Source organism: Triturus cristatus, chromosome 3_2, assembly GCF_964204655.1.
Source record: "Triturus cristatus chromosome 3_2, aTriCri1.1, whole genome shotgun sequence".
NCBI lineage: Eukaryota > Metazoa > Chordata > Amphibia > Caudata > Salamandridae > Triturus > Triturus cristatus.
Window position 1 is genome coordinate 796595441 of NC_140584.1, and position 288358 is coordinate 796883798.

Genomic DNA, 288358 nt, shown 5'->3' on the forward strand with positions numbered 1-288358 from the left:
TTCCTTAATCGCTCCTTCATTGCCCCACACACCCATCATCTTTTTATTTATTTATATTTTTTGAAAGGGAGGACGAGGCAGAAGATTGCTGCTGGTCACTTCAACTAAAAAAAATACCTTCTGCAATACTTTATTTTTCATATTTTATTTTATTTTATGTACCTGCCCATCTCAGAACAGTAAATAAAAAAAGGGAATCTATGTCATTTAGTAGGTACGAATACATCGTCATGCATGCACATGCCTACAGAATTGTGTCGCTCTGCAGCGTGTCATTGCACTTTCTTTTTCTTTTGACCATGTTGCACATCATCTTGCCAATGTTGTGCAGAATCGCCTAAAGGCATTAGCAAAGAGAAAAGGTCCCAAAGGGGAAACCTGTTGGCTTTGCCAGTGCTTGTTGTTACTTGTGAAGGCCATCCACTAATTCTCATGGGCGCTGCTAAGCACCTGCTTGTTTTCTAGGTAGGAATATTGGCCTTGACGCCTGTTACAAATGAGGGTTTGGACGGCTCTAACGTGAATTTCTAAGCACCACTAGCCTCTTTTTTTTAATTCACCTTTTTCTAAGAATGTGTAACTTCATTTAAACACCCCCTGGTGAAGGACCATTCTTCAGCCCAAATGCATTGGAGCTATGGAAATGTATGTAAGTTTGGTTTGGCTTTTCAGGGATAAATTTAATGAACAAGGTACACAATAATAAAAATATTCATACCAACATGCATTCAATGTTCATCAATAAACTCATTTAATTTGAATTTGGATTTGTCTATACATTTGGACTAGAAATGTAGGCACCTTTTGTGTTAGCATGCAGCAGGGCCCAAAGGAACAAGGAACTAGCTTCCGCCAAATACAAAATAGAGCCATAAATGAGATTCAATGAGTCTCTCACAGCTGTCACTTCAGCTGCTGCACTATTGATAGTTACACTCAGTAAACTGCACCTTAAATTGCAGGTCCGGACAGACACACAATCGTGCTGTCATTCCTAATGTGTTTGTGTGGCTCCCTTAGAACCCAGTCAGAGGCAACGGTGTAACAAAGCTGGCATTGGCTCTAAGGCAAGTAAGAACAATGGTCCCCCTATTTCCCGGGGGAAACAGCCTTTACAACGAGGTTTTTACCACATTGTGCCTTAACCATGCATTTTTTAGTACACAATGCTTTTACCACGTGTATGTTTTTACAATGCATGCCTTTACCATGTATTTAAGGTAATTTGGGGTACGTAGGGGGTATTCCCCCACAAATACTTTGTAAACATATATATTCCGTGAAAAAACCACAGGTTTCAGGGTCGTTATAATTAGGCTGTCATTTATAACTTGCGCCCCCGTAATACACTACTAATGACATCACATAATACATCACTCTTGACATGGTCAGTGACATCACTGATGACATCACTGATGACATCATCATGTGAATGTTTCTAAAAAGTTTAAGAATTATATATATATATATCCGCCAAGGTGTACTGAAGAATGAGTGGCTGTATGAGTGTCAGAATGGATGATTTAGTGGGTGCGTGACTGACTGTATAAGTGAGTGATTAAACATGTCTTAGTGAATGACTAATCTGTGTAAATGTCTGTATCAGTCTGTCAGTTGGTGTGTAAGTAGCTGTATGAGTTGGTGAGTTGCTACATGACTGTCTATATGGGTTGATGATTGGTTGTCTGAGTACCTGTATGGGTGCCTGAGTGTCTGTGTGGGTGGGTGAGGGGGTGTATGACTCACTGCATGGATGTGTGAGTGGGTGAATGCCTAGGTGTATGGGTTCATGAGTGCATCTGGAAGAGGCTGTATGGTTGAGTAAGTGTGCGTATGGCTGTGTTGGTGAGTGCATAGATGTTTCAGTGCTATATGGGTGAGTAACTGCATTGTGAAAGGCAGTATATGTGAGTGTTAGAGTATATAAGTGACTGTATGAGGGAGTGAATGGTTGTGGGAGTGGCTGTATGGATAAGGGTGTGCTTGTGTCAGTGATTGTAGAAGAAAGTAAGCCTGTGTTACTATCTGTATGAATAAGTGAGGTGGTGTGTGTATAACTGTATAGGTGAATAAATGGCAGTGTGATTGATTCTTTGGGTGGCTGACTAGGTGTGTGAGTACCTTTATGGGTGAGTGGCGCTGTGTGAGTGCCTGTATGGGTGCATATATCAGTGGCTGTATTGATGAGTGACTGCATGTATAAGTAGCTGTATGGGTGAGTGTTAGAAGGTGATTCTGACACTATGGGCCACCCAGATGTTTCGCTTTTTGAGCAACTAATTGTTGAGCTTTTACTGTGGGGGAGCCTCATAAGTTGGGGCTCACCCTCAGTGAACTCAGGATGTAAGAGACTGCATGGGGATTTTACTGGTGTCCCATGGCTTGACCAGGCCACTGCGCAACCGCTGGAGTAAGGGACACCGGGCTGGTTACATGCCAACATATGTGTACATGCGTGTGCACACATGTACGGGCTGCGCAGGGGAGATTCCTAGCGTGCGCAGACCAGGAGCAGCTACAAAGTGAATGGTGTGGCAGGACTTATGCAGTATTGGGTGGTGACATGGAATAGGCTTTATACACTGGAAAAAAACATGCCAGGGAAAGTCAGTGTGTGTTACTGTTTTTTTACTTCATTATTCCCCTATGGGAATGTGGAGCAATGGGCTAGATTAACTTCCATTAGGCCTACAGATTCCAGACACGCGCTTAAGTCCACGGTAGAGGATGTGAAAATAAGTATTCTGCAGAGTCCAAAGTCATATTTGTACTGCTTTTGGGTCATCCAGAACTGTCATATTTCTCTGAGCCAGCCATGACCAGACCCAGGCTGAGGGCTGACCTCAGCTGGATGGATTGATAACCTTTCTTCCACAAGAAAGGGCCTCCTCTCCACGAAGAGAAGATGGGAGGGGCTACAGGCTCATCCATGAGCAGCTGTCACTGGGTGCCAGGCACCAGGCTGTACCAAGGAGGAAAGGCAGCTAGGGGGGAAGAGGCTTTTTCAGAGACATGTGGCCAGAGACACTGGACAACGCCATTTTGAACAAACCCAGAGGCTGGACAAGAAGGAGGGAGCAGGGGCAGGGAAGTGATGTGTCACTGGTTGATAGGACCAACAGAGACTTCCTGCCAGCCCCCTACTCAACTTTTAAAAAGTGCTTGCACAGGAAGAGAAGCTCCCTCTGGGGTGTGGTCTGCTGAGGCTGAAGGTGCTGGAGCCTGGCACAATGGGCAGTTGGAAGGAAAGACCCCCTGACTGCCCCCAAGACCCTAACAGCACCAGAAGAAGAGCCCAGGATCGGTGCGCAGGAGCAGTGGCCTCTGTGCAGGGAGAAGAGAGGCCAAGGAGGAGAGCCAGGCGAAAGGCTGGCGCAGGGAGCCAGTGAAGACAGCTCCCTGCTGAATCTACCCTCTCAGAGACCCCGAGGGCGGAGGAGAAGAAGAGCCCAGGACCGGTGCGCAGGAGCAGTGGCCTCTGCGCAGGGAGATGAGAGGCCAAGGAGGAGATCCAGGTGAAAGGCTGGCACAGGGAGCCAGTGAAGACAGCTCCCTGCTGAATCCACCCTCTCAGAGACCCCAAGGGCGGAGGAGAAGAAGAGCCCAGGACCGGTGTGCAGGAGTAGTGGCCTCTGCGCAGGGAGAAGAGAGACCAAGGAGGCGAGCCAGGCGAAAGGCTGGTGCTGGGAGCCAGTGAAGACAGCTCCCTGCTGAATCCACCCTCTCAGAGACCCTGAGGGCGGAGGAGAGTGTTCCCAGTGGCTGGGGCTGGTAAAGAGGAGCATGAAGCGCCCCATAATGCCCCGCCAGGCATTTGGAAATCTGCCGTGTGGTGCTTTGTGCCCCCAGAGGAGGGGGTTACCCTCACTTGTGAAAAGGTGCTGGGGGAGCGGCTGGAGAAGCGCAGTCTTCCCCCCCCAGCACGAAGAAAATTCCCACCCTCAGTGTCATGGGGACCTAAAGGAAACTACCCCTCAAGGGCTCAGCTAGCATTTAAACACCTTCTAGGCTGGAACTTTTGTTCTACAGCTGAGGGTGTGTGGAGAAGTGCATCATGAAGTGAATGGCTGAGTTGGGGATGTGTGGAGAAGTGCATCCCCTGGAGGTGAAGTGGTATAATTGCACCGAAATGCATTTACTAGTGGTTATTTCTTTTTAGGTGGACTGAAAGTCACATGTGTAAAGTGAAGTACCTGTGTAAGGTGATGTTAAGCTAAATGGAGTTATGTAGCTGGACCTTCCTGCTACGGGGTCTGGCTGTATTTACGTAATCCCATGCTTTTACCTGTGATTCCTTTTAAAGTGAAGAGGCGCACAGCAGGAGGAGTGTAGTTGCCAGGAGTACTTCTTTTGAAGGGACTGTAAGTCACATGTGTAAGGAGATGTCATAAACCAAGTGGGGTTATGTTGCCAGACAGTCCTGCTAGGGTGTCTGGCTGTATATGCGTAATCCTGTGATTTCATCTGTGATGCCTTTAGGGGCTGTAATTGCAATGCATTCAAATGATCAACCAAGGTAATGAGTACTGTCATTCTAAAGTGTGCGTAAACATGGATGCTTGCTGCTGCGCTTAGGTGAAGACCCCAGACTGCTAGCCCTTAAGATATAGAGGTGCATACTTTATGGTGAGTAGGAGATGCTCAGTCAGGGCCATGTGTCACCAAGGCAGGTTTACCCCTTTTTAATGCTTGTTGAGGTAATGGGGTGGGTCGCCACTGGGATGATGCCAGTGCACAGGGCCCTCGCTTCAGGTTATGTTCAACTATCTGCATTGGGGGCAAGTTGATGTGCATACATGGGTGTGGTGGTACTAGACCCCACTCCCCCTGCGGGAGGGGTGAAGATGTTATGCAATGTCACAAAGTAATTCCAACAGCTTATGTATATTTGTAAATTGGTGCATAGTATTGAGTAGTGTGTGTGTTTAATAAATGTACTCTTACTTAAAGCAAAGTACAGACTGGACAAATCAATTATTGAGTGTTATTTTTGTGCACCCCCAAAATGGCGATTACTAGCCCACACCACCTTCCTTGAGTAAGCCTCAGACTGCTCTGCAACGCTACCCTCTGAGAGTCAGGCGCTACAATTGGGTGTTTGGTTCCCAGTGAAGGACAAATGTAGTCATGTTATTTTTGCAGGCCTCACAGATGCTGCCTCGTTTTCCATCAGTGAGTGAGTGCATGTGTGTGTAGACCTATGAATCAATGAGTAGGTATGTACTAACTGGTATTGGTGTGTCTATGGTTTCGAGAATGGTAGTCTAGATTTAGAGTGGGTGTATCTAAGGTTATTTAAGGTTGTGAGGAGATATGAAGTGGATGATGCCACCAGTGATGTCATTTGAGATGTCATGAGTGATGTCACTGACCATGTCATGAGTGATGTAATATCTGATATCATCAGCAGTGCATTGCGCGGGCGCGAGTTATAGTTAGCTCAGCTAACTATAACGGACGAATGTTTTTGTATGAGTGAAACGTCAGCCTAACAATAACGTCACAGAAACCTGTGGTTTTTCCACTGAATTTCTAAGGTTTTTTAAATGCTAATTCCTAACTATACCGTCCCTGAAACCTGTGGTTTTTTCAGTGAATTTTTAAGGTTTTTTAAATGCTAATCCCTAACTATAACATCCCTGAAACCTTTATTTTTTTTTTGGTGAATTTCTAAGGTCTTTTAAATGTGAATTTCTAACTCTGCCTACATAGGTAGAACATGTACAGAAAGAGGAAGAAAAGAGCAGAAAGAAGCAAGCGAAATGCAGAAAGAGAGAAGAGAGGTGCAGAAAGAGAAAGAAAGGTGCAGAAAGAAGCAATAAAAATGCATAAAGATGCAACAGAATTCCTAAGGAAGAAAGGTGTAGAAAAAAGCAAGAGAAGTGCAGAAAGAAGCAACAGAGGTGGAGAAAGAGGCCTACTTCGACTGTACCTTACCACAGAATCATACAAAGTAGCCTAATCAATAATCCCCCTCCCAAGATGTATTAAACCTCACTTTTCTATTGAAGGTTCACTATGTTTTGACTGCTCAGAATGTTAAGCCTACCAAATGTAAAACAGCAATCCTAACCATATCACTGTTGTAAGTCTGACCAAGTTTGTGAAGGTACCCTAAACTGAGATTCTGTCTCTGCAGCCCAGTATATTTCTGGTCTTCCTGATTTGACTCCTCCAACTGCTTACAACTCCTGACTGAGAACATTTTTGGCGTGAGTATTCTAAAAATGACCGTTTGGTCACTCAGAACTTGGCCCTGAGGTTGGAGATTTTTGTGCTTGGTAAGGTCGTTTGTTGTGATGCTTTTTGGAATCGTATGGAAATTGGCCAATATTTGGAATTTGGAAATACATAAAATGCAATTTATGTAGGCAGGTAATGAGAAACATTTGTAAACTTGAACGGCACACTTTGAGTTAAGTGCTACTTTGTGTATAATATTGTATATGCTGCAATATTCTTGGCATGCCTGTTCTTAGCACACATCGTAGAATGTGTTGCTTTCTTGGAGGTACCACTTTGGAACTTGTATAGAATTAGCCAGCTCCCCTAGAGGGGATACCTAACTAGGTTTAGGTATAAAAAACGTATTTCTTCCTTTGCTGACTAGTACCCCGAGGAACTAAATATGTACATAAAAAGGATCCTGGTCTGTGCACTTAGTAACATTCATAAGTGGTGATATGCAGAGTGTTTCTTTCTTGGTGTTCTGCCAGCCAAATCTAGTGAATATGACTTACAACTAGTATTTACAAATGGTTTGGTTTAAGTACAGTCTGTGGGCTGTCTTTTGTTTCTGTCCTAAGTGTTGATCTGTGGGTTACATGTGTGTTTAAATGTCTGTGGTTTGTCATTAGTGGTACTTGTGTGAGTAAGTAGCGATTGCGCTCTTAGTGCAAGAATGGCTAGCCTTAAACGCGCTCTATTGTGTGTTCTGAGTGTATGACCCCCTTTTGAAAATGTCTGGAATGAGCTCAATGTGTTTTTTTTGTCATCATTCTGTTATGCAAAATATTATTAAAATAAAATATATTTTAAAATAATCCAGCAATGAATTATATAATATATGCAAAATAGCTGCACGCTATCATTAATTTTGACAGAGTAAGACACTATACATGTGTGCAAATTGCCACGATGCTAAAGATAAAATTAGAATTCACATTGAATAGGAAAGGCATCAAAAATGAAATTGTGTGTTTTGCAATAAATAAATTAAGATACAAAATGTCACAGCATTTATCCTTATGTATTAGGTATTAAAAGGCATTCACATTATCTGAGTGAGTTGGTTGTTCCTGAACTAAACTCACATTACAGAATGATAGATTTGTGCTGGCTTGAAAGGCTGGCTTGAAAGGCGTGTGAATTCGACGCCTGCGGATCACAAGCAGCTGTGTCAGCACGTGGGTATTTCTGACTCCAGACCACAGAAAGAAAGAATGCTGAAGTCCACTAAATCTTAAGTCAGTGAAAAAACACGGTGTAAAACCCTGCATTTCAGATTGCTGTTTTAAAAGTTAGAAATCAGGTTCATTATTTTGGATAACAGAGTACAGATTGACAGTAGGGATTTCTTTTCTTAATGCCTTTTTAAATAAGGACATCTGTGGTTTTGATGTTAAATAATGACTGTCCTTTGAAAGTGGCGCAGACTTTCATGTTTCAAGTTAGGCTTCTGTGTTTAGGGTTATGAATGAATGCGTTTAAATATGATAGGCAAGGGATGCAGCTTGTTTTTCATATGTAAACTCATCAAAATGATTGGATTTATTAAAAACAAAAGTATATATATTTTTATTATATTAAAAAAATGTTATTAAAGATAGGTGCATTAAATTCGTTTTTAAATATTTATAATGCCTAATAATAATACTGTGAACTCCTAGCATCAAAATTGAATTTAATCAGTGCTGTACAGCCATAGGGGGTAACTTACATGTGAAATGTCACTTTACCCAGGCGTACAAAACTCATTTTTATACGGGTATACATTATACATTTCTGATCCCCCATCTCTGGGATATGTGGAGGACATTCCGGGGATGACTATTATACAAAAACATTGTAGGGTATTCATTTTTAAGTGCCCCAAACATCAAAGTCGAAATTGGGTAAAATTCACTAAATGAGGTTATTCCAATCAGAGCAGCTTTTAAACTGCCTTAGGCTCCAGTAAATGCACATATGTAAGTATAGAATGAATAGCTAACATCTATACTGCTAGACAAGCACTCAGCACACTGCTTACAAATATACATATGTGCAAAAAACAGGCAGAAGTTATTAAGCTTACCTCTGAATTGCTGGTAGACAGGCATGGAGTGGGTTTGCTGTTCAGCTTTCAGGCTCCAGGGTCACTTTGTATTGGGAGAACAGCATGGAAACCCTTGCACACAAAATGGAACAGCTGCTAATAGGTTAAAGGTCGAAGTTCTACATTTAGAAGCCTAGCAGGGCTTTTTGACATTTTGACATTTGAAAGACGAGATGTCAGGGCTGGGAGAGAAAGAGAGGTTTTGCTTACTTTTTTTTGGCAAAAGCAAGCTTTTGTGCCCTGGTATGAACAAAAAGCAATATAATGGTATATGTGAGCTCTGATTAAGAGAATGGCTCTGCCATATATATAGCACTAATGCTTTTAGGGCTGAGTTAAGGAAGCAATGGGATTTAGTTTGACTTCATGCGCCCTCATGTTACACATGTACATTTGCTAAAGGAATTGGTGGTTGGTTATTCATGTTCTTTAGCTAGTTCAATGTGCTATTTACCTCCTCAGAGTCTGTTTATTCCCAGTTGCTACAAATAGGGGTTGATAGTGTTGACAGAAGTGAAACCTGTTACAGGTTTCCTACTGTCAAAATGGGGGAAGGAGACTAGCTCCTCTACAAATTAAGGGTAGTCAAATTTATGTTTTCTCTCTCTTTTTCTCAATTTCTTTTCATCCTGTTTAAACTGTCTATGAAATAGCCATGAGACATTTAATTGGCTATTCAGTAATACTGTTTTAAACATTGTAAGCATTGATAAAATGAATAAATGAATATGCTATGTTACTGCCCATCCTGTCTGATGAAATTATGAAAGGATGAGTAGTCTAGCTTGCTGTTCCCTTATTTGAAGGGGAACTAGATGTGGGTAGTTTTTGTTCTAAAATTCTCAGGTGATAACACCATTATTGTTTATGTTATTCTCATGCTACATACAGTTTTGCAAGGGCATTGCTAGTCTTTTATTAGCTAGTCTGTGTAAATAAACTGACAGCCCTTACTAGAGCAGATGTTGCATAGTTTGGATTGTGAAAAGTAGAATGCAGGGAAGATGCCCATGTGATCCTTAGCAAACATTTTTGAGGAAAATATTGTTTTATAGGAGTTTGTTTGTCACAACATGTTCTGCTGGAGAAAATGTACCCATTATGTTGAAGTTTTTAGCTCTTTATGTAATAGGAATCCCTGTTAAATTAGTAGTTTTAGATTTTTCTGTTGCTCCTATAACATGAGAGCATGGTCCTAAGCATACAATGTAGGTGATTTTATTAAGAGAAATCATTTTAGCAGTGTCTGCAGTCCTGTACAAGTAATGCAAAGTCTATGAGTAAAAGTGTAGAACATTTCCTTTTTTCTTGCGGGTCCTCAGATGAATAATGTAGGAATACACCGATGTAAGGATTTGGGGTATGTCTGTATTGTTTTTTCTCTTTTCCTCAGAATTTAGTAAATGAACACAGACTTCCTTGGCTGCTTGGGATTGGGTGACGTATTACTCTTGTCAGTTCACCAAAGAGTTCCTATTATACTTGTCAATAAGTCCAGGCTGTTGTTTTTTTTACTCTCACATAGATAGATGAAAGTGGTTCTTGGGTACGTTGCTAATATATGGGGCGTCCCAAGACTAGGAAGTATTCTGAGAATATCCTCACTGTTGATAGATTATTTCTTTGCCTTGTCTAAAGACCCTTTTGTTCTGTCCACCAATAGATATTTGCTGCCTTACAACCATTGCCAGAGGAGCGCGGACATCAGATCTACCTTAGGGAGTCAGCACCAGTCCAGCTTGAACTCAAGGTGAAGGTAACCAGCACAGGCATTGCTGGCAACTAGGACCTCAGTGAAGGTAGAAGGCCGGAAGCACTGGGATGTGAAGTGTGTACCCCTGCCACTGTCTTGAGCGAAAGACGGGGTCACAAATCAGAAAGGAGAAATCGTGGATCAAGTTTTTAATGCCCAGCTGAGAGAGTCACAGATCAACCAGAACTGCAGGGTTGTTTTTACTTGAGGTAACCCCCTTTGAAACAAGGGTTGCTTCAGGCACTTCAGCATCACGCTCCTGAATGCTGGCTGTAAAGTCTTCACCTTTATTGGTCAAGAGATACCTGGGCACACTGGATGCAATCTATGGCCCCAATGAAAGAACAGCGTGCCAGCAGAGCAATACAGGAGTTAGGGAAGGACTTGAGTTTAGGGTACAGGTGCTGTGTCTCTGGTGCCTGTTAGATTGAAGTGAAGTGAAGAACCAGAACTCTTTGGGTCTGGCGGCGCAGGGTACGCCCAAGTCTCCGGAGTTCTCCTGCTCAGCTACACAGAGACACGGGGCACTCTGTCGGCGTTAGAAGATCAGATTTATTTAGCTGCAGCTAGTACAGTTATCCTAGAAGTACACAAAGTAGGTTCTCAGGAGACTGCCACTTCACTCTGTGGCGCACAGGGTTTTATACCATATAGGGTTCAGACATATTAACCCAAAGCCCTCCCAGAACACACAAGAAAGAGCCAATAAGGAGAGTTGGAAAACAGGATAGAACCAATAGGAGAGATTGGAAAACAAAAGTGTCAGATGACTCGAAGAAACCTCTCCTCCAACTATGTTTGTCACCCCTCCCTCAAGCTAATTCATTAACACATTTATAACTAACTTGCAGGTGGCAAGATACGTTTGTGTGTGTTGGAGGACAGTTGTGAAACGAGAGAATGCTAGCAGAAGACAGTGAAGGCCAGGGGATAAGATAAAGTCAGGAAAGAATGATGTGAATCAATAGATGGTTGAGACGGGGATTAGGAAAGCCAGACAGGGATTAGTGTACTCGGCCAGTCCTAACACCAGCTTTGTAAATAGAGACAGAAAGCGTATTTCGACACTAGGTTGCAGAAAAAGCAGAATAGACTTTGCTCGCCGTGCTGCCTGAGTGATGGCAACACAAAATGGCGGCGGAGCACAAAATGGCGGGTCGATTCGATCGCGATCAGAAATCGAAGTTCCTCAGACCCTCCTTTTGCCAGAACTCAGGCAAAATAGACTCATGCTAATCGGAGTCAATGTCGATAGTCATGAGGTCATCGAGTTGTTGCTGTAACATCATTCTTATGTTTGCTGTTACTTGTGGTTTGGGTTTTGGAATGCACATATTAGCACAAAGGTCACAGATAGCGGGACCACAGTGCATACAAAGGCAACAGGAGAAAATAATGGTCAGAATTATACTAAGAAATGTCAATGCTTTCCAACCCCATTTGGACAGTAGTCCCCAAAACCACTCCGTAAAAGACCAATCTCCTTCGTCCTGGTGAATAGACTCAGAGATTATGTGCAACTTGGAGATAGCTTGGTATACTGTCGGAGCGTCATTAGGTATGAAAATACAGCAACTTGACCCGATCAATTTGCACACTCCAGCACGATCTGCGAGAACAAAATCTAAGGCAACTCGATTCTGTAAGGTCATAAGACGATCCGCCTGTAGTTCTGCCGTGATGTTACTTAAGGCTCCTACAGTGATGTCTATTGTGGTTTCTACGACACGAACCAGTTGCCTTATATTTCTGCTGTTGGCCATTGGACCCCAAAAAGGAAGAAATCCTTTGAGGAAATCTCCTCCCTCTTGTCCTGCTGTGTCCTTTGAATCAATAATCCCTCTGCCGTATCTGTTTCGATGATGGTTTGCAGAAGCGGTGTATGTAGGGGGAAGAAGAAAAGCTATATAACAGGTGCCAGAAAAACCTGTGGGTAACCATGTGTAAGCTCTATTATAGCAAATGAAATAGGTGCCCTGAGACGGCACTAGAGGAGGCGAGTTCTGAGAGGAATAAACGTACGTGTAGGAGCAGTTATTCCTTTGCATAGTGTCAGAAGAGCGATCGTTTATCTGTAAGCAAAAGTTGCCCTGATGTGGTATAGTCCAAATCGGTGAAGACTTTCCTTTCTTAACTTAATCACTAAGACTAGACATATATTGGGTGACATTCCAGTTGGTGTACGCCTTTCTTTCGTCAATGGAGATTTTACTATTTTCCATGATTTTAGCCATAGCTACCATTCCCTTAATCAAAGAACTATGACTAAAATCAGGATCGCTAACATGTGAACTAACAGATCGTCTGAATTTGCTTTGATAAGCATTAGAGAAGATCACGAAGTAATCCCAAGCAGAACCCTCATAAGAAAACGGGAGAACTAAATATGGCATTCCTTTCTCTGCGGTGTGTGGCATAAGTCCGCACACCCAACAATCAGTCATATTGACCACTAACTGATGCTGATGTAATAACTGGACAAAGGAATTGTTATAATATTCAGTTCTTCTAATGAGTTCATGTTGAGGAAGAGTATGAAAGAGATGTGGAGAGACATTTGAAGAAGACGAAGAAGGAGAAGGAGATATAACTTTTGGCTGCAGAGCATAAATAATCCAACTTATAAACGCCAAAACAATACACAATAATATAATAGCACATAAAGTTATACTGAAACGACTGTACATTATTTTACAGGATTCTTTCTTTATTTCTTCTTTTCTCTCTCTTTTGCCTAGTGTAGTTTCCATCTTACTAATGGATGTTCACGGCAATCTTCCTCAATCGCTAAATCACGATTGTGTACCGTCCTATGACACTGTAGGTCCTGCAGGCCTATTGCCACTACTCAGGTCGTGATTCAGACTCCTACCGTGACCCTGCAACCGGGACAGAATACTACACAAGAGAGAAAAGTCTTAAGTGTTCTTTGGTTTATGTCTTAAATTGTATTGTTCCTTCCCAGGTACGCTTTGGTCTTGGAACAATGTTCGTGGATTAGTCGTTTCTAAGCGACGATGTGGTGGTATTGCTTCCTGCAAAACGGCGTCGTCCTCTTTCTTAGACAGTGTCCCATTCAGGTGTGTATCACTAAAAGGCACGAATCGTGGAGTCTTTTCATTTTCACAGTCACCAACACCTCTACGAACCCACTGATCAAAGGGTAAAGGCAAAGGCACTTTCTTGCAATGCACACCGTGAATCCAATTTTTCTTTCCTTCGACTTTAACTGCTGTTCTCGTGGTCAGCAAGACCATTCGGGGCTCCCGCCATCTGGGCTCTAAATTCTTTGTCTTCTGAAAGTTTTTGATGCAGACCCAGTCACCTGGTCGGATGGAATGATCTGGGTCTGTAGAAGCCTCCGGCAGAGCACTCTGAACCTGTTGATGGAGAACACGCAATTTAGTCGTGAGATCATGCAGATAGTCAATCAACATTGGATACGGCAAGTCTGAATATATCTGAGGACGAGGGACTCCCCATATATTAGCTGGGCGACCAAAAACCACTTCGTAAAGGCTAAGTCCCAAACGAGAGTGTACTGCAGTTCTGGTGGATAGCAAGGCTAATGGCAAAGCATCAGGCCAATTGAGTCCTGTACTCGCTTGAACCTTTGCTAGTTTCAACTTCAAGGTTCCATTGTAGCATTCTACTAAACCCGCTGACTGGGGATGATTTGCCGCATGAAACTTTTGCTTGATACCAAGACCTGCACAAACCTTCTGCATGACTTGGCCAACAAATTCGCTCCCATTGTCACTCCAGACAATGCGCGGCAAACCAAACCTGGGGAAAAATTCTTTTAGTAGAACTTTAGCTGTGGATAAAGCGGTGTTATCCTTTAGGGGGTATGCTTCTATCCATCTTGAAAAGGCGCATACTACCACCAGAACATATTTGAGGTTGTTGCATCGTTCCATGTGAATATAATCGATCTGCAACACCTCAAATGGATATGTCGGAGGGGCAAAGTGACCTGCTGGAGTTGGGGTTCCCTTTCCCGGATTGTACATCAGACAAACAATACAATGTTTCACTACATTGTCTGCGCATTTTGGGATTGTGTCATTTTGCCACACTGGAGCCAGAAGCTTGCATATACCTTTCGCACTTAAGTGGGCTGGACCATGTGCCATAGTAACCACTGGGAGTACATAGGCATCTGGTAACAGCCAACGTTGATGTTCAGATAGTTCTATCCAACAACCCATCTCGTCTAACATTCCTGTACTTTCTTTCCACTTGCTCAGTTCCCTCTCCAAAACCTCTTTCTGAATCGCTTTTACACTTTCTACTGTATTCTCATACATTCCTCTCTCTCTGACCCAATTTGCAGGACCTGCCACATACATTCGACTTGTAGAATCTCTTGCTGTCTTTTTCGCTGTTTCATCTGCAAATGCATTTCCTCGACCAACATCATCTGTAATCTTTTTGTGTGCACTACACTTCACGATCGCTATTTGGGTGGGTAAGGCAAGTGATTCGAGGAGATCAGTCACTAACTGACTATGTTGTATTTTGGTGCCATGTGAGGTGAGAAAACCCCTTTCCTTCCAGAGACGCCCAAAGTTGAGCGCTACACCAAAAGCATATTGGCTGTCAGTGTACACGTTCACTCTCTTCCCTTTCGACAATACACAGGCTCTTGTTAAAGCTATCAATTCTGCTGCTTGTGCTGAATTATGTCTAATACGTGCAGCTTCCACCACTGTGTGCAAAGCAGTCACAGCATAGGCTGAAACTGTATCTCCATTAGGCATTTTAAAACAAGAACCGTCTACCCATAGAGTTCCATCCGGATTCTCTAGTGGTGCATCTTTCAGGTCAATCCTTCCTTTCGTCTCTTCGTTAGTACGGAATAAACAATCATGCCGTTCTTCAACACTTTCCTCATCTGGAAGGGGCAACAGAGTAGCTGGATTCAAGGTATTACATCGTTTGATGTGTACGTGGCTAGACAACAGAGTCAGCTCGTATCCAGTTAGACGTGCGCTCGTAAGATGCTGCGTTTTCGTTCTGTTAAGTAAGGTATCCACTGCATGTGGCACCATGACAATGAGAGTGTTATCCAACACTACTCCAGCAGACTGTCGGATAGAAATTGCTGCTGCTGCTGTCGCTTTGAGACAACTGAGCAATGCTTTAGCTACAGGATCTAACGTAGCCGAAAAATAGGCACATGGCCGCTGTTTGTCCCCAAATTGCTGTGTTAGAACTGACAATGCACAACCTTCTCTCTCATGAACATAGAGCGTAAAAGGCTTAGTGTAATCGGGGGTACCCAGTACAGGAGCAGAACACAAAGCGGTACGTAAATCAGTGAAACTCTTTTGGCACTCATCAGTCCATGGAAGGGGCTGAGGCGTATCTTTTAAAGTGAGTGCCAACAAAGGTTTGGCTATCAGAGAGAAGTTAGGGATCCACTGTCTACAATAAGAGGTGATACCCAGAAAGGCACGTACCTCCCTTTGTGTGGATGGCACAGACATTCGCGGAATCGCTTGAATTCGTTCTGGCGTTAGTCGTCGTCCCTCCTTTGATAGGAGATGACCCAAATAGGTAACCTCTCGACAGACATATTGTAATTTGGAAGGTGAAACCTTATGATTCAGTTTAAACAAATGGCGTAATAATGCAACAGTGACATTTTTACAAATCTCTTCTGAATCAGCGGCTACTAACAAGTCATCCATATACTGGATGAGAGCAGCACCAGACGGCAAATGAAAAGTATCAAGATGACATTTTAAAGCTTGGCTGTAAATAGACGGACTTTCACAATAGCCTTGAGGTGCGCGCTTAAACCGGAAGCTTCAGCCTCCAAGAGAGAAGCCAAAAATATCCCTACTCTCTTCTGCAATGGGGATACTAAAGAAGGCATTCTTCAGATCGATAACAGAGAACCAAGTCGCTGTGGAAGGTATCATTGTCAACAGAGCAGTGATATCTGGAACAACAGGAAATTGTGGGACAACAATTTTGTTTACCTCCCGTAGATCAATTACGAAACGATATACAGGTGGTTGAGAAGGATCAGTGCGTTTGAGAACAGGAAGAATAGGACTATTGCATATGTTACCTCTTGTTTCTTCAACCACACCCTTCTGGATCAAATCATGAATAATTTCCAAAAGCGCTTTTTCACCTACAGTGGAAATTTTAGACTGCGGGATACGCGGTAATTCAACATTGGGCTTGAGAGTGACAACGTAAGGTGGAACCTCAAGACAACCCACATCGTTCGGACCCATGGCCCAAAGAGCTGCTGGAAGAGAAAGTAATTCAGGTGGAAACTGATCTTTGGACAAATACATTGGAGAGATCAATTTCTGTCCTAAAGTAAGATGTACACCAGAAGGAGAACAATATATCGTAGCATGCATTCTTTTCAGTAGATCTAAACCCAACAGATTCTCACTGCAACCATTCGTCAACAGAAGTGAAGCTTCCAAATCATAGGGGCCAGCTGAAATAGGCAAAGGGCAAGAAACTGGGTTGCGAACAGGGGCGCCAGAGAAACCTACAGAAACATTCGTTAAGCCAGACAAAGGTGCCCCAAGGAGTTTAGAATGAATGATAGAACTTCTCATCGCCCCAGTATCTAGAAGAAATGGCTCTGAAACACCCATCGTAGTGACGTTAACATAAGGTCCATTCTGGTCTACTGGAATCGACACAACTCCCTTACTTTTTCCATGGCTGTCCTAGTTGGCATGAAGACTCTCATTTCCATTTTCAACATAATAATCTTCACTATAATATTGCGTAGACCTAACATTTTGCTGATCAAAACAGTTCACAGAATTGGGGGAAGGAAGGGTACGCTGTTCTTGAGTCAACACACCTCGACCTCTACCTCTGTTTGCTGACTGGAGGCCAGCACGACCTCGTGGAGCAGATAACGCTCCATTGCGTTGCAATAAAACCGGACAACTATTCTTAAAATGACCTTCCTCTCTACAATAGGCACATTGATTAGGTCCTAACAAAGGTCGCGGAATGTATGGCTCAGGTTTTTGATACAACTTCTGAAACTGCGGAGGCTGTTGAAACTGAGGCTGAACATAGCGAGGAGGATAGGCTTGTTGCAAGAGAACCTTCGTTTTTAATTCTTTTGTCTTTTTCTCTTGCTTTTCCTTCTCTTCTTTATCTCTGTTTTTGTAACATTGTGCAGTAGCCAATATCTGGGCAGAAGAAGAAACAGCCCATGAACTTTCAGAATCTTTTTTGTGTGACAGCTCGGGAAGCAAATTGAATACAAATTTGTCCACAAATCATTGCTGTCCACCTTCTGTAGCCATATTTTGACCACTGTGATCAATAAAGGTCTCTTCAAAGCGAGTGAAGAAATCAGAGACACTTTCATCTTTCTTTTGCTTGCATGCTGCTAGTTTATCCCAATTAACTCTCAATGCAGGCATCATAGTTTTCATTAATGTAAGAATCCTACCAGGGAGTTCCGAAATCAAAGCTTCAGGCTTTGCACCACCCACTTGATCTTTATCTGTAGTAGTTATAACATCCCAAGTAGCACCTAGTTCCTGAGCGTGATCCTCTCTACGAATCTTAGCCCATATTGTCTGTGGGACTACATTTCCCATTAACATGTCGATATCAGCTAAATTCATGATGCAAGCATCAACTGTCTGTGATAATTCTTTGTAATAACCTGCAGGGTTCTTACGAGGATCTGGTAGAGTCTGCTTAAGGGCCAATACTTCAGATCGTTTCCATGGAACATGTACCCATATACGTTGAAAATGAGCAGGAATAGCTGCATTAGCACCTACTGCCGCAACCTCTGCCTTCCATACTGGAGGAACCTCTCTCATGGGATAATTTTTCGACGTCAGTTTAACCGACGGATCAGAATCAAGAAAAGTCTGAGAGAACAACAAGGATCTATAAGAAATAAGTGTCCTTATAGCTCTCTCAACCCTAGAACCCACAATAAGTCCTTTATCAAAATCAGCTTGAACATCTAACAGGTCTTGTGGGATCGGACTCGAACTCACATATTCCCATTCTTTAATGAGAGTGTCGCACATTACATTAAAAACATATCTTTGTGTAGGCGCATTCCATTGCGAGAAGGTAGGCATAATATCAAGCACACTGTATTGTGGACCCTTCTTGATCCATTTTCGCGTGAGAGAGTCCAACTTTTCTCGTTCTTCAAAATCTGGGAACTGACTACGAGACTGTCTTCGAGCAAAAGCCGGAGACACACTTAAAGCTCCAAAGAAAGGACCAGTAACAGTGTCTGTGAGACGCTTACGCACAGACGGAGAATTTGACATAAGAATTGGAGACAGAGTATTAGGAGAACTGACAGGAGGAGAACTGATAATTGCAGGAGGAGCAGAAGGCAAAGGAGATCTAAGATCAGGAGATGAGGGCAAAGAAGTCATAGTTAATGGTAAAACCGGCAGGGGCGGTAATGCTGTAGGAGTCAAATGCGGAAAAGCCGGAACAGGCGGAGGTACCGCTGGCGGCTGGGCAGGCTGTAAAGGCTGAGGTGCATTAGAACTTTGTACATAGGGCGGAGGCAACCTCAATAAATGGGACATTAGGGGATCTTCTTCTATATCTTTCTTATATTCAGTGGGGGAAACAGGCAACACCGGATAGCATTTATCTATTGCCATGCGATGCTGTCTCTCTGAAATTTCAGTTACTTTATCAATTTCCTCATCTTTAAACTGTTGGGCAGCCTGTATAATCATCATACCCTGTGCTTTTCTATCTCGTTTTGCTTGTTTAATTTCTTTCTGTTTGGCTTCCTTACGCCAAAGGCGGAAAGAGTCAAACATTGCCGGCCGGGCTTTTTTTTTAATAAAACTGCTTCCAAATTATCTAACACATCAGGATCAAAGCTACCATTTTCTGGCCATTTTAGAACACCATCTTTCTTTGTGTATCGGGTCCATGTCTCGTTAAAGGCAATGGGGCCAACACCATGTTTTTAATAGAGCTCATATGTGGGATTTCCAACCTAAGGAATCGGACAAGAGTCCTCAAGTCGGGAATCCCTATTACAACCAAGACAACAAATTCTTCCAAACTTAGTCAGACCAGGCATCTCGCGATATTTCCTGTCTGTTCACAAACTTCAAGGGAGTAAAACTCAGTTTACGCAGCACAAATGCACTTACCCTCGGCTTTGTTTATTGCAATAGACAAATCTAAGTACCAAAGAAAAAACAAAGAACCACAATTGTCAAGTCAAGTCAAGTCATAAGATTTGTATAGCGCACTACGTACCCAGAGGGTTTCAAGGCGCTTAGGAAGGGGAGGAGGATTATTTGTCAAATATCCACGTTTTAAGCTGCTTTCTGAACGCTAGGTGGTTCTGGGTGAGGCGAAGGTAGGCGGGGAGTGAGTTCCATGTTTTAGCAGCCAGGTATGCAAAGGATCTGCCTCCCATGGTGGTCTTGTTGATGCGAGGTATAGTGGCGAGGGCTTGGCTGGAAGATCGTAGTTGGCGGGAGGGGGTGTAGAAGGACAGTCGAGAGTTGAGGCAATCTGGTCCGATGTCGTAGAGTGATTTGTGTGCGTGGGTAAGCAGTCGGAAGGTGATCCTCTTATTGACGGGTAGCCAGTGGAGGTCTTTAAGGTGATCAGAGATGTGTTCGTTGCGAGGGATGTCTAATATGAGCCTGGCTGATGCGTTTTGGATTCGTTGGAGTTTCTTCTGGAGCTTTGCGGTAGTACCCGCGTAGAGGGTGTTTCCGTAGTCCAGTCGGCTCGTGACTAGAGCGTGGGTAACTGTTTTCCTTGTTTCGAGGGGGATCCAGCGAAATGTTTTTCTGAGCATGCGAAGAATGTTGAAGCAGGAAGAGGATACGGCGCTGACTTGTCTGTTCATTGAGAGTGAAGAATCCAGGATGACGCCTAGGTTCCGTGCGTGGTCTGTCGGGATGGGTGCTTTTCCGAGGGCTTCAGGCCACCAGGAATCGTCCCATGCAGAGGGGGATGTACCTAAGATGAGGACTTCAGTTTTGTCTGAGTTCAGTTTCAGACGGCTTTGTTTCATCCATTCGGCAACTTCTTTCATTCCTTCGTGTAGGTTGGTTTTGGCGGTGCTAGGGTCATTGGTGAGAGAAAGGATTAGTTGAGTGTCGTCCGCGTAGGAGATGATGTTGAGGTTGTGTCGGCGTGCGATGGCCGCGAGGGGGCTCATGTATACGTTGAAGAGGGTGGGACTGAGTGAGGATCCTTGAGGGACGCCGCAGATGACTTCAGAGGCCTCGGACTTGAATGGAGGAAGGCGGACTCTCTGGGTTCTTCCGGTGAGGAACGAGGTGATCCATTCAAGTGCTTTTCCTTGGATTCCGATGTTATTGAGGCGTTGTAGAAGGGTGCTGTGGCAGACTGTATCGAATGCTGCAGAAAGGTCGAGGAGGATGAGGGCGACTGTGTCTCCGTTGTCCAGTAGAGTTCGAATGTCGTCTGTTGCTGCGATGAGGGCGGTCTCAGTGCTGTGTTTGGCTCGGAAGCCGGACTGTGAGGAGTCGAGGGATTTGTTGGCTTCGAGGAAAGCGGCGAGCTGGTTGTTGACGGCTTTCTCGATGACTTTTGCCGGGAATGGAAGAAGCGAGATGGGGCGGTAATTTTTGAGTTCGGTGGGGTCCGCTGTTGGTTTTTTCAGAAGGGCAGTGAGTTCGGCGTGTTTCCAGTCTTCTGGGAAGGTAGCGGAGTTGAAGGAGCAGTTGATGACGTCTCGGAGGTGCGGTGCTATGACGGAGTCTGCTTTGTTGAAGATGTGGTGAGGGCATGGGTCTGTGGGGGATCCTGAGTGGATGGAATTCATCAGGCGGATGGTGTCCTCAGTGGAGATTGGGTTCCAAGCGTTAAGGGTGTTCACGGGGGGAAGGTGGTCAGCAGATGGTAGGGTGGGTTGGTTTCCGGGTTGGTTGTCAAAGCTGTTGTGGATGTCTGCAATCTTGTTGTGGAAAAAAGAGGCTAGGGAGTCGCAGAGGGTTTGAGAGGGGGTGATGTCGTTGGAGTTGGCCGAGGGATTGGAAAATTCCTTGACGATGTTGAAAAGTTCCTTGCTGTTGTGGGCGTTGTTGTCAAGTCGATCCTTGAAAGCTGTTTTCTTGGCTTTTCGGATCAGTTGGTGGTGGGTGCGGGTGGCGCTTTTGAAGGCGTCCTTGGTGCTGGTGGTTGGGTCTTTTTTCCAGGCCTTTTCAAGGGAGCGGCAGAGTTTCTTGGACTTCTTGAGATCATCGTTGAACCATGAGGCTTTCTTGCTGCCAGGTTTGCTTTGACGTTTTTTCAGTGGAGCTAAGGTGTCGGCGGTGTTGGATAACCATAGGCTGAGGTTGGCGGCGGCTTCGTTGGCGTTAGAAGAGAGGGCTGGGGAGTTTCGAAGGAGCGATGCGGAGATTTGGTCCGTGGTGATTTTGTTCCAGTTTCTTTGCAGGGTAGGTTGGGAGTGGATGATGGGTTTCGGCTTGTTGTAGATGAAGTGAACGCAGCTGTGGTCGGTCCAGAGGAGATCCGTAGTGTGGCAGAAGGAGATATGATTGCTGGATGTGAAGATGGGGTCGAGTGTGTGACCTGCGATGTGGGTGGGGGAAGTGACTAGTTGTTTAAGTCCGAGGTTGGCGAGGTTGTCCACGAGGGTGGAGGTGTTGTGGTCGTTGGTCTTTTCAAGGTGAAAGTTGAGGTCTCCCAGAAGGATGTAATCTTTGGAGGGGAGCGCGTGTGGGGTGATGAAGTCCGTGATGTCTTCACTGAATTTTGCGCGGGGTCCTGGTGGTCTGTAGAGGAGAGTGCCTCTGAGTGTTGTTTTGGGGTCGATGTGGATCTGGAAGTGAAGATGTTCGGAGTTGGCGAGATTGACGTCAGAGCTGGTTGAGATGCGGATAGATTTCTTGTGGACGATGGCGATTCCTCCTCCTGTGTGGCTGGTACGGTCTTTGCGGGTGATCTTATAGTCTTCAGGGATGGCAATGGTGATGTCTGGTGCGGAGGAAGCATTCATCCATGTTTCCGTAAGGAAGGCGATGTCCGGGGAAATGGTGTCTAGTAGATTCCATAGGTCAATGGCATGCCTATGGACCGATCGGGTGTTGAGAAGGATGCATTGTAGGTGGTTGGGGTCAGGAATCTGTGGTGTGGACGTAGCAGAGATGTTGTCGGTGCTGCTGAATTTGCAGGAGTAGCAGGAGAAAGGGCCATGGGTGTGTCCAGGAGCGGCATGGACGCAGTTGGGGGCGCGACCGGGGTCGAGGGCTAGGAGGGAGGCAGCATCGTAGGTAATGCGGGAGGGCTGGGCAGCTCGAGGGGCAGGGGGTCTGGTGCTGGGCGCGGTCCAGGCGCGGACGGGCGTAGACGGGCTTACCTTTGGCGCCCCTTCGGCGCGGGTTGGGCGCGGGCGCTGCGCGTAAACGCTGCGCGTGGGAACTACTGTCATATATGGATAGCGGAGGGGGAGGGGCGAGGGCGGCTCAGCTGGGAGGCGTGGCGGGCTCAGGGGAACACAACAACAGCAGGATCAAAATGGAGGGGAGGTCAGAGCAGGGCGCCGGGGGAAATCACACACAACAATGCAATCAAAGCAATGTAAGCGCTGTGGGATAATAGCGCTATGAAATTACGAAGCTTACTAAAAATGGAGCTATGCAGATATCACAACTTGGTTACAATGCAGCAATACGATACCACGCTGTGAGGAGCAGCGAGGGGAGCGATCACTCAAGGCGGAAGCAGCGAGTGAATCACAGCGCTGCGAGGTTTGGGGAATGCTTTTGGGTGCTTGTGGGAGGGCGGCTCAGCTGGGAGGCGTGGCGGGCTCAGGGGAACACAACAACAGCAGGATCAAAATGGAGGGGAGGTCAGAGCAGGGCGCCGGGGGAAATCACACACAACAATGCAATCAAAGCAATGTAAGCGCTGTGGGATAATAGCGCTATGAAATTACGAAGCTTACTAAAAATGGAGCTATGCAGATATCACAACTTGGTTACAATGCAGCAATACGATACCACGCTGTGAGGAGCAGCGAGGGGAGCGATCACTCAAGGCGGAAGCAGCGAGTGAATTGTGGGCGCGACCCACGAAGATACTTAACTAAGATCGTCTTCTTCTACCAACAGAGGCCCGTCTATCGTCTCGCCTTACCATACATCATCAAAGGAAGGGCCAAAGCAGGGCGGCAGTCAGGGCAGCGGTCGTCAGTAGCCGTCAGGAAGGAGTAACCGGGCTGCAAAAGACCTTCGGACCACTTTCGACATACAGGGGTCGCTTAATGTGGCTCGCGAACCCTCCGGAATTTTCTTGCGGGGTTCCTCACGACCTTCAGGCAGAACCGGTACCACTGACGCCGCCCTACGTTGGGCGCTAGTTGACGAACCAGAACTCTTTGGGTCTGGCGGCGCAGGGTACGCCCAAGTATCCGGAGTTCTCCTGCTCAGCTACACAGAGACACGGGACACCCTGTCAGCGTTAGAAGATCAGATTTATTTAGCTGCAGCTAGTACAGTTATCCTAGAAGTACACAAAGTAGGTTCTCAGGAGACTGCAACTTCACTCTGTGGCGCACAGGGATTTTTACCATATAGGGTTCAGACATATTAACCCAAAGCCCTCCCAGAACACACAAGAAAGAGCCAATAAGGAGAGTTGGAAAACAGGATAGAACCAATAGGAGAGATTGGAAAACAAAAGTGTCAGATGACTCGAAGAAACCTCTCCTCTAACTATGTTTGTCACCCCTCCCTCAAGCTAATTCATTAACAGATTTATAACTAACTTGCAGGTGGCGAGATACGTTTGTGTGTGTTGGAGGACAGTTGTGAAACGAGAGAATGCTAGCAGAAGACAGTGAAGGCCAGGGGATAAGATAAAGTCAGGAAAGAATGGTGTGAATCAATAGATGGTTGAGACGGGGATTAGGAAAGCCAGACAGGGATTAGTGTACTCGGCCAGTCCTAACACCAGCTTTGTAAATAGAGGCAGAAAGCGTATTTCGACACTAGGTTGCAGAAAAAGCAGAATAGACTTTGCTCGCCGTGCTGCCTGAGTGATGGCAACACAAAACGGCGGCGGAGCACAAAATGGCGGGTCGATTCGATCGCGATCAGAAATCGAAGTTCCTCAGAAGAAAACTGGTGCACTGCCTGAGACACTGGACAGGATTGCTGAGAGCATTTGCCCTGGTGGGTGATTGCCCTTTTCTGAAAGGAGAAACTTTTCCCTTGAAACTGGGCCGTGATTCCTGAGTTGCGAGTTGTGCAGCTCCACCGTGGGAACAACAAGAGCCTGCCTGTGAGGCTTAAACGGACACAGGGAGAAGACTCCCCTCTGGCTGGTTGTACAGTGGCTTTAATTTCCCAAGGACTTTGTCTTTTTGTTAAAAATGTACCCCATTGGTCGTCCCATTTTTTAGGAGGAGCAGCCCTTTGCAGCTCTTCGTCCTAATTCTCATGGCCCTGTGTGGTCCTCCTGGTCCCCTGAATCTATTTGTAATAATATGTCTGACTGCTTTAATATTTGCATTAGGTATAATGTTTATTCTGCGAGAGAAAAGTTCATCTGAGCAGTTGACAAATGTTACTTTACCCTTTCCATGATTATAATGATTGATACTCTAGCCCACATAAAGGAAGCACTGGAAAAGTCTAGTGAAAATGTTTTTATTAGATATGTGCTGTTGGCTATTCTGAAGTTGAAATGGATGGTCACTGAAATGCATAGGAGCCTTGAAACTTTTTTACTAGATGGTTCTGGGATTTGCTGAGGACTAGAAAGCTAATAGTTCTGTTTGTGATAATAGTCATTACTCTCTACTGCTATCTGTATGATAATTATGACCCAGTGCTCTGTTCCCTTTGTACTCCTGCTTATACCTTATATATACCTGCTTAACAATATTTAGAATGAGAAATGCCCACCTAGCAATGAATTAGGATATTGATAAATTTATGAAAATTAACGGGGTTCTGTTAGCATGAGCTGAAAGCCATTTTGTACTTGGCAGCCATTTTAGTTAGCTATGTGCTGGCCATTTGCTGTTTCCCTCATTCAGAGCCTTGCACATGCTCAGAAGGGCCTAGCTAGTAGAATGCACCTGCTCCTAGTATAGAACTGTCAGGCTGTTCTAACTGATGTCAGCAACTTATTACTCCTCCTACTTGTTGACTGTGCATTTTCTGTATGACCATCTATGTGTGTAACTCTTCTCATGTGTACTTGTACCGCCGTCTTTTGAGCCCCTGTGTGGGTATATAAGGCCCCTGTTCTCTGTACTCCTTAGAATGCCTCCTTAAGTGACTTGAGATCACTGTATGACGCAATCTCCCTCTTCTGAGGTTAATAAAAAAGATGTCTTTTATATTACAACTTCTGTGCCAATCTCTTCTTTGCTGTTGGTTTAAAAGGAGCAGATGTATTAGTGAAACACCTGAGAAGGTTTTGATTTCTTCAGGGCTCTATAACACCTTTATACATAAGACATGTCTGTCTGTGCAACCAAATGACAGAGCAGAACTAAGAAGATTTTACCATTTATAAGAGAAGCTACCCGCTTTTTAAGCCACCATCTTCAGTTGCATAACACGTAAGAATACATGTACAAGTAGACAAATACCTCAGTCACGAGAGCACGCAGACCTTTAAACTTGATAGCTTGCACTTCCCATTTGAATTTAGAAACAGGTGAGAGAAGTACACAAAGAAGCAAGAGAATTGCAGACAAACACAAGAGGGGTGCAGAAAGAGTAAGAAATGTGGAGAAAGGGTCAAGAGGAGTGGAGAAAGAGTCATGGGAACTGCAGAAAGAGGCAAAAAAGTTTCAGACACAGGCAAAGGAGGTGCAGATAGAGGGGACAGGGGTGTAGACAGGCAAGAGAGGTACAGAAAGAGGCAAGAGGGGTGCAGATATTTAGATGAGAGGTGCAGTAAGAAGCAAGAGCAGTGCAGAAAAACCAACAGAGGTGCAGAAAGAGGCAGAAGTGCAGAAAGAAGCAAACTAGGTGCAGAAAGAAGCAAGATAAGGGCAAGAAAGAAGCAAAAGAGTAGAGAAGGAGGCAAGGGAACTGCAGAAAGAGGCAGGAGAGGTGCAGAAAGAGGCAAGACAGGTGCAGTAAAAGGGAAGAAGGATGTAGAAAGAGGCAAGAGGGGTGCAGAAAGAAGCAACAGAGATGCAGAGAGGCAAGAGAGATGTGGAATGAGGCAAGAGAGGTACAGAAAGAGGGAAGATGAGTGCAGAAAGAGGCAACAGGGGTGCAGAAAGAAGCAAGTGAGGTGCTGAAAGAAGTAAGTGAGGTGCTTAAAGAAGAAAGAGAAGTGCAGAAAAAGCAACAGAGGTACAGAAAGAGGCAAGAAAAGTGCAGAACGAGGCAAGAGAGGTGCAGAAAGAAGCAAGAGAAACGCAGAAATAAGCAAGAGAAGTTCAGGAAGAGGCAAGAGATGTAAAGAAAGAGGCAAAAGAAGTGCAGAATGAGGCAAGAGAAGTGCAGAAATAGGGAAGAGATTTGCAGAAAGATGCAAGAGATGCACAGAAAAAGGCAAGTAAGGTGCAGAAAGAGGCAAGAGAGGTGCAGAAAGAGGCAAGAGAAGTGCAGAAAGAGACAAGAGAGGTGCAGAAAGAGGGTGGAGAAGTGCAGAAAGAGGCAAGAGATGTGCAGAAAGAGGAAAGACAAGTGCAGAAAGATGTAAGACAAGTACAGAAAGAAGTAAGAGATGCACAGACAAAAGCAAGTGAGGAGCAGAAAGAGGCAAGAGAGGTGCAGAAAGAAGCAAGGGAAGTGCAGAAAGAAACAAGAGAGGTGCAGAAAGAAGAGAGTGGGGTGCAGAAAGAGGCAAAAGAAGTGCAGAAAGAGGCAAGAGAGGTGCAGAAAGAAGAGAGTGAGGTGCAGAAAGAGGCAAGAGAAGTGCAGAAAGAAGCAAGAGAAGTGCAGAAAGAGGCAAGTGAGGTGCAGAAGGAGTAAGACATGTACAGAAAGAGGCAGTATAAGTGCAGAAAAAGGTAAGAGAACTGCAGAAAAAGGCAACAGAGTTGCAGAAACAGGCAAAAGAGGTGCAGGAAGAAGGAACAGTGGTGCAGACAGAGGCAAGAGAGGTGCAAAAGAGGGAAGAGGGGTACAGAAATAAGCAAGAGGGGACAGCAATTTGCAAGAGAGGTACAGAAAGAGGCAAGAGGGGTGCAGAAAGGCAAGAACAGTGCAGAAAGATGCAAGACAAGTGCATAAAGAAGCAAGAGATGCACAGAAAAAAGCAAGAGAGGAGCAGAAAGAGGCAAGAGAGGTACAGAAAGAGGCAAGAGAGGTGCAGAAAGAAGCGAGAGACGTGCAGAAAGAAACAAGAGAGGTGCAGAAAGAGGCAAGAGAGGTGCAGAAAGAGGCAAGAGAGGTACAGAAAGAAGCAAGAGATGCACAGAAAAAGGCAAGGAAGGTGCAGAAAGAGGCAAGAGAGGTGCAGAAAGAGGCAAGAGAAGTGCAGAAAGAAGTAAGAGATGCACAGAAAAAGGCAAGGAAGGTGCAGAAAGAGGCAAGAGAGGTACAGAAAGAGGCAAGAGAGGAACAGAAAGAAGCAAGGCAAGTGCAGAAAGATGCAAGACAAGTGCAGAAAGAAACAAGAGATGCACAGACAAAAGCAAGTGAGGAGCAGAAAGAGGCAAGAGGTGCAGAAAGAAGCAAGAGAAGTGCAGAAAGAAGAGAGTGAGGTGCAGAAAAAGGCAAGAGAAGTGCAGAAAGAGGCAAGAGAGGTGCAGAAAGAAGAGAGTGAGGTACAGAAAGAGGCAAGAGAAGTGCAGAAAGAAGCAAGAGAAGTGCAGAAAGAGGCAAGTGAGGTGCAGAAGGAGTAAGACATGTACAGAAAGAGGCTGTATAAGTGCAGAAAAAGGTAAGAGAACTGCAGAAAAAGGCAACAGAGTTGCAGAAACAGGCAAAAGAGGTGCAGAAAGAAGGAACAGTGGTGCAGACAGAGGCAAGAGAGGTGCAAAAAGAGGGAAGAGGGGTACAGAAATAAGCAAGAGGGAACAGCAATTTGCAAGAGAGGTACAGCAAGAGGCAAGAGGGGTGCAGAAAGGCAAGAACAGTGCAGAAAGATGCAAGACAAGTGCATAAAGAAGCAAGAGATGCACAGAAAAAAGCAAGTGAGGAGCAGAAAGAGGCAAGAGAGGTACAGAAAGAGGCAAGAGAGGTGCAGAAAGAAGCGAGAGACGTGCAGAAAGAAACAAGAGAGGTGCAGAAAGAGGCAAGAGAGGTGCAGAAAGAGGCAAGAGAGGTGCAGAAAGAGGCAAGAGATGCACAGAAAAAGGCAAGGAAGGTGCAGAAAGAGGCAAGAGAGGTGCAGAAAGAGGCAAGAGAAGTGCAGAAAGAAGTAAGAGATGCACAGAAAAAGGCAAGGAAGGTGCAGAAAGAGGCAAGAGAGGTACAGAAAGAGGCAAGAGAGGTACAGAAAGAAGCAAGCCAAGTGCAGAAAGATGCAAGACAAGTGCAGAAAGAAACAAGAGATGCACAGACAAAAGCAAGTGAGGAGCAGAAAGAGGCAAGAGGTGCAGAAAGAAGCAAGAGAAGTGCAGAAAGAAACAAGAGAGGTGCAGAAAGAAGAGAGTGAGGTGCAGAAAGAGGCAAGAGAAGTACAGAAAGAGGCAAGAGAGGTGCAGAAAGAAGAGAGTGAGGTACAGAAAGAGGCAAGAGAAGTGCAGAAAGAAGCAAGAGAAGTGCAGAAAGAGGCAAGTGAGGTGCAGAAAGAGTAAGACATGTACAGAAAGAGGCAGTATAAGTGCAAAAAAAGGTGAGAGAACTGCAGAAAAAGGCAAGAGAGTTGCAGAAACAGGCAAAAGAGGTGCAGAAAGAAGGAACAGGGGTGCAGACAGAGGCAAAAGAGGTGCAGAAAGAGGGAAGAGGGGTACAGAAATAAGCAAGAGGGGACAGGAATTTGCAAGAGAGGTACAGAAAGAGGCAAGAGAGGTGCAGAAAGGCAAGAACAGTGCAGAAAGATGCAAGACAAGTGCATAAAGAAGCAAGAGATGCACAGAAAAAAGCAAGTGAGGAGCAGAAAGAGGCAAGAGAGGTGCAGAAAGAGGCAAGAGAGGTGCAGAAAGAAGCATGAGAAGTGCAGAAAGAGGCAAGAGAGGTGCAGAAAGAGGCAAGAGAAGTACAGAAAGTAGCAAGAGATGCACAGAAAAAGGCAAGGAAGGTGCAGAAAGAGGCAAGAGAGGTGCAGAAAGAGGCAAGAGAAGTGCAGAAAGAGGCAAGAGGGGTGCAATAAGAGGCAAGAGAAGTACAGAAAGAAGCAACAGAGGTGCAGAAAGAGGCAAGAGAAGTGCAGAAAGAGGCAAGAGATGTGCAGAATGAAGCAACAGTGGTTTCCGCACCATTATTACCAATTTAACACCCACATTTATCAATAAGTAACAGGTGACCATTCCAGGTGTGCGAAGGTCCTTCCACCACGCTGTAACACTTGTCGCTTCATTTTTAGTAACGTTTGAGCTAGAAACAAAGTTTTTTTTGTTCAAATCTGCAGATTATGCAGCAAATGATGGATTATGCGGCAAATGGGGAAAATGTATAATAATGCAAAAATCAGTGCAGCCGAACAGTCGCATAGTTCCAGTGGCTCTGCTCATACGTCTAACTAGGTCCAGAAGCACTCCTCAGTGGTTCCTTCTATTTTGTTTGTCTGATTGAGTTTATAGTTTAGCTTCTATGGAAACAATGGAGACTAAACATGAGGTTACCACTCCACAACACAGACTACCATACCACATAATTATACTCCATAACACACATTCCAACTCTACATAATTCCTATACAATAAGTGCCACATGCTTTCTATCCACATCATTTCACTGCACAACATCCCACATAATTCCACTACTCTCAACATACATCCACTTCACTCCCAAAACCATTAGTAAGAAAATGTTACATTTACATTGCCAATAACTCTAACTCTTGCAAATGCGAGACCTATCACATTGCAAATGCTTCTTTAACTAGTAGTCGCATTTACAGAGTGATGAAGAAAGGGGGCTGGGCCTCCAACCAGTGCTCAGGAATTCCACTGCAAATCACTTATAGGAGGTACCAGGAGGGCTTATTGGCCCCCAAAGTCCCTCAGGAGTAAAGTGGACTTCATCCCCAACCAGTAATGTGCCAGGAGGCATGTTTACAGAGTGGTGGACTAAGGGGGGGCGTGGCCTCTGAGAACCTCTTAGCAGTCCCACTGTATGGGACTTACTGGAGGTAACAGGAGGGGTAGTTGCCCCCCAAGGACATCCTTGGGAGCTAACTACTCCTCCTATTACCTCCAGTAAGTCCCACACAGCAGGATTGCTAAATTCTCATAGCAGGCCACGCCCCCTCTGCCCACCACTTTGCAAATGTGCTCTCTGGTGCACTCTTGGATGGGGATTGAAGTCCGCTTTGCTGCTGGGGGTTCTTAGGGGCCAACTAGCTTAGCTGTTACCTCCAGTAAGCCCCACACAGTGGGATTGCTGAGAGGTGGACACAGGCCATGTACCCTTTCTCCACCACTCTGCAAACGCTCTTCCTGGCATGCTCTTGTTTGGGGGGATGAAGTCCCCTTGCCTCCTGAGGGTCCCTGGGGGCCAACTAGTCCTCCTGTCACCTCCAGTAAGCCCCACACAGCTGTATTGTTGAGAGTGGTCAGAGGCCATGCCCCCTTTTTACACCACTCTGCAAATGCGCCTTCTGGCGCACTGCTGCTTGGGGGATGAAGTCCACTTTAGTCCAGAAGTCCTCAGGACACAAGGGGACCTCATCGCCCCACCACCAGTGCGCCAAGAGGCATGTTTGCATTTGTATTTTCACTATGATTGTTTTCAACTAGAGCACTCAAAGGTGAGTTCCTTTCAGGATTCTGGAACTTTGGCAGGCAGAAGGTCAGTTGGCCAGTCCTCTGTTGGTAACTCTTCCATTCAACAAAGTTTGCACAGTCACTCATGCGACACAATGCAATGCAACAAATTATGGCTATTTATTTATCACTGTGTTACTCGTTAGTAAATCTGGGCCGGCGAGTGAGCGTACGATGCGATAACCCAATTCATCACTGTGAACAACACAGTGAGGAATCACGTTGTGCTGCGTCATAAGTTCACCTGCAGTCCCAGATTTAATTAAAGCTAGTAACACAAAGCAACGCAACAACTTAAGATGATGTACTGTGTTGTGTGAAAGGGAGAGAGCAGAACAGTGCCACATCTACTAACATTTGGCACTGTTTTCCTATTTCCCTGCTCCAGCGCCCTGTTGGCTCCCATGTATCAAAACACACGCACCCTTGCGCTGTGGTGCAAGGGTGTGTTTGTTCTTGAAAGAATAGAAAGGAGACCCTTCCTGTACAAAACTCTTTGACTTTTCCTGCTTTGTATGTGTGCTAAACAATGCCAAACAGATGCAAATCAGTAAAAAAAAATAAGTGAAAAGAAAACATGCCTTGAAAAGGTGTAGAATTTATGTGCACATTCCTGTCTGATTGATTGTTGCAGGATTTTCTTCAAACCACATGGGTGGTAGCATGGGAAAGTCCATGCAGCACTCATGGAATGCCCACTTCACACACTGTAACACAATGCACCACATTGCGCAACTTTGCATTACTTTGGGAAACTATCTAACTCAAATCCAGATGTCCAGTGGATAGTAAATCCCAACATGACACTTTGCATTGAGTTACAAAGTAGCACAAGCACGCCGCAAAGCATTAGTAAATGTAGGCCGCAGAAGTTAGTAAATGCGGGCCCTGATGTTTAACTCGTTATCATGGTAGAGCCCGTTTTCTTCGGAGCAGGTCAGAGGACAACCTTGCTACGTCACTGGCTATTGAACAATGCTATAGTTTGTTTGTATACCAGGAGTGACATTACCTGAGACAAGAGGAAAGGGGCTCTCAGTCATCAAAGCACATTGTGCCTTTTGCCCACTCAAGTAGAATCAAGAAAACATCCCTCCCCAAAGAACATGGATTACATCAGAATTTTTCCAACACCTTCTGGTGACACTCATTATATGCTGCTTTGATAAATAATTGTACACAGACCATTATTTTATAATATTTATTTAAATAGTCATTTAAAAAAAGAATTTCTGCAAATTACATAACAGTTTGATTTGTTTTGACACAGAAGAGTCATAGGAAAGCTATCAGAATCATGGCGTCTGGCTCAGCCAGTGAATGATGAGTCAGCTTGAACGCTGACAATGCTGGCAAAAACAAGGGAAAGAAAGCTTGATGTGTTCAAGGGCTCTCAGTAGGTCTTGGACCAGGTTCTGAGTAAGCACATGAGTATAGTTGGCTTCATGTACGTGCTCTCATGCCATGGAATTAAGGGTAAAAAACACAAATCAGATGTCACTGAAGTCCGATGCACATTTGCATATTTCCCTGTCACACACTGAAGGTACATCCAGTAATTCGCGTCATAGGGACCATCCGGAGAATGATATCACAATAGGTCTCAAAACCCAGGCAGATGTCATCAAATAAAGACGCATTCCAGAATGCCTATTATTGATGATTGCAGGATCCAGAGCTGGAAAAGGAGAACAGTTTTTTGGTTTACACTGGATGGCCCCTGTAAAGATTGCTCATATTTTGTGTTTTTTAAGAACAATAAGTTGCAGCTTGCTAAACATCGGACTCAAAAGTACTCAGTTATTGATAGCAGTTCACAGAAGTAAAAAAAAAATACATTCATGTAAAGGGTAAATTTGCTCACACAAGGAAGAGGATGTTTTTCCTTATTGCAGAAGGAAATATATTATGAGGTTTTTAAATTAATAATAAGTTTAGCAAATGCGGTTCTGCAGACAGTTGAGAAACAAAAGGTTATCGAGGCTGTTTGCTTATTTTTGGATTACTTTTCAAACCACTGATTGCAGTGTATTAAAAGTCCAATAATCAGACAAATTAATGGGACTAGAATTTTAAAAGCACCTTTTGCTGAGGGGTGTGCAAGAGTATGGATGTGCGCTTCAAAGATCAAAGGACCTGACTTTTCTGTGCGTCAATCAAGAACAAAGGTTTCTATGGAGTGATTTGACTTAGATCCACCAATTTCATTGCCTCCATGTTAATTTGTAATAAACAAGAAATCCTGTATGTACAAACAGATTATTTGGCAGCACACATTTATACAAGGCTGATATGATGTTTATCCAAAGCAGTCAATTTGATGCATTCATGTTTCCACAGTAAAAAAAGGCAAGAGGCAGAATTTCTGGTCTCCAGAACAAGCCAGAAGATTGAGAGAATAGTAGATGGAGTGACTAGGAATGAAGACCAGATCACAATACAATGGAGGCCGGTCTGTCCTGACAGCAAACGTTTCCAGTGGGAGGGTGTGTGGCTTAGAAGGATGTGGGCTGGGGATGAGCCTGTGATATCAGACAGATATGGTTGGGTGCAAAGGTAGATCAGAAGTGGGCTTTGGGATTGGTTTGTGATTGACAAGGGTGTGTTCATAGAGAGATGCTTGGCTAAGGATGCTATAGATGTGTCTGATAAAAGCAAGCATTGGAGTTTGTGGTTGTGTCATCTGAAAGTGGGGTTTCAGCTGGATCTGTGAATCAGCGATAGTTGGGGTGAATACACGCTAGTTGTGGGGAGGGAGAAAATCTGTGATGGTAGAAAGTCTTGTGGTTTATGAAACAGGTGGGTCAAGGATCAATCTGTGTTAGGTAAAACCTATGATGGATGAGTTCAGAGCACATGGAGTAGTCTTTAATAGGACAAAAAGATTGACATGGATGTCAATTAGAAGACTAGACAGTCAAAGATGGGTCTGAAAGGAAGGGGCTTGGGCTTAATTGATTCTTGGTTTAGAAGACAAGGCATCTGAATAGGTCTGTGGTAGGGTAGAAGAATGGTTTACAACACAGGGTTTCTGGGAGGGTCTGTAATGCTAGAGAAACATGGCTGGATGGACACATTGTTTACGTAACTGAGCAGTCACTTGTAGGTCTGCATTAGGAGAGAGGCTTTGAATGTATGGCTGCCTGAGTCAGAGCACATTGAGTGGTGTTGAGTGAAAGCACTTGAGTTCATGGATGGCAGGGTGATACCAATGACAGATAACTGGAAGAGACCAAAGATCTCTTACAAAACTTTTGGCAAAAGAAGGCAGTCATGAATTGGGGTAGTAAATCATTTGATCACACGAGTAGGGCTGGACAGGTCTGCATGACATTATATATATAAAGGATGAGTTGTAAGGTTGGAGATGGGGGAGCGAGATGGCACTTTTCTTTCATATTCAAGGCACTTGATAAAAAATCTGAAAAGAAGTGTTGGTGTATGAGTAGCCGGGTGACTGAAGAAAAGGAGGGGGCGTATGATACCTAGTGTTGTGAGTTGAGGCTAGATTGGGCTTTACAGCATTCAACCCAATTCTAGACACCAACAATCGCCTGATCAGGATGCATCATTTGTGGCATATCTGGACTACTTTAATTCATGCACAGTGGTACATGCAATTCTCATGGTAGGATATGCAGGATTATAAGTAAAGTCAGGCTCTACAGAGCAAATACCAGGACTGCGTAATACTGCTAGTATGGAGGAGAACTTGGACTGACGGAAAGAGCCACCTCTCTTTTAGGTATACCGGAGAGCTCTTTGCAGAAGAAAAAGGATCAAGAGAACATTAAGTATATAATGGGACAGTTAAGCAGTCTCATTTGTAGGACAACAATTGCCAGCACACGTGCCTAGATGAAGGAGGGGAGAAGAATGGTAGCTACCAGAATATCATAGTCAGAATATTATCAGAGATATATAAAACATCTTATGTATTGTTCGCAAAATAATCAGCCCAATTGGAGTTATTAACAGAAAATCTATTCCAAATGGTACAATATCTTTGTTAAAAATATTTAGGACACAATTTTTATGTTAGATTATATTTCTGATGAAACCAGTAGACCACCAAACACCTTCAGCTACATCCAGTTGTCTCATAGAGGCATGACGATTTGGATACAACTAAGACTCTGTGACAGCAAGCTCCCATATTAGTGTATTTATAAGCCAAAGTATCTCCATTACTGACATTGGCACAATCCTACTCTTATGAGCACACAGGTAAATAGCAATCACTCCATTTCTGCTCTGTAACCCAGCCTACAACAGTACTCTTTACTCAGGAGTACCTTCTGACCACAAACGTCATGAAGACAGTCGGTGTTCATGCTTGACCAACAATCTCCTCCTCAAACAGATTTTCATGTAGGGATGCATCAAGTGGAAGCTGTACATTTACCACCTGCTGTCAATATTCACCACCCCTTTAACTGAGTTAGTACTCAAACTGTGTTTGAGTGTGAGAAATATTCCTTATCACAGATTGCCACTGGTAAATCCCTGAGCAACAAATTAATCATGTGGATTTGGTAACAATAGATGTTATGCTACCATTTGCTTGACTGACGCTTCCTGAATCCACTGCTATGCCTGACAACATCTACCATCGTCTCAACATCATCTGGTTGTATAAGAAATACAGCTTCAATCAACAGTCTTGAAAACCCACCCTTCATTGATCATGGCTACTCAGGATGTTACTCACAGGGGAGTCTCACTGCTATGTTCAAGGCTTTCTAAAATTATCTCATCATGCCCGGCTGCATCCCCCAAACTTATAGAGCTGTTCCATATATCTCCTGTAAATTTCTAATAATTCTAGAAGAAACACATGGATTCAAACTATTTCAGAAGGGTTATAAATAATTATAAAAAATGTGGAGAATTGCATCCCTCTTCTCAAGACTCTTTGTAAGAAAGCCATGAAGATCCGAGGAGTAGATTAAGAGTACTACGGTAGAGTCAGGATCCAAAGGAAAGTTTGGTGAGTAGACAAGTGACATGGGAGTGATAGCTCCAAATGACTCTGTTTAGTTTCTTTTTGTTATCCCTGACCTTGTGACATTCATATAAAAGCTTGATGAGTGAAATTTAAAAAAAAAAATAATGCCAATAACTCCATTCCTTCCCCCCATCACAACAAAAGAATCCCCAAAAATAATTACAATCAAAGCCAGCTCTGAATCGTAGAAAACGTAAGAAATGTGTGTTTCGTGATGTTCTTTGCAAAGAAAAAGGACATAGAGGAACCTGATAAGAACCCTGGCCTCGTCACCGAGAGCCCGACGGCTTCTGACCCAAAGACCTGGCTGTAGAAAATGGCTGTCATTCACAAATCATGTTAAGGCTCTTCAGCATGCCTCGAGGAGGTGCTTCCATGCACTTTTTGCACATTATAGTTTCCTGGAGGCTTAGTAGCTTTTTTTGTTTTAGATTTGTTCGTTCCACCTATTGTAAAAAGTGCTGCTGTTTCCGTTGACATTAAAACCGGTTGTAGAGGAAAGACAATACAGCGTCGGCATAATCCCTCTCCCCCCAAAAAAAAGCTCAAGGCAACATCAAGCCCTTCTTAGCGGGCACCAAAGCTGCCAGCTCAGAGCTCTGCTTCCCATCGAAATGCACCGCTTGCAAAGAGAGTATGTTCTCTTCAGTCTAGAAAAGCTTGTTTGGGTGTAGAGGAAGGGGCAAGGGAGCTAGTATGGCTTTCGTGCTGCTTTCAAAGACATAGTCAAAATGTTCTCCTCGCCAGCCCCCATTAAGATCAGGAAATAAGGAACAATGATCAGTCAGTTCTCCTTCAGTTTCCCAGAATCCTAGGGGTAAGACAAAGAGCTTCCTTCACTTGTGTTCACTTGTTCACTTCGAACAATTCTTTTTGTCCCAGTGCAGTTTTCATAGCCAAAGCATCACCGGCTCGATGACCAGCAAGCATAACTTTTGCGGGCTGCGATCCATCGGTTAGAACTGTGCTAGCATTGGCTGGTCCGAGCTTAACCTTCACGAGTGAAGATTATGGCGGTCAGTTCCAGTACGAAAAAGGAGCCTTTTCATCCGGGCGCTCCCGCTGGCATGGTTTATGTCAAATCTACTGTGGGCATTGCTGGTCACGCCTCAGAGCAGCACTTCTGGGGGTTCATCTTTACCTTGTGTTTGACTCCGTCATAGAGTTCAAAGTTGTAGTTCTCCAGGGTGGTGGAACTGCGCGAGGAAAGGCCACTGTAGGAGCAGGTGCAGTACAGAAGCAAACCAGCACAAATGGCGCCCAGGAGGACGCCGAGCGAGCTCATAGCAATGATGGTGACCAGGATGGGATCTAAGGTGTAGAGCCAGTTCTTCTCCTTGCCGGACATCGGGGTCACCAGGGAACTGGCAGGAAGATCTGTCGCTCCATAATAGGCTGTGAAGAGACAGAAAAGGTTATAAATAAAAGCTTTCTTTCCTTTATGTCACATTTTCAATGTTGTAACCTATTCTATTTTGAATAAAAAAATGAGAAATCCTACCTGGCAACAAAGGACAGTCTGTGACCCATGCTCATAATTTAGGTGACCTGCACTTATATGTGTCTCTTGCAAAAGTAAGATGTGACCTCGCGTGAGTTTGGGGGACGATAGTGAACCCAAGCAAACCGTGAGTTGTTATGAACCTCACTATTTTTAAAAAGGGGAGATTTTAAATAGAAAACTGAGTTTACATGGCAGAACAAAATTATTTATTGATACGTGGGTGTGAGCTGGCATTGAGAATTGTTTTTAGCATTGTGTGCTGGCAGGATGTTTGACAGTTAATACATCAAGCACGAGCTGTGATGCTTAAAATGTCATTTGGATTAAATGTTTTTAAACTGAGACCAGACATAGTGTTTTTAAGAAGAATAAAATATAGCTCAGAGACTCTGCTATTCATAGCGTGTGCAAAGTGAGTCTTTTATGAGTCTATTACATTTTACATTCATTGGCTGCTGCTGGTGGTGCCATCTAATGCCATATGTTAATGCACTTCTTCCTTTATATCAGGTGCCAATGGCATGCTCCCTCTTATTCAGGAAATGTTTGCAGTGTAAAGACAGAAAGTGTGCACCCCATTCAACAACTGTAAACAAGACAATATATCATGTTGAGGAACGGAGATTCTCAACCATTTCTGGATGATGGAAGAAATGGAATTTATCATGGTGGAGGGCTGTCCAACTTGTTCACTGCATATTGCTATTTTTCTCCCATTACCACCTCTCCCCACATTGCCTCCCAAATGCCCTCAAAGAGAATTGTATGTTACTTTTTGCAACATTAAAAAATGTATGTTGAGGAAGGAAGCACTCCAACGTGTAATGTTGGTACAGATCTCATTCAATGAATGAATTCAATTTTGGCCAGGGCAGTATGTATCAGTCTTAGGCTGCACACTTACCGTCCTCGCCGGTGTTTCCTTCTGGGTAATAATCCAAGCCACCGTTCACCAATGGGATATTCACTGAAATGAAAGAGGGTACACTCTTTAAAATAAGACATTACAACACAATAGAATTCATTGTCAATGAGAGCACAGTTAAGTGGGAGTGGGGTAAGGGAGGAAGCATCCACAGTGATTACCAGCATCCCCACCCCTGCCCAGCAAAATATTTTATGTAAAAATCCAGGCACAAAATGAATCAAAATGTCACTGGAGAAGGTCCACTTTTTAACAAAAAGGATTCTGCACAAAAGTCAACCACATGCCTAAATCTGAACCATATGTTCCTTTCCAAATAACGTTTTCATCTAAAGCTGGGCACCAAGCAAAGATGTTCAACAAACGCAAACCCACTTGTTGCTGATTAGGGGTTTCCAGTGTGACATTCGAAACATGGTTTAAGAGTATTGAAGTTCAGGGAATGTAAATATCAAAAGATGATGATGATAGTATACCAAGAAAAATGTGTTTTTATTTACCATCACATATAAATTGTTTCATACTTAACAAAGATGTAACAAGTGATTGAGAGACCTGCTCCACTCTAAAACTGCAAAACTGGGTGAAGAAGAAGGTATTCGAAGGGTCCACCAACCAACATCGCCATATGATAGTGGCTAAAACATGTATTTTATGGAAGAAAAGCACTAATCTGAACCCTTATAAAAAAAAAACTCCTCCAAAGCAGTCTCTTGGCAAAAGATTGAGTTTGTGTTTCTAAGTACAGTGCACATTTCTACCTTTGTAATAACATTGGCCCTGTTCGAGAAATCGACAATTACCTTCCGTTGATGTCGCTTTCATCATTTCAACTTTTGGAAGATTAGTCAAGACACCAATCTCATTACAGGTGATCTACCTAGTGGCTGGGGACACGAGGGGACTGTGGCAGCACACCATGGCCTAAAGGCATATGGGGGAACTTTGACGCCATCTTATAATGCACATGATCATAGCACATTTGCAATTATTCTGCAGTGGAGCGATGAAGTTTTACCATAAAATTGAGTTATCGAGTCTCCGTTTTTTGTGTGTGAATAACATTTGAAATGTTAGATGACTCTACACCATCTTTGAAAGTGACTTGTCATTTTTGTTTGGGTTACCTTGATATATATATATATATATATACATATATATATATATATAGATGTAATTCAATGTATATAATACATTTGAAATCATGATTTTATGTGTGTGTATATGTATATATATATATATATATATGAGCGTCTGTACTTTTATCTGTGACCAATGTATGCCCTCTTAAAATTCACCATCTGAGGCGCTACTGACCTGCAGCGAACACGTATATGTGCCTTTGGAGCCCAGTAGTACCAATTAGCGCAGATCACTGTCATTGGACCAGAAATCTTCCATCCCTTCCCGTGGCTAGAGAGGACTGCGCCCTGAGCTGCACCAGTTTGCAGTTCATTGTATGTAATTGAGCTGTGCAGCTTGTTGAGTGAATTCCTAAAAGGGTCCTGTTTTTATTATATTAGGCTGAAGAAGGTTTTCTTTTGTTCGCACTTCGCAAGTGTTTAGCAAAAAAATGTGGAAAAGCAAAGCACGAGTGCACTTGGGGTGGGCAGCGAATGTGGGAACAAAACTCAAGGTCACATTCCTTGGACTTCAAAAGCCCGGAACACCCACCGGCTTCCGCGGTCACTCGAGCTGCGAGGGGCAGAGAGCAGCGCGAGCAGAGCTCGTCACATTCTGCACCGAGTGGAGGATGTTTGGTTTGGATGCATGGAGGGCCGGGCAGGGTGAGACTGGGCACAGAGCCAAGGCTGTCCACAGTGTGAGGTTCTGCTCCTTTCACCTCATTCCGCTGCCCGCTCGGAAAAGCGTCCTGCAGCCTCTGCCTCTCAAGAGCCGAAGACCTGCCATTGTTTGACGGGAAGGAAGGGTACCCAGGCAGCAGCCAGGTTCACTGCAGCCCCAAACAACCAACCAAAAACACTCTGGCTGACGCGACACAGACGAAGGGCCAAAGACAAACAGTTTCCTGCGGCTCCTCTTTTTTTTTAGCTCTCCGTCTCCTACCAGATAGAACAAGCTGTCTGTTTGTGAAAAGACCTATTGTCAGCTTCCAGTGGACTTTGAGCCCACCCATAGCTTAGCATTGATTGGCTTTATTGTCACTCTCACTTGCTTACTTTTTATTCGTTAGCTTGTGTGGGCTTTCCTTCCTCTTCTTGTCCCTCCCCTGGAGCCTCATTGTTTGGGTCCTTCCTCTACTTTCACCTTTTTGTTTCAGCACTCCAAGGGACCACATGTGTTTTCCAGCTGTCTTCCCCCATGCTCCATGTTGTGTTCTCTCGTGTATGTCATGTACTTCTCTCTCTGCCATCCAAGTTGCTTTCGTCCCTTCCCTTTGTGTTGTTTCCCCAACCCATGCCCTCCATGTTACTTCCCCTCACCCACTTCAAAAAGAAAAAATATACTTTCGCTCTACTTTTTTTAAAAAATGGGCTAATTCAACTTAGATCAGTAAATATTACTCTTTTCTTTTTAACGTTCGTGAAAGTAATGCATGATCTGAGGAGGCTACATTTCAATGATTCTGCATGCGCAGTAGCATCATTCTGGCTTCTGCACAATGCTTTTAGAACAGGGTTTGAAGAGTGGACACTATTCGAGCACATCCACTGTGGTGTGAGAAGTGAGGTGACAGAGCCAAGTTACACCTACACATTCCACTTTAAATATCTGGTCTTTAACATACTGTCTAAGGAGTTGTTTAATTCCAGCCCTTTGCACCATTCCAGTCTTACGATATATATTCATGATGGGGATGCATGAGTGCAAGGATACAGCAGAGGTAATCTAAACGTTCATAGGCAAAGACAATAGGCCTGGGTTTAAAGCCAGAAATAGAAGAGACAACCTGCAAGAGTAGACAGAGAGGACAGTAGTTGTAATGAAGCTCATCATACTGTTCAATGCAGCACTCAAGTGAAACCGGAAGGATACACCCAAACAGCCAATAGCATTAGTTGCGAGAAGAATAATCCAATGGGCTGAGCCAAGACTTAAATGACAAAGTCTCAGGGCAGTGGCTGAAAGCAACTGGGTGAAGAAAGCCGGTGGATGAAAGGTCAGTACCTAGTATGTTGTGTTATGTTATCGTGTGTTATGTTACATACATAAAATAACATACCTAAAGCCCACTGTATGAACATTGTTCGCAATAGAGCTGTTTCACTGCTACACCATCAAAACGCAGACGTGTCATTTAAAGTAAATGACCAACCTGATCCTTGTTCCCTACACTGCTCTTAGAGTGAAATGTTGCCACGGCCAACATGTCTGAATAATGGTGGAAAACAGCACAATGGCTTTTTGAGGACGCCAGAGGAACAGTGTGTTATGTGAGTTGAAGACTGCTATTGGCTGTGACGTGTCACATGGATAAGTGAAAACCTGACCTCTTAGTCTGGCAGGATTTCACTCAATATTGATATCATTTCAATTGCCTTTTTCTACTTACAGAAACATTTAATTTCTACTCCAGAACAAACAAGCATATTTCAGTAAAACGTGATGAAATAGAAAAATGACCAGCTCTAATTGTCAAACATGGAGTATTATGTGCCTCACAATCTCACTACAGGGATCTTTAATCCGTACACTGACTCCCTAGAAATCCTACTGGTGGAACATCATGTCGCCCTACACCAGTATGCCTACAAAATGAAAATATATCTCCAAGTGTTGCTGGCAACTGAAATGCGAAGACGATGCCTGGATATTATTCAGTCCTGAATGTTCACAATGAGCAGGCAACCCTAAGTAAAATGCTACCGAAAGCAAGTTCATGTTCATTAGTGGAGGCAAAGCATCAACAGACAAGTGTAGAATGGCTGAGCAACTTACAGCTCAAGAAAAACCCCCGCACTTCCACCAAAAGTCGCAGGTCCCTGGGCTTCCACATGACCCTGTACCTCTCTTCCAATGAGCAAATTAAAAAAACCTTCCAGATGGTATGTTAATCAATCAGCCTCGAGTGCAGGACCACACCCTTTATCTCAATTCACCATAAAAGCTTGTGACCTATCACACAGCAGCAGAACCAAAACTCTTATGGCCAATAGCTCCACTCTTACCCTCTAAAAACTGTCTTCCATGTTACCAGGCATGTGGCCTCTCCCCAATGAAAGTCTGATCATGTCTCACCACACTCAGGGATCTACCTTGTTGTAACCGCAGGTGCATGTACGAGACACTCAACATTAATAAACCGATTACCTCGCCGGAAACCACCGGTGTGGTCTATGGTCACACCGACAGCATCTCAAACGTACCGGCGATCCCGAAGGAAAGGGAAAAGAACAAACTAGCAGTCAAGTATTTTCTTCTTTCATACTACCCCCTCCCTCCCAGTATGGTAGAAATAGTCCTGCACCTTACACTACCTCCCTCCCCCCTGACGCTCAGGAGAGAACCTAAAACCCTTCTTTTCTCAGTCTAACTCACTCTGAAACGCTCACACAGGCAGACTGGCCAATCAAGGCAGAATACATGGATAACATGGACACTTGGGTCACCAGGCTCTCAGACTCGCCAGCCTCCTGAATTCATTATAGTAAGACTGCTCGTCAGTTGATCTGACTCTGGTGGCTTACGAGTCCACTTTGTAACCACATACGTTTAATGAATTAATACCTCGAATGAAGGACTTTAGCATTGGACTACATAAACCTACGTATTTTAACGACTATCTCAGTATTTCCTGCATTAGGAACTCGGCATGTTGTTTCTTCTTGCGTACCTCACTCTTGCATGACATAAATACAACCGGGAGATTTAAAAGCATGTATTGTTTGCAAATTTACAAGCAGTTGACTAAGATTCTGTGGTTGGACACAAGTTCGTTCAGACAACAGGTTAAAGAAATAAGCACTCCGTATTGCCATTTGTTGCTCTTCGTGTGCTGCAGACCCAGAGTGTAGCTTTGATTAGCTTGTTTTGTCTTTCCCAAGGGCATACTTGGAAATTATATGTCCCATCTGCAGGGTTTTCCCACAGAGAGACATTTCATGTAATCACATTTGGCAATTTTGCTCTTTAGAAAACTCCCTCAACAATCAAGAAGGTTGCAGCAGATGTGCATGTCCTAACAAGGCTGTGTGGTAAACATGCAGGGGTTCAAAACAAAAAAGGGAAGCTGTCAAAACATTTCAATTATCTCTCACAGAGATTGTCCTTGTAAACTAGAAACGTGAAACATGGAGGACAGGCAAGGTAGCGGATAGCGCTGGCGGCTGGCTTCGTATCATCAGAATATGGCAAGAAGATAACCTCACACAGCTGAACTGAGACACTTGTAGTCTGCAAGTCTAGAAGCGCTGAGATAGTGTCCCATGTTTTTCCCTGTTATATGGAGTGCTCGCTTTTTGTTCTGTGGTATTCTATAAGCTATCACACTTCACTCTTTTGTAGTAGCTTTTTAATTCCAATCTTTTTGACCGGACTTTTATAAAAATACTCATTTTTGTTTTTCTCTGCTCTGTTTCCTCACAAACTTCTATGTGTTTAACTTCACAGGGTGTACCCAACACAATTAATCAAATTTGTCAGTTAATAAATCAAAAGAGCCATTTGTACAAAAATATCATTTTATTACATTCCACTCAGCACATCTTCAAATAAGCATCAAATTTTCCACAAGATATCTTTGCACGAACAGGCAATTGGGGCAAGGCTCGGGATGCCACCGTGCTAGAAGAGAAGGAATTTGTGACTTAAACAATGGATATTTATCCTGCAGTCTTTGGCCGTTTCTTTCTATCACATGCTTACCGGCCAACCATGATGGTTCTGCCAGGTGAGTTCATCACACAGAGGATCAGCAGCATTTGCCATCCTACAATTGTATGTGGTGTCAGTTCTCTTATAGATTTCTGGTCATTATCATTATTCCAGATATGAAACACTTTCCTGAACCTCAACACAAGTTATGACCATGTAGAAGTCACCCATCTTCAAAAGGATACTAAAATCTGGGAGATTTGTTTAAGAGACAGGCAATTTGTAATCTGGTTATATTTCGCAACAACAAATAGAGGCTATAATATCTTTACATCAAAAGCCTACTGCCTTCACTTCATGGACAATGTGAATCCAGATTATTAAATTTTTTCCCTTGCGCTTTATAAGCTAAATGGCATCACATGATGTGCAGAAATGTGGATCTGTGGCCAAAGCTGGGTTTCCATCAATGGTTCTGTTGTGAATTGAGTCCTATCATCTCTTTCTGACATAAAGATCATGTGACATCAGAGTTCCTCCCAAAATCATAGGTATTCCTTCGAGAAGTAAATAAATTAAAATGTTAATGATGGTGGACAGCTCAGATGGTTAAGGCACCAGTTTTAGGACCAGTTTGATCCCAAATTTGCATGTTCTGATCCCAGCAGAACTCACTCAGCCTGTTCATCCTTCCGAGGTAGATAAAATGAGTCCCACATTAGTTGTTAAATGTGGAGTGACTTAATAATAAAAGGTAAAATAAGTGCAGTGTTTGCAGTAACGACTTTGAATAGTTGGTAATGAGTAAGAGATTTGTTATGGTACTGTTCTAAGACTTCTGTTATTCTAGAAAATGTGGTGCCAACAAGCATGCACCCTGATATAACTTGTGCTAAAGTTCAGAAGTGCACACTTAAGACTTTTTGAAATAGTCAGTATGAGAAAGATTACTTTTATGTAATTTGACTCAGCGTGACTTAGCAAAGTGCTCAAGAAAAAGGTTACCCGCCCAGCACCCTTTCTCCTCCAAGAATGCGGGAGAACGCAATATGTGAAGTCCTCAAATAGACTCCATACAGGCTTGACAAAGTCTTGGGACTTAGAACAGGTTGTATCTGCCAAAATAATGTCCCTTCTCTAACATGCAATGCATGTTAGAATTACATAGGACCAACCTGGTCGCCGCAGAACATGCAAAAGGTATGTGATTTACTAGGACAGGGGGTCAAGTTGAAAGATTGATCTATTTTAAAGGTCTACCCACAGGTTGGAAAAGCTAAACGCTGAATATTCTCCTTCTTTCTAGGGTAAACCGGATAACACATTTCTCACTTTCTTGTCTTTTGTCAGCTTTTCAAAACAAAACACCCCGTAATATCAATATTGTGCTGATATGTAGCACCACCAGCCCAGCTTCAAGTTATCTTGTTTGCAACTTGTAGCACACATCAAATGTAATGTCCTCTGCGATCACCCATTTCTTATTCATGCTTGGCCTCTAACAGCGGGAAAAGGGAGAACACCATCAATGTAGCAACCAACATTTTGTTGGTCATGATGAGCGAAGAGGTGGGTAGGGGCATGGTAGGGTTATACTAGTGTTGAAAAGACCCCACCAGGATGAGTTCTCAAACTTCCAACAGCTCATTAGTCAAAACACTTCTAGTCATGATCCATTCCTCAGCTCCATCTGTAAGAAGGCACTTGTTATGTGCATGCAATAACCAAACAAAATAAAATGGGAGCCCATCCCTTAAACAATAGAGGTCTGAGTATGAGAGTGACTGGCTCTCCTTGAGCCACCAAGGAGCCAAGCCTATTTCTTCGCTGCTTTTCTAGGATCAGAATAGATGTCATGGACGGCAATGGCCACTGCAGAGATTTTGGGGCAAATAGTCTCTCTTCTTTTGAAGGTCAAGCATTGGCGTACCATCAGTACATGCGTCCACTAATGGACACAGGCCACAACCAGAGAAAATAATGGGTGACATGCTATGAGGTTTTGCAAAGCGCGATCAATACACTTTGGGAAAAAATGGATTTTGCCATCGATTCTAGTCCATCTGTAAGAGGATAAACGGAAGAATTTGTATAGAATATAGCACGGTACAGAAAATGAAGGAAAAATTGGCACATATGCAGACCCTTCCTTGACCAGTTACAGATGGAATGACATCACAGGCTAAATCCTTTCTAGCATCTCTTTATGACAGCCTTGCAACATGCTAGACCGATACGCAAAGGTGTTTTTCCCAGGTTACAAAATTTTGGCAAGGACACCTCCTGACAGTCAGTTCATGGGGTTTGACGACAGTTGGTCTGTAGAGATGGCATCTCCGTAAGTTTAGCTCAAATTATTTGAATATTATAATATTAGAAAAAAATAAACCAGTAATCAAAACAGTATTGAGAATCGATCATCATCCCAAAGCAGATCAAAGTTTGAGACCTACTTAAAGTGTTTACAGAAATTGTAACTTTGTAGCCTGCTTGTACTTAACATTTCCGAAAAAGGATTTCCTGTTGAAGAAAAATGTCGCTGCACAAGGCAGGACTGTGCCTTGCTGCTCTCCTACAATATAGTCAAACTCTACATTAAGATAGGTTCCTTCTGTGCGTTTTCACTGTCTCCAGTCTGTAGGGACAATCTTCATATTCTACAGGGAAAGTAAGACTTCTGAATGAAATGCCAAAGAAAAGGGAGCCTTCACCCCCCTTTCTGCCCCACTAAAAAATAATACATCAAGGATAATAATATTAATAGGCACCCTAGAATCAGGTCACTTAACAATAACAAAACACAAAACCATAAAACATGACGTCCTGAAGCTACTGAACTTACTTCCACCTGAGACCTACTTACAGTACGTCTATGAACGAACCGAAGGCTGGATGTGACATGTACAAACTAAACATTCATCAGAAGCTCTTCTGACATAAGGCAACTTTACAACCACTATTTTACAGAGGTTTTTTTCACCACCTATAGACCTATACTTTGCTTGAAAAAAATGAGGCAGCAGAATATTAAAAAAAAAAAAAAAGTTTGCGGGTTCCTTTTGTCTTCCTTCACTATTGGGCAGGAGGGCCATTGGTTGACTCCGTTCCAGTTGGGGCATAAAATCAATTTCTTCCTTTCCGCAGAGAGATCAGAGTTCTACCACACATAAGCTCTGCCAAAGCTAGATAAGGCAAGAGGAGTAAAATGTCCCCTCCCTTAGCCTGAATAATTAACAATCCAGTATAAGTGTTAGAAAGGAGCATCTAAGACCTTCCTCAGGCAGGCGGGCAGTGGGCAACGAGAATGCTTGCCCTGTGCATCAGAAGCGGAACAAGCAATTTTTAAAAACAAGCTCTCCCAAAAAAAGTCAGAGCTTTTCGCTCATGCATTTTCTCATTCTCTTTCTCATACACATACACCTACGCACACTCGTAACACGCACAATGGTACATATTCACACATGTATGTACAGACACACTTCTGGGTTTTCCTTAAAGTTGTCAGGAATAAGAAATGTCTTTGAAAAAAAAAGAAGAGCAATCCAGCTGAGGGTGACGGAGTGTCTCTTTCCACAATCCAAGATGCAGCATTGGTTGAATCCCAAAAAAAAGAGAAACTGTGGATATAAATGCGTCTTTTAAGTTCTCAACGTTTCAATAGGTGAAGGACAGGGGGAAAGTGCAAATCGAGGCAACGCATCTGAAGTCTGTTTTTTGTATAGTCCTTGTGGTGGCTCCACTCTCAGCATTGCGTGCTGTTGTACCGTTCATCTTGCTCTAGTTTTATAGTTAAGGTAGGCTCCACTGCCACAGGAGCGCCATTGCCGTAGTGTGCGGGTTTGTAGGTGATGGCGTGCTCACTCTTCTTGGCCGCATAGCGGAAGCGGTGGTAGTGAAGCGCCAGAGCCAGGGCGACTGAGACCAGCACAACGACGGCCCCGCCAGCAGCCATGACGTAATACCAGTATGTCGGGATGGGCTGCACTGACACTGTATCCACTGTGGGCTCGCTCCCTGGCAGATGGGTGCCGCCTGGAGGAGAGACACAGAAGAGTGTTGCTAGGTGGGATGCATGCGGACTAACAATGAGAATAAAACATTCTTTCAAGTGAACAAGTCAGATTTGCTCACATAGACATACAGAAACTGATAGCAAGGGTGATTCAGCAGAACTGGCGGTACACCAATTTTCATCCTATTATGACAAGTAGCCATTACTTGGTCTCTAAGATTAAGATTTTCCGATTGTCCAGTCCCCTTTCTAGCATCACCACATATTACATGCCTACCACTTCAATATTAAGGAGTACCTGAGTCACACTCTATACCGTTAGTCCTTTAAGCACAGGCAATACATGGACTTGAGCTCTAATATAAAGGGGCTCTGGTATTCCCACCCCTCTCTACTTTCATAACAACAAAACAAAGGCTCAATATTTAACTTCAAGGACTTCACAGGCCATCCATCGGGTCCATTTAAATTCCAGCCATTAAAACACAACTTGGAAACAGAATTTAACAGTAAGGACCATCCATTAAATCTCCTGCAATTCCCTCTACTACCATGACCTTATCATCATTACCTCCACAGCACCATTGCTCATCTCGCTTTTACCTCTACTGCCAAGTATCTCAACAAGTTTACCTCAACTTATATTACAAGTCTTTCTAAAGTTATCATTGATTTTATCACTTTCTCCTTGTTAGGAGCTTTAATTCCTCAATATTGCCGGGTCCTAACATTAACAACATCCTTTACCAATAATAATATCTTTTTAAGAGCACATTTGGTATTAGTTATTTAACTGTATTAATTTCAAATACAATATCTAATGTGTTCTTACTATAACACTATTGATAACCCTACCTCTAAACCTAATCTATGGTAATTTATTTTATAATAATATTTTAATTGTATGCAGTTTTAGTTTAGTTAAATGACATTCTGTTTAAATTATTCTTATTGTTACTTACCTAAATATTATATCTTGTCAATAAAATATATAAATAATAATAATTATTTAAAGTAATTATATGTTGTTAAATTAAATTGAAAATATTACGGCGCCCTTACCTTAACTTTAATTCATTCTCAACACTTTCTGTAACCATAATTAATCTTGTCTTTAGTTATTTAGAGTAAATTAAAGGATCTCAAAGGTACTTTTAATGATTCAAAACCCTCAACTTAAATCCAATACGAATAGTATTCTTAGCTAAACATGGTTTCATTTTTAAATGTGTTAATTAAATAAAACATAAATTATACACACATTAATTTGTTACTGTAATTTGATATTTTGTTTTCAAAAAGAAGAAACCTTTTCCCTAATCATGCAGCAAATCAAACACATATTCTAACCTCACTAATAGGCAATTTTTATTAAATTAGTTATAATCAATTTAGAGCATGTTCAATAATTTTTTTGATATATATTTAGTACTCTTACCCCAACCCAATTCTAACTCTACATGCCATGAATAGAAATCATTTTATTCAATAAGCACAGGCAGAAGAGGCAATGGAGTAGATGTAATGGTCCGAATAGGTAATATTGTTGCAGAGGTAACGGTATCTCCCCTCTTACATGTCCAAGTCATCTCCGATTGTCTGAGAAAATGCAGAATTTCGTTACTCTCTGGATCTTATAGTCTGCCTAAAACCATTCCTATAATAACAGCAGAATCAGTTTGTCATCTCCAGTATTAACAGATAGCAGAGTTTCTAAGGCACTCTATTCTACTCTAGATGCTTTCTCTCACCACTGAATACATTTTATATTCTCCGTTATATTAGCTTTTAGTACTGAGTTACACTGCAGTTAGTGTCGCCTATCTCTGTATCTCTATTGGTAGTTTGAATTCCCTCCTTCCCGCTTGCCTTTAGTCGCTTACCAAGTCGCATGTTGTCAATTATATTTTATCTTTTGGACAGTGTTTTAACCTTGCCCTATACTCAGACCTTTGAGGAGTTTTAATATTTGATGTATTATTAGCTCTCTCTTCCTGGCCAGTAAGAACTAATTTTAAAAAAAAATATTCCCTTATACCCAATGGCTTGCCATCCCACCAACCAGGCCACCAAGGATAAAGAATGTGGGCACCAAAGAAACGCATCGGCAGAAGGTACTTGCAATTCTGCATATTTTTTCATGACTCGTGTAGAGGAAATGTAACTTTACATATTTATGTGTCTATGCATAACCCTTCTCTTCTACTTCAAAGAGAGCCAGCACTCAAGACAGGTATAGTCCATCCATTTAATTGAACCAAAATAGCAGGAAATCCGACAACAGAAACAGCAAACTTACATCCATTCCCACATATTAGCTCCTCTGGCTTTCGACGAGATTCGTTTCGCTGGTCAAAGAGCCTTTCTCAATGTGACCAGTCGCCGTTTTACTGACACATTTTAAGCTCACTGAACCATTGAAAATAAACAGTATACTTCGAAATTTGCAGCAGTTCAATAACACCTGCATTTTTGTTTTTACAATTATAAGTGTCACTTGCCCTTAATCACATTTATTTTTCCTTCATGATTAGTGCAGCACATATCCGGTCGTCCAGGTGTCGGACCTCATTAATCTGCCCTAACCTCCACTCCGTTGGTGAAACTCTACTCGTGCCTGAAGACTAGCCGGTATTTGTAAAGCAACACAAAAGAAGGTGTGATTTGCCCAGCTAGCACCTAAACTGTTTAAACAGGCGCTAGCCATGGCCCCTTTCCATGCACCACCTGTGCTAGGTGCAAGCTGGGGACACCGCACCTTCTTTTGTGTTGCTTTACAAATTCCCGCTAACCCCAAGGCATGAGTAGAGTTTCAACAATGGAGTGGAGGCTATGGCAGAATAACGACGTCCGATGCGGAGGGACAGCGGACTCTCTTGGCGGGGACCAGACCTGCTGCTAGAAGCCCCTTTTCATTGTCCAGTACTTTGAACCGATGTCAAAAGCAGGGCAACGGAAGCACTGGCCTGGTGGCGAGGACAGGTGAAAGACATTGTATTGGTGTACCAAACTGCAAGGAGCGGATATGAAAGACTGTAAATGCACAAGCTATGCTCGCAGTCAGAAACAATATTGGAAAAGGACTATGTTTGCCACAGTAACGGATATAACAATTATTAAGTGATTTTCGTTGCGCGGCATTAATTATGAAGAAAAAATTAATGCTTTAAAGCGCAAGTGATACTAATGATTGTGAAAACAAAAATGCAGGTTTTATTAAACTGCTGGAAATGTCGAAATCTGTTGTTTATTTTCACTGATCAACGAGCATCAAATGTTCCAGTAAAATGGCGACTGGTCAGATTGAGAAAGGCGGTTTGACCAGCCGAAACGTGTTTCTTCGAAAGCCAGAGCTGCTAATATGTTGATATGGATGTAAGCAGTGCCGATTGCTATTTCTATTATTGGATTTCCTGCTATTTTGGAACAATTAAATGGATGGACAATTACCTGTCTCGAGTGCTGGATCTTTTTGAAGTAGGAGAGGAAGAAGTGTTTGTTTATTTAAACAGGCGTATCGGTTGTGCCTTTCCAGGCAATACCTACATTAAGTGCAAGCCGGGGAAACCGTATATATATATATATATATATATATATATATATATATATATATATATATATATATATATATATATATATATATATATATATATATATATATATATATATATATATATATATATATATATTCTGCTCCAAAGGTTGTCCACCAGGTGAGTAGCACTCGATCAGCAGCTTTGTTTATGATAGGCAGGGACGAGGATCCCCCTGTAGCAGCCGCTCCGTAATGGAATTGCCTGACGCGTTTCGAAGCTCCATATGCTTCTCTTCAGAGGCTTTAACGGAGACGGTGTGTGCAAACGCGGAACCCACTTTGGAGCAGAATGTAATACGCGGCCGTCCTGCTGCGGAGTGTGCACCACCCCGTAATGTTATGGGGGCCACCCGACATGGTAACTATCATGTTGGCAATGTGGGCCAGCAGCGGCAAACAGGATTGAGGATGAGTCCACTTGCAGGGTCCATACAGGACAAGATTTGTGTGCTATCCGGACCACATTTCCCACAATGCACAGTCTCATTCGAGCTTCCCATTGGTGGGTGTGCAATATGAAAATAGCGAAGTGGGTTCAGCACGGTGCGCAGCTATAGATATTTATGTACGTTTAACTGCAATTTTCTCAGGAACTACTGAACAGATTGACTCCATATATGCAAAAGGCACATCCCTGACCTGAGGACTACCTCTTTGCCAAATTTCAAGTAATTCTGTTCAGCCGTTCGGGCTGTACCTTCGACTAAAGGTCCTATGGGAAAATGCATGGGGAAAACGTGTTTTGGGACCCCCCTTTTTTCTCGGCCCCCGCTTGACGAATCCCCCCGAGACTTTCAGGGTAGGAGCTGAGCGGAGCGCCCCATTAGTTTTGAAAATTTCGCGAGGATTCGTCATCCGGCGCCAAAGTTATTCAAAATAGAATTTTGAGATTTCCTATGGAAACACGGTCCTAACTATAACTTTACAGCCAAACACACCCACGCAGAGACCCAGAGAACCACTCACACACCCACTCACAGACACACAGGATCACTCCCACACCTTCATACACACCCATACAGCCACACACACCCACTCACAAACCCACATAGCCCTCACCAGGCACTGCTAATTAACCCACATATTAAATCACTCATGCCATCCTCTATGATATTATTGATGATATCACTGCAACATTTGCCGTAAAATTACTGATGAGAAAACTGTGCAAGGCATCGGCGTGAGTTATATTTACCTTAGGGAAAGAGTTATAGTTAATTGAGATAACTATACATGCTGAATTTCTATGGTTTTGTGTGTGTAAAATCTGAACCTAACTATAACGTCCCTGTAACTTTTATTTTTTAGTGAATTTCTAAGGTTTTTATAATTCTATTTCCTAACTATAATGTCCCTGTAACTTTTGTTTTTTTTATGAGAAATCTATCTATCTAGACAGACAGACAGACAGACAGACAGACAGACAGACAGATAGATAGATAGATAGATAGATAGTGTGTTGTTTTTTTTTGGAGAGTGTTTTATTACCACTATGTATTGTTAGGTCAGAGTTTCCAAACGAGGAGTGTGTTTTTGTTTCACTATACATTTTTGGAATCCGCACAAAATGTCCAAAAAATGATGCTCATTCACGTCAGCATTTTCCTGGAACATTTTGTGGTCATCCATCAAGCAAGAAAAAGGGGTTGGTCCCAAAACATTGATCTCATATTAATTCCCAGAGGAAATTTTGGAAATTGATACAGAAAAATGGCTTGATGGAATTACTTTCAATTAGGCAGAATGAACTTTACTCAGAAAATGTACTTTCATTATTTGTTGCGAATCGGTTCAGCCATTTTGAAGAAATTCACATTTAAAGGGGTGTTCGGGGTGTTCGAGTTAGGTACTATAGGTACTATCTGCACTGTTGCTGTCCAAATACGTTCAGATTGGCAACTTTAAAGGGGCCAATCCTGATTGGCCTGTCGCAACCGGAACAATATGTTGTGGCAGTCATTAGAGGATTCCGGGACATGTTTCTGGCATTCTGAAAATGAATTAAAAACATATAAGGATCTAGGGTCAGCACACCCAGAGCTCAAGGGGAATGTGGGTGTAAAAAAAAAGGGACACCCCCACACCCCTGCTTGCCTGATACAACATGGACAACATGTTGTGGCAGCCATTACAGGACTCTGGGACATGGACCCCACTGAAATGTGTTGAAAGCATGTTTAAGAGGTTGACTAAAAGAAGCAGATATAGATGGTTAAAAGAGATTTTAGTTACAATTTAAATCATTTGCTGGTGGTACCATACTAATTTTAGGATTTCAGTGATTTTACCCTGCAAAAAATCCTCTGTTATTATTTGATAAACCATATTCAGAGAAATCTGATTTCTTTCAAAATCTTCTTGTAAAAGTTATGGAAAATGCTTCAGAAACTAAAAAAAGAGCACATTTTCAATAACTTCACACAATCTTCATCAGCTATGTGAGAATAATGTCTGATATTCTGAGCAAACATTTACTTCCAACAGCAGTAGCACTACCTTTCTCACACGTCAGTATAACTTTCTGATACGCAGGCTGAAACTTCAACAGCAGCAGCTAATTTCCAAGTGTACTATTGCAGCTTTCCACAGTGCTCTAATTAAAAAACTAGAATGCTAATAATCTGTATATATGACAAAAGCGTGGCATACCTGAAGCCATCTTGATTGTATCAAACCTTTAAGACCTAAAGCATTTCCTTCGGAAATGAACAAATGAAGGGATTACTTTTTATTATAGGAATTATGGTTAGTGCTCCAGAGATTACATGAGGGCACATTTTCTATGAGTTCTCAAATATCTTCCGCCTCCATTTCAGTAAACCCCTCAAACATGCAAACTGAAACATGTACTTTCAACACCAGCAGCAATCTGTCAGTTAACTCCCTAGTGATCAACTACAGCTCCACTATAGAGTTCTAATGGGCAAATAGAGCTTCAACATTTCTTTTAGGTCTCGCCTGACCCAGCGCATACGCTGGTCTGGCGAGACTTTTTGAGAGGGCTCCAAAAAGTGCTACCAGGCCAGCCTAGAGCTACAGTGCAAGAGCGCGGGCGCTCGCCCCGCGCTTTTCCGCGATTATTTTCACTTTCGCGGCCGCACGGCCGCTTGGCATAGCCAATAGGTCTCGCTTTTGGGACCTTAGAAGTATTTAGTTATGCAACTGTTGCATGGCTAAACACTTATAAGGTCCCAAAGGCGAGACCTATTGGCTATGCCAATGCTTGTTTTAATTTAAAGCCTGTCCTAAAAAGCAGACTTAAGTAAACTGTCCATTGAGATGTTAATGCAGGCATGAAATTAGAGGCTTCCAAATGTGAGTGGAGGTGTGGGTTTGTAGTATTTGAGGCAGAACGTATTTTAAATTGGCTAAAACTAGTTAGAGAGACATCTGTATAAGTACAGCATTCACTTTCCACATCTGTTTATGCACCCTACCTATTTTTCAGTCACTTAGAAAATAATTAGGATAACATCACTTTATCTATCTATCTATCTATCTATCTATCTATCTATCTATCTATCTATCTATCTATCTATATATATATATGTATATATATATATATATGGATAGATAGATAGATAGTTACCTCAGTAAACTATAGCTGGTATATATTACCTACTGGCGGTCGCCAGTAGGTAGTTATAGTTAGGACCACGTTTCCATAGGAAATCCGCAACATTCTATTTTGAATAACTTTTGCGCCGGTCGACGAATCCTTGCGAATTTTTCAAAATAGGTGGGGCGCTATGCTCCGCTCCTACCCTGAAAGTCTCGGGGGGATTCGTCAAGCGGGGGCTGAGATAAAAGGGGGGTCCCAAAACGCGTTTTTCCCATGCATTTTTCCATAGGACCTTTAGACACAGCTACAGCCCGAACGGCTGAACAGAATTACTTGAAATTTGGCAGAGAGGTAGTCCTCAGGTCAAGGAAGTGCCTTTTGTAGGTTTGGTGTAAATCTGTTCAGTAGATTCTGAGAAAATAGCCTTTAAATCAATATAAATATCTGAGCAAGCTTACGGTGCGCTTACGGTGCGCTTACCGTACGCGTACGGTGACGTGCGCGAGTGCGATTCTGATTGGCTGTTAGATCTTAGTAAACATTCGAATCGGTCGAAACCAGGAAGCGGCGGCCGCCATTTTCTCTCTCGCACTCAGAGTGTGGATTAAAAAACAAAGGACAAAAACATGTAAAGGAGCTGTTTAGCCAGCTCCAAAGCACCTAGCCATGTTGAGGGAGTCCCCAAAGATCCCCCAAGGCCAAAAACGGAATTGTAATTTTTTCGATAATTTCGCCGATTACGCTTACCGTACGCGTACGGTAAAAAATTATTGAAAAAAAAAATTAGCCACACCCTCCCCACCCCATGTGCAAATTGTGCCCGAAGGGCACCATTTGTGCATGGCTTATTAAACATTTTGAAAAATTAAAATATTACCTTTCACAACGAAGCGCATCATATGTCCTCCATGTGCGCACGGTGCGCGAAGCGCATCGTGCGTACATGGCCCATCTAGCGTAACGTGGGCACGCGGTGCGCGTAGCGCACCGCGTGCCCACCGTGCGAGCACGGCAATAACTGCGTAAAGTGGCGCAACTAGTGGGGCAACTATAACTCACGCGACCGTAATCCTCTGCTGATGCTAATACTGTATTTAGACACTTATTTGCCCATGTCTTCTTCCATTAAATTTTAGCTATACATATATTACAAATATTTTTTTTTCATAAAGACACATATGTCATCAGCAGAGGATTACGGTCGCGTGAGTTATAGTTGCCTACAGTAACTATAACGGGAAAATTTCATTGGTTTTTTATCAGTAAAATGTCCAGCTAACTATAACATGTGTGAAACCTATGTTTTTTTCAGTGAATATATAGATAGATAGATAGTTACCTCAGTAAACTATAGCTGGTGAATATATGTATGTGTATATACATATACATATATACACATACATATATTCACCGGCTATAGTTTACTGGAGGTAACTAGAGCTTTTGCCTCCGCCTTGCACTGCTTATGACTACACATATTACATCACTTATGACATGTTAAATTACATCACTAATGACACTATTGACATCTCAAATGACATCATTCATACGAGAGCGCTTTAAAAACCTAAGGATGTTTAGAAAATGTATGATATAACTGTATTGTAAAATATCAATTGGCAATATTTTCAATTTTTTTTCAGGGAGATTTCCAACCGGAACCTGAAATCAAGAGTGCATGTTCAATCACTAGCCCACTGTCGAGTGCGGGGAGAGGTAACTACAGCTCAGCAGTATAAAAGTGCACCAGCAGCCACTGACACTGGCGGTGTATATCTCGCTTACGGTTACCATAAATGGTACACCTCTACCCTATGCATAATGAATTTATTTCACAGTAGTCACTCCCTGTCTCCATTTGTAAACATTCATGTTTGCCAGCCTCTGCAACTCTGCTCCTTGGCTTGAATGCATCAAAGCATCAACTATGTGGGTTTCAGCTGGGTCTGTGTGTGCTTTCGTTTATTCAAAAGTTACTTGTCGGGAGCACGTGAAGTAATTTCCATGTAAACACTCTGTGTGGCGGGCTCACACTGCTGAGAATGTCAGGCTTTCATCTCAGGTATAAGAGTGAGAGCTGTCAGCAGGTTATCTATAGACGTTTACTGCCGGGTAAAACTAGGGACCATCGCCAAATATAAGAGCTGACAGAAGGAAGGAGATCCCTTCAGCTAATAGCATGAACAGGTGGTATTAGAACATCAAATCTGACATAAAACCTTAGTTCTCATACTGTGTGCACTCCTGCTGCTAGGCATGAGTAATCAACTGACGACAATATCGAACTACTGCTGCAGTAAAAAAAAACAGTACCAATATAAGTAATTTATTCACCTGCAGTATATGGGACCTTTACTGCATCAGTTAAAGAAGAATATAGTTTTTAGTAATAGTTAATGTACTAAGAAGGAAACCGTATACTCTCAAATTTAAAAACTCTGTGCATCATTTGCTGGTCTAGGTTATGATATTGCAGTCTTAAACATGCACAGAAGCAGCGAGGCCCTGAATTACAGCACCAGGCCCATGTCTGAACAAGTTCACACCTCAGGGCTGGCTCTAGGGCGATGTGACCAGTGCCACCGCACCGGGCGCTGACTTCAGGTGGGGGTGCCATGTTTGCAAGTATATGATGGTTTGAAAAGTGGCAGCTGGCCCATTCTTGGCCTCCAGCCATTTTCAGGCAACAATAAAAATGTCAAGATAACTCCACTGATTAATCTTCTTCCTGGAAAGAGATCAGAGTTTTGTCTAGTGGAAGTTTTGACTCATCGTAAGGTAGCACAGAGGGTTAATATGCCTGCTACAAAGAACGTGTACCATGCAAATCTCAAAGTACATATGATGTAGATAGTTCAGTGGGTGACTGCTTTTGTCAGAGGCATCCTATTGTTACTTGCAGTATATGTTAAAATCCTAATACAGAACAATGAGCTATTAACCTTCATCAAAGAGCTTCATGCAAACTGCAAAGTTTAATTAGCGCATTATGATTTTTTCCCCAGTCTTTCATTATCCTAATGCTGCAAAAAGGGTTCATTAGGGTAGAAAGCAATTCTTAATATGAAAGAGAACACCCTCAACCATGGTGTTATGTTTTAAATTCTGAGTTTGTGCATCACCGGACCAAGTCTCTTAAATTAAACTGCCTACCAGTATGGATGCAATGTGACTCCGACACCTTGTAGTCCTCTGTCTTACATAACATTCCCTATACACTGATTTACAAATGTATGATTGATTGTCTTTGTGTAATGTGTGTTTGATGTGAAGTTGTCTGACACCCTAGACTGGTATGAGTGATGCTATAAAATGAATTAAATACATCTGAGAAAGAGTGGTTATGGAGGCTTGAAGGGCACTGTTAAAGGGTGGAAGTGAGGGAATCCGTGGCCGAGGTGGTCATTATCAACAAACATTGTCGCACCAGGCACCACTAGTGCTAAAGCTGGCCCTTTTCACTCTTATAGGGTCGGGGTGATGCAGGACAGGATTGTGCACCGATTACAAAAAATGCACTCTCTCTCCAGCGCAGGCGAGAGCTATCAAAGGCACAGCTCTGGAGTGCTCCAGCTGAAAGTTCCCTTTGGCATTGAGTGTCCAATACTCCAACGCGCACTGTGTTTGGATATGGTTTCAAAAAAGATGATAAATATATATGTAAATATATTTGATCAATTCCATGAACTGCCTCTATGTGACAAGTGTGTACTGATGTACTATATAGTTTTGTATCTCCTCAATAAAGTTCTATTAAACAATAAGAAGCCAGGCATAATCCATACCCGATTCCTCTACAAAAGATAAAATTACTTAAATGCAAAACTGTCAATAGATTCTCGTGTTTGCATAGTCATCCCGCTAGCATCAGTGTGAAAAACATGCAAATCTATAGCCGATCCGTTGTTGAAATAGAGTTAACTTGCATGCTGTGCCTTACATTGCTTATCAGGGAGAGTGTGCAATCCATATGCACTTATAAAACACCTATGTCACAGAACGCAATACATCCATGTATAACTATCTAATACTGCTATGTTCGTGTGGTGCCAGTTATAGATTCACATGCTTTACACACCCCTTACAACAAGCCAGCAAGAGGATTCAAACATCAGTAATAGATCCATGCTGAAGAAGCAAACTCTGGCAGAACAATGAGAGAGCAGCTCGTCTGAGGCGTAATGTCCTATGTCATCTGCAGGCCATAGTGACCTTGGAAGCAATGAAAGATATATGTTCAAATTAATAACAAAACAAGAGCCTTTTGGGAACCAGACAAAAAATTAAATATAGATCAAATGAAGACGGAACCTTGACCGGTCAATGCTGATAAGGGAAAAAGCCAAGGTCTGACAACGTGGGCTGTGAACCGGCCGTCAAACTTCCCTTACTCAGCACCACCTCTTACCCAGAGTGTGGGAGAGGAGAGAGAATTCACACACCACTGCCTTCCTGACAGGTCAAGGCAACCACTTGATTATACTGTCTCTAGTTAAGTCAGGAGGGAGGAGGAATCTTCAACCCCCTCATTATATGAACATCCTGAAGGAGGCTGCGAATGTCTTCTATTCCACTTACAGGCCCCTCCTGTTAGCCCCCACCTCATTAAACACAGAAGCACATGTCTCTGGCATTCCAATGTGTGCTTCATTTTAAGTAGAAAATTAAATAGTGTGAATGTTTATGAAAGATCTTTACAGGGGACCCTCTTTTCAACTACTGCTTCAATTTAAACATGCTACGTTTGCCAAATCGGCAGATAGTCATTATAGAAACAAAATAATAAATACAACATACTAATAAATCAGAACAAGTCAAGGTTCTGCTAACTGAGGCTATTTAGAAAACATAAACCCAATTTTGCTGAAAGACAGAATTACAACTTTGTTAGGGGAATGGAGCTAAAGGGGACCATGGTCGAGAAGGCAGGGTTTCCTGTGAAAGGAGCCAGAAAGAACAGTCAAGAAAGAGGCTGCCGAATCTGCGCCAAAGTCCACGCTCTGGGCCACGGTCACTATACAGAACAGGAAGATGGTGGAGTGGGCAGACTGCTGTGGTTTCTTTCACCACACCTGACACAGAAAGTGCTTCCCCTTTTAACATTGGAGTGTTTCGATACCTGATTTCAGCCAAATCAATCTGTTGGTTCATTTTGTACTTTCTTTAGTTCTCGCTTCCGAATATCCCTACTTATGTACATCTTCTCTTTAAATAAGGGCTTCTCATTCTTTACTTCCGCTTTGAAGAGAGGTGCATGAGCAGTACTTGAGGGCAACCATTCTGTTTCAGAAGTTCCGCTCAGACAATGTCTTGTGACCGGCAGTAGCTACTTCTATACTCTTAATCAGACCTGCATACTACGTAGGTTACATGTTACTCTTTTTTACTTGTTGCATTAATCAAGACGGTACTACAATTTGTGCATCGTCAACATTGTTGTGTCTTTTTTCGGGGTAAATTTGCATTTGAAGTTGATAAAACACCCTTTAAAGGGAAAGAAGCCATACCTTTAAAAAACTGAACTTGTTTTTAAATGCTTAATTAAATAATTTCATATATACTGTGCTCTGCCTAAGCATAGGGCTTTTCCATGCCGTGTCCTTGTTGACGGGCAGGAAGCTCTTCATATGCTTTCATGAAAGACCGTGTTTGAAGCTGCTTCGCTGAATAGCTTGTCTGAAGCAAGGAGCAAAACCTTTCAACTTACACATCAGGGATTTGATGGAAAATCCCATGCATAAACGTTACACAGATATAGTGATCCTGATTAAATAAATAGATGCATAAGAAAAGAGACCATAAGAGCAAACTCTTGACTGCTTTTCTCTGTGATGTAAGAAGACAGAAACTAGCAGATGATCCAAAATACACAAATTCTGGGTAATTTACAAAATGTAGTGGCTACAAGCTGAGGAAAGCCAACCCAGTTACACCTAAGGCTGTATTTGTGGATATGCTGTGGAGGGGGAGTGGTTAGGGACAGTGATCATTTTCCTTTCAGGGATAATAATTACACGCTAGTGCCCTCTGCACAAGGAGTTTGAAGGTTAACGCTCTGTTTAGAGGGAGGTTAACCATTGTTAATTGCCTGCCCCACAATTATGGGCCTGGGATGAAGGTGAGATTGCATAATGAGTGGAAAGTCAATTAACAGTGGCTCAAGCCCGACAGCGTGGGAGCAATACGACTGGTAGCACCTAACCCTCTATTATTGCCAACACAGACAAATGGACCGACCCACTCTCTTGTTTGCTTCAAGACCCTGCCACTTCAACTAGAATGCAAGCAAGCAACAGTATTAGTGCTATCATTCTAACCATTTTGACTGCCTGAGCCAATCTGACTATAGTATTATTAGAGTACATACTGGCAAAGGATTGTGACCATTGATTAATCGAAATAACAAGTATTGTTAGTGTGAAAAATAAATAGTCTTCATGTTTTTACTCTGAGAAGCTGATAGGCGGGGTCGGTTGTGCAAGAAGAGGTTGTACACACATCTTGCAAGTACGCATTTCACCCATTCGGCGGTCTTATCGGGTGCACATAAGTCAAAGAAGAGGCGATACTAGGGATGGGGAATTTGCCCCAAACCACCAAAAGGGTAACAATGTGGTAATGTAATAGAATGTGTTCCTGAAGAAAAATGGCAAACAGGCAAAGCTATATTATTACCAATAGCATAAAATCAATGATGGTTCTTACATTTGGCCATAACAGAATATATTCAGACTGTGAAGAGAGGTAACATACAAAAAACTCAGTGGAATTTGTATGCCACCTGTTTGAGAATTTTACGTCCATTATATTTTCCAGAAACCTTAGCAGCACATCATGGGTCACATTATAGAAAGGCCAGTAGGAATATCACTGGCGGGATTGATATTGAGCGTCAACAGAAACTTTCCTCCCACAGCAGAAGGATAAAATAAAATTGGGCTGTGAAATCCATTTTGCTGCATTACCACCAGAGGTAGATGCATTAATAAAAGGAGGATTATTTTAACACGGGCAATCCAAATTCAAATCAAAATACAGCTTGAAAATGTTTGAAGTTACAAACCGAAAAAGACTCACTTCATGAATTTTTTTTTTTTTAAACAAAACCTTCTAGGCCCGTCTGCAGCCCGGGTTCTGGGTGGTGAGTAAACTCTGCTGCAATATTTAAGGAGTTGTTATAAGAGTTCTTATCCCTAACAAAATAATCTATGGTTGGTGAATTTGTACCCCCATTCCTGTATGCTTCTCTGCTAGAAATGAAAGAACATATGTATTCTGCTGACTGTATTCTGGTATTTTCACAGCGAGTAGTAATTGCCGCCGGTGGTGTGTTCCACCGGCAGAGATCAATAATCTCACTGCCACAGCGTTTACCGTCTGTCCGAACAATAACTTATCAACGTTGATACTTCTATTTCACTGAGGACCCTCATCTCCAAGGAGAACGCACACAGATGAATTTATAATTAAAAAGGGATGATGTATGTATGTGAAGGGGGAAGTAATTAATAGTTCGCATTTTGATTTTTGTAACATTTCATGCTGTATTCATGATCTTCACATAGACCATCCATCCTAAATTAGAAGTTGATTTTTTGTACTGAGAAATCTGACTGGTAGACAAAAGGGTGTGAACCTGCAACTTAGGACCAGTTAAACTTAAATGTGTCAAACTGTGCTCCATGAAGATGTTCTGTTACTTACCTGTAACAATAAATTTGCAACATACTATATATTCAGATATTTCGCATACATCTCACCACCAAATTATTCGAGTTGGAAGGTGCAACCTAAACCCTTTTGACTTAGAAATGTGTGTATTTGTAACCAGAACCCTCAAGAAAAGGTTACAACTCCTAACACTAAAACTTTTGTGACACCAATAAGCGATAGAGTGCTTTTCTCTCTCTGCTACCAGACTCACTAAGAAAGCTTTTGATTCCGGGTGCACCCCATAGAAAAAGTATGCGTTCTATATTTAATGATCATCGCATGAAACAAACTATATTCCTTTAACATTCGGCCATCAACATTTGACGCATCTTCACTAGAAGCATTTTCCAGTCTGAGGGAAGCGAAAACCTCCAAATTTACAAAAAGTCGTGATGAAGCACTCCCTGCAGCTTCTCCTTTCTACCAGAACAATGTGTGATTGTTTATAATTCAATATAACTTTTTCTAAAAGCATGGATGCACACTGTACGTGTAATATCTATGATTCTTAAAATCTCAGAGGGAGTACACCGTTCAGCCAATACAGGAGACTCTTGCGAATGGCTTTTGGAAAGACCATCTTCTAGTTTGAACAACATAACTAGAACATCAATGCGACACAGACATGTTAAAAGCAAAAGGGGTGGAAAAGTAGGTAATGAAAGGAAAGGGTATAGCTTACCTGGGAGGTATGGAGAGGTCACCCAGGGGAAACTTGAAAGAGGTTCTGGGAAGAAAATAAAAAGTAGGGAAAGGGTTACACTCTGCGAGCAATAAAAAGTTTGGACATCTCAGATCCGTGATTGTCATACATGGGCAGACACCAAGACCATGAAACCAAACGTCAACAAATGCAACGCAAATTAGATAGGCTGAGAAAAGAGTATCTGACGGTGCTCCTCTTGCTCACAGGCTGCTTTTAGCTGCGGCTCTGCTCCATTTGAACACTTCGCACTGCTCCCTTCCAGCCCATCAGATTGCCAAGCGTGTAATGTCCACTGGCAGATCAGTGTCCCTCCGCGGTGATTCTCTTTCATAAAAGCAGGATGTGGGCGATGGGGGTCAGAGTGTCTCATCGAAGCCCTGACATTTCTCTGTTTTATTTTTTGCCTTTGTTATCTAATAACCACCCTATGCTCTCCAGCCCTAAAATAGGTACAGACTGCTAGCGCGAGGATAGGCTGTGCAGCCACCTCTGATTGGCTAGATCCATCTGAGCTCCTCAGCAGCCTTTCCAGGATAAAAGATCAGTCGAAGAACTGACCACAGAATATTCCTATAAATGAACCTTCTGCAGTGCTGATGTGGCGTCACCCTCTTACAGGTGAGAGCTGAGGTACTCAGTTTGGAGATACAATGTTCAACCGCCAACAACCAGCAATAAAAAAATGTCAACATGCTGAACAACAAAAATCTATTTTAAAAACAGCCCTCGGCTAATCTCCTTTTCTTGCGAGACTGTTTTTGAGCAAAAAGGCATTTGGTCCACAAATAAATCATAAACAAATTTATTATATGGGCTGTTATACCCAACGCCTTCTTTTATATATATATATATATATATATATATATATATATATATATATATATATATATATATATATATATATATATATATATGTCTTGTCACTCGTCTTTTAATAGCGCGAGGCTTCTATTGATAACGATATGCAACTACAGTTATTGATTTCTTTTCTGCATGCCAATTGGCGAAGCAAGATTATGTTTTCACTGGAGTGCAGTATAGTAAACCTCAAAAAGAACATATCTTTAAACGCAGGGGAAAAATTGAGTGGGAAGATACCAAAACATAAAGTAATGAGTATTCCCAATTTTTAGCCTCCATAACGTTGGCAAAGATTTCGCTTTAAAATTGCCTTAAACTGTGAGGATGTTTTCCTGAGTGTTTTGTGTTAATTTTCACCTCAATATGAGATACTTTTTACTCTAATCAAACACAGTCAAGATGGAAAATGTCTGCAGAATTTTTCTCGAGAATTTACCTTTTGTGGCATAAAGTGTTGCAAAAATCACAACTTTAATGCAAATGGGGCAAAGCAGAAAACTTTGCACCCTTTGCCATTTTTTGTTGTTGCTGTTTTTTAATTAAAACCATGCAATATCGCACAACTGTAATTAATACGCACATGCACATCAACAAAAGAGAAATGAGTAGCACGAATAGACATGTATAGGTCAATGCAAAAGACAGCATGAATCCACAGGTGCACACGGCCAGGAGACAGAACCACCTGATTACACAGTACATAAATCACATTTGGGGGGAAAGGCAAGGTAACGCTGACGCGTGCATCAAACCTACCCATACACTGGTCCAAGGCGATTTTGCTGTCTATGTGGATGTCATCAACTGCAACCTCTCCCGAATGACCTCTGCCTACAACTCCCTCGATGACAATCTACAGGTGGGAAAACACAACGTACGAGGTAAGGTACAGCTACCAACAACGAGAACTATGTGCAAGAGTCAACGAGCAATGACCTTCAATTCAAGGCTTACATATACAGTATAAGACTGTCTAGATCGCAGTCATAATACAAAAGTAACTATCAGCAGATTTAGGGAGAAGTGGCCCAGCGGGTAAATTGCTGATTTTGGAATGTGAAGACCTGGGTTATCATCTCAGCTTCTGCCCTTGACCAAAAGTTCTATTGCTAAGAACAAGTGACTTTACTTCCCTGAGCTTCAAATTGTAAATGTGTGCAATAATATGTAAAATGTGAGAGTAAAAAGATGAAACTCTTCCCATATTGCACTAATACATTTCAATCATCCCATCCTGCCTCCCATCTCATCATTGTTTCTTGAAAGTTGGTTTCTACTGGACCGTTAAACACACACACACAACTGGGTACTACAACCATGAGAGGCGCCCCATAAGATAACATGTTTTCCATTGAGCACACTGCTGCTCCAGGGGACATATTTAACAATGTAACAAATACATAAAATAAATAAGAATGGTTGCTCTTGGTTTCAATATATAACCTGGCAGGTTGACCATTTGTTGGGTGGTGGCAAGGAAGTTCTACAAGTGGTGTTTTTCCTCTTTTACTCAAAGCATAGGTCAGGCCATTTTGAATTTCCATCAGCCATGAGCCGCGCTGCTACCACTCTGCTGGTGGCATTCAAAATGTATTTCTATTTGGTAAGACACTGTGGCGAGTAACCATGCCACTCTCAGTGTGTTTAACACCAACCTGCATCGAAAACAAGGCAAAGACAAAATAGAACTAAAGATGCTGGCTACAAGGAAGGCCATAGTCAGGGCATGGGTTGTTTGGCAGTCAGTTAATAACTTCTGTGGTCCTGGGCCGAATGTAGCGCCAAGACACCCGTGCGCTTAATACGTCTCATTAACATTAACAATGTACGCCATCGTGAGGATGATTTCACCGAAGCTTAAGCATGTGACCTCAGGTTACAGCTAAGGTACATTTTAATTTTATTTTACCACTGGACATACCATTGATTTCTTCCCACTTAATACATTTAGATTGCAAATCGTTTGGCTGCATTGTGATGTTTTGGAGGCCCTGAATGACGATTTACTGCCCCCAAGTGTCCAAAATGCTCCAGCTAGTGCATGAGATTGAAATGAAATGCTGAATTATGTGTTTTTGTTTCATTTTTTTTATAGCAGAAACATGGCCCAAAGAACGTAGAGCTCTTTACAACACATGAAAATTATTATTATTAATGCTGTGTTTACTAAGACTGCACTCAGGCATGTACAGTGAGTACAGAGGGTTGCCAGAGAAATGTACAATTATGAGATATGCCATTTTACAAATCTGCTATCTTAGCCATAATCAAAGCATTCCACTTTACAAAAAAATGATTTGGTGAACAAAGTATGCAATGTGGTAGCCAATATGTTCTATCTGAACTCTAGCTGCATCCCTGGGGCCCTTCCCACTGGTTACTGAACGTTGTGTTCTGTAGAGAAGGGGGTCTGCAATCCTTCCAAAGTTCTGTACAAGAACATTCCTCAGAGTCTGGTGTGAGGTCATCAGATCAGAAACGTCTCCACTTGTCTATGCAGTTCTATTTAAATGGCTACACTGAAAAAGTGTGCATAGTTTCTGAAATGCTTCATGCTCAAAGTGTTGTAAACCCCTGTTTCTCTGGCGCCAGGCTGCAACATGCAGACCACAGCAAGACAAATGATTTCATAATCGCCAGTGACTGTGGGAACAGTCCACACAGCCAGCTTGCGCTGCTCCGCACGCTTCCATCCGCAACCGACATGTGTCTTTGGGGAAACAAGGTCGGCCAAGTGGTCACCCTGCCAGGAGCTTCTCAAGTGTGCCCTTGGCAAGGGCTGAATATGCGGTCTACTTCCTTCTCCTCTCTACCCAAACAAACATGGCTGCCTTTTTTCACCTACAGCTTGGTGTGGGGCAGTGAGCTCTAAAATCCACTTCATAAAAGTAAATGGCCACAGTTAGTTGTTCCTGTCACATTCGTGTAACCAGTTATTTGTGCCAAATTAGGGATACAGATAGTTTTTATTGAGCGTAAGGGGAAATGAAACTTCCAACCAAAGCTATTTTGGCATTTTCCGCATCTTAAAACAGCGGTGGCACACGGCCACGCTCAAAATCTGGGATATTTTACAGCGTGGAATAGGTCAGCAGAACCATAAAGGACAGCTATAAATTCTGTAAAGGAAACGATCAGTTACAGGAATTATGAAGGGAGGATTAACTATTTCAGCTTTTGACGCTCTCTCTCTCATAACTGGATTATACAGGAAGCGTCTGTGTTTTTTCCTAAATTGAGAAGTCTGTGTGCACACTGGAAATGTATTGCTTCCTTGTAAGAGACCCTAAAGGGGAAGAAAAAACAAGTCTGGTGCATGGCTTGGTTTTGTGGAGGTGTGTTGTCAGTAGGTCTGCAACGTCAGTTTAAATAAGTTGTGTTTTTTTTTGAGTGGGTGAGACCAGCAGGTCGTACAAGATTGTGTATGTGTTTTCCCCGTTATTACAGGTGCTCAACGCCCAGTGAATGGTAGTTAGCTGATGCCTTGATGAGCAGTTAATCACAAATTCAGGCTGCAGTGGATGTTTGTTCAGAGCTCTGACTTATCTGGTTCTGTTTTGACTGCATTGGAGTCTGATATGAGCTGAAAACTGGCACAATAAGGAATCTGTTTGGCTTACTTACTGGCACAATAACTGTGAAGTGAGGGCATCATTGCTGGCACAAATCATATTCAAATCCCCAGTAGCGGCTCCGCGAGGGAGTGCTGTGGGGCGGTGGGAGGGGTTGGGGTGGTGGGGTAGGGGAGGTAGTAAACTCCGGAATTGTCCCGAACGGAGTTGAGTAAAGAAATAAAAAACAAATTACATTGTGCGCGCTGCAACGCTAAATCGGCGATGCAGCGCGCAATGTAATTTGTTTTATTTATTTATTTCTTTACTCAACTCCATTCGGGCCAATTCCGGAGTTTACTAGCCCCCCACCCTGCCCCTCTCTCACCTCTCCCCACCGGCCCCCAACCCACCACGCCTCACCGCCCCGCAGCACTCACTCGAGGAGCCGCCACTGCAAATCCCTGTCATATGTGGGTAATATTAATAGCATGAAAATGTATCGATGAGGCGTATTTACTCATGCAATCAATTTCAGATGATGCACAAATATTGACAGAATACTTGCCCAATGGGCACATGGCAACTGACACAATATTTCACTAATCGAGCTGTAATTACTGTAAACAAATCTAGAATTAATCACGGGATGTACTAAACGCCACTGTTGTTTCTTAGGTATCACTTGGTGCATCTCTGTCAGGATATATATTTTCAATAGGTTTATTCCCAAGTCCATTAGCTATTAGGGGTGCTCTGCGCATAAAACCTCACCTGATATTCGTGCTCGTAGCTAGGTAGCATGATCCGACCATCCTTCCACTCATGACCTTGGTCTTCCTTGATGATCCACAGTAACTTGTTTTCGTGGCTGGATTGCCGTAGAACCCGCAGGGATCCCCCGCGGCCTCCTGCTGCCTGGTAGCGGAACACCAAACACTGTGCACTTTTGGGTGAGAGGATCTTGGGGCTGATGAGACGAGCGCGTTCCCCTTCCCTTCTACCAGCATTGGACAACCGTATATATTGGTTACTCTCTGCTGCGGAAGACATGGAGGAAAGTAAATTTAAAACCATAGATTAATTTGAGGTTTGCTGGAGATATCAATGCTTAATTCATCTCAAGCTTAAATTTGCAATGTATTTATGTGATTAACCTATGGCTATATCTTACAGCATGAGCTCATCTCAGAAAGCATGATAAAGATTTTGAACCATTTTTGGTGCTTCTTCCAAAACAAGAAATACAATCTAAGAATTTGAGCAACATTCATTCAAAATAACCTCACAAACCCACAAACTGAAGTCTACCTATCAGAGATCTAAATTGAGGCTAAATACAAGGGATCTTATCACCAGTTCCCTCAGTAAAACACCAGACTGCTTTCCTAATTGCAAATATTTTACATGAAAATCACATTTGCATTCTATCAAAAATGCACAGGTTGGATTTGCTAATTTCTTGGAGCAAATTTCCAAAGGGCTGGAGGATCAGTGCATGTGAAGCACTGCTGGTACATTAAAGCATATGTAGGAACTAGGAATTCATATTAACTAGATGACAGTGGCAGAGAGTCAGTGATCCGCAGATGACCACGGGTCTTTGTTGTTACAGGAGTACTCACGCAAAGCCTGTGCTCTGCTGGAGAAAGCATGACTTTCAGTCATCAAGGTTACAGGAGCATGAACAGCAGGCCATCGGAGAAGTATGACTTCTGCTCCTGTGCCCATATTCTAGCAGGGACAGAGCATACAGTGGACAGCTGCTGATGAGCAGGGACATGTGACTACTGGAGGCCGCAAGCGTATGTGCCTTTAAAGTATACCAACGCTGGGACAATAACCCACTGGCGACAGCAATCTTTTGTTCCCCTTAAACACCCTTTGGGATCTATTAAGTGAAACTCTCTAGTGGCCCAAATTCCTTGGAACACCTATAACGAACTGTAGAGGCTGAGCAGAATTTGTACAAGAGATGATGGGAAACTGAAGTGTGTGCATGCACACACACACACACACACACACACACAGTAAAATATGTGTTATATTGGAGGAGGGAGGAGTCGTGTCTCCCAACCTTCCATCAAACTATAAATAAACGTGAACCAAATTGATCAAAATAATGCATTTATATGTCGATATAAAATAAAGCACTGGCCAAAACAATGAAGAGATTCTGAACACCTTGTAAAGTGCACACCATCGGCATTGCACTGTCCAGAACATATGATCTGCCAATATTTTTTACCTTGCAGAATTGTTCCCACTTTTTGGCTATAAATGTGTACAGTACATATAAATAGGTTAACATTTAGTAAATATATGTATTTGAACATCCAATCACTATCTTGGACCTAATGTACACTCAGTCCTCACACTAGACAGGGCCAGGTATGGAGGGTTGGAGGTTGAGAGGAAGGATGGGAAATTACACCAGTTACACTGAACAGTCCATCCCACAATCTGGTTGTGGGACAAACACGGTTAATACAGTCTGTTCTGAAAAGTTCACCTCAGTAGATATAATGAGGAAAACACTTAGACTGAGAAACATCATATCTCCGGAGAAGATCACTCAAGAAACTGATACCATAGGGTTTAGATTCAGCCGCAACGGATAATTACCAGAGTCAAAACAAGGGGAAAATGTGCGAGCTTAGGACAAACATCTGGAAACAAAATATCCTCTCTAAAGGCCCTTCTTTAAAAAAGTATTTTCATCTAAACCGTCTTTCAAGCAGTTGATATCAAGTTACTAAGTGATAATATTTAAAAAAATAACTTTTGACAAGAGTTCTTTCACTGCATAGATGTCAATCCAATTTTTGCCAAATTTTTGTTTCAATTTCACTAAATAACTGCAAATGCATGCTTTTAGGTTAGAGAGGGGCCCAGCTGTTACATTCAAAGTAACACTGATAAAACACAGAAATCAGGCCCAGCTTCGGCTTTGTAGCTTCCAGCAGCTTTGAACTTTGTTATGGGCTGTGCCCCATTTCAAGGTGACACAGATGCTTTCGCCCACCCTGCACTGCCTGCCCCGGGAAGACTTTCATCAGAGGAGAGACCACCCAGGAAAGAGGGCGCCCTTTCTTCTCTCCGACGTTCTGTGAATTGTATAACTATGGCAGGAAAGCTCTGAGCTTCTCTGGTGGGACCATGAAACCATCAGAGAAGCAAGAGAGCCGAACCCCAACAAAGCAGCTATTCTGTGCCCTGGCAGAGGTAACAAGAGGCGCATTCTGACCACGAGTGCCTCTGTTCTCAACACCGTACTGTGGTTTTACACACGAGCTCTTCGGCAGTTTCACAGCTTCTTAATTGGAACAATGCAGATAGGAGAAGTCTAGCTTTACTGTTTTCAACAAACTATCTCCGTCTGTCTCCCTAGGCCACACTCTCTCACTCTCATTTCATGTTTCTCTATTAATTGAATATCTCTATCTTTGATTCATGTCGGTGATGCATATGGAGATGCGCAGAGCGTAATATGCTACTTATTGTCATTCTTCAGTGGGAGGAAGCAACAGGACTCGTGAGAGGCGCAGCCTAGAGGGGGTAATAGGTCTTATGACATGGGCTCAGCGCTAGTTTACGCAGGAAGGCGATGGTAACATGGAATCTGCAAGGCACTAAGTAGCGTGTCTGAACCATGGTAATAACATAGAATTTGACCTTTGCGCTGCTGTCATAAAAGCTTAAATGTGTGTTTACTGGTACATTTGAATAACATAGCACTGCTCATTAGGCCTCATTTTCTTCACTACCAATTCACAAATATAAATAAAGGGCGTGATTCATAAGTGGTTTACAGCCCCCCCCCCCCCCACACACACACACACCAACGCCCATATAAGGGACCTCTTCTGTGCTCTAGAAGACTGTATGACTAGCGCCAGGGTTTTCAAATCACTTGTAGGGAACTTATACGTGGTAGCCCTGCCCTACCGCCCTCAGAGACACTGAAGCCTCCATATAGTCCGACAGTTCAGTGCTTCTCTGCGCAGGAAGACTGGAGATTGGACGCTGGGCTCGGAATGGCACCCACGCTGTTAAACACGCACAGCAAATGGTAGGTCACGTCTTGAGGAAGTCCAGATATCGTGAGCAGCTCCGTGCACTGCTGCTGCAAGGAGCCCCCTGAAGGAAAGGGCAATTATCGGCCCTTAAGGGAGAGGAAACGTGCACGAGCCGTCCGCGTTACACAAACAGGCCTCTGCCTTCTTACAGCAGCCTCATTACTGTAATTAAACGTTATTACTCCGCCGGTGACAGGCAGGGAGCGATTATCCGAAGGGGCCGCTGGGAACGGCTTTCTCCCGCTGCCGGGGGCCATGTGGCTGCTTCCAGATAGGAACAATCTTCCGGCACTTAGACGCTGCAGGTAGAAAGCACGCCACCTGCGAAGGCGCGGTCTTCGGGGAGCATGAGGTAGGTTGTCATCAGTAGACAACGCGCCCCGGCCTCGCCGTGTGTGCCGGCTCCACCCTGGGGTCTGACTGGAGACATTTTCTTTCATGCATGGTTAGTGGAAGGACTTTAGCCTTCAGGCGACCTTGATAAAGGACACAGTTTGCCCACCCCCTCCCCCACGCCCACGCCCACGCTCTCCCCTCCACATGATGTTGCCAATGGGACACATTCGGCTCTCCCAGGGATCATTTTACTCCCCCTGCTGGTGCATGGCCCGCTCTGGAGCCAGCTTTGCTTCCAGGTGTGCTGGGTGGCTGCACGCCATATACTACGCTGCTCCCAGTTGTCCTTCATTCACACCAGGTTTAACCAGGAGCAAAACATGACTCGAAGAGTTGAGAGGGGAAACATAGCAGGAGGCCTGTTGCTATGGAAAGAAGTAAATCTGAAAATGCGCCTGGCTCGAGGATTCAGTGACACATCCACAGCGTGGGGTCTGCTGGACTCCACGGGTTAATCTGCAAACTTTGTAAACTGATTGTGGATCAAGCCGTCAGGAGGCAGGAGTATGCAAAGTATGTTAATTAACAAAGGAAACATGTTGCGGAACTGAGGGGTGTGGCCATTAGAGCCAGTGGGACCAGCACACCTGGATGCACTTTGAGCGGAGTACTCATCCCTCTCACCGCTGAGAAACCCTGGCACCTCTAAGGATGGTGGTGGCAGTTACTGGAAACGATTTCTGTAAAAGGGCCTGTGCAGCAAGGCATGGGCCGGACCCAAGCGACCTCTCTTTGCAGTGTCCCTCATGACACAAGCAACTTTCTCTTTTGCTACACCCTCGCTCCCCCCAGCAGCAGCAGCAGCAAGGGCCAGATGTATGAAATTGCGTGCTTGCGATGTCCTAATAGTGAATTTGAGCGATTTGCTATTAGGAAATCTCAAACTGCAATGTGCAACAGTGTGTTTGACAATGTTAGAGATTTGCAGTAGGTCGCAAATGGACCTGCCTAATCAATATTCATGAGGCAGGTCGCAGTTTGCGACCCATTGTGAATGGCTACAATCACAGGGATGGTGGCCTGCTGGGGTCAGCAGACCACCATGTCTGTGAGCGCTTTTTAAATAAAGCAATGTTTTTTTTTGTAATTCAGCCTATTTTCCTTAAAAGAAAACAGGAAGCATTACAAAAATGAAAAGCTACCTTTTAATTTTTTTAGGAGCAGGCAGTGGTCAGGACCACTTCCTGCTCCTAAAAAATGTTGGTGCCCCATTCACGAAGGGGAAAGGGGCCATTTGTGAATGGCTTGTACCTGCGAATACTTTACAACCGCATTGCTTGTCACAAAACATTCCTACATACCAGTGTGACTTGCTATTAGGAAGGGACACTCACTATTAGGAAGGGACGCCCATGACACGCCTCTTCCTAAGAGCGACTCACAAACCCTATTTTGGGAGTCGGTAATAGATTACGGACTCGCAAAATGGGGTTGGTACATGTCAAAGAGCATTTTAACGGTCGCAAACAAAAATGCTTCACACATCTGTCCCTTAGTGACTCTATGGCCAGAAGAAGAGGGGTGTTTGCTATTGTCAAGGTTGGGCTCGTTGGAGATTGAACGTCTTCACGTGCTGGCACCTAGGGACGTAATCTTTGAAAGGGGCTAGAAAGAAGAGGGTAAAGGAAAGCACTCAGTGGACAGAAGATGTCTGCAGCAGGCGCTCAGACAACCGAGCTATCTCACTGGCTCACTCCACTAAGCCTTGCGTGACGCGATGCAGTGGCCAGAGCAGAGCTGCACTTACCAGGGACGGATTCGGAGTTACTGATCCAGGGGTTCCTTGACTGGAGGGACCACCTGCCCTCCGCCGTGTGGTCATGTGTCCAGGTGCACAGGCTCTCCTGGCTGTCGAAGTTGCAGTTGAATCCCGCTGGTAACTGGGAACCTTATGGGAGAACAGGGGAGAAACACGATCAGAGCCTTCATCAGCTGTACCCAAACTCCTCCAACATGTCTCAGAGCCTGCAGCGACCGACAGACCAGGGCCGTCCGGTTTGTACTTTCCACGCGCCAGTGGGTTCCAGGAGAAAGTTATCTTTTACAATATGCCCATTGACTTCCACACATGCTAACTAATCCACCATGAATTTAACCTGGCACTATGAATCCCTTCGGGGTTTGCAAGCGCTCTACAAAACACATCACGCCATTAAAAATAGACATAATCACAAGGTCCCACTCTCCTGAGTCACAATCCACCACGTCCAGAACTCTCAACCCAAAACCAGGGCCTACCACCGCAGCACAAGGCATCCAAGGTCTAGCTCCCTGACATCTAACAGACCCTGCCCCAGCCCCTCATGCCTTTTAACAGCTCTAATCCCCAACTCTCCCCATTTCTCAATAGGCCCGCCCCCCTCTGATAAACTGTGTACTCTGAGCAGCTTGGGACGCTATGGGGAATCCCGAGTCCCTCCTGAAGTACCCCGGTGCCATTTTAACGCTGGAAGGCGCTATACCTCAGCTAATAACTTAATGAAACGTAGCACTACATAAGTTAACACAACCCAGATGATGATCGGTGCCAGTGCTGGGCGATAGGGGAGGAAGGTGATGTTTATGCAGAAGGAATTAAACCTGCCCGTCCCTTGAGCCCTCACAGAGCCCAGGTCTGCCTGCGCCTGGCTTTGAAATGTCTCTAAAGGACAGACAGGCTGCCCACTGAGGGAAGCCAACCCTTTCAATGCCTCTTTGATAAGCCCCGTCACCGCATCCTGCAGGGGCTCCTCGAGACCCCCTGACATTTCCGCCACTAATTAGTGCTCTTTTAAAGGCAGCTACACAGACTGTTTGGCTTCTGTGTCTGCCTGCTCACTTCCTCTGCTCTTTCCCACATTGCTTTCAACCCCCAATTAAAAACGGCAAATGAAGCTTTCAACATCGCCGCGCAGACCCTGCCCACAAACATGGCTTCTTCTGATCTTTTTTTAATCACACACGTGCCCACTCCTTATGCACCCTTCCCAGAAGCAGTTGTTTTTTGCTGTTTTTATTTGGGTATTGTGAGAAGCAGCAGGACATGCTCTGCAATGACGTGCTGCCTGAGAGAGAAGAGGGAAATATACGTGTGCATCTGGGCCCATTCAATCTCTGGCCTCTTTACTGAGGCTGCCAAAGAAGCAATAGGAATGAATGTATGCTGATGTAATTTTAGCCCTTAGATCCTTTCCTGTGATAGACTAACGGACTAGTTAAGGTCAGCTGTATATTGTTGATCAGACAGGACAAGAAAAGTCAGCTTTCTTGGTCCGAAGACATTTCATCCAGCCTTCCAAGAGTAGCGTAATCTAATAGCTTCCAAAAAATGCTCACCCTACCTGTAAGTCATTCATGAGCTGGTAAGCACTGAATGCCAGAAAGACCGACCTGGTGTTGGTTGAGTCAAAAATGCATTTTCATTCGCAACGCTGGAAAACACATGTCTACTGACCATTGGCGGGCAGTCGAATTCTGGAAGTCGACTTTGACTAAAGGCTGGCCATCAAAGATTATCTCAACCAATTAAAAGATTTGTGAATTCCACAAGTACTAAGCGAATCCCCTAACTTGACGCGAATGAAAAGGGAATGGTCGCTAGAACCCCCATGGGATACTGAGTTGACAGCTGTGGCTGACTAATGGAGCGGCCCCCAAATGTTTAAGTCACCCGCTAAAGTCAGTGCTTTAAATGGGCCGGTACTGAGTACAGGCACTTTTTTATTTGGAGAGAGAAAGTACCTGCACTTCTCAAGAGTGACGTAATACTTTTAATTGGAGAGTACCGGCACTTCTCAGAAACAAGCAGGTCCTATGGTACAGGGTACCAGCACTTCTATTTTTCCATTTCAAGCACTGCCCCTAAGGTATCAGGAAGGGTAGGGATAGGGCACATATCCCTGTCTTCTGATCCCTTCACTGGCTCCCGTCACTGAAAATGTTGAGCTCAAGTACCTAGTGGTGGTGCAAAAATCATCATCGGTAAAAGCCCAACCTATTGTCAAAAGAAGATTCAGAGGTATCAGCCATGTCGAACTGTATGATTCCGTACCAAAGTCTTGGAGACAACCACTAGGCGCGGCAAAGCACTCTCAGTGGCAGGAGCCAGATTTTGGAAGCAACTGCTGCAATGTCCCAGACAAATCCCATGTTTGAGCAGTTTCACAAAGAGATTAAAAACTCTGCTATTCAGAGATGATTGATGTGACGGGCACCCACCCAACCGCAAGCGTCTTTAGACCAGGATAGTTGTTGGGTGCTATATAAACACTTTAGATTAGATTTTGTGCTGCATCCTCCAGCTTGGACCATTTTACTTGATTTTGTTTCAGATGCTACCACAAGCACACACATGTAATTGACACTAGCCTAATTAAAGGATTTATCTCTTGATTAAAGGAAGCCCTTTGGGTTCGTTTTCATCGCTGCGCAGAGGGACAGAGTCTCTAATGCTTCATGATGATAGGGCGACAGATGCTGTCGCAACAGTAGGGAAAACAAGAGACATTCACAAACCTGCAACACACAAACAAAGTGGATTACACACAGCTGCTGAATAGATTACCTTCGTCCCCGCAGCTATCACCACACTCCGTCGTGTATTCATCGGTCGGATACTGAGTAGTGGTCTCTTCAAACATCAAGGTGGGCTTCAAGGTCTCCGAAGTGGGTTTTACATCTAAGATAAGAAAGAAAGAAAAACTGAGGAATGTGGTAATGCACTATTTGCCAAAAAAGGCTGGGCCGATAGAAGAGAAAGCCCATGGCTGAGTACAAATGAAGTCACATGCCAACCCTCTGCCTGATTTTACCAATTACAAAGATACAATATGTTGACCTAATAATGCCAAAATAAAACTTGTATGGAGGATCTCTATTTGATTATCTTCCAGGCCTGGGACAGCGCTACGCATTGCCTTTTGGTCACTCGGGATATCCCTACAACCACGGGGGAGCTGAGAGGGGGAAAGGAAGTACAGGTTGGAGAGCAGAATAAGGAAGCCTGTGCAGAATGTGAAGGCCTACATGTTATTTTATCTTGAAGTTATTTATACAGTGCTCTATTGCTCCAGCAGGGTCTCGAGACTCTCTCAATAGAGGGGGGGGGATGGGGGGGAGATCTCAGTCCATGATCCAAAAACTGCTGGAGCAAGGCAAGCTGGGTGCAGAGAAGCCAAGTCTTGAGCTGTATGCAAACTTTCAGGTGGCCTTTTTGGGTAACAACCTTATCACCGGAGAGTTCCACTCTGAGAAAACTGTCTATTTATCTGACTCCAAACCAGCTAGAGTGAAAAGGGCAGAGTTCATCATGAATTTTGTGGGAAAATGTAGTGAGCGTAGAGTAGTATATATCACTCAAAAAGACAGGTCCAGAGAGATTCGGGTATAAGGTTCTTGGGGACAGGAAGCAAGTGTGCAGGCTGGAGTGTTGCTCACACTGGCACCAACTTTTTCATCCCAAACAGGAATAAAAGGGATTCAACGTTCCCACTTTTAAAGTCTTGCTCATGCCAGTAAACATCTACAGGACACTTCGACGGAGGCACAGACAAGTTTACTTTTAAGTCTACCAAGAATGTCAAAGCGCCTGATGACACTTTTCAAGGGCCTCACTTTTAGCAGCCCTCCTCCAGGAGGCTGGTTGAGGGATGTCTGCCACAGTCTTGCCTATAGGAGTGAATCTTCACAGGCACTTTATTAACTGTGGTTCGGTCGCAAGGAAAAGCTCTTCGAAAAAAATAACCAAATGAAACTTTCAAAAGCAATTCAACTCAGGCACATGATACAGGCTGAGGAGCCGCACCTTACTGCCATCTTTGAACTTGCATCACAGCATGCATGCTCCAGAACAGCATGACAGACAGCCCCCTCCTCTCACCCTCAGACATTATTACAGATGAGTAGGGGGAAATGCGCAAACTTTCTATTTAACGTCTTTTTTCATGAACATTTTAACTTCGTGGTAAAAGGTAGCTCTGATTCCTAAATAACTTAAAAAAATATTTTAATTATCAATTCTAACTTTTCTCAACTCTATATTAACAGATTTTTTCTTCTCACGCGATTTTGGGCCTTAGAGAATTTGCTACTGTTAGATAAATATTCTTGCTAGAGCGAAGTATTTTTCTTTTGCAGGGCAATATTTTCGCCAGTTTCATTTTTACAGGAAATTTTCTACAAACTGAAGTTTAAATTAGAACAATTGAAACAACGCAGCAAAGAACATACATTTCGAATCCACTAAAACTTCACGAAATTCAGGGTTTTTCTTTTACATAGAATTGCAGCTATGAAACAAAATGCAGCTCTCGAATGAATTAAAACCCCAACATTCTCGCTATAGAGGCCCATGTGGTGCTGCAGTTGACAATGGAAGTGCACGGATATATTTATGGGACTGATGGCGCTTGAACATTTTTACTGCACGGATTTTTCTTTATTCTTCTTTCATCTTTTCTTCTTTAATGAGTTTCCAACGCCGAAGGTAACATTAAACCCTTGATTCTTCGCTCAGCACCTGCCTCCATTCAGAGACTTTGAAGCAACGCACAGCTGCACTGTAGCACCCTTCAGCACAGCACACTGGCAGCGGTTGTTGAGGCTTCAAAGCTTCCAGGCTGAAGAGAGTCGCACAGAACACTTTCGGAGATAATTAATCAAAACACCAGGTACAATCTTACCACTGTCCTTATTAAGGTCCCTCCCCATCTGTGCCGGTAAAGCAGGTGTGGACCTCAAAATGTACGCATTTTAAGTTCCTTACACTAGATGACTTACGGTGTCCCCGGACAACTGTTTATCCTGAGAAGCGCCCACCTCCAAATGTATCACTGACGAGGCGCCTAGCTCTAACTGTACCATTTCAGGTGTCCATCTCCAACTGCCCCTCCTAAGCCGGGGACCTTCTCAAGCTGCCCCTCCTCCATCTGTTCTTCAGTAGAGGTCCCAACTCTAACTGTTACTCTTGTGATGGTGGCCTTCCCCAACAGAGCAGGAGGGGTCCGCCTCACTGCCTCTTGGAGGCGGCCATCTTCAAGAGTCCCTGTTAAGGGGCTGCCGACTAGAGCTGTGGTTCCTAAGAGGGCCGTCCTTCACCCGTCCCCGTTGAAGAGATGCTAGTCTCCAACCGTTCCTCATAGGGAGGCGCCGTCCCCACCTGTTCCTTTCAAGGAGGGACCCCACACCGCCTTTTAAGAAGCTACCCAACAACAATTCTCTATGTTGAGGAATTGCCCACAGGCCAAAGCCCCTCTTAATGAGGTGTCCCCCTCCAGCTCTTCCTCCGAATGAGGTTCTCTCATCCAACCGTCTCTCTTAAGGAGTTGTCCATCTCGAACGGTCCCTCATGCTGGGGTGCCCACCTCCAACTGGTCCTATTATAGAGTCTTTCACCTCCAACGGTCCCTCATGCTGGGGTGCCCACCTCCAACTGTTCCTCTCCCTTCTGAAAAGGGTGGCTGTACCTTTAACGGAACTGTTCTATCGATGTTGAGCGGTGGTCCTGTACTTTAAGGGGAAGGGTTCTCGAACTTATTACAGTGTCTGCTGTACCTTGGATCGAACATGCTGGCACTTTCATAGATGCTGTTGCACTTTCAACAGGACAGTGCCAGCACTTCCCAACAGGACTGCTGTACCTTGGATAGAACATGCTGGCTCTTTCACGGATGCTGTTGCACTTTCAACAGGACAGTGCCAGCACTTCCCAACAGGACTGCTGTACCCTGGATAGAACATGCTGGCACTTTCACGGATGCTGCTGCCCTTTCACTGGGACAGTACCAGCTCTTCCCAACAGAACTCCTGTACCTTGGATAGAACATGCTGGCACTTTCACGGATGCTGCTGCCCTTTCACTGGGACAGTGCCAGCACTTCCCAACAGGAATGCTTAAACGACGGCCATGCCATAAACCAGGCAGCACTGGCACTCCGTTCGTGCACTTTAAGAGGGGATTCCTGGTGCTTCGCCTCATGCGGACAGTCCTAGAACCAGCGCTGCGGGGCCGGCACGTCTTCCCCCCATGTTGGGATAAAGAAGTATCTCCCTATCCGAGCTGCTTTCACTCACATAAAAAATAAAAGGTGCGCCGCGCCCAGCGGAGGCCTCGGACGTCCTCCGGTCATTAAACCTATAAAAACCAGATGTGGGCAGAGTGGCCGGGGGTGTGGGATACAGAAGGCGCATGGCTCGGCGAGGGAGGGGTCGTCAAAGGAAAGCCCCGACAAAACTTCAATGACAGAAACAGAAAGAAACGTTTAATCTCTTGAATATTTTGTAAAAAGGAAGTGATCCACGGCCGTGCCAGTTCTACTCAAGTTGTGAGTCATGCTTGAAAGCGGACCCCAGTGCTCTGTGCCCCTTGGGGGGTTACAAAGCGCAGCGCACCCTCCACACAGGAGTATGCCTTTGATACACGAGGAAACTGCAAGCGCGTCTTGTTTTAAAAATCGCACTTCAAAGACCAGACGCTCTCTGTGAAACTTTGGCCCTCTAACTTCAAATTTCAGATACGCAGTACACATTTTATGCTGTTTCGTGTCGGCTCTGAAAAGCTCATACAGTCGTGTGCTTCCCATTGCATGCTGGTACTTGTATTTCTGGGCACACAACAGAACACGCAAAGGCACATGTACCAGAATGCACAGCAACCATCATGGCTGGGAGAGCTACTCGCAGCCGGCACGGGGCAACATGAGCGAAGGGCACAAGGCCCTCGCTGTTCCACCGCCCAAACTCTTTCTGCACAACTCGCAATATGTTACTGAGCTTATTTACTATACTATCAAAGATGGCATGCCCACCTGTGACGTAGAAAGGGTGCAATGGGCTGTCAAGAAAGCAAAGAACCCCCTCCCCACCCACGCCCTCTCCCCGAGTGTTTATTGAATACTGCAACTTCTGCAGACGTTCCAAACACGTACAGAATTTTAAAACCGTAAAAACGTTAAGGAATACAAAAAAAAGTCCTAAGCGAGTTCAAAGCGTGGCTAAAGAGTAGAGAACAAGTGTGGAGTACAACCGCAGCAGGTGGAAGCAACATTGGTCTATTTAAAAACATGGATTTCCACCTGCTTTTTCCACAAATAGACTCACAGGAGTCCCCAGGTGCAACTGATGAATGGAATGCGAGGCGACCAATGGGAGGGCAGTATGAGGGCCCTGCGCGGATCTCTTACAACATGACAAGGCAAGCCGGCCCTACCAACGTGCTGCTCAGGCCCGGGTTCAACAGGTGAAACTTCTGGGGCATGTTCAGACCAGTATGTAAACTAACTCTATGTGCAAAGTCACAAAAGGCGGTATGGGGCACTCTTAGGCCAGGCGGGTCACGCAAGTGCGACTAATTTCCTTACTTGTTTGTATGTAGATCTGTAGCGTCATTGGCTTGCATTTGATTAATGCATTTTTCCATACTCAGTGCTGTAGTGTTTCTGAGAAGGGTAGAGTTGACCCCTGACCTAAACTTTCTCTCCTTTAATGAACTAATGAGACCACTGGCCTACAGGCAGGATCCGAATTAGCTTCTTAAAATTGAAGGGTCTGAACGGTCTTGGTAGAATCCCAAAGGACGTGGCATGTCTGGGGTATGCAGGAGTCCCCCAGTCGAGGAGGTACGACGATATGCAAGGTATGGGTGCATTGGTTTCTTCACTGGGTTAGAAGTCTGACATGACATTGAGTATCGTGCAGGAGAGACACTGCAGGGCCATCGTGTTCCCATTAAAAAGAGCACAGCCTGGAAGAGCAGTGTCTAGAGTCCAGAGATGACATCTACTGGGAAGCCCTTCTCCTAAGAAATCAGAGAGTCCAAAGGCATGGAAGAATCTGTATCAGACAAGACTGCACCCGATTGAGACCCCACTGCGATGAGGAATCCACCCCAGTCGAAACATAGGACGAAAGTCACCAGGGAAGCTCCTTCGGGTCACTTCATCCTCTTACGTGACTGCCAAGGCATCACCCAGCATCCGGGTGGGTTTGGCTTCTGCCCACTTTAAATCCTACCTTCTTGAGACTCCAGACGAAGGACACGAACTGGTCATAAATAAACAAATGAGGGAGTGAGTGAGTGAATGAAGGAATGGATGGATGAGTGAATGAGTGAATGAAGAATTTATGTGCCCTAATTAGGTAGATTGTCTCTAGCCACTGACATCATTTCAGGGAGCAAACACACTTGGTCAGGGCCTAGTAACAGTGCCTGAGCCATTTCCTCTAGTTTTAAGGTATCTTGGAAATTTTTCGAACAGTTGAAGGAGGCTAAACATTTGGGTTTTCATTAATCTAAGGAAAAAAAGCAGTTTTTCAGAAAATTTACAATAAAGCTGAGTGGTGGACGATAGGAGTGGAGACGCCTGCACCTCCTTCCACCAAGTATTTTGAGTAAAAAACAGACCCTGAAACAAGTACAGAATAAAATCGACTGTTCGAGAAAAGAGAAGTAGCGAAGAGCTGGTGCTGAAGCGCACTCGCGGGAATTGTCACCACAGGCTGTTCTTGAATTTCTGAAAGACCTTCGGTTTCTTCAGTAGGAGACAGAAGGCATACATTACACATTTCTGTACCCAGCTTAATGGCAGCCCTAACGCTATTAGGATTTCAGCTCGTGACTGGTAAGCTATTGCCAGATCTGTGCTGCCGCCAAGGAACCCACTAAGCTAATGAAATACTAACGCCAGGAAGCCATTTTTTTGTAAATGTTGCTAATGCACCTTTAATCAAATATTTTACTTTTATTTCAAAAACAGATAGGGATTTTGCAAACCAAACATGATTCTGGTTGCACAGTAGGCATCGAGCAGATTAATCTTATTTTCTGTGTGTGCACCCACTTCACAAAACACAAGCAAAAAAGTGTAAAATGTGCTCTTTTGCCCAAAAAAATGCAGCGATGACAAATGGCAGCTCGTGGACGTGTGTAATTTGAACACATGATCCGATCTTTCCTGTCGTTTCCCTTTGAGAGACCTTGCCCCAACCTGTGCAATCCTGTCTGTCAGTCCTGCCCTGCACCGCTCCCTAGTGTGAAATCAGGATAGCATGGTGCAAAGCCGCGCAGCTGGCGCGGTCACTCAGGGCGCGGGGCAATCAATGGCGGCGTGACGGATGCAGGAGGCCCGGATAAAGCAGGGATTGATGGGGGCAGGGGCAAGAGAGAGAGTCCACCCCGAGGCAAGCCGCGTTTCCATCAACAGGTTCCGGCAGCTCGAACTTAATTTGAGTGCAGCGGATTTTTACTGCCACTCAAAGTTTTAATAAGGGGATTACAGCAGTTTTGAAATCTTAATTACAAATATTGGGAGAGAGAAATGAAGTTGCGAAGACGAGCACGGGGCTGCTTTTCTGTTAAACTTCCTGTGTGCGGAACTAGTGTGGGGGTGTAGGGGTGTATTGGGTGACGTATGTGGCAGATGTGGGGTTTTCCAGTGGAAATAGAAGCTCTTCATCAGCAGACATCTGGCAGGCAGATCCAGGTTTCACCAGGCTTGCTTTCAAGGAGTGACCCCCCCACCCCATGCACCGGAGTCAATGTCAAAGGGAATTTGTAGCCTTTTCTGTCCTCCCTGAAAGAGGCTCAAAAGAAACCCAAGCATTCCCACATCAGGTGTGAGTAGCTCATTCATATCTGGTGTATTCAACACCAACTCAAGCTGCCCCTTGGTATGTGTGAGTTGCTGATCCAGTCATAATAAAAATAATTCCTGTTTGTAAAGCACGAGCGTATCACCCCTTAGGGTTTCAAGGCTCTGGGGCCGACGGGGAGATTAAGTGAGCTATTGCCCAGAGTCACATGATGCTGAGCCGAGCTTCCTCTGGCGATCGATCAAACCATGAACCCCGCGATCCAGAGTCAGCTGCTCTGGTCGCTGCTCCACACCTTTCGGGTGTATAAAACGCAAACTCAAGCTGTTCCACGTTAGCTGTGAGTAGCTTATTCAGACCTGGGCTATTAATACGAATCTCAAGCTGTCCCATGTTAGGTGGGAGTAACTCATTCAGAGTCGATGTGTTCAACATATATCTCAAGCCATCTCATATTAGGTGTGGATAAACTCTTCCCAATGCAGTGTATTCAACACATCTCAAGCTGCCCCGTGCTAGTTGCAAGTACCGTATTCACACCTGGGCTATTACATACATATCTCAATCTGCCGGCGTGAGTAACACATCCAGATTTGGTGTATTCAACACATATCGAAAGCTATCACGTGTCAGGTGTGAGTAAACCTGTCCAGATTCGGTGCATTTGTCACATTTCAAGCTAACCCACATCAGGCTGAGTAAACTCATCAAGATTCTGGATATTCAACAGAAATCTCAAGCTATCCCTTGCTAGTTGTATCAAGCTTATTCAGACATGATTCATTGGACACATATGTCAAGCTATACTATGTTACATGTGAGTAAACTCTTCCAGTTTTGGTGTATTCAAAATGCATCTCAATCTACCCTATGTTAGGTGTGAGTAACTCATCCAGATCTGGTCTATTCAACATATATCTAAAGCTATCGCATCTCAGGTGTGAGTAAACTCATCCTGATTCAGTGTTTTCAACACATCTCAAGCTACCCCTTATTAGGTGTGAGTAAACTCATCCTGATTCAGTGTTTTCAACGCATCTCAAGCTACCCCTTATTAGGTGGGAGTAAACTCATCCTGATTCAGTGTTACCCCTTATTAGGTGTGAGTAAACTCATCCTGATTCAGTGTTACCCCTTATTAGGTGTGAGTAAACTCATCGTGATTCAGTGTTTTCAACACATCTCAAGCTACCCCTTATTAGGTGGGAGTAAACTCATCCTGATTCAGTGTTTTCAACACATCTCAAGCTACCCCTTATTTGGTGTGAGTAAACTCATCCTGATTCAGTGTTTTCAACACATCTCAAGCTATCCCATAGTAGGGGTGAGTAAATCTATCCAGATTTTGTGTGTTCAATATATATCTCATGCTATCCCATGTTAGTTGTGACTAGCTTATTTAGACCTGATTTAATGAACATATATGTCAAGCAGCCCTATGTTACGTTTGAGTAAAGTCTTCCAGATTTGGTGTATTCAACAATCATCTCAAGCTGACCCATGTTAGGTGTGAGTAACTCATCCAGATTTGGTCTATACAACACATATCTCAAGCTATCCCATGTTAGATGTGAGTAAACTCATCCAGATTCTGGGTATTTCACACATATCTCAAGCTATCCCATGTTAGATGTGAGTAAATTCACCCAAATTCTGGGTTTTCTACACATATCTCAAGCTCTCCCATGTTAGCTGTGAATAAATCATCCACATTCTGTGTATTCAACACACGTTTCAAGCTACCCTATGTTAGGTGTGCATACATTATCCACATTCTTAGTATTCAACACATATCTCAAGCTATCCTAGGTTAGGTGTGAGTAAGTCATTCACATTATCTGTATTCAAGATACGTCTCAAGCTGCCCCTTGCGAGCTGTGAGGAGCACATTCTGATGACATATTCAACACATAGCTCAGGTTCAATGTTAATGTCCGGTTTTAGTCTGTCCTTTAGTTATAATGGGGGAAAGCAAAACTTCAAGTTTGGGAAAGCAATGAAAAAGGTGAACTAAATGAGCTGCTGGTTCTTCATATGAGACAATATGGGACTCATGTCTCTAACAGGGCACCATTCATGAGTTTAAGGCATAACCCGCAGATAATAACACCAGGGTGATCCCTGCAGAAGGAACTGTTTGATGCCATTTCCAGGCATGTCACTGTGCCTGAAGCACCTGCAGCAACCTTCCAAAGCATAGAGCAGTTGAGGTCAGAGACAGCACCTCCAGAGTGTACTAGATTCTTCAATGAAAGGCCACAACTGCATCTTACTAGAGACATAGAATCCTCTGGTTGTTGTAAGTACAAACATCACACTATCAAATACACACCTGCAGTTAATGCCACAGTACTGTGCAGTATCTCCAAATTAAATCTAACTTCTTACCCATCAAATCACAGCCAAGAACTTCCAGTCGCATCCCGACCCCTGCAGGAGACCACTTCTCTGGGTAAACCCGAACATACTGCGCGGGTACGGGTTCAAACATTCGGACCTCTGGGGTGTCATAATGCATGTTTCCTTCAAACAACTGCAAGAGAGACATACAACATTTTTGTTATTGTGCTCAACAAATGCATTTTTAGAGGGGAGCTCTAGTGATATTTCTGACCATCAACCCGCACCTACGGAGCCTCGGAGAATACACATCTCAGAATACCCCGGTGTACTAAGTGGAACGTCGGAGCTGCCGCAGCGGAACACTCAGTCCCCACTGTGTCCAGCAGATAAACAGGAATGAACCATCGACTGCTGGGAGAAGTGAAGTAGTGAGATTTACAGCAGGGAGGAGATTCAGAGGAGTAAGTAAGACTGGTAACCATCAGTGCCCTGTGGCATCTGCTACTGCTATGGACCTTAGACTGCTTGACTTGAGTCAGTCTGCGCCCAAAATGCTTGAGAACCACTACCTTTAAGACGCCTTCAGACCCTCTGCAAAAGCCCAAATCTCCCTAAACTGCAGGTAATCTCCATAGTCCCTCCAGGAACGACATATGGTCCTAAAAATGGAACAAATATTCAGAAATCTAGCCCAAAAAGGAGAAGAATGCCCCAAATTTCTATGAACTGGACAAATTGTCCTGGAATATCTATTGGGAACAAAAGACTTGCATTTTAGGGTGAACATACTCAATTGCCCACGGCCACTCAGGATCTGAGCTCTCGAAATGATTCTGCCTCCCCCTCACTTTGATGAAGTTTCCTGAAACATGCAGAGAGGATGAAGGAATCCCCAGTGTCTCACCTTCACTTGCTCCTTCTTCGAGTTCTGCACGTACTCCCAGTCCTTGCCGCTCATGCTGTACGCTACTTTAAATTTCCGCACAAAGGCCCGGTTCTCCATGGTGTCGCCGCCTCGCGCCCCCTGGATGATCACACCTTTCACTGTCTTTGGCACCCCCAGGTCCACCTGCAGCCACTCCTCTCCAGGAGGGGGGTTGGGGATTTGCGGAAACCAGCCAGAGCGGCTACTGACCAAGCGGGCTGCGCCTGGGGACCAGACGTACTCCCGGCTGGACGAGGCTGTAATCTGGGAGTCCGAGAGCAGGCCGGACAGCATCCCCATCATGTTGGAACAAGGGGAATCTGCAGAGAAAAGAGAGAGACGAGGCTTTAAGTGGCCATTGGCAACACCAAGTACCAACCTGAGGAGGCACGTATGCAAACTATGGGCAGGGTGGGGGTTTCTCTCTATGTTCACAGTTCCCATGCTCAATGGAGACCGTCAGTCCGTTCTGATGCATCGAATAACGTGAATAGATACAATCATGATGTTAGATGTAGTCTAGAAGTAGGTAAAAAAACACTGGACATTGGCCAAGAGGAGCCTGGTATTTTTTCCTTCAAATCGCACATGTTCGGCTGACACGTGACTCAATTCAGCCCATCATCACACGCTTTCTGTGGCATAAGTCTGATGCAAAACCTTTCAATTACCCCACAGGCCTGTTTGCCTCTGCCTGAGTCTATACTAACGATTTATTAAAAACAAAACCTCAGCGGCTCTTGCAATCGAGCCTTCTCCAAACTGGCCTCCACAATAACTCAAAGTAATCAATATTGCCAGAAAATCAATAATAGAGCCAATTTGGTGGGGATTGCAATTGCATGCTCAATGGAACATTCATAACAGATGCCGGCTATCTGCACCTGCCAAAGACAAAATGGTTTAATCTGCCTCTTCTTTCAATGCTGGGATTTTACATTTATTGAGAAGTTTCTTTCTCATCCTTGAATCCCATGGGTTTCTGGACATATCATTTGGTCCATGATGCAGTGTCTGCCATTACGGAGGAGACATGTTAGACCTCTACTGGGGAAGAGAGCAGTATGGTTACAGCTGGACACAATGCACCGCATCCTTTCTAAACCAGGTAAAGGCTCACACAGTCTGAATATGATGGGAAACATAAAACAAAGCGAACAAAGTTCCCTCTGTGAAGTGGAAAAGAAGCCTTACACTAGGCGGAAGCCGCATCCCACCAGCCCTCTGATCAAGGGGCTTCACCCCAGAATCAAGCAATCAAGAAACAAATAGAAGGTGTTCCTGCAGGGACCATGGTATGGAAAATGCCAGTGACCGTTCCTCTGTGCAAATTTGCATCCCAACACCAGCCTTAATTTTGGGGTGAATAACATTGATAAATGACTGCGATGGAGGGTGATCTTTCTGCAATAATGGGGTGATCCTTTTCAAGCCAGACAGGGAGTGAAATGGGAAGTCTGGATGGGTCCAGCAGTCATCATCGGCAGTACGGTGTGTCCGGATAGATAAGCTGAATAGAAAATATATATCTTTAAGAGGACTGAGGGTGGAAAATTCTGAGAGGCCTTTGGTAATTGGATTCAGCTTTTTTTTTTACTGTCGCAATTATCAGCAGTGATCATTGGCCCAGCTTGACCCTTGCCTTAGGGATAGTAACAGTTCAATGCCCTTAAAGGCCACAAAATGACACGCGTGACTACACACGCGCTTTGATACTGATGCAAAGAGGAGAAGACAAGGTCTTCTTTGGCTGTTTCCAGAGGATGTTGAACACCATTCCAGTAGAACCCCCATCCACATCATCCTTTCTCCCCTTCATAAGAGAGCTCAAGCAACACCTCTTCGAGATGCAACTGCCTTTGCCAATCTCTGAGCATTACCTGATGTGCATTTGTCAACCCCTTCTCCCTCTGTGCCCAGTCCTGTGCCAGATCCAACCACTAGATGGCGGAATAATGCACAGGATGTGAATCCAGAAAAGATTCACGCTGCAAAACCTCTGTAGAACGCCTCCCTGCTTGTTGCTAGGGTTGGTTACGTAAGCCAGCAACATACATACAAATAGAGATTGCCCTAGTTTCAAATAAAATCAAATAATCTATACTGAAAACCAGAGCAGCAAAGCATGATAAGTAGTTGTTCATGGTAAGAGACCCAAAAGCCCAGCTGTTAAAGGATGCATAGTTAAATAGATGAAATGCAAAGCCCATGTCTCACAAGGAAACTCAGTCACAGTTTCCAGTGCGCATGACTATCGAAGCGCTCCCGGGATGTTCCAAGAAGGTGCCTGGAGGTCTTCGTTGCCTCAGACAGATGACCTGAATGACGCTCTTGGCATCAGAATATGGATCCTTTCGTAAATGGGGTTTCTCGTGTGATGGCTTCGGTATCAAACAATTTGATAATTTTCTTCTAGAATGTTCTATTTATAATGGTCGGGGATACAAATGGCGCTGTTCGCTGCCACTGGCACCCATTACATCTGTGAATAAAATTATTGCTAAGAGGATGAACCTCTTAATATACCCAAGCTGGGAGCAGCAGCATTTGTTAAATTAGCATTACAAAGGAGCCTGAGTCACATTTTCTTTTAAAGTAACCTTTTGTGGATCTTTTTAATGGTATGTTAATTGACGACTTTGTTTGTGTCACTGTCATTTTTAAAGTTTTTTTTTGTGTTTTCAGTTATTGTTTTTTAATTGCTCCTAAAGTTTCTCTTTCCTCGGGAAAATAATAGGCATTTACATTGTTTTTGTCAATTTTCATGCAGTAAAAGACAAACAAAGAAAGTATAACGATGTACAAAAAGTGTAAAAAATAAAATAAAAAAAATTGATATTTTTTTCCTATGCAAATCAACATTCATCTGGGCCAAGTGCTAAATTTTGAGAGTGTATTGAAACAATGTTGGGAAAATAGTGACACACATTTTAAAGTGGACATTGTATTGAAAGGTTTGGGAGTATCTTTACAATTGTGGCAGGTTACGGTCTAATGCTCCCCGTTTTAATCAATACTTGAAATACTCGGCTCTCTCATTCTGAGTGAAGATTGCCTCTGAAAAGCCATTTACAGACATTTAACTTTGCTATGTCTTCGGGTATAAGAAGGGATTGAGGAAAATATTGCTCACAGAATCTGAAAACCAATTGAGACAATAGCTACCCAACCTAGAGACCTCAGTTGGTTGTGGGCGGGAAAAGCATATACCATTTTGAGAGGGAAATATGCTGCAGTGACAATACTCCACACTTGCGAGGTTATTAAGGAATATTAATTCTTAGACCATGCTTGTGATCTTGTGCAAATCGCTGTCTTAGTGCACATCAGATTCCATCTGTGAAATGGTTCTGGCCCATTTGAAAGCATGCTAAATACCAGAGTTACACGCTTTGCACAATACTGGACATTCAGTGAAGTCACCACGCTTGCCATGGCTCACAAGGAGACTCAGATACAGTGTCCAATGCGCAGGACTATCCTGGTAACAGGTCTTTCCAAAGGTGTGCACAGCACAAACCCCCAGCATAGCCATTAGCAGTGCTGTGGACCACTAGGCATGGCGCTTGAGGATATGCAACCAAAATATTTTATTTGTGGGAAAAGTTTGGATTTCCAGTGGTGAGAGACTATGAAATACTTTGGGGCCTATGAAGGTGGATTTCAAACTATAGGACCCACGAATGTGGTGAGACTCGGAGAGTTTGCGAGGGTCAACAGACACCGATGATCAATAGTTGGGGGAAAGGGGCAGCCAAACACTGAAAACAGTGCACACTCTGCAAACCAGAGGCACACAAATAAATTAATTTCCCCAGTCTTTCCTGCATCCTGAAAACTGAAGCTGCTTTGCCAATTATAACAGGAGCATGTGAAAGTTGCACATGCTGTTAGTGGGGAAAAAAGCAGGACTGTCTGGAGGTGTTACACGTGACATATTGCACTTGGCAGCTAGGAATCTAAAAGGGGTACTTGAAAAAGGCTGGTGGTGTACGAACAGGATTTTAGTCGCTGGTTATTTGACTTAATCATAGTTCTATACGAACAGCAGGAGCGGGTGCACTTGAAATGACAAGGAGCAAAAGATGGTGTATTTGGCCGAACCTGTGATCTGGCACCCATAGAGCTCGATCCGCATGGCGATGCCAGTGTGCCAGGCTTGGGGACGGATCCGAACAAATCGAGTCAGCACAGGCTGGTGAATTTTGTTCAGCACCACTTCAGAGGGGTCAGTGTTCCCTTGGAAAATCTGCATATTAGGGAAAAAGAATACAAAAAAACTATTTAGTGAAGAACATACAATGAGGATAACAAACATCATGACGGGAAAATGTACACTGCAGGGTTCTTGAATACAAAGCGGCCTCTCCGAGCCCCAAAGTGCCATGCTAACCTCCGTGAAGTGCCATCAACCTATGCTTCTGTGACGTGTATTCTCCAGTGGCTCAGGAAACAAGCGCCTACTGCCCTGTAAATCTTCAATCCAAGATGGCGGTCCAGGGGGGGTTTACAGGAGCAGATGGCCAATCAATACGTGCCATATGGAGTGCTCCAGCTTTCTTCCGCTATCCTTGTGTCATAGTTTGGCACGGTTTACTTATATTTCTGCTTTTTTTCCCTGCAGGATTGAGTCAAATTGTCCAACCTGTGTACTGTGAACACCGGCTAAGAGAATGAGGCCATAATTCCTCGCTGTGCTCAAACAGGATGCATTTCCTGGATTTGACTCACACATTACACTTTTTTTTTTAAATAAGGACTAGGCAGAATTCGCTGTTTGAGATCTTCTCACATGTTTCAGGAAAAAGGAAAGAAAACACAGAACATGGCAAAAAATCTGCATGAACTATGTAACATGTTGCTCATTATCTCATTTCAAATATGCATGTTTTAAAACTTTTCTACAAAGCCCATTGCCGTCTTCTTTGCTGTTCGCCCTGAAGCCTCATTGACCTGTTTCATTCCTTTTCTGTTTGTACCCTGTAAGTGTGTAAAAAGCTTGCTTGTAGCGTCTGATATGCCTCTAATTGCCCACACACTGACTGTCCACCGTCACTGTTCCAGACTGCAATCTGTCACACGTGAATAACCTCAAAACCAGAAGTTCAGAGATGGACTGGTTAATAACAAATAGGAGATTTCTAGATGGACTGGTGTTTCCCAAACATTGGTGAGGCCTGAGCAGTGAGGGAGTCCGATTAGGAATCAGTTGTTGGATATTCAATGATCTCTTAGGCACTACGTGAGGATCTATTTGAGGCAATATGGTAGTCGTCTGTGGGCATGCGAGGGTCTATTGGGGTGCTATGTGAGGGCGTGTGAAGATCAGATGGATGCTATGTGATGGTGTGCCAGAGCAAGGTGAGATTTTACTAGGGAGCAAAGTGTAGGACTTTTAGAGCTATTTTGGGGACTTGTGGAGGGCTTGTGGAGAGATACATCAGGGTCCGTATGAAGCAATCTAGCAGTGTACTGGGGATGTGCCGAGTCAGTGGGAATTATGTGGCCATCTATTGCAGCTGCATGCAAACTGTGGCCGAGTCAGTGGGAATTATGTGGCCATCTATTGGAGCTGTAAGAAAACTGTGGCCGAGTCAGTGGGAATTATGTGGCCATCTATTGGAGCTGCAAGTGTGAGGGTGTGTCCTCAGGAGACCCTCCTGAGGGCGTGTTGAGGTTTATGACAAGCTATGTGGCTTCTTGTGAGTTAGATTATCTATAATTGACCTCCAGTTTTACTTTCTATTAAATCGCCTATGACCGCCCCGGGACAGGCACTCAGCTCACACTCATGGAGCAGCACTCACTTGCAAACATGAGCTTGTGCACAAATTATATTTATTCCAGAAGATGATAAAACTGCCAGAGGGCGAGGGATTGTCAGGAAGAGTTAGGCTGAAACCAGTGATGCAGCAAATGTGGAAAGGCCATTACTGAATTAAAAAACCTCCATCGTGAGCCCCTTCAGGGTCACATTCCCTGCCATAGCCTTCTCAGCTCATCCCTTCTCCATTCCACTGTATCCCTGTGAAATAGCCTGCTTCGGGACTTCCCTTGTTCAAAGGAAGCGCCCTATTAATCAGCGAGTCTGCCACTTCGTAATTAATTCAATGCGGAATGCGCACGAGAGAGATGGGGCATGCCTGGCTGCAGCATGATAGCTCTCTGACTCCTATGAACTGTCATCCATACATAACTTTATTCTGCACTATTATTGTTGATGTGGGTGTGTACGTAAGTGTGTGTACATTCATCCATATACTTATAGACGTGTGTCTGTATGCGCACACACACGTACAGGCACATCTCCACATTATTCATCTGCATTAGTTGCAGCAGCTTGGGAACCCTGCCAAGGAATAGTCCGAAATGGAAGGGAGGAGAGCTCCATCAAACCCCTGCCTTGCTTTCTGTCATGACCTTAAGATTTTTTGTTCATAGCCAGGTCTTTTTTTTTACTCAAGTCTTCTTTTCAGGCAAGAATTGTGTGCGTTTCAAACTGCCTCTGGACAGATTGGGATAACCCTGGCATATCTTGGTGCTTGATTGATCCTAAACGTTTCCTGCAAGATTATGTCACTGCCTTCCGGTAGACTTGGCAGACCTTGGGGATGAGCCTTCTGAGAGGACTTTGACACTCTGAGGTTGCCACATCGCCTGCTGTACTCTAGCTCTACGGTTCTAAACGAATGCATGCCTTTCCTTATTTGTTTCGGGTATTGGTCAATGACTGCACATTGTGGCCACTTCTGAGCACACTTATAACGAGCTGATTCGTGCTATTTACTAATAGATCTGGGAGAAATATATGGCATCTCCTTAGGTATTATTTTAGTTCTAAAACAGGGTCGACAATTTCCACTGCTGCACGTGACTGGTAATCCCCGTCTCCGTTCATCCCTCTGGTGGACGTCAATGAGGGCCTCCGCTCTTTTTTGTTTGTTAAATTGATTCATTTTTTATGAACCTTGACGCCATATATCTTCAATGTGTTTAGATGTGAAGTTACAAATAGCAAATCTATACTTTTTCTAGAACTCCTCAACTTTTCAATCCTATGGTCATCGCTTTTTTTGATCCAATGTTTTCGTGACACAATATTAACATCTCAGTAATCTGCCTCGCAATCCTAGGTCCTGAATGCCCTTCTTACGCGGGGCACATCCAAGCCCTCATTCCTGTCCATGCGTTATATGCATAACGAGCCCATAGTGCTCAACTTCCATGTGAAGTGCGAGAGCTACACGCGTGTTTCATGGCACTGAAAAAATGCGCTATAATATGCGCTTTTCTTCATTGTGAGCAGGACCACGTTACTCTGAGAGGCCTGGCACCCTAAGTGATGACGTCTCCAGCAGGCACCTCTCCAGGTGTGACAGGCGCGTGGACCCATATTTATTCTCCTTTTTATCTCTAGTCCGGAGCCTAAGGCGGGCTCCCACAGTCCGTGAGGGGCATAGGGACCCCACCCACCTGGGGGTCCAAATTCAGCCCCAGGACAACTAATACCCCGAGACCCCTCACTACATTTCTCAGGTGGGGGCGGTGGGAGTGCATTATTCTGTTCATTCCACTGCCTCTCATTCGAACAGCGGCAAACATAAGGCAGGAGGCGAGCACACGTCAAAGGTGACAGACTTCCGGTGTGACGTCAAGGTTCCTAGAAAAGGTTTTGACGTCCTCCCTTCGGTGAGTTTCTAAGAAATGGCTTTGAAGTTCCCCCTTCAGTGAGTTTCTAATCTGGAAATTAAACGCTCACGACATGTTTACTTTTCCAAGCAGTTCTTCGGCATAGAAATCAAGAATCGCTTGTAAGTTCGCTGTGATCGGGAAAGTATCTTTAATGGTCATGAAAGACGGTTCTGAGCAACAACAATAAGAAAAGAAAGAAACCTCCTGCTGTTTTCGGCTCTGCTGCGAATAAAAGCAGCCGCGACGCGTCAAATGAAGCGCGTAACGGGAGTGTTACAGGCAGTGACTGGAAGCGCGGAGCCGGGCTGGAGGCAGCAGCTGTCTGTCAGGCGGGTTTACTCAATGCAGCCTCCATATTTATAACAGAAATGAACGATAGCTGTGCATCCGAGAGCAGAGGCTTGAAAGTCTGTTTCTTTCCAGCCCGGCCTTTGTACACGTACCACATGCTTCCGTTTTGCCATCTGGATTCTGCTGTGCTCTACTGCCGAGGCCTCCGGCCAGGGTAAGGTTTACAGAAAAACCCATGTCAGCCGGCACATAATGCTCCTTCTACGGCTTTCATGTATCCACCCAGTGCATTCTGGGAGATGTAGTCTTTCCACTGTTTAATTCTACTTACCTCATATCAATTGAATCAATTAGTGTTAAAAGCCTAAATCTGAAGGGTTTTAAAATTAAATCCAGGAAATACAGTGATACGAAGCCCTCTGGGAACCCTCACCACAAACCCCTCATTGCACCTCACGGATCCCTGCTCTGTGCAGGCTGCGGCCGTTATAGACTTCAGCCCTGGTAACCACTGGGTACATAGTGCACCAGAATCCCGCTTGTGGCGTTCTGAGCCCAACACTATACGGAAGGGTGTTCTCCAGTTACACGCGCTACAGACAGTAGGGAGCTATAGCAAGGGTACAGAGAAACTGAGTGGAAGGAGCGTGCACAGCACGTGATCCGCAGCAACACGCACACAAACAAGAAGGACCTCTTGTAGAGGTACAGAGACACCGGGTGGAAGGAGCGTGCAGAGCACGTGATCCGGAGCAACACGCACACCAACAAGAAGGACCTCTTGCCGGGGTACAGAGACACCTGGTGGAAGGAGCGTGCAGAGCACGTGATCCGCAGCTACACGCACACCAACAAGAAGGGCATATTGTCGAGGTACAGAGACACCGGGTGGACGGAGCGTGCAGAGCACGTGATCCGCAGCAACACGCACACCAACAAGAAGGACCTCTTGCCGGGGTACAGAGACACCGGGTGGACGGAGCGTGCACAGCACGTTATCCGCAGCTACACGCACACAAACAAGAAGGGCATATTGTCGAGGTACAGAGACACCGGGTGGAAGGAGCGTTCAGAGCACGTGATCCGCAGCAACACGCACACCAACAAGAAGGACCTCTTGCCGGGGTACAGAGACACCTGGTGGAAGGAGCGTGCAGAGCACGTGATCCGCAGCTACACGCACACCAACAAGAAGGGCCTATTGTCGAGGTAAAGAGACACCGGGTGGAAGGAGCGTGCAGAGCACGTGATCCGGAGCAACACGCACACCAACAAGAAGGACCTCTTGCCGGGGTAAAGAGACGCCGGGTGGAAGGAGCGTGCACAGCACGTGATCCGCAGCTACATGCACACAAAGAAGAAGGGTCTACTGTCGGGGTACAGAGACACCTGGTGGACGGAGCGTGCAGAGCACGTGATCCGCAGCAACACGCACACCAACAAGGAGGACCTTTTGCCAGGGTACAGAGACACCGAGTGGAAGGAGCGTGCTCAGCACGTGATCCGCAGCTACATGCACACAAAGAAGAAGGGCCTACTGTCGGGGTACAGAGACACCTGGTGGAAGGAGCGTGCAGAGCACGTGATCCGCAGCTACACACACACCAACAAGAAGGACCTCTTGCCGGGGTACAGAGACACCGGGTGGAAGGAGCGTGCAGAGCACGTGATCCGCAGCTACACGCACACCAACAAGAAGGACCTCTTGCCGGGGTACAGAGACACCGGGTGGAAGGAGCGTGCACAGCACAGCACGTGACCCGCAGCTACACGCACACAAACAAGAAGGGCCTATTGTCGAGGTACAGAGACACCTGGCGGAAGGAGCGTGCACAGCACGTGATCATGATGGCTGCTTCTGAGAACAAGCACTGGGCGGCATGGGGGGCGGGCAGTTTGGGGTTCAGCTCCCTACAAGTCGCTGCCTTTGCTAGTCCCACTCCTCCCTTGTCTTCCGAAGAAGCAGCTCTCCAGGCTGCAGAGCCCCTGGCGCAGCACTTGGCGCTGCGCCCACCCTGCTCCGGCAGCAGTCGAGTAATTCAGGGAAGGCAGTAAAAGCCTGACACGTACAATGCGTACATACATATATCTATATGCAGGCCTCCTCCGTGGCTCCGGCTCAAGCTGCGGCAGATTTTGACAAATCTATTTGGCACGGATCGCTCGGAACTATTTCAGAGCCCGAGCAGTGCAGTCAGTCACCGCCGCACTGAGCTGCGCGTGGAGGCTGTGCCTGGAATACTGAGGCGCGCGGGGACCTTTCCAAAGAAGAGCAGGCGGGTGAGTGCAGGGTGGGCGGGACGCCCTGGCGCAGCACGGTGCCGCATGCGTCCCACCCGGCCAGCGGGTGGAAAATGAGGAAACAGGAACTCAATAGCTATTCCAGCTACCCTGTCTCTAGAATCCCCCATTCCAGGACGTCACACCCACAGGTTCATCGCTGTTACTCACTGAATATTCAGATTGTTTTTATGTGTGGTGATTCCTGCTTCGAAAATTGTTGGGGCACAGTTTTCCTCCTGGAATGCAAATGGATGGAATTCCAAACTAGTCCGCAATCATTGACGTCACAAAGAAGTCCCTGCAACACTATGCAAGGTAAAATGGAACATAATTACTGAATGCTGCAGTAATGGGCAGGTATAGCTTCTTCATGTACTGGTTCTCCATAGCTCAGAAACCGAAGAGTTTGGAAAGTGGGAAACATTCAGGGATGCCATGGCATTAACTTTTTTACCACAGGTCTAAATCTAAATTAAGTGGTACAAGATTTATGATGGGAGACAGACCCAATCTCATGGCGCATTCCTGATAATTTACAACTTGTGTGAAAGTTGTTATATATTCTATAGTCCACCGATAATTGGAAATCCTGTTTTCAGGACCACCAGCAAACATGGTATGTATGTTATCAAGTCCTGTTCTTGACATTGACTGGAGTTGAGGTTGTTATACCTAAGAACTCATCAGAATAAATTCATTTTTATGCAAACATACTGTTGATTTGGGTGTGACGTATATTGGCCTTAAATGCAGTACAGCTGCAAGTGGAAACCAAGAGAAAATGGGGTTGTTTGGGGCCAATGTTGAGAAATATTTTATCTTGGAACACAACTGCTTCCACTACATCTCCCACACGCATCCCTGCATAGGAACCTATCCCTCCAGGTTGGATCTTTTAATGTTGATTACCTTTTAGAGAAATAAACTCTAGAAATAGGGTCATAATAGTGTTTCAGCTTAGTAGCCTATTGCCATCTCTTTGTGGGTTGGCACTTTTATTTCCTGTGCTGACTTCTGTGCCAAGAAGTTGTTAGGGTTGATGTAGGCACCTCATCTCTCTTTATTGAGGCAGTCCAAGGTCCTCTAGGACAGCGGTCGTACCAGAAGAATACCCCTCTGCCCTACCATTACACAGTCCTCCATCGCTTCCTTACCAGTAAGGTTCACCCTATGTGAGGCCCAATACATACATACATGCATCTAAGCAAAGGGTTGATTTTAGAAGAATTTGGGAAATATTACTGATTTATGCTGCTTTCTGCCTTGGTGTGTCAGGAAACACTGACAATTTTGGTCAACAGGGGGCTGCATCTTCCCCACTCTTCCTTCCTTGTTTGTGTAGCCGAAACGATACCAGGCCTGGCCATCCGCGGATGTTTTCTACAAATGTATGCCGGGCGTAGACTTAGGATTCAACAAACATCTCATACTTAGCGGACAGGCAGGCCAGTACTACATAGTTTCCTTTCCAGAATGGAAAACATCATTCTCTCCACCCCAGTTACAAGGACAATTTTCAGAAAACACACCACGCCGGCTCTCTCAGCGAGCTGCAGATGGTCGCAGAGCCTGAGGAGCTCATACATCACTGCCAGGCCTGATTGCGACTGCAGATCCCATATCCCTGACACACGGAATCGCCGTTCGTTATGTATTGTTCTCTTTATTCTCCGGGACATTGCGTTCCCCTTGGAGGGAATCCTGCACTTTCATTTCCAGACCCCGGCAGATCCTGAACTGCAACTCAAGCGTTTTAGAGGCTGTTAACACAGTCAAGAGTAGAGGGTCTGGGGCAGAGAGCTGCCAAGGAGTCTGATGCGCATGAGGCGCTCGGGCTGGGAAAACCTTGCGCGTCCTTCATTTGCAGTCATAGAACGTACACGGCTGCGGAGATTCTCTCGCTCTCTCTCCCCTGTGTGGGAAGCCGTGCACAGGTGGAAGCGGGAAGTGAAGCTTGCTGATGGAGGCTGAAAGCAGCACTAAGCCTTAGTCACCTTGGGGTGATCATCCATACAGTAACTTGGGTTTACAGTATGCTGTCACAACCTGGAGTATCTGTGTGATTGACGTCAGTATAGCAATTTCAGCAGTTACAATAGTGGGTCACGCTTTTGTCATCTGAGTGCACGTTCGTGCAGTCACTGAAACAATCTTCTATTCACTATTACTCCAATCATTCGCCAAAGCACTGTTCTGCTAATCATCTTCCCAGCCCATCTACGAGACATTATCCCATCATATTAATCATCAATCGAATCAATCACTAACATGCTTCCATAGTCACTGTCTTTCCAAACAAATCGCTAATAAGATTCCCTTTTCATATTCACTCCAACCAATCACTAAAAACCTTGACCATTCATCACCACCCCTAACAAAGCAAAAACATGTTTGTTCACTTCACTTTAATCCAGCCAAGAACATGAACACTTTAGTATCCTCTGCACTATCCCTCTATTGAGTTGCTAAAATGTCATCCTATTTATCAGCACACCAACCAATCATTAAAATACTGTCCTAGTTAAAAGTATGACTTACTAACCATATGCCCATGAATCACTGAAATAAGCCTTCACACACCATCAGCACAAACAACCACTACTTCCCTGCCCTACTCACTATTTCTCTAACTAGCCAACGTATGCTACAATTTAAACAATCACCAAAATGGTGTGCTATTCAATGCCAATCAAACTAGTGACTGGAGTTCTGTCCCACACACCATCACTCCAACCAACTCATTAAATGCCGAGACTTACTTTGTGATTTTTGCCATGTCGGAACATCATCCAGTCTTCGCCATTTGTGCTGACTTCCAGCTTGTAGGATTTAACGTAATATCCATTCTGTGTTTCTCTCGAGATGGCGCCCTGAGTAGCAATGGCCGTCAGCAGAGTCAGGAAGCGAAGGTCCACCTGAGAGAAAGAAGGCCAAGGAGCATGTTAAAGGTTGTCAAAGAAACCAAACCAGACGTTCTACTGGCACAGTGAGCACAAGAGATGTTAATCGTGATGAACCGGAGTCGCCTTACTTATGGTTTAATTGTTAACTAATGGATGGGAATTTAGATGCACTTCTAACACGATGAAATCTATATGGCTTGTGTTAGTATCTTAGATTTATTATATGTTAAGATGAAAGACCGCGTCAACACATAAGCTGGCCATTCCGGCTGCTTGGAAGAGGAATGGCAATGCGATCACATAGCTATGAAATACTATAACAAACATATGGATACAGCACGCAGCCGTGCATGGAGGTTTCAGTTATTGGACACAGTTCAACACTTAGAGAAGGCAACATAAAAAGAGACCATAGCTGGACTTAGATTAATGTCATGCTTACTTAATGATGACGTCAGCCTGAAAGACCCACTATGCGCCGCACTTTAGGTACATCACTGAAGAATTGATAGCAGAATCCGACACATCAGCACTTTTACAAGTGTGATGATTCCTATGTGGCTACTAGGTGCTAGACCAACCTCCTGCTTCCCTTCGCACCACTTCACGTTCTCACCGAAGAGCAGAATCAGTAGTTGAGTGCTTAATTTAAAGTTTTTCAAAAGTGTTCTCCCGATTTCATACAATAATTCCCTTCAAGTCAAATTATCAGATTTCTGTGCATTGTGCTGAAGTGTGGCAGTCCCCACTGCTTTCAGTGTGCTGAAGTGTGGCAGTCCCCACTGCTTTCAGTGTGCTGAAGTGTGGCAGTCCCCACTGCTTTCAGTGTGCTGAAGTGTGGCAGTCCACACTGTTTTCAGTGTACCGAACTGTGGCAGTCCTCACTGCTTACAATATGCCAGAAGTGCGGTGTTCCCCACTGCTTATAATGTACTGAAGTGTGGCAGTCCCCACTGCTTACAGTGTCGTAGTGATGCGATCCCCACTGCTTACAGTGTGCCGAAGTGTGACAGTCCCCACTGCTTAGAGTGTGCTAAAGTGTGGCAGCCCCCACTGCTTATAATGTGCTGAAGTTTGGCGGTTCCCACTGCTTACAATGTGCTGAAGTTTGGCGGTCCCTACTGCTTACAATGTGCTGAAGTTTGGCGGTCCCCACTGCTTACAATGTGCTGAAGTGTGACAATCCCCACTGCTTACAGTGTACTGAAGTGTGGCAGTCTCCACTGCTTACAGTGAGTCGTAGTGAGGCAATCCCCCCTGCTGACAGTGCGCTGAAGTGTGACAGTTCCCACTGCTTACAGTGTGCTGAAGTGTGGCAGTATCCATTGCTTACAGTGTATGAAGTGTAGCAGTCTCCACTGCTTACAGTGTGCTGAAGTGTGGCACCCCCACTGCTTACAGTGTATGAAATGTGGCAGTCCCCACTGCTTACAGTGTGCTGAAGTGTGGCAGTCCCCACTGCTTACAATATGCCGGAGGTGCGGTGGTCCCCACTGCTTACAATGTACTGAAGTGTGGCAGTACCCACTGCTTACAGTGTGTCGTAGTGAGGCGATCTCCACTGCTTACTGTGTGCCAAAGTGTGGCAGTCCTCACTTCTTACAATATGCCAGAAGTGTGGTGGTCCCCACTACTTACAATGTACTGAAATGTGGCAGTCCCCACTGCTTACAGTGAGTCGTAGTGAGGCGACCCCCACTGCTGACAGTGCGCTGAAGTGTGACAGTCTCCACTGCTTACAGTGCGCTGAAGATTGGCAGCCCCCACTGCTTACAATGTGCTGAAGTTTGGCGTTCCCAAATGCTTACAATGTGCTGAAGTTTGGCGTTCCCCCACTGCTTACAGTGAGTCGTAGGGAGGCAATCCCCACTGTTGACAGTGCGCTGAAGTGTGACAGTGTCCACTGCTTACAGTGTATGAAGTGTGGCAGTCTCCACTGCTTACAGTGTGCTGAAGTGTGGCAGCCTCCACTGCTTACAGTGTATGAAATGTGGCAGTCCCCACTGCTTACAGTGTGCTGAAGTGTGGCAGTCCCCACTGCTTACAGTGCGCTGAAGTGTGGCAGTCTCCACTATTTTCAATTTGCTGACGTCTGACAGTCCCCACTTCTTACAGTGTATGAAGTGTGGCAGCCCCTACTGATTACAGTGTATGAAGTGTGGCAGTCTCCACTGCTTACAGTGTGCTGAAGTGTGGTAGCCCCCACTGCTAACAGTGTACCGATGTGTGGCAGTCTCCACTGTTTTCAATGTGCTGAAGTGTGACAGTCCCCACTTCTTGCAGTGTTCTGAAGTGTGGCAGTCCACACTTCTTACAGTGTACTGAAGTGTGGCAGTCTCCACTGCTTACAGTGTGCATAAGTGTGGCAGTCCCCACTTCATACAGTGTGTGGAAGTGTGGCAGTCCCCACTTCCTACAATGTGACGGAAGTGCGGGGGTCCACAATACTTACAATGTACTGAAATGTGGCGGTCCCCACTGCTTACAGTGTGCTGAAGTGTGGCAGTCTCCACTTCGTACAGTGTGTGGAAGTGTAGCAGTCCCCACTGCGTACAGTGTGTGGAAGTGTGGCAGTCCCCACTACCTACAATGTGCCGGAAGTGTGGTGGTCCCTAATACTTACAATGTACTGAAATGTGGCGGTCCCCACTGCTTAAAGTGTGCTGAAGTGTGACAGTCCCCACTGCTTACAATGTGACAGCGCCCACTTCTTAAACAGTTAAAGATTTTATTGTTAAGTAGATACTTGCTGCCAATTTTCGCGTTTGTGGAGGGATGACTACAGTGACATATCAGAGGACATGCAGGACCCATGAGAGACTCCACCAGGCACCGCATGGTGCCTGCCACGTAGTGCAGGGATATGTAAAGTGTCCCTTTTTTGCATTGCGGCTGGTGCTGCAGCCAGCAGCACCCGCCGCAATGGAAATTATAGGCATTGCGTCCGCCGTGGTGGCAGTCATATTGTAATACCTACTACGAGCCCGCCGACAGCCTGTCGGGCAGTCCAGTATGTGATAGGGTCCGCCCGCCATCGTAATCAGCCCCATAGTTTGCGCTTCATTTAATTATTGTTGTGATTTCAATATGATTTCATAGCCGTTATTTTAATGTTTATTTGTGATTTTAGGGGCACCTCAGAGAAATATTAAGAGGTTTATTTGATACAAGTAAGATTCTGAAATTTTAGGACAGCACTAGTACCAGAATTTGTCTTTTCATGGATGATGGCTGGTCCAAGTACGAAAAAGATTATGGTTGCCTATCGTGGCAATGGTTGTTAACTGTATCAGTAGGTTCGCTCACAATCCAGGATGCCATGTGAATAAAAGTGAGTTAGTACTATAAATATTGGACCTATCAGAATATTGATGATGTCCCCTTATAAGGAGTACATATGCACATGTCAGTAATGGATGGAGAGGTTCTTATTTGTCTTTCCGGGTTTTGAACAGTGTGTATACAGCTCATGCTGACTAGGGTGACCACCTCTGTGCAGGACTCCAGTCCTGAAATTCCCAACTACAAATAATTGACTTCAGGTTCACACCTCTATAGTTCTCTACAAGCAAAACAAGACTACAACACCCAGAATGCACTTGGCTAGCACACAAAAGTCAAGAGTTGGGGAAAAGGTGTCTGTCATGACCTGGAGATAGGTGGTCACCCTAATGGTGACAAACCGCAATGACGCATGTATTGTCTAAATGGACCATTTACATAGTGGATACTACACAATCCTCTGTCCGCTTTATGCCTGCTGGCACCGAAATAATTAGTGCTGTGCTGGGCAATAAGGGTCTCATTCTCAGCAGTAAATAAAAAATATGAGCCATGCGCGCGGACCGGGATTCCCGGGTCTGTGGCAATTACTGCACATGGAAAATACTGCACTTGGTAATGATCACACGCCTGCAATTTTCCCTGGACAAATTTCCCAGGAAAAATCCAGTGAAATTTGTCTAGGAATAATGGGTGGTGTGAAGTTTCCATTTCCGGTAGTCGGTGCGGCAAACACAGATCCAGTATGTTATGCCTCATTCAAACGTAGGACTTGTGCTAGTTTCTACTAAAAGGGCTGAGTAAAACATTACACCCGCCTGCTTTTTTGCATCCACTCCCCCTCCACTATAGGTATTTCCCAGATGGGGTAATAACCTCATTTTTTTCTAATTCCTCTGAATGAGCAGGGCTCGCGTTTGAAACAGTAAAAGGGGAAAGAGGCTGCTGCCTGCTGCTTGAGGTATTCTCTGCAACCACTTTCTACAGATTTGGGTAAGTTACGCCCTGCACCATAGATTTCAATGAGCTGCCTTCCAATCTCTTTGTCACCAGAGATGTCCCTTTTTTCGTCCTCTAGGCACTAGAAGGTCTGGGAGGATGGACCAAACATCCTATATGAATCGCTCTCCCATGGTTTGTGGGTTAATGAAAGGCAGGTTCCCCCACATGAGCTCTACCCAGAGTGGCGGCTGGCCCTGCGAGACCGTGTCAGGCTGTCAGCCACTCTTGCCTTCTCACCGCAGTCAGAGGGGAGAGCTGCTGTGCATCGACTCGCTCCCGCAGCCAGGTTGAACATTATTCAGTTCGTCTAATGGCCCCCAGTCTCCTTGCTGCGGTGGAATTCACTTTAAATAAATGACATTACTTGGAACGCAGGCAGCTGGGGAGGAGTGCGGCTCACGAGGAACAGGGGCCAAGAGGAACACAAACATGGCGCATTCCTGGCCCAGCACACACAAGCACACTGGGAAATTGTCACACACGAGACAAGCCTGCATTAAAGCATTCTCCGTGTGTCAAGATCGGATGTATTCGTATTCCCTGCACTTGATAACGAGGGTTTCAGGAATGTGCAATTATGTGATTTTGAAAGTTTGTTTAGTCGTTCAAAAGGGGTCATGGTACTCGCTGACAGACGCTTCACAGCTGCTTACTATTATAAGTTTCCCAACTCGGACTAGAGGCAGACCCGCCATCTTTAAAATACTACGTGAGAGGGGATGGGGGCTTGAAGTGGCGAAGTCTGAACAAGGGCGGGGCTTTCAGTCCCTCACCACCTGGCCAGCCTCGGAAGGGGCGGGGCTTTGAGCCTTTCACCACCTGGCCAACCATGGAAGAGACGGCTTAGAGCCCTGCACTGCCCGAACCGACCGTCCCTGAAAAACAAATATTAAAGGCTTCGGAGGCTGCTGCCGACGTACATGGGAGGGTGTAAAATATCTGATGAACCTTCGCTGCACAGAGCCCCCCACACCCGAACATGAAACCTGCTCTCTGCATGGGTATCCAGCTCACTCTCTGCACACACTCTCTTATAGGCTCTTCACAAGGAGACTGTGTGAAAAGAGTTGTTATCGTGTGACACACGGTGGCACAGCAGGGGTTGGCAGGTATGTAGAGGAGCTCTCTCCTCTGCCTTCCTAAGGGGTAGCTTTGCTTTAGCACTGGGGGCGGCGTCAAAGAGCAGCTTAATGCAATCCTGGATAGAGGCCCTGGGGCGGGTTTACAACTTTCTGCCCACCACCGCTTCAGCCTCCTCGCCACACCAGAATTCTGAGTAAGAGCTAAGGGACAAACATCTCCCAGAAGAAAAGGTGATGCAAGGGTACTTGCTGCCATCCGCGAGGCAACAATTTGCTGCTTACCTTTTCCCAGAGGTTAGAAAATAATTGTTTATGGGGATAAAATAGGACCACTCCGCTGGAAGTTCCCTAAAAAGCTGCCATGATTACACTTGAATTGGCCATTGCCAGCACTGGCAACACCCTGCTAAATGGCACCAACCAATCTTTTCCCAAAGCTAACCTAACCCAACCCAACCAGGGCCCCCTAGGCAACTATGGGTCCAGTCCAGCATGCAAAACGCCCATCTCACTAAGATTCTGTTTCATTCAACCATGTGCGGAAAGCAGTTTGTAGGAGCCTGCCACATCATGCAACACGCACCTCTGCCCACCAGTGGGCCTCTCCAGGTTCCTAGCACCCTACCACAACCAGCCAGAAGCGGAATCCAGACTTTCCGAAGCCCCGCTCTGTCTCACCAGGATTCCAACAGAGCCTGACAGGAGCGTCCCCCTTAACCCTTTAGCCAAAACCACCTCACAGCACAGGTTGCAACAAAGAATATTGCCACCCTAGGCAAAGGGCCGTTTTGGCACCCACTTGTTATGGCAATCAGACCATATTTAATGCTTCTACGGGCAATCGTGTACTGCAATGGCAGCAGCTCCCGTAGCAACTGACTAGTAGGATCCTAGCACGGAACTGTCCCCATCCTCAACGCACTTCAGGTTCACAGTTGTATATCTCAGCTTACGCAGGGCTCAGACCACTCCACCAGCTATCACCACCATGTCTCATGCACCGGACTCCGACCATCAGAGGCTTGCACCCTACATCTGATCAGGGTCGGACTGAGCGCTTCAGGTGGCACCTTTCAAAGAATTTATTTCTTCTTTGAATCTGCAGTCAAAGTAGTCATAAACATCTTAATGAGAATGACTTTTTCATACTGTAGGTATCTCCAGTCAGGGACGGTGAAAGAAGGACCAACCACACATATATATATATATATATATATATATATATATATATATATATATATATATATATATATATATATATTATTTATTTATTTATTTATTTATTTATTTTTTACCCAGAATATTTATCTCCTCAACAGGCTCAACATTTCCAGCTTTGAGAGATGTGCTATTTCTCTTTAAATGATACTGCTGCCTGTTCTGCTTTCGCAATTACAAAACAACCCAGCTGATTCCAGTCAACATGTCAGGCGTTCTCTGAGGTTTTATCTCAGCTACATTACTAATAATGCAGACTAAATCAGTCTGTCAGCATCTGAACATTTTCACCCCGTGTGCTTTGGAGAGACTCGCGTTACTGTCTCCAGCCGACGTTGTAGTCTCCAGGTTTTCTCGCCGCCCAGACCCAAGAGATATTGCATTTTGTATTTTATTAAGAACACCGTCTAATGTTTGGAACAGATTTCCTGCTTCCTTTCCAACAGCTTGTGTTCCTGTGTAATTGTGCAGCATTTTAGAAAATCTGTGTGTTTTTAATTTCTTACAGATTTGTGGAGTTTTCCTACAGATATCTTTACACTTCCTTTGAAGGACCAACCAATTCATTAGTGAGCTCTGACAACTATATTTGAAAGCATCTTATCACTATTGAATGGTTTCTGGGACATTTAAAAAATACAAGAAAAACATATGAAACAGTATCTCACAGCTGTGCTTGACCAACTTAATTCCGTAGGACTTGGGGGAAACGCTGTTGTTTTTTCTATATTCATTACTGGATTTCTTTTCTCCACTTTTTGTTCGATGATTCAAGTCTGTTCTGTTTTTTAGGCTAAACGGCAAGATTATTTTTTCTTTCTGAGCGTGTAACCATTTTCAGCTGGATATTTTGTGTGGTGTTCTTCTGCCCCAAACTGAACACAAGGTTCTGAGTTGGTGTCTAGGGTTAGACTAAGGCTTTGCATGTGTGAACGTTGTGATGAGTGTCAGTCCCTGGCCCCTTGTGACTCTGCACTGTCACCACATCTCCAGCAGGTGCCCCATGTACCTGAAGATATTCCTTATTGGAGTCGATGTTGGGCGTCCATCCATTGTCATCGCTGTTGAGCCGGCTCTGCTGCGCCGTCCACCTCATATCGGTGTAGGTCGAGGAGGCAGTGATCTGCTCATTGGCAATCCTTCCAGACTCCATTCCTAGGGGCACATTGCACTGGAAGGCTGGGAAGTAAATAAACACAGACACGCAAATCAATGTCAATATCAATGATCTGAGAACATTTCTGCAAAGCCCTGTCCAGCAAACGGTGTACGATTCTGGCGGCCACCTCTGGTGAGTTGTGTCTAGTTCGGAATATTACACATTGAGTATAGTGTCAAGTTTTGGATGCAAGATCTGAAATATGGAGTCGATTTCTATAAGCCATCTTTGAAGCAATGAATCCAGTTACAGAGGCCATATTTGGAGTATGATGTTGTGCTCTGTGGGTCACATCTCAAGGTTTGTGTCTTGCTCTGAAGGTTCTCTTTAGAGCAAGATGCCAATTATGGAAGCCACATCACCAGAAGAAGAAACACAGGTGGTGGCAGTCCACAGGTGAGACACCAAGGTGAGGGTTGATTTAAACCAAGGGTTCTGTGAGGAGGGTTTATATGAATTTTAACCTGTTCAGAGTTGAGGAAAAGACATATCACTGATAGGGGAAGAGTATTCTAATTTCTGAATGTAATAAAGGCAATAAGTGCATTATGTGAGTACTGTTAAACATAATATGGTATTTGTAGAGTGCTTGTTAGCCCCTCTGAAAATTGTATCCTTAACCAGTTCAATGGTACTGGTTTTATCAACATCAGAAGGATAAAAGGCTAAGTGGACCCACAAAGACTCACAACTGTGATGATGGTGTCAAACACAGATCTCTGGGGTGAATGCAATAATCCACTGAGCCATGAGACACAGCTCTTAGAACTAGAGGTAGTAACATAAGACAGGAGGGAGACATTAGACAAACACTGTTCACAGAAGTGGTTTCCTTTGCAAGGAAAAAACTCTGAGTAGAAATGATGAAAACAAGAAATGCTGGAAGAAAATATTTGATATAAACCTTGAGCAGTGCTCAGAAAGGGCCAAAGTTAATTTCATGTGCCATTAACTTCGGAGATGCACTGGGACTTGCCTAATTACTACTTGTACCAACAAGTCACTGGGTTAGCTTTTGCTCTGGGTAAACACACTCCTCCTGGGTCACCTCTCCCAGCAGGTCAGAATCTGGGGAGCTGTATGGGCACCCCTTGTGCTTCTGAAGAAGGGATGGCCATAGAAACAGAGGAGCCTATGTATGGTGACAGATTAGACCCTCCGCTCCAGGCGCAGCTCGAAGGCCTAGGCTCATTCAGTTCTTGGCACACTAAGCCTTGGTGTTCTCTGTCTTCACAGCTGCTTTCTATGCACTCTGTGGTACTCATTTTATCATATCTGCATGCATGAAAGCAGGAGTACACCCATAAGGATATTTCTTTGGTAGATACATTAAACCAATGAGATATCTTACTGTTATTTTATATCTCCAGCAAAAAGTGGCAAGGTCTGTGGGTCTTGTGCTGCATTATGGTTTGGCACTTTGTTGAGAAATGCCACATCTCTGAAAGGACATGAGGTGTACATTCTTTGCAGCTGTGATTGCTCTTTGTTACAGACCAAGAGCTACGCTTCATGCCAATGTTTATTTCATGTGTCAAGGAAAATTAACACAATTCCTGCACATCAAGAGCTAATCCCTCCTCCGACCTCCTTGTTATTGGCATTAAACTAGGACGAGACATTTTTTGCCCCAAAAAGAATCATCTCGATTTCTCACATGAATTCATATTCACACTGGCGCTCACCCTGGTTAACGTAAAAATAATGACCTAAAAAATGGTGAAACAAAATCAGCAATGTAAGGAAGAAATTCAGTGGATATGCAAGAATTTTAAACAAGTTCTAAATTACTTTGGTAAAAAGATAATTAAATACAATTTGCACTGCCATAGGATATGGTGGAGACAACGAGAAGCTAGTCTCCTTGCCCGCGTTAAGAAACAGCCACTTACTCTCCGGTGTCTCCTGAGATGTCAGATAGTAGCGGGCGGAGAATCCATCTTTTGCCACAGCCATGTCAGTGTGGAAGGAGAGTGAGAGAATGCCAGTAGAGGATCGGATCTCTGATGGTGTCTTGGTGCCGCAGTACCGGCCAATCAGAGGTCCCACTGTAAGAAAAATAAGAATAGTGGCCATTGTGAATCCAGGTGAAATGCTTTATCGTTATTTAATTGGCACAGAATGGCTGAAAGGTAGTTTTGTAAGATGATACATTTTTAGGAGAGTTGAATGAAGTACATGCTAAGCTTTTAAGTGTATAGGGGACCTCGGGACATGTCCATCTACATGCTGGGAGAGTACGGTTCTTCTGACTCGGGGTGGACAGGTCCGTTTTGCTTCCTGCATAGATTCCCCCATCAATATATTTCCCCTGAGAGTTGTTCAATCCCATAAAGACAACTCTAGATAGTTTTCAATTAAAATCAGGTTTCATGTGAAGGAGAAACATTGACACTTCATGCGAGTCTTTCAAGTTATGCATATTTTGTTTACATTTTTCACAATTGTTTTTGTTTTGTCTAAAATAAGGAGAATTCCTTCTGTGAATCTTTGGATCTGGCTGCAGATGAAAAGATGGAAGCCAGCAACCGGCGGCAGAATCCTGTCAATGCAAACACATTATCAAAGTGCCTTTATCTTTGGCAAGGGTTGCAATGCATACAAAAGTGGCACATTACGGAAGGTGAAAGGAACATGGGGGGATGCAGAGGTCCACCAGACCACTCTCTTCTCCTCATTCTTCAGCTATCACTCGCTCAGTGCCATCTGTCCACCATGGACAACTTCCCCAAGCCAACTGTTGCCGACTGACATGCGCAGTCTGTAACCTGCCTCTGCTTTGCAAGTGCGGAAGAGATCATTAATGTTGATACATTTCCTTGAGGAGCGCATGGAAGAAGGAGTATCCCTTTGCCGCCACTTTTATTTATGTTCATAAAAGAATTGTAATGTTGACACCACGGGTCACAAAGACATTTGTCACTCATAATATCACCTTGTACATTGGACTTTAGCTTTTCTCCCTTGAGAATGCTGGCACTTTGTGGAGACCAACCTTTGCAAGGGACAAAAAACGAGTAATCCATCAGGTCCCCTGATTTCCAGTTCCAGCTTTCCAATTTAATCGAACTGTGCAAGTCATTTTCTCTTCCTGTGCCTCATTTCACTAGGTAAGCAGTTCAAAAAGTGCATTGAAACAAGCGAACGCAATGACTGAGCATAGATACAAGACTGAACATTCACTTACCTGTCGGAACGCCGTCCCAGATGTCCAGCCAGTCGTACTTGCAGTCGCCCTCGCCGCCCTGCAGAGGGTCGTGCTCCAGGTCGAAGGTAAGAAACTGAAGGACGATCTCTTGCTTAGGCTTGGCCAGGATGGTGAATGTGCATTCTAGGTTGTGCGGGTACTTGTCGGGGAACCCGGGTGACTCGATGGTGCCGTTGGAGCCTGTGAAGTTTCTAGAGCAGTCTTCAGATCCTGAGGGAAAGAAAAGAGCTTCACATAAAAAAATGATAAAAACGAAGCAGTTCTACGCCACCATGAAGAGCGAAAAGAGCAGTGTAGTTCTCCACGTTATTTTTTATTTCATTTTATTGATATTTACATTATTTCAACCTCCTTCTACACTTAATTTTTGAGAAAAACAGCCAAGAAGGGTAAAGGCAACAACCAGACTCACCATCAGTACTAGAAAATATACATTGTGCATAGCAAAAGAAAACAACAGCGTATAAAACAGAAAAGCTGATTTCCATTGAGTTTTTATGGCTTGCTATGTGCAGTATCAGGTGGGGCTTGCTAATGCTCTGCATGCGCAACGTGACCACATATACCTCACTTCTTCCCATTTGCTCTTGCCCACTCTTCCAATAAGCGAATCATGTTGATAGGGTTCAATTTAAGGTCCTTTAATACCCTGCTAACTGAGGTTCATGCCAAAGAGAAAATAAATAATTGTCAATAATAGCATGGTTATTGCCTTTGATAGTGCCATGTTTTTCTATTGGTTGCCTCACCACTTTGTGCCTCGGGTATGATTTCCAAGACAAACGGAGATTTATTTCCTACAACCATAATTTGCCACATTTTTGCTACAGAGCTGTCTTCATCCCCAACTTAGAATATTGTGTTTTTCATTACCAGAAGCAGAAATACAGGGCTATCCTAACACACAAAGTGCAAACTACCCCAAGACTGGACGATGTGGCTGCAAATCTTATGGTCCTCGGGCCAGCTGGGAACATGAGAATGCTTGGTGACCACTTTTTATTCTATAAAAGATAGTTTAATCCTGACAACTAGGAGCTGGCCTTAACTCACTCGGTATTGTGTGGCAAATCAATAATTCTATGAGGTCACAGTCTCATTACGGAAATGGCAAGCACGACTGTTGAAGTACAACTGGCAGCTCTGATGGGTGTTGGCTATTAGACTAATGCAACACTCAACACTCAGATCACCTGTAAATGAACCCTACTTGTGTATCACTAGGATCAATAAACTTGCAAACATTTTTCTCACCCAAATAATGTGTGGCCTGAGGACTAAGCTATCAGATGCGGTTTTAAAGCTAGTAGGGGCTGGTGCGTCTTCGTTAAAAGTTGGAGAAGATAAGCTTTGGTCTCGGGTACATGAGAAGCCGAAGAATGGTCTTTTCTGGCAGGGATACGGCTGCTTCTTTACATTGGCTTGACTCTTTGTAAATGGACCAGCCTTGCTCTTCTCCCATGTGCTGAAGGCTCCCTGGGGCTCTCGAGTGACTGCCTCCAGGAGCTCTTCCCTGCCCCAGCATCGCCAGCAGCTGCTTCTTGGCATCCTTCCCAACTCTGATGTGAGAGCGTCCAAATATGTTTAAACAGAAGTGGTCTTACAGTGGCGCCCATGTTCCGAGGTTGTGAAAATAAGTGCTTTAAAGGCACGCAGACCAGCCATGACGATAACATTGGAAGCCGTGCACACATAGTAAAGATTTCCTGTGAGTGGCCGTGAACATCCACAGCGTGGAAAAGGCGTGCACTTAAAATACTCATGTTGATCTCAGAAATCTTTAGAGCATCCACTATTCCAGAATACAGCTGAAAGAAGTCATTTTTATACAAAGGAAAACTCGACTTTTACAGAGACTGTGTTTACCTTTGAGTACCTGCACTTTCTAAGAACAGTATTTTCACTTCTTACAAAGGATGCTGTACCGTTAGTGGGCTAGAATCAGCATTTATAAGCAGGTCTGCTGCACATCTGATGGGATTTAAACAGTATTTTGTGTAGATTTGACCTATTTGCAATCATACACAACCTGCCCTTCCCAGCCAGGGATGCGATATTTTAACAGGGCATTACCAGCACTTTCCAGCACGACTGCCTAAACTTTTAATGTGAATGACAGTACCAGCGAAAAAGAAAATCTGCTCGAACTTGAATCACCCAAATTATCTGATGATTTCAATTTTGACAAATTCTGAAGCTTTTAATTGCCATAATTATGTGAAAATAGTTTAAAACGTGTGGATCTGTGCGCCTTTTAGCCTCACTAAATTGAACTGGTTCACTTAGCCTCACAGTTGGTTTGCAAACATGCAGACATATTGTAGAGCGCCAATTTCAAGCATGGAACCGAAGCCACTAAGTTTTCTTTACACCTTGTCCTTCTCCCCTCTCTGCTCGACCTCAGTAGGTATTTCATTTATTAAATAGTGCAAATACCGTGTTGGGTATCAGGACAAGGCACAGGGATATCACGTAACAAGGCATGCGCTTGTGATGTGAGACAACAAAATGTCACCTCATGCACAGAGCCAAAAATACTACCATAGGCGGCTTAGTGGAATTGTGGAGAGTGTGTCCTAAGATTCCTTTCCACCCTCCTCTGTCACTCAACCCAGCCTCTTAGGCGCAGGGCCTGATGAAGCCCCAGGAATGTCTTTACCACACACCACAGCAACCACACAGCGGCCGCAGGCCTGCACTCGTGTGCTTGGTTGCCCCAGTGGGCTTTAGCGCTCTGTAGGTGTTTGTATCACAACATCTCTCCCACTCGCAAGCTCCAGATCATTGGATGATCTTAGCGGGGGGAAATGGACGCCCACCTCAGCCCTGTGCATTATTCTTTCATTCCAGGGAGGAGGAATGAGAGGGCTGGATCTGTTGAAAAGGCTCCAGAACACACTCCCGTCTCACTGCCCCGGCCTGACTGATCCAGCAACGCTGGCTATTTTAGTCCTAGAGCAAAGGCTTCCCCACTGTCACCAGACCAGACAATGTTGCCACTTATTTACTGCTGACTCCAACAGTGTTGTGCATTGTACCCAGGCCTGCTTTCTTCTAAGAGATCCAAGGTGCCTGAGGGGTGGGGGAGGGGTAGCCAGTGTCGCTCCTATTCATGAATGGACTTCTTTTGAAACTGTCCTGGGGAGAGGCCAGACAATTCAAAAACACAATTTGAGGCTTCCAGTTCAGAAGATAGAGGATGGGGGGGAGGGGGGTAATGAAGGGGGAGGGCAAAGTACCCCCTCTGCTTCAGCCCTCATAGCCCTAGATTTGAAACAATGGAACAGCCTTTTACACACGAGCCATTTTAGATTCACTGTCCCTTCAAGTTTGTCTTAAGTACTTAAAGCATGCCACCAACTCAGATGGTGCAACCGCGTGACCACAATATTGACTCCTTTCACACGGTCACATGGCGAACAGTCAATATCAGATGATGAAAGGCAAGATGAGCTGGCAACCCATAGACAAAATGGGCTTCCAGCTCAGACAAGGGAGTTCTGCTCAGCGGATGTTCATTACTGGTCTTGCAACTTCCCCAGGACCTCAGCAGCCGCCTCAGAAGCTAAAGTATTGTTCTAAGGGAGAGAGGATGGTTGATCGAAAGAGATGCTCATGTAGTGCCAGGAAGAAAGCCTCACCACCAGCTTCTCCATGGCCCTACAACCTAAAATATCCAATAGAGGTTCGCTGATGGGCTGAAAACCCCCCACCCTCCAGAGGTCCCACCTCCTCCAAGGTCATATAGGTCCTACACCTCTCTCACATGGTGAAATATTCTTGAAGTTGGCAGGTCTGAGAAGGCCAGCTCAGGCCATCGTGTACACTAGTCAAGACATGTAACAGGGTCAATCAACCACTGTAACTCAGTCAGTGGCTCCACCACCCACATTTGCACTCACATCCCTGTGTTGCTCATCAACCCTCTTAATAACTCATGCCCTCACTCACTTACAGTGTCAGTCGTCCCCTTATGCATGCATGTATCCACTACCCCATTCACTCAGCAAGTTGTTCGCTGACCTTGCATCTGCCCCACTCTATTGGCTTTTGCTACCCCCATCTCTGTACGCACAGACATGTGCGACTGCAGGTTCCAGTGATGAGTCCTCCTGGTCCCTAACACACCAGTCGTTGGCTCCTGTTCAGCTGCAGCGCGTCCTCCTGCTGCGCCAACGAAGCTGCTTATTAAATTCCGCTGACAGCAGCGGCAGAAACAACAGCTCGAGATAATCATACAATTACTAGTATTACCCAATAGCTAGAATTGATTAGGCAATATTGAAAGGCAGCTATTAGTACCAATTAGAGACAGAGCAACTGAAGAATCAGCTCTCTCCGTTGGAATGAGGCGGGGCCGAAGCGCATTGGCCTCGGCCCAGCAGCACAAAGGTGGATACAAGGCAAGGAGTGAAGAAAACAGCCAAATACAGGCCTCCGGGCACCTGAGGCGCAACAGGATATATTTCATTGAGTTTTTCCCTTAGAAAAAAAGCTGGTTGAATTTGTGAGTAGAATCACGAGCGCACCAGAAACATGGTGGAAATGTAGAGTTATATTCGATAAAGCAGGTGTTCGCTGGGAAGCGGAGCCCCCCAGGGATGCTTCAGAAACACAACGATGCCAATAAGCTGATGTTAGAAAGCAGGGATGTCTGCTGTGAGGCTCCTGAAGCAGGTGGTGCCTTAACCTTCACGTGGTTCTACTTAGAGACAATGTCTCGTTTCAAAAGAGGTAATTCATAAAACTGTAGCGCTTGCAGGCTGAACATGTCATCATCTGATCTGGTGTCTAGCACAGCAGTGCACAGAGACACCATCTTATGCAGTGGCACAGTCCCAGCAATGACCATGTACTTTACCCTTGGACCCCAGAATTACCAGCTGTTAGAACCTTTGAGATACTAGTCGCGAACCATCAACAACCCATCAACAGCCCTTCCTCATTGAGCGCCTGTGCTTCTCTGTGTATCGAACACACTGTCGGCTATTGTTAGTTTTTCCCTGACATTGTCCACCATATTCTACTGCCCACTAGTGGCATGATCCAAGAACCAAAGCCAAGAAGGCACCACTCATGCACACAGGGGCCCATCTGTGTTTGCAGCTTTATTGCCAAAGGGAAGATGGAACAGTCCAGCCCAAAGCCCAGGAGGCTCGTGATGCATTGTGCAGGGCTATGGATAATACCTATGATGGGGAGGGCACGGATATGTGCACTTTAGCGAGCCTATCTGCTAGCGAAGCGACAAATAACACCGTGTGCAGGCACATGCCACAAATCCACCAAAGCCATCAAGAGGCTCAGCAAATATTATTATTACTGTTATTATTACTATTGTTATTATTATTGTGGTTGTTATTATTATTACTACTATTGTTATTATCATTATTATTATCATTGTTGTTGTTGCTATTATTATAACAATATGCATACATTGCAATATTTGTTGCTACCACCTTTCAACAGAAGCAACTTACGACGGCCATCACATCTACTCTGGTCTGAGTAAAGATTTTTTTAGACATTGAAATACGGCGCTCAGCTCTGGAAGCAGAGGCATTGAAGTGCCTGCAGTCCTTCTAGGCGCTCAGCTCTAGAAGCAGAGGCATTGAAGTGCCTGCAGCGCTTCTAGGCGCTCTGCTCTAGAAGCAGAGGCATTGAAGTGCCTGCAGCCCTTCTAGGCGCTCTGCTCTAGAAGCAGAGGCATTGAAGGGCCTGCAGTCCTTCTAGGCGCTCTGCTCTAGAAGCAGAGGCATTGAAGTGCCTGCAGTGCTTCTAGGCGCTCAGCTCTAGAAGCAGAGGCATTGAAGTGCCTGCAGTGCTTCTAGGCGCTCTGCTCTAGAAGCAGAGGCATTGAAGTGCCTGCAGTGCTTCTAGGTGCTCTGCTCTAGAAGCAGAGGCATTGAAGTGCCTGCAGTGCCTCTAGGAGCTGTGAACAAAAGCCAGACACACAAGAGGCTCTGGGTAGACAGCACAGGAAAACAGTCTGGCAAAGACTGAGATGTGGAAACAACCAAAAGAGCAGGTCAAACACCTGCCACATCAAGGCACAGGTATACTGGTGACAAGGGCCACCGGGGCCGCTAGTTTCCTTATACATATATGACTATACCAAAGACATAAAGGATGTATTGTCACCCCCAGCCAACCCTTCCAAGGGTGGCAAGGATTGAATGGGCAAGGAGACTAAAGTCCTCTATCTCCCAGTAAAAAAGCTTTCTCCAAGGAGGGGCCACGTGAGGAATGGTCATTGGCACTACGCTTGGTTCTCCGCTGAAGAGCTGAATAGTAACCTCCGTGGAGCGTGAATCTCACTTTCTCAAATGCACTATCCATTTGTCTGTCTCTGTCTTTCAAGACTGCCGCTGTCTACATTTGCCTGTGTCTGTGTGGCCTGAATGTATGTTTGTTGTGTTGGTCTGTATGCGAGTCTGTGTGTTTTCTATGTGTTGGCGTTTATGTGTAGTTCGATGTGAATGGATTTAGAAAAGTTACCTAAAAATTCTGAAGTTGGCGGCTAAGTTGTTGGCCATTGTGGATATTGGGTTGCCGTAAACATGAGTCATATGACTCTGGTTGTTGTGATTCTCCCAAATGTAGATTCACAACAACAAAATGCTTTTCAGGGCTCATCCACTTGATGGCAGAATAATGACGAGCTTGTGAATCTAGAACAGATTCATGCTGCGTACTGTGCGCATCTGGAACTGCATGCGGGTGGCATGAGAACCCACATGTGTGTATACTATGTGCATTGGTGAATGCGTGCACGGTGACCTGTGTACATTGATCCATGTAGGTCTGGTAATCATCATACATGTGTGTCAGTGGAGCTCCCTGTTCATGACTAGCACCCTGCATGTTGGTCTATGTACATCAGTGTTTGCATGGCTGGTGCTCACTGTGCCTGGACGTATGGGGGTTTGCACCCCGGAAGTGTATGGTGAGTTGGTTTCTGTGTGCATTTGTTTCTGTGGTATGCTGCTCTTTCGGTGTGTGTGCTTGACTGTTGTGTGTCTGTGCATTCAGTACACAAAAGTCCGACCTTTTCGTTTGGCTGCGCCTGTTTGCGCTCGCCCTACTCCCGCACTCGCAATATTGATGTTTATTTAAACATCTGTCAGAACGGAAGTGCCTCGGGCTTATTTCCCTTTTGGACGCGGACCTGCAGTGATTGTAAATAATTGTTCTCGCATTCGCCGGCTCCCGGGCGCTCGCGCTCCTCTCCCTCCCGCGCTTTATCCTACACACAAATGCTGACATTTTTTAATGGCCGCTCCGTTTCCTCATAACAAACACGCGTCTCACAAATATTTGGACAGCATCAGCCTTTAGAGGGGTATGAAGGAAACAGCTTTTACTTTTCCAGGCAATCGTTTGCCACGGATTCTGGATAGTTGTTCTCAGGGCTGAGGCAGAGGCGCCGGGGTCTTGCACACCCTAAACAACGCTCCTCGCTGACTCCCTCATATAGCGCCTGGTAGTGAAACCCAGTGCTTCATGGCAAGGGAGGAACACGGAGTCAGTCATATCTGTCGTGACTTTTTAGGTGGGGCTTTATGGTGAAAGGCAGCACTTCCAAACAGGGCTTTAAGTGGGCCGGGTCCTGCCGGAGCTGAGCACATGCAGTTCTAAATAGCAGGTGCTAAGACGGGTCCCTATCGGGCTCTTCCTTTTTGCCCTCACCCTCAGGATGAAAAAAATCTTAACTCTCCAGCAGCACTGCCTTTGATGTAATTTCAAAGAGACTCTTTATAGCTCTTTCGCAGTCCCATCATTTCAGAATTGAAGCATTTTCAATATTCTATACAAGGTAGCCATGGTTGTTGCTTACGTATTTTATGCAACTAAGAACCATTGGCAAAGTCAATAGTCCTGGCTTGTTGTAGGTGTAATGTTACTTGTTGTATTATATATCTGGATTCAACCACAGAAGCATCAAATTACCAGCCAGGCGACGCACTATGCTATGCACAGATTTTTATTTTAGGAGTTTAAGCCACATCCTAATTACATCACTGCGCGCCTTTGAGAGACCCCCACCCAGTTTTCTCTTCCCACCTACAGCTCTGCATCCAGGCATGACAGATATGTGCAGGAATGATGATGTCCCCCATCAGTCAGTCTGCCACATCAAACCTATCGTGAGTTGTGACTGGTCCGACAAAGGCCTGTGGGATGATGCAGTACACTGTCAACCTATCTCGAAGCGCTGCCACTTGTTAAAACTCCTGGCCACAAAATCAAATCAACTTGCCTGTGGCTACCTGAACGCCACTATTGAAAATGTGTCACTGCTCCCCACGGTGAAAGAGCAAAATAAAGAAGCCAGGAGGCTTGAGAAGATAAACAATAGGGAACTACCTCACAAAACGATGATATTGCCCTTTTACTCTGTACAATTTTGGTGGATGGTGTGTATTTTCCTATAGCACAATGTCAACAGCACTCCAAAGACAGACAAATCAGATTAAGAATTCTAAAATCCAAAATTCTAAATCTAAATATTGGACTTGAAATAATTATTACAAGTCCTCCTCTTTTAGGCACCTGCTCTCAGGATGAATCCATGCCTCCTATGTGCCAGGACTTCCCAGCTGCCCCATACACGGCTCCGTCTTTCACAGTGGTCATAGTGATGGCGGAAATATGGCAGACCTTGTCTCGGTCCTGAACTTTGACAACTTGAAGACTTCATAATGAAACATGAGGACAGAGGATGGTTAGGACGAGAAGCTACTTGCTTTCCCTGGCCGTCTGGAAATGCAGCTCCTACATAAGTATGTGTGTGTGGAGAGGAGAAACTGGATCTGGGGCATCAGAGTGCTTTGTGCGGGTAGGCAAACATGGGCAAACTGACTAACAACATAGAGTGTGCCTCTTAGAACTGGACATGGCAGCATTTCTGGAGACCGCATCTGCAGATCTAAGACAGACTCAACATAGCTGCAGCTACATACCACAAAAGAAGATTTGAGCATTTGTGGAGCAACACAAGCTTTGAAATGTGCAGAGGTCTGAGGAAACCTAGTACAGCTCTGGGGTATAGGAGAGAGTCAATCACTACTGCATAAGTAAGCCTCTTTGTGAAGAATGATGGCTTTACAACCTGGTGTTTGTGAGATGGATTTGTTCAGTCTATAAAGCCAAACATACAAATAAGTCCCTATTTCTTCATTCATCGATTGGTTAACTCCCAGCAGGAGAGGTGGATGCACGCATGGTCAAAGAAACGAGCTCTTGTGGTCAGGTTCCGAAGCCCACTCAAACCTTTTCATGGAGGTTTTCTAGCCATACATATGCCACCACTATTGCTTTCTCAAGCGATGTTATGTCCTTAATTTACTCTGCAGAGTGACAATAGTCAGCTAAGCACGAGGCACAGACCTGTCTTGAAGAGTTCGTAGCGTAGGGAGAAGCCGGCCCCCTGACGGGCGTAGTCCGAGATGAACCTGATGTAGAGGGAAGGCCCTGAGGAGATGATGGCTGCTGGTGCGATGTTCCCACAGTGCTTCCCGAGGGTCTCAGCCGTCTCGCTGTCTCCATCCCGGATCTCGATGAAGTCATACCTGCAAGGAAAGAATGCAAGTCAAATGTCTATAGGAATATATTTCTTGGAAATAAAGTATATCTGATTCAATGCAAGTCAACACTCACCAACTGTGCCGGAGTGTTACAGAGTAGACAGCAACAGATCTGACTCTTAGAAAACTATGCCATCTCAAACTGTTTTCATTGTGGGGGGTTCTTAATAGTGATCATCGTTAATATAAAATAAAGCCCAAAGTACTTTCACACTTTTGGCAAGTTTTGGCATCGTTTCACTCTACCACAGACCTCATTTGATATGGAGAGTTGTGATATTGATATGTCATGTTGTTTCTTTGTATAGTGCTTTATGCCAAGACACTAAGATGCTTCATAACACTGCATGGGGAGGGAGAAATGGTGAAAAAGAGGGCCAGGGGTAGAATAACAGGAATCCATTTTTTTGTGGCTCTAGGTAATTCCGATGGTGCTATTTCGAAGCATTGCAAATAACAAGAGTTAATGCGTTTCAACCTTCTTTACTTAATAGTGCCTTCCCAAGGAAGTCGATTGGTGTACATCTTTGCCAAATTGCCCTTGCGATGACTTATCAAAGCACTTGACCCAATTTTGTCATTTCTATTCCCATCCTCGGGAGCGCTTCCTGAGACCAATCCTCCGCTCATCCATGATCGGATCTCATGGAGAAGTGCGGTTTCATTTGCAGCAACTATGTGAGTCGGATCTCTGTGTAGCATTTTTTAATTTTACTCGTTGTGCAATTAGGATCAGAAACCTCTATGGGGCGGTTTGATGAATGTTCCAGCTGTTATGAACTTTTGTGACCCTATTTATTGGATTTGATCAGGTTTTAATTATGTTTTGTACTAATTTTATGTAGTTTTATGATTGTATTGTTTTATTCTCTGGTTTTATGACTTGAAATCAGCCAAATAAACATCTTTGACTGAATGGCTGAGTTACTATCAGCCAATTCGATGATGCTCAACTTCTCAACTTTTGAAAGTTAATAATAAATAGAGCCAGTCCAGGACTGTAATTTGTTACACACAAGTTTATCCGTCAGGGTACAGTAAAAACCATGATTCCCAAATTATTTTTCTCTGAATTTTTTTTTATGGTTCCTGTTTCTTGTTTACCAACACCACTTACCTCCTCAATATTTCAGTCCTTTATGCTTCAGTTATGATATTGTGGTAACCCGATAGTCCTTACTCCATATTCTAGACTACAACCATGAAGGTTGCATGGGACATAGTAAACACAACTTTTGCATTTGCAATAAATATTATTGATCAGCCATAGTTATTTATTGATCAGCAATAACTTCCTAATAAACACCTCAGAATTGTATAACACGAGATATTACAGTGAAAATGGCATTATGTATTGGAAAGTGTCTCTTGGTGCAATCTTTGAGGCAGGGTTTATATTCTGTGGTCGACAGAAGTGTTCGGCTACCTTTCTGCTACTTTCTTTGGTGGAACACATCGGCTCTAGGGGACCACAGGGGCTCTCGGGGGCATTTAAGCCAAGTGATTGCTAGATGTCTACAGCACCCAGAGAGATCAGTGGACCCAGAAGTGTGTCCTTGACCCACTCTCCCAGTACCCAGGCAACAATATGGTGATAGGCCAGGACTCATGCCATGCCATACAGAAGAACCATGGGGCACCGGGGGTCCTCTTGGTATTCTAGTATGACAAACACCCCACACATAAGGTTTTAAAAAGCCTATTTAAGGGTAGTCTTATATGCACGCTTAGCACTTTTATTCCCCCTCATCACAAAAGGGTGATTGAGATCGATAAAGAACATATCTCAGCAATCCCTTGCAATGAAGGGAATGCTATGAACAAGAGGAAATAGGATAGTGTATTGCACTATATTATATTGTGGCATTTATACAGCTCTTCATACCCCTGATGGGTTTACCCAGCATTTGAAAAAGATATAGGAATGATTTGTGAATGAAAACATACATTCACAACTAAATACAAAGGCATGCTGTCCTTCTTAGCGAGGAGAACACAGATGTAGACATTGGAGGGCCTCAAGGATAGCAAGATTGCTAAGAATCCCATGGCAAGCAGCCATTGGGCGGCCATTTTATAGCAGTGCTCAACATGTCTCCTGTCATTTTCATCCTTCCCGCTCTTAAACACAAGACACCGCTCTCAAACCCAAGACACTGTCTGTCGGCGGTGACTCTGAGATGAAACCGCTATGTGTGAGCAGGTGTCTGGCGAAGAGGTGCAATGAGTTCGAATGGGGCATATGCTTTACTGCAGCGCGTTGTCATCAGAGGTGACTGGAGTGGTTCTCCCTCTGTCCTGCAGCAAGCTATTAGTCTATTCTTAAGTGGAAGAACCCTACACACTGCCTCAACTCTGTAAGTGTAGGGATCATTGCATGCTTGTGCTTTGTGATCTTTGGAGGTCTTTCCTGTTGTAATCCTTGTAATAGTTTCTTTACGTGATTACAGATAAATTTCAGCCTTACATTGTTAGCGGTCTGACGTTCTGCTGTGTATGGGACCTCATCGGACCTTTTTTGTATCTGTTTCAGCCCTGCTGTTCTTCTGGAACCCTGAAGCCTGCTGGAAACCTTCAGTGTCCCTGTAGACCAGGCTGCATCCGATCAGATGACAAGCTTGATTAATCAGAAGTCGCATGCATAGCGTATTGGGTCCATTTTTGAGCCAGAAGCTTTTAAAAGATGAGCCAAGTAATAGCTCAAAAACATGTTTTTTTAACCCAAAAATATTTTGCTTCCCTTTTCTACATTTTTGGCAGCAGGAGAGCCTCCTGTTCATTTTTGCAGAAGTTGTTTTGATTTTGCTGACCTCCAACCCATCATTGTAGATGTTTGTTGGCGTTGTTCTGCAGCAAGAGTTTTTTAAGCTCTTTATGGGTTTGAAAGTCCACTCGGATAAGGAAACAACCCCACCCCCCTTACCCTATCTCAGTCAACTGAAAGATACTGTTGGTTCGAGCGCCACAGAAGAAGCGGAAGTGACGTCATTCCGGTTCCTGTATGACCACCTCAACAAGAAACGACCCAGGGGAATTATGGGGCTGGGCTCGAGAGCAGGGTCGGACATAGGGGTCCAGGTACCTTCCCTCTCCTAGAGCTGCAGGAATCACGCTGACCACATGCCAAAAGACTTCCAGGAAGAAGGAGTAACGACGGACAACAAACTCACAAAGGCATGGCAGAGGGTGCGCGTTGTTGAAAATGTGCATGGAAAAGTGAAAATCTTAAAGCTGGAAGGCTTTGTGACACTCCCAGGGCTGGTTGTACAGCCAGGCAAAACTAGACAGCAGTCCACTGCATGACCTACACAGGACACCACAGTGTCCCTTGTAGAGGTGGCCAAGGGAACAAATTAACAGGAAGAACCCAGCCTATGGTCTGGCATGGTCCAAGAGCCGAGCCATCCTCATATATGGCATGTAAATTGTGCAAAAAAGGTCATGTAAAAAGTGATAAAGATGCTGCATAATTTGAAACTGTGTAGTTTAGCATGCACAAATGTTTCTCTTAAGTACAATTGTTGTTTTACTGCATTGTGTTGGGTCTAATAATGATTAGAGATAGTTTCGAAATATCCAGTTAGAAACAGCCTGCCCCTCTGCTATGTCAACCATGCCATCAGATAACCAAGAAGCAAACCAGTGACGCGTGTACCCAATATGTGGCCTGGGTTGTTATTATAGATGGAGCAATATTTATAACAACATATAAAAGAGAGTATTTTAGACAGCACACATCCTCTACTGATTTCAAGGTGCTCTCAAATATTATCACAAAGAGAAAGGAAGCAGTGAAATATGGTAATTGCAATTGCTGACACAATTGGATCAAATTAGGCAGCCAGAAATGATCCCATCTTTCCAGGTTCCAAGTTGTGAAATACAGCCACTAGATGGTATCACCTTCCCTCTCCTGCTTCACATCAAAGGTTAATGCCTTGTCTTTGATCCTTTGAAGAGCTACTTCAGTACAATGTGATAAATAAATACATATATTATATTCAGTAGCGGCTCCTCTACTAAGGCGGAGGAGCGTCGACCCACTGCTTTTCAGCAGTGTAAGAAAAAATAAAATGATAATACCTCAATGTTATTATCATTTTATTTTTTCTTGTTGGGGCAGCTTTGCGGGGCGGGCTGCTCTGCTGACAGACCAGGGGAGGAGTAGTTTCACTCCCTAAGTGCGTATGAATGTTTGGACAGCCCCTAGTCCTCATCTGAGTGCTGAACCAGGGTGCTGTGACCAATCCAAACGCTGCATTGCAGCATTGTGATTGGCTCAGGGGAGCCTGGGTGCTTCCTGTTTCAGCTGAAGGGACGAGGAGGAGAGACACAATGAGGAGAACGCAGAGGAGGTAAGGGTAATTTTATTTTTTATTTACACGGCCACCCCGATCCGTGCCAGCCGCCACTAATTATATTCATGTTGAAACAAGAAGACTTTCTTTAAAACAAATGACAGAGTGAGCGAAGGCAGAGTTCTCTGTTTTACTGCTGAAGTCACCTGTTCCCCTGGCCTAGCAAGGACGCCCATTTTAGATTTCAAAAAGGCTCAGCACCTTCCCTGAATGGATTTGACGACATTAGCGAAAAAACATTGTCAAAGAGGCAATGGAGTTCACATGATACAATTAAAGTGCAGGGCTTAGCTGCCCTTATCATGCTTGCCCTTTGGGCTTTTTGTTTTTCTATAACTCCCTGGGTTGAGGTAACATGTCAGACGGACTGACCACTAAGACTGGGCAGAGAAATGCCAAAGTATTTTGAGAAAAAATATTGGGGTAACAATATCACATCACTCTTCAGGCACTTCACTACCAGCCCATCTGAAGAACAAACATGATGCAGTGCTGAGAAGCACCTCCTCAGACGCTGGGGTAGTGGAGAGGGACTTGTGGGAGAGAGGTATAGGGGCATGGTATTTAAGGTAAGAGGGTGGATGTCAGATGTCACATGGTGGCTCTTCTCGTTTTTGGCTCGATGTTCCAAGAGGACCTCCAGCTAAGCCAGAGACCGGCTCCTAACTTGAGCTTAGCTCAAGCCTTCAGTAGCTTGCCCACCGCTCATACCTTGACGCAACAAATAAGGCATCTTTGCAAGCTGAGATGGGTGGCAAAATGTCACTTTGCAAAGGACACGCAACATTTTTTTACCAGTCTTGCAGAGATTGGCACTGGGAAATAAAGGATGTTACCCCGAATCACACCATGTGATCAACTGGAGAACAAAGGCTTGGAACCCAAGCCCTGTTGGTCTTACCATTAAGCCACATCTCCAATCCGGTGCAAATTCGTTCTTAGCAGTCAAGAGGCGAACTGGTCTGTGAGGAAACATGGGTCATTCCCAAGATGGAGGTGCTGCTGAACTCTCAGATGGATAGGCAGAGTCAGTAACACATCATCTGGTGGTGGGGACTGAAGCGGGGTACAACCAGAAACTAAAGTTCACCCTTTCAATTTCCGCCTGACACAGCATCCCCCCAAACACAGGCACAGCCCACTGAGTGGCGTGACAGGCCCACAGAGAGCGTGGGTAAATCTGTGCTCGGAGAGAGATGTTTTCATGGAACAGCTTGGTTTATTTTTGTTCTGCTAGGATAGTTCATCCTTCCTGGCCTTGCAGAGCAGGGCGAAGGGAATTCTGAGAAAAGCAAAGAACGCTTGACGAATGTATAACGAAAAAAAAGAAGAACTGATGTGGCTTTCAGTGGACCAATGGACTCGGTGTGCTTTGTTATTGGAATACGAGTGAAATGCCAAGCATGCAAGGGCCAGAGGCGCAGTTAGACCAAGCACTCTGGGATTAAATATACAGCTTGCACTCAAATAAACAGACACGTCTCTTAAACCACTCACCGCCTTCTGCGGCGCATCTCTGTGGAAAGTGATGGACTGTGGATTACGAGCTGGAAATATACTTGGTTACAGATTTCAGAGACGGAGGCAAAAAAAATCCAAAAGGCCGCCATCTTTTAGATTTGCGCGCCCTAGGGTGGAACTATAACTTTAAATTACCGCAGAAACCTACAGTGCACAGCATCAAGCTGTATGCTTTGGGTGTATACTTCTGAGAAGGCCTTTCCACGAGGTTAGTTTATTTTTCTGTATTTGACTCACATTTTTAACACTTGTGTTACCATGTGCAACCGACGGTTTGTGTTTTCTATCTCTCCTAAGCGGCTTCGGATAAAAGTGCAGGCCATTTGCTAATATGGCCCAGTTGTAACACAATTTGCTTCTAGAACATTGGCAAAGATGTTTAACTGCTTTTTGTCCTGTCAGCGCCACCATACAAGTCAACCAAGAAGCACCTTTATAAACAAACAGGAGGAGAACCATCTTCCTACCATACAAATCATAAGAGAGGCCCCTTTCTAACATGCAAGCCTACACATTAAGCGACTTGAACCATACACTTAATGGAGAGGCACCTATCAGCTGCGTACCTCAACACAAAGTGCAACCTGATTCATACAGCTCGTTGGAGATGCACCTTTCTAATATACATGTCAACAAGCAAGTCACCTTGGAAAAAACAATTCTATGAACAGACATCTAGCAACCGCACAAATTTATGAAGACCCAACTTCGAACCAGTTTTTCGTCACCTTCTACAAGTCGACTCTGGAGGGTAACGGGAAATGCAACAGTGTTGTCTAGTGGTCAGTCAGGGTACAGCATGGGCTGAAGAATGAAGAAGGACTGTGCATGCACCCCTGGCAATGAAGAGTGAGATAAGAAACAAACAACAGGGCACCACACCTCATCCATTAGCAACACAGCTGCAGGCGGCCCACCCGCCCGTCAGATCCAACATGGCCACTACGCTTTAGAACCTTCATTTTGAAAGGTAACACTTCTGGGAAAGTATTGTCAGGCAGACATGTCAGTAAATAGCTCACTGCTAACCATGAAAAGTAGCAATTGTGCAAACCTCAGCAACAGCCTGTAATTCCTCTTCGAGTCCGATAGCAGGGTTGCGTAGTCTGTAAAGACTATGTCTGGTGTCGGGAACAGCAGAGTGGACCTCCCTGAAATACGCAGAGGGAGACCTACACTTTGGGGCTTTTCTGCAGGTGGAAATTTCAGAGCTATTTGCAGAGCTTTAGCATTCTGTCTGTGCCAAAATCCTGTTCTGTAATTAAACGAAGCATCCGTATTATCAACACGCTTTACTTAACTTTCTGAGCAGCCTTAGAGACCCTGCATGAACAACACACAGTGAAAAACACCTGAATATTTGGAGCTAGATCTTGGCCCCATGACAGATCACTAAATATTAAGAGTGTATGAATTTATATCAAACATTTACAGCAAATGTCCTTCACCATGACTAATTTAATCACAGCACAAGCAAGTTAATATTCACAAAGGGGGAAATCTCCCTCAACAGTAAGGAATGGCGTGAACCACTTGGCTTGACTGATGTTTGAGGTGGACAACATCTGAATGAAAGAAGAAACATGTTTGCCAGGCAGTAAAACAAATCTAACCTTACAGGGAGCAGAGTGGATTGTGGGACACTGAGAGGGACTGAACCAGCCAGAAAAGGAGGCTGTGTTGCAAAAAGGAGATTGTATTGCACATCCCTGTTCATCTCTGCCTGGAGTACTGTGTCGAACTCTGGGGGTCCCATTCCCAAATGGATAGAGTAATCGGGGGCCGTGCCAGTAAGAGCTTCCTGGGCCACACAGGGTCAGATGAGAAGAGTAACGTTGGGCCCAAATCTCAAAGATGTCCTCTCAAGCAAATTACAAGAATCCCTAAGAGCGTATCCAGGGTACTTGAGCCTTTTTTAAACAGATTGGAAAAGTTAAAATCTGGAGATGTCTGCAACAGTTTCCAGAGGCACTTGAAACTTAAGCAAATGTTTGTGAATCCCATTGGCACAGGAGAATCTCAAAGGTACCCCAGTCATCTCCAGACGTGATCCAGTTCCAAGCTCAGTGAATACAGGATAGGATGGCTGATGTAAATTTAAGGTTCCCATTGGTAGCTCCTAATGTATTCTTTCTCCTGTTTGTGAATGGCTCCTTATACTTCAGTCATCACTGTCTGGAAGGCAGGAAGGACCGGGGAGCTAGAATAGAGGCTTTTTCTACAAAAAGCACACGATCACTCCACTGAAGTTGTGGTTTGAGATGAGACTTTTAAGAGCGAGGCTCAAAGTCCAACTAAGTAATGAGGGTGAGGAGAAAGAACTGCCCTGTGACAGAGGCTTAATCCATCAACACATGTTTAGAAAGGCTCATGCCTAGGAAAGTAATATTAGTATGAAAGCAAAAACAGATCTAGAGGCTAAGTAGAGTCTGTAGTGTTACAGCAGGTGGGCGTGGGTAGAAAGGATGCCGCTGCGGCCTTATAAACCAATGGTCTCTCTGTAGCATCTACTTGCGTCCATTGTAAATCAGTTTCACAACAGGTCTTGGTAAAATGAAACAAGTAATTCAGTGTGTAACACTGACATAGAAACAAGCACAGGTAAAGCCAATAAATCTGGATAGCACTGTGAATCCTAACTAAACATCTTTTCAAAAACCATGCTGCAATGAAAAAAACAGAAGGCAATCGCTTTCTGAATACAGTCAATATATGATTTAAAGAATTTAATGTATGAAGATTTAGAGTACCTTTGAGATGTAAAATAGTTCTTAATACATTGCATTGCAAGCATTCCTTATGAGTTAGAATGATACACCAAACAACCAATAGCATGAGGTGAGAGGTAAATATTAATCTGCGTGGAGCTGAAGCCTCCTCTATGTCAGTACTTAATTTGTAAAAAAAAAAAAAAATGTGTCGGGCCTTCATCAAGAGGTAACTGCAGCTTGCACCACCCATTACCCCTGCCAGCGCTGCCAATGATTGCACTAACACAACTACTGCCATCTCACTCCTACAAGTGTGACAATTGAGTCTATTCCAGGTCCCCCAAACTATAAGGATTGCTTGGGTGGCAGGTATCAGTCATTTTTTATGCATATTGAATCAATAAACAACTGTTGTGATAATCTCTGAATTAGACAAGCAGCGCCACCATGTGACAGACTCTCAGAAGTGCCAGTGTTGGCAATTAGGTGCTGGTGCTAAGCACGGGAAACCACTGTCTCAAATTAAGCACTGCTCTATGTAAATTTTAAAGAACTGATGTCAGTAGAACAAAGACTCCACCCCTTTGCAGGCTGGGATACAAACACTGGGTGTAGACCTATGTCTCCACCTGAAAACAGGATGGTAAACTTTGGCTGCTTATGCCAACCACTGCGGATTCTAAATTACGCCCCTGCTTTTTTGCCTACATGTAGAGCTTGGACCCTACTAAAATATCCATGTGATGTACTGCATAGTTCTAAATTCACTCGGCCTCTTAAAGATGGAAGGCAGAATGTACCCCTCCTGTAATTTAAAACGGTTTACTATAGAGCCTACAGAACAATTGCTAATAAAAACTTCACTGTTACCAATGACAGTATGGTACTGGGGTGGATGTAGGCCTGAGCTGCCAATCACAGGATCTGAAGCTGCGACCTGCAGGTTGCATAGAGATCTTTTCCATTTAGCGCTTACATCGAGGAGCTATCTTACAAGACCAACCCATACTCCGTGCATCAGAAATCCCAACAGCTCCGCCTCAGTCGCGCTCATAGACTGACTTTTACAGGGCACCGGGACTCCAGCCCCAAGCGTCCCGACAGGACCCTATAAGTTAAACACCAAGGTCCAGTTAGGACTCTAGCAGAGAGATGTGGAGAGTGCGGCAGCTGCTGAGAGCTGCAGGTCACCCCTGAGTCTGTCTAGTCCGAGCAGCCGTGAAAGTCTCTTTTCACACTCCTGGGTCTGAAGGTTCTCACATTCCTGGCGTGAAGTGATCAGCAAACACATGCCATTAACACCGGCGGAGGCAGCGCCTGCTCATTAGCTCACGTGAGGCCCAGCCATCCTCCTGGGAGGGACCATTGTCTCCACTGGGAGGGGGGTGGGGAACCAGTAATGGCAGGCCCAACCTTTACAAGAGCTTTTAACTACCTGCCGGCTGCTCACTTGCGTGACACACGAGTCACGTGACCTCTCCCATGAGTGGCCTGCGGCATCACGGATGCTAGCCGGTTACAACATCGGGACCACGAGTCCCAGGGTGCACAGGGAAAACAGGATTGCGTAGGATAATAGCAAATGCATTCAGAAACGTAGAGGGGACATCAAGTGCAGCCAAGATTAACAGTACACTTTTCCCTGTCACCAATAACATACATTCTGGAATGCCCCTTTGCTCGATGACGTTTGTTTGGCTTTTGAGATATATTGTAACATCATTCACTGGCTGGCCCCTTTAAGATTTCCCCAGGAGTGAATGAATTATTCGATAAGGTGGCCTGCGATATTTGCTTCTCAGTCAACACATCTCTAATTGATGCTGTTTTCTTGTTTCTTGTTGTCTGCCCTCAATTTAGTAGTTATGTTTCTAGGTCACTAGATGTATTGTTTGCTTTTCCCCTAATCCATTGAAAGAAAGAGTATAGCCTGCTTGTTCTCGCGCAGCAGGAAATCGGCTTTCACTTGTGAGGGTTGGGCATGAAACTGTTGTGGAATAACACAACCCCTGGCACCGCACGTGCACTCGATTCCCGGCTACCCCAGCTAACCACATACAGTGATCCTGGGTAAATGATGGGATATCTTTGAGCCTCGTTTGCCTCAACTACAGAAACACACGAACACCTGAAACAGACTTGCCATCAAAACTGTACACAAAAGAAAGGCTGTGCTGTTGTGTTTTTTTTATACAGTGTTGTGCATTTAGCTGTGGGGAGTCGCGTGTTAGCCGATATAAACCTTCCGCAGTGCCTGTCTGAGCATACATCACGACGGTAACTTTGTTACCAACACGGCCTTTTTTTCTCTCTATTTGGAGGCGAGCACGTGTTTGCATATTGTGGACTTGTAAACTACCCCTAATAGAGTGTTTGATCTTTGCCGTCGCAATTTCTGCTGAAAATGGGATTTCCTGTGGGTTTCCGGCCAAGCACAGGGCCCACTCCGGGGGCTGCAATAACCACTGTAGTAAAGTTGGCCATGCCGGGTGGGTGAGGTGCCAGACCGAGGCTGCTGGCCGCGAGCTCCCCCGCTTTGATCTGCAGCCCAGGGGCCAGAATGCTTGCCGTAAAGTCGGATCACTTATTTACACGGCCCTGTCCCCTCTCTTGGTCATTTCATGGCATTGGTCATTATTGCGACAGCGAGGTGGAGAGTGAAACGTAATTTGTACCGTACTGTGTTCTGGGGGGAGGTGGGGCTGGGGAGATCACAGGGGGCGGAGGGCGCTACCCACCACGACCAATAATGGAGGCATTTTAAAGGAAGGTGCAGCTTGATTACTTCTAGACATGATTTGAAATGGTACGGTCCGCCCGTTTTTGCCCTAGTATAAAACATGCCCTATGACGTCATGTAATGATTTGTTAAACCAGTCAGTAATGGGCATTTCTCCTCAAAATGTTATGGCCGGTGCTGTTAAATAAATAAATAAATACCGTTCTACGTTGTAAATGTACTGGCATTCGTCATTATGCAGTAAATCAGATTTCCAATTAGTGCAGTACACTACATTTTAAGATGACGAGTATGTGCACACATTAGGTACGGTGTCAGGCATGAGCATTTAATTTTACTAGAGTTATATATATATAAATGATGTACAAGTATAATATATGTTTTATGAGATCAAAATCTGTTTTTGCTTTTAGCCATTTAAAAAAAAAAATATTGGCAAGGGCTCGTTAGCTCTCTAATCAATAATGCTTCACAAAACCATGACAAAATAAGCACTGACAAAGCCAAAAGGCTTGCAACAGCAAGACATTTTGGCTATGCCAGTCCTTGTTTTTGAGATGGTGCAGCAGACTCGGTTTAGAGATGTTTTGCTATATCTACTTTTGCAACAGGGCAGAATTCTTATTATCATATGTTAGAGTAGATTATACATCGAGAGAGTATGGGAGGATTCTCTTCGAGAGCGTGTAGCAGACTAGCTTTTTAGACCATGTAATACAGTGGGTGTTAACTTTGTGTCGGTCCGCGACACCTATTCAAATAGTCCACGACTCTCCCAAAAATGTAATAATATTTGCAGATTTAAAAAGAATATTGACAAGAAAAAAGATAAATGCAAAATTGATTTAAAACATTCTGTAAATGTGAAGGAATTTGAAATTGGGAACTAAAAGTTAATTTGGTATCATTAGCTTGATTTGTGGGCGCAGATTATGTACAGTGAACAGTAGTATGGACAGTTGATGGCCTCAATTAAAACACTAATATGCACAAACAAAAAACATACAGTAGGAGCAAAAAAGACAAAGCAATATGCTAGATTCCTATCATATCGCGTTACCTTTTTGAAAGAAATCCCAATTTTCAAATGCTCCAACCTTCCAATTGAAATTAAAATTTCGATATTTGCATATCTTTTGTTTATGTATTAAACAAAATATGTAAAAATGTAGGTATTTGTTTAATGTATACTTGTTTTTGTAGTCTGGTGTATTGTTGTGAGGTTTAAATCATATAAATTGGAAAGGTGGACCGCTGGTGTAGTACATCAGAGGTGAAAAAAAAGTATAAATTCTTACGAAATGATTTAGTAAAATCCCTTGTGGGACGGCTTTGTGCACTAGCACGAGATGGGATGGTAATTTTTTAAAATCTGTTTGAGTACATCAAATTCTGAAACACTGTAGTACATCAGCTTTCACGAAGCTTTATTAAAATTATTTTCAACACAGAGTAATAGGATAATTTTCAAAATAGGATACACCTTAGATTTCGAGATTGTATAGTACAATATCTTTTGAAATGATTTAGCTCAGTGGTTCTGGTGATGGTGGTTCCTTAGACTACCACTAGAGATGGCATGATGACTTTCTATTGGACTGTGTCACAGACTAGCTCTGTGAATGGTTCAGCGCTGTAACTTTGGAGGTGGTGCAGTATATGAGATTCCGAGAATGTATAGAACAGCATCTTTTGAGATGCTTTAGTTCAGTAGCTCTAGTGGTGGTACCTTGCACTGGAACTGGGGATGGAATAATAACTTTTTATTGGACTTTATACCAGACAGCATTGGGGGTGGTACAGCACATTATAGCACATCAGCTTTTAAGTTCAGGCCAATGCAGGTTTCCTCCCTCAGTTTCTAAGAAAAGGCCCTGTTAGGCAGTCTCTCTTCACTGACACCCTCTGTTTTCCTTCTTCTCCCTCTTCCATGTGTCTACATTTGCGGCACTGAGATATGGTGATTAACTGAGGAAATGTCCCATATGTCTCACACTCTAATACTCTCATTGGGCCGCAGTGACACCAAAGGCGGAAAATACATCCTCTCTTTGACGAATCAATTACTCCTTTTGACACTCTATTACTCGTCTTGACATTCCATGGTTTCAGACGAAGGCAGAATGAGGGAGGAAGGATGCACAGCTGATTCGATGCAAGGCATGGTGCACTCCCCTTCCCCGAGCACTGCATTGGAACCTGCAGGCTATTGACGTTTGGAGTGACAGGTATGACAGCTGCACCTGATTCCCGCTCAAACAAGGAATATGAGCGCAAACCTGAGGCATGACCAGAGATTGTTCATCCTCCTCCACTCCAGGGTTCTTCTGCCCACTTTCTCTCACTCTCTCTCTCTCTCTCTCTCTCTCTCTCTCTCTCTCTCTCTTCCTCTCTCCCTCCTCTCTCTCTCTCTCTCTCTCTCTCCCTCCCTCCCTCATAGTCTCTACAGGTAATACTTCCTGCATCCAATGAAGCCATTTCCTGCCACTGAATTTTGAAAAGCCCTTTCGAGTCTTGTTTTTGCCCTCATGTTCTCCCTCTTCTCGTTTTGCTGTCTCACGCTCTTTCCATGTCTTTCCTATACTCTCTTGTTTTCTTGTTTCTTCGCTGTTTCCTGTTTCCATCCCATTTCTATCTACTTCCCTTTTCAATGGAGAAAATGCAAGTCCCTGAATCCAAAAGGCAGGTGGCTGAAATGCCAGATATGGATTGGATAGAGGTTAGTTATTCTTATGGTATGGAGTTGGCAGCTATAACCACATTGATGGTCTGCGACTGTGGGGGCAACATACTGAAGCATGAGTCACATAAGTGGCAGCAATGCACTGTGCAACGCTCATAATATACCATACCATAACATAATGTGTCATTTAGTTGCCTAATGCGCCTTCTATACATCACCGCATTTCTTTAAGGGGTACACATCTGAGGTCAACAGCAGCAGCACTTCGGTGATGTAGTGCTAGGTGAAAACTCACATTTGTAGGAGATGCACTACATATTTATCTATTTGTGCGTTTGTATAGCGCTCACATGCTGGTTTTTTGCCACTTCGGCGCACCTGTTGCCATTACGTATTCATGACACATTAAATGGGGGTGACAGGATTCATTCAACCTTCGACTTTTTCTCTTTTTCAGAAGGATGAAATGTTGGAAAATGTTACATATGAAATTAAGGTTCTTTGCCACAGAAGTGAATTGACCTGTCTAATTGAAGGGTTCTGCATCTTATTTCAGCAGTGCCACCCACACAGCTCCTCGATGGTGGCCTCGGAGCTCTATTTATACTCGCAGAGAAAGGCAGGGTTCGACGCCAGGCCTTGTGGTTTCCCCTGCCTCTGCCCTCTGCTGACACGCAGACACCACATGCTCCCCAGCATTGCTCTTGGAATGCTGCTCAATGCGCTGCTTCTCTCTGACGCTACTGCCGGGGGCCGCGCTTACAGACTATAGGCAGAACCACTGGTGGTTGTGATTGTGGATGTGGTAATTATTGTATAGATATGAATTTGCTGTACTTGCCACATAATGCATTATCTGCTGCACCAGTAGCAAATGTTAGCCAAAATGTTTTTGGCTCAAATAGATCACAATGTATTAAATAATGAATGTCCCTCTCAAAGGCACCTTTCTGAAAGCTGCAGTAACTCAATGTAGAGGAAGCACACATGTGTGGCATCTCTCTTTAAGGCCAATGCCTTGGATCGTAAAGTGCTTCATAATGAGACAGATACATTTGAATGATGAAAAATACTATACTATTCTGCTGAGATGTTTTTAATGCAAAGAGGTGCTGGATACTTTGCCATTATTTCCCACCTAATATAATCAACTGTGTGGTAACAATTAGTCTTCTACTGCCGCATAATTCCAGTGCTCCTGGATATAGCCTAATAACATGTGGAAGGCCATTCCAGCACTTCTCAACAGTGGTACTATAGAGACAATAGAGAGAATGGGAGGGTAACAGCACTTCTCAACTGTAGTGCAATAGTGAGAATGGGGGAGTGCCATGGCACAAGACTGACAGTGGCACAATACCAGCACTTCTCAACAGTGGGGCAACCTCTGTGCCTGCTGACAAAATGTGTGTTGTGTTTGGTTGGGGCTCTCCTTCAAATCGCCATTTTCTCTTTAGTTTCTATCACCATTGGAAAGTACGAACAATGCAATGCGTGTGGTCAGCACCAGTCCAGAACTTTAAGGTCTCGAGGCGGCGTCACTGAAGTGCGTGCGTGGTGCCGTCAGTATGCGTGACGTGGTGATGCCACCCAGTACTCAGAACCTGGGATGCCTGGCAGGCTAGCTTCTAGATCATGTTTACCGCTTGTGTGTTGGCGTCTTGAATGTTACAATATCAACGGTGCCAAAAGGACATGAAAGTGGTAAACACGTTTATTAAAGAAGCGTTGCATGAAGGAAGTGGGATGAGAGTGCGCACATTGAGCTGGCGCAAAGGTGTTTTAAAGATAGCTATTTGGGTTTATGCCGCTACAACAGAGGTCTCTGTGTCCCTGCTGGTCATGGGGACACACCGTAGTCGGGCTGGCTGAGACTTCCATCCTTTGATTAAGAAAACATGAGTACCAGTGGGCCGGGTACGAGTTTTCTCAGCTGTTTACACCGCTACAGACAGACTGTGGCTGCGAGTGCTGCGCAGAGAGACGCTGTATTGCTATGTGTAACGCGTCAGCAAGCTCTGCTGTTTAGCCAACGGCAGAGCGCTGTCTACTACGTGTAACTGAAAACACAAAACTACGATTCCCAGAGTGCAGAGTGTTGTCGACTAAAAAGATCAAATATGCTGAAGGTTCACACAGGCCATAAAGCATACACAGAAATTTACGCACACCGCAAGCTGAACCAAACTCCCCTTTTAAGTTGGAGATGTTTTATTACTCAGGTCGAAGGTACTCATTATATGGACATGAGAGGGGTGAACTGACCCAGTACCTGTGACCTGCGTGCCACGCACATGCACTCTTTAATCTCAATTAATTTATAAGCGTATTGTTAAACCAGTAATTCTCTTATGTAACGTCATGTTGTCTTTGGCACTAACTGTCATATTTCAGTAGCTTGCGCTCAGACATACTGTGGGTTTTGGGTGTGGGCTTGATATGAAAGTCCGCCGTTAGAGGGCGCCAAAGTTACACCTTCTGTCGGTAACAAGCGGCACGTGCCGAGAGTCACATCCGGCAACTCGTGGGACTGGAGGGCGCAAATACTGGGGACTCGTCTCTTCCCTGGGCACACAAACGTGACAAAAGTGAGCAGACAAACTGCAGCGCCTCGCTAATTATAGAGCTTTCTTCAAGGTCGGCGCCTTACATGGCGCTCCTTCCAACCCTCTGCTCTGACATGAAAATAGTCAAAGCCTTGATTCCAGTTAACAAAGCCCGCCTCTGGCTGCCACGCGACAAAAACGATCTCGTGACTGCCAGAGCCATGGGATAAACAAGTAATAATACAGTACCCACAGGTGCTACAAGAAACAAGCTTTTACTAAGAAGCAAAGTGGGGGATTTTCTGTGGAGGAAACAATTAGATGCTCCCGGAAGCAAGGTTTTAATGTCTCACCCTCTTGCCTACCCGTCTCTCTTTTCTTACGCCTCTCCATACCCCTCTGTATCTCTCGCCCCTGTCCCAGTTAATATTTTTTCCCCCTTTTTCAATCTCGTAATCTACATATTTTCCTCTCATTTCCCTGTTTTTCCTCATGCTCTCTCTCCTTCCTTTCCCACATGTCTCTCTCTAACTCCCTCTACGTCTTTCCCGTTCTCTCTGCCTTTATTATGTATATTGTGTTTGGATGTATATATATCTATATTCACAGAAAAAACCATAGGTTTCAGGCACGTTATAGTTAGGAATTAGCATTTAAAAAACCTCAGAAATTCACTGAAAAAACCATAGGTTTCAGGGGTGTTATAGTTAGCTGGACTTTTCACTTGTACAAAACCATTGAAATTCCCCCGTTATAGTTAGTTCAGCTAACTATAACTCGCGCGCCCGCAATGCACTGCTGATGACGTCACATATTACATCACTCATGACATGGTCAGTGACATCACTCATGACATCACTGATGACATCTCAAATGACATCACTGATGACATCACTGATGACATCATCCAGTGAATGTGTGTTTTTCTGAAAATTAAATATGTTTTATATATGTATATCTCAAGGTCGATGGAAGAGTAAATGGGTATATAAGTGTCTAAATGGATGATTTGTTTTTGAAAAATTGATTGTGTAACTGACTGATTAAGTGTATCATAGTGAATACATGGCTTAGTGAGTAATGTTTAAATATGTAAAATGTAAATGTAAATGTAGTTGAGCTTATATAGCGCACAGCTAAACGCAGTGGGTTTCCCGGCGCTTGCTTAGGGAACCCGTCCTGGTATTCCCCTGTGAGATAGCAGGGTATCCACAAGGTGAAAGTCAGGCATCCCGCCGCGAGGGGCCGTTGTGGAGATTAAGCAAGCTATTGCCCAGAGTCGCAGAGTGTGAACCCGTGAGTCGAGGAGGCACCGGGGCGAGAATTATCGAGTCCATGGAATTTTTAGCCCAAGACCCGCCGAGGCGGGGAATTGAACCCTGGTCCAGGACCGATCTCAGCTTCCGGGTCTGCCGCCTCTAACCCCTGAGCCACACTTCTCCACGAAATATCTGTATCAGTCTCTCACTTTGTGTATAAGTGGCTGCATGGGTTGGTGAGTAGCTACATGGGTGTCTATATAGGTTATTAGTTGGTTTTTTGAGTATCAGTCTGAGTGTCTGCATCATTCGGTGGGGGGTATTACGTAGTGCATAGGTGCATGAATGAGTGACTCACTGTTTGTATGGGTTGAACACAGCATGTGTGCAGGACTGTATGGGTGGATGAGTGTGTGTATGGGTGTGTTAGTGAGTGAATGACTGTCTCAATAGTGTCTTTATGAGTAACTACATATGTTTTAAACTAGTATATGTGACTATTGGTGTATATATGTGAGTATATGTGAGAGTGAGAGATTGAAAGAGTTCCTGTATGAATAAGTATGTGTTTCTATAAGTGATTGTTTAAAAGACTAAGTATGTGTAAGTTTCCGTAGAAGTAAGTATGGTGGTGTGTGTATAACTGTATATGCAAGTAAATGTATGTTTGATTCTTTATTAGCATGAGTGACTATGTGTGTGAGTAACTCTATGGATGAGTGGCATTGTGTAACAGGATGTATAGGTGTATGAGTACATATGATGAGTGTGTACATGTATGAGTGACTGTATAGGACTGTTGGTGAATGAGTGGATGTGTATGTGGATCTTAGAATTACTGAAGAGGTTGTTGTAACTGGTATTGGTATGTCCATTGTTTTAAAAATTTTAGTCTCTATTTTTGAATGTGTGTATCAAAGGTTATATTAGGGTGAGAGGAGGTCTGCCACTCTATCACAAGGATGATGTCATCAGTGATGTCATCAGTGATGTCATTTGAGATGTCATCAGTGATGTCATGAGTGATGTCACTGACCATGTCATGAGTGATGTAATATGTGACGTCATCAGCAGTGCATTGCGGGCGCGCGAGTTATAGTTAGCTGAACTAACTATAACGGGGGAATTTCAATGGTTTTGTACAAGTGAAAAGTCCAGCTAACTATAACACCCCTGAAACCTATGGTTTTTTCAGTGAATTTCTGAGGTTTTTTAAATGCTAATTCCTAACTATAACGTGCCTGAAACCTATGGTTTTTTCTGTGAATTTCAAAGGTTTTTTAAATGCTAATTTCTAACTATGCCTACAGAGATAGGACATGTGAAGAAAGAAGAAAAAATGCACAGAAAGAAACAAAAGAAGTGCAGAAAGAAGCAACAGAAGTCCTCAAATACGAAGATAAGTGCAGGAAGAAGGATAACGTGCAGAAAGAACAAAAAGAAGAGCAGAAAGAAGCCTTGTTGCAAAATCATCCTGTACCCTCAACTTTTTCAGACGGATACTGGTGGTAACTGAGTCTGACTAACCAGTCCTAGAGCCAGTGCTATGTTAAAAGACACTTAGAATACAGTGAAAACACCTACATACACTAGGGAACATTATGCGTTGGGGTCCCCCTGTGATTAGCATGACCTCCTCTGTAAGCCCCTAGTATATAATAGGGCATGGGGATTAAAACTACCTCTTAAAACAGGCCACAGGGCGTTTTTGCACACGTTAACTCAGGCCCCGTCCCCTCCATTCACCACTGTGTAAACACGCCCTGTGTCCATTTTTAGTTGGGAGATTAAGTTCATTTGAATCCTGAGGGTCCCTAGGGTCCAACTAGCCCACTAGGTACCTCCAGTAAGTGCCACAGAGCTGCGTTGCAGAGAGGTGTAAAAAGTGGCACGGCCTGGACCACCTCTCTGCAATGCAGCTCAGTGGCGCTTACTGGAAGCACTTGGTGGGCTAGTTAGCCCCCAGGGGCCCTCAGTATTGAAGGGAAATTATATCCCCAATTTAAAACGTGCCATAGTGCGTGTTTGCACACGACAACTCAGGCCCCGTCCCCTCCCTTCACCACTGTGTAAACGTGCCCTGTGGCTGTTCTAAGTTGAGAGATTAAGTCCCCTTGAATCCTAAGGGTCCCTAGGGTCAAACTAGACCACTAGGTACCTCCAGTAAGCGCCACAGAGCTGCGTTGCAGAGAGGTGTAAAAAGGGGCTTGGCCTCAGAACACCTGGTTGCAGCGCAGCTCCCTGGCGCATACTGGAGATGCCTGTTGGGGGCGCGTTTGCAGAGTGCTGCACGGAGGGGGCATGGCCTCCGGCACGATGCCAGTCTTTTATTTATTTTAGTTTTTTAAGAAGGGGGGCTGTTTGGTTCCCCTTCTTATTCTAATTTATTGGCCCTGATGACCCCATCCCCCAGGGCCAGTCTCCTAATTATATTTTTTTGACCCCAATCCCCAGGGCCGGCCACTGTTTTTTATTATTTTTAAAAAATATATATTCATAGACACACCTAGGACATGCTGGACAAACCGTACGTACCTATCACCATGACGATTTGCGTGATATTCATTAAAAGGAGACTATGCATGCAATGAATCCACGTGGAATGTATTTACACCACTAGTGAAGCTCTGACATGTCTGATGCCCTACCGTGCCTAATCCTGGTAGACACCCTTGTCGTTTATTTATACAAACATGGGTAGCTATTGACGGGCACATTTAATACACATGCACACCAAGCCATTCAAAGGGGATTCGACAAAAATTCGACCAAAACTATGCAAGAAACCCCCCTCACGGTTAATAAAACACACATCCACTGCCGGATGTGTAATACTTTTTATTTTACTCTCTGGAAAGGGGACGAACATCACTTGAGAGTCACAGCGTGCTCCTGACAGAGCCCAATGCTGTGTTACACCCACCATTGCCTGCCGAGTGCCACACACCTCTGTGTTGTATTCCACTAGCTAGTGCATATGCTATGACACTCTCTAGCCCATGTGCACTGTAACACCACCCCGTGAATATGTCATGCCACACTTGTCTTCGCACAGGTTATATTGCCCCATCTAACGTGCCTTCCTCGATGCCTATGTTATAACGCACAGTGCTATGCCACACATATTACAATCTGGGATCCATATCTTTGTCACAGTGCATATGCAACGTTACACTCCCCAGCACATATTTTATATTACAACTTTAGAGACTAGTTAGGTTACACAACACTGCCCTGTGCATATTACACTCCAAGGCGCATATCGCATAGCACGCGCTAGTGCCTGTGCTATCTCGCGCTCTCCAATGAATCTGTCATTGCGCACAATGTATTGCATATTATATTTCACGCCCGGTTCATCTTATATCACACTTTTTGGTGCATAGTTTATACCATACACTATATCTAGTTTTCATTTTCAATCGTGCTCTCAGGACTATGTTCTATATAACACTGTGTTCACCTACCCTTTTCACGGGCATTACATTTTGCGATAGGGGGTGGAGGGTCAGGGGGTGTTTCTGCCAAGTGAGCCCGGAGTCACAGTCACAAACGTCCTCTTCTTCCTGAATAAAAGTGAGATTATGCTGCATACTTGTTCATATTTTAAGTAGTTCGCACAGACACAATGTTTTAAAAACAATAAAGTTCCTAATACCCGCCCTCTCTGAACAGTTAGCTTGCTGCCCCATCCCCTTCCTCCCTATCCTCTGTTGTGTGAATCCATGGACTAGCCTCCTCCCTCCTGCCATGCATGGTCTGATGTGCTGCCACTGCCCTCAATTTAGTATGATGTACCAGTCCACTCCTCCTGCCCTCCATTGCCCAATTCTATGCCCCATCATTGACCTCCTGCTTAAACTCTGTGCTTAGCTTGCTGCCCCTATTCTCCTTCCCCCTGCCCTCCGATGTCTTTGTGCATGCCCCTGCTCCATTCTTTTTGCCCACCATGTCCCATGGACCTGCCACTCCTATCTACTCTCAGTGTTCTGTTGAGCTGCCACTCCCCTCCCACCTGCCTAGCATTGTCAGATGACTGTAACCTGTCCCTGCCACCTCCACCCTGCCTGTCCACATGCCATGCCCCTATCCTCTTCCTCCTGTCCTACATGGTCCATTGTACTGCCACACCCTTCTGCCCTCCCTGGTCTGTTGTGCTGCAACTGCTCCTCCTGCCTGCCCCGTGTGGTCTGTTGTGAGGTCCCTTCCCCTGAACTTTCTTGTCTGTGCACAGGTCCTGACCCTCCCTTCTATCCTCCATCGTCCTTTGTGCATGCCCCTCCACCCTCCTTCTTGCCCATCATAGCCATTGTGCTGCCACTAACCCTCCCACTTGCCATGCATGGTCTTCTGTGCTGCCATGGCCCCTCCCACCTTCCCTGTGTGGTCAGTTAGCTGCCCCTGACCCCCTCCCACCTTCCCTCCATGGTCTGTGTGTATGCCATCACAGTCTCACTGTTGCTCTTCATGGTGTGTCTTGCTTCTAGTGCCCATCCTGACTGACCTCCATGGCTATCTTGCTGCTCCTGCCCTGCCCCCTTGCCCCCAGCCCTACTCCCTCCCTCCTGGCTTGTCTGTTCCATTGTAATGCCCCTGATCCATCCCTCCTGCCCTTTATGGTCTGTTATGCTGCAGCTTTTTCTCCTGTCTGTCCATTATGGTCAGCTAGCTACCATTGCCTCTTGCCCCTCTGTTCTCTGTTGTCCATGTGCATGGTCCTGTCCCCTCCCTCTTGCTTTCTATGGATTGTTGTGCTGCACTCCCGTCCTGCATGCCCTGTGTGGTGTATTGTGCTGCTGCAAACCCTGATGCCTGCCCTGCAGGGTCAGTTTGGTGCACCTCTCCATGTCCCTCCTGTCCTCTGTTATCCAAGTCCATGTCCCTATCCCATTTCCTTCCATGATCCAATGTACCATACTTGCGAACATTTTGAACTTGGTTAGAGGGAGATTTTGGAAAAAAACTGGGGTATTGATTTTCCCCTTTGAGTTACATTGAAAAAGAGGATATTGTAGACAGGAGACAGATCAAATAAAGCCCATTTGAGCTTAAAAACATTGGACGTTTCCTGGCTGAATCGGGTCTGTTGGCATGTATGGTTGTACTACCATTGCCTCTTCCTTCTGCCCACAATGGTCTATTACATTGCCACAGCCTTGAAGGAGGGTAGATTTTGTATCACAGGGGGCCCCTGGCCCGTTCTGTCCACACCTGAAGTATGAGACCCTTGTCCTTGCCCTGCCAGCTGCATTTGTAGGCCGTATTAAATTGACCAGCGGGTCCTGTGTTGCTATATAATTATCCTGAGACATCCTTACCACTCAGCCAGCATAAAACCCCTGTGTAGGCCCTTCTGTTCAATATGTAGGCCTCTTTGTTAAATTGACCATAGCTCTGCAATTTTAGTGTATAGCAGTCTGAAGGCAGGTCTGCGAGGCCTTCTGATCCAAACTAGTAGCCCCCACCCTACCCGAGTGCTCCGTGCTCGGTATCAAAGTTCAACATCCCCCTGAAGCTGTCGACATACAGTAGGCTGCATCCTGGACTGGTACTTGCTTCCTGGGCAGGTTTCCCGCTTTTAAGGAAGTGGCAACCACAGAGCGTCAAGTTAGGAGAACTGAGGAGATTTTATACATGAATATATTGAATTCCCGTACAATACCCATTATTTTCTGCTTGCTCTATGGAACTTACGATAAGCGATTGGCCTGAGAGACTGACCTTTTCACCCAGTCCATTGTCAGCATTAAGTGGGTAAATGACGAAATGTCTGGTAAAATCTGCAGACGAAGCTTTTGGGTAGCATACGTAGGTAGATGTAGCGTGCAAAGGAGCCCACAAAATGATATAAAAAGGGAGCACCCACAGATATCGACGGACTACCTCGCCGTCTGTATGTAGGTTAACAGGCAGTGCAGGTTTTCCCCAAGAGCTGGGAGCTCTTGTTTTCCTTTGCTTAAAATGTCATGCTCTGCTTTGCTTGAAGTATCTTATTCTATTTTACCTATATGAAATGTCATGTTATGTTTAACCATTGTTCTCTTTACTTTTGCATTTAAAAGATTTTGTATTGTAATTGCAGGAATGCTTGCTCTAAGAGTAAACGTGAGTGTTCCTAGGTAACATTTTCCTTGGTGTAACTTGTTTCTCATGATGCATTTATAGATGTGTTTTCTCTCTCTCTCTGTCAGTACATTAATTGAGATACAGAGAATATTATGACAGCTGTATGATTATCTGGATTCTGTATTTTGTACTTTATGTCTCTATTCTGCGGTTTCTTTGAAGTTGCATCTTCTCATTAAACTGCCATTGTATTCTGCCTCCAATTCCATGTCTCATATGTCTGTTTTCTTCATTTTTGGAGCAAGCGTTCCTAGGCACCCCGGCTCAAATTAAGGTGCCCCTTTTGTCCCTGACTCACTCTCCTGCTCAGTTCTGTGGTGGCTCCCGGGGATCTGGGGACCGCCCCTAGCTTCCTTGACCCGTAATAGATCTTCCCTCCAACAGCCTCTCTTGCAAGTCCTGTATTGTTGGTTTGTTGCCCCTGCCCCCCTTTCCACTGCCCTCCATAGTCTGTTGTGCTTCCACGGCCCTTCCTGCCTGCTCAGTGTGGTTAAATTGTTGCCTTTGCACCCTCCTACCTGCCTTCAATTTTCAGAGTCCGTGCCCCTGGCCTCTGCCTCTCAACAGTATCCTAATGAACAACTAGATTGCTAACATTCTATATTTATTACAAAAGTGTGGAACGCCTGACATCATCTTGATGTAATCAAAACTGTAATACCTAGAGCATTTCCTTTAGAAATTACATATATGAGAGGGTCTTATTGGCATCAAAATTATGGTTAGTGCTCTAAAAGACTAAAATAAGGACATATTTTCTGAGTTTTCAAATAGCGACAAAGCACTTTTAAATTATTTGTTATCTTTATGTTTTTTTATCCAGTTGACCACTTGATTAAATGTTGCACTTAGGGGAGAGGATGTGGTGTTACTTCCAGAACTGCAGACTTTGCAACTGGGGATCCAGGTTGAAGTTTCTGCTTCAGCTCGACATTCTGTGATTCTGGTCAAATCACTTAGTCTCCCCATGTCTACAACCAAAATAAATTTGTTCTTGTGTGATGTAACCAATGCTCATGTAAAGCACTCCAATACCTGACAAGTCTGCACTATATAACACTGCAAAAACACAAAATAATAAGTGTTTTGCACACTTCTGTCATTGGGCTATATTTGGGCTACATCTGGGTGATTTTGGGCTACATTTGGGCTCTTTTGTCTCCGGTGGCCATCTTGGGAGATTTATTTGTTATGAAGTTTCCTAATTTCCTCATGTACTGCAGTCTCCTCAGTAGGAAATGCTTTCAGTTTTTTACTTTGATTCCATCATGAAGGTATTCAGATATGTCACACATTTGCCATAAATTCTGAATGTTAGCACTCTAGTTGCTCATTAGATCACTGTAGTAAAACTACTGCACCATGGAAGTCTGCTCCTGGTATTAAAAGTGCATGTTTCAGTCTGCATGTCAGAATTTTTTAATGAAATAGAAGAGGATTTGAGAAGTCACTCAAAATGTGCCCTCATTTTCTTTCTTCAGCGTTAATCATAATTTCTATGGCAAAATGAACCTCCTCATTGTGTTCCTTTTTAAATTAAATGTTTTAAGTGTTACCAGTTTATTCCAATCAAGATGGCTTCAGGTGTGCCATACTTTTGTCATAATGAAGACAGTAAGCGCTCTAGTTGTTTTTAAGAACATTCTGGGACATTCTGTCATTGGGCTATACTTGGGCTACATCTGGGTGATATTTGGGCTACATTTGGGCTCTTTTGTCTCTAGTGGCCATCTTGGGAGACTTATTTGTTATGAAGTTTCCTAATTTCCTCATTTACTGCAGTCTCCTCAGTAGGAAATACTTTCAGTTTTTTACTTTGATTCCATCAAGAAGGCATTCAGATGTGTCACACATTTGCCATAAATTCAGAATGTTAGCACTCTTTTTGCTCATTAGATCACTGTAGTAAAGCTACTGCTCACCAGGGAAAACTGCTGCTGGTATTGAAAGTGCATGTTTCAGTCTGCATGTCAGAATTTTTTAATGAAATAGAAGAGGATTTGAGAAGTCACTCAAAATGTGCCCTAATTTTTCTTTCTGCAGCACTAATCATACTTTTTATGGAAAAATGAACCCCCTCATTTTGTTCCTTTTTAAATTAAATGTTTTAAGAGTTACCACTTTAATCCAAGCAAGATGGCTTCAGGTGTGCCATACGTTTATCATAAGTAGGACTGTTAGCGCTCTAGTAGTTCTTTGGAACACTCTGGGAAGCTGCAGTAGAACACAAAGGAATCAACTGACAGTCTCTGCCCTTGTTGGATGTACATGTTTTACTGAGAATGTCAGACTTCATTCTCACATGACTGAGAAAGATAATGTGAATTTACAGAAAATAAGCTCTCAGTTTAGCCTATAGATCACCTTCCAAACCTCTGTGGTAAAAGCATGAGAAAATATTTTTCTCTCAATCATGATATCCCAGCAGAAGGCTTTTTCACATGGTGAAATCACCTTAGAACATACCACAATTCCTAAAATGAGTATGGTACCATCAACAAATGATTTATAATGTAACTAAAGTCTTAAAACCTTCTATTAACTGCAATGCTTTTTAATGAGGTGCTATCATGTATATTGGTCCCAAGATGGCTGCCAACACTTCTTGGATGAAGTGCTGACAGCCAATCAGATCTCAGGATGAGATGTGTGGTTAGGCTCCGCCCACATATATATATGCTTTTAAATGCTATTTTCTCAGGAAATACTGAACAGATTTACACCAGACCTGCAAAAGGCACTTCCTTGACCTTATGGCTACCTCTCTGCCAAATTTCAAGTAATTCTGTTCAGCCGTTCGGGCTGTAGCTGTGTCTAAAGGTCCTATGGAAAAATGCATGGGGAAAACGCGTTTTGGGACCCCCCTTTTTTCTCAGCCCCTGCTTGACGAATCCCCCCGAGACTTTCAGGGTAGGAGCGGAGCGTAGCGCCCCACCTATTTTGAAAATTTCGCGAGGATTCGTCGACCGGCGCCAAAGTTATTCCAAATAGAATGTTGCGGATTTCCTATGGAAACAGGGTCCTAACTATAACTACCTACTGGCGACCGCCAGTAGGTAATATATAGATATATATACACATACACGCACATATATACAGGGCCGGCTTTAGCACCGGTGGCACCCAGTGCAACCATCATTTTCGATGCCCCCGCACCCCCAATGACCATCTTCTCGGATTCTCTCACTACCACCCGGCAAAAGTGCCCCTCATCTCTCCAATCATAAGTTATTTCCAAACACAGCCCCCTCCCTCTCCACAGGTTAGCACCCAGTGCAGCTTCATCGTTGCGCTGCCCTAAAGCTGGTCCTGAATGTATATATGTGTGTGTAGGTGTGTGTGCGTGCATGTGTGTGTACACACACACTGTGCAGTAGCGGTCCGTGGAGGGAGCTTGGTGGGGCAGTGAGGCGGGGCAGGGGAGGGGCAGGGTGGGGAAATGTACACACCGGAATATGGATGAACGGAGGTGAGTACACATTTAAATAAATAAAGCGAATTTCATCGCGCGCGCTGCATCGCATTTTGCGATGCAGCGCGTGCAAAGGAATTTGTTTTATTTATTTAAATGTGTACTTACCTCCGTTCATCCATATTCCGGTGTTTACATTTCCCCACCCTGCCCCTCCCCCGCCCCGCCTCACCGCCCCACGGAACTCCCTCCACGGACCGCTACTGACACTGTGGTGCTAACAACCATTGAAGTTTACATTTCTATATATGGCAGTGAAAAACAATTGGCGCAATAACAAACATTATTTAGAGCAAATGTACCAATAAAGGCCCACTCATATATTATTACTACAGTTAAATGCATGTAGGGAGATTTATCACAATATCCACACCTTATCACTATTGGTATGGTCATTTTCTTTTGTAGAGAGCTTTTTAAATGGAATCTAGGTGGCATTAAACAGGGTGTTGTGAAGTCACTTAAGCCATACTTTGCTAGTAACACTGAACTTGACCTCTGCACTGTTTATATATAAAAGAACCAGAAATGGGGTTGCTCGGCGTAGCTTCTGAGAGAGGGCTCGCCCAACTTCCCAGAATGGCTTTTTCGCTGATTGTGTTTCCTTCCTGTCCTTCCATGGCAGACTTGGGACAGCACAGGACACCTGTGCCGCCCCAAGAGCTATTTTAAGGGGTGGGCCTCCTAGCAGTGTCTAATAGTAACAGAGGGATGAAAAAGGGCACCGAGTGTTGGCAGATATGGGCAGTGTAAATCCAATTTCCTTTGTTGTGATTTTTCACAATTAAGTACTTCCTTCTCATCAAGGCCCGAGTCGCCTTCCTGGACATCAATGACCAAAAACCGCCTCTTGTGCGACAGAAGAACAGTGTGAGTGCATGCAACAGCACTGGCGGGATGTCTTCAAAGTTTAGCTGCGGGGGCCATTCCCAGACCATGTCAGCTGGGCTAGACTTTCAAGGGCACGATGTGCATTAGGGCCAGTCGCCAACAAAATGAGCACAAAGGGCAATGCAGGGCTTGTGCTCTGGGGGCGGCCTTCCAAGACTCTGAAGCATAGCGCGGACTGATTCTGAGCTCTTGCCTTTCATTCAAGTCTGGAAAAAAAGGACATTTGCATTAACACTTGCTTAATGACCGGGTTGACAACTGCCGGCCGGGCCAGCAGAACTGAGGATCGAAACTGTCTTCTCCACTCTGGACTGCACAGAGATTTAATGGTGTACAGTTTATTACTTTTAACATCTGTTGCTTTATGGGAAGTCTTCATAATGATGGAAAGGAGTTTTCACAACTTCGGATGCTAAAGTGCACCCATCACCGTGGAAACAAGAACATCCCCTTCATCTTCCCGAACGCTACTTGCACCCCCTTTTGGTGTTACATGGGAGGCTTCACTCTGGGTTGGGCTCCAGTCCATATTCTTTTACCCGCCATGAACTGTAAGGCAACTGGGGATCACCTGCGCTCTTTGACAATATAGGTGAGGTGACCACACCATCAGAGAAGCCGAGCTCGGGTCTTCTTGGTTCAATACAAACTGAAGGTAAAACTCCCAAGAGCTGTCGTCTATGTTTGATTGCCATGCCTCTTGTCACACAGCTATTTTATCAGAAAGCATTTCTTGAAAAAAGTACCACAGAATTTGTCATGTTTTGAATGGTTAAAAAAAGTAAGTGGGGAAAGAAGACAAATTTGACATTTGATTGATCTGACTTGATTTTTTATGAGCAAAAGGAGTAAGTGGGAACATACAGTGAACAACATGGAAACCAGGAGGAAGCAGAAGGAATAGGGGGAGAACTGAAAAGGTCTGGATGTACCGAGAACAGAAGGAGATGTTCTGCTGGCAGAAGGGGAGGCATTTGGTATTCACGAGGAGGCCTCAACCTCCCACAAGACCTGTGCCTGAACTTGCTTCGCATTTAAACTCCTTGTTTAAATAAGCAGCTCACCTCAGAACTTCAACGCCTCTTGAATGGTTCAAGAAGGCCTCCTGGAGGGAAGCTGTACACATTTATATTGCTTTCATAAACGACTTTTTGGGGTTGGATACTGATACTTAGGTGGTCGAACCCGTTCGGGTGCAGAGTCGGCCTGACCAGGTGATTGAACCCGTTCGGGTGCAGAGTCGGCCTGACCAGGTGGTCGAACCCGTTCGGGTGCAGAGTCAGCCTGACCAGGTGATCGAACCCGTTCGGGTGCAAAGTCGGTCTGACCAGGCAGTCGAACCCGTTTGGGTGCAGAGTCGGTCTGACCAGGTGATCGAACCCGTTCGGGTGCAAAGTCGGCCTGACCAGGTGGTCGAACCTGGGTGCAGAGTCGGCCTGACCAGGTGGTCGAACCCGTTCAGGTACAGACTCGGCCTGACCACCCCTGAATCTAGGTATTACTACAGGGTGTATTGAGTGTCAACGTCTCAGACCCCTGTACCTCACTTTCCACTTTCTAATTCTTGCACGGTCCGGAAGAAACGCCATTGGATCCATTAGGGACCACAATAGGCCTGAAAGATGTCGACCTGAAACCACCACTTTTTTATTATCACCACAAGCACTTAGATATTCAGAAGGAAAATACTCCCAACTCTGACAATCAGATCAAGAGCATTCCTCCTGGCTTTAGTTTTTAACCATATCGCACGGACCCCAGAACAAAAAAATTTCACGGTACCAGTATGATATTTTTAACTCACTCACACCACTCCCCACACACCCTCACTCAAAACTGCGGCGTTCCTCTAAAAAGATCTCCTCTCGCGGGACCCGTGAGGGACAGCAGCGCCACCCCCACGGGGAGCAACGCCCAATGATGTAGCATGACACCCGCTTGGGTGTGTGACGGCACTTCTCTAACAAGGAGGAATTCCCATTCTCCCCCTCGCACCTCTTTATATCCAACCAAAAACCTTTGAAGGAGTCAGGCCTTCTTTCACCTGTACTTCTAGTGACTAATAGGCCAGCTTTGTTTTCTAGGAACAGTTACCCTCCAGTGATTGACACGTTGCAGGGGAGCCCCCTCAAGTTTCGTTACACCACTGCACCTTACCCCCTCCAGCATCCAGCTCCCCTCTCTCAACTCAACCAGCTGCTGACATCAGGCTGATAAGGTCCTGCTCGCTGCTACCATCTCCAACAACATGGCCAACCTTTTCCCCGCAATTTTACAACCTAGACTGCTACAATTCTGATTTACACAACTTCCTTAGCCCTCTGCCCAAAGACTACACCCTAACTGGTTAAAAAGATCCAGGTCTCAATCTCCTGGATCATCCAAAGAGGTTCTGGTTTGTACACTGCTCTAAAAGCAAAACAGTAGATTTTAAACGTAATCTGCGTTTCGTCTGAGAGTCTGAGATATCTCAGTGCTTTGACTATCTGTCCCGAAGGCTTCACACTGGACACCTACTGGAAGAATATTTGAGCCAGAAGGCAATTACCTTTCTTGTAAGCCAAGATAGAGTGTGTGGCTATGATTAACAACAATGATATTAAAGTTGGACTGCAGACATTTTTGGGGGGCCTTGAGTTGTTTTCACAAAACATGCTCATATGCCCATTGTGACCCTAAGGAGGAGACACAAGCTTTTTAAAAGTTCCCCTCATGCACCCTAAGTGTTGCCATATTCTTCCTTCAGGACAGGAGTTTCCAAGCAATGAATCGCAGCAGAAGGGGTTTGGAAGACCCGCCCCAATATGAATGGCCGCAGCGAGGGGATTTTAGCTGATATTCAAAAGCGAAGATGTTATGTGGGTAATGTAATGCTATGTCGTCTCACTGCTTTTCACAACCATAAACTACATTGTTCTCTATGTTGTACTACGGTGGGCTTTGTCACATTTTGTTGAGCCAGAAGCATCACTGAATTTTACTGTACAGAGAACCAAATTATGCAGAAAGGCTGACTAAATTATGTGCCAAAAAAGGTAAATTATGTGGTGTCATGTGGCACGCTTTGTGATAGTATTACTTCATTATTTTGCCAGTTTTCACATGTTGACACTGTCTGGGCAAAGGTTTCACATCATTAGTACCATTTTAATTCCCAAATACCTCAGCAAGCAAAAAAGGGTGACTTAACCTTTGCGAAGGGCCTTGCACTGCGCGGCAACACTTTTTACTGCGTTGTTAGTAACCTTTGATCCCTTTTAACTAGAAACATTTTTTTGTTAAAATCTGCAGATTATGCAGTTGATGATGGATTATGTAGCAAATGTATAAAATCCATAATTTTTCAGAAACCACAGCGGCCGCAAAATCACATAAATCCAGTGACCCTGATGTAACCTTGCATTTTACAGGTCACGTTGTGCTATGCTGTGTTATGCCTTTATATACTGCACTACGGGCACGTGTTGGAGACTTAAAGAAGCCACCCCATAAATGATGTCACAATCGGTTTCAAAACCCGAACAGGGGTCACCAAAGAAAAGATCCTTGTAGAAGGCCTGCAGCTTGTGTTTGCAAGTGATGTGCGGCGGGGAGAGAGAACTCTTTTGTCTCGTCACTGACCTGCCCTTTTATATCATAAAAGGACAAGCACAGCATGTGTGTGTAGGGCACTTCCTTAGAGCAGTACTGTTCGAGGAAGCTGCACTTCTTCCTTCCCCAGACTACCGTACTAGGAGTACGGCTGAGGCCTTTAAGGTGAAGGTACTGCCATTTCTTTTTTTTTTAACTCTTTTTATTTAATTTGCTCAAAAGACCATTGTTTACATGAATCACTTGTGTTTGTATCTGGTGAGGTTTCAACATTACAGCAATAATATGCAAAAGGGGTAAGAGGCTGTAGATAGTTAGCGGCTCCCAGGACATACTTTTACAATATGACATATTCTCCAAAAATATGCCGAAGCCAGCTTCATCCCTTCCATCCACCACTCCGCCCCGGCTCAGCTGAAACTTATCACTCTCCTCCCAGTGTCGCTCCATGCCATCGCCATGGTGTCCATATTTTCTCCCATTTTTTAACACATCCCCTAATCTTATAGACCGTTTCTTCAGCTCGCTGGCACCAAGCAAGATCCTTTTCCCACTCTTTCAATGACGGTGTCAAAGACGCTCCCTACCCTCTGGCAATGTTTCTTTTGGCGATCCCAGCTGCAAGGGCCAGCCATATTCCAACATGCCTGGGCCAGTCAGAGTCCCCTCTAATCATCAGAAGAAGCCATTTAGCATCCATTGGAACGCGGTCACTCCTGTCGCATCAGACATAACGTCTGTGACTTTCTGCCAAAACCGGGCGATTTCTCAACACTCCCATAGGATATGAAAGAAAGTTCCCTCCTGCTGGCAACCCCTGACGCACAGCGCTGTTGGTGCCCTGCCCCATTTATTTAGGTGTGTATGGGGATAATAGGTACAGTGTAGTATCTTAAGTTGTATTAGTCTAAATCGTGAGCGAGGTATTGCCATTTCGAAAAAAAGAAGCCTGGATTAGTGGGCAGAAACCCTGCGTTTGTGTTTGTACTCCATTTCAAAGGACTTCATTCATTCTTCCTGCTTTTAGCTTCAACTTAAGGAAGGTAAACATGATTTGAGGTTACACCGCAGGCCTTGTGCAGAACTTCTGAACTGAATGTCGTAGGCGGCAGGCCTCTGGGTAACAATGACATCATCGAATGAGGCAATGTTCCAAGGGCTTCGGGTGTCAGGTGTGTGTGCGGCAGCTGGCACCTTCGTGTGCCCAGAAGTCTTAAGAATTGTATTAAAGGTGAGATGGGGCATTTAGGGAGACGCCTTGCATTAGCCACCTTCAGGCTTTTAAGACAGTAAATTCATTAGCTGAATGAGCCATCACTCGGAGCTTTTACTGGGTAACAGCCCTTCGCTCTTAGCTCTCTGCTGCAACATTTTCGTTTTCCCTTCATAACTTTTAGCTACAGCGAGTCCAAGGAGAGCAAAGAACAATGCGGGACTCTGACAGTGGGTTCACTTTAACGCGATTGTCAGCTTTTCAAAAATGTTCAGCAATCACAGACACATTTCAGCCTGTCTGTTGTGACTGACATGTTTAAATTAAGAGAGATATACAATACAAATGATCCTTGCTGCGTCACAGCGCCCCCTTACCCCCCCCCCCCTTTGTCTCACTGCTGATGATCTCACCGTGTGTGCAGCAAAGAGGAGATTTAGCAGAATACTTTACTGAGTCGAAAAAAACACACACTTCCCTCCCGAGGGCAACATCCGATTAGACTAAAGGGACTCTCGCGTTCTGAAAGGAGTTGTGTCCTGAAGTTACAACGTTGTCGTTAAACAACAGTTCCCTTGTGTGTTTATGTCTTGCTGAGCATCTGCCTTTGCTCATTTCATCACGCTCCAACGATGTCTTTATCTTCGCCACCGGTCGCCGCCCTTATCCTGTGTGAAGTGTCGCACTTCCGCTCTGGGTACCTGACTTCCGCTTGTTTTCTGAGGTGCAGCGTGGGGTGTAGGGCACTCTTTAGTGTTGATAACGTCATTACAATAAAGAGTTTTGAAAAGTGTGTGTGTGGTGTGGGGCGACAGGGGTGGGACTGGAGGTAGAAAAGGTGCGGGACAGGAAGTGGGCGAACTGGAGAACTATCTGAGCTCCATTTCCAAACACGAAGGTTGATGCCCCCCGAAGCAGCTAATGAACCAAGAACAGTGATATGGCCTCCTCGTGCAAGCTCCCAGAGTCCGAACTCTCCCGCCCGAAGCACTAGAACTACATTCAGACGAGTAATCTTTCCAAAGGAGGGGTAACCCTCGCCTCTTCCAGATCTACCTACAGGCCTAGGCTCCCCCTTTACTTTACAACCTCACCTCTACGCCCTCAGCTCCCACCTCTGTTTGCTACTGTGTACCACCGGTTGCACGCCACATGGCTGGTTCTGCACTATGCAAACATCACTAACGAATTGAATAAATAAGTAGAAGAGAACCCATCAAAAATATATATTTTGACTTGAATTGACTTTCAGCCTCCATAATTGCAAGAAAATGGAGCTTTCCGAGCAGACAGGGTGTAAGAGGTTGAAGGCAGTCTCTACCCAGGTCACTGAGGGGAGAAAATGTGCCTAACTGAAGAGCTTACAGGGCAATGTAGTGGATGATGTAACTGCAGGTTACCCAACCAGACATCATCAAACAAAGGCCGATCCCGGAAGCATTACATCCCGGAAGCATTACTGGATCCCGGAAGCATTAAGCTGTGACGGTTTTGCTGTCGGGTTGGGTAAATGGACCAATAGTTCTCTTGTCTCTGGATGGCCGCCTTAAACACACACAACCTTGATTTGCATCTGTCAAATTCCCTAGTCCCATGTCTTTAAAAAGATCCGTTATGTTTTTTGGATTGTCATTACTGTTTACTGTATAAGCGCGGTGTGCACTGACCACTTAATACACTTCAGGCATAAAAAGAAAAGGCTACTTTTCAAATCATTCTGACTCTTCAGATAGTAGATGGTTTTCTTTTTTTTATTTTGTTTTGTGCGCTGCATCGCCAGACAATCTGCAGCCAATTATCTGTTCCATTCAGGAGAGAAAACAGCAACGTCTGAGGTTTGGGGGCTGATTTTATCTGGAAACTATTAAGCAGGCAAGAATGGGCTGGGCGCTCTGCAGGCACACGGGCAAAGTGTTGAGGGTGAAACCGCATTCAGTCTGGGGAAACAAGGGCTGTTCTAAGTGTAGGTTGCAAAAGCCCGAACTGTTTTCTATGGTTAAAGTGCCTGTGGAAAACATCAAGTGATGAGAGTGTTACCCCAGTCAGAATGTGGGATATTTACTCATCATAGCTTGCGTTGTCAGATCTTGAACTACTTTATGTGCTTAAAGTGCATGTTGCTAAACCCTCACTGCCCTCTGTGGACAAATTACATGTTGAGCATGCTTATGCCACCTTCTATTGACTATGCACATGTTTTCAAAGCAAGTACCACCCTGTGTGATATAAGTGCATGATGTCAAAGCTTTAATTTATTTGTGTTGATAAAGTGCTTGTTTACCTCCCTTTATGATATAACAGCATATTTTCAAAGATGAAGATTCTTTTTGTTGATAAAGTGCTTGTTTACCTCCCTTTATGATATAAGCGCATATTGACCGAGCTTAAGCTTCTTTTTGTAGGTAAAGTACATATTGCCCAAATTCTTGCTGCCCTCTATTGATAAAGTTCATTATGTCAGTGCTTGCCCTGCTTTGTGGGAACAGAGTACATGCTTTATTGTAGCGCACTGAAACTGGCATATTCAAAGTGCATGCTGCCGAGTGTGTACTATTTCCCAAGTATCTTGTGATGTGGCCAAAGTTTGCACTCTTTTCTGTAGATAAGTGCAGTTTATCAAAGCTCAAAGTGCATTCAGTGGATAAAAGTGCACATTGTCAATGAATAAAACAAAAGACACGCAGTCTAAGTAGGAAAGTCGCTCACAGAACAGATAGCACTTCTGTTTTCTGCGGGGACTCCATGGACACATAAGTTTTAGCATAATGCCTTCTTCATCCCTCTAGCACACTTTCTCAGCACATTGGCTGCTTTCCACGAACAGTGCGAGTGTTTACCGTATGGCATAAGTGTAGACAAAATGTGCCTTGGCAACTTGTCAGATTTCTGCACCCTGGTGTGTATGTGGAATGTAACTTGGAGGCCACACAATTTCCATTATACTTTACCATGGGAAATCTTGTGCAAGACAGGGAAGTGTGAACATTGGGTGAAGAGCTACTGGGGATGCAGCCGCTCAAACACCTATTGCTTTCATTCTGGTGATTTGTGCCTTGCATTGGGAAATACGCTGCATGGAAATGATCTTTATCCAGCCCAAAAGGTGCAGGCCATTGCAAAATACATGGTAAATGCAGCTAAACTAGGGTTGCAATGGACACCGCCACAGACAAACCGGCACCGCCAAACCAGCACCTCTAAGCAAAAACCAAGCAAAGCTGAAACACTGGAGCACCACTTGAAATGTCTGCGGATGGCCATTTATATTTGTTACAAATAACACTAGACACATTGGGTGCCAAAGCGAAGAAATGCCGTAAGCAGCGTTTTTGGGGCAACCACCAAACTTTTTAATCTGGAAGCGTGTTCAACCGCAAAATAACAACTGCAAACACAGGCAGTGCCCATCCCAGCAGACACAAGTCCTGGAACAGTTATAAAGTGGGTGCCGCAAACTGAGTAGTGTTTTGGGGGCGTGGTTGAATAAGTGGTTATCTCATTAACCCTACTCTAAGGTTCTCACATTATACATTTTGGGAGGTGGAAGGCTGTGTCGATCCATCTGGATTTACACGTGCGCCTTGCATGTTGCATACAGATCGCAGCAGCAGGCACAAAGTGGCAGCTACCAAGCTGTCTAACCGCCTCGTTGATAGGGAAAAATCAACAACAGCAAGGAACTCTAGCGTTAACACAGTGGCCTGCCTCGCTTGCTCTCAGTTTCACCATCTACAGCCTAATGCTCTATGAGTCAACTACTCAAATTGGGTGCAAATGATCAATACATAATCAATATCCCCCTAGTGCCAGAATTTAGAAAGTGCGCTCTCAAGCACATGGTAGCCACTTGAGACCTGGCTGGCCGGTGACGCGAGCCTTCTGTTTACTCTTAACCATAATGGCGTAATGAGGTAGGCTTTGGAGAGCAAGTCCTCAGTGTCCGGTTTCCTGCGCTATTGATCGCCGCTTTACGAGGTTATTGCAGGCTGAGATTATTCGCAGACGGCGCGAATGCTGGTTGTAGTAGTGGAGGGGAGGAGGCGAGAGACAGCGGATCTTACTTGCAGTCGTGCTTTTCGATTTCAAAGTGAGGGTTGAAGTTGAGGACAATCTTCTGGTTGGGTTCAGGCGCCATGATGATCCACTCGCAGGTCTGGTGGGAGGGGTAGTCGTGAGGATACCCCGGAGAGGTGATGTACCCAGCATCTTTGGCATTCAAGCGCTCTCCGCATGATGCAGCTGAAAATGAAGAAAACAGGCTTTAGAAGACAAATCTAGTTTTCTTGAATACATTGGTTTGAAATTTGCAAATCATTTGCTCACATTAAAAAAACCTTTACAATCATGATGGTGTTTATCATTGTGGAGACCAGACTTATTTTCTAGTGAGATCCAATAGACATTCTTTACACTTACTTAAGTGTGTCATAGTGCAAATTAGATACTATAAATATATAGCATATATAGTGTCTAATTTGCACTATAACACACTTAAGTGTAAAGATTGTCTAATTTGCACTATAACAAACTCAATTGTAAAAAGACTATCTATTTGATCTCACTGGGAAATAAGTCTGAGCTTTACAATGATAAACACCTTAAAGATGTGCGTTTATATAAATATATATGTATGTGTGTGTGTATATATATATATATATATATATATATATATATATATATATATATTACCTACTGGCGGTCGCCAGTAGGTAGTTATAGTTAGGACCCCTTTTCCATAGGAAATCCGCAACATTCTATTTTGAATAACTTTGGCGCCGGTCGATGAATCCTCGCGAATTTCTCAAAATAGGTGGGGCGCTACGCTCCGCTCCTACCCTGAAAGTCTCGGGGGGATTCGTCAAGCGGGGGCTGAGATAAAAGGGGGGTCCCAAAACGCGTTTTTCCCATGCATTTTTCCATAGGACCTTTAGAACGAGCTACAGCCCGAACGGCTGAACAGAATTACTAGAAATTTGGCAGAGAGGTAGTCCCTATGTCAAGGAAGTGCCTTTTGTAGGTTTGGTGTAAATCTGTTCAGTAGATTCTGAGAAAATAGCCTTTAAATCAATATATATATCTGAGCCCGCTTACGGTGCGCTTACTGTACGCTTACCGTACGCGTACGGTGGCGTGCGCGAGCGCGATTCTGATTGGCTCTTAGATCTTAGTAAACATTCGAATCGGCCGAAACCAGGAAGCGGCGTCCGCCATTTTGTCTCTCGCACTGAGTGTTATTTATCAAACATGATGCCCAAAAACATGTTACGGGGCTGTTTTGACAACTCCCTCCCACATAGTCATGTTGAGGGAGTCCCCAAACATCCCCCAAGAGCAAAAACGGTTTTATTATTTTTTCGGCAATTTCGCCGAGTACGTTTACCGTACGCTTACCGTAAGCGTACGGTAAAAAATAGAAATAAAAAAACCACTATCCACACTTACCCCACCCCCTGTGCTTTTGGTGGCCGTAGGCCACCAAATGTACAGGGCTTCTTACATCAGTAAAAAAACTATATTTTGGCAACATGAAATTATAAAATCGAAATAAAAAAAACACTATCCACATTGACCCCACCCCCTGTGCTTTTGGTGGCCGAAGGCCACCAAATGTACAGGGCTTATTAAAGTTGATAAAAACCGTGCACGGAACGCACTGCGTTAAGTGGGCGCGCACGCCTCGAATGGCGTAAAGTAACTTAGCATTTAAAAAACCGTACAAATTCACTGAAAAAACCATAGGTTTCACACACGTTATAGTTAGGAATTAGCATTTAAAAAACCTTGCAAATTCACTGAAAAAACCATAGGTTTCACACATGTTATAGTTAGCGGAAATTTTACTGATAAAAAACCAATGAAATTGCCCCGTTATAGTTAGTGCTGGCAACTATAACTCACGCGACCGCAATCTTCTGCTGATGACATATGTGTCTTTATAAAAAAAAATATTTGTAATATATGTGTAGCTAAAAATGTATGGAAGAAGACATGGGCAAATAAGTGTCTAAATACAGTATTAGCATCAGCAGAGGATTGCGGTCGCGTGAGTTATAGTTGCCAGCACTAACTATAACGGGGCAATTTCATTGGTTTTTTATCAGTAAAATTTCCGCTAACTATAACATGTGTGAAACCTATGTTTTTTTCAGTGAATATATATATATATATGTACACACACAAAAGACAAAAAGCAATAGAGCCTGTGTGGTTATGCTTTGTTTTTCCACTGCACCAAGATTTTTTCCAATGAATGTTGTAGTTACGATTGAAAATGTAAGCCAGACCTATTGGCTTTTTCACTGCTTGTTTAGGTCTGTCGTGCAGTCTAGACTTTTCAGTTCTAATGGTTTCTAAATGATCAAATAATTGGGAGACTAAAGGCTGAGTCTTACAGTCCAGCGGAAGAACCAAGGCTAATTCCTAATGGCAAGCAGGCCTCCGTCCCATCCCAAACTCAGCCAGAGCCCATGGGGCCTACAAAGTACTAAGCTTTTATGTGGGATTCCCAGGTAAAAACATACACATGTGGGAGGGTGTCAGCCTGTGTGAGAAGACACTACAGTCTACAGAGTTACTAAAAAACGTCTCCAAAACTCAGTGCCTCGGCAGGGCCGGGGAGGAGTCCGGCCGACTGGAAACCAAAATCAGCCTTGGCACAAATATTGAAATCAGCCTCAGGTGGCAGGATGCCAGGACGAGAACTGGGCCTTTGGGGTGTTGTTGGGTCATAGCAGACCACGGTGCTCTGAAAGAGGTGTGGCGCAGCGGCCAGGTGGCCTGACTCCGGACCAAGGGGTTCACGGTTCGATCCCCAGCGCTGGCGGCAGGTTAGCCCAGCACCATGTGACTCTGGGCAATAGCTCGCTTAATCTTCCCGAGGGCCCCCAGCCCTGGGACACTTTTCTGGAGGTAGCTGTGTGCTTTACAAATTCTGTTATACCCTAGCCATCAGCCAGCAGGGAAAATGCCAATGTGGCAGAGTGCCCAGTCAGGCCTTGCCCCAGTCAGGCCTAGCCAGGCTATTAGGGTAACAGTTTCATTTTGCCAAAGAACACCCCACCTCTGCCTGTGTTTCAGAACCTCCTAGACTCCCCTGCTCTCCCTTCTTCCACCTCCCTTCCACAAATATTTCACCGTCTTCTCACAGCTCTCCATGCCCGCCTGTCATGGCTGACAATGGCGGTTTTGTGGTGGGCCCTCAAGTGGCCTGCTAACCACTACCGCCTGGGCAGCAGACTGCTCCAGGCACTGCTTTATAACAGGCCCCAGAGGGTGATCTCCGTTCAATAAACATTTCTGGCCATAAATGCTCTAGATATGATTTATTATGATGTTAGACGCTAAAAGAGGAAGCATTGTACAGAACCTCCAGACAGACACTTACAGCTTCTTGCTTTACGTTCACTTCGCTCTCTGCCATTCGTCCTTTCCCCCCTTGCATCCCAGCCTTTCCACCCTCTCAAAGCCTGTTAAAGATCTGATGCTGGACACACACCGTGTCTCATGCCAGCTTAAGCAGGGATGGCTCAGAAATTCGAGTTTACATAGCGCCGAATGGTCCTAAATCATGTGTGGCGCTTTTTTCCTGTCTTGCCTTTTTGCAAACAGCACTTTGCATTCTGGGACATCAGAATGCAAGAAAATAAGAAGTCTTAGAATGCAAAGCACAGGCGGCTCATCATGCAGGACTGAGGGAAAGCGTCACACGTGGCACTCCCGATGTGGTAAAACTGCACCCAGACGTCCACATACCAACTGATAACTGAGTGGCTAACATCAATGCAATAGAGATACTTTATTTTAATTATTTTTAAAAACGTGTCGCTTTCGCTGTGATTTCTGCACGTGTTTCCTACTCTTCGGCTGTTTCCAACAAGCATAGGGATGGGACGGAATTACCACATTATCTGAAATTCTGATCCGCCAGAAACTTCTGTTGTTGGCCAGATTTGATGTACAGTGTAAGAGCAAAGCCAGAGATGGAGACTGAGTAAATTGTGCAGCATCACAGCTGGTCGAGAAACGGACACTGTAGATGGTTGTGTCGGAAGATGTCTGTGCAGCGGCGGCTCCTCCGCAATGGCGGAGGAGCGTCGCCCCACTAGTTCAGAGCCAGCAGCTGAAAAATAAAACGATAGTAAGATATCATTTTATTTTTCAGCTGCTGGCTCTGAGCCAATGTGTGCAGGGAGGGGCGGGCTGGGTGATTGGAGGGGGGAGGAAGAGTGCTATGCGCACTTGTAAGTGCGCATGTCAGTTTGGACAGCCGTCTTAGGCCAGCCAAACTGACATGTGCACTTTGCTTTCTCCAACCTAGCTGTATTGTACAGCCGAGATGGAGAAACAGCACAGACTGACTGTGCCTTAGCGTGCGTCTTTTTAGCCTGCTCAGGCCTACCCCCACGCTGCTTTCATGCTTGAGAGCAGTGCGGGGATTGGATGCGGAGTCCACGATGCTGCCTCAGGGACTGCTGGGAGAAGCAGAGAAGCAGCGAGGCAAGAGGCGAGCGTCATCAGGAGGGAAGTTTTTAGTTTTTATTTATGAATCCTCTGCGCGCTCCCCTGCGCTCCCTCCCCTGCCCTTCCCCACACACTTTTAAATGTTATTGGTCGCTACTGTGTCTGTGTGTATACCGTCCACAAAAGCATGCTGCACGTGTATACTGTCTCATTGTATCCAGCAAATCCGACTAAGGCCCGGTACAAAAATGGCCGCTCGAGACAGGGTAATAATGTGAATGAGAGTGAGTCCACAAAGACTTTGATTCACATAAATGCACCAGGTAGCTGAAGTGAGTGCACACATCCCGATGACATCATAATGTTGCGCCCGTGTTGCACACTTGGCTCCTCAAAGGTCTGCTATTTGCTGCTTGAGAGACTGAGGAAATGGCAAAGATTGGAAACAAAAGACAGTAAACGGGATTTTAGAGGCAAGCACCGCCTCCCAGACCCCCAGAAGCCGGGCTAGTAAGGACAAGGCCAGGGGCACAAAGGGCAAGCAGGGGATGGAAGCTGCTCACCGTTGGTACTCCTTGTCCACGCCCATGTAGACCGCTGTTGTCGCTGTCCACGACATTGAACCTCACCCCAGCATTTCTTCCTCTGCATTCGCTGCAACGAGGCACAGTGGCGGGAGTCCCAAGAGCCTCCCCTCACAAGGGATGTGCAGGGAACGGTGCCAGAGGCACGCACAAAATCAAGTAAGTTAGTTGTGCACAACTAATGTAATACAACATGTCTCCTGGACATGCGAGCACCAAATGCTGAGCAGCGGGCAACATCTTACAGCGCGTTCTTTAATTCTCTACGCTGTGGCGAGGTCGCCTGGCGGCCATATTTGAAATTCCTAAAGAAGAATGATTATTTCAGCAGTTTATAGGGTGGGAATGGCACAGCATAATGTCTGCTGGTGTACGCAGTGCAGAAAACCTACGTAAACATGAAATGTATGAGAACACACAATGCATGTAAATGAGTGTAGACTAACATGTCTGCACACATCCATGCATTATGCACAGACACATATACCGAAACATGTGAAGGCACTTTAACATATGATACTATATACACACTTGCATATACATTAGAAACACAAATAACAGAAACGTGTGCAAACGCTCTCGTCAGACTGCACATGGACCTACAAAGCCATACTTATGTCAGGAATGATCGACAAAAATGCTGATAACATACTATCATAAGAAGTACCCGAAAACACGTAAACAAAGACAATTAGACAAAAATACGTACATTGCACAAACATGTATATATACCTACAGTGACATATATGAACAAATATATACAGGCATGATCTGTCACAAAATGCACAAATTAATTCTGTCATGTTTGGAAAAACTAACATATATACAAATAGGTACATAAAATACCTACAAGGTACAGAAATAGCTATTCACAACATGGGCACATATTTGTAGATGTTCACCAACACATATAAGATTGTGACAGCACATACAGGTGCATAGGGCTGCATGTCACACCTTCAAACACTATACGTTTTAAATTTAGCTCGATCAAAGGATCTATGGAAAAGATTTAAAACACATTCAGAGAGTTCCTCCTCTGACACATCATGGAGGAAGCATCGCCTTTAGAAACAGAGCCAGTCTCTGAGGATCTGAAATGCAAGGATCTCTCCTGGGACTGCATCTATAGGATGAAGAGCAGCAAAGGATGCACATTTACATATCGAATTATAGTGATCTACAAGGAATGACAAGGCAGCCTTGTTTAGACTTGAACATTGGCTTTTGGGGACTTGGTCTTCGAGGTGAAGTGTTATTTCCACAGCTCCCTCCTCCTTGGGAGTTCTAAAAGGGGGGGTGGGGGGGATTACAATCCTTAGACTCGGTGGGCGGGAAGAGCTGCTCCTGAGAGCTCTGCACCCGGAAAGGATAACTCGGTGGTATTGCTTCGGGCTCATTAGCATGTGTCTGAAGTCCCAGGTCAAAGTGCAGCAGTTTACACATGTGCTCCTGTGATTCATGGGAGAGTGGGATGAATCACAACTCTAATCAAAGCACAGCATGTTTGTGTGTTCACCCTGGATGATAGGCCATAGTGTGTTTGTAAAAGTATTTGAATGCAATAGCATCTCAGCAGGAAAAGCTGCACCTAGCAAACCAATGGTACCCAAGATCCCAACAGCTAGAGAGGTGATGTAGAAATGTTAGGAGGGTGCGTGTGCCGGAAGACATGTTACAACACTTTACTGTGGCACATACGATGATAATGTACAGCGTATGTGTCACAGTATATTCAATCAGAGGCACAGAGACAGCTGTCGGCTTGGAGATCAAATCCGACGCATGACTTTGCCGTTAAGAAGCAGACATGGACGTAGACGTGGGCACGCCAAAGACATAAAGCTGTACGAGTTTAATACATTTTGCTTCCTAGCTTCTCCAAAGGGAGTGCTGTAATCAAATGATAAGGAGTGGCAACTTGTATTAATTCATAAATGTAATATCTAAAGAAACAATATGTGCAATGACATCTCTGCATCCATGCAGGATACACCGGTAGTGCAGCTCCAGGCAAGTTCTCCAAAGGGGGTGGTTCTGCTCAAGTCGCAGGGGCGACACAGCACTCTTCTTTTAACTCTTTTATTGAAGATCTAGAAGAACCACAGATATCGACACCATCGCATTGTCAACAAAGGCCAATCCATCAGTGTCCATTCAGACTTGAGCGCAGACTTTGGGACATCCCATAACTTCAAGAAGGATCACAATTTAAGATATAGGGCGCGAAGACCCTTCTACAACACCTCTACCTATGCAAAAATAACACAGTTATAGCCTCGTACATATATCCTGGGACTTGCAAGATGCCCGTAAGTCGGCCTCTTTACAAAAGAGGGTTCCATTGCATTTCCAGTTGTACGTTGATTTAAATTAAAATATAGATCACCTACACCTTCTTGTAACAGCCTTGGGACTTCACAGCCCAATGTGAGATGCAGTTGAGTTGTTTTCAGGCTTTGAGACACATTAAACTTGCAAAAAGAACAATTGATGGACAGAATGCAGAACAATGTCATACATTCACCCCAGGACAGAGATCTGGGCCTAAATCCATTGTTTGTTTGCTCACCATGCCATTCCAGTTTGGACCCAGGCATATGCAAATCGGTCTTGACCCTGGGCCCAATGGGAACAGCTCAGCCCGAACTGCCAGGCCAGGTACTCCCTGGACTAGAGACAAGCATCCTAGGACTGGTTTCGGGCTTTCAGCCCTCATCAGCCAGGATAGCTTGACTCCAGTGGCATGGAGAGCACAGGACCCACGTCTGGGCATACCCATCCCATTCGGGGTGACAGTTGCAAAAAGAACAATTGATGGACAGAATGCAGAACAATGTCATACATTCACCCCAGGACAGAGATCTGGGCCTAAATCCATTGTTTGTTTGCTCACCATGCCATTCCAGTTTGGACCCAGGCATATGCAAATCGGTCTTGACCCTGGGCCCAATGGGAACAGCTCAGCCCGAACTGCCAGGCCAGGTACTCCCTGGACTAGAGACAAGCATCCTAGGACCGGTTTCGGGCTTTCAGCACTCATCAGCCAGGATAGCTTGACTCCAGTGGCATGGAGAGCACAGGACCCACGTCTGGGCATACCCATCCCATTCGGGGTGACAGTTGCAAAAAGAACAATTGATGGACAGAATGCAGAACAATGTCATACTTTCACCCAAGTACAGAGATCTGGGCCTAAATCCATCGTTTTTTTTGCTCACCATGCCATTCCAGTTTGGACCCAATCATTTGCAAATCAGTCTTGACCCTGCACCCAATGAATACAGTCCCAGAATGCTTGTTTCTGGTCCAGGGAGGACCTGACCTGGCAGTTTGGTCTGGACTGTTCCCATGGGGCACAGGGTCAAGACTGATTTGCATATGGCTGGGTCCAAACTGGGGTGGCGTAGTGGGCAAAAGAACGATGGATTTTACCCAGATCTTTTGACTGGGGGAGAATGTTTGAATTGTCAGAATTCCGTCCATCATTTGTTTGCTGTAACACTTTTCGCCCTAAGTGGGATGGGTATGCCCAGATGTGGGTCCCTTGCTCACTGTGCCACTGGATTCAAGCTAGCCCGGCTGAAGAAGGGTGACATACCCTGAAACCAGTCCCAGGATGCGTGTTTTCGATCCAGGGAGGACCTGGCCTGGCAGTTCGGTCCGGACTGTTCCCATGGGGCACAGGGTCAAGACTGATTTCATATGGCTGGGTCCAAACTGGGGTGGCGTAGTGGGCAAAAGAACGATGGATTTAACCCAGATCTTTTGACTGGGGGAGAATGTTTGCATTGTCAGCATTCCGTCCATCATTTGTTTGCAGTAACGCAATAAACTTGTCCAGCATTGGTTCACAACGCCCATGCCATGACAGAATTTCAGTATTACAGCTAATTTTGTAAAAGGTTTCCAATTAGATTCATTTTATGTAAATTTGACTGAAAATGTTTAATCTAAATTTGTCCTGAAAAGCTGGGATGTTCAGAAGGCTCTTCAAAGACCATTACACACTCCATACACAGATGCGGGACTGCCGGGACATGGAAGAAAGCAATTTGGATAGCTCTCTCCAGGGAGTTTTATAAAGAGAGTCGAGTCCCATCGATAAAGCGCGACAACACAATTCCAGTCGATCATCGATTCAAGATAGAATGACCTATCAGTGTCTACGCTTCCCCCATAGAGCATGACCTGGCAGAGTCTTTTCAGGGGTGCACAATATCAGAGTCTGCTGAGGTCCATTGTCCCCTTTTCTCCTTCGAGTGATGGATGATTTGAACAGCCCCGACCCTCCTCTTCAGAAGAAGCGTTCAATCCCTCTGGGCCTCTTCAGCACGCACCAAAGCCCCCCGACCCCCGTTTCAAACTCAGACAAAAGAGACTCTCTTCCCTTCTTGTTAGAAAAAACAGTCCTGTGTTCTGCACATAGAGCTGAACAATAGCAGCAGGAAGTTCTTCACAGTGGGGTTTCATTCTCATCTGCTCCAGGGAGTCATCACTTCCTCATCCTCTTTCTTGTTGCAATAAATTACTATTTTTGGCCGGTGCACAGAAACGAGTGACCAGGCAGGAAAATAAAGACCAGGCACATGAACCCACGAGTGTGTGAGGGAAATCCATCCACACCTCCAGATTAATCCGGGCCACATTTCCTCACATTTTTCCAAAGACGCGGGCGATTGAAAAAAATAACAATTTCAGAGTTGTTAAAGCACAAAACATCTGGATGTCTTCCCCAGAGAGAGCAGCTTCGTAGACAAATATGTAACAAGCCACGTTCTAACTACAAATGTCTCTCTAAAGCACGGAGAGGGACAAGGCATCATTTTCAGCGCTCATTAAAACCCACAACTCCGGGTTTCACACCTCAGTGGCACTAAACATGACCACATCCCCGATGGAAGGTCACACGCCAGTATACGCCCCCTGGAAGGAAAATATCGAACTTTTGTGTATATTCTGCTTGGACAGTTCATGGTAAAGATTGCGGGTGTTAGGGAGGGCTTACAAAAACTAAACAGCCTTTCCCCTATTCTAGGCGTTTATGCCCCGCCCCATCACCTCCACCTTCCTACTTCATCTTGTCCAGGGAGGAGACCCGGGAGAATCTGGCACACTAGCGACACCTGATGACCGATCTAAGCATTGCTGGTTCAGTGCTTCAGAGGAGAACTGCATTTTGAATAAAACAAAGAGGAAAAACAAGCATTGGCAAATCCAATTGGCCCGACTAAAACATTTAAACAGGCTTCCTGAGTGGAAAAAAGCTAAGCAAAAATTTTGATTGCTTTTCCGTATATGGTGTGCTTATAAACGCCTACTGAGGTGAATCAAAACAATTGTTTTTTTCCGTACGCGATGCTCATATTCGAGAAATAATTTAATGTGTGATGATTCAGCGTACATTTTAGATGTAAAATAATGTTTCAAGCACTGCTGTGCAATCATTCTATAGAAGGTAAAGTGATATACCAAACAGCTAACAGCATGGGACACAGAAATACTTTACCAGGAGGAACCAAAGCCCACTCAATATATATTTAAAAGCATTGATAACAATAAGTGTTGCATAGAGCAGCACTGTGAACCCAGACCTAACAAGCATTTACAATGCAATGGTCTCGGCATTGTTAAAGTTAGAGCTATTGGCATTGCTCATGACATTTTTTTATTATTCAGATGCAATAACATACAGCTTTCAAAAAGCACCAAGTTCAAGTTCAATAAACTTTATTCGGTTGTACAAATTGACAACCATAAAAGCATTTACACTACATTTAAAAAGGACACATTAATACATAAGGATAAAATACAGATATAAGATAAGCAGGTGAGGACAAATATACAACAAGCATTCAGAGTATTTTGTGGAGTCCATTATAAAAAAGAGGTAATAGCAATTCATATATTATTTTTATCCTTCCATACTATTTCTAAATTTTACTGCCAATTTTAAAAAACTACATAAAAACAAAGTATATTCACAACTTAAGAGCTGTAAAAAGTGCAGTGCAGGACGATATTGTATAAAGTTTAGTTTTTTCAAACAGGGTTTCAGATGTAGATTCCTCGGTACAGTATAAAAGGGACAAAAGAAGAGAAAGTGTGCCAGGTCTTGCGGAGACATATCGTCGCAGCCGCAAGCCGGCAACACTTGTCCACGATGAGATCCCCTGGGAACAGCCAGCAGAAAATGAAACAAATTAAACCTGAACCTGATCAGTAAGAAACGGTCATAGCTGGACAATTGCCAGGATAAATAGGGTTCCATGAGCAAGGTGCTTTTTACTAATGCATGATTACGAACACTTTCTTTTTTTAGCTCACGTGATTCCCTATCTTGAGTTCTTAGACCAATAAAAGCTTTCTGGACCGTTGTAACATCCTGTTTAGTGATCGATTCAGGGGATAAAAAGAATTCAGGGCGACCTAATTCGGCAAAGCACTTAAAAAGATACTTTAACCAGGGAACCTTCATCCTGTTGTCCCATGTGAGTGACTCTCTTAAAATAAGCTGGGTTAGTGGAATGTTATCATTTAACCAACAGTTCATCCAGCATAACAAGGGATTAACAGCAATCTTGTCACATACGAAGGAGACCCCCAGTTCCTCGTGCACGGAGAAGTTGGCCGTGCCCCTGGGAACCCTTAGTACTGATTTTAGGAAGTTATTTTCAGCGGTCTGTAAGGGATCCGGAGGAACATAACCCCAAATTTCACTTCCATAGCACGCTGTGGGGACACTTTTAGCTTGATAAAGTTGGAGCAAGGCGGCAACTGGACTATTACCCACTTTCTTAGAAAAGTCCATTATTGCCGCGTTTACCCTAGTGACTTCTCCCTTCTTTTTTTCAATCACGGGTCCCCAATTTAGTTGACTATCAAAGAGGACCCCGAGATAGGGAAATGTATGTGTAGTAGGAATACGTACACCATTTACATTTAGGCAGTTTACTTTTTTATTTCCCTGTCCGACCTTCATTATATATGATTTAGAGTTATTAATGCTTAACTCTCTTGAGGTCATGAAGGAATGGAAGGAGTCTAATAAGATTTGTAGACCGTTTGCTGTTCTTGATAGGAGAACTGCGTCATCCGCATATAAAAGGACTGGCAGCCCCCTACGGCCTATATACGGATAATCCGTATTAGTGCTTAAAAGATGCTCTTCCAGATCATTTATGTATAAGTTAAAAAGGAATGGGGCCAGGATGCAGCCTTGTCGGACACCACGATGCACCCCAAAGTCTTTGGTCACATTCAGGTCTTGGGTGAATCTGACATTTGCATTGGTGTCCGAGTGCATATCATCTAACAAAGCAACTAAGTTTGGATCCACACCCATTTTTAGCATGGCGTCCCAGAGCTTCCCCCGGCTCACACAATCGAAAGCCGAGGAAAGATCCATGAACGCCATATGGATCATTCCTCTTCGAGCCTTAGTATACTTCGCGATGATGAGGTATAAGTTTAAACATTGTGAAATTGTAGAATGGCCTGGCCTGAATCCATACTGGATTGAAGATATTATATTATTTTCTACTGACCATCTGACCAATCTGTTCAATATTACTCCTCCCACAACTTTAACCACGGAGTTTATTAAAGATATTGGTCGATAGCAGGTAGGGCTACTGCGGTCTCCTTTTTTAAAAATAGGCACAATAGTGGATACCCCCCAAGATTTTGGGCATCCACAAAGCACAGCAGCATTAAGTACAGCTGTAAGGACCGGTGCCCAGAGTGTTATGCAAGATTTAAAAAGATCAGGAGGGAGACCATCAGGTCCTGGGGCCTTATTGTTTGATAGGCCTTCTATGCCCTTTATTACCTCATCAGTTGTGAAGAGCAGGGATTTTTCGCTAGTTTCTTTTGGGCTGCATTGTACCTGGGAACCATTACCTTTAAAAATGGAACTGAAGTGGTTAATCCAAACTTCTTCTGGGATGTTGGTGCCTGTACTTGAAGTACTGGGATGATCGAACAAGGGCTTATTAATGATCTCCCAGAACTTAGAGCTATTTTTTAGTATCTCTGGATCTAACAGAGACTCCCAAACGCTTTTCTTAACAGCACGTTTGCGAGTAGCAAGAGACTTTTTGTACTCAGCCCGCAACGCTCTGATGGTTAAAGGATCTCTCTGATTTGTTTTTAATGCTTTCTTGAGCTCGCGACTGGCCTTCGAACAGTTGCTGTCAAACCATTTTGGATTATTAGATGAATTAGCTATCCTCTTAGCAGGTAACGTTAAAAGTGACTCCACCTTTTTAGCAATCTCATTAAAAGACGTCAGAATTTGTAATGGTGCTGAGGCAGTAGATGTACATGTTATCAAATCATGATGGCATACATTCTTGATAGAAGAATAAAATTGCTTACAGTCCACCATAGACCACTTTATGCGTCGCTTACCATTAATACATTTAGTGGTACCACGATTCTCTCGAGGGTTATGTTTTTCGAGTAAGTTCACACCCATAGTAATGCATAAAGGATTGTGATCGCTAAAAATGCTTGAAATAATCGAAAAATCCCCAATAAAATTAACAAATTCTGCCGATAATAAAATATGGTCAATATATGACCCTGTTGCATGACCTTTAAAAGTAGGGGTTGATAAAACAGTTTGTTCCTCAACTATTGACATAGCAGTGAAAAGGTTATATTCATTCATTAAGTCATTTAAACGTGAACCCCTTCGCGAGTGATCAAAGTGTACTCCTTCCAGATTGTTACAGCCCAAATGACCAACAGGACTCAGGCTAGGATTCCCACATAAATGAGTGTTGAAATCTCCCGCTATTATCTTAAGGCGTGGGAGGGAATCATCTTTAGCCCTTAGGAATTCACACAATGACTCCATGTTGCAATCGCCAGACTGACTCACTGCGTTATAAAAGTTGATCAGAGCAAAACTTGTACTGCCCCTCTTAAATTCGACAACCTGAATATTATTATTGCCAGAGTGATGTACAGTTGTAAGGCAAATTAATGATAAGTTAACAAAAATTGCCAAACCCCCCTTAGCTCTACCACTAGATGAAGGAACTGCCGAGGTTAAAAAACTCTCATAACCGTCAATGTGTATATTTTTTTTCCCCACTGCCCAGGTTTCTTGAAGGCATATAACGGGGTAATTTTTAACAAAGGATAACCAATCTGTATTGAACAATTTATCCTGCAGTCCAGCTATATTCCAGGATAATAGCCCCTCCTTAATTTTAATTGGTTCATGTTGTATTGTAGCCACATTTCCACATTCAAATTGAGTGATAGGTGTTAAGCCTGTACAACAGCGTACCCCATCTGTCCCGGGATTAGCCGAAGAACAAGCTTGTGGGCAGGCTGGGATAATATCAGTGGGTAAACCTGGTAAATCTATTTGATTCCAGCCAACCAAACCCCCATCCTTACTCCCTTGCGGTTCTAACCCTTGAGGAATATCTCCGAAGTCTATAACTCCTGGCAAACGGGCGGTGGGGAGGAAGTTAGAAGATGTATCAGGTAGTCATTCCACCCCATCCAGTCCCCCCTCATCTGAGAAGATGCCATATCTATTAGAGATGGGGATGTTATAGTGATTATTAAAATAAGTAGAATAGTATTGATCTGGAGGGGGTGGACGTATTGGGCGTTCCCTTCTATCCTGACTATACCCCCAGTTATTAGTTGGTACCTCAGAACGCCAGCCATTAGAAGTCGCTGGCCATATGGGCCTGGTGAAATTATGGGTAGGCTTAGGATAGGACATGCTCCGCTGTTTTTTGCCGAAAAATTCTAGTGTGAGAGGAATGATGGAGCCTCTTCTGCACTGCGGCGGCAAGATATTTAGCAGGATGTTTGGTAAAACTGCAGAATTGGCAAAATTTATAATGATGCAGTCACCCTTGAATTTTTTAGGGTTTTGACCTATCCATGGGACCCTTCTGGCTGACCTAATGTCACCAGCTAGCTGTTGTTTCCCCCACGGTGCCAGCTGCATGTTGCCTGATAGCCAGTGCAGGGCCTTACTTGTTACTGCCGGGGGGGATTCTGGTTGGTCTGCGGCTAGTGGGGGGACGTTAGCCAATACCAGTACTAATGGAGCCGCTTCCTCCAGAAACTGTACCGTAACTTCTTCTGTAAAAGTGCGTGCAGGTATTACAGGAGGAATTGGGGGTAAAGTATCTCCTGGCAGTAAATGAAATGTCGCTGTAGTTGAGGACTGTTCCTGTAAATTAGCATGTATAGTGTTTGAAGTAGAGCCTCCCTCAAGTGAAGGATAAAAAGCCTCTTTTACGGGTAAAGCTAGGCTGGTAACTGTGTCTGAAATATTAGACACAGCTTCTACTAACTTTTTTTGATCTGCACCTAGTTTCTTTATATCAGCAGTTAGCTTGTCCAGTTTGGACATAACTGGTTTAATTAAGATTTTAAGTTTAATGTCAATTAAGTCAGCTAATCTTGATAATAACTCCTCATCCACCTTATACTTCTCGAGTTCTTCTGCTTTCCCCCTGCCTTTGACCCTACTTCTTACGGGAGACACAACCCTCTTCTTCCCTAAAAGAACTCCACCACGAGTTTTTCTACAATTTCTGATGGCACGTGGCGCATGATCTAGGACTGGGGGATCAGCCTCATTATTTGGCTGCTCGCTCTCCTGCACAATTTGATCTTGATCTTGATCAGTGTCAACTACCTGACATTCCGAGTCATTAGCCCGAGCTATGTCTTGACCCTGTATTGTACGAGTGCTCAGGTTTGAAATGTCATGATCTAAGTTATCAGAGTCTAAAACTACTCCTCCCTCGACCAGAGGAGGTTTATCAGTCCAGGGTGAATCAGGTGAAGAGCTTAGGGGAGATAGGTTAGGGGACAGGCTGAGACCTAAGGATTCTCGCCTCTCGTTGTTAATCTTAGAGACTACTTGTATCATATAGTTTTCTATTGAGTTACCTCCCGCCGTTAGATTCTTTTTAGGCATTCTTCAGGAACTAGTAATAATATTCAAATAACAACAGTGTTATAATGGATGACGGTATATCCAGAAAATAAAAACAAGAATGAATAGTCTTACTGCGAGCCACGCAAAACGAGGACAATAGGGGCTGAGTAGCGTGTCCAGTCCAGTCTCAACCTGTCTCGGACTGTCTAAGACTGTCCGCTCTTTGTCCGGTCTTCGTCCAGGCTGCGTCCCGCGCTGCGGGAGTGAGAAGGTTTTTTGAATCCTCAGGAGGGCGGGGGGCGGGCCAGCAGGGAGAGCGGACCGGAAGCTCTCAATCGGTCTGGCAGGGACTTCTGGGAATTGAAGTCCCCGCACGCTCGCAGCCCTGCTGCAACAACAAGCCAGCTGCCGTTTTTCGTCCACAAAGGTCCTCTCACAATCCGAGTGCAGTCTCCTCAACGAGACGGGCGAAGGGGCGCCCGCGAAGCGGGTGCGCCGAGGAGTTGTCAGTGTCCAGGGACCAAATAAGTAGCAGGTGAGCCGGTGTTTCACAAAGAGACCAGGGTGACCATGAATTGCACTGCAGGAAAGCTTATTTGCCCCTAAGATTGTGTGCAATTTCATCATAAGGAACAGAGATGGCTAGCACGTACCCAACAGGGTCCCAAAACCTTCATTGGCTTCTCTCTCACAACACAGTGTCCCCTAACGCCGAATAAGCTGCCGTTTCTATAAAATGCCACCTTTTGGGGTTCAAAAATCATATCTTCGTTTTTAGCTGGTACTTCCTCACTGGCATGCTCAGCAAAGCATGAGATATTGTCTTCCAGGTCTGTCCACAATGTAAGAGAAGCTTCTGCCAACTGACTGCTCCTTCTTTCGAGATGAGACACTAAAGCTCTTTTAGCCTCTGCGCGCACAATTCACAATGGAACTCTTATGTGGCCCATGTCTTTCATACAAGACCTGAACAATAATACAGACCAATCTATGAATCCCTTTTTACTACACGAACATGCGGATAAATAAACAGTAAATGCAAGTACAATAGATTTATAGATACAGTCAAGCGTGACTCCTTTTAGTCACACGCCCCTGTGCTACGGGTACTCGAAAAGAGGTGAAATCAGCTGACCACAGGTTAATAGTCTAGATCGTACGGAGAAATAATGCGATCGTCCCTCCTTTGACCTCGGAGTACCTATACTACCCAATTCCAGAGGCTTTGATTTACCTCATAAATCATATCTCCCATCAGCTTCCTTCTTTGTTTAACCTCAGTACCACGAGCCCCCTAACTTGCCACCCGCCTCATCAGTAACCGTGGTCTCTTCTTTGCATCACCCAGACTCTCTCCGGCCACAAACTCTAAAGTCAGCCAGAACAGCCTTCCATCTTTCTATAGTCGACAAACTGAATACCATTAGGCAGACTAATAACACATCCAGGGAACTTATAGATGACACAAGTGTGGTATAAGACCTACTCAGAGCAACGACATGTCCTCTCCAAATACCCTCTCTAAGCCAAAGTACCTCTCCCTTCTTGTTCTGGCCTCCTGCTCCTCCCGGACCCGGATGCGCTCCTGCATCTCCTGCAAGGAAGGAAACCACTCGTGCTCCTCTTCTTGCAGTTCCTTGAGCTGAAGCGGGCTTGGCCATAGTACTTCAGGCCGCACCCCTGATACATCCCCATGATGTCCATACAATCGTGCTTTGAAGCGCAGACCCGTTCTCCAGGGGCACTCCGGATCCTCAGGGGGTACTCTGCCGAGACCATGGCGCCTGGGCTGAGCGTGGTACCCGGCAGCACCAGACGGGAAAAGGGCTGGAAAATTGCAAAAGCACTGGTTGAAGGAAGCGAGCGCCGCCATTTTGAAAAGGGCGGAAGTAGCAACACCTCCATGTTACAGTGGGAAAAGGACGACTGTTCCCATCTAATGGTTCCGTCATTGGTAGAGCGGCCATCTGAAAGTGGGCGGAAGTAACAGTGAGGAGACGTAGTTTTACGGGTTAGATATTTTAAGTTGTAAAACCCTATCTCCAATGTTAGCTTTATTGTTTTACTGCTTTTGGGTTGCGCGGCACCAACAGTCCGCAACACCTGTGGGGGTCGACACCTGAGGGGGTGTGTATGCCAACACTTGGTAGCAAACAAATATCTTAAGACTGAAAGAGGTTAAACTATTAGCTACTGGCCCGGGTTGGAAATTGAGCTATTTTAGTGACCGAAAGAAGTCTGCAAAAATTGAAAAATAGTAAATGTATTCGTAAGGCAGTCTTAGAACAATAAACGAAGAGCCAGTATGTGAAAGTTGTTGTCGTGTCTTTAAAGATCACTCGTGCCACGTATATGTTTCTGGAGATTTATTTGATCAGAGATGAGAAACACTCAACTAGATTTCAGCCAGGCATGCATTTTTATCAAACAGTCGCTTTATTCCAATCCCGCAATAATGTCATACACAGCAGTCTCGATCCGCCTAACTGAGACTGCAGCCGTCTCCGCGTGCGCTGACCCGGCTAAGAAAGTCACTGAGAGAAGAGAAGAGGTACCTACCAAAGAAGTACATTGCGACCAGACACGGGAGCCAACAGCAGGGTGAGAGGACGCCAGGAACACCACCGCCTTTCTCCGAGGTGAAGCAGAAATGCCTCGGAGAAACGCAGTGGCGTTTTCGGATTCGAGGGCGTGTTTTTCTTTTTCTCTCCTCTTGCCATTGGCTGGAGGAGAGAAAAACACGCCCAGAGAAAACATCGGAAGAAACACGCCCCCGAATCCGAAAAGGACGGGCCTTGTTTTGCGAGACAAACCTCTTCTCCAATGGCTGGCCAGCATTTAAGAGGCCAGCCAATGGAGAAGAGGAGAGAAGAGGGGCGGGTTCAAGCCCCTCTTCTCCATGTCATTAAATCTCGCGAGCGAGACTGCGCAAGCGCAGCCTTCGCTAGCCGAGACCTAAAAAGGGCAAGGGGTTCCCAACACATGAACCACCTGCACGCCCATGTTCTGCATTGTCAGAAAAAGCAGGATTGGCTAGCCAATCACACAAAGGCTGTGACCAAAAGGGATAGTTGGGGTTGTTCTGCAAACACAGCATATGCCTTCGCCAGGCATCCCAAAAAGGCACAAGATTTTGTGGAATTTTGACAATATCCTTCTAGTGGAAATGTATTGAATTTATTTTCACGTCACACATTTTTATGCAAGCAAGCATTATTTTTGCCCCATTTTGTTTTCCATGAAACACCCAGAATATCAGTCAAAAATATTACCATTTAATTTATTTTGTCATGTTTTAGATAATTTCAACTAATACACATAGATGTAAAGCCCTGTTATTTATGTATTGCTTTAAAATGCAATTAATCTGAATCTAAACACACCTATATTTTCTCAAATATGGAAACTAAGTCAAAGAACAACAGAGTGATTTTCCCCAGATTGCACAATGCAGTTAAATGGGGAAGCCAAGATTAATTAAAGCCAGATCTTCTGAACGGAAAGTAAGCCATTTAACACTAAATCACTCGCCACTCCTAACCGGTGCTATGTATGAACAACTTGTTGTTTGGTTATGAATAGTGCTTCACTAGCATTCAGACTATGCAATAAAGATTCCAGAGAAAGAGAGTCTTACTCCAATGTTGTAGGCAGAAAGCATGACAGAAGGCCATTATCGGTGTGATAACGCCCCCAGTCAACATCACTACCTAAACAAATGCAAACAGGACTATTTGTGCCCGGTCCTACAATGCTTCCTCTCTGACGACTATGCAGTGAAAAGGAAACATTCATATGAAACATATACATACTCAGAGCATCCCTGCAGTCCTTCATGATGGGCATTGTAAATATTCCAGTGTGCGCTTCAGAAGACAGCTTTTCCCCATTCTGTGTGCTCACCATGTCATTGGCGCTGTTTGTTTTTCGACTTGTTATGAACGAAGGGGGATGCATTTGCTGAAATGCCAGGCTGGTTTCTCCTGGCACCAAACTGTAAACAGACCTGTTATGAGTTTATAATGTCATGTTTATTTAGATACTTCATACCTCGCCTGCTTCCGCAGTAAGATTGCGTTACGGGTCGCTGGAGATTGGGCTTAAGGCCCATTGAAGCAACTCAGATGAAAAGATTGTTTTCCTAATCGCGACGCTGACAATTCCCCACATTTTGGGTCTACTAGAAAATCACATTCCCACAGGTGAAGAAGCGAGAGCGGTCAAATGACATGACCAGGAGGTGCAGCACAGAGACACTCGGGATCTGCCTCTGAATGGGGCCCAATGAAGGAGAGCGTAGCCCGTGCTGCTACTTCTGTAGTGCAAACCCAGCTGCGGAGCGAGAGCAATGACCCTTATTGGGGATATTGGGGGACAATACAAGATCATGCAAGACCAATTGGAGCTTTACAGCTTGAAATTAGATTTGCAAGTTTACATTTTTTGTCAAAGGGGTTTAGGGGGGCACTGATTCCCTCGAAATCACACACTTTTTCAGACAATTACTGATGCTAGAACTTGACTTAGGAACCACAGGTCCAAAGTAGGCAGCTCAGCCTCTAGAACTCATCTTCCCCTTGTAGTGTCCTGTATGGATGCTCCTCACTGTAGTCTTTCTCATTTGACCGGGCTTAATGGACTTTGGGACAGAGAGACAAAGACGCACAATATGGCATAGACACAGCCATATTAGCTAGGATGCGCTAATATTTGATCAGAAATTAGGAAACACTGATATGCACCCGTGACAGGGAGCACAGACACGCCCACATTGGAACAGAGAGTGACACCAGCACACAAACACTTGGAAATAACACAAAAAAATGATGAGTCACTAAACGTGGGTGATGGAGACACTTATGATGAGAAGTGAAAATCAGTTCCCCTCTCAACCCCAACAGCAACTCGAATTTCTGTCAAAGCTAAACCAACAAACCTGCTATTGCCTCCAGTACCCAATAACTAGTCCCATTGTCTGGACTATAAACATGCATGAGTCCACTGACAATCCAGGTCTACACATCCTCGACTACCTATTGAGTTATGATGCATTAACAATGGTAGAGGACATCATACAAAAACAAAATAACATAAGACTTCTATGTGGTGACACATCCTAATGTGGAGAGTGTTCATGGAAGCACATAGTGAGGAATGTTTGCAATCATAAATTATGTTTTTCATGTAGCATTTACTACTGTGCTTCTTAGCAGGTAAGGGAGCTGCGGTCCAAAAGGTGCAGTGAGCTGCACAGGATCACGCAATTAAGTCAAGTGGATAAACCGGATATAGCTCAGGCCTTCTATTTCTGCAGGACAACTTTTCAGTTGGTTTGGAGGAGACTATGGGAGTCGAGGAGGTCAAACTATTCTAGAGAATGCAAATCCAAAATGAAAATCAGACATTTTGTCCTCTGATTGACTCTGACCATGCTGGTCTTCTAGTGGCACTGTCAATTCTCTTTCAGTACTATATAGGCCAAGCTAACCCAGCCTGACCTGAGGCATCCCATCTCTCGTCAGTGGAAGTACCAGATCTTGTGCGTGGTATATAAGCTTATCCTCCCTGTGCATCATCTAATCAAAGCACATAGCAGAAGGTAACGTTCCTTATTGGCCTGCTACGGAAGATTCTGCTGATGCAGCACTTCCCATCTGATGAAATGTGGGTAAAGTGTTTTTTATGCAAGTGGAAATCTCTCATCCCAATTAAATGTTGCCAGTGTTCTTCATCTGATCCTCCCACCGGTTGTGATACTAAGATTTTGTGGAGTGGAGGATGTATCCACATAGTGACAACTTGGTCTGGATGCTGGGTTTGTGTGTCCCCGGTCTTTCAGCTCTACACTTATGAATCCAAAGCAATGTATTGAGGGTCCCTCTGCTCGTCACAGGAAGTTGCCACTGGATGCCTAAACTTCTTGGATAAAATAGTTTCATCTCAATGTTCTTGTCTCAGACTCTATTTTATACATAAGATAATATCTTCTTTTCTGAAATAATATAAGCAAAAGCTTTGTCTGTTTATGACCCACCGCAGTGCCAATGTGGCAGAAGCCACACAAGAAGACCCCCAAACACAGTTAGGTTGAGTTGTAAAGTGGTGACCTCATTGTACACAAATCATAAGTTGCATTAAAAAGGATGATCACTCTATTGGCAACTTCCCAGTTGACTCATGCAGGAGGAAAAGATTGCCATTGACCAAATAAGGAACATGGTAATTAACCATACTCCTTGTGGAGGGGGAATCCCACATAAACACCTGTTTTACAGTTATGCTGGAAACTTTCTGAATGGATGCACCGGCCGAGGTCTGCTTGCCTTATGCATTTATGTAGAGTCATTTGTATAGTACGAACCTAGCAGGGAAGCAACAGCACACTGAACAACAGGCAAGGACCCTAGGAGAAAGCTCAGATCATTTTATAAGGTACCTGGTAGAAGACATTGACTTTCTTGAGTTTAATGTTCCTGAATTGCAGTGGAGTCGGGGCATGTTAGATATCGTCAGGATGCTATATCGCGTCCTGGGGTGAAGAGACCGGTGTTCTGTTTTCTTCCTTCTGACAGTTCTCTGTCTCAATATACGCCATGGACCACAAATGTTGACCACAGAGGAGTCAATGACATGATTTGCTGGCCCTGTAAAAATTATTTGCTGCCGGGCCCTCCCATGATGTAAAGGAACATAACAAATTTCTGCCCACGGTCATGAACTTCAACTAGTCTTATGGGCCGAAGGCTATGTGATACGGCAAAGCTCCCCCGTCCTGCAACCCCAATATTCCTACCTCAGGGTGCTGAAAAATATGGAGGAATAATGAGATTTGTTTGCAGTTTTACATAGCACGCACTTGACACCAGTTCATGAGACCGCTTTACATGAGCACCGTATTGTATTACACGGTGTCAGACTCACTTTTTGGGGTGTGTTTTAAGTCAGCGGAAGATGAAGTGATTTGCCCAGAATCACAGGATGTTGAACCAACACCAGGACTCGCACCTGAGTGCCCAGTTCCAAAGTCGGAAGCTATGGCCTTTAGGCCACATGTCCTCCTCTAATATGAGTGAAAGATCATGAAACCAAGAACATTATGAACGCAGAACAAGAGAATAGAGAGAACCGGAAAAGGAAAGGAGATGAAGTAAAAGAATAAGAGAGCACTCACAAAGCAAAAAAATAATTAACAAAAGAAGAAAAGGGCAAAGTAAAAAATAAAGATCAAGCTAAAAAGAACTTTGAATAAATACCATAAATTGGATATCGATGGAAAGAAATCGAAAGAAATGATGGCAAGAAGAAAAAACAAGAAAGAAAGAAAACTAGAAAAGAAGTAGAAAAAATACAAAGGAAGCTAGAAGCAAAGCAAGAAAGAAAAGCAAAGAAAGAAAGAAACACAAAACCTAGTAGAGTGCTGACCCCGTTTCAATGACATGCTACTGTTCCTCCAGGACAAGATATTCTGAGAAGCCAAGCTGAAGGCGCTGCCTCCAAACATGCTCTTGTTTTAACCTCGCTCAGAAATGTGGAGAGGGGCCCAGCCTCCCCCGGCAGCTGAGAACAGAGGCTCCCAGCAGCATCTGTGAGCCATCAGAGGCCGGGGCCGGGCCAGGCGCAGGCTCCCCGGTCCCAGGGCCTGCACACGACGCACGCAGCCCCGGGAACACAAATACCTCTTTCTGGGTCAGAAGTGTCTGCTCGAGCACTTAGGGCCGAGTCGATAAAAGAGGCAGTGTTTGCAGAGCACAGGGGGAGAGAGAGAGCGCACCATGTGCGACCCATCATACAAGGCGAGATGGCTTCATCTGATGAACTCCCTCTTTTGGGTCCTCGGACCAACGAGACTAACACAGGAGATTGCTTCTGGTCAGAGAAATGGGATACTGAAGGCAGGCATTCGACCAAGAACGAAAAGAAATAGTTTTAGCCATTTTGAAACAGGAGTAAGTCAGAAGGTTCCCTGGTGTGCATGCCATAGTTTCAGAGCTTGAGCTGAGAGTCCCTCTCCCCCCTTGAATTTAAATTTGAATTGTGGAAAGAGAGTGAGAAGCAAATGCCTAGATATTGGGGCGCACTGGACTGCCTTTTATCCCTGAGATAGGAAGGTGCCAGGCCAGGCAGACCCCTAGGAGGGAGGCACGCTGATTTAAACGTCCCCCTCTCTGTCCCAGGCAGCCAGAGCAGTTGATGGATCTTTGGGATCCAATCAATTTATTGATCCCCAGAACCAACCGAGCTGCAGGCAGAAGGGTTGATATGACAGTAGGCCTGTGTTGTGCTGGCCATTGCATAGTCCAGATGCAAGGACAAGCATGACTGGACCACAGAGAAAATGTGGGCATCAAAACTAAGTGCTATATGTTATTGGATCATGTATAATGTTCCCACTGTGTGTGAAGCCCCAAAGCACTGCCTGGTACCTGTCGGTGTGTGGCAACCGTCCTTGGTATGCATGGTTGAGAGAGATTATGTTAACCGTCCGTGTCATCTGTGTGGTTGTGACAGGGGAAGGTCGGCCATGTCTCTGCTGAGTGGGTGCTGCACCGAGGCATTGTGTGTGATGCAGTCGAGTATAAGGTTGATAGGTTATGCATGTGGATTCCTTGCATCCTCGATCAATTGAAGAATGCAAGCTTTCTTGCATAGGAAGTGAGGTGTCCATATAAGGTATGGGGTGATGGATTTAGAATAATGGGGTGCTGTAGGATTATGTATGCAACCTGTAAATTTGATAAACGGACCAGTGGGCCACTTCGCCCACTACAGGTCAGACTGACCTACATTCAAGATTCCATTCCAGCCGTCCAATGCTCGTGTCCGGAGGTATGAGGGGTAGTTTGATATCATTGTGGGGAGTTTGAGGCCTCTAAACAGGCCACTGGAGGAGCTCACCTCAACTGGGGGTGGCGACCATAGGCCAAGGCACTCATGGTACCCTACCCCTCCCATATTACATAAAGTGAGGCTTACTGACAGGCTCGTGCACCTAGCACCAGGCTTCACTGCGCCTTGCACTTGAAGGCCCCAAACAAGAAACTTTAAAAACAATAAAAGTGAAAATCGAAAGAAAAAGAGGTGGCGAAAACTAAAAAGTAAACAATCGAGTTACAGCCTCGTTATTACTTAATTCGCATAGATAATTTTTCGAAAAATTCAGCATGCATGTTCAATATTTGGTGCCCCGTCGTGGTCCCCTCTTCTTAAAGATTTTTTTAAAGTAATTTGAAATATTTTTCATTTTTTAGTTAGATTATTTTAGGGAGATTGACCTCAAAATCATAATTGGAAAGAATCACTCGTGTCCAGAGAGACCTGTGATAAATTGAAGGGCGTAGCTTCTATCGGTGCAGCAGGTACAGTGACACCGGAGCCCAGCGGCCTGAGGGGTCCATCCTACCCTAATTGTTGTACAAATTCAAGCAGCAGCTACAGGACCCATTTGCTTCTTTGCACTGGGGCCCATGAAACACTGGCGAGGGGACCAGGTGAATGAATGATTGATGTGATCAGCACAATACCTCGACTTGCACCAGATTTCCCGGGGTCATGGCGCTCGCCAGGAAATGGCTTTCCCATAAGATGTGAAGTTTCCAGAAAGTATGTTTTCTGCTTCAAGCAGCCTTTGTTGTTGCAAAGACTGAGTCACTGGCGCAGTGATGGAGACGCTGCACACATCTCTCAGCTCCGCCCTCCCCACTTCCTGTAAAACCCCATGACAGGCAGAGCTCAAAATCTAGCTATAAATCAATGCTTTCGGCTCCAGGTCGGTTAAACCAACTGTTTAGAAACAGATAAGAGATGGGAGCCCTGGGAATGTCAAGGAATCCGCCCGGGGGTAAACAAATCATCCACCTTGCACCGCCGCGTGCGCTCTGTCTGCTGAGGCGAGAGGAGGGGGAGGGGGAGGGGTGCTGGAAGTTCACCGAGCCCGCGCACCACACCCCAACTCTACCACAGACTGCGCCGAAGAGATAGACAGATCAATCGATCGGCTCCATTCGTTCCGTGAAATCATTAAGCAAACATACATTATCGTGGCCTGGCAAACCTCCGAGCCCCCGCATACCATCACCATGCGATGGTGCTCTAACCGCCTGCACGTTCTCTCCTCCCGTGTTATGATGTAACTCACATCCTCAAATACTCCCTCAAAACATCTCCCCTGCTTTACTACGGTCAGACGTGCTTCCTCAGACCGCCACGCTATGCCCCCCGACTCTTCCGTATTCAAGTTAGCCTCCCCAGACCTACAGCTGGGCGCACCATCACCCTCCAATGTTGTGAAGAGTCTACCACCGTCGGTGCAGCACAAACCCCTCCCTGCTCTGTGGCGGTCAGGCAGGCTTCCTCAGCCGCTCACCCCGATCCTCACTTCACGCCCCATCCCCCCTCCGCCCCCTGCCGTTCAAGCCCCTTTACCCGTCACCCCCTAGTCACGGTCAGATTGGCACATCCTCATCCGCCTTCACCGCGGCTAGGCCGTGTTCCTTCGACCCACACCCCGCTATGCCACGGTCAGGCCTGTGGCTCCACCTTCACCGCATCACAGTCCTCCCTGCTAGGCCATGGTCAGACTAGCTACCTCTGACCGTCCCCACCACACCAACCGCTACCCTTTCCCTCTGTGTCACGGTCAGGCTGGAATCCTCAGACCCCCACCTAACCGCGTCCCCCACCAATGCCACGGCCAGGCTGCCCTCCCCAGACCCGCAGCTCGCCCTATCTCCCCCCCCCCCCCCCATCATACCCCGACCACACTGCGGGAGGACTTCACGCTGCATTCCGAGACAGCTGCCTTGTTACAAGTTAACCATCACACCCAAAGAAGCTCTGTCTTTTCATGTGCACCCAAGTGATGGGCGCTGTCACAAGACTGCTTTCCGTACCGCCGCCCCTCCCCCTCCGGGCTGAGGGCGGGAAGGAATGCTGCTACAATTCGTCAGGGTTGGAAATGAACCGCTGGACGTCCTCCGCCAAGCCACAGCGGGCAGGACCGCGGAGAGAGCCCGGGGCGTCCAAGGCCAGCGGTGCCAGCCGCGCAGGCGCTCGCCGCCCCACTGCACCAGCCCCGCTGCACACTGCCGCCGCCACTGCCCTGCAATGGAGGCGGTTCCGCTGGAAAGTGCTGGACTGCCCAATGAATGTATGGCTGCCCTGTTGAAATGTGGCGCTACTGTCCTAATAACGTACAGTAACTCTGTTCACTAGTAACGACCATTCAGCTATTCGGCGCCTGGAAGTGTAGCTATTGTATAGTAAAGCGCTAAGAAGTGTCCACTTAATGTACGAGAATGAGGCAGAACGTCGCTAGCAGGGACCCCGTACTTCACAACAGGTTTACTGGCCCCTCAAATGAACTGCAGTGGTTTTGCGAAGTATCGGCACTGTCCCATAAATGGGCTGCAGTGGTGCTGAGGAGTGTAAGCACTGTCCTATAAATGGATTCTGGTAGTTCTGTCAAGTGCCTGCACTGCCCATGAATGGACAGCAGGGGCGCTGAGAACGGCTGCACTGTCACCTACTGAACTGCAAGTAGTTCCTTGACATACCCACACTGTCCCATACGTGAAGTGCACTAGTTGTGTTGGGTTGTTCTGGGGGTAGTTCTGGGACGTGCCAGCGCTATCTTATAAATGGAGAACCGTGGTTTTTAGAAGTGCCGGCACTGCCCCATAAATGGACAGCAGTGGCGCTGAGAACTGTCCCATAATTTACTGCCACAATTCTGTGAAGTACCGAAATGTCCCATAAATGGACAGCAGTGAAGCAGAGAAATGGCGGTACTGTCCCATGAAAAATATGGCGGCCCCGGGCTGTACCTATATTGTCCCAAATATAAGGATGGGCCTCGGACTGCAGTCGCACCGACCTCCTCACAGGGCCCGAGTCTCACTACAACAACAAGAGTTAAGTAAACCTGCCAGTTCCGGCCAGGAGTAAGCCCAGCTCAGGCGAGAGATGAACGCAGCGCTGGCTGCCCTGACGTCGCCATGTCGCCCTGTCCCATTACACGGTGAAGCCCCGCGGTGGTGCGGCTCGCATTGTGGCTGAGCGCAAAGCCGTGCCCTCTAACCTGGTTACGCGTAATCTTATCATACAAACAAGGCCTGCGACGGATGCAATAATGGCATTAGTGAATATTTATACCCCGGCTCTCCAGGCGCGCTGTTAACATAATTCCTCGGCTATTAATGAGAGGGCTGGAATTTCATCTTCTGGCCACTCTTGCCATCACTGGGAAAAAGAGCTACTTTTAAAAAGCCGCCACTCTGCCCAGGCAATTTGAAATAAATGTAATTATCGGAGGAAAGCAGTTTACTGTGCTCATACTTTTTCCATTTCTTCCCACTCTGCCGCCCCTGCCTCTGCAGCCGCGGGTGTAATTGTGACACTGATAGGGCCTGCGGCAAGCTGCGCCTGTCCCCTTCCGATGGATTTGAGATGTGGCTGTGCAGGGTTTCCTCTGTCTGGACCACTGGAGCTTCCTGTTACTGGGCATCTTCAAGCTATAACATCCTTAAAGCAGCCACGTGACACGCATATACAAAGGATTCCCAAATAAGGCAAAACTCGTCACTGATTGTTGAACGCCTTTGAAAGAAGCCCATTCCTGGGTGAAAAAGACACATTTCAAAGTGGCACTACATTTAATCTATTGTCCGTAGCTTTTATAAGAATCACTGAAGATGAAAAAAGGCGTATTTTTCACGCTGGAATTTTGCAGTATTCTGCTCTCACATCATCTTGATCTTGTGGTTGAGACCATTGATTGAGGGCTAGCAGGGCACGCATGACCATCAAGTACACGTCTCGCTTTACTCACATTGCTCCAAATGCCCTTTTTCCCCTTTACTTCTCAGAGCTTTGAAGTAGTGATATCACCAAAGGAACGGCGGCTTTAGAACTAGCGGTGATGGAAAGCTGCCTCGCCCCCCTTCCCCCACCCCGCCCCCCTCCCCCCCACCCCGCCCCTCGCGGTCTGCCGGCACCCTGTCATTTCTTAGAATGTGTCATTATTGCTTTATTTTCCGGTTCTTCCCGTTAGACCTTCCCTGCCTTTCGAAGCTCTTCACTCGGCATTACATAGCTATCTGTCCGCACGGATCAATAAGGACGGATGGACTGTGATGTCAGCGGTGATGTCAGCACGGGGAGCGAGCGCTCATCTGCATGCACGTACCAGGCCCAATGAGCCACTTCAGTAAAGTGGCAGGTGACCCTTCGACGAGTGCGCAGTACTGCCTTGCAAAGCCTGGGTCTTGCGAGAGAAAGAGAGGCCCTGATTGGTTGCATTGACAAACTTTTCTAGGGAACTTCGACCAGCACCTCCATTCTGGTGCAGGCTTACTTACTCTAATCAATGAATCATGCCACTTGGGCGGCACCTATTTACTCATTTATTTTACTTATTTGAGTTTTAATATAGCACGGACTTGGCCCACAGGCATTAGAGCAGTCTACAAGAACCAAGTTCTGGTTAATAAACATCATATAACAAACTACTAGCACCGGGCAAACAAATGAAAAAACAGTTATTACCAGCAAGGACTTACAGAATAAGTACTTAGCTAAAAATCATAGTATATCGCGAATCATAGTAAATTCCCATCTTCATCGCTGCTCATCAAACCTTCGTTGTTCAACTCCATGGTCCAGGCCTTCAGCGTTTGTTGCTATAGTCTGGACTTCAGTGACTGATTCCATGTCCAGGCTTTCGGTGTTCGACACCAGAGTCCAGGACTTTGCCGTCTGGCACCACGATACAGATCCTCAGTGGTGATGCTGCGGTCCTGACCCTCAGCGTTTGTTGCTATGGTAACAGCTCTCAATGTCTGATGCCATGGTCGAGGCCTCAGCGTTTGACACTATGGATGATCCAGGTCCTCAGCATTCGATGCTATGGTCTCCCTCGACCCTCAGTGTCTGATACCATCACTCAGGGTTTCAGCTCCTAACACCACCCTCAGTGTGCAATGCTATGGTCCTGACCCTCAGTGTTTGATACCATCACTCAGGGCTTCAGCTCCTAACACCACAGTCCAGGCCTTCAGGGATCAATGCTATGGTCTCCCTCGACCCTCAGTGTTTGATACCATCACTCAGGGATTCAGCTCCTAACACCACCCTCAGTGTGCAATGCTATGGTCTCCCTCGACCCTCAGTGTTTGATACCATCACTCAGGGATTCAGCTCCTAACACCACCCTCAGTGTGCAATGCTATGGTCCTGAGCCTCAGTGTTTGATACCATCACTCAGGGCTTCAGCTCGTAACACCACAGTCCAGGCCTTCAGGGATCAATGCTATGGTCTCCCTCGACCCTCAGTGTTTGATACCATCATCAGGGCTTCAGCTCCTAACACCACCCTCAGTGTGCAATGCTATGGTCCTGAGCCTCAGTGTTTGATACCATCACTCAGGGCTTCAGCTCATAACACCACAGTCCAGGCCTTCAGGGATAAATGCTATGGTCTCCCTCGACCCTCAGTGTTTGATACCATCACTCAGGTCTTCAGCTCCTAACACCACCCTCAGTGTGCAATGCTATGGTCCTGACCTGCAGTGTTTGATACCATCACTCAGGGCTTCAGCTCGTAACACCACAGTCCAGGCCTTCAGGGATCAATGCTATGGTCTCCCTCGACCCTCAGTGTTTGATACCATCACTCAGGGATTCAGCTCCTAACACCACCCTCAGTGTGCAATGCTATGGTCCTGACCCTCAGTGTTTGATACCATCACTCAGGGATTCAGCTCCGAACACCACCCTCAGTGTGCAATGCTATGGTCCTGACCCTCAGTGTTTGATACCATCACTCAGGGATTCAGCTCCGAACACCACCCTCAGTGTGCAATGCTATGGTCCTGACCCTCAGTGTTTGATACCATCACTCAGGGATTCAGCTCCTAACACCACCCTCAGTGTGCAATGCTATGGTCCTGACCCGCAGTGTTTGATACCATCACTCAGGGCTTCAGCTCCTAACACCACCCTCAGTGTGCAATGCTATGGTCCTGACCCTCAGTGTTTGATACCATCACTCAGGGCTTCAGCTCGTAACACCACAGTCCAGGCCTTCAGGGATCAATGCTATGGTCTCCCTCGACCCTCAGTGTTTGATACCATCACTCAGGGCTTCAGCTCCTAACACCACCCTCAGTGTGCAATGCTATGGTCCTGAGCCTCAGTGTTTGATACCATCACTCAGGGCTTCAGCTCCTAACACCACCCTCAGTGTGCAATGCTATGGTCCTGACCCGCAGTGTTTGGTGCGATGCCATGACACAGGTCAGCAGCGTTTGACTCTATGGTCCAGGACATCAATTTTCGATGCTATGGTTTCAACCCGCAGTACTTGATGCCATATATATAGACCTTCAGGCAGTGCTTCATTTATATAAAAAAATGAGCTCCAGAGCTCTCGTCAGGAGGCCATTGCAGCCTTCACCACACATTGCCCCTGCTATGCTGCTAATGATATTAACAACACTACTACTAACCATCTCACTCATACAAGCGTGATAATTCCGGCTATTTCAGGCACTGCAAAGCTACAAGAACGGCTTGGGCGGCAGGGAATAGTCTATTAAATATATATTGAATTAATGATGAATTGTCGCTGTGGTCATCTCTGAATTAGCCAGAAAGCTCCACTTTGAGGCAGACTGTCACAAGCACCAGTATTGACAATTTAGTGCCGGTGCCAAGCACCGGAAACCACAGGCTCACATTAAGCACAGCCTTCAGGGCTTGAATTTATGGTTTTGCGTTGGCATATGGTTTCTGCATCACATGTCTGCTCCTTCGACTGGAGTCTTCATGGCAAACTTTCTTTACCCGTGGGCATGTCCCTGAAATCTGTTCTCACTTCCCTCCTCCTGGTGTCCAGCCCTGTCACCAGTCACTATGCCCTTCACACCTCTCCATCATGGCCGACACAATGGGATGTATGTATGAACGGGCCACGTGGGCCAACAACCAGGGACTTGATTTGTTTACTCGGCTCTTCTTCAGTCATGTCTGCCACAGAGCCGCTGCGGCTCTTTCTCCACTTGGGAGGTCTGGGAATGGACAGCACATGTCCTCTGTCCTCCTCCCTCCCAGCAAAGTCTCCGTGTCGTCTTGTACAGGAAGTGGGAAGCCCCGTTGGGGTCGGAGTGCCCCAGGCCTGTCACTTTCTCCCTCTTTTCCTTGCTTCAACCTCTCCAGCATGTCAGCAGGCTGCACTCTCTCCCGCCCTCGACATCTTCTAGGCTAGCATGTGTGTGAGATGAATAGTTCAGCACAGCCTCGCCCAGTACGAGGGAGAAAATAAAAAACAACCAGTAAAAAAAAAAAAAAAGTATTTACAATAGGTCTTGATTTAAAAAGAATAAATGTGAGTCTTAAACACGCATCTGATTCTGCTTCATCCAGGTTGTCTTTCTTGAAGTTTTAACTTTGTCCGTGAGTTTAGAACACATCAAACGTTTACGTTTTTAGCCCAGGATGGGTATAAATAAATTACATTGGGCCTTCCTTTCCGAAGCATGCACGAGGATGCTTCTCTCACCTCTTATCTGCAAGAATGATAGGAGAACAGGAAACAAAAGCCCGGGGGCCTCTAGAAAAGAGGATGGGCTGCAGAATACAAAGGGGCAGTAAGCGCTATATAAACCCAATTACAAAACACTATGCCCGACCACTCTGGTGCCATATTTCTGAGTCTCCAGCGGCCCCTGTGGCTGAGAGCCAGACTGCAGCCCTATCTTGGATTGTCAACAATGCAATTTGCTACCCTTCCACTAGATGGTACAGTTCTGGTTTCACAAATATTTGCCAATCTGTCAACCATTGCCTGATAGGCTCCAGCAGACATGGAATCAGGACATGGATCCCCTGCACTGCAAGGACGGCGCTTGCCGTAGAAGTCCTGGGAAGACCACTTGGTGCTTCCAAATGATAAACTGTTAATTTAATAATTTTCCAACCCCCTTCCGAATAGGCATTTATCTGTGAAGGCTCCGCAGCGGAATGTCTTGCTCTAAAGAGGCACCCTTGCTCCACTGTGCATGGGTGCCTGCCTTGTAGGCAGGATTGTTTTTGTGAAGGAAGGGGCACCTTTCCGCACAAAAGCAAACCTCGGAGGCATTTTCCTGTTTCTAACTGTGCTGCAGAATACTGCACGCTTAGAAAGAGAAAACAACGAGGATAAATCAGATGCTCTGTATAGACTTGTCATCTTTGATGTGAACAATTACTGTTGTAAAGCGCTCTGATACCTTCGGATCCAGCTAGCGCTATATAAAACTCTCAAATAAACAAATTAAGAGGAGGTGTGAGCTAGTAGTTCGAATGGCATCAGTGGGGCTGGAGACATATTCCTGCATTTTACACTTCACCCCATTATGTAATCCTGGACCAGCTATTTCAACCCTTGTGCCTCGGTTTCCTTGGGGGCCACAAAAGGGACGCTAAATGCTGCGCGAAGTGGTTTATTGAGCACTTGATGAAAAACTGGACATGCAGACGTTTCTGCAAGAAATAGTAGGAAGAGCAATTGAAGGCGTTTCTTGATCACAAAAATGTATATTTTGTAAGCCTTCTTTGGAATAAGTTTAGCAACGGTTGCAATTGCTTGTTAGGTCTGTGTTTTGACACTGCAGTTGTGAAGCAGACCTACTGCTTGACATATACTGGTTTTGCTCATGCTTGTTTTCTACATTTCTATGGCCAGTTTGCCGTGACTTAACTGGAAGAAAGCTGCAACAGCACATCCTTTGCCCCTCCGCTTAACGAATACAAAACCCAAGTCAGGTTCCCATTAATAACTAAAGAATTGAAAGGAACATTTTGTTATATTCTACCCTTAAAATATTGAAAACGAGGATTAGCATACCAAGGACTAACCAGAACTAAATTCCAGGAAATGTATCCTCTCGATAGCTTTTCCAGCCAACATTTTCCCTTCTCTCCTCCTTCAAAGTTCTCGCTTTCTTTCTTCTTTATAGGGGAGGTGGAAAATTGAAAACATTTGGTGGAGTCGCATCCACCGCAGAGCGCTTATTCATCATTCCTATGGGGTGCGGCAAGAAACAGTTGGAGACCAGGCCTGTATGGAAATGATGCGTGGTTCCTATAAGACAATTAGGTGTCCAAGGACAGCCGCATGGTTGAGCATTATTCCTAACATCTGACTGACTGACTCAGTCCCAACCCCACCAGCCATTCACAGGCACCAGCCTTCCAAGAAATTTCACCTCTCGTGACTAACGCTGTCTCAGTCCCAACCGTACCAACATTTCAGAACAACCAGCAAGTGAAGAAATCTCCTGATTACACTATCACCACTGCCCTATAACTCTGGCCTTATCCTTTCTTGTGACTGACTCTGCCTCAGCCCGTCAGCACTTTAGAATCACCAGCCGGCCAAGAACTCTCGCCATTTTACTGATGGCGCTTGCCTAGATCAATAGGCGTCAGCCTGACAAAATATCTGCTACCAACCTTTCATCAAGGCGAGTGGATGTGCAGTCAAGAACAGAAAGGCTATGCTTCCCTATAGAAGCTTCCCTCGACCTTGATGTTGTGACAAGCCAGTACAGAGCAGAAGAGAAGGCTGGACGCGAAGTCAGGGGCAGGGTCTCCAGAGCTGAGCTTTTTTTAATTTAAGAAAAGGCCAAGCAGGAGAGGCCGGCAGTACTTTGAATAAAGAGCTTTTGTATGGGTATATATGTGTGTGTGCTACTATATATATGTAGTAGTATATATATTATAATACATAGACTATGAAAAATGTATATATATTGTATATATAAGTATATAAAATACATACACTATGATATATATGTGTGTATATATGTATGTGTGTATATATATATATATATATATATATATATATATATATATATATTACTCACAAAAAATAAAATTGTCCGTGCACTCAGAAAGGTCCCAAACACGTATGTGGAATAAATCACAAACTGGGACCTTTCTGAGTGCACGGACAATTTTATTTGTTGTGCGTAATTGAACTTGTCGGCTTGCTCCACCCACACACCGCGCTAACTGCCTCGGGCCACGTTTCCTGTAAAGGAGCGTTTTCGTGTGGATATATATATATATATATATATATATATATATATATCCACATGCATATATATATATATATATTAGCCACATATTGAATTGTATTATCTAAATAACATTTAAAATAACCCGACTCAATGTTATTCATTTAATGGATCTCAGACAGAAAGATTAAAAGTCAGACCCTTTAGTACCCAAACCCCACGGCAGACATACAAAGACAGATGTGCACACACACAAACGTGCATACACAAGCACTAGTGCATATGCTTGTGAGCACACACATGCGTGCAAAAGACCAGCAGTAAATGTCCAGGGCACTAACCCACCTCAGTAGCTGGTACAATACGCAGCTGGCAAAAGGGATCTAAAACAGAGTAGCCGCGTGGGACAGGCACTACTGATCTCTACGTGAAGCCCTGGGGCAGAGGCAGACATGTTGCCGTATTTTCCCAGGCCAGAATTCATTCCCTTTTCTGCACAGCTGTTCCTCTTCCTTAAGCCCCACAGCTGGTTGTGATGTCTTTTGCAGAAAGCCATAGAGTCCCCGAAGGCCAAGATTCTGGCACTTTCTCTTGGCTGCTTTGCACCAGTTTAGGAAATATTACACAATCGTGACTATGCAGTGTCATCAAAAAAAGAATAAGGCCTGCTGAACACATTAAAAAAAATACCAAAATGGCTGCCATTGAGTGATTGTTTGGAAAGGTGCCATGAAGGACTCCCACCGGTGCCGTGCACTATTAACAGTAATGCTCCACGAACTGGAAAGGTCAGAAAGCAAAACTGCATGAACAGCATCCAACAGAGGTAAGAGAACCCTCAGATATCCTTTTCTATTTTTTTTTAGATCTTGCTACTGTAAACCAAGGCCCATCCTCCATGATGTGCGCGCCTCCCTCTCATTACAATCTGGATTTTAACTGCAGCCCATCATTCTTTTTTTTTTGGCAGTCTCATACTCCAATTCCATTAACAGCCTGCCCAGTTCTTTATTTTCCCTGGACCAGGTTGCATTTTTTCTTGCCGCAGTTTATTTTTACACCCCAGCTGGTCTGCTATAAGGTCACAGTTTTTGGCTCCAGTCCCAGTTACTGGAAATTAATTTGTCCCTCTTCTCCCATCTTATAATTGCGGCTGATGTCCCACAGGATAAGATGGCCGCCTTATCTTGACTTGACAGCTTCCTCAACCTGGGCAGGAATGCCTCATTCTCTACAATGAGACGGGTGGGATCCAGGACTCCCCAACGCAACAGAATCCTGTCTGGAGGAGCTGTGACAGAGGCGTGTGTGAGCTCAGGAGCCTTACATGGCACACAGCCTCTGGATAGACACTTGCAGCAGAGAAGTGTTGCAGCAGGCAGAAGACCACAAAGGATGGGCCTGTCAGGATGTAGGAACCTAAAGGCTGACAGCACGAAGATTGCGGATTTACAAAGGGACTTTAATAAGCAAATCCCTCCAAAACAAAAGGCGCTATCAATCATTGGAGTGAGTTACGAGTCCACGGGGTAGATTTAACTTAAAAAGCAATGCAGCGCAGCAAGTTCCAGTGCTTAATTTGTGCTGGGGGGTTCCGGTGCTCAGCACCAGTATTCAATAGTCCACACCGGCTCTTATGATAATTCACCACATTGGGGTTCTGTTTGGCTGCTTATGAAATGAGCACAATAACAGTCATTTAATAGTTTAATATACATAAAAAATAACAAATACCTGCCACCCCAGCCATTCTTACAGCTTTTGGTGGCATGGAATAGTCTGAACTGTCATACTTTTAGGGGTGGGGTGGTTAGTAGTTCTGCTGCTAAGATCATTGGCAGTGCTGGCAGGGGCCATGGGTGATGCAACCTGCAGTGGCTTCCTGACGAGGGCCCGAGTAGTTCTCTTTTAACAAATCAAGCACTGGCAGTTGCAAAGTATGGTGCAGTCGTGCATCCTAGTGCAAAGGTGTCTGTGTGACATCTGCCATAGGATTTTTACTGGAAGTGTAGCCTTGCACATTAAAATACCATGCCTAGACAACCCTTGAAAGTTTTCCCACCTTGAATGCGTTCTGTACAGTGAAACACACATACAAAGTTGGAAAAGTTTGGAGAAATAAAAGCATTTCTTCAAATTAAAAAACAGCCTCAAACATGTGCTTTTTTTGGCGCTATACCCTATCTACTGTTGTTAGTAGATATAACTTTGCATAAAAAGCTATGGATGGTTGCATCGGAACGTCCATGTACCACCAACAGAGCACCCCGGATGCCAAATAATTCAAGGTTACCAAAAAAGTGACGGTTTGCGTGACATTCATTTAACGTCCCAGCGCAAAACAAATGATGTGCTGGGAAGCAAATTCCAAATAAACATTTTTTGGTGCCAGTTTGCAGGTGGCACCGGAGGGTAGCTGGACAGAGGAGCTCCTGCAGATCCTGGCCATGCCCATGATGTGGAGGTGGGAGACCCCCTAGGGCACAGCATGGCGGGAGCAGTGCCCAGCCGATGTGGCTGATCGGCTTTGGTATGGCCGACACTGCCCCTAAAGAGGAGGAGCTTCCATTCGAGGAGCACTGGATCATAGAGTGCAATGACAGGGTCTTCCGGCGATTAGTGGAGCGGGCCTAGAAATAGCCACACAAGCTTGTGCCCTTGAAGAGGTTGCGAGAGGACCTCATCCCTATGGTGCAAGATGGACACTTTGATGGCATCCTAAATGCCACAGACCCCCTTGTCCGCAGACTCACCAGTTCAGCTTCATAAAGGGACATGCTCATCGACTGTTAAAGCCGACCATTCACAAAATAATCACCCCCACAATCCTCAAGAACTAAGTCCCACCCCTCCCAGGCCTGACAGCCCGATGACCCTACATTGGGCCACCCTTCCTGATCTTGAAAACACTTCTGCAGCGCTACCCCCTACCCCTGATAACCTCAAAGTTTCCACATGTTCAAAGAATAAACTTAGCTGACTTTTGAAAACACTATTATATTTTACATGATGTTTGTGGTATGATTTACATACCAAATATTTTCAGGACTTGGCTCGTGCACGGGTTCTAAGATCCGAACCAGATCCATGGCTCATTAATTTGTTGGCTCGCTCACCTCTAAATGAGGGGCTAGGCATTAATTGCCTCCTGTGAGTGATGAACCCACCCCCGCACTAAACAATGGTAAGAAGTACTGTATTACTGTACCATCATATGCTCTTTGAATTTACTTTTCATCTCTCTAAGTCTGGTGTTTTACATTTTACGATAAGAGTTTGCCAATATATGAAACGCACAAGTTTTTATCAGCTGGCTTCCTTCCCACCCTTCCAGCATTCTTTAAAATGTTAGGGGCCACTTACATTTTTTATCTATGGTTCATGGGAGTAACTGCAGGAAGAATACAGAGACAAAACAGGAAGTCAGCTAGCCATGTGAATGCTGGGAAAGGTAGGATGGAAACACTGGCACTGCCAGATTAGGAAACCTAAGTAGTGAGGCTGCGGCGAGCTTTTAAAGAGTCCTAAAGTGAAACATCAAATTCAACCAGATCAAATCTACTACAAGTATGAAGAAGGAAAAAAACTGTGCAATTTAGGAGTGTAAGAGTGTTATGCTAGCTAGCACTATACCTTTATGACGATGTGGCACAGTGGCTAAATGGCAGATTAGGGAACGTGGAAGGCTGACTTCCAAGACCACCGTCTCCACTTGCCCAAATTATTTTTTTACTAGGCAAACCCTTTCCCATGCACGCATCTGAATAAATGGCAGCGTTAAAACAATAACCCAAGAGATCACAGTCATTCATAGAAGGGTTGGGCAGTCCTTTAAATATATGCAAGCCCACAAAAAGGGTAGTTATTGGTCCTTTAAGAAAAATAGAAGACCCTTATAAGTCTGAAAGTAAATTGACATGCATAGCACTGAGCAAATGTGTGCCTTTTTAAAGCAATTACAGTATGGGCAGCGGCGGTTCCTTCGCTAAGGCGAGGAGTGTCGCCCCACTGCTCTCAGAGCAGTGCAAAAAGTAAAAATAAAATGATAATAACACGTTCTTATTATAATTTTATTTTTCTGCATGGAGCCAGGTTGGAGCGAGCTGGGCTGGTTCACAGGAGGAGGAGTGGTATGGCACTACTATGTGCACATGACAGTTTGGCCGGGCATCTTGGGCTGGCCAAACTGTCAAGCGATCTAAAGCTCATGTGGGAGGTACCCTTCTTTGGAAAAGGGATGGGTATATGGACTCAAAAAAACAAAAGTTCCCTTCTCCTGTTGATGTGATTAGGAAGAGATTATCTCATCCTGGGCCTCTCTTTTCTCAACGTGAGAAAAAGGGACTAAGTGTGTGATAGAGTCTTATGCAGGTTACCAAATTTACAATAAAGTAATTCAATGCTTTGTGATTACACAATCAAACGAAACAACTACGCAGATGCAAAGGAATAAGATGGAATGGTGCTTTTAGTTCCCTGTTATTCATAAGTTTCTCTGTATCCTCACTTAGTATTTTCACCATGTACGGCTATCTTCTAATGTTAATGGATTCTGTTTAACTTGTTGAGTAGAGTGCGTTTTATATATCGCTATCTCAATTTACTTCAAACTTCTTGTTTCTAACATCATTCAAGGAAGTATGTTATCTTATTCATTTCTGAGGGATATATGCGGGACGGACTCTACTTGGTTAGGTTCCTCTCTTTTGTTCTTCGTGGAGAAGGTTCTTGCCTTTTCCTCTTTACCACCCTTTTTTTTCTTTTTTTAAATGGGGTGTCTCATCTAAGTCTTGTCAGATCATAAATTGAGAAAGGGAAGAGCATTTCCTGTAGACGTCCGTCCTGCTGGCCTCCCAGTCTCCAACTTATGAATAACAGGCAACTAAAAGCACCATTCGATCTTTTATCCGAAAGTAATGAAGGATTGCAATAATATCTTTTGCCGATTGATTGAGGCTTCAAAACAGTACCAAATTCAGATGTTTTTATAATTGGAAATTGTTGTCCTGAAAAAGGTGACGATATTTTAGAACACCGAAACGCCGCGTCGACAGTCTTTTTTCAAAATATCTTTGTTTTATTATTATGTATTGTATATGTTTTTTTAATAAATAACATGGAAAAGTGTTTTTAACTGATATGGATGAATAATGAAGAATGTACTGGTTAATAAAATAGGTAAACATCTTAATCCTTGCATCTGTGTAGTTATTTTGTTTGACTATGCAATCACAAAGCATTGAATAACTTTATTGCAAATTTGGTAACCTGCATAAGACTCTATCGCACACTTAGTTCCTTTTTCTCACGTTGAGAAAACAAACTGTCATGCGCACATACCATTTCTCCACCTGACTGTGTTGTACAGCCAGATGGAGAACTGTCCCAAGGCTTCCATGCAATTCCTGAACAAACAGGCCGCTCAGACCAATCACAGCACTGCTGTCATGCTTGTGACAGCAGCGTCATGATTGGCTTAGGGAAGCCGTGGAGCTTCCTGCGTATGGGAGTCAGGAGGAAGACAAGAGGACGGGGAGAGGCAGCCACGTAACCAGGTATGTGATTATTTTTTTCAACCCCGGCACCCCACCTGCCCCGCCACCCCTGTTCCTTAGCAGCCGCCACTGAGTATGGGTGTGTGGAGAAAGAAGCCCACTAGCGCACTCCGACAGGGAGTGCCAGTAGGGCCATTTTTAGCGCTAGTGGCGCCCAGTGCGACAGTTTTAGTTGGTGCCACCCGTGACCTTCTTCACTAGCTCCCGCACTGTTTCTCTTCAACAGTACCCCTCATCTGTCTATTACCCCTCTCTAACATAAATTTCCTTTTTTTTTTGCGCTACTCATATTTCACTCTCACTCATTCTGCACACGTTCTTTGCAGCAATCACAGTAACCCTTTGCACTACTTTATGATAAGTCAGACCTGCCACTAGACACAAATCCGATCTTTCACCAGCAGGAACATTAATCACCAGAGTTAACTTGACATTGTTATTGTGGTACGCGAACCGGGAGGCGAACCACTTGCATCATTGTTGGTGCTCCTCTCACTGCATGTCCTAAAACTAACATTGGTGGACACGACCGAAGCAATTTTGCCTATCAGAGTGAATCTTACGTGCCGCGTATGGTTTTTTAAAAGACTTCATCAACTGGAACATACACGCACTAATAAGTTGAGCCCTGATGAAGCCCCTTTCGGGGTGAAACGCGTTGGCTGCGTCTATCTGCCCTGTACATCCTTGTTTGTAGAACAATAAATGAAGCTTCAGAGACACCAAAGACTCCAGAAATTGTTTCATGCCTTCCTGCATTAATATTGCTGTTTGTGTTGCTTCTCTGTACGATGTTGTTGTACATTGTTATTGTTGCCTGAAAACTGCTGGACTTGCAAGGAAGTTCACCTGCTTTTAAACCCATAAGTTATTTCAAAACATAGCGCCCCCCACAAAAGTCAGTGTCAGGGGCTGCTGCACCGCCCTGAGTACCAGCAAGGTCCAAGTCCCGGCCCCTGATCTGCTGGCTGCTGGAGTTTGACAATTTTACACTAACAGCATCTAAAACCCTGACTCCTCCCCAGGGGGCTTGTGTCTGCTTCATCATGTAGTAGACAATACCACCCTTTTCTCTTAACAAATGTAGTGGTGCTCACTTCACCGACCACGTAAAGATGGAAAGCTGAGTTGGCCCTGTCTTGATAGGAACTCTTGCTCTGTAGATCATGAGGTAACAGTGGTGAGTAAGTAAGTCTACTCAGACACTGGAGTCAGCCCTAATTTGGCGGCTTCATCCACACTCCTAAGGCCTTTCTAATGTGTACATAGGGTGTTACTATTTTTACAGGAGAAGCGGGCCTGGGGCCAGTGAAATAACGAACATTATTAGTGAAAGGATCACACTTTCTTGTGAATGTGAAAATCATATTTACTGAAAACAAAGGAAATCAGTTAGTGTTTACCCTGGTAATATTTGAAATAAAAAAGACCACACCTGTATAGCGCACTGTCCCATTTGTCGAGCCTCTAAGCACTGAAAACACGTTTCAGCATTACCCATCTCAGTGGGACTCTACTGTACCATTGCCACTGAGGTGGATATTAATGTGCCTATTAGAGAAATGGCGAAGATATGAATTGAGTGTGCACCGCTTAGTAGGTCAGTGGGTTCCAAGAGGGTCTGATCTGTTCCCTATATTTCAGATTTCGAATAAAATAAATGGATATATGATGAATTCAAAATAAACTCATGTACACAGTCGCTGGGTATCCCGAAAACATGGAATAAACCCCCTAGACCGATTTGGGACGCTATTGCGCGCTATCAATAGACAGGTGCCTAGATGTTAAGTAGGCCCAAGCTCTGCGTGACAGGTTCAGCCAGCACTGGGTTGCTTTAAAAAAAGACACTCCCAGAAGGCGAGGTAATGAAGCACCATAGGGCGCCACCTAGTGGAGAGACCAGTTTGCCGGGTGGTGGTGGGTGGTGTGTGGGGGGGGGGGGGGTTGTGTTGTTTTGAGTGTATTGGAAGCGCTGAGTTACACAAACCAGCTTGAGTGCTGACAATCCTCGCCAGGGACGCATGAGTTTCACGTTATCATTACAAGCACGGGCCTGAGCGATCCCAGCAAGAGAATAGCTGTTGGCTAAAAGGCCAGGCCTGGCTGAAGGTGTCACTGCTGACGTGGGGTCACATGGCAGCAGCTATGCAACAAACTCAAAAGTGCTGACAAGATTCATGGTGCAGCGGCACTACGTCAATACAGGCCTCACTTTGTATTAATGGACACTCGTTTCCTGGAAGCTTAGGGGCGGGTTTCCTCATGGGAACCCCGGGTTCACATGTGACCCCACCGAACGTCTCTGGGAGGGAAGACGGGGGGCGGAGGGGCAGGGGGAGCCGCATGTAGTGGGCGAGTGAGTCCGCTGGTGTCTTACAGGAGACAATGGCGTCATTGGTGGATGACAGCGGTAGAGGGGTCGCCCAGACAGGCGGGGGGCTTGACGGGTCAGTGGGATAAAGTCATCCATTCAGGAGTGCCTGCCGCAGAGCATCGGATGAGGCAGCTCGCAGGGCCATGAAATCTGGAGATCCGATTATCGAGCCCACCCACGTGTGTCTGGAGAGGGAGCGGTGCAGACTGCAGAGTGGGGGGTGAGAGGTCACAAGATGGGCGCGTCTCGTGGGCGAGGAGACCACGTATGCACTCACGAACCCTGTGCGTCGAGCGTGCGTCACGTGTTCGAATCCCAGCAGACATGACTCCACATTTCATCCTAGCGCCGTGTCAGCAAGTATTGATCGACATCGATTATTAGAAACGACAAGAGAAGTGTGAGTGCTTCGTAAATAGTCAAAATGTATCAATGTGCTCCTGGGGGCAGAGGTCAGAGTTTCCCTCAGAACTTTCACTTTGAACGTTGCTATATTTATTAGGGTACAGGATACGTCCATTCAGGAAGGGTGTGTGAAAGTATTGTAGGGCCTTCCACTGAGACACAATCCCAGAGCTGCACACAGCCCAACTGACTCGAGGGACGAGGGTGCACTCACTGCTCGGAAGAACTGGTGTCTGGAGGCCTCTCCACCGCCTTCAAGCCTGGGCTACCCCGCAATGCGCAAGCGCAGCCGCTCTAACGTGGTACAACGCTACCCAGACCCCAAGCCCATTCAATCCTTGTACTCTCTGCTGATGCCCTTCTGTTGTGAAGGGCAAAGCAGACAAGCCACCCTGCGCGGAGGTGTGTGATGGACAACTGCAGAGAGCAAACATTGTCCCATGTCAAGCACGAGCACTTAATCCAGTGCTTTTTTCACAATTAATTCTATTTATTTTTCTTTGCTTTTGACCTTATAAAAGCAGGACTACAGTTACAAGAACGCAAAACAAGCAACACTGCACTGAAGGAGGAACTCACATTCCACACGCCACAACATGAGAGCTCTAAACGATTGAGGAGAGAGCTGCCTTTTGGCAGTCTCCCCATTTTCCTGTGCGCCCGCCTGTCTGCACTCATATGTTATTGCTCCCGGCTCCTGACGGAATCATCCCAGTTTTTCACAAAAATAAATGTACATGCAATTAAGAATTGGAAACCGATTAGTAATTCAGCAATCACTGGGACGAAACCGGTTACTTATCCATCCCAGCCACGTGGAACAGATTCTTTATTAAAGGGAAATTAACAAACATGTTTGCAGCGTGTCACTGATTCTTTGTACCCTAGACACCCTACAAACCCACCCCCATTGTGTTTGTCTGTAGAGTTGGGGGAGGGGATGCAAACACAGGAAGTAACATCATATTAGATTTTCTGTTTCTAATTAACTGACAAAGCAAACAAATTAAGGGACAGGAAATAGACAGAAAACCGCAGCCAAGGAGCTCCCACTGCATGGCGAGAGCAGGGCCCGAGCAGGCAACGATGGTGTTATCAGATGTTCTAAGGCACGAGTCAGCACATATTCAACAGCAGAGCCACAGACTGGAATATGTGGTCCTTGGCATGCAGAGCATCTGATAAAGCTAGTGAACAAGCAGAAGTAAGGAAACAAAGGGGGTAATGGATGCATCAGCTCTTGGGGCAGAGCTAAGACAGAGGCCCATAAAAGTGTTGTCGATATTGAACTAGGACTCTAGGCCTTTTTTAAATATTTAAAGTGGTGAACAACTGCTCCGCAGGAGATAGCTCTTCTTAAGCGAACTCATGTCATAAATTACAAGTTCAGCCAGATCTAGCTAATTTGCCAGTTGTGGCTGTTCTGGAGTGTGTGTGTGGGGGGCACTGGGCTCCCAATTTTTTAGTTCATGAGGAAGAGAAGTGTTTTTAGGTTCTTCCACAAAGCACAGAAGGGATGCTCATTCTGATGTTCATGGTGATGATGCTCCAAATACTTGGAGCGGGATGTCTAATAGAGTCTGGATCTCTGTGGAGGAAGGACATGAATGAGCTGCAAGCCATGAGTCAACAAATGGAAAGGAGTGATCTATGTGCCTTCAGTGGAAAAACGGGAAGAGTGATCTACAAGCTTGGTGTGGCAAAGGGGCTGGAGTGATCTACACAACAGATGACTGCAGTGTGATGGAGAAGTAAGCTGCTCTTGTTGTTGTTGGCGACCCAGTCTATGATGCACTTGAAAATGAGGCACAACATTTGCAATTGATTCTGGCCTCATCTGCCGAAGCCAGTTGAGTTTGTGCATGTTGGGCCCAGCATGATCTCTCTTTTGGTTATATGTCAGAATGTCGGATAGAGGAATATCATCTGACGTAAACATTGTGCCCAAGATATTGTTTGCAAATAACTCATATTTGCCAATATTTTGTAGACGATATTTAGGACACAATATTTATGTCCGCTGATATTCTGAAAATGATACTCTGGTCTTACACCAAGCTTCTCCACTCCACTGGCTAGTTTGGCTGCTAGGTTCTAGATTTTTGGGAGCGTATCAATTTGCTGCGTTGGCAGGCTGTATTAGCACAAGCTCACATACTCCACTATGGTGGTCATGACAGCACCTACCACAGTGACCAATTAGATTTGCCAGATTGCTCAATGCCACCAGCACATCATGATGCCATCATTGTTGTCAGGTGTGATAGTCTAATTGGATTAACTGAAGAAAATACTCCTGTCTTTTAACTCAAACTTTGCAAGCATCCCACCCTTCACCTTTGTTTTTTCATGACTTCTATAACTTTCTAATAAATGAAAAACATAACTAGAAATTTGGACTCCTCTCGACGTGGACCAATGTGGCAACCCAAACAATGGTGTGGGGTTCAATGTTGGAGTATGGAAGGATTGCTTTTTTGAGCAGTAAATTGTGAGACTTGATTACAGTTAAGAAACTGTGTTTCTGGGCAGACCTTTAGGTTTCAAGTTGAAGGGCAAGGCCGCCTGGTGGTTATACAGGGTCAGGTGAAGGCAAGGAAGGTACTTTGAAGTATGATTAGGTCCAGAAAGATAGAGATTGTACTTGAAGACATTTAGGCCTTTCTTCACTAAGGTTTGATATCTCTCTCTGGAAGCATTTGTTCAGATTGTGCAATCTGTCCTGGAGACTGTGTAAATCCATGAAGAAAGGCCTACGCTCCTCGTAAGAAGGAAACTCTTAAGCAAGTCAGGAGCTTTCCTTTTATAGAACAGTACATTCTAGGACTTGAAGTCCACCTTCGCTTCGGTTGACTCAGCTGGCCCAAGATATCTGGTGACGATGAGTAACAGGGAAGCCTAGGCCTGGATACAGGGTATCCTCCCGACACAGAGCAATCACGCGACCCTTTTCAGGTACATCTTTGTCTCGTTGACCGGTAAGGGGAAAGTGAGTTTACGATGCTGTAGTGCGGTCATGAGGGGAAGCGTGTGCATGTTGATGAGTTTGGAAATTAGCTTTGAGGACTCTACGGATGAATGAAACCTCTCGAGTGCACAAGCATGGCCTGTGGCGGAGGGATACACACTGTGCTATGGAATGTACACTTGTGGCGTTTTCGTAGGGATACACACTGTGCTGTGGAGTGTACAAGTGTGGCCTGTGGCGGAGGAATACACACTGTGCTGTGGAATGTACATGCGTGGCGTTGGCGGAGGGATATACCCTGTGCTGTGGAATGTACACGCATGGCGTTGGTGGAGGGATATACACCGTGCTGTGGAATGTACACGCGTGGCGTTGGCGGAGGGATACACACTGTGCTGTGGAGTGTACATGCGTGGCGTTGGTGGAGGGATATACACTGTGCTGTGGAATGTACACGCATGGCGTTGGCGGAGGGATACACACTGTGCTGTGGAGTGTACACGCGTGGCGTTGGCGGAGGGATACACACTGTGGTGTGGAATGTACACGCGTGGCGTTGGCGGAGGATTACACACCGTGCTGTGGAACCCAGTGGGCTCAGTGGCTGTGTGATTTATTTCATACATGGCGTGGCGGTTGGAGTGAGTTTTCAAAGCTGCGAAGACGAGATGACAGCCCTGCTCTCTGGGCTCATCCCCTTATTCGCTGGCGCATTGCTGTGTGAAATTTATCTCCAGGATGTGGGCACGATAGCCCATCAACTGAATGATAGTTTTTTTTTTTTTCAGCATGGAGCTGCTGCTAATGGCAAACTGAACCAGGGTGCCAAAATCGCCGCTGCATATTTGTTAACAGCAAGTGCAATCAAAGACTGGGCCCGGCTCCGGGCTGAAACTTAATCACATTTCTCCATTAACTGATCTTGGCATTAGAAGAGAAATCAATCACTTGCAGCGAAGCAGCGCTCTCCACAGCGCGCGCGCCTTCTGCGATTGGAGGGGGGAGGGGCGGCGAAGGAATAATTCCAAGTCCTATGGAGGCTTCTGCGCGATCGCCCGGGCTCCTCCCGGGGATGGTATGATCCGTTTCCCCCATGCAGGCTCCAGATGGTTCTCTGGGAACCAGGAAGGAAACTACGGCTAATTGCTGCAAAGTCATTTTAAGGCAGGCTCCAACGAGGGGACGGTCTGGCAGGCTGTGCTGATCAGAGCCCTGATTTCATAAAAAACAGGCCCTGTAATGGCGCGAGGGCTGTCGCGTGGGGACGTGGTCCTGCCTGTTGCTTGAATACACATTGAGGAGACCTCAGAAGACCCTTCACCTGGGGACCGGTGCTGCGCCAGGATGGGGACAACCAGGGGTCTCGTGACCGGTTCGTGTTTGATGCACGCGCTGCATCTGCCACTCCGCCCTCCCTTTCAACCCTCCACTACTCAACCACAGAGGTGGCGAGCAAACAAATGAACAGGGAGAGCCAAGCTAGAGCCGAGCCACGGGCCTGCTTGGCTCTAGGAGCCCGAGCCGAGCCTTGAAAGAAATCACCAGCATGTAAACAAAAAGACCGGTCATATACAAGATATGATAAAAGGCGCTCCCAAATTCAAAGAGTGTGTTGCTTCAGATTATATCACTGCATTGAGAACCATTTGTTTTTTTTTATTATATATGATAGTTATTAAACATAAACTTAGAAATATTAATCCCCACACACTTAACAGCAATGTCACAAATGAACAAATAGGCATGTTAGTTGTCGTGTGTATCTCATATGTAGCCTAGATTCTTTCTATGCATGAAGCAACATTGTAGTCCAGTAAATAAAACGCAAGAGGTGTTTGTCCAGAGGTGTCCTCTGCTCTTTTAAAGGTGTCTCGAAAGGAGGCTGCGCAAAATAAAATATGCGCGTTGGATCACAACATTTGGCCAAGTTGGGAAACCAGGATTGGACACAGCTTTTACGGTTTCACATTGTGCAATTCAACCACTAGATGGGCGTCTCTTTCTCTCCCCTGCCCTCTCGACTGCTTTGTTTATAATTCTCTGTGCATGAGATCACTATGGAAGCTTGGCTCGTTTTGGGCTCCGGGGCCCAAGAGGACCTCGAGCTGACCCAGAGCCTGGCATCTGTCTGGAGCCTGGCTCCAGCAGCCAGGGGGGCACACCCACCTTTACACAATCAATATGAACTATTGACTGTAAACCCATGGGCCTGGGAGGGGCTGCGACAGATAGGCCAGCCTACAAATAGGACGGGGGTCAAGTTAGGGAAGGCAAGCGGGAGGCAACAGGTGCTCTCCCGAGGGGACGGGTGGGGGATGGGCGGGCAGATTGGAAACAAGGGACTTATTGGTGGTAGGGCTGGGAACAGAGTAGCCAGTGTATCCAAGGTGCACGATCACACTGATTGACAATCCATATGCTCCCATTGCAACCTTTACTGCATCAATAGTTCAAAGGGGAGGGGCAGGCCGAATATAAGGTAACATTCAGAACTGGACATATGAGTTGGCTCTTTTTAAAAGTGTGTGTGTGTCTGTGTATATATATATATACACACACAAACACATACATACACACTCAATCATGAGAACTGTATAATTTGGTACAATATTGCCAATGAGGGTTCTGGCAGCATCATAAACCATGAGGTCAAAGGTTGAGTGGTTTGTAAATGTCCAGAATCCCGCAATGGAACTAAGGACCACAAAAATCACACATTATACAATTTTTATAATATGTGGTTATTTTCTGGGTAGTTGGAAACAGCAGCTAACAATAGACACTGATTGGAATTATTACATTTAGGATTGTTTTCACTGTTCATGAATACATTGTTTACTAAACAATTGACAATGGTGAGGTCTACTGATGTATACAATTCTGTGGATGAAGATTTATGGCATAGTTATGAATTTACCGCATTTGCCACATATTTTGCAATATAAGTTGCAGATTTCACACATATTGCATTTCTAACTAAAATGGTTGAACATAATAGTGCCAGAGAATGTGGCGCCTAATTTGACTTTCATTGTCACATAATATAGATATTCGTGCGCATAGTTTGATCGTCCATGCCGCATGATCGTAGTAGCCCTGACTCAAGTAAAGCTCTGCAGAGTTGTTTGGGGGGGTCGTTATTATGAGGATGAAATCCATATTTTAAAGGGAATCAAGAAATATTTTCCAAATTTCACATTCTCCGGGAAATAGACGGATAGAGGGAGAGAGAGAGATAGTGCGGTCTTCCAGCAGTGGACATAGAAAGGAACTGGCTCAAGAAGGGCCTGTGGGTGACGCAAGAGGCCCTCGCGCTGTGCCCTCGCCCATCTTTCCGCCGCTCTCCAGTTTTACAGGCCCGTGTGTGAGTAGCGCATCTAGGGCAGGTTTTTCTTTGCCTCCTGGGCCTAACCCTTCTATTTCTTCATTTTTAAAACCAGGACCAGAATGCAGAAAAGGACTCGACCCGGGTGAGCTCATCAGGCGCAGACCTGGGAGAGCTGAGAGCCCTGTCTTTGTGGGTACCCCGGGGTGACCGCCAGGCACCACGAGTTTGCCCTTTGGTTAAGAATTATTAAGTGCTGCCTTTGCAGTGGTTCACTTAGACAGAAAAAGAGAAGTTGTTAAATACAAACGTATGGGACATACATGCATAGGAGCGGTGTACGTTTGTGTGTTTTAGTGTCTAGATTTTGCGGAAAGACAAGCCCTACAGAGTGCGGCGCTTCTTATAACTGCATGCAAGGGCCCAAGAGCGAGAATCTAAATCACTTGGAAATTGGTCGTTTCTTTTGTTGTTTCCGGTTAGTGCTGTAGCACAGTTCGAAACTACACGAACATACGTTTCACTGCTCGCCTGAGAAAGGTTTGAATCCGAAACACACACTCGCAAAACAACTTAACAAGGGCTGAAAAAGAACAGGTGGGGAGATTCGAATGGGAGAGGTGCATAGTGACTCAGTGTGTTTGTTATGGGGGGGGGGGGGGGGGGTAGGGGGGCTTCTCACAGTGAGTATCTCATTATCCGTGAACCATCTGCCCCCATTGACTTCTGGAGCCCCGGCTTCGGGCCTCGGGTGCAGTGCGCTCAGCGGCCTGTAGAGGGCCCATGGGGCACAGCGGTTACCCACAGAGGCTGGGGCTCTGGTGAGCCACCCCAGGGCTGTGGGCAGTACCGAGGCACGGAACGGGAGATGGCCCCTGCTTGCAATGTTTAGGGCAGAAAAGAAGGTGCAGCCGGGTGAGAGGAGGCACCTGCCCCGGGAATCCAGGCTGGTCCTGTATGGCTGTAACCAGAGCTAATGTAGTGCTGGTTTTATGATAATAGTATGCACTGATAATTAATATAATAATGATGAAACAGGAAAGAAGAGGGGTATACAAGCCTAGTAGGGCGAAGTTCTGACGTCACACGCCCCGGCCTTATGAATAAACATGCCTGTACATGCCCTCTTGTTAATTTGGCGCCCTATAAGGTCAACATCTTACATACATCGCCCTCTCGGCGCTTAGGACAACAGCACAGTGGCAGAGACGGGGCGCTGCGAGGCCGCGGTTTACTCTAAAGCACCCGATGGGATGAGGCGGCGTCTCTGCGGGCGTCAGGGGAGGGGAAACACCGAGAAGGTACGAGTCTAGCCGGGGGTTCTCTTCTTCTAGCCACGGATAACATCCAAGGGGCCATGCTGGTAACCTAGCTCAGTGGGCCCTGTGCCTACAACAGAGACCGACCTGTGATCAAGAAGTGAAACATTTCAAACTTTGGCGGGATGGACTTAGAATTGGAACTTTCTCAGGGCAATGCAATTAGCATAAACGCACATTTAAAATCTACTTGAATCAATCGCTTCTCCGTCTTTGGCGTGTGCTTCTGTATGGAGGGCTTGTTGAATCGCTGCCACCGCCTCCCCCACCCTCGGTTTCCCCCTTCCACTACCATTTAGGGTAGATCTTCAAAGATGAAAAATAACATTTCGACAACCAACAGTGGGGGGATATTAGTCGCCGGCGGGTCTAAATATATATATATTCAGAGACACAGCTCTGTCCCTCTGTTCCCGCTTCCCATCTCTGGGGAAGGAATGCCTCGTGGTCTCGAACACGAATATTTGCACTTGTATAAAGTGCACAAGGAGTTGTAATGGCGCGTTCGGCGAGACAAATGTCCCCGTATTCCAAACCACCTCTAACTATACTGACCGATAATACGATGACAGCGCGTGCGACTGCGCATGCTCAAGAACACCCAGCCACCTCTCAAAGTGGTACCTCGGTCGCCCCACGAAAGAGGACCCCGGCAAGATATAGCCCATCCCCACCAAGGGGCTCGGTGAGCTGCCAGGCACGTCATGCTGAAGGCGCCTAGAGGCAGTCTGTTTGGCACTGCATACTACAATGGATCTCCCACCCGCCTGTGTTTCGTGGCACGAGATCTAAATGGGCGACGCCGCGCGCCCACTGCACAGAGCACCGAGCCGGGTTCCTGCGTGTTTCCACTGCCCCTTTATTCATTAATGTCTTGCTGCTTTCTCGAGTGCGCCGCGCGATTTCGCGGGCCATGAAGCAAATCGTGGAGTAAATACATATTTTTTTCTGTTTCGTAATCGTAACATATCTTTATGCCTAATATTCCCATTTAGGATAGCGACGCTCTCACGTCACCCAAAATATACATGGTCAATCTTTCTGTATAATTTACTCCCGCTCCCCAAAAATCTAACTATAGCGCTTCGAGACCACAGCAGTGGCAGAATACGCGCTATATGACTATTCCTAAAATCACGTACAGTGCAAATACATTGGCAAACACAGTTATACCTCTTTCAGGCTGCAAATATCCCTCTTGTGCGTCCCAGATGTTGACATGTATACTTGCACAGGACCGGAATGCGTCCGGGAGCCTCCCCGGTCCCCATGTAAGGCTGGCGGCCCCAGCATGGACTTTCCGCCCCTCTGCCGAGAGGGGGAGACGTTCTGACAGAGAGCAGCGAAAGCAGCCGCGGACAGTAAGTGCCTCTGGCGCTTGGGTTGGTTGTTCGTCAGTCCGCCTGCGGCAGCGCAACGCGCGACCGCTGGGGGCGCTAGTCCAGCGTACATGCCTGTTGAGCCGGCTGCAGGGCAAGGGAGAAGCATGAATAATGTACCCACTGCGGCTCACAGTGACAGGGCCCGCGCTTCAAAGCAAAGCCCCGCCGGCTCCCACTCCCGCCCCTCCAAGGAACAGGGCTATTCCCTTGGGGATTCCGCCGACTGCAACGTGCTTCCAGGCGGTGTCCCAGCGAGGGTGCCATGGACCATATGCAGGGAAGGGAAATGTACCCGCCACTCTAGTGCCTAATAAAATACAACCGTATTTGGGTCTCCCCCAAGACCTGTGCAAGGCGCGCACGGATGAAAAATAAAAGAACGTCAATTTTCAGATACACACTGTTTTGCCACATACTTAAAGACCTACACAGCGCCTCGCATCGTTTTTTTCCGCTACTCCAGTGGTATACATCGAGGTGCTGCTACAAGGTAGGAGAGTAACATAGCATAGGCCCCTGAGAGGGGGTGGAGGGGCGGCTTCAAGGGGCACCCAAACCTCGAGGTGCAGGGGGGCGTTTACGTTCAGTCCAAAACCACTGGATATCTATGAGACATGACAAATTATGGCCTGGGGCCCCTCGTCCCATTCTAGGGAGGGGGGGAGGGTCTGTCTAGGTCTCTAGGACTTTATTCTACACGAGTTGTCGGTCGCGCTGCTGACCCGGCCTGGGCGGCGCGTGCAGGATTACTAACAACAGCTTGATGCTTGTACGGTGATTTCACTCAAAGCCTCGCGTGTTATATTCATTCATTAGACAAACGGAATCGACCACTGATGCGCTAACTCTCCAGGCCACGTTAGTACCTCACTGGGCCCTTCTGCTAAGTAGACTGCCTTCAGCCCTGTATTTGGTCTCTATGGTCACTTCCCACGTTGGCCCCCGGCCCTTTTACCCTCAGGATGATGTGCCCTCGGGACCCGCGGTCAGGCCGCTGTGCGTCTGCAGGGCATGACACGCATACACCAATAAAGAAATCTGCAGCGCTGGTTAATTTATGAAAGCGCCGACATGCGTCTTGTTCTGAGCGAAACATGGCGCGACTCTAAAGGGGCGTATGTTTTATTGTACATCCACATTATGGGAAAGACACGAGCAGTTTGCGTGTATGCCTCCCCTCGCGCGTGGACATTAATAACAAAGAGTTCGTGGCTAAGCACAGCGGTGTGCATATAAAGTGAATTTTAGAGCCCTCCCAGGCCTCTTAGCTACAGATCACACCGTGAGTGTGCAGTCATCGGAGTGAGCGGGATCGGACAGCAGCTCCAGGCTGTCAGACAGGTGGCATGCAGCTTCTAGGCGAAGGAACGACGGGAGCCCTGGGAGGTATATCCCGTAAATTACCGACGCCTCGCAGGTGACCCGCACTGCAAGGCGAGGGACAGACACCCCCCAAAGGACTCGAACCGATCTCTCCGGCACGTTCATAACCGAACCGGCCCCGCATTTATTTATGTTCCGCTCAATGCATTTCAAGGGTAGTTGGGCCTCTCCCTGTATCAGACCCAGGATGTACCACTTTTCAGAAGTGCTGGGGGTGACAATATCATGCTGCCACTTAGAATCGAAAGAAGTGCATTACTGCCTGGCCCCTATTCACGGAGACCCCAGTTCGGAACACCCACGTGGTACCCACAACCGAGAGGACCCACAGGGGCAACCCCAGCCGAGGACATCTGGGTCCACCCACATCGCGGGGCACGCATGGGGCACTCTCACCTCAGAGCACCCACAGGCGGGAACAGGCACGGGGCACCCACGGGGCACCCACAGCTTGGAACACCCGCAACCCTTGACACCGACAGCTCACCCGCAGATGACACCCGAGGTGAACCCGCAGCCCGGAACACCCTTAGGCAGCCACCGCAGGGTATACCCCTGGCTTGGGGCGGCACGGACTGGCTATTCATAGGCAAGTATGCACCCATCGGGTATTCAGGATGGGCACACCGAGTACACCATAAGAAGACACAAACTAACCCTTCACATACAGGTGTCCCGACCGCGCACCCGCCAGCTCTGGCCTTCCGCCAGGGGTGCTCACTGCCCTGGAGAAGGGGTGGGCTGCTGCTGGGATAAAGGGTCGCCCTACAGTCCTTTAGAAACCCCTGCGGGTTGCTTCTCCTCAGCGGTTTCCATGTGGCCCCGTCTGTCCCCATTACCTCAGCACCGCCTGCCCGCCCTCCTGCGCCTTTGCCCTGGCAGCGCCTGAACAGTTCCACCCGGAAAAGTTCCCCGCACCACTTCACAGGAAGCCGTGCCTCTCTGCGGCCGCTCTGTGTTTGTTTTATCTTTTCGAATGTATGTGCGCGGCCTCACTTTCCTGAGGAATGCAGCTCTCAGGCACAGAAACACACTGAACAAAAAGAAACAGACAGGAGGAAACAAACACAAACAGGAAAGAATAGGTCTACGTTGAAACACACACTCAGAGTAAAAACACTCACGCACAAACCCCACACAGAAACAAGCATACCAACAAAACGCAGAGAAACAGGCAAGCATAAACAGACACATAAAGAAGCACAGAAATATAAACAGAAACACGCACACAAAACACACATGCTCGTAGAGTAACAGATCCACATAAGTGGCCCCACACAAACATGATTATGCAATAGACCTCAACATCAAACAGAAACAGACACAAAAAGAAGCCAAGAACACACACATAAACAGACCCCAAGCACACCCACCCTTATATATTACATATGAGACATAAAGAGATGCATACACACAAACTTGCACATGGAAAGAGACCCACACAAAAGCACAAGCCAATATAGACACGCTCAAAAAGCATAGATGTAAAACGACACCAACACGCGAATAGGCAGAAACAAACGCACCCACATAAACAGGCACTAGAACACAGAAAGAGACATGCCCAGCAATAAACACACACACGCATGTATACAAAGAATCTCAAACATCTTCAAACACGTACCTTCTCTTCTGATATCACCCCCAATCGCCTCCCTTCCAGACTGCTCCAAAACAGCCTTGTCATAGACCCCCCCACCCGCACAACACCCCCTAACAATCACCTCAAACACCTCTCTCACTAGATACACTTTTTGATCACAAACAGATTTCCTGGGAAAAGGGGATTAATTGCGTTTCTCAGCCCTATTCCAATCAGGGGACGTGTGTGATTGATGCTTCTCACACGGGTGGGGGTTGGGGGGGGGGTGTTGTGGAGCCTTCTGCTTCATAACACGAGCAGAGGCGGAGTGGAGAAAGGAACAGAGAGAAAAAAATCAAGCGAGAGAAAAATGTAATGCGATGGCTTTGTAGTATTTTTAAACCTTTGATTTAGTCCAGATGCGGCTGGGGAGCGCAGCCCAGAGACCGCCTCTGCTTCCAAAGGCAAAATGCAGTTTGTGATTAGAGCGAAGCGGGTGCTGTCTACTGAACTGTGCGCGCTTCTCTTTAGGGTCTCCCTCCCTGGGGAGTGAGGGTGCTGAACACACCCAGCACCGCACCGACCCCTGGCCGGCCCATCCATTCTAAACAGATCGCGGCACAAGAGTCCGCGCTGCTCTGGGACAGAAGTTTTAGCTTCTTACCTCCTTGCACCGCCTCCATGGGTCCACACACGAAGAGGCAGACGAGCCCAAAAACCAGCGGCAGCGCATCCATAGTGCTTGGGCGAGTGGAGAGAGTGAGTGTCTCTTTTATTCTGAGGTCTCCCCCCTGGAGCCGTCAGTCATTCAAGTCCTTCGCCCAACAATGCACAGCAATAAAACGTCTCCAGCAGCTGCGGCTTTCCCCTTTCCTCGCGGCGTGTGTTTTATTTTCCTTCCACATTCAAGAGATCCGTGGTAGTAAAAATAAAAAAAAGAAAGGCATAAAAAACGCCGCCTTTGCCTCCCGAAGCCACGGGGCAGTGCGCCGGCCCAGCGAGCCCTTCCCAGTGTCACTTCGAGCACTGAAATGCCATCGTGCACATCTGCAGCAGGGAGCGCCCCGGGACCGGGTGGGATGTGGCACCCCCGCCCGCGACCAGAGCGGGGTAACACGCGGGGCTGGGTGGCTGCAGGAGCGAGGGGGCAAGCGCCTGCCCTGGGGTGTCTCGGGATGTCTGGGTCTCCTCTCCCCGCGCGCACAGCTCACACCCGAGAGTCGCCTGTGCGGGGCTGGTGGTCAGTTTCAGCAGCGCTGTGTCAGTATCTGTTGCTTGGCTGTTGGTCGGGGCTGTGCTTGCAGGGAGGGTTGATATGTGTCTTCTGCAGCCAGGGTCCCTGGATCTGGTCAGTCTCTGGTGCTTGGCTGCTGCTCAGAGCAAGAGGCGGTGCTCCTGGTGGTAGCAGGGCGGGCTGGACTGCTTCTGCGGTCAGGATTCCTTGCGGGTGTCTCTGCGCCCGTGCCTGTCTCTGTCAGGGCGCTGCTGCTGCTGCCTCTGCCTGCTCTGATCTGCGCTGCCTCCCCAGCCACTCGCCAGCTTTTTCTAGGCAGTTGCAGCATGTGGCTGTCACACACAGCGCTGGGGAGGCAGGGCTATCATGACACGCCCCGCCCCTCGAGGGTGCCTGATTAAAAGCAACCAGGGAGCGAGCGCGAGGGAGGAACCGGGCGGCCAGGAGGGGGAAAGAAAGGAAACGGGATCAAAAACAACCCAGGCAGGCAAGATCAAGGCTGGGAGACTCTGCAGCCCCCATCTCCGCGCGCCGCCAGCCCCCGGCAATACACAACACTCCCGGCCGAGGCAACAGGTCCAGGCAAACAAGGGGGGGAGGGGAGGGGGGGGGGGGGTGCTACATGTGGCCAGGGGGTGCCGTTTGGCACCCTTAAGCAATGTCAGAGAACATCCACATAGCTGGCTGCACCCCGCTTCCCGAGCCCGACTTGCATGCCGCACCGAGGCGGGAGAGACTGAGCGCCGCTCACAGTTACTCAGTGGAAATCCGTGCTCGACGGCAAGCATCTGCATCTACCCGGAGTTTTCAAAGGCAAATCGTGAGCTGTGCTGCTGGCTAATCCACAGAGGAAACGACGCTTCTTTAAAGCATATTTAACGCCCATTAAAATAGCAACACCATGAATTATTTAAAAACCTGACGTGGTGAGCGTTCTTAGCGCTACCTTCCTAGATAAGTGTTGGCGTGCAGTGAGCGCGTGTGTAGGGGCTGGCCTCTCCAGCGCCGAGGGGCACTGCGTGCTGAGAAGACCCTTCCCGTCTCCAGGCGCCCTGTGTGCGTGCTGAGGGCACTGGACTCGCCAGCGCCGATACACTGAGTGATAATCAGACCCTTCCTTAAATGGTGTCTGAAGATGCACTGAGTGAGTGTGTGCTGAGAACAAGGGAGTAATCAGAAAATGTAAATACCCTCACTTCGAACCATGTCTCTAATGACACCAAGAAAGAGAATCAAGTGAACATGAACACGGTAGAAGGGCTCCCTTGTCTCTTCCATCCAAGCACCTATCCATTCATCCTTTCACCATTTCATCATCCCGCCGATACCTGCAATTTCACCATTGCATTCATTCATTCTTTCATCCATCATTCAATCTTTAACCATTCCATCCATACATTGGCCATTATACCCGTACAATTTTTCACACATACATTATCTATGCAATGCATCCATCAACTCATACATCCATTTCACTTAACCATCCAACAATAAAGCCTTTCATCCATCAATTGATCCTTTTGTCCACCCCTCTGCCATCCATTCGCTCAGATTTCCATTTACTGCTATCCTTTCACCCACCTATCTATCTATCCATCCTGTCCGGTTTTTATTTAGGCTGTCATCTTTTCAACCACCCACCCATCCATCTGCTCATATTTCCATCCATCCATCCATCCACCCATCCATCTATCCATCCATCCATCCATCTTTCCATGTATTCTGCCATCCTTTCACCCACACGTCCATTCATCCCTTCATCTATATTGACCCTTCCTCTCAGATTTCTGTTTACTCTGTCATTCTCTCACCCACCCATTCATCCATCCTCTCAGATTTCCATTTACTGCCAACCCTTTGTATGCCCATCTACCTATCCTCTCACCCACTTATCCAGCAATCATTCATCCACCAATCCTCACATCATCTCATCCGCCCATCTTTTTACCCACTCACCCAAACATTCTTTCACCCATTCATCCATAAATCTTTTCACCCATCCCTGATTTTACTCACCCCTCCTTTCACCCGCTCATCCATTCTTTCACCCACTCACACTCTCGTCTTTTCACCCACTCATGTATCCCCACTCCATCCTTCTTTCCCAAGTCTATCAATCCATTTTTCTTTCCTCATTTTTTGCTTTAATTATGAGATTTTATCTGTCAAGTTGCAGACAGAAGAGGTCCATAAAGACCCCCATTCCTTGCCTGTAGCTGCTGGGAGGAGGGGTGGTAATGGGGGATTGCATCACAACCCCCCTGGTTGAGAGCGCAGGGTGTGAGAGACACCGTGTGACAATAACCGTCCTCAGATAACCTTTGAGATGCACTGTGCGTGATGGAGCACCGTAGTCCCCAGGGCTGAGATAGCTGCTTGACCCTGCCATATTAAACATGAGGCGCTGTGTCTGCGCTGAGACCCCTGTATTCGCTGCACCTCACAGCGAAGGCGTTCAGCGCCACGACTTCTTATGTACAAGTCGAGATGCTTCCTGTGTGAGTGAGAGAGAGGACTGTGCTTTCAGAGACTGTATTTTTCAGTATCAAGCGCACTCAACGCTGTGTTCCCAGGTAAGTGGGGAGAGGGTGTGGCGCGTGATGGCCAGACTTTGGAATGGGGAACAGAGTTGGAATCGGCTCAACATCCTATAATTCTGGACAAATCACTTGATCCTACAAATAATGCCTACAAAAAACGAATGTGTCCTTGTATAATGTAACTGATGCTCATGTAAAGCGCCTCAATACCTTAGGGTCGAGTTCGCGCTATATAAAACCCCGAAAAAAAGTGTTGAGCATCACAGGATCAGATGCCTGCTAAGAAGTGTTCCGATGTGGGCGGAATCGAGAGGCTGTTCTCGTCAGAAACGTCGCCCTGAGCTACACATCTTCAAGGTATGAAAATAATCCCGAACGCCTCTAATAATAAAAAAAAACACATTATGGCCATTTTTTTGTCTTTTTGTGTTGTTTTCTTCTTTTTTTTTTTATAGTTGAGCTATTCTCGGTCCAGGGAGAAGTGAGGTGTTAAAGGAACACGTTATTACGAAGTCAATGACATATTTTTAAAGATGCTAAAAACACATCGGGGTGGCAGAGCCTCGTTCTCGCGGTTTTAAGCACTTGCGTGTCAGTGCGTTCGAGGGGTTGTGGTGGGTGAGAACTGCCCCCTTCCTGGTGGGATGCGAGCCTGTACCACCGCCTCCCGCCACTGGGAGGAGCGCCGAAGTCCCTGTGAGGAAGGCGCAGCGCAATCTGCTGCAGGGTGGGCACTCGCGTGCGTGCGTGCGTCTCTACGTGCGCGTACACGTAGAGTCATGGCCCCTGTGTCCCTCCCATCCCACAGATGCACAGCTGAATAGTGTGTGAATATTGCAAATTTACACAATACTACAGAGTAAGCAGGGGGAGAGCCGAGGCCATGCATGGCCTGTGAGTAAAGAGCAAGAAGTGATTGGAGTCCGGCTGAGACCTCGCATTCAATGTTTTACGATGGGGCTTTTACAACTCCTTTGTGCACACAGGTTATTAGAACCATGATTTATGTTCAATTTGCTAGATCTTATAAAATAAAAAAGAGCCCTTCCAGGGCGGGACTGTGCATTGCCCACTCTGACATTGCCACAACTGGGGGGCTACCATCACTCAACCCTATCCCCAGGCCTGCTTCTAGTCCAGCCCCCTGCAGGGTGGGGCTGGTGTGGACATTTTTAGCAGGGCGGATTTTGGTTTCAAGTCTGGCTCCACCCTCAACACACGCACCTAGACAAAGTCAACGATAGGCATCTCTGTGACAGAAATCAAGTGGGTAGGGGATGTGATAGACAGGGTTGGATTGGGATGCAAAATAGGTCCGGGCACCCTAAAAAAAGAGTGGCCTACATTTGCGGATTGCAACTTTTCTTAAACCACTGCTTCAGTGTTATTATAAAAAGAGGTGGTGGTTCTCTAAAAGAGGAGCTTTTTCCTAACTTCACTAAGAGTTTAAAAAAACGTAACCGCTGCCAGGGTTCTTTTTGCATGGATTAGTTCACAATATTGAACCACAACTGGAATAGAAGTGAAGCCACTTCTGCTCATCCCCTGCTCATTTTTGTTTTTTACGAAGTTTTATATAGCGCGAACTTGACCAGAATCGAGTATCAGTGCGCTTTAACATAGCACCAGTTGCCTTACATGAGGACACATTCATTTTTGTTAGGCACGGGAGATTAAGAGCATCACAGGATGTTCAGCGTCGTTGCCGAGACTTGAACCCAGTTCCCCAGATTTATGGTCGACGGCCCTACCCGTTAGGCTAACTCCTCTCCCCAGTCGGCATACATCAATGGGCCAGCCGAGCGCGAGACTGGGAATGACACCTCCACCCGTTGGTAAAATGGAGGTTAATAGAGGCCAATCTGCCTCCGGAAAGGCCGCTCGGGCCCCCATTGGGCCTCTGGTGATACTTGAACAGCACAGAAACAGCCTAAATCGGCCACCACGCGGCCCAAAAAAGCGTCCCACAGCTGCAACTCCGATACCGGCCCATTGCCTGAGTGCCCACCTTCAACCCTGGTGATAGAAGCTGGTCCTATTGCCTAAAACGGCATGCCGTATGTCTTAATAGTGCCCACAGCCTAGAGGTTGCCGAACCAATGAATTAACAGGGAGAGCCCAGTTCGAGCCAAGCCAAGGGCCTGTCTTGGCGCTAAGAACCTGTGCACAAGCAGAGCCATGAGGATGTTTGGTATGCACATAATGCAACAAACATCATATCAACACTTGATAAAGGCTCTTCACAATTTAAAAAAGTTTCTTTCTTTAACATACAGAAGCATTTCACCTTGGTACAGCAGATGATATCACTGCATTGAGATGCACTCATTGAAAGTGAACGTTTAAACACGAGTTTAGGAATCAAAATCCATCTGTATGTGTACAACTACACACACGAAGAAGAGCTTGATAAGGGGCTGAGTGGTCATCCTAAAAGACTGTGGGTGAGATTTACAAACATTTTACGCTGGGTTAGCGTCACTAAAGTGATGCTAACCCGCGCAACATGTTTTTTTTGCTATTTATTTTCCAGCGCAAAACTTGTTTTGCACTGGAAATTACCCTCAAAGTAGCGCGAAGCACTGCTTTCCGTTACTTGGCGCTGAGAGGGCGTTACATGGGTGAAACATGGGCGTTCCCATGCAACCACCCATGCCTTTTGAAGTAAAACAATATTTACAAAGGTTTGTGGACATGGTTTTGCGCCAAAAGTTAACGCCCCATCAAAGAAGGCGCTAACAGGAGAAATGCTTTCATTTCTCCTCCCTTTTCCGACATTGCATGTGTGCTGCACTGTGCAGCACGCATACAAAGTGGGAAAAGATTTCCATTGTGTCTTGGCATAGTATTTTGTACAAGAAGGGTACCCTTCCTGTACAAATCCTTTGCTAGACTCATGCACATACCCTAGTGCTATGGCGCTAAGGTGTGTGCATGGTGCACGGCCGTTGAAATCAGCGCCGGCGCAAGGGCAAAGGGAGGAGAGAGCCATATCTCTGAAGACATGGCGCTCTCCTGCTCCCTCCCTGTTGCGCAACGCAACGCAGCCTTGCGGGGTGCTGCTCTGAGTTGCATTACTTTTTGTAAATCTCCACCTGTATGTTCTGTACACACAGACTACCCTAACAGACTAGAAGATCTGCATGCCTACAGAGCAAACTAGTGGAGTAAGGAGGGCCACGAGCATAATTATCAATTGTGCTGGGATTTTCCCATAAATTAAGATTTGCCGCATTTGCCACAGAAAAGTAATCTGCCACATAATCTGTTGATTTTAACACAAGAACATTTTGTTTCTTGTTCAAATTGTTCAAAAGTTACTAAAAACTATACCGTAAGGAACTGGTGACGTTTTCACATCTCCAGAATGAGTATGATATGAATAAAACGCAGCATTTCAAATACCTACAGTTGAAACACGCTTGGCGGGCACAACATATTGATATTGAGGGTCTCCCTGAGTATGCCCCGTTAGAAGGACAGTTACTGATGGACGAAATAGGGGAAAAGGCAGTGTCCTGGACATATAGGACAATTATGAACAATATGAGCTTTACGAAAGCTCAGGTCAACGTGGGAGGCGGATCTGGGGGACATTGACGACTTAGATTGGGAAATGGCTCCGATGCACCCCAGGGAAGTAGCTATTAGATCACGACTTCGACTGATCCAATTTAAGGATTTACACAGAATATATTATGATAGAGCCTGACTACATAGGATAGGTAGAGCAGAGCCACCCAACTGTCTGAAATGTAAGACCACAGAAGGGACTTTTTTTCCACACGATCTGGGTATGTACACATTACAGATATATTGGGGAATGCTTCTGAGGGAGTTGAAATTCATTCTGCAGGAATCCATACCCCCAAATCCCATGTTTATTTTGCTGGGCATACCTACAGAGATTGACCTCCCCAGAGTGAAACTGACGTTGCTCCAACTGGCCTTGGTAGTAGCCAAAAGAGACTTGGCAAGGTCATGGGGTTTTGCGTCTAATCCTACACTGGAAGTATGGCGAAGGGGTATGGATATGTATATGCTAGGGGAGAAAACAACCTACAAAGCACGGGATGCCTGAAAAAAATTCTGGAAGATATGGAAGCCATGGTTGACATATTATGGTCTTACGCTCGCAGACTCGCAGTAAGTTGAGGGTGGGGGGATCTGTGGGGGGAAAGGGAGGGAAAAGGGGTCCAGTTGATAGGAATTATTTTTGTATTATTGATTATTTATGTGACAATACTGTCGAACTCCGCTCTGGTTGTAATGAAGGAAGAAACAAGATGCTTGGAATATCCAACTTGTTTCTGTAATGTATCTAAGAAAATGCAAATAAACACTTTCCCCCCAAAAAAGTTACTAAAAACGCAGGAACATATGTGGATGCGCAGTGGAAGGCCCTTTTTTAAAGGACAATTTGGGATGACTTTCTAAATATTTTGATATGATTTCATCCGTATGTAAAACGTGCCAATGGTTTTTAAAAATCTGTCTTATTTTTGGTACTAAAAGCTTAAAAAATAAGACAAAATTTTAAAAAAGCTCCAAAAATGAGACTGATTAAAAAAAAGCAGACATTACTCTGGTCTCGACTGGAGTGCCTCAAGGATCCACACTTTCACACATGTTATTCAACTTGTCCATGGAAGCTCTTGTGGTAATTATGAAACACTCAAATATTCACTACCACATGGATGATACACAACTAAACTTGAAAAATCCTCGACGAAGAATTCCAAACTCTCAATTGCACCCTGCTGAAAACACAATGGTTAATTCACAATCACTTGAAGCTCAATACACTCAAAACGGAATTCCTACTGATTTCCCCCTACAGTCACTCGGCCTCCATAGAATGGCTCAAACAACTTACAGCTCTCAACTGCGTGCCCCAGGTTATTGACTCTACTAGATCACCAGGGATAACACTGGAGAAATACTTGAATATGCAAGATCATATCAGTGCCACCACCAGGGGCGCCAATTTCCAACTGGACACACTAAGGAAACTCAAACCTTTTTTGCCCACCGATGACATTCAGCTAGCAGTCCAATCCCTTGCCATCTCCCGATTAGATCTTGCCGGCTTACCCAAAGGTAGACTTGGGCCGCTAAGATGTATCCTTATGGCTAGAGCGGTCGACCTCAAAGCTGGGGAACCGGGTTCGAGTCTCGGCGACGACGCTCAACATCCTGTGATTCTGGGCAAATCATGTAATCTCCCCATGCCTAACAAAAATGAAACTGGTGCTCATGTAAAGCGCTCTGATACCCGATGTCTCGGGTCTAGTTTGCGCTACATAAAACAAAAACAAAAATAAGGGCCACATTGAACTCAGCTGCTAGGCTCATCATGGGATCCAGAAGATTCAATCACATTACACCTGACCAAAAACATCTAAAATGGCTACAGTTTGAAGCAAGGATCCAGTTGAAGATAGCCTTCATAACACACAAGGCCCTGCACTAGAACACTCCCGTTTACCTGGCCAATGAACTCAAACGGTCTGGTGGTAGTCAATCATGCTATTGTAACCACAGTACTTCATAAAAAAAAAAATGTACAACCGCTCCTGCTCCTGTCTAGATCCAAGAATAAGGAATGCTCTGCCTCCTGAAATCAGGTCAAACCCCTCGACTACCTACTTAAAAAAGAGGTAAAATGCTTCTGTTGAATAGATTCCTTCAATAGTAGCCATGGAGCCACACAGCTTGACTATGTACCAGTGGGCACCTCCGGACCTTTAATCTGCCACACTGGTTGTTTTAGTGTATCTGTACTGATCCATGCCCATTCCTTACTGATTTTGTCCCTGTATGTATAACTTGTCTGCTGTTTGTACATTATTCTGATACCCGGAACGGTCAGAGACATTTTACGGCATGGGCAAAGTGGGCTCTGGCCCAAGGCCCGAGCCTTTCAGGGGGCCCCCTGAAAGAGGCAGTTCTGTTCTGTAGAGGCTTGCCCTGATGACCTTGAATAGTTTTTAAACAGATTGTTGTAAATAGCGTTTTCCCATTATTTGTTTTTAATGTGTGAGAGTCTATTACAGACATTTTGCAGACAAAATGTGTTTGTTTCATGCAACATCCATATAGAAAGTTTATTTTAGATCAATACAGGACCTCGCATACGACAAATAGTAGGGTGTTACAGAGATTATTTGCAATAATATTAGTGAGCTGCTGCTGTGTTACAATACTGAAAACACACATCACTATCCCTGAATATCAGATGTACTCACATTTAGGATTAGACCAAAGAGGGCATGAAATAGCTGAAGCTGGATCATAAAAGCAAAGCTGTTCCGAACAGGGGGGCCCAAAATGCATTTGGCCCAGGGCCCCCAAAATCCTTAAAATGTCCCTGGGAGCGGTCATGTTCATGCAATATAAAACTTCTCAAATAAAATGAATAGTATTTTTAACTCTTTGACTGATTTTGGTGTCACTGCTCCAGCAGTTGGGAGACTTTCCACGCGTTCATCCCACTCTAAAGGCCAGAAGGGAAGGACTGGGTAGGCTGCCATAAGTTCATCAACGGAGTTCAGATAAATGCAACAATGTGAAACAAAAGCACACAGTGTTTCCTTTACTACATATATACATGATGAAGACATAACAAAAAATGGATCCGAACACAATTCTAGGTAGTAGCACGTCACAGTCTTGGAACACAAGTCTCTGGAGCCTCCAGTGGACAGGAGAAGACAACAGTTGCGGGAGAGGAGCAAATGTTGTCTCAGAGGTCATGTCTGGGCCTCAGAAGTGGAAATCAGAGGAGCAAATCTGGATAGCAGGCACCTCAGAGCGCTTCTGCAGGGTGGGCCTTAACACGAGTGCTCATGATGCTTTGAAGAAGCTCTCAGGACTTGGGATCATGGAATGAAATATTTCTGATTTCCGATATGAGGTCACGGGTGGATTGTCTCCTCCTGTCCCAGCCCAGCGACACTGGTACAACCTTCCAGAGGAAGCAAATCACATGTATTCAGTAAGCAGAAGATACAATCAAATGTGCAAGCAGGACACAGAAGGAATCTGTGGCGGGCATCAGTCCTGCAGCGTTTGCAGTGGCTTTAAAGTGAGTGTATGGTCTGTGCGAGTGGAAGGTTGGGGAGACAATAAAGGGGAACAACAGCTGGTAACCAACGAGGTTGTGCATCATTATATAAGTCAGTAATGAGCATTGTGTCCACTCTGGTGTCCACATGGCTGCAAGGGTTTAGACTGATTCCAGATCCGCCATGGAATAGCTGAAATAGGGGTGCAATGTCTGCGTCAGGAAGCAAGAGGCGGGGACTCATGTCTGTCTATCCCACAGGAAGGATGGAGATAGGAGGTTGTAGAGGCAATTTAATATGCTTGGAAACAACATAATGTTATCATTCTAAAAGTCCTACATAAGTTAGGAAAGTGTAATGCAAGGCCATTATATTTGGTGTATTACCTACATTCTGTCTTCCTTTTTTAATTCTTTAAAATGCTGGAATGGCAAAACGCACTCCTTTAAGTGCAATGGAATAAAGTTCTGGATTTTGAAGCCAGTAGACCTAGTCTTTGCTTCCTCTCTTGATCAATTTGTATATTTCTGCTGAACACGTGGGAGATGTCCCTATTCTTGGCTGGGGTGCCCATAGACTGTCGCTCCAGTACAGTCTTCTGGTGTTAACCAATATGTGTGATCTTGGGCAGATCACATTACCAAATGTTCTTGTGATTCCCTTCTCTTATCCACAAATAACTCCCAAGGAGGCTTATCACCATATTATCACATATCAAAAAGGGGCATTTAAAGAATCCTCGCTCACTCCCAAATCCGCTTTTGTATCTATTGTGCTCCCATCATCCCTTCTGTTCCTCAAGTTCTCTTCTTAGACACAATCCAGTGGCCTATTCGTAACCTAACAAACTCCCCCACCCGCAGTCTTACTATATGACGTGAAAGGCTCTGAAACACATGCGGCAGGGCCATCTCAGACGTTCTTTCTTCCGAGGATGATAAAAACAGTATCACTCAGAGGAGTAAGAACGCCACCGATTGTCACAGTGCAAACAGGAAACTAGTCATGTTGGGAACATTCGGGTGATTCCTGCCTTTGCTCGGAACTGCTCTCTAACACATTCACTTTCCTTTAGCGACTGCTAGTTTCAATTTGCTCTTATATGAAATTGTGGAAATCCCCGTCTTTTTTCAAAAGCACATACAGCATGGATTATTCTACTGCAAAATATTTAATAAATAGTCAGCAGGAGTTTCCCCCTGGGTTCCTGTTGAGCGACACAGACGGTGTCAAAATAATTTCTATCCTTTAATTAAAAAAAAATCTATCCTGGCCAGTTGGTTCTGTTTGCACAATGTCTCAGTATTTCCCGATCTCCAAACTTCACAACAATCTTAAAAGCCTTCATGCGAATTTAAAAACAAAATTGCCAACGCAAATCAAGCAACACAGCTTTCCCGGAAAGAGCCCGAACTGTAGTTTTGTTTCTCTCTTGACAAACGCTGTACTGCAATCGCGTCATTTCAAAGAAGTAATAAAAAGAGTCTTGAGAAACTATTCAGACCCAACACTGGAGAACTAGAAATCTTTGCAGCACTGCGGCGCTCTGAAATAATTGGCTAGGAGGGCGCGCAAGAGGGGATGGGCTAGATGGAATGGACCTAACTGCTCATTTGAGTTTGAGAGTGGAGATGAGAGCGACCAGTGATTAAAGGTGGGCGAGGCCTGTGGGCGAACTGACCTTTGACCCACAGTCGTCATTAGCTCACACACAGCAGCTCCCTAATTTTACTCCTCCGTAGTTTAGTTAGGTGTCAATCAAGGTCTCTGTGTGCTTTGGGGTGCCCCCGCGTCCTTAAAAGGGGTCCCATCTGTTTGCACAGTGGGCATTGAGCGAATAGGTCAGCTCGAGCCCCCTCCAGTCTCCAAACAAACTTAGAGGGCCCTCGTGGGCTGGTGTTTGAAACCCGTTTTGATGTTATTATCGAAGGAACCAGCAGGGGGCAGCTGTGACCAGACTGGAGAGAGGCTTCAGAAAGCGAGGAAGAAAATCCGCGAAAAGGGGCCGAGAAATACTGAAGCCAGGGGAACAAACAGCAGCGCATTATGGAGCAGGTACCGCGAAACAGAAGTACACACCCGACTTCGCAGGAGGGGCGAAGGCGGGAGCCACACGAAAAGCGCACATTTCAAAGGAGACCGCAGAGCAACGGCACACAAGGGGAACGGCGACGACAGTCAATTTTAAGTCAATTTTAATATTAATTATTTTAATATGTAAATACATGAAAGGTCAATGATTAAAGCAGAATTTGAAAATTAGGACGTTAAAAGAAAGATTTGTTGTCGTGTGAGCTAAAATGACAAGCGGTTTCGACTTGGGGAACGGTTTGTGACATTCTAAGACTGGACTCGTTGTAATCAATGACTAGTGTTATGACGGGCACAAAGTGCACTTCGTATTAAAAATTAAATGTGCCATAATACGAGAATACACGGGTTAAGGTGCGCCTACAAGACACATCATAATGCCACATACTAAGCTGAACTCACCCTGCATAATGTGTTGTGTCATGTTGTGGAGTGTGTTGTGCTGTGTTTGTGATCGTTCACGAGGAGCTAATGTCTTGTAAAGAGCTACGATTTTACTTCAAAAACACGTTAACCAATACCTGGGGGCATATCAACAAGGGCTTTATCTCTGCTTTTTAGGCTTTAAAAGCCAAAAAAGCAGAGATAAAACTAGCGCCCTATCAACAACAGGGTGCTAACACGCAAATTTGCATGTTAGCACCCTTTTACTCTACGCTCTCCTTGCATCTCTAATGAGATGCAAAGGGGGCGTTCCAGAGTAAAATAATAGGAGAAATGTCGCTAAGCGACATTTCTCCTATTATCAAGAATGTCGCTAACCCTGTTAGAGACAAAAAAAGCAGTGCTAACCGCGGTTAACGCTGCTTTTTTACGTCTGCTAATTTTCAGACTTAGCCATGATATCCTATGGAAGGAGGATATCATGGCTAAGTTTGCCTGTCCCTATCAACAAGGTAACGTGTGATTATCGCTGGGTTTCCAGCGATAATCTCACGTTAGCCTGTTAGCATGTTGATTTTTATCGCTATTGAGATAAGCGTTGCTAATAGCACGCTATCTCAGCGATAAAAATTCACGCTAGCCGGCGATAATTATCCTCACGCTAAGAGCGCTGAGCGATAATTATCGCCGGTTGTTGTTGATATGCCCCTCAGTACTTTAAGGCCGTCACAGGCTGCACCCATTGTAATATTAAAGTGCAATTCAAAATATTTGGAAGTAATTTAATTAAAACAATTAGACGGAGTAGGAAGAGTTAATGTAACACACTATACACAGTAGTATATGTTATTCGCACAGTTGAACAGTGGTGTACTAATGGTATATTTTTCCTAACTAAAAGGGATTTGTTTACTTTATATGGATTTTGTTTTTTACTTAAATATAACGTTTACACACCCTCTGGGCTACTTTAAAGCCCTTTGCTGTGGCCCAACATATTAAGCGGCTCTCCCTGGAGGTCGCTGTCCCTTGCTGGGGTTGTAATGGAGACCGAGGCTGTCATTACAAGTGCAGAGTAAATCCAGACGCGGCAGGCACTGGGGTTACTGAGTGAACTTGCATTGTGAGTTGTGCAGAATGACCACACCTCATGGTTCTCCAAGGACATTCTTTGTCTAGCAAGAGCAGGCGGAATCAATCTGGGAGAAGCAGGAGTGTGTGGGGCAAACATCAGGAGTGTGTGGGGCAAACATGCATTGATGGGTGCAGTGAGAGCAATCTTCGCAGTTGTGCACCGTGCCAGGCCCGAAACTTGTAATGATCCAGTAATGTCACCCCCAGTAATTCCTACATCATGTGGTGTTTGCAATCGAAACTGACATTACTGTCCCAAGAGATCCAGTGAACTCCCAATGAGGGCTTGAGCCACCCGGGAGGTTGCTCTGTTCCAGACTTTGAGTTAGTTGGGTATTTTCAACCGTTTTCAGAACTCAGTCATGAATGGAAGTTCTGTTGTTGACCCAGGACTGAGGTTTCGGCATTGGGTTTCTTCAATGAGTAAGTTATCAATGCATGCCTGAGCTGTGGGATCCTGGCCCTTCTGCAAGCGATGCATCAATGAACTTCATGACAAGGGACACGCGGGCGTGATAAAGAGATTGAGGGAATGTGGGTTTCCGTGGAAGGGACTGAAAGCAGAAAAGGCCCAAAGTATGTCCAATGGCTGGGCCACAGCTGTTGTGGAGAGTACTGTAGTGTTGGCACGCTGTCCAAACCACGACACAGAAATCCACTTTTAGTAGAGTTTATTTAGTTTATGTCAGGAAACAGGTGAGAGCAGGGCAGTGCCGCTTCCACTCCAAGACCTCCGTGCCACGAATGTCTTGGACTGGACCCTAGCCAGTGGAATGCATATTACATTCCATGTCCCATTCCACAACATGTTGATTCTTACCAATACAACAAGTACTCACGACAAGTTATTTTCCTTGCATCTGTAGGACTGGCTTGCTCTAGCAGTAGGCTTCACCTTCACCTAACCATCTTTTCATATGCCATCTACTTTTCTGAGACTCTTTGCCCACCCCTACGCTTTTCTTACACGTTTCTTCATGTAACTGGGGTTTCCATTGGCTCACCACAGAGCTACTGAGGATGAATGGCTAGTTCTGTCTTTGCTCCTTACATCTGTGCCAGATTCGCTGGCCTCCAGGAGCAGAATCTCTGCAAAAGGCATGCAATTTAATTTTATCAACTCCCACCCATCACAAACCTTTCTCAAATAGATGCCCCAGAGCTCTTTATTTTGTCCCCTTCGGATGATGACCCTCTAATTGCAAAGGAGTTGAAATAATGTTGACCTTACAGATAATTGCGAGCATGGCCTGGCACCATAGGTAAAATCATGGGTTAATCCGTGGCTCCGGCCTGCAAAGGCAGAGCCAGCAGAAATCTTGACTCGAGGGGGCACCTAAAATCCACCAGAAGTTTGGCTTACTCGCAGAAAGAAGCTGCAGCACTGGGCCCACAACTGATTGGCGGACCTCGATATCCGGTAGGCTGAGTGCCTGCAAAACATCTGCCCGTGGGGCCGTGGCAGACAAGATGGCAGCCGTCCGAGGCATCCACACCTGACAGACCTACAGCCTCGCATGCAGGGCATCAAAGAAGGCGGCAGAATGAGGACAGCATGGCGGCCAGGTGGTTGGGGGGACTTTATAATCAAAGAGAATAGTAAATTATTGTCAACAATAGACTAATTGAGCATGTTTGTAGTGAAGCTATTGTCCATCGTTCATGTGGTCCCTTGCCTTTCTTTACTTATGCACACAAATATTGTACATTGTTTTTCACTTCTCACCAAGTGATCACCTTTGGCCAATTAACACTTTTTCTGCCTTTTATATTGAATTAAATTGACTATTTAATGGTCTCCTCTTGCTTAATGTGCTCTCTCGCCCGATCTGACATCCTGCAAAGTTTACTCTTCAGTAGCTCTTCAGGTACTGTTGAAGCTTCTAACATCATGGACGCGGATTGGAGTTAGGAGTGAGAAGAGATGGACCCACCATTCCAACATGTCTCTATACTGGGAGCCTGATTCACCAACGCAAACTTACACTATTTACTCTTTTTTTGGTAGTCACGAACTGCAAGTTTCATTTTACTAATAGTAATTTTACGACTCCAGAGGCTCCACACATAAAGATAGACGAGGCCTATGTTTTTAAGTACGGAGTCTCTGCAGTCGTAAAATTACTATTAGTGAAATTAAACTTGCAGTTCGTGAATGCCAAAAAAGAGTTTACCTTTGTGCAACACGTGTGGAAGGGGCTCACTCTCATCCTTCAGATTGAAGTGCACTGCTGCTGGGACTTTTTTGGGATCACAACGGAGCTCTTTAGCACTTGACTCTCAGGGTAGTGATGCTGTAGAGCCTTAGAATAAATCAGGGTAGTTGTGTGAGGTTAGAGTCTCAGGTCTCAGGAAAACGTCCCATACAAGTTAAACAAGCATTGACATAGCCAATAGGTCTCACCTTTGGTATCTTATAAGTGTTTAGTTATCAGTGTTTACATGCCCAGTGTATAATTTCCTTCATTGTCATGGAAAAGTACCATAGCCAAATGTATTTAATTTTAATCCACGTATTAACATCCACAAAAATCTGAAAAGGAGAAATTTACTAATCGGGCAAGTGATCCAATTCTACATCATACTAAACTTTTTCATGAATTGAAAAAAGTGTTTTAGAGAATACACATTTTTTTTGCATAAAAGAGGCTCGGGTCAGCACTTTTGCACTTGTGATAAGCACTATGGAAAGGAGATTGCTGCACACTGAAAATGTTGGCGAAGGATGCCAGCTAAACATCTTCTGCAATGTGCTGACCCCGGGTCAGCACCTGTGTAATGCACAGATGTCATGGTTCATAAGCAAGGAGAGAACCGCTCAGGTTTCTCATCCAAATCTAATAAAAGCAGGGAAGGGGCGGTGAAGCTGGATGTACACGCGGCGTGATTCACCCGAGGAATGCCCAGCGCATGTGAAAGAAGATTACATGTGAAAGCACGTACGAGGGGGTTGTGCTCGCTGCCATCAAGTTAATCTTGCCCGCAAGAAATTTCAAGGTTCCCCTCGATGTTGTAGCAAACACTTTTTACATGCAAACAAAGCAGCTCTTACAAATCACCCAGCAAAGAAAACGTAACATTTACAACTAAATAAAAAATATGTTTTCGGGGCTCTGCCACTAATTACCTTCCCCGACATGGCTTGTCTGAGAAGGTAGAATGGAAGAGTGGTGCGCGCGCGCCACACCGAGACATGTGTTTTAAATTATCGCGCACGCATCTGTGCACGATATGCCAAATGTCAATAGCCGGGGACAAAACAAAAAGCACACGCACGAGCATGTGCAAGCGTGAGGCGAGATTTCAAAAAGCCCTTACATAAAGTCTTCGCCAGAACAGCACATGCGCTGTTACAGGTGCGACCTAAAAAAGGGACATTCAGCTGGTGCTACGTCTTTAAAAAACAGTAAGTATTTAACTTAAACCGCATGTGATACTATAAACAGAGCCACTGGAATTATGCGATTTTGCAGCCATGGCATTTTCCAAATAATTCTGGATTTGTTGAATTTGCCGCATTATCCATTATCTGCTGCATAATCTGCAGATTAAAAAAAAAAAAATGTTTCTGGCTGAAACGATCAAAAGTTAATAAATACACAGTGACACATGTTGCTATACGGTGGAAGGTCCTTTACAATGGTTGGCTGGTCACCTTTCTGTTGCATATTGCTACATTTGGGTGGTAAACTGGTACCAATAATGAAGTGATACTGCCACAAAACTTTCTGCATTATGACACACAATTTTTCTGGCTGCATAATTTAATCAGACATGCCACATAATTTGGTCATCGTCTGCTGCATAATTCCAGTGTGCACATACAAGTGGTTCTGTCAGTATTGCTTATAATAATCAATAAATTTCCCCCTCAATATATAAATTAATTATTTATAAACACACAAGATTTACAAAATTCAATTGTTTTATACCGTTGGTATAAAACGTTTAACGTTCCTAATTTACCACATTCATTATCATGAGCAGTATTATTTCACAGAGCTCAATGTATTTCTAGTGTACAAAAGTACTCATGCAGTGAATAAAGTACACAAATGTGAGAAATGCAAATGTGAAAATGGTAAATAAAGATTAAAAATAAAAAAAATGCAAAACCAAACTGTGAGGCGTTTTCTAATCCTATGTATCAGATATAGTCTCTATAGTTAAACTGGTTTTCAGAAATCCTATCTTTAGTCAACCTGATTGGTTATGTTCAAGGCAAATGTGATATTCATGGATGTTTCGATCCGTTAAATGTTCATGCGTATTAATAGATATTGATATGGGTCTTCAACAGTACAACAGCAAAAGAGGCACCCTGTGCAAATAATCAGAAGAGAATCAGATCTTGTGTGCTTTATCTAGGACAGCATATCTTAATGGTTTGGATCATGTTGGGGGGAGGGGGTCTCGCCTCAAGAACAGGGGAGTATGATACTTGTGACTTCTAGAAACGCACCAATGCGTGAATTAGAATCAGTGCACATCGGGTGGGTGTCTCAGTACTGAGTAATAAACAACTTGTGGCAGACTCAGCGTAAGAACGGGTGAAAAGTGGAGCTCGTCTTTTTCCTTCTTTAACACAAACTCTTTACAGTCCTGCTTTCCAGAAGATACTACTGGTACCCGGAACATAGTCCATCACAAAATGGCTTGGATTATCAATTGTACCTTCCCAGCTCTGTCTGACAAAAGTCAGTGGGCCACAGATGATCAAATGGAGTAAATCCTATCCCCTTATGTGGGATTTCCACGCAGGAGAACACATTACAGGACAGGACAAGTTCCTATTTTCACCCGAGGTTCTCTGGTAAAGTGCCCCTCATTGTTTTTTTGCGTCTTACTGAAGTGTTCCATTAACCCACTGGTTTGTAGATGGTACGCAGTGGGACAGTGGTATGTCACATAATCTTGGTCTGATATTGCCCTCATGAGATGAGGGTCCTTCTGCCACAGTTTTGGGGATTCTGGCTTTGGAGAAGATCTTAAGGAGGGCCCTTACCACTGCCTTGGCAGTCATGGCTCTCAGTGTTACTGCCTCTGGATTCTTGGTAGAAAGATGGTGACATGATCCACCACACCCAAACTATGTGTATTGCTCAACGAAGTGGAGGGGGACTCCACCAATTAGATCTATGCCCACCCTCTCAAGCGGCACACCAACCACTGGTAGATGTAACAACGCTGACTTGGTTTAGCCTACAGGCATGCCACCCACTTTGCATGTTCCCCACCAGGCTGCATTACACAGCCTGGTGAGGAACAAGCTCAGGCTCACTGCTCCAGTCTGAGCACCGATCCACAGTGCTCAGACCAATCATAAAGCTGCAGCTTTGTGATTGACTCAGGGGAGCCTGTGTGCCGTGTGATTCCGACTGCAGAAAAGAAGAAGAGAACGCAGGGGAGGCGGACGCCAGCCGGTCGTTCTAAGGTAAGTGTGTTTTTTTCTTTGTTAATAGAACCCCCAGCCTCACCACCCCTGTACGGTAGCAGCCGCTACTGTTGAAGTTCCTTGGTTTTTGATCCTGAACATGGCAAGAGGATTGTCAAGATGAGTGGGCAGTGGATAACCAACTCTGGATCACAGAGAATGTTTTGTTACCACTGGTGTGCAGACCCTGGATTCCTATAACTTGGCACAATGGCTGGAAGTCCTTGCCTCTTCTTTATGCTAAAGTGTCAGTCGTAAGTTTTTTACTGTGTTTTATTCTCAGAGTTTTATATAGCACAAACTTGACCCAAAGGTTTCAGAGCGCTTTACATGAGCACCAGTTGCATTACAGACAAACAGGTTAATTTTGTTAACGCACGGGGAGATTAAGTGATTTGACCAGAATCATAGGATGTTGAACATCCCTGCTGAGACTCAAACCCTGTTCCCCGGCTTCGAGGTCAGTCGCTCTAGCTGTTAAGCTGCACCGTGTCCCTGGAATGTTTTTGTTTAGTGTGTTTCTAGCAAAAGTGCAGATGTGTAAACTCCACTATCACCACTGGACTTGCCAATAGACCATGGGCGGACTCAATCCCTCCCAGGCCAAATATCTTGACCACCTCTGCCTCAATACACTACCTGAACTGGCCTGACATCCTGCAAATTTTACTCTTCACCAGCAAACTATTCTCACTGTCTACATTATGGAGCAGACTGGAGTTAATGTTGGATTGAGTTAGAAGAGATGGACCCACCATCCCAACACCGCCCTATACTTCATCTCTTGTTCATGAGTTAGGTTAGGTTTTATCCCATCGGAGTCCTTTGTGTGGGCAGTTCTGCCCTTCTGTTAATTGATTTCAGTCAAGTTTTTTGTCACTTATTTATTTAGTTAGTTAGTTATTTATTTATAGAGCGCAACAGTCATCCAGAAGGATATCAAGGCGCTAAGAAAGTGAGATCCAATGGTAGGGAGTGATGTGATGTTTGCTGCCCCTATATCCGGTACTTAGGTCTTGGGGAACAAATGGGTTTTCAGCTTCTTTCTGAATGCCAGGTATCCTCCGTGAGATATAGATCTAATGGTAGATCACTGCATTGATTTGAGGCCAGATGAGAAAAGGTGGGGCCTCTTACCCTTACTTTCTTGATACTTTTTTGTCATGGCCTATGCCTGATAGCATTACCTCAGACACCTTGTAGGGGCATAGACTTTGTCTCGGAGAATTCTGGGACAGCGTTGATGTAGTGCCTTATGTGCATGACTCAGAAGCTTGAATCTGGCTCTTTGGCATAGGACAGCCAATGTAGCTGTCTCATGCATTCTGACGCTGAACAATATCTATTTTTATTGCACACCAGTTTAGCAGCTGCATTCTGTATCACCAGAATACGTGCGTTGAGATAGTCAGCCATGCCTACGAACAGCGCGTTCCCGTAATCAAGCTTGCTAATGAGTAGGGCCTGTGTGACCGTTCTTCCACATTCCATAGGGATCCATGGAAAAATGCTTTTTAGAAGCCTTAGGGTGGCTATGCTTCTTCCACACAGAGCCGGAACAGGGTCCCGCATGGTTAATGAGTTATCAATAAGAATGCCCACGTTTTTTGCAACTTACTTGGGTGCTGGTGCGGATCCCAGTGATTGGGGTCACCAAAAAGCATCCCAAATCAAGTGGGCTCGTCCAAAGAACAGGATCTCTAATTTGTCCGCATTAAATTTCAGGCAGTGTTCCGAAATCCAGGTCATCATCTCCGAGATGCAGTTGGTCAGCTTCATCCTGGTGACCTCATGTCTTTCTTCAAGAGCTATCATCAGTTGTGTATCGTCAGCATAGGAGCAAATGCTGACTATGTCAGTATGTGTGAATAGGAAGGTGGGGAAGAGCTGGAAGTTCCAAGGAAGAGGGAACTCAAAACAAGTGCACAAAGGCAGAGGAGGCTGCCTCACTTAGGTACCTTTTCACCTGTGGGTGTTTCCTTTCCAGGGAATAAGAAGCCAGGAAAGGCTATGGGGAAAAGTCCTACTTCCAAACGTGCCATCTGTATCCTCTATATCCTCTCCTTACTGCTCCTCAATCTAACCCACTATAAAGGATCCCTGGAATGTTTTGGAGGATACTTGCAATTCACATGCGCTGTCTAGGCTCTCCCTTCAATCCTCCATCTGACGTCCTGCTTAATTGTAGCAAATTCTAAAAGGATTCCATTGTGGCTATGGCCATGTGTGTCAATAATACTCCATACACACATCATCTACATATGCTAAACAGTACACAGATGCAGCATTCATATCATGGATAAGCTAAGGGCTAGCAGATCACTTAAAAAATATGGGAGTAGTGGGATAAGCCATTAGGTAAATTCCTGACAGGGACTGATGAAAAGCCCTGCCTTGCCACTACAATAAATACAGCTGCCAAACCTCTACAGCCTGTTGAGCTGCCACAGCAGCAGAGAGAGCAGGGGAAGCTTAAAATGGTCAGGAAGGTTTTCCAGGACTTTGGCAGTTCTGGGGATATGTTTCCCCGGCAATGCACAGAGGGAAGCAATAAACTGAGAGAATTCAGACTCAACCCATCCATAGGTCTTCTAAAACTGTGGCAGAGCCAGAAGGAAGTGAGAACTAATAGAAAGAGGATGCTTGAGAACTCACATCTGATGGTCAGACAGACGCAGGGCTGGACTGGCCGTAGCGGGCACCTGGTATTTTCCCGGTGTGCCACAAGGGTGAGGGCCAGTATGGGACCCACGGGGGCCATTTTTGTTATCGGAGGCTGGTTTTGCAACATATCTACAATAATGGCCTCCTGTAACAAAAGCGGCAGTGGTGAGACAGGAGAGGTGCCTCCAACTAGCTCCCCTCCCAGGGGCCGTCCGAGCTGTTTGCAAGGGTCAGTTTCCGTTTCCAGTTCGGCCGGGTGTAGATGATGGTCAGATAAATGGCAGTCTGGGAGATAATGATTATTACTAACATAAGGGGGAACATACAAATGTTGATTACTATTCACACCGGATAAGGCAGGTAGATGGTGAATATTTATAGGTTTTTGGAAGAGGAAGAGAACTCAGAAAACGGAAATTATAAACAGTGTTATTGATGCAGAAAGGCAAGGAAATGTTCTAGTAGGGCATAATTTAGGGTTCAGTCATACCATGCTGCTTAGAAGAGACAGATAAGCAAAATGCTATGTGTACACACGGTAATGAACCTTTCTGATAGGGTTATAACCATAGGAAGAGAAAGTCTTGGAATTGGGCTTATCCTTTTGTCCAGAAACGGGATTGGACTATGCTCAAATAAGAGTGGGCTTGTATACATTTGAGCGAAAGTTAAAATTGTTTAAAATGCGTACATTACGTAACTAAGGAACTTCCACTCCAGTAGGGCAGTGTAAGTCTGCCACTGTGGTTCATGCTGTAGCAATAGAAGACATTCCCACTTTACGGGTCATAGAAGAACTTAGCCATCAGAGTCAACCTGGCTTTACTAATAGTAATCCCTTTGATCCTACACACCGAGTAGAAATTCCACAGTTATTTGGTTTAGAAACTGGTGATTCTGATACTACTGGGTTTAGGGCGGTTTCTAAATATATACCTTCCTCTGTCAGGGATAATATTGACAGCTTCTGTGATGTGGTGGCGCAAGACTTAAGAAGTCTCATTGGCAAAGTGCCACAAATTAAGAATATAACCAGAGAGTAATGGGGAGCAGTCAGAAGTTTACAAAGTAACCCTGACCTGATTATTAAACCATCAGATAAAGGGGGGAATGTGGTACTGTTGACTAGAAAGATGTTTGTGCATTAAGCAGATCGCTAACTAAATGACAAGGCATGCTACTGCAAAGCTGATAAGTCATATCTCACTAGTCTACGCCAACGATATCATACACTGGTACAAGGGTGGCATGACAGGCAATTACTCAGCTGGGATGAGAGGAAATTTCTCAATAATGAGACACCCACGACACCCACATTGTTCTTATTGTCTAAAATACCTAAGAAAGCAACAGAAACCATCCGGGAGGCCCATTGTATCGTCCAAGAACAGTCTCCTTGAAAATACGTCTATTTTTGTTGATCACTTTCTGTGAAAGACCTTAAATCCTACCTAAGTGACACCAAAGACTTCCTACAGAATATACAAAGTTTAACTATCAATGATGATCACTGGTTGGTATGTCTCAATGTTGAAAGCCTCTATATGAGCATTAGGCATTCAGACGTCCTAAAGTTATGTCAGTATTTCCTGAAATCTCGCAGTTTGCACCTTCTAGAACACACGCACATTATCTTGTCCATGATCGAAATATGCCTGAAAGAAAATGTTTTTCTGTTTGAAAAGGAATATTTTAGACAACTGCAAGGAACTTCCATGGGCACCTGCTTCGCTCCAAGCTGCGCCAACTTGGTAGTGGGCTGGTGGGAGAAGTAGGTGCTCTGGAATGAAAACACTGAACATTGGATTTCCAATGTGAACATATGGCTAAGATACATAGATGATATTTTCATTTTGTGGAAAGGCACTGAATCTGATCTGAAACTGTTTGTAAATGCACTCAATGACAATGACATGAATTTGAAATTTACCATGAACCATAGCAAAGAATGTATTGATTTCCTTGATTTGGAACTGAGGGTAGTAAACAGCACCATCCAGACCGAACTAAATAGAAAGGAAACAGTGGGGAATTCGATCTTACAAGCTTCAAGCAGTCACCTGCCTTGTTTTCAATGGGGTATACCATACAGTCAGTTCTTGAGGGCGAAACGCAATTGCAGTTCTGCAGATAGCTATCAACATACAAAACAAGAGATGATAGAATGTTGCAAGGCAAGAGGTTATCCACGTAAAGCTCTTAAACAGGCAGAAATTTGAGTGGAAACATTGAGTAGGGAAGAGGTCTTGTTCCAACCACCCAATCTCAGTACCCCAAAAATGGAAAACAGGAACCTATACGGATCATTACTAAATTCAGCAGTCAAGCTGGTCAACTGCACCGAATACTCAAGAATAGATGAGGGATACTAAGACAAGACCCTATTATGAGAGATAAAGTAAGTGAGTTCCAAACCATCCCTTACCCATCAAAGGGTTAATGGATCTCCTTGTCCATAGTAATCTCCCAGCTAAAGAGACTAATTAGCTGAAATAAGCAAAGGTATTCCGCAAATGCGGAAACTGCAAAGCCTTGGAGATATAGTGAAAACATCACTGAGATAACCCTCAAAAGCATAGGAACCAGATGGAAAATCTCTAAATTCATTACCTGCAGCACCGACTATGTGGTCCTTGCCAGCTGTGGTATATTGACTCGACCACCTTTTCAGTTAAAAAACGAATATTAGAACACTGGACAGCCATTACTAACAGAGACTTTAGCTACAGCACAGCTAATAACTTTGCAGAAAAACATGCAGGAGAATGGACCCAGGCCAAATACTTTGCCCTGGACACAGTCACTGTACATCAAAGATGGGATAATCAGCTTTCTTCATTACGTAGACTTGAATTCCGAGTTATCCTACAATGTAGAACTAAATACTCTAATGGTCTAAACCTCAATGAAGAAATACACTATCATTTATAGTAAAGCTGTATCCTATAGTACTTCATGGTTCTGAAAACCCTCCTTCCCTCCCTGTTTGCACCCTTTGTAATTATATAAATTCTTGTTTAACTCTGACAATTCTTTTATTGTGGGATTGTATCTGATTGACTGTAGTAGTAAGCTCCCCATTAGCTTTCCAAACACATCCTACTAGTATGATTTTCTCTGCTAACCCTTGGTTTCCATCACGGTTCTAATCATTGCGTGTCCTATTTTATGCGTTTTAGGAATGGAATGACATGGGATCCGGGATTCGTCAGACTCACCATTGTTAGTTATGTGCACGGGGACGGAGAAGTGTGTCAGTGAACACCCGCCGCTCCTAGTAACAATAGCCGAACCTTTCACAGTCCCTACTGGTATTCACATGTGGCTAGCTCTAGTAGAACCGTTATAATAGGCGTGAGAGTTATAGGCAGATATCTTTATGCCACTAGAGCAACCAATTAATGTAGTCTGGCCTGTAGCCCGGCACAACCACGACCACCAGGTACTACACCTTGATTTTGATGTATCAATCCTAGGTGACAAACACAGTGAGGAATAGCATTGAGCAAACAGTATCGGGGTATTATACTTCTACAATCTGATGTGTTCACCATCTCAGAACTGCATTTATTATCCTTTTCTATGGTTTTTCATGTGTATAGAGCAACAAATCACATGTTGCATGTATTACAAATTAATATAACCCTCTGCACTATTGCTTTGTCTGTAGATCCAAAGAAACTGTTAAAGTTGTGTCAATTTGAATTAACTTTATTAAGACTGCCATTATGCACAGTGCACACACAAACGAACTCACTTTGTAAATAACCCATAACAACAATGCTAGCAGAGCACGCGGGCTGTTGATGAAATTCCAATCACTTGATACATGAATTATATGTTAAAAATATTAGGGATGAATTAAAGTGTAGTGTGTGTCGCACACTGTTGTACCTTTAAGAACTCCATGACACCGGCTGTGATCAAGACCACGGCTGTGGTCGTAACGCGTTATCTCCCTACGGATTAAATCACTTACCGTGGATCAGTGTGGCTCGAGAATCATTCATTTTGTTGATTCATTGTGTGGAATATATATTTAATCCTACGCTTAAAGACTTTGATAGAAAAGCAGACATTTAAGGTGAGCAAATTTAGAGTGTCACTGGTGCTGAGAGTGCTCTGTACTGGGGCTGCTTTCCACCTAAACTTGAGAACTACCCAGAGTTCTCTGTATCTATATCTATCTATCTATCTATCTATCTATCTATCTATCTATCTATCTATCTATCTATCTATCTATCTATCTATCTATCTATCTATCTATCTATCTATCTATCTATCTATCTATCTATCTATCTATCTATATTCCTTTCCACAGTTTGTCCCAAAATAAGTGCACTCCTCACTGGGACAAATATGAAAGCTCAGCATGGAAAAGGTCGGCAAGTTTCCTCATAAATATTTCAAAGTGCCCAACGCGTTTCAGAATTGGCTTCCTTGTTCACGGGCAGCAGCAGATTCTAAAATCACATGAGACTGTGTTAGCACTGCTTGTAAATCCTCTTTAATAACGTTCAGGTGATTATCACGTGTCAAACAGTGCATGCTGGTCAATACAGTATGATACCACAATCACTCTGAATTGCTGCTTAATATCATCCAAATTAATTAATACCCTTGATACAGTAGATGAAACAATGCGCCTTCACCATGCCACATGAGAGCGTCCCAGGAGTCCGCATGGCTTCACACTCCCAAAGCCGCAGACCCGCCCTGTATGATCGGCGGTGGTGCACTTAACGGCCGGACCAGCCGTATATATTCCTTTCCACAGTTTGTCCCCAAATAAGTGCACTCCTTACTGGGACAAATATGAAAGCTCAGCATGGAAAAGGTCGGCAAGTTTCCTCATAAATATTCAAAGTGCCCAACGCTTTTCAGAATTGGCTTCCTTGTTCACGGGCAGCAGCAGATTCTAAAATCACACGAGACTGTGTTAGCACTGCTTGTAAATCCTCTTTAATAACGTTCAGGTGATTATCACGTGTCAAACAGTGCATGCTGGTCAATACAGTACGATACCACAATCACTCTGAATTGCTGCTTAATATCATCCAAATTAATTAATACCCTTGATATGGTAGATGAAACAATGCGCCTTCACCATGCCACATATACATATATATCCACCACAACTTTAACTCTCGATTCCCTGCCACCGGAATCAGTAATATATATATATGTGTATATATCCAACAGAGTTTGCATATACTTCTGCCCTTGAATGGTGGCGGGCTGCCGGCGAGGTCGTGGACCTCAAAACAAACGTGGTTTATTCAATCCAGTTCGTATGGCATTGTTGCCATATGAATTGGATTGAACATACCACGTTGAAAACGGATTTTGGGCTCGGCACAATCTTTTACCCACTGTGAGAAGGATTGATGTTTGTGTGTGTATATATATATATATTCACTTAAAAAACCATAGGTTTCACACATGTTATAGTTAGGTGGACATTTCACTCGTACAAAACCATAGAAATTCCCCCGTTATAGTTAGTTCAGCTAACTATAACTCGCGCGCCCGCAATGCACTGCTGATGACGTCACATATTACATCACTCATGACATGGTCAGTGACATCACTCATGACATCACTGATGACATCTCAAATGACATCACTGATGACATCACTGATGTCATCATCCAGTGAATGTGTGTTTTTTCTGAAAATTACATATGTTTTATATATGTATATCTCAAGGTCGATGGAAGAATAAATGGGTATATAAGTGTCTAAGTGGATGATTTGTTTTTGAAAAATTGATTGTATAACTGACTGATTAAGTGTATCTAGTTTTCATTTTCAATCGTGCTCTCAGGACTATGTTCTATATAACACTGTGTTCACCTACCCTTTTCACGGGCATTACATTTTGCGATGGGGGGTGGAGGGTCAGGGGGTGTTTCTGCCAAGTGAGCCCGGAGTCACAGTCACAAACGTTCTCTTCTTCCTGAATAAAAGTGAGATTATGCTGCATACTTGTTCATATTTTAAGTAGTTCGCACAGACACACATTTTAAAAACAATAAAGTTCCTAATAGCCACCTTCTCTGAACAGTTAGCTTGCTGCCCCATCCACCTCCTCCCTATCCTCTGTTGTCTGAATCCATGGACTAGCCTCCTCCCTCCTGCCATGCATGGTCTGATGTGCTGCCACTGCCCTCCATTTAGCATGATGTACCAGTCCACTCCTCCTGCCCTCCATTGCCCAATTCTATGGCCCATCATTGACCTCCTGCTTAGCCTCTGTGCTTAGCTTGCTGCCCCTATTCTCCTTCCCCCTGCCCTCCGATGTCTTTGTGCATGCCCCTGCTCCATCCTTTTTTACCACCATGTTCCATGGACCTGCCACTCCTATCTACTCTGAGTGTTCTGTTGAGCTCCCCTCCCACCTGCCTAGCATTGTCAGATGACTGTAACCTGTCCCTGCCACCTCCACCCGGCCTGTCCACATGCCATGCCCCTATCCCCTTCCTCCTGTCCTCCATTGTCCATTTTACTGCCACACCCTTCTGCCCTCCCTGGTCTGTTGTGCTGAAACTGCTCCTCCTGCCTGCCCCGCGCGGTCTGTTGTGAGGCCCCTTCCCCTGAACTCTCTTGTCTGTGCCCAGGTCCTGACCCTCCTTTCTATCCTCCATGGTCCTTTGTGCATGCCCCTGCACCCTCCTTCTTGCCCATCATAGCCATTGTGCTGCCACTTACCCTTCCGCTTGCCATGCATGGTCTTCTGTGCTGCCATGGCCCCTCCCACCTTCCCTGTGTGGTCAGCTAGCTGCTCCTGACCCCCTCCCACCTTCCCTCCATGGTCTGTGGGTATGCCATCATAGTCTCACTGTTGCTCTCCATGGTGTGTCTTGTTTCTAGTGCCCATCCTGCCTGACCTCCATGGTCATCTTGCTGCTCCTGCCCTGCCCCCTTGCCCCCAGTCCTCTGTTTCCATGTGCAGACCCCTATTCCCTCCCTCCTGGCTTGTCGGTTCCATTGTAATGCCCCTGATCTGTCCCTCCTGCCCTTTATGGTCTGTTATGCTGCAGCTTTCTCTCCTGTCTGTCCATTATGGTCAGCTAGCTACCATTGCCTCTTTCCCCTCTGTTGTCTGTTGTCCATGTGCATGGTCCTGTCCCCTCCTTATTGCTTGCTATGGATTGTTGTGCTGCACTCCCGTCCCGCATGCCCTGTGTGGTGTATTGTGCTGCTGCAAACCCTGATGCCTGCCCTGTAGGGTCAGTTTGGTGCACCTCTCAATGTCCCTCCTGTCCTCTGTTATCCGAGTCCATGTCCCTACCCCAATTCCTCCTGCCTACCATGATCCAATGTACCATACTTGAGAACATTTTGAACTTGGTAAGAGGGAGATTTTGAAATAAAACTGGGGTATTGATTTTCCCCTTTGAGTTACATTGAAAAAGAGAAGATTGTAGACAGGAAACAGATCAAGTAAAGCCCATTTGAGCTTAAAAACATTGGACGTTTCCTGGCTGAAACGGGTCTGTTGGCATGTATGGTTGTATGACCGCTGCCTCTTCCTTCTGCCCACAATGGTCTATTATATTGCCACAGCCTCTCTTGCCAGTCCTGTATTGTTGGTTTGTTGCCCCTGCCCCCCTTTCCACTGCCTTCCATAGTCGGTTGTGCTGCCACTGCCCTTCCTGCCTGCCTAGTGTGGTCAAATTGTTGCCTCTGCACTCTCCTACCTGCCTTCAATTTTCAGAGTCCGTGCCCCTGACCTCTGCCTCTCAACAGTATCCCAATGAACAGCTAGATTGCTAACATTCTATATTTATTACAAAAGTGTGGAACGCCTGACGTCATCTTGATGTAATCAAAACTGTAATGCCTAGAGCATTTCCTAGAAATTACATATATGAGAGGGTCTTATTTGCATCAAAATTATGGTTAGTGCTCTAAAAAACTAAAATGAGGACATATTTTCTGAGTTTTCAAATAGCGACAAAGAACTTTTAAATTATTTGTAATCTTAGTTTTTTTATCCAGTTGACCACTTGATTAAATGTTGCATCCAAGGGGGGAGGGTGTGGTGTTACTTCCAGAGCTGCAGACTTTGCAACTGGGGAACCAGGTTGGAGTTTCTGCTTCAGCTCAACATTCTGTGATTCTGGTCAAATCACTTAATCTCCCCATGTCTACAACCAAAATGAATTTGATCTTGTGTGATGCTCATGTAAATCACTCCAATACCTGACAAGTCTGCACTATATAAAACTGCAAATACACACAAAATAAGTGTTTTGCACACTTCTGTCATTGGGCTACATTTGGGCTACATCTGGGTGATATTTGGGCTACATTTGGGCTCTTTTGTCTCTGGTGGCCATTTTAGGAGATATATTTGTTATGAAGTTTCCTAATTTCCTCATTTACTGCAGTCTCCTCAGTAGGAAATGCTTTCAGTTTTTTACTTTGATTCCATCAAGAAGACATTCAGATGTGTCACACATTTTCCATATATTCTGAATGTTAGCACTCTAGTTGCTCATTAGATCACTGTAGTAAAGCTACTGCTCACCAGGCAAGTCTGCTGCTGGTATTCAAAGTGCATGTTTCAGTCTGCATGTCAGAATTTTTTTATGAAATAAAAGAGGATTTCAGAAGTCAAAATGTGCCCTAGTTTTTCTTTCTGCAGCACTAATCATAATTTATATGGCAAAATGAACCCCCTCATTTTTTTCCTTTGTAAATTAAATGTTTTAATTGTTACCACTTTATTCCAATCAAGATGGCTTCAGGTGTGCCATACCTTTGTCATAAGTAAGACTGTTAGCGCTCTAGTTGTTCTTTAGAGCACTCTGGGAAGCTGCAGTAGAACACAAAGGAATCAACTGACAGTCTCTGCCCTTGTTGGATGTACATGTTTTACTGAGAATATCAGACTTCATTCTTACATGACTGAGAAAGATAATGTGAATTTACAGAAAATATGCTCTCAGTTTAGCTTATAGATCACCTTCCAAACCTCTGTGGGAAAAGCATGAGAAAATAGTTTTCTCTCAAACATGGTTCATGATATCACAGCAGAAGGCTTTTTCACATGGTAAAATCACCTTAGAACACACCACAATTCCTAAAATGAGTATGGTACCATCAACAAATGATTTATAATGTAACTAAAGTCTTAAAACCTTCTATTAACTGCAATGCTTTTTTTTTTGATAAACAAATTTTTATTGTGTTTTGCGGCATAGAGAACAGTATCAAGAATGACATACAGCAGTGCATTGAACAAGGCATCAGTAACTTCAATCGGGGAAGCATCAATAAACAATTGCAAAAACCCTCCCACCCTCCCCCATCCTCCGTTCCCACCCTCCGCATCCCCACCCTTCAAACCAGGCCCCCCCAGCCATTTCCCCCATATCTTGCGGATTTTTTTGGGGCAACCCCGTGCAGCATACAACGACCGCTCTTGGGCCGCACACCAATCCACCCCTCTACTCCAGGTAGCCACTCTGGGCGGGTCCGGCTGTGACCACACTGCTGCTATATCTCTCTTAGCCACCATAAGGGCGGTGGTGAGGAAGTACTTCTCGTTACGGGACCCGTCCATCCCGTCCATGATGCCCAGCAGGGCCATTCTAGGCTCGTGGGGAACCTCCCAACCCAGGACCTCTGCCAGCTCGGCTTCGATCGCTGCCCAGTAGCCTGCAAGACGGGAACAAGACCATACCATGTGGAAAAAGTCGGCCGGAGCCACCCCACAACGAGTGCAGGAGGCGCCCACACGGAGGCCTGCCCGATACAGGCGGTCCGGAGTCAGATAGGCGGTGTGGAGGTAATAAATTTGGATGAGCCGCAGCCTAGCGGAGGTGGTAAGCGACCGAGGGCCCATAAGGGCGTCCCTCCAGTCCGCCTCATCCAGGGGTCCCACCCAGGCCTCCCAGCGTTGTTTGAGCCCGCTCCAGTCCACCGGGGTATTATTAATCAGGGATTTATAAATGCGGGATATACCCCCCTTCCCCAGATACCCCAACATCACCTGAGCCTCAGGTGGGCTATGGGAAGGCAGTCTGGAGTCTAGAGGGACGTGAGCCCGGACCGCGTGGCGCAATTGAAGGTAGCGGTAGAATTGGGAGGGCTGCAGCGAGAAGCGGGTCTGAAGCTCCTGGAAGGAACACATGCGGCTCCCACGCCATAGATCGCCCAGACAGGAGATACCAAGAAGATCCCACTGCCGAAAGCCCGCTAGTCCCACCACCTCCCGCAGCCATGTCCCGTGCCAAAGCGGAGTGAGTTGCGTTGACGCTCCCGACCATCTAGTGTGCCGCAGGGCCGCGCGCCACGCGAGAAAGGGAGCCCGCACGACGTCGGGGAGTGATAGGGGGACCGTTGTGCCATAGAGCATGTTCTGGATGGAGGAGAACCCGAGGCGGTGCACCTCGAGTCGGTAAGCGGGGTCACCCCAGCCTCCCGAGAACCAGTCATGGATCACCAGCAGCTGGGTGGCCAGATAGTATAGATAGAGGTTGGTCATGCTCAGGCCGCCGTCATAGGAGGGGACCCTGCATCGGTCCAAGGCCAGCCGAGGCCTACTGCCGCCCCAGAGGAATTTAGTCACCATTTTATCCAGGTCTCGGAACCACGGGTGCGGAAAAGGGCACGGAGTATTTTGTAGCATGTAGAGAAACTTGGGGAGGATCATCATCTTGTATAGAGCGACTCTCCCCAGCGGATTCAATGGGAGGGACTGCCACCGAAGCATATCTGACCTGGTTTTGTTGACTACTGGAGCCACATTGAGGGCCCAGCAGAGTTCCGGAAGGAGGGTGACCCAGATCCCCAGGTACTTAAAGGAGAGTCTCCGGAAGGGAATGTACGACTGCCAGTCGAAACATTCCCGCGACGGGTGTAGCGGGACTAGAACGGATTTTTTGGGGTTCAGATGAAGACCCGACGCTTGGCCAAACCGATGGAGGATCCGGCGGACCCGGGGTCCCGAGGTCGCTGGGTCCGAAAGATAGAAGAGGACATCGTCCGCGTATAGGGCAATCTTGTCGGGGGCCACATCTGGCCATTCCCATCCGCGGAGAATGGGATCCGCGCGAATCAGCACCGCCAGAGGTTCCATCGCCAGAGCGAAAAGGAGGGGCGAGAGCGGACAACCCTGGCGCGTCCCCCGACCTATGGGAAACGGGCGAGATAGTGCCCCATTGACCAACACACGGGCCCGCTGGTGCGCATAGAGGACCATTACCATGGCACGGAACCGGGGACCGAAGCCCATACGCTCCAGGACATCACCTAAGTACGCCCATCCCACGGAATCGAAGGCCTTTTTTCAAAATCGACCAAGAGGAGGGCCAGATAGGGGGAAAGGCGGCCGCGGTGCGCCATCGCGAGGTGGAGGCGCCGCAGGCAGTGTCTGGTCCCCCGCTCCGGCATAAAGCCACACTGATCCGGGTGGACCAGGGAGGCGAGCGATGGGCGTAACCGCTGTGCCAGGACCGTGGCGTAGATTTTGAGTTCGGTGTTGATAAGGGATATCGGCCGGTAGTCGGAGCAGGACCGCGAGGGAGGCTGTGTCTTGGGGAGGGCAACTATGGTTGCTGTGTCCGTTTCGGGCCGGAACGAACCCGCCTCCACCACGGCCGCAAAGAGGTCCCGAAGCCTCGGGGCCAGAGTTTCACGATAGTGAGCGTAGCACTCCTGGGGGAACCCGTCGGGTCCCGGGGTCTTCCCAAGTGCCAGGCGGCCGATCGCCTCTTCAATCTCCTTTAACTCGATCGGCGAATCAAGGGTCTCAGACACCTCAGGCTGCAGCCGCGCAAGCGTCGCCCCGCTTGTCCCCAGCAACTCCTCCAGGGAGAGCGCGGACGGACGGAGACGGTACAGCTGGGAATAATAATCAGCGAATGCTTGGGCTATCGCCACCGAGACCGTGTGGACGCCACCCGCGGGATCCGCGATGGCTGGAATGATCCTGCCCGCCCGGGGATAGGTCGCCAGGCGGTGGAGAAGAGTGCCGTTTTTGTCTCCCCAGCCGTACACCCGGGCCACCGAGGAGCGCCATAGGGTCTTCGCCGCCTCCAGGGAGTGTAGGCGAATCTCTTCCCGTAGGAAGGCCAAGCGACGAGACCGTGCGGCATCATCTAAGTCCCCCAGACTACGCTCCAGTTCTAAGGCTTGGGCCTCACATTCCGCGAGCTTCTGAGATTGAGCCCGTCGCTGGCGTTGCAGATGCCCTTTAGCGGCGCCCCGAACAGTCGCCTTGCCCGCCTCCCACAGGACGGCGGGGGAGATGACGGAGCCCTCATTATTAGAGTAGTAGTCGGCTATCTCGCCCCCGACGCCCTCCGAAAAGCCTTGTCGTGGAGGAACCAGGCGTTCAGACGCCATATCAGACGGGCAGAGAGGGGGGGGGGCGAGGAGCACTGGCGAGTGGTCCGAAAGGCCTCTCGGGAGAATGCGTACGTCCCGCACCCCCGCGCAATCGGTGGAGGGCACGAAGATGAGGTCAATCCGGGCATGAGAGTGATGGGCCGCCGACGTGTGGGTGTATTGGCGCATCTGCGGGTGCCAGGTCCTCCAGACATCGCAGAGGCCCTGTGATTCCGCCCAAGATGAGAGCTGTTTTGCACGGGCGACGCGGGTCAAGGAGACCGGACCCGTCGAGTCCAGGTGGGGCGAGTAGACAGCGTTGAAGTCCCCGCCGAGAATGAGGGCACCCGCAGGGAGTGTCGGGAGGATACCCGCTGCGTGGGAGAGGGCCGACGGCAGGAGGGACGGCGCCGCGTAGAGGGACATCAAGGTAAGGGGTCGCCCCTCCAGAGTGCCACATACCACCACTACCATACCCTGGGGGTCTAAAAGCACCCGGGTCAGGACAAAGGGGAAGGACTTGTGAAGCAATATGGCCACCCCCCGGGATCCCCGAGCAAAACCTGAATGCCATACCCTGTCATAACCGTAACGGCCAAGGAAGGGGCAGTTGTTACCCAACAGGTGAGTCTCCTGGAGGAGGAGCACATCGATCTCGGCACGTTGTGCATATTTGAGGACCGCCATGCGTTTGAAACGGTCCAGAAGACCATTGACGTTCCAGGAAAGTATGCGCATGGCGGCCCTAGGGATAGGTGGGTCAGCCATAGTCGAGGACAGAAGAGGGGGCCAGTGGAGGCGCGTCTGAGCAGGCTCCTAGAGAGGAAGGACAGCGGAGCATCGGGTGAGAGAGCGGGACAAACAGTACATGATACCTTAGCACAACAGATAAGAGGGAGTCATCCCCCACCAACAAAATCCCCCCAACGAGGAAGAAACAACCCCAAACCAACCCCAACCCCCCGCCCCCACTCTATACTTCGAAAACGGAAGCATCTGTCGCCCGAACCAAATGGAAGAACAACCAAACTAAAACGCTTGGGCTTGAGCGCTAGTGGACCCCTAAGACATCGAAAGTCAAGCCTGATTTACCTGCCCTGGCCCAGAGCAACACTGACAACGGAGCAATCCACCCCCGCCCAGGCACTTCCCACCCCCCCCTCCCCAAAAAGAGGCAAAGAGAGTCAAATGTTAGGGCTGCGAGAAAGGTCCGAAGTGTCCACCAACTCAACCGGGTGGGTTGCAGGGCCTGTGAGCCGAGGTGATGCGGACCGCCGCCCATCCGCCACGGGACTGGCATGTGCGGCCGAGGAGGCAGAGGAGGTTCTCGATCCCTGGCCCCCAGAGCGCGTGGTGATCGCCTCCCCCGTTGTGCGCTCCCGGGGTAATGTACGATGCCGCTGACGGGTCTTCAATGTCCGGGGTCTCCCCCGCCTCCCCCGCGCTCCCGGAGGCGATCCGCGCCCAGAGCGCTGCAGGGGGTGCTCCTCCGTCAACCAGGACCAGGCCGCCCGCGGTGTATCGAAGAAGAGAGTCTTTTGCTGGAAGACGACCCGGAGGCGGGCCGGGAACTGGAGCTGGTACTGGAGTCCCAGGGAGCGCAGCTTTTGTTTCACTTCAGTGTAGGAGCGACGCAGCTCTTGGACTTCGCGGGTGTAGTCCGGGAATACCATGATTTTGTGGTTCTGATAGTGGAGGGCATCCGTGCGCCGGGCTTCGCGGAGAATGGCATCTCGGTCACGGAAGTTTAAGAGCTTGAGGATGGACGGCCGGGGCGGTGCCCCTGGGGGCCTGGGGGCCAGGGAGCGGTGGGCTCTCTCCACCACGAACGAAGCCGACAGGCTGTCCGCCGGCATCCAGGACCGGAACCAGCGCTCCATGAAGTCGTCCGCCCGGCCCGATTCAACTCCCTCCGGGAATCCCACTAAGCGCAGGTTGCTGCGCCAAGCGCGGTTTTCCGCATCCTCGACCCGGCGGTGCAACTCCTTAGAGTGGGTGGTCAGCTCCCGAACCTGATCCTGCAGATGGCGGATGTCGTCCTCCGCCGTGGATATCCGGGACTCGGCTTCCGAAATGCGGGTGGTGGCATTCCTCAGATCCTGCCGGAGAAGAGCGACGTCCACTTTGACCTCTCCCACCATGCCCTCGAGTGAGGCGCGGGACGAGTTGATGGCCTGCAGGATGGCAGCTAGGTCTGCAACGGGGGCCGGGACCTGTTCGCCCGTGGGGCCGGGCCCCTTGTCGGAGGTCGTGAATTTGTCCATCTTGGTTTGGGTGGCCCCGGACGCCGGAATGGTAGCCCTGTCTTTACCCATTTCTGGGGCGGCCGTCAGCGGAGGAGGGCAACGGGCTGGCGATACACTTGCGGGACCGTAACGGGCAGTCGGGCCGTCGCGGGACCAGCAGGCTGCCCGTCCGGGAGGTCCCGCGGCTGGAAACGGCTGGGTAGCACCAGCCTCAACGGTCAAGCCCTGCCGGGCATCTCAGGGGGACCACCCGTCCAGCCCCTAGCCGCAGGGGCGTCCGCAGGCGAGGTCCAGAAATGTAGTTCCCAGTTCCAGGCCACTGGCCCGCCACTCGGGGGGCCCCCCAGCCGGTAGTCGCAAGGCCGCACCTCCGTCACAGCCCACTTCCCCAAGGGGACAGTTCGCCAGGTCCGTCTCCCCGCAGTCCCCAGGGGGGGGCATGGTGCCACTCGTCGGGGTCCTCAGCCGGGAGCCCAAGCGATGGAGGGGGGGGGAGAGGGGGGGACAGTACACAGACCCCCCGGCCGCCGGTATGCGGCCTGAATCAGGGAGGGCCCCCCCGCACCCGGAGTCCTCAGTCAGTCTGGGGCCGATGGAGCCGGTTCTACGCTGCAGGCAGGAGGAGAAGGGAGGGAGAAAGGGGGGGGCTGGGGACCCGGGCCCCCCGGCCGCCGACACACGGCCCGATGGGGGGGGGGACTCCCCTGCACAGCCAACCCCACAGTCGCCCCGGTGAAGCGGTCGCAGCCAGCCGCACTCGCCGCCAGATTTGCCGCGTTGTGCCGCTTGGGGGGGTCCGCTCCAGCATTCCCGGGGCTCCGGACAGCATCAGCGGATCAGGGTAGCACCCGGGCAGCGCCGGCAGCACCCGCGGCAGCCCCGCGGCCACCGCGTCGTCCGCTCCAGCTGGATCAGGCCTGCGCCCCTCGTGGGCGCCGCGGGCTAAAGTTCTCAGCTCGCCCGAGCCGCGGCTCCACAGCCGCCACCTGCCGCCGTCGGTCTGGTTCCACGACGGCTAGCGATGCCCCCATTGCCCGCAGCGCCCCAGGATTCGATGTGGGGCAGCAGGGCAGCTTCACAGACCCCCGCACTCCGAACGAGCCGGCCAGGGCAGTTCAGGAGAGGAGTCCGCAGGAGTTGCGGGGACCGATGCCGGGAGCCTCAGTGGAAGGCGTCCATTACGGTCAGGCGCCACCTAGCGCTCCAACTGCAATGCTTTTTAATGTGGTGCTATCATGTATATTGGTCCCAAGATGGCTGCCAACACTTCTTGGATGAAGTACTGACAGCCAATCAGATCTCACGATGAGATGTGTCGTTAGGCTCCGCCCAGATATGTATGTGATTTTACTTTTGATTTTCTCAGGAACTACTGAACAGATTGACACCATATATGCAAAAGGCACATCCCTGAGCTGAGGACTACCTCTCTGCCAAATTTCAAGTAATTCTGTTCAGCCGTTTGGGCTGTACCTTGGACTAAAGGTCCCTATGGAAAATTGCATGGGAAAAACGCGTTTTGGGACCCCCCTTTTTTCTCAGCCCCCGCTTGACGAATTCCCCCGAGACTTTCAGGGAAGGAGCGGAGCGCCCCACCTATTTTGAAAATTGCGCGAGGATTCGTCATCCGGCGCCAAAGTTATTCCAAATAGAATGTTGCGGATTTCCTATGGAAACACGATCCTAACTATAACTATCTACTGGCGACCGCCAGTAGATAATATATATATATACATATATATATATATATATATAATGCTTGCGGTGTGTCGGTAACACCGAAGAAGGCAGATCGACGAAACGCGTTTGTTCTGGCAATAAAAGACCCGTCAACACGTTACCCGTGAGTGCTTATATTTCCTTAAATGTGAGGATGGCTTGAGCTTTAATACATATATATCTATATCTATATCTATATCTATATTCACTGAAAAAACCATAGGTTTCACACACGTTATAGTTAGGAATTAGCATTTAAAAAACCTTGCAAATTTACTGAAAAAACCATAGGTTTCACACATGTTATAGTTAGTGGAAATTTTACTGATAAAAAACCAATGAAATTCCCCCGTTATAGTTAGTGCAGGCAACTATAACTCACGCGACCGCAATCCTCTGCTGATGCTAATACTGTATTTAGACACTTATTTGCCCATGTCTTCTTCCATAAATTTTTAGCTATACATATATTACAAATATTTTTTTTTCATAAAGACACATATGTCATCAGCAGAAGATTGCGGTCGCGTGAGTTATAGTTGCCTGCACTAACTATAACGGGGGAATTTCATTGGTTTTTTATCAGTAAAATTTCCACTAACTATAACATGTGTGAAACCTATGGTTTTTTCAGTAAATTTGCAAGGTTTTTTAAATGCTAATTCCTAACTATAACGTGTGTGAAACCTATGGTTTTTTCAGTGAATTTGTACGTTTTTTTAAATGCTAAGTTACTTTACGCCATTCGTGGCGTGCGCGCCCACTTAACGCAGTTCGTTCCGTGCGCGCACGGTGCGCTTCGCGCACCGTGCGCCCACTTTACGCAGTTAGTGCCGTGCACGCACGGTGGGCACGCGGTGCACTACGCGCACCGCGTGCCCACGTTACGCTAGATGGGCCATGTACGCACGATGCGCTTTGCGCACCGTGCGCACATGGAGGACATATGATGCACTTCATTTCGAAAGGTAATATTTTAATTTTTTACACTTCTAATAAGCCATGCACAAATGGTGCCCTTCGGGCACCATTTGCACATGGGGTGGGGAGAGTGAGGATAATTTTTTTTTTTTAAATATTTTTTTACCGTACGCGTACGGTAAGCGTAATCGGCGAAATTACCGAAAAAATAAAAATTCCGTTTTTGGCCTTGGGGGATCTTTGGGGACTCCCTCAACATGGCTAGGTGCTTTGGAGCTGTCCAAAAAGCCCCTTTACATGTTTTTGTCCTTTGTTTTTTAATCCACACTCTCAGTGCGAGAGAGAAAATGGCGGCCGCCGCTTCCTGGTTTCGGCCGATTCGAATGTTTACTAAGATCTAAGAGCCAATCAGAATCACGCTCGTGCACGTCACCGTACGCGTACGGTAAGCGCACCGTAAGCGCACCGTAAGCTGGCTCAGATATATATATTGATTTAAAGGCTATTTTCTCAGAATCTACTGAACAGATTTACACCAAACCTACAAAAGGCACTTCCTTGACCTGGGGACTACCTCTCTGCTAAATTTCATTAAATTCTGTTCAGCCGTTCGGGCTGTAGCCCTGTCTAAAGGTCCTATGGAAAAATGCATGGGAAAAACGCGTTTTGGGACCCCCCTTTTATCTCAGCCCCCGCTTGATGAATCCCCCCGAGACTTTCAGGGTAGGAGCGGAGCGTAGCGCCCCACCTATTTTGAAAAATTCGCGAGGATTCGTCGACTGGCGCCAAAGTTATTCAAAATAGAATGTTGCGGATTTCCTATGGAAACGTGGTCCTAACTATAACTACCTACTGGCGACCGCCAGTAGGTAATATATATATATATATATATATATATATATATATATATATATATATATATATATATATGTATATGTTTTACATGCAGGATGTGGCCATGTGTCACATAAACTGTGTCTTTGTTTTTAGGTACATTGGCTTGTGAATTATTACAGGTGAGCTATGTGATCTGTGTACACCCGATGAGATTATTCACGGAGACACTAATGCAATCAAAAATGTGGGACCTTAACTAACCTCCATTGCACTTAACTTCTTTGAGATATATAATGTTGGATGCCAATGGAAAGTAATCAATACAGGCCTGACTGCAATACGAGCTAGTTTTGTCTTACAAATGCTTTCCTGCAGGTGTGGCAATAAAAACATAGGATAGGGATCAACAAAACCAGTGCTTGATTTGAGCCGGTGGCTGCAGGTGGGGCACACCAGCACTCATTTTTGGAAATCTGCACTTATGTTTCAAAAGAGAGAAAAACAAACGAGAGAGACAAGATGAGATAAAGGGGCAGAGAGTGTCTGGGTGTGGAAAACATGAGGGATGAGGTGGAATAAGACAAAAACAGCCTTGGAATTCGGCACTCTCATCCTTCGATAGAGCAGGCTGTGGCCTTCTGAGCAAAACTTTGGGCCCTACACATATTGTTTCACAAATTAAACACTAAACATATTCGTTTTCACCTTAAACGTATTTTCTTTTCCCTCTCCTTGTCAATTTTCACATTCGTCTTGTTAACTAAGTCAGTGTTGTCATCATCGTATAGTAATTAGCAATGAATATTTTGTGTAAAAATAGTAAAACCTATGCAAATTTATTTCACGCTTTTAGGACTTGCCAAGTCAAACACTCTTCTCACTTTAGATTAATTAATCAATGACTATTAGGTCGCTTAAAAATTCTGCTTGCTACCTGTACATATTTCTTCAACTCTCTTATGGCGTCATAAAGAGTGCCCTGGTTTACCTCGCCCACCCTGGGAGATGGTAATTCTGGGGGTGATGGAGCTGTGCTTACTGCCAATTAGCGGTCAATGGGGAAATGCAGGATTCGTTGTCTCACAGCATGTCCAGGAATTAATTTAAAAAAACATCAGAACAACTGCTGAGCACCTGCTTTTCTCATAAGAGGTGCTATGAGGACTGACTAATAGGTGTCTGGCTTTCCCTATGGCTGAAAGAGAGTTAACACAAGTTGTGGCTGAAGCCTGGTGACATCTGCTAGGAAGTTGGAGGATTTCGCAGTGGGCGAGCAAGTTCAAGACTTGACAGCTACTTGCCACTGCCAATGTGGGAGAAGAGGGACCTTTGGCATGGGTGATGCATGGGTCATTGAGAGCAAAGGGGCTCTTTTGTGAGGTGATTACAACCAGAGCCAAAGAGAAGACAATAAGGTCTGGCATCGTTTCAATTTACTCAACAGAACTTAACTCTCAGCCCATCGTTTACATTCAACAACGAACATAACCATTTGGGAATGTGTGTAGGTCCAGGGGCTGTCTAGATCTCGTTCTTATGCACGCTGATTACAAAGGAGGAGGCACAGCGGCACCTGACCAAGAAACTTTAAGATGTACATGGAAGGAAAATATAATCCTTTCACTGTTATGTTTCTACGATGGAAATTAGACACACTCCTGCCAGTGAGACATAAATGAAAGAGTAAAGTCATAAACACATAGTCACACACCACTGGGAATCAAACCCCACGATCTCAAAAGCAGGGAGTATTGATGAACAAGGAGAACATAACATTGAAAAGAAGGATTTCACTGTAAGTCTCCAGCGGGTAGGATCCACGTCTGACTGTGAAAATAAATGATGCAGAAATGAAGAATGACAAAAAACATAAGTCAACGACTGTAGCGAAATGACTGTTGACTGTGAAGTGGTCCTGAGAAAATCAGTCGGATGGTTTGATGGTTGGCTTGGCCAAGACAGTGCTTTTTGTAGACTCGTATTATGATTGTCCAAAAGGAGGTAGTAGAAAAAATGCACCAGATTAAGTAAAAAGTCTGCCTGCTTCGATTTACTGTATTGTTAATGAGGGCTAGAGTATATCCACGTCAAAGGGGTAGCTCCAGTGGATATCTTCATACATTCATTAAAGACTGGTAGTTGTGATTACATTGTTAAGCTAGCATTACTTAAAAAGTCTGCTGTGGTTAAGAACATTCTCTTTTGAGATATACCTCATCTATTAAGTACAATGTCCAAACATTTAGAATAGATATATTTTCCCTCTGCAAAGTCTTCTTTAAAGAACTTTGGGCCAGCTGTGCAAAAGTATTTTCCAACCATATATCCTGCAGTTCACAAAATCACAAGGCTTGTGACCAAAAATTCTTCGTACTATTTACAAAAGCCAAGAAAAATCTTTCCTACGTATAAAAGGGTTTTGCGACCCTGTCTGAATCACAATATAAAGAAATGGGCATCCCCCTCCAATCTACCCTGCTGAGAGGGATATATTATTGGTTGTGGAACGCAACTGCGGCTGGAAACCATCGATCAGATACAGCCATCTCAAAAGGTGTGAAAGCTGTCCTGTGGGGGGAAGGGTGACACAAATTAGACAAGAAAATGCATTTTCTAATCCTTGGGTACTCGTAAACATTTTCCCAGGGGCCAAAAAGTTTGGTCAGTGATGTGACCAACGGCCACATTGATGCCAGCCAGGCTGGGGGACGGGCTGACAGGAAGGTGCATGTAGGGGAAGCTTGGCATATACATCAAGTGGCTGAATTGCACAATGTGAAACCAGAAAACCTGGGCTTAATCCGGATTCCCTACTTCACCAAATGGGATTGCCTTTGTGCAGAAAGGTATGCCCGTCCTGCACAAAAAGAATCATCCCCCCCAACGCAGGCACCCTTGCACCATGGCGCAAAGGTGCCTGTGTTGGCCTATGGCAGCCCATTGTGCGCCAGCACACGGGAAAAGTGCAGGAATACTCTTTCGGCGCATTCCTGCCCTTTTCTTTTGCTGTAGGGCAGCGCAGCAGGAAGGCCTATGGAGCTGCCCTAAGGGCAAAAACTTGTAAACGAGGCCCAGTGTATGCCAAGGACAAGCAACTGAGCAAGCAATGGAAAAGGTATATCAAGAAGAAACCGATCGAACAGGGAAATGACCACAACGACAGGGGCCATAAGTGCACTTCATTCTTGGCAGGCAACCATACACATAGTGAGGGAGCTGTCATTCTTTGATTAAAAACCAGCAAAACTCCAAATCTCAGCAAGGTGATGAAAAGTCACCAACATGTCGAAAGTGCTGGTGATCAACTAGCAATAATCATTGTTCACCAACGTTCAGCATGTCCTGATCAAATATCACAACACACCAATCAGCATTGAAAACTGAGAAGTAAATGTCTGAAATGTTCACTCAAGAAGTTATTTTTGAATTTAATTCAATATTGGCTCATCAGTAACAAAATGGAAAGCTGTTTCGGAAATCTATTACTGCTCATCTACAGAAGCTAAAAAGCATAAACATCATTTTGTTCTCTGATGAAATGCACTTTAATGCCAAAAACGCTTGTTTGGCAACAATTGTTTTAGTTAAAAGGCAGAAGAACACATTCTGACGTTAAATTGTATATTGGTGAAAAGTGTGTTATTAAAAAAAACATTGTAGTTGGAAGGTAATCTTGTTGTTATTTTGAATTGTATTTGTATTTTTGTTGTTAAACTGTTACCCAGAATAATGCATTTATTACTGCATTTTCACCGAGAACCCAGCATTATGCATTTGAAGGCCCAAACAGACCAGCTGTAAAATCAATCTAGTACACAAAAATCAGTTTCAGTGTGCTACTTCTACAGAAGTGAATTAAAGAGAACGCCGCTGATTTCATCCGAACATAAACCACTTGGGATTAAACCAAAAGCACCTTTTGTTTGAAAATAACGCCCCCCATATCTGTTTACATTGTTACCCCCTCTCTTCCCCTTTTTATACCTCTCAGCTTCCGGCAAATAATGGAACTCGGGCTCAGCTACAATCACCGCCTTAGTTCTGTAACTCCACCCACCCCTTATGTGTCTATGCATGAAAGGGCACTGTCTGTCTTCTTATTATGAAGGACTGCATTCACCCAGCTGGCCCAGACCCACCATGGGCCGCAGTGACATTGATGCTGATTCAACACTTCTGCCCGGGTGCGATCTCATTATCTCCTGGGTCTACCATCACCCAAAAACACCATATTCAGAACTCTCCTTCCATACTCAACAAATGTCATTCTGATCATTGTGCCATGGTTGCATAATACCATACTGAGAATTTATTCACCACTGAACCATTTCTATTTATGGGGAGTTGAACTAAAGTTATCCTGGCATACCCAAATGTTGGCGTTCATCTCTTTTATTATATAAAAAAAGAAACTTGAGTATTCCTGTCCTGTCTCATCCCCAAGATGAGCTAATGGACTCAAGTGTTAGGATAATGGCTACTTACTGCCAAATTGACCGTGCTCTTATGTGGACAATTGTTTGTATGCTATAATGTTACTCTTCAAATGTGATCTCCCACTAGCACTTCTAGTTTCCATGCAAATGACGGAAAACCCTTTTTGGATGGTGTCCACGCTTAATGTGGGCTGGCCCTATCTGTTTTACAGAAGGGGCCGTGCAAGTGCCTGCAGCCTCGTATGTAATGACAAAGTGCCCTGAGGGAGCAGCAAGCGGGCACAAACACCTATTGCACCCATGGGGCACTTTAAGTAATTGGGCCCCTCTAGTTACACAGGCCAATAGTACCATTAAAGGTCTGAAAAATAATTTTTCAAAAATGGGATATAGGTTATCACACCGTAGAAGTGTAACATGCCAACAGCCAGACATTTCAATGACAAGCAAGGGTCATAGACCTGTTCTGCAAGGCCAGGGTAGAGCAAAGCCACAGCTTTGGAATTTGAAGAGCCTGCGTTAAATGCGGCAAGGCACGGTGAAGCAAAGGTACAATTGGCTTTGAATTGCTGTAATCAAAAGACATAATTATGGCTTTTCCCAGGGTAACTGTGGACACTTTCTTTTCTTCGGTTCTGCCTCAATCTAGGTTTAGCTGAGTAGAGCTGGGACGCTGGGGCAGCTATGCGCTGTACAAATTAAGTAAATAAATAAATAAAATTTAAAAAAGGGTGACAATAAAAGATAAAGAATGGAATGAAAAAAAGCACGGGTACAATATTGGCTAACCAGCCCTGGCATTGAAATGCAGCTTTAGACAGGTCTGCAAATGTGATCAGGTAAATGTTGTAAGACAGTGTCTGAGAGCCAATAGCTGAAGTGGAGTAACCCACTGCCCTATGTTGTACATTGTGGGAGGTGGAAGCAAAATATGAATGCTAGTTGACCAGCTCAATGGACGAACAGGTCTGCCCCAAAGTCCTTCGATATATATGTATAAACGTATCTATTTTGTATTTATAATTTCTTTTATTACTGAGGATGTTGAGACGACTAAAGCTGTGCATAGCTCAAACAAGAACATAGGAGACGGACCTCAAGGGCTGCCAATGTTACAAGCCCCTAATCCCCTTGAACTGCTCCACTCATCATTTCTACCAAAGGTCCAGTGCAATGATGACACATTCATCATTTTGTTACATAAAAGCAACTAGGTCACCCATTTTTATAATCTGCTTTTATCTTTAGTTCTCTCCAGTTAGTGCCAGCTTTAGCACAGGCACCAGGCTCAGGTGGAGCGCGGCATTTTGAACTATCTTACTTGGAGTAAAGGCACCTGCTGAAGAGGTCCTTGCGTGGCCAGCAGTTTTTGGGTCACAATGAAAATGTCTGGTGATCAATGCACTTGCAGGAGAGATCTGAGTTTCATCTAGTCAGTCTTGAATCATGCTAAAGCAGCACTGAGTGTTAATGTGTCTGCTGCAAAGCACAATGTGTAACATGCAGATCACAGATTTGTATTTTAGGTAGTTAGCCCAGTGGGCCACTGATTTGTCACAGAGATCCTTTTGTTATTTGCATTTCATAAATAACAATATTTATAATGCAGCACAGTGTGCTATGAATTGAAATCGAAGACCTGCATGCAAATGGCAAGGCATAGGTTTAGAACCTTATTGTATTTTGTTTTTTACTCTGTCTTTCCTTATTCTAAGGGTGCTGAAAAGTGTTCCTGGTAAAAATAAATTATCAGTGAAGACATTCCCAACCACTGAGTTACATTTTAAATCCTGGCTTTGTGTTTCTCCAGACCAAGCCCTCTGCACATACAACATCTGCCAAAATGGTCGAAATGTAAGTCCTACACCTTGTAACCCTGTTTTATGTAGGGGTGGGCGGAATTTGCGAAATCCACTTTTGCAAATTATCGCGAAAATGTTAAAAATTATCGCAAACACGCGGAAATATCGCGAAGATGCGGACGTTTTTTTCCCGCATGTTCGGGAGATTTTCTGCATGGTTGCGGCTCGCCAACTTACCCATGTGGTTGCTCGCGGGCGCGGCCATCTTGTTTTCAGTTGCGGTGCATGATCGCGAGAAGAAAGACGTGATTGCGCGACGCATGACATCACTGCGGGTGCGAACTGTCGCGAGACAGCACAAATGGCTAAAAACAATACAACATCTCATGGAGAACGCGACCGGATCAAGAAAACTTGTCGGCGAACGCAGGGATTCAGGTAAGGCGATCGCGCGTGCGCGAGAATGTATTATTTTACAGCGCGAGCAAGAACCAAATTATCGCTAAGCTGCGGAATGCGGAAATTTTGACATTTTCGCGCTTTCCGCGGAACGCGAAAATGTCAAATTATCGCAACTTCCACAAACGGAACGAAATTTTCGCCCAGGCCTAGTTTTATGCAGCATTTCCAATACATTGATTACACACATGTGAATCATTTTCTCTGTATAATATATGATGTATGATGTAAAGCTCTCCGACCTCCTACACTGGGATGAATAGCACTATAAAAGACATTAAACACATCTAAGAGAGGGCTATGAAAATATAAGGGGCACAGCGGTGGTGTTGTAGTGAGGGCATTTGTGGGGAAGGAATGATGTGGGAGGAGGGGTTGGAGTGCCAACAAGATTGTTGCACTAGGCCTGAAGCCAGTTGCGTCTCCAATTGTAAATACTATTATTGCAAACCCCAGGTTGCAAAATCTGCAATAGCATCCAAAACAGATATCTAAGTACTTATATGTGCTTCCAATTAATGCAGTGAAGGAAAATGAAATAAAGTGAAGCAAATTCATTTGCCTTGGATCACACATTGTTTCCGCTGTGGAAGCCATAAATTGAACCCAGGGTTCTCGATTACACATTTTGCAAGATCGCCTTGTCTCACCACTTTTACGCAAATGAACTATGATGTGTGCCCTCTTGTATTTCATGGGCTAAATTAGAACAATGTGGTTGAATAAAACTATGTTTGCAAAATGCACGCACAGCATGCTAAATGAACCTAACACTATATAAGATATCTTTTAGGCAAGTACCTAAGCAAGCCAAGTACAATTCAGCGTAAAAGAGGAGCAGTAAATGAATCCTGGGACATGGATACAACAAAGCAAATCTCAGCACATCCACAATCTATCTGTTGTTTCCAGGATACAAAGTTACTTTTGAGTAAGCCGGGGCTCTCTATGTGCTACTGTATCAATGACATCTCCTGGCCTCACAAACTAAAGTGTTTCAGGTGAGCCCATTCCGAAGGACACAATTAAATAACTCAACAAACATGAGGCTAAAGTTGTGATGTTGTTCTTCTCGGTGTACATGTATTCAGTGGGAAGAATTTGTGAAATTTGTATAACTTAAATGTTTGCAGGATTGCCTGTTACCTCAGTATGACCCGATGCATCCTCAGAATATTAGGTAAAGGATGAGGACCTGGAGGGATACAATTTAGATCTTATTTGACCAACTAGAACGCGAACTCAAGACACCAAATTCGAATTCCCGATCAAAAAATCGAGTGGATTCCAATTGTCAAGGTATTTCGGTCGATAACTTAACCAAACCTAGAAATAAACAGGCTTTTGTTCTTCAGAAAGTATTATCTAGACCTATTTACTTGATTTCCTTGTGAGTAAAATTGCTCAGCGGAATAAAAGCTGTGTGAAACATGCATGTTGCAGGTTTGAAACCCGGATAGACTAACTCAGTGGTTGCAAACGAGCATCGCTGTGCAATACACACAAATGCTACATTTTGTGTCATGACATTGCAGGAGTGTAGAAGGAAGGCCACTTGAAAGCTGGTGATTTAATACAATTGGCATTCACTGGGACAGGCCGTAAACTGGAGCCCATCTGTTTTCCCCCGGATTTAGTGTTTTTAATATTTTATACATCCGTGGAGCATGCAGGTGCCATCAGGACAAAACAGGAGCCCGCACAGCATTTGCATCAAACCCAGGCAGGGACTGCTTCTGCACGGCTAATGGCTCCCGCCAAACCGGGCGGCTGAAAAGGGCCGGTGTGTGCGCCTGCACATGTGTGTCAAGTGGGCCTCTAGTGCTGGAGAAAAGCCTGCCTCTTCAGAGTTAATACAAAAAAAAGAGGCTTTCAGCTGCCTGCGAGCTGGCTGAATGCAAAGGTGGGCTATTATTTCACAATACAGAAGGCCCTGTAAATGGAGGGAATGGAGCCTTTTGAAGCGGCTGCGATGCAGCCAGTGCTTTCAGGGCCACTTCACTCAGATGCTCTTCCTACTAAAGCAGGTTAACTTTATGAAAGGCCTCTCAGGGCTCCTGTGGGATTAACTAAGCCGCACACACGCACCCTGTGTAATGTTTAAAGAAGGCAACATCCTTAAAAACGAAAGGTTAAGATTTTTTTTTTGTTCAAAGATTCTTTTTTTGAGAAATGCATAAACAAAGAAAAAGGAGGAAAACAACAAGCTAATATAAAGTGAATCATATTTGCACACTACAAGGTAAGTGATAGCGCGGCGTGTAAATTTACAGTAGAACAGTGTTAGTGTGTGAAATGCGGGCTCGCGGGAGGACCTAGCAAAAGTAAGGTGGGGGATTTCAGGCTTACTGTAGGTAATATTGAGATGGCAACCAGTATGGATGGCCCGAGCTGGGTGGGTAAGATACGATGAGTTAGCCAGACATATACTAGTAAGTGGGATGCCCGAGTGTGCAAAAGAGAGGGAGAGAGAGAGAGAGAGAGAGAGAAAGAGAGGTCAGCAGTGAGAAGAGGAGGAGTGGAGGGGAGGGTAGGAGGGGGTGTGGTCCCCTGGTGCATAGTGGGAGCCACATTTGATTAGGTGGTAGTAGGCCTGCAAGGCATAACATGTGTATTTGTGATATTAGCCCTGGTTACGGTTCAGATTAAGATTAACCCTAACATTAAGGTTAAGATTGCTTTGTGTATAGCATTGGTTTCACAGTAACATCATGTCAAGGGTTTGCACACAGCACCACATTCACCAGTTCCTTAGAGCTGTTGGAAGTGTTGGGAATACACCTGAGTTTGTGCAGGTCATGGGCTTTTCTTTGAGGACCTTGCATTGAATGTGTTTCATATACATGGGTCTGTCAGCCTCTTCCTGTCACATTGTCTGTATTCTCTATCTTATTGTCAGTGCACTTCCTGCCCCAGTACATGTGCCATGTTGGACCAGTGCTGGAGCCCTCCAGTGCCAGTATGTTTGCCTCATGGAAGTGTTCCTTTATACACAGTGCAGTCCTTGTCACACTAAGAGGTTTGCACACCTCTGTGTAGGTGTGGTCCCTGTCCGGGTGTCGGTCTATTCCTCCCATGTTGGTGTGTGCTGAGAACTCTGTCTGAGAAAGCTACAGGAAGAGGGACCTACAGCTGCTTAAACAATGCATTGAAATGTACAGGTTGCACACTCAGCTGCAGAGAAGCTGGGGACTTGTGGAGAAGAGGGATGATCCAACTGTAGCCACCATAACCCCGTGGGCTATTGAGTTTTATCTATTCCGAGGATAGCAGCTTTGCCATTGTTTATGCATAGGTAAATAATTCCCTTCTACGTTTTGAATACCAAAAAGTATTAATGGGCAAGTCACCTTGCTGCGCTGCACTGCGTGACAGGGAAAGGTCAAGAATGTGCCGTATTTAATGGAATACGGTGCATTCCTTTCTGCACACGAAGGTCTGCCTAGCGCCATGCATTGCATGCAGGATTGTTTTTGTGCGCAAAGAGGCACCTTCCTGCATAAAAACAATTCTGAGAGGCATATTCCTCGCTGCATTGCTTTACTCCAGATCTTTGGAGCCACCCAGAGTCGTGTATGGTGGCTTTACATGGCTTCAAAAGTCTGTCTTAAGGTTTGCATCGCCCATGCACCATGTTGCATGTTGCATGGTGCAAGAATATCACGAATAACCTCATAAAAACGCCCCTTAATCCTTATGATATTAAGGTCATTTTATAAAGCTCCACCAGAAACAACTGGGTATCTACAGTGCATGCCTGACAACAGAATCCTCTCTCTTTAATCAGGTGAGCTACAACCAACATATGTACATTAAAACAGAGAGGTGACAAGGCTGAACTTTTAGAAACCCCACCGCTCACTTACAAAAAAATCTAAACCACTCCCACACTTTTGATCACATACATTACACAAATGTTTCTGTTGTTTCAGAAGTGTCTCGTGCTATCAAGGGGTGCCAACAGGTCCAATTACACCAGTGCTGCAGGACGTCAATTGGGTGTGCTACATATATTATTACAGTTATTGAGACTATGTGAAGAAAAATTTTCCCATACAACACAGAGACAACTTGAAAGTCACTCTGAGCAATTTATGAAAGGTAATACATGTAACTTCGCCTTGTACCCGAATTGATGGACCCTAACTTCCCCTGATCTCTTCCTTTCACAAAATCTGTCAAACACCGCTGTACTCTTATGCGTCCATATGCGACACACAATGCTTTACAAAAGTTCCAAATAAACATAAAGCAAACATCAGACTGAAGAACACAAAATCAACAGGAGCCTGGTGCTTTACCGACAGCAGTCATATCATTTCTGAGATCAAGTTTTAAGCATTGGAAGATCTGAAGCCTTTCCCTCAGGTTGGCAACAGGGTAAACAATCAATTGCAAAGAGAAGCACCTTGGTTTATTACTCTCAGTCTTCTACTTCACTGTTTAACGTTGGCTCATTTCATTAACATCCTTGCATTGCAGTCTGATTTGAAAATGTATGTTAGTGTATATTAATTATCACTGTGTCTCCTCTGTAATGCAAGGTTGTTTGTCTTGCTAAATTTGTATTTCATTAAATATACCTGTATAGTTAATTTTGTCATCCCTGCTTTTTGATTGCTTAGCTCATTTAATATTACAGGAAAAATGTCAAATAAACTGTGAGGAAAGGCTTGCAGAGGAATGTAAAAAGTGAAATGTTTCATGTTTTAGTTCTGTGAGTTGGAGATCTGAGGCATGAACATGTTCATGGAAATGGGTTCTAGGAACGCTAACACCCAGCCCTTGACTGCAAACATCTACTTTTACTTATTTTATTCATTTTCTCTAAAAAAGCGGTTATGAATTATTTTGAGAGCAGTATGTATTCTCTTGATGGATACCGTCATCAAGAAAGAGTTTTCAGTAACTGGTTGTTGTGATATAATGTAGCAAATGTAATGATTTACATTCATTCCTTGAACTGGTACTTCATTATGGCAAGTTTGAAATAGTGAGATCATGAATCATGGTTTTCTCAATTTGTTATGCTCTGGGGGTAGGATGTTAGTTTTATATTGGTATCAAACTCGTATTTTCTTCAATATGTTGTAAAGTGTGATTGGTTTTCAAGCCTCCCCCCCCCCCTTTTAACTAATGGAGGCAATATCTTGTACCTCGTACCATGGGGGCCAAGCTTAACTCAAGGAACTAGGCCTTGCTCCCTCACCATGCACCGCTTATCACCTCACATATTACAACACTCCTGACATGTTCTATGACATCATTGGTAATATCACTGATAGCAACTGAAATTACATCATTACATTCAGCGCTCCAGCCATCTCCTTGTGTTTACTTTGTTCGCCCGAAGTTGGCAGGGTATGGCTAGACATGGGTCCCTTGCTCAGTTTGCCACTGGATTCAAGCTAGCCTGGCAGATGAAGGGTGTTACCCTGAAACCGGTCCTAGAATGCTTGTTTCCGGTCCAGGGAAGACCTGGCTTGGCAGTTCATGCTGGACTGTTCCATGAGGCACAGGGCCAAGACTGATTTGCATATGGATGGTCTGAACTGGGGTGACGAAGTGAGCTAAAGAACAATGATGGATTCAACCCAGATCCGTGACTGGGGGTGAGTGTCTGAAAAGTTTTAGCACCCCTTCAATCATCTCCTTGTGATTACATCATTAATAACATCACTGTGCATGGCGCGGGGGAAAGATATAGTTACTTAACTATAACTGGTGAATTTCTGTGGTCTTTTCTTTTTACTTTGAAATGTTACATTTCAAGTAACATTGTCTCCTAACTATAATGTCATATTCACCGAAAAAAGAAAAGGTTGAAGCTTAGTTATAGCTAGGAAAGATGTATCTATTCTTACCATACAAGCCAAATTTAAACTACACAAACATTAGAAATTCTAAAGTTATAGTTATCCTTCAAATTTATCATTTATGCACCACCTTCAAATTACTGTAACTCACACACCTCCGTACACAGTGTAGGCAACTCGCTAGTCACACTACATTAACTATAGCTCACACCCTCTCCATGCACAGCTTATACGTTGTCATATTACTTAGTGTGGAATCACCTATACTATATTAAATGATAGTATTTATAACAACACTTATGACATCTCAAATGACATCATTTGTGAGTACACTGTGCATGGTAGAGTGGTGAGTTATAGTTAATACAGTGTGGCTAGCGAGTTGACAACACTGTGTACAGAGTTGCACATACAGTAATTTGAAGGTGGTGCTTAAAGTAGAGTGGATTAGAGTCTAATACCATAGAGTGGAGTGGCATAGAGTGGTCTAGAGTCAAGTGTCAAAGAGTGGAATAGCATAGAGAAGAGTGGCATAGAGTGCAGGGCATAGAGTGGAGTACAGTAGAGTGACGTAGAGTGGAGTGGCATAGAATGGAACATCGTAGAGTAGAGTGGCATATAGCGGAATGCATAGGGTGCAATACCGTAGAGTGAAGTGGCTTAGAGTGAAGTTGCTTAGAGTGGAGTGGTGTACAGTAGAGTGAGGTAGAGTGGAGTGGCGTAGTGTAGCATAGAGTGTAGAGGTGTAGTGGAGGGGTGCAGAGTGGCATAGAGTTGAGTGGCATAGCGTGGGATAGCATAGAGTGGTGTGGCATAGAGTGGAGAGGCAGAGAGGGAAGTGGCATACAGTGGAGTGGCGTAGAGTCGAATAGAATAGAGTAGAGTGGCGTAGGGGTGAGTGCGGTAGAGTCAAATAGCAGAGAATGGAGTGGCGTAGGGTCGAGTGGCATAGGATGGAATAGCATAGAGTGGCGTGGCGTAGAGTGCAGTGGCATAGAGAGGAGGGCCGTACAGTAGATTGGCATAGAGTGGAATAGCATAGAGTGGAGTTGTGTGGAGTGCAGTTGCATAGAGTGAAGTGAAATCAGTGCTTAATTTGCAGCGGCACTTGATTGTCAACAGCACACTTGTCACAGTCTGCCAAAAGGTGGTTCTGTCTGGCTAATTTAGAGATGACCACAACAACATGTAATTATTAGTTATGTAACATTAGAAGTCACTGCAGCCAAAGCCATTCTTATAGCTTTGGAGGCCTGAAATAGTTTGAATTATCACACTTGTAGGAGTGTGATGGTTACTAGTTGTGTTCTTGCGACATTTAGAAGCATGGCAGGGGCAATGTGTGGTGCAAGCTGCAGTGGCCTTCTGACGAGAGGCCTGGCAATTCTGTTTTTTTAAAGTAAGGCTCTGAGAGACTAATGGCATAGAGTGGCATGGAGTTGAGTGTCATAGCTTAGAGTGGAGTGGCATAGAGTGGAATATTGCAGAGTGGAGTGGACTGGAATAGTGTGGAGTGGAGTAGAGAGGAACAGCATAGAGTAGAGTTTTGTACAGTTGAATGGCATACATTGGAACATCGTAGATTGGATTGGCGTACAGTGGAGTGGTGTTGAGTGGAGTGGCGTAGAGTGGAGTGGAAAAGCACAGTGTGGAGTGATGTAGAATGGAATGTCATGAAATTGAGTGGAATAGAGTGGAGTGGAATAGAGTGGAGTGGCATTGAGTAGAGTGGCATAGAGTGGAATAGCATAGAGTTTAGTAGCATAGAGTTGTATAGAGCCGAGTGGCGTAGAGTGAAATAGCATAGACTAGAGTAGCATACAGTGAAGTGGCGTAGAGTGGAGTGGCAGAAAATGGAGTGACAAAGAGTGGAGTGATGTGGAGTGGTGTGGAGTGGCATAGAGTGGAGAGACGTCAAGTGGAATAGCGGCGAGTGGAGTGGCATATAATCGAGTGGTGTAGAGTGGAGTGGCATAGAGTGGAGTGGCATAGAGTGGAGTGGAATAGAATGGAGTGGCATATAGTGTAGTGGTGTAAAGTGGAATAGCATAGAGAGGAGTGGTGAAGAGTGGAGTTGCATAGAGTGGAGTGGCATGGGAGGAGTAGCATAGACTGGAGTGGCATAGAGTGATGCATAGTGGAGTGATGTACAGAGGAATATTGTAGGGTGGAGTGGTGTAGACGGGAGTGGCATAGAGTGCAATGGCATATAGTAGAGTGGCAAAGAGTGGAGTGGCATACAATGGATTGGCATAGAGTGGAATAGCATAGAGTGGAGTGATGTAGAGGAGTGGTGTAGAGTCCAGTGACATAGAGTCGATTGGCGTAGAGTGGCATGAAGTTGAGTGTCACAGCTTAGAGTGGAGTGGCATAGAGTGGAATATTGCAGAGTGGAGTGGACTGGAATAGCGTGGAGTGGAGTAGAGAGGAACATCATAGAGTGGAGTGTTGTACAGTTGAATGGCATACATTGGAACATCGTAGAGTGGATTGGCGTACAGTGGAGTGGTGTAGAGTGGAGTGGCATACAGTAGTGAAGCGTAGAGTGGAAAAGCACAGAGTGGAGTGATGTACAATGGAATGTCATGAAATGGAGTGGAATAGAGTGGAGTGGAATAGAGTGGAGTGGCATTGAGTAGAGTCGCATAGAGTGGAATAGCATAGAGTTTAGTAGCATAGAGTTGTATAGAGTCGAGTGGCGTAGAGTGTAATAGCATAGACTAGAGTAGCGTACAGTGAAGTGGCATAGAGTGGAGTGGCAGAAAATGGAGTGACAAAGAGTGGAGTGATGTGGAGTGGTGTGGAGTGGCATAGAGTGGAGAGACGTCAAGTGGAATAGCAGCGAGTGGAGTGGCATATAATCAAGTGGTGTAGAGTGGAGTGGCAAAGAGTGGAGTGGCATAGAATGGAGTGGCGTATAGTGTAGTGGTGTAAAGTGTAATAGCATAGAGAGGAGTGGTGTAGAGTGGAGTCGCATAGAGTGGAGTGGCATAGGGGGATTAGCGTAGACTGGAGTGGCATCGAGTGATGCATAGTGCAGTGATATATAGAGGAATATTGTAGGGTGGAGTGGTGTAGACTGGAGTGGCATAGAGTGGAATGGCATATAGTAGAGTGGCAAAGAGTGGAGTGGCTTACAATGGATTGGCATAGAGTGGAATAGCATAGAGTGGAGTGATGTAGAGGAGTGGTGTAGAGTTGAGTGACATAGAGTCGATTGGCGTAGAGCGAATAGCATAGAGTTTAGTGTCGCAGAGTCGAGCGGTGTAGAGTGGATTGTCGTAGAGTGGGTTGGCAAGAGTTAGAGTGAAGTGGCATGTTATAGAGTGCAGTGGACTGTCATAGATTTAAGTGGCATGGAGTGTGATAGAGTGGAGTGGACCGTCGCAGAGTGGAGTGGCATATCGTAGAGTGGAGTGATGTGCCATAGAGTGCGGTGGTGCGTCATACAGTGGAGTGGAGTGGTGTGTTATTTCATTGAGTGTAAACAGACCTAGCGAGAAATGGCTGACCGGATGTAAATGAAATTTTGCAAGAAATAGATTATGGATTGAAAAGGGTCTTAATTGATCTGGAGATCTAAACTGGTTCACTAGTGTTACAGTAATAAGACACAAAAACGTAGTTATATACTGGTCCGCGGTATATCGCAGTGACTTCAAGGCATACGGCAGTACATCATGGAGCGAAAACGGTATATCTTTGGGAAATCAAAGCCCTTCTAGAATTGAAGGATAGCCATATTGTTTAGATCACACTTAGTCTGCGTTTGGGTTTTCAGTGGAAATATAGTGTACTGCTATATAAATGCATAGGAATGAATGAAGCCACTTAAATGGCTATGTGAAGGTAAGGAAAACTAGTTTTATTACTTAGGGCCTGATTTAGATCTCGGCAGACGGGTTACTCCATCACAACGGTGACAAATAACCCATCTGCTGAAATATAAATTCCATTATATCCTATGAGATTATATTTCTGCAGACGGGTTATCTGTCATGATTGTATCAGAGTAACCCTTCCGGTACTTTCCAGGTAGTACCGTGATACTCCATAAAATATTTGTTTAAGAATTAAATATAAACAAAATTAAAAATACAATCTAGTACACTATATTTGTGAAATATAGTGTAGCACAGTGTATTTTTAAATGTGTTACTCATTTAATGTTTTTTAAAATAGTTTTAAGTGCATTGGTAATTTTTAGATAGTAGTGGAGTACTCTGTAAACATTTAAAGAAATATATGAATAACACTATTTTTCCCTACTTTTACTTACTTACTTAAAGTGCTTCAATGCTTCCTATTCACTTATAAAGCACCAGTACAGTATTTTAACTTCTAACCCACAACACAGCATGGCTGCCTTTTACTTTTGTAAATGCAGTCTTTAGCTAGTTGTATACTGTCTGCCATTGGAATGTACTGTGGTATACCGTGAAATTTCAGGGGGCCAATATAGCTCTAAGTTAACTTTAAAACTACTTAACCAAATTACACCTACTATAAAAAAAGGATCCTTTCTACCCCATATTCTATATTTCTGGCAATTTTTATGACAATCCGACTGGCCGTTTTGGCATTATGTCTGTTTCAATCAATCAATCAGGGGTTTATAGAGCGCACTACTCACCCGTTAGGGTCTCAAGGCACTGGGGGAAGGAGAGTGCACAGCTCAGATCGGTCATTCGAAGAGCCAGGTCTTGAGATCTTTCCAGAATTGGCTCAGTGTCTGGCTTCGCCCGCCGGAGTTGAAGGGGGAGATCATTTCAGGTCTTGGCTGGGAGGTAGGAGAAGGACCTTACTCCTGCTTTGTTCCTACAGAAGCGTGGGACGGTGGCGTGGGAGAGGTCGGCTGAGTGGAGGTTTCTCTCGGGGGTGTGGAAGGAGAGGCGATTATTGAGGTATTTTGGTCCATTGTTGTGGAGGGTCTTGTAGTTGTGCGTGAGTAGTTTGAAAGTTATTCTTCTTTCGACTGCGACCCAGTGGAGGTCACGGATGTGTTGGGTGATGTGGTTGTGCCGTGGGATATCGAAGATTAGTTTGGCTGTGGCGTTCTGCACAGTCTGGCGTTTGTGGAGGAGTTTTTTGTTGATTCCAATGTAGAGGGCATTGCCGTAGTCCAGTCTGCTGGTGATGAGGGCATGAGTGACCGTTTTCCTGGAGTACGAGGGCATCTATTTGACTGTTTTATGTAGTATGCTGAGAGTGTTGAAGCATGCGGAGGAGACGGCGTTGATCTGGCGATTCATAGGGAGCAATGAGTCCAGTATGATGCTGAGGTTACGCGAATGGTCTGTGGGTTTCCGAGGATGGGGCGGCCACCAGGTGTCATTGCATGCGGAAGGGGTGGAGCCGAGGATGAGTATTTCAGTTTTCTCTGAGTTGAGTTTCAGGCAGCTGTTCTTCATTCAGGTTACAATGGCTTCCATCCCCTCTTGGAAGTTGTGCCTGGTGATGTCGGGTTCCTTAACGAGGAAGTGGATGAATTGGGTGTCCGCGGCATAGGAGACGATGTTGAGCCCATGGTTTCTGATGATGCTTGTGAGGGGAGCCATGTAGATGTTGAAGAGGGTGGGGCTGTGGAGGGTTCCTTGGGGTACTCCGAATCTGTTCTCTGTTGTTTCTGAGAGGAAGGGTGGGAGTCTTATTCTCTGTGTTCTGTCCATGAGGAATCAGCATATCCAGTCAAGGGCCTTTCCTTGGATGTTCGGCGTTGTGGAGTCTGGTGGCTAGTGTGTGGTGGGAGACAGTTTGGCATTGGTCAAGGAGGGCGCAGATATCATCTGTGGCGGCGAGGAGGGCAGTCTCGGTGCTGTGGTTGCTGCGGAATCTGGATTGGGAGGAGTCCAGAATGTTGTTGGCTTTGATGAAGTAAGCTAGCTGTGTGTTGACGGCCTTTTAGATGACCTTGGCTGCGAAAGGAAACAGCGAGATGGGACTGAAGTTCTTGCAGTTCGTCGGGTCTGCGGAGTGTTTCTTTAGGACGGGTTGATTTCATTGCGCTTCCAGTTGTCGGGGAATGTGGTGGTCTAGAGAGAGCACTTAATGGTCCGGAATAGCTCGGGTGCGATGGATATGGTGGCCTTGTGGAAGATGTGTGGTGGGCAGGGGTCTGAAGGTGCTCCGGGAAATGGATGCTCTTCATGGTCTTTAGGGTTTCTTCTGTCTTGAGTGGTGTCCAAGTGAGTAGGGTCTGTTGGGTGGCGTCGCTGGGGGTTGAGGCGGTACAGTGGTCTTGGTCATCGAAATAGTCATAAAGCTTCTTGATCTTGAGGTGAAAGAAGGCGCTGAGTCTGTTGCAGAGATCTTGGGAGGGAGGGACATCTGTTGTTTTGCAGTTGGATTTGGCAAGTTTCTGTTTGATGGAGAAGAGTTCTTTGGCGTTTTGGGCATTGGAGAGGATTCTGTCTTGGAGGAAGTTCTTCTTTGTGGATTTGATGAAATGGTGGTGTGCTGTGGGGGTTATTTTGTAGGTGGTGCATGTTTCTGGGGTTTTGCTGTTTCTACATATTTTTTCCAGTTGTCGTCGGGATCGCTTGGATTCTTGAGTGCCCTGGTAAACCAGTTTGCTTTCTTGTTTTGTGGTTGTGTAGTCTTCCGGAAGGGGGCAAGTGTGTTGGAGCAGTTGTCAATCCATTGGTGGAGGTTATTGTAGGAGAGTAGGATCTGCTTCACAAGGATACCCCCACTTTTTGCTGGTGTTTCACTGTTTTTCGACCTTAGTCTGGCCGTGGCCCTGCTAATCAGGACCACAGACTAGCTGCTTCCTCTCGAAAATGGTTTGCATGTATATTAGGTACATATCTAATTGGATTCTGGAGTGCCTTATAAGCCCCTAGTATATGGTATACTATGTACCTAGGGCATAGGTACCTCAGAGGCCTACCTGGGGCTGAAGCATGTATTATGCCACCCCTGGGAAGCACTCCAAAATGGCACCACAGGTCTGCTACTGCAGCCTGGTTAAGGGTGTGCTTGCACCCCTTACAGTGGCATAGTCTAGCTATATCCACCTATCTATACAGACACATATAAACCTATAAGTCACTCCTATGGCAGGCCTTGACAATCCTGAAGGCAGAGTGCTTGGTTTTGTGTGAGAGGGTGTCCAAGCATGAGCTGAGCCACTCTGCAGCTTTCGGAAATACTTCCTTATGGCTGTTCTGTGATACAGCCATACCATATACTCTTAAGTGCATAATAACCTCGCGGTAAATGCTAACTTTGGAATGGCTGCATCAAAACATGTCGTGTTTGGTGTCAAACATCTTGGAATACTATCCCCCTGCTAGTTCTGGTGGCGGGGGTAGCATTCCACCCTTCTAGAGGGAGAGACATGTTCACACTGGTCTAACCCGGTAGGACTTTCCTGAGCCCTGGCATCACAAAATGAATGCCTCTGCCACAGACACGGGTCTGGCCTCCTGCTGCTGACCGAAACTCCGGCAGGGGAGGCCTGGACAATAGGTTTCTTGTCGAAGGGAAGTGTAACCACCTCCCCAGACAGGCAGATGTGTATTGGCGCTGGGTGGGAGCACTCTCTGGTGCTTTGAAGTCCTTCACTGGGGGCACACTTGGTGTCCCTGTGCATAGTCCAGTTCAAACCAGTTGCAGGGGCTACCTGCCCTGCTCTGGCGTGAAACTGGACAGAGTAAATGGGTGTAACCACCCCTCTTTCCAAACTCTCCCATAGGTGGGTCCCTAGAGTATGTCCAACCCCCAAACTTGGTATAAGTATGGGAACCCAGTCCTTGCGACTTTAGATTACCCTGGACAAAACTCTGCACATATATCCTGGACCTTCGACTTTCTATCTCGACTAGAAGACGGAAGAAATCTCCCTCAGTGGGTCAAGGAGTGACTACCCTGCTTGGCAGGCACCAAAGAAGCAAGTGATCGGTCTGCAATTCTGAAGCTCCCACCGGACGCTGAAGTCTCTGCATCCCCAGAGGTAGATTTCCAGACTTCCCCGAGGCTACCCTGAGTCCACAGCAAAGCTGAGGCCCGTGGCTATCGTGGGTGATGTGCAACCATAACCCCTGGACACCATGAACTTTTGCAGCAACACTATCTTCATGGTCCTCCTCGAAGTTGTGCTTTGGGCTCGGAGTAGCCCCAGCCTTGAGCACCTCCTGCACCAAAGATTGTTGGTCTCCACTCCACGAGTGACCCGTGGGCCAGTTTCAAGTGCGACCGCTTGAGGCTCCTTCGCGATCACTAGCCCATTGGCTAGCAGGTCCCCACAAAGGCAACTCCTTTTCTAATTGGGATTTCCTGGTTGCTACAAATGTGCCCTGACTTACCCTTGCTGGGTGAGTCCCTCAGACCTTGCTGGTCTGCACCGCAGTCCTTTCTCTGAATTCCAGTGACTTGCCGTTGCCAAGGCTTGTTGGGTCTATTTTTGTCGCTGACACCGCAGCACTCAACAGACTTTGTGGGACAGCTCGAATCAGGCTGGTGGACTTCGTCGACACCTCCTGGACCTCGTGGCTGAAGAGTCAAGACACCCATCCACTTACCTGAAGCACCCAACATCTGTGGGCATTGGTCCATCCGGCCCTTGGTCACTGGCTAGTGACCCAGACTCTGTCCCCTCTGCTTTCAGGTTCCTTCCATCCTAGATCCAGGCTTGGATCTCTTCGAACACTTCTCCTCTTCACGGCAGCAGCAGTTCTTTGCAGGCTTCCCTTGCAATCGACGACGCAACCCGACACCAAAAGACACCTATCCACCCGGCTTCCCTGGGTGAGGTAACTAGAGTACTCCAGTGCTCCCGTGGGTGCTAGCCCTAGAACTTCTTAAGTCCAAAAGTGTTTGGTCCTGACTCTATTTTAAGTGTCCCTAATCTTTAAAATTCCAACCGCGACATTGCCCACAGAAGCTAACGGGCACCCGCGATTGTGTTCACACACTGCATACAGTCCCCGTGGGTCCCCTGTGTCACTACCTTGGGTGGTTCCATGGGGTCCCAGCGATTCTACAGGCTCTAGGCCTTGTGTCTTTTCCAGTCGTTGTTCTTATACCACTTTTTTGGTATATGGTTTGTACGCCCCTAGGGCCCAAACGTGTATTTGTGCTATTACTGTTGATTGCTAACCTGTAAATTAAGTACTTTGAACTCCAGTCTCATAAAGAGACTAGAAGGGTGTCTTTTATCATAAATAAATATATTTTGAATATATACCTGTTGTGGTTGTCCTTTCAATAAAGGTTGTCTTTAACCATTCACCATAAGGGGTTGTTTGGACTGATACAAGGTGCCCACTAAAACTAGTGGACAGCATATATCAGGCCACCTTCTCACAGTTATTTGCAGCGGTGCTGGCGTCTGCCATAGTTGAGGGTGGAGTGCCGATGAACACATCAGTGAGATGTTCTTCAGAGACTTTGTTCCAGATTCTGCATGGGGCAATGTGTGTGCTTGTGTGCGGTAGGTTTTCTAAAACAGAAGTGGATGCAGTGGTGGTCAGTAAAGAGCAGTACCATGGTGGGGCAGAAGAAGATATTGTTTACTCCTCCGAAGACAGGGTCGAGTGTGTGTCCTGTTGTGTGAGTGGGAGCAGAGAGAAGTTGCTTCAGTCCTATGTTGGTGAGGTTCTCTAGGAGGGTGGTTGTGTTGGGGTCATCATGGTTGTCCAGGTGGAAGTTTAGGTCTCTGAGTAGTATGTACTCTGTGGAGGCGAGGGTGTGGGGGGGCAATGAGGTCGGAGTTGATGTTGGTGAACAGGGCGCAGGGCCAGGCAATCTGTAGATGAGGGTTCCATGAACGTTGTTCTGGTGTTGGTCTGGATTTAGAAGTGGATGTGTTTTATGGGGGGCGAAAATTTGTCCGCATCAGTGGTTGTTGAGCGGAGGGAGCTTTTGTGGATGTTGGCGAGGCCTTCTCCTGGGCGGGTGAGGAGGTCTTTTATCAGGATCTTGTATCCATCGAGGATGGCGGTTGCGATGTCGGATGCGGAGCTGGCATTGGTCCAGGTCTCTGTGAGGGAGGGGATGTCGGGCTTGTGAGTGTTGAGGAGGTCCCAGATTTCTATGTTGTGCCTGTGCAGGCAGCATACATTGAGGAGGATGCAGTTCAGTGTTTCATGTGTGATGGCATCCAGTGGGCTTGGGGCTACTGCTGGGGTTCAGAGGTGGGTGAAGGTGCGGCAGTAGTGTCAGCAGTAGATCGGGACTTGGGTATTGCTCAGCGTCGAGAGCTGGCAGTTGTTGTTGTGTCCGGGGTTGAGAGTGTGGAGGGCGCTGTGGTCATTTTGGCAGGGGGTGGGAGGACCAGGGTTCCTGGCACTGATCGCGGTCAGGTTACAGACGGGCACTGAAGGGCTTGCATTTGGGGCACCTTTGGTACACCAGCGGCGCGGCTGCCATCAAGTAAGGGTCAGGGGGAGGACGATCAGCTGGGAGGAAGAAGCAGGAGCGTCACACTGGGGGGTAAGAGGGGCCGCAGGGGCAGCAGCAGCAGGGAGCGCGGGAAGAGAAAGGAAAATGAGGCAAAGAGAAAAAAGAGGCAAAGGAGGCAAAAAGAGCCAAAAAAGAGAAAAGAGTTAAAAGGACAAAAGAGAAGAAGTGGCAAAAAGGGAGGAGAGAAAAGAGGCAAAAGAGAACAGGGGACACAGAACAGAGCGGAATGGCAGAAGAGCAGTGTGCTCTTCCACTAGACCACCAGGGATGAGGCCTAGGCAGCCGCCTGGGGTGGAGAAGGGCCACAAACACCCTGGCAAGGAACTTAGGCTCAATGGCATACATTTAATGGAGGAGCTGCATAGGGGGAGAACAGTGACACTGACCAGGAAGGTTTGAAGTCTTGCTCTTCTTGCAGCGCAGCGGCTGCCATTAAGTAGGGGTCCGGGAAGGGCGATCAGCTGGGAGGCGGGAGCGTGAGTGACACCCTGGGGGAGGGGCCGCGGGGGCTGCAGCAGTGGGGAGTGTGGGAAGAGGGAGCGCAACAAGGCATAGAGAAAAAGAGGCAAAAGAGGCAAAAAAGAGAAAAGAGTCAAAAGGGCAAAAGAGAAAATGTGGCAAAAGAGAGAAAGAGGCATGAGAGAAAAGGGGCAAAAGAGACCAGGGGACACAGAACAGAGAGGAACAGCAGAACAGCAAGGTGCTCTTTCACTAGACCACTAGGGATGAAAAAGTCTATGTAAAATGCATTGGTAGAAAAACATATTTTGGGACCCTACTTTTTAATTTGCACCCCTTAATAAATCGCTGCAAAAATTAGCAACATCCACAAATGTAAAAAAAGCACCAGGTCTGCAAAGTTCTGTGGAGATTCGTCAAATGGTAGCAAAGTTATCAGCGAGCAAAAGTCCAAGGAATTCCTATCACTGAGAATCCTAACTATACAGAGTGGCTACGCACACCTATATGTGTGTTTGTGTGTGTGTGTGTGTGTGTGTGTGTGTATATATATATATTCACTGAAAAACCCATAGGTTTCAGGACTGATATAGTTAGGAATTAGCATTTAAAAAACTTTAGAAATTCACTGAAAAAACAATAGGTTTTAGGGGTGTTATAGTTAGCTGGACATTTCACTCGAACAAAACCATTGAAATTCCTCCGATATAGTTAGTTGTACTAACTACATCTCACGCACCCGCAATCCACTGCTGATGATATCACATATTACATCATTCACGACATGGTCAGTGACATCACTGATGACATCTCAAATGGCATCACTAATGACATCACTGATGACATCATCCAGTGAATGTGGTTTGGTTCGTTATTTAAATATGTATTATATATATATATATAGCAATTTGCATTGAAGAATGAGTGTATATAAATATAAATATCTGGATGGAGGATTTAGTAGCAGTGTGATTGACTGTTTACTTGACTAATTTATAGTGTCTCACTAAATATATTGGATAGTGACTAAACTGTATGAATATCTGTATCACTTTTTCAGTTGTTGTGTAAACTGCTGCACCAGTTGGTTACTAGCTACGTGAAAGTCTATATTAGTTATTGATTAGTTAACTGAGTATTTGTATGGGAGAGTGAATGTGTGTGTGGTTCGGTGGGGGGGGGTGACTTCCCAAGATGTGTGAATAGTTGATTCAGTAGGTATATGAAGTTTAAACTACATGTTATAGCAGTTGTTTGGGTGAGTACACACCCATGAATATCTTTATGGGTGTGTACGTAGCGCTGCCTGCTTCGCAGTTTTCGAAGTAGGCGAAGCAGGCAGCGCTACGCACACACCAGGGTGAAGCGTAGCTGCCTGCCGCCCGCCACCCGCCTCCCGCCCGCCCTCCTTTTAAATCATATCTTGCATATTAAATAATTAAAAGTAAAGAGACTTACCTGAAGCGCGGCGTCTCCGGGGCTCCCTCTTCCTCATTTTCAACTTCTTGTTACAAATGCGCATGCGCGGACACCTGCGCATGCGCATTTCTTGCGAGAAATGCGCATGCATGGGCGTCCATGCATGCGCATTTGTCACAAGAAGTTGGAAACGAGGAAGAGGGAGCCCCAGGGACGCCGCGCTTCAGGTAAGTCTCTTTACTTTTAATTATTTAACATGCAGGGTATTATTTAAAAGGAGGGTGGGCGGGAGGCGGGTGGCGCGTAGTGGGGCTACGCTGAGCACGCGAGTGTGCGTAGATTTGGGCACACTACGTGCTGCTTCACGTAGCCCCACTACGCCCACTACGCCCACCCTTAGTGGTGACGAGCCAATATATGTCTCAATGGTACATGTCCAACAAACTAGAAAAATAAAAGCCAGTGTATGTGTCAGTTGTTGTATATACATAAGTATACATAAGACTCAGTGATTGTATGAGTGACTGTATGGATAACTGTATACTTGTAATAGTGTTTTTATAACTCACTAAGTATGAGTTCTTATCTATATGAATATATGAAGTGGTGTTTTTAAACTTTTTATAAGTGTATAGCTAAGTAAAAGTAAGTATGATCCATTGTTTGCATAAGTGAGTAGGATGACTTCATAAGTGATTATGATGTGTGCTGGTGTGTAATGTCGATATAGGTGTATAAGTATATTTGATACTGTTCTATTGATCATTGACAGCATGTATGAGTGAATCTATAGGTAAGTGATTAGATGTATGTATAGATCTAGGAATCACTGAGTGGGTGTTTAGAAACTTGTATTGGTATGTCAATGGTTTTAAATCTGGCACTCTGTATTTTACAGTGAGTGATGAAAGGTTATACTAGTGTATGATGAGGTGTATCTGATTGTCATGTGGATGATGTCATCAGTGATGTCATCAGTGATGTCATTTGAGATGTCATCAGTGATGGCACTGACCATGTCATGAATGATTTAATATGTGATATCAGCAGCAGTGGATTGCGGGTGCGCGAGATGTAGTTAGTACAACTAACTATATCGGAGGAATTTCAATTGTTTTGTTCGAGTGAAATGTCCAGCTAACTATAACACCCCTAAAACCTGTTGTTTTTTCAGTGAATTGCTATGGTTTTTTAAAATGCTAATCCCTAACTATATCAGACCTGAATGGTTTTTTCAGTGAATTTCAAAGCTTTTGTAAATGACAATTTTTTATGTATTAATTGTTATACTGATTTTTTTTATACTGATTTACTACATTGTTTAAACTGTTTATTTTTATATATTTTATTTTTTAATTACATTATACAGTACAATACAAAATATACTTTCTCAGAATGAATTACTTTAGTTTAAATACTTTGCAAATAGGCAATAGATTTAAGTACAGTAGTTACATTTGTTGCAATGGGCAACACAATTTCAAACACAAAGCAACATTGAGCTCAATGTGAATTTCTAATCAAATGCAATTAGTTACTTTATGGATTACTTTTCTAACCACAGGACTGGATCCTAGATTCAGTCCTTGGACATCTCCTGTAAACAGTTGAGTAAAAGCATTTTGGTTACAGTAGTGATTTTTAAGGATTAATATTGTATTTTAAAAGTTTCACATAGAATCACCAATGTTATCCTACGGCAGAAAATTCACTTAGCAGGTAAGTAGTGTTATCGTTACTTTTTCTTACTCAGTGGTGGATCCTGGATCCAGCGCTGGCTAATCTCCTGTAAACAGTGTTTAAGTCATACAGACGATTTTTTAGGAATATTTTTAGTTTGTGAAAATAGACACTTAGAAACTTTTCTGCTCAAAACCACACAATGGATTCCTATGGAAGGAAATACAAGTTACTGGTAAGTATGCTTAGAATTACTTTTCAGGGTCAGTGCTGGGCTAAAAGATGCAGCACTGGGTTCTTTCCTGATAACAGGTGAGTAAATCGGAATTCGTAGTTCGGCTGATTTTAGAGGAATATATGTACGTTTCAAAAATGGACACTTAGAAACTTTTCTGGTGAAAACCACACACTGGATTCCTATGGAAGGAAATACAAGTTACTGGTAAGTACGCTTAGAATTACTTTTCAGGGTCAATGCTGAGCTAAAAGATGCAGCACTGGGTTCTCTCCTGATAACAGGTGAGTAAATCGGAATTCGTAGTTCGGCTGATTTTAGAGGAATATTTGTAAGTTTAAAAAATGGACACTTAGAAACTTTTCTGGTGAAAACCACACACTGGATTCCTATGGAAGGAAATACAAGTTACTGGTAAGTACGCTTAGAATTACTTTTCAGAGTCAGTGCTGGTCTAAAAGATACAGCACTGGGTTCTCTCCTGATAACAGGTGAGTAAATCGGAATTCGTAATTCGGCTGATTTTAGAGGAATATTTGTACGTTTCAAAAATGGACACATAAAAACTTTTCTGGTGAAAACCACACTATGGATTCCTATGGAAGGGAATACAAGTTACTAGTAAGTACGCTCAGAATTACTTTTCAGGGTCAGTGCTAGGTTAAAAGATGCAGCACTGGGTTCTCTCCTGATATCAGGTGAGTAAATCGGAATTCGGAGTTCAGCTGATTTTAGAGGAATATTTGTAAGTTTAAAAAATGGACGCTTAGAAACTTTTCTGGTGAAAACCACACAATGGATTCCTATGGAAGGAAATACAAGTTACTAGTAAGTACGCTTAGAAATACTTTTCAGGGTCAGTGCTAGGCTAAAAGATGTGGCACTGGGTTCTCTCCTGATAACAGGTGAGTAAATCGGAATTCGTAGTTCGGCTGATTTTAGAGGAATATTTGTACAATGGTGAAGGAAGGGGGCGGGGCCTGAGGTGATGTGTGCAAACACGCCCTGTGGGGCCAACTAGCCCACCAGGTACCTCCTGTAAGCGCCACAGAGCTGCGTTGCAGAGTGTTGTAAAAAGGGGCGTGGCCTCTGAACACCTCTCTGCAACGCAGCTCCCTGGCGCATACTGGAGGTACCTGGTGGGCTAGTTGGCCCCTAGGGGACCTCTGGATTGAAGAGGAATTAATTCTCCAATTTAACACATGCCACAGGGCGTGTTTGCACACATATCACCTCAGGCCCCGCCCCCTCCCTTCACCAGTGTGCAAACGCACCCCGTGGCGTGTTTTAAGTTGGGGGATTGAGTGCCCTTGAATCCTGAGGTCCCCTGGCGATCCCGTTTTTTTTTCTTCTTCTTTTTTTTAGAAGGGGGGCTGTGTAGCCCCCCTTCTTTTTCAATTTTTTTGGCCCTAGGGACCCCATCCCCCAGGGCCTGCCCCCAATTTTTATTTATAGAAAACAAAAATCAGGAAGGGGGCCGCGTGGCCTCCCTCCCGAGGCCATAATTTGCCCCGGGGACCCCATCCCCCGGGGCATGGCCCTTTTGTTTAAAAAAAAATATTTTTAGGAGGGGGGCTGCGTAGCCCCCCTCCTGTGGCCACTTAAGGCCCCAGGGACCCCATCCCCCGGGGCCGGCCATTGTTATATTTTTTTATTTTAATGGGGGAGGTGGGCCGCATGGCCCCCCTCCGAGGCCACTTCTGGCCCCAGGGACCCCATCCTCCAGGGCCTGGCCTCTTGTTGGGGACCGTGGGGGGGGGGTCCCCAATCCCCCCACGGACCCAGCCGTTCCCCGCGTCCTGCGGGTGCCGGCATTGCTTTTCCACATGGGGAGCAGCTAACATATGGAAAAGCAATCTGCTTTGCTTCAATGAAGCAAAGCAGTTTGCAATGGCAAGGTGGGAGCTGCGAGGCTCCCGCCCTGCCATTGCAAACAGCAGTGTCCCGGGGGTGGGCACCCCGGGACACTGCAGGAGCCGGCCCTGGGGGGTGGGGGTCCCCAGGGCCTATACAAGGCTCCAGGAGGGGGGCCGCGTGTCCCCCTCCCACATTTACAAGTTGCCCCGGGGGTGGCGGTCCCCGGGCTGGGGGGGCCTGAGAACCCCCCCACATCAAATTGTTTTAAGCCCCGGGGGCTGGTGGTCCCCGGGGTTGGGGGGCTGAGAGCCCCCGCATATACTATGTTAGAGCCCCAGGGGGTGGCGGTCCCTGGGGCAGTGTGGGGGGGATTGGGACCCCCCCACACTTACTTCTTTAGCATGCCCCCGGGGGTAAATGAGCATATTCAGCGCGGAGCCAGCACGGATTTTTTTTTTTTTCCGGCCGAAATTCGCGCTGGGTGCGCGAATCTCGCCGATTATTTTTTTAAACAAATTCTTTTTTTGGCCCTGGGGGTCCTTGCGGGACCCCCCTGAGCAGGCCTAGGGGGTCAGGGTGTTTCTACCCTGCCCCCTTTTTGCGTTCTTCGCGTTTGTTTTTTAGGTTTCTTGTGCCTCGGTTCTACCGAGGCACAAGATGGCTGCCAACACTTCCTGATCTGGAGTGTTGACAGCCAATTAGAATACAGCTCGTGCACGGCAGTGTGCGCGCTGGGTGCGGGGAGGGTGCGCGGATCCTCCGAGGCCATAGATATATATGTACTTTTACCTCTAATTTTCTCAGGAACTACTGAACGGATTTACACCATTTAAGCAAAAGGCACGAGTCTGAACTGACTAACTCTTTGCCAAATTTGGTGTAATTCCGTTCAGCAGTTCGGGCTGTAGCTGCGTCAAAAGGTCCTATGGGAAAATGCATGGGGAAAACGCATTTTGGGACCCCACTTTTTTCTCGGCCCCCGCTTGACGAATCACCGTGAAATTTTCAGGATAGGAGCGGACCGGAGCTGGCCAATAGTTTGGAAAAGTTTGCGGAGATTCGTCAATCGGCGCCAACGTTATTCCAAATAGAATGTTGCGGATTTCCTATGGAAAATAGGTCCTAACTATATCTACCTACTGGCGACCGCCAGTAGGTAATATATATATATATATATATATATATATATATATATATATGCCGAAGAACTTCGCCATATGAAAACCAACAGTACTAGCTTGCAGGAATCAGGAATCAGACGAGCAGAGACCCAGATAGAAGTGCACAGTGAGTTTATTTCATTGCTTTGCATGTCCGCCATGACGCGTTTCAGCCTACCAGAGGCCTTGATCACATGGCGCCTTGGGAGGAGTGTACCAACATTTAAAGTGCTAAGTGCGAATAACAAACAGCATGATTGGTTGAAAAAATCTTGATATTCAAACATGAATGGATTGAACAATGTAATTGCCAGCCATATTAAGATAATCTTTCTAATACTAAAATAAACATTGTGTCATGTCTAAAAAGTATTAAAAGCAACACAGTACTATGTAATGATTTCTTTAAAATTTGAAATAAAAAAATCAGATCTTGAAACCATGGAAGCAATTGTGCAAATAAACACAGACAGAATAAAACCCAAATGGGTTTAGAGCATATTAGGCTACATATAAACACAAATAGTTGTTGCCCAACCGATGCCGCTCAGTGTATGATATCAAATGATAACCTACATCAATTACAGTCATTATTCAATGCAGCAGACAGGGCAACTGGCCTAGGATCAATGAAAAAACTCTGATAGGAGGTTTCTCATTGAAACAATGCATATCCATATAACATATGTACTGAATAAACAGATTTGTTGTGGACAAGAATATTTGTCAATTCTGCTATAATATGATATTGATGACTAAGAAATATGTGCCCTAGTGGGCCATATAAGGTTTGTCCAGAAAGAAAAAAGTAAAAGTGCTTAGTGCAATAAAGTGCTGAAAGTGCATACAATCACACAAAAAACTATAAAAAGATATATATCATTAAAATCATGAATTTATAGTTACAGAAGGCTAAGCCAAGGGAATGTTATAGTATAAATATACAGGAATAAAAATCCTTGTAGCCCTTTTTACAAGCAAGTATGAAAGTCTTCCAATGCTCGTAGCAAAGCTTCACGGTTGCCTCCTCGCCTGAGGGGCAACACTGTATCAATTACAAAATACTTTAGGAGCTCACTTTTATTGTCATGGTAGTCCTTAAAGTGGCGAGCCGCAGGATCGGATGCATCACTGCCACTGATGGCTCTGATGTACTGGAGTATCCTCTTGTGGACCTGCAACTTGGTACTACCAACATACCGCAGGCCACATGAACACTCCAGCACATAGACTGCAAAGTCTGTTTTGCAAGTGAGCATCCTGTGGATGGCCATTGGGGCCTCGCGAAAAGGGATTTGGTAGTCTGTTTTATTTACACCATGTCTGAAAGCTTTGGAGCTGGTGCACCTTCTAAATCCCCAACTGGAATTGAGCCATGATTTATTAGCGACTAACTCTGGACTAGTTTTAACTAGAGAATCACGCATTGACCGAGCTTTCCTGAAAGTAATTTCAGGAGTGACTGCAATTAGGTCCCCAATGACAGGTTCATTCCGCACCAGTCTCCAGTTTTTCCTAAAGATCTTACGAAGAGCCTGATGCTGGCGGTTGTATGTTAAAATTAGTCTTGTTGGCTCTTTACCATATACAGGAGGAACATTGTTTTTTTTTAGCATTGTTAACCAAGGCAACCTGTCTAGGAATGTGATTGGCTTTGACAATAGCTTTGTCCAACATGGTGGCAGTATAGCCTCTAGCCAGAAATCTCTCTTTGCTGGCATTTTGTGCTATGATCAATTCTGACTCGGTACTGCATATTCGTCTGATGCGCAGCATCTCCCCAAAGGGGATACTGCGAATCAGGTGCCTGGATGGTGGCTGTCAGTGTTTAAAACGGTGTTGCCAGCAGTGGGCTTCCTGAACAGTCTGGTCTCCAATTTGTCATTACTGACAAAAACCTCAACATCTAGAAAACAGACTAGTTCTTGAATAAGATTACCTGTGAACTGTAAGTTGACTGTGTTGACATTAATCAATTCAATGAAGTCTAAGGCCTGTTGTTTGGTGCCTCTCCAAATTAAAAATATATCATCGATATATCAATACCAATGAATTATATGGCTAATGACGACTTCATTATGTTGTTTGTAGAGAACCTGTTCCTCCCACATGCCCATGTGCAAGCAGGCATAGCTCGGGGAGAAACAGGCCCCCATGGCAACACCTCTAACCTGTTGGAATAGTTGGTTAAGAAACATGAAAAAGTTATTATTAAGACATGTTGAAATCATGGTAATTAACATCTTGTTGTGATTACACATGTGTATTACACATGTGTATGGGTCTCTTGCCTAGATGATGGTTAATGGCTTTTAGACTGTCCTGATGGTGTATACTAGTGTAAAGAGATGTATCATCCAGAGTTATTAACTATTAAGCAGATTCCCATGTAGCCCCTTCCAATTTTCTCAGGAAATCAGCCGTATCTTGGACGAAAGAAGGCAAAGCCTTCACATGTTCCTGTAAGAAGGAGTCAATATAGACATGTTTTCCATCAGGCTCTTGCGTGCCGATAAAATGGGCCTCCCAGGGTTTTTTTTAGCACACTTATGTATCTTGGGGATGAAATATATTGCAAGGATCACAGGATGATCATTTTTGAGATAATTGAAATCATCTTGACTTAATAGCCCTGCGCCCTTCCAGGCTACCAACTGAGCATAGAATTCAAATCGTGCCTGCTTAACAGTGCCAATGTCACACCTCTTGTAACATTGGTGATCATTAAGTTGTTCAAAAGCTTCCTCAAGATACAGTTCCCTGGGCCATAACACCACGTTGCCCCCTTTATCCGACTGGCGAACTATGATGTTATTGTTCGCCTGTAGTTTTTTCATAAGTTGGATGTAGCAATTGTTTTGTGGTGTGTGTTTGTAATGGTCGCGCATTGTGATGGTATAGAGTCTTTTCAATTCTGCAATAGAAAGTTCATGGAAAATGTCTAAATTGTCATGTAACATCAAGGGAGTAAATGTAGACTTTGGTTTAAAATTGTTGTTGCCAGGCATATTCAAACTGACCTGTTCCTCACCCAGGTCCAAGCCTGAAATCTCATTGTCCAATTGTTGCAAGTCCTGTAATAGCGGCAAATCTTTTACAGTTAGATCAAGCGTGCTGCCACTGGACTGTCCAGTCCATGGCTTGGAGATCTTGTGTTCAGCTTTATTTGATAAAAAGAATTTGCGGAGCTTCAATTTGCATGTGTAAATATATAGATCTATCCGCGTTTGTGCATAATTGAAGTTGCTGTATGGGCTGAATGTTAACCCTAGAGACAGGACTCTCAATTCGGCTTGGCTTAGGTTTATGACAGTTAGAGATGACCCTTTTGGGCTCATTGCATCAATTGTACTGTTCATTTCTTGTTCCATTTTCTGTTGGCATTGGTTTTTCTATTTGACTTGCCATTTGAAGTTGCATTGCCGTTGCTCCCTGCGCCTTTTGTTGTTTCTTTGACGTTGCTTGCATTTGTCCTCCTGTGTCGTAGTGTATCGCAACGTTCCTGGCGCAAGCAATCTACTTCTTGCGCCAGGGAGAATTTGGTAAACCCCAACCTTGGGACCTGTCGATTTTGTTCTGTGTCAGATTCACTGTCCGGCAGTGAACTAAGGTCTGATAGGGAAGAAGCCATTTGAGGGGCTGCGCTGGTACTAGCTTCTACAGGCGGCAATGAGGGTTGCTGCTTTGAGGCCTTGATAGCATCAAATTTCCTGGCAAAGGTAAATACACGCCCTTGTTGATAATCTATCTTATCTCTCTGAAATTTGTATGCTTTCCGCTTTTTGATAATGTCCTCCTCTTTATCTAGCCTGGCTTGCATCTCTTCCCTATATTTTGTACAATTAGCTGGGGTTTCCAAAGCGCTAATTTCATTGTTCAATTCGTTAATTTTTTATCGTAAGGACACACTGTCACTCTCAGCATATTTGACCAAAATGGTAACCAAACTGTGAGATGAATCAAGATTGCAGTCAGCACACTCCATGAGCATGTTGGGGTCAGGTTGCTCATAGCTAGGCGCCAACATAATACGGAGCCCAGGGGGGATATGCCCAACCTCCAGGTATAGAGACAGTGAGTGGTTCTCCCACCATTTGAACTGTTCTGACCGCATTCGTTTTTCCAGTCTTCTAAACATCTCTCGCAAATTCGGGCTCCCGACCTGCGGGGCCATGGCTTGTACTGCAAACGATGGCTCTCCAGCCGGGGAGTCATCAAACAGTTCATTGGCCGCCTCCTCTCTACTCCTCAAGGCGTCGGTGAACATTTTTGAAATAGCAGGACAATATAGGCACCAGGGAAACAAACACTCAGATGAATATCGGTGTCTAAACCCTCACACCCCTTCACTGGACAATGGAAACAAATCCCTACCCCAGCGAGTTCCTCGGCGCAGCCTGGGTCGTCTGACACATGTGCGCCGCTCTCGTCGCGGGTTCCGGG

At 45.4% G+C, this 288358-nt stretch overlaps 1 protein-coding gene across 3 annotated transcripts; it reads right to left on the bottom strand.

Moving 5' to 3' along the window:
- Positions 1–32105: 32105 nt before the first annotated feature.
- Positions 32106–215093, bottom strand: NRP2 (neuropilin 2). Of its 3 annotated transcripts, none has more exons than XM_085648927.1 (17): positions 214240–215093; positions 158315–158492; positions 120946–121127; positions 111535–111765; positions 110240–110395; positions 108198–108367; positions 100461–100616; positions 91540–91684; positions 87415–87755; positions 86556–86700; positions 77146–77259; positions 74350–74490; positions 68902–69164; positions 65333–65429; positions 63692–63736; positions 38332–38394; positions 32106–37318 (listed from the first exon to the last, which is right to left on the bottom strand). In XM_085648927.1, exons 1-17 carry the CDS (start codon positions 214310–214312, stop codon positions 37026–37028), a joined length of 2793 nt encoding a protein of 930 aa, XP_085505053.1. In that variant the 5' UTR covers positions 214313–215093; the 3' UTR covers positions 32106–37025. The 3 variants fall into 3 exon arrangements, with proteins under 3 accessions (XP_085505053.1, XP_085505052.1, XP_085505054.1); XM_085648926.1 differs by having other exon boundaries at positions 68902–69167; XM_085648928.1 differs by lacking the exons at positions 32106–37318; positions 38332–38394 and adding an exon at positions 43977–48159 and having other exon boundaries at positions 68902–69167.
- Between the last annotated feature and the right edge of the window lie 73265 nt (positions 215094–288358).

Bases quoted from the DNA above. Each gene is read 5' to 3' on its own strand.
- NRP2 (XM_085648926.1), bottom strand. From the start codon at position 214,312: ATGGATGCGCTGCCGCTGGTTTTTGGGCTCGTCTGCCTCTTCGTGTGT. The intron at 87,756-91,539 runs GTTCGGCCAAAT...TTTTCTCTGCAG, and splicing joins CTATGGGTGCCAGATCACAG to ATTCCCCTTGTTCCAACATG. The intron at 38,395-63,691 runs GTAAGCTATACC...CTTTCATTTCAG, and splicing joins GACCTCTCCATACCTCCCAG to TGAATATCCCATTGGTGAAC.